At 44.8% G+C, this 288,358-nt stretch overlaps 3 protein-coding genes, 1 long non-coding RNA gene and 1 other non-coding gene across 13 annotated transcripts in view; 1 reads left to right on the top strand and 4 right to left on the bottom strand.

Moving 5' to 3' along the window:
* The window catches only part of LOC147105342 (AT-rich interactive domain-containing protein 2-like), a 273,552-nt gene extending 243,216 nt beyond the window's left edge, over positions 1 to 30,336 (bottom strand). For both annotated transcript variants that reach the window (XM_086011614.1, XM_086011613.1), the window contains exons 1-2: positions 30,034 to 30,336; positions 29,163 to 29,256 (exon numbers count right to left, since the gene is read on the bottom strand). In XM_086011614.1, coding sequence (XP_085867740.1) covers positions 29,163 to 29,256; positions 30,034 to 30,119 — 180 coding nt within the window. In that variant the 5' untranslated portion in view covers positions 30,120 to 30,336. The remainder of the gene's footprint in view (positions 1 to 29,162; positions 29,257 to 30,033) is intronic.
* Positions 30,337 to 30,402: 66 nt separating this feature from the next.
* Positions 30,403 to 31,818, top strand: LOC147105343 (uncharacterized). Its single transcript, XR_015081739.1, has 2 exons — positions 30,403 to 30,608; positions 30,746 to 31,818. It is a non-coding gene; the product is annotated as an uncharacterized LOC147105343 (long non-coding RNA).
* A 46,869-nt stretch (positions 31,819 to 78,687) lies between these two features.
* LOC147105344 (uncharacterized) lies at positions 78,688 to 86,019 on the bottom strand. Its single transcript, XM_086011624.1, has 2 exons — positions 84,586 to 86,019; positions 78,688 to 84,537 (listed from the first exon to the last, which is right to left on the bottom strand). The coding sequence occupies exons 1-2, from the start codon at positions 85,396 to 85,398 to the stop codon at positions 84,232 to 84,234; spliced, it is 1,119 nt and encodes a 372-aa protein (XP_085867750.1). The 5' UTR covers positions 85,399 to 86,019; the 3' UTR covers positions 78,688 to 84,231.
* A 313-nt stretch (positions 86,020 to 86,332) lies between these two features.
* csde1 (cold shock domain containing E1, RNA-binding) lies at positions 86,333 to 216,682 on the bottom strand. 8 transcript variants are annotated; one of them, XM_086011617.1, is made up of 22 exons: positions 216,579 to 216,682; positions 205,414 to 205,777; positions 181,065 to 181,166; positions 178,793 to 178,939; positions 175,753 to 175,951; positions 163,781 to 163,890; positions 157,862 to 157,960; positions 150,208 to 150,305; positions 144,607 to 144,688; positions 143,707 to 143,835; positions 141,347 to 141,472; positions 139,461 to 139,673; positions 139,009 to 139,149; positions 137,342 to 137,506; positions 122,539 to 122,646; positions 116,485 to 116,660; positions 111,802 to 111,914; positions 105,726 to 105,845; positions 103,057 to 103,235; positions 92,105 to 92,268; positions 89,944 to 90,076; positions 86,333 to 87,333 (listed from the first exon to the last, which is right to left on the bottom strand). In XM_086011617.1, exons 4-22 carry the CDS (start codon positions 178,928 to 178,930, stop codon positions 87,286 to 87,288), a joined length of 2,541 nt encoding a protein of 846 aa, XP_085867743.1. In that variant the 5' UTR covers positions 178,931 to 178,939; positions 181,065 to 181,166; positions 205,414 to 205,777; positions 216,579 to 216,682; the 3' UTR covers positions 86,333 to 87,285. The 8 variants fall into 8 exon arrangements, with proteins under 8 accessions (XP_085867743.1, XP_085867741.1, XP_085867742.1 ...); XM_086011615.1 differs by lacking the exon at positions 181,065 to 181,166 and adding an exon at positions 190,845 to 191,046; XM_086011616.1 differs by lacking the exon at positions 181,065 to 181,166.
* On the bottom strand, positions 98,180 to 98,318 carry LOC147105346 (small nucleolar RNA SNORA14). Its single transcript, XR_015081775.1, has one exon. It is a non-coding gene; the product is annotated as a small nucleolar RNA SNORA14 (small nucleolar RNA).
* Positions 216,683 to 288,358: the final 71,676 nt, after the last annotated feature.

Here is a 288,358-nt window from a genome sequence, read left to right on the forward strand (position 1 = left end):
ATTTTGTTTCCTTCTTTTACCAGTGTCAAAGGTTTTAGTTTTTCCTCCAGCATCTGCTCTAATTTTATTCCAGGTCTTTCATCTCATGCTGTGAACTAACACTTTTAAATCAGGTTGTTTCCCAGGCATCACTAAAATACAAGTGCTTAAAAGTTGGCAGTCTCCCTCAAACACTTTGAGACTTTGTACATTCTTGTCCTTAGAGAAAAATAAGATTTCAGAACATTCACTCCTTTTTCAATATTACCTCTTTGCCATAAGGAAATGCCAAACTTCTGCTCACCAAACAAGGTTTTGTACCTTCCAGTCAGCCACACAATCCTCCGAGCGCAGAATTTAATACTTAAAATTCAATTTTACCACAAAGCAAAATCAGTTTATCACAGGAACAGAACAAGGGAAAATGGGAAGGAAATAACATAAGAAAAACTTGTAAAACGCTTAAGTGGAAAACAGGAGATGGTGAAATGGCAGAAGCAATATTAGCACGAGGCAATTGAAGGCATAATGAGAGAAATCAAATATATAGGGAGGCATACACGAGACACAAAGGGAGTGTGAATAGCTTAAGCAGGCAAAGGTTAGGCAGGTAGAAAGGGAAGCATGAAAAACTGGCAAAGTGGAACAGATGCCAGCGGCCCATTTTTGCATACCGCAAGATCCCACCACAAAGGTGAATTACTTAGCAATCTATTTTTGATCATTTTGGGTGAGGAAGAAATGTCAGCCAGGACAAAAAGAGAAACTCCCTTAAACATTGCCATGGAATGGAAATGGAGATCCAGTCTCATCCAAAGGGGACTAATAGAGAAGATAAAGGGGTATGGAATTAGGAAAAGGGTAGCAAATTGGATATAAAATGGTTAGAAGGGAGGAAGCCGAAAACAGGAGTTAAGAACAGTTTCTCAGAGTGGATGGAAGTAGGTAGCAGTGTCCCACAGCTTCAGTTCTGGGCCCGCTTCTGTTCACTGTGTATGCCCATGATTTGGATATCATAAGAGGGAGTGGCGTCCAAAGTTGCAGATGGCACTAAAATGGGAGGCATAGTAAATAATTGAGGACCAAAGGAAGCTACAAAGGGATATTGATAAAGGACGCGACTGCTGCCAACGACAAAGTAGTTGCGCATGCGCAGTTCCAGTGGTTTTTTGTTTGTTCTCGTCGGACTTCCCACAGATTAGAGAGAAAGGGGAGGGTGGAATTTTCAGGTATTGTGAGGTCTATAATGTGACTTGAAGGTGATATTGGGATGTTGTCAGATTGAGAGAGTTTTATTGTACTCTCGCCGAGTGTGCTTATCACTATCAGCTCCTCTGTCTGTTGTGGTGAATGTTACTTTATTTGGGACCTGACATTTATGCACAGAATGCTTCTGCGCAGCTTCCGGTTCGTTGGCAGTAGTCACTCCAACTGATAAAATGGTGGAATGGGCAAAAAAGTGGCAGATGGAATTCAATGTCAGGAAATGTGAAGGGGTACATTTTAGTAAAAAGAGATATAATTTGAATGGGGGAAGGCTGGGTGACTGGAAGAGTAAATGGATTTGGGGGGTTTAGGGTCACAAGATATTAAAAGCAGCTCAAGTGGACAAGGCCATAAAGAATGTAATGTAATACTGGGTTTTATGGCCAGAGGTATAGAATATAAAAATCAGGATGCAATGGTGTATCTGTATAAACCTTAGTGAAACCACAGCTGGAATACTGTGTGAAGTTTTGAGCTCCACACGATAGGAAGGATGTTGAGGCAAGAGAGAGGATTTACTAGGATGCTGCCTGGTGTGAGGAAATACAAATACAAGAGACTTGAAAAATTGGGCCAGTTTTTGTTAGAACAGAGGGGATTCCAGGGAGATTTGGTGGAGGCAAGATTATTAAGGGATGGGACAGAGTAGATGGAAACAGATTTTTCCCAGTAGATGAAAGGTATATAATGAGGGGACATAGATAGAAGATTAACGGAGAGATATAGGACAGGATTGTGAAGCTGGGGAATGCACTACTAGAATTAGAGATGGAAACAGAGACCACGTCAACATTTAAGAATAGATTAGGTGGGTGACTGAAGGAAAGGGAAATAAAGGGATATGGAGCAGAGCATGGGATTAGGATTAATGCTCGTGCGGAGGATAAACTCCAACACGGACTGATGGGCTGAATGGCCTGTTTGTGTTGTAATATCTGTTATTCTCGGATAATGCACCACTTCTTCAGCACTGCACTTAATTGTTCACCTAGATTATGTGCTCAAACCCACTGCACAATCTACCCCTTCATCAACTATACCCAACTATTCACTCTTCAGAGGGAAAGTTCTGTATAAATACTCCCTGATCTCCAAGAGAATCAAATCAAAACTTCAGGATATTAATCCATTCTCTCATCCGCACTCTGCGCTCCTGACCCGCTGCTCTCCACTGACAATATTCTTCCACCTCCCCACTCCACCCAACAGTAGAGCACTATTTTGCCCTGTTTGATCATGTGTGTAACCTCCATTCCCAGATATTTGCATATGACACTTTCTGTCTACAGTAATCTTACTTTGTGTTACAATTTGTGTCACACTTTTTATGTCAATATTTATAATAGGAATATCCAACATGTGAATATTTTATAATGGGAAAACTTTGCATAAACATTTTAGAATGAGTAAAGTACATCAACATTTGGTTACTAGGTTGTAATTGCAGGTCTCCAGCCATTTGATGGCACTGTTGTGTAAATCACCCAGTTTTGCTTGGAATTTTGTTATCTCAATTTTGGGGTTTCTTGCGTTTTTAAACCAAATTTTTCCAGCCCCTACTACCCCCACACCCATTTGTGGCTACCCGTTTCTGATTTCAGGCCTCAGCCTCCCCCCCACTCCCTAACTGCTAGGTTTCCTTGATAGTGATGGGCTGGCTCCACCCCCCTACTTCCCAACTGCCCAAGCCTTTACCCTTTCTTACACCTACACCCTTCCATCCCCACTGGAGCATTCTTCCGAGTGTCCTGCTTCCAAGCTGGATTCGCAGCGCTGAACTCCAAGATTATAGAGTCATAACGGCACAGAAGGAGGCCATTCAGCCCTTTGAGTCCGTGTCGGACTCTATTCATTTATTAACTGCATCAACAAACAAAGAGCCCGCTTTCACGTCAGTAACCTTAAATAGGCTTTTAGTTTTTTTTAAAAACACTTGGGCCTAGAAATTGGGTTGGGGCGTCAAAGTGGCGCAAAAGTCGCCTGAGTGCAGGATTTAGCGCAGCGTTCGAGGATTTAGCGATCGTCAGATATTCAGTTCCATTGCCCCTAGAGGGAGACGGGGCGAGGCTTGAGGCGCTCCGCATCCCTCTTAGGGCGCTGAAACTGAATATCGCAGCGCAACGTGCCGCAGCGCCACACACTGCGGCACGGCACACTGCGGTACTGCAGGCCTTCCGCCCATTGTTAAGGGGGAGGGGCCTGCAACAGCGCGATCCCCGCTCACAAGTGCCGGCAAACGAGGCCGGCACCAAGGAGAAGTGCCGGGCTCTCGGGAAACAGTCGGCAATGCCGCCGGGGGGGTGGGGGTCAGGAGGCCGGGGCCGGAGGTGCTGGCAGGCGGCCGCCCCGCACCTCCACCTTAACTTGCGCCGCTGCCGGCACAGTAAGGCCCCATGAACCGGGCGTGGGTAGCGAATGGCGCAACTGCGGCGTTCGCTACCAAATATCGCGAATGGGGCGCTGCGCACACCGATGACGTCATCGGTGGCGGCGCAGCGCAAATGTCTAACACCACCATTAACGCCCCTGCTGAATATCGCGGGAGGCGCAGCCAGTGGCGCTACAGCCACTGACTGCCTCTTTAGGCACTAACAGGTGGCGCTACTCACCCAATTTTTCCCCCATGAACTTTCACTTCAGCACCGGTGGCACAACAATTCACCACAAACCACCAAATGGCATATCCCCCAGAATCAGTGAGCAACAGCACAGAAGATCTGCAAGTAAAGAGTCTTGCATATGGCATGCACCACCTGGATCCATTAACCTTACTTCCTGTGTCACCCTTTATATGTCAACACTTGTAGTGGTAAAACCCTAAGTTACCATTTCACTGTCACACTTGGTTGACTGGCTCAAAATAAAACAGCAGCAAATCAGAAGTGGCTAGAAAACTGCTAAACAGGAACTCTTAAGGACTTAGGAAATCTTATGAAAATAGAATTACATGGAATTTACAGCACAGAAACAGGCCAATCGGAAAAACAGGTCTGTGCTGCTGTTTATGCTCCACACGAGCCTCATCCCACCTTACTGCATCTCACCCTATCAATATTGCCAATCCTCATAGCCTGTCAGGAGTTGCTACCAATTAAAAAAGTGAAGCATTCAAATTGCTAAGAACATTGAAAAGAATTGTATGCCTGTTCTTCGCAGTAACGAAGATTGCTAATGTTCAAAATAAGGTTTTAAATAAAACATACATTTTCCCACAAACAATTACATTTAACCATTCAGCAGCCTTTTAATGCCTTAAAGTTATTTACTTCTTTATCCTTAAAGTTTTTACTTCAAGGCCGCAGCCGGTCCCCAGAACAGCTAGAATTTTCAAAAACTGGTGTATTCTGAACAAGTGCAGTTTACAGAATTTTCCAGCATGCATCAGTAGATTTCTGAGCCGAATTAAAGGGTGTCTCCCTTATCCTGCGAGTTTCCTTGCTTTTTCCAAAAAGCCTTATTTCAGGTAAAGTTTACATTTAGTGTTTATTTTTAACTGAAAGGTAGAGAAGATGAGAGAGGACACAAGACAGTCAGAAAAGGGAGAGAACACAAGCAAGTCTCACATTTATAATATTAACAACTGCTCCTTTTCAGTAGATTTTTTACTTCAATTAGACAACTGTGATTACAGCAGGTGTGGTTTCTTTAGCTGGCATTTAGAAAGCAAAGAGCATTGAGCAAGAATGATTGTCCATTGGAGGAAAATAAATCCAAACAGTATTTCAATTTGTCCCACCGCCCGCCCCCAAGTGTTCTAAATCTAGTTGGAAGATGAATCTAAATTAGGTTCCTCCTGATTGGCTGCTTTCAGTGCCAATCACTAATCCTCCCCTTTTATTTTTTGCTTCAAATTCGGTTAAATAAATCTTTCTCTTGAGAAAGATGGGGGTTCATCTTTATGACTTAAAAAGATAACGTTTTACATTTTAAAAAATTGGAAACTGCATAAATAATGAACTTTTGAACATTTCATGAGGTAAAATTTATGCCATTACAAACATATGTGCTCTAGGTAGGAATTTAAAGATGAGAACTAGTTGACAGAAAAACAGTCGATGTAAGCTTATGGCCTAAAAGGAACCACGGATGGGCCGATAGATGGGACACAGGGGAGCGTCTGATGATACAAAAGCGGCCATGAAAAATGTACCTCATTCTCCTGGGCACCCCTCCCCCTTCAAAGCGGCTACATTCCACCTCCCACCCACTTCCGGTGGTCATCCCAGACCCAGTTCTACCTCAGAACTGCCCTCTTGATGCTTCTAGTATCTGCCCACAATGCTCCCAGACCCCAAGATTTCACTCCCCGATGGGAGCTTTGCTGGAGTCTGCAACCAAGTCCTGGAAGCTGCCTCACCACTCTCAGGCCATGGGACCCCCTCAAAAGTACTGATAGACTACAAGACCTCTTCGCCAATGATTTCAGATCCCAGGGCCATCCCCAAAGCTGATGTCAGTGTTCCTGATATTACTTTGCACAATATCCCTGTCCTTAGAAAAATTCTGACTCACCAGGAGTAAATCAGCTAGCACTGATTAATTCTGTTGACAGCTTGACATTGATAGTAAACTTTCAGTGGACGACAATTCACATCCAGATCCTGCTCTGCCTCCACGTTTGCTAAAGTACTCGAGTCTTTAGAGTGTTGCTGTACCAAATCAACTATGCATTACTTTACTTTTATCTGCATTAAAATCCATCTACCATGTCTTAACCCATGAGCTTCATTGGGCCAGATGTTTTTGAATGCTGTGTATAATGCTTATACTTGTCACTGTGCCACACAGTTTTACATTGTCAGAAAACATTATACTACAAGTAGAACTCTGCAACAAGTTACATCTCCGAGGCTGCCACATCAAAATAAACCTACCAGAACTTAAGACCCATTTTTACTGAGTCTTCCCAATTGCAGCTGGTCTTCCTGCCACCAGTAAACAGTTCGACAACAACAACTACTACACCTTGGCAGTAAAGATATCGGTCCGGATTTTACGGGGCCTATGACCATGTACGCTGCGCGAAAACCCGGAGCTTGCGATGTCAAGTTTCAGCTTGACGGATCATCCGCATACGCAGGAAATGAACATTCGCTGGCGCAGAACTGCCCAGCGAATGCCCACGAAACCCTTACGCCTTTTAAAAGCAGGCATAGGGCCTTCTTTTACCAGCGTACGGGTGAAAATAAATATGAAAATAATTTGTTTTAAATCATTTAAACATTTTTTTTAATTAATTAATTTAGGTTATTTTTGGCTCCTTTAAAAATGTTTTCATTTATTTTTCAAAAAATTACATTTTTGTTTTTAAAATGTTTAATTAAATTGTATGTTTTATTAATTTTAAAACGTGGTGGATTATTTTTATTTAGGTTGTGTGAAAGTGTGTTTTTATGTCTTTCCTAATCTGCTTATGGCGATTCCGTACGTAAATGGAATCCCCATAAGCACAATGGGAATCCCCCTTTGTGATTGGTTGGGCCGGCCCACATGATCTCAGGAACGCTCGCAAAGCTCATGCGCCCCTGGGATACGTGGGCCTCTACGCAGGCGCACAACTGCCGGCCCAGTCCGAAGATATGGAGGCACGAGGTAGGTGCGTACTTTTCTTGCGGATCGGAGGCATTCACCGACCGCAATTTCAGGTCCAATTTTTTTTATTTATTAATTCTCAGAATATGGGGGGGGGGGGGGGGGCGCACTGGCAAAGCCAGCATTTATTGCCAATTCCTAGTTGCCCTAACAACTGAGCAGCTTGCTAGGCCATTGCAGAGGGCAGTTAAGAGTCAACTGCATTGGTGCAAAACTGGAGTCACCCAAAGCCCAGACCGGGTAAGGACGTCAGATTTTCTACCCTAAAAGACATTAGTGAACCAGTTGGGGGTTTTACGACAATCCCATTTTACTGATATCAGCTTTTTATTTCCAGATTTATTTATTTTAAACTGAATTCAAATTCTCAAACTGCCATGGTAGGATTTACACTCACCATTATTAGTCCAGTAACATAACCGCTACTCTACCACGATCTGGAATGCACAGCCTGAAAGGGTGGTGGAGGCAGACTCAATTTTATCTTTCAAAAGGGAGCTGGATAAGTATCTGAAGGGAAAAAAAATTTCAGGGCTACGGGGAAAGGGGAGTGGGACTAGCTGGGAGTTGGCACGGGCTCGACGGGCCTCCTTCCATTGCTGTAACCATTCTATACTATATCGTCACAGGGTAACATTACTACTCTGCGTGCACTCTGACCAAAATGTGACGGTCAATCAATGCATATGCAGAGAGGTGGGCTCCCACAGTGCAGCTAGTTAACATGAAGACAGTTACACATATCAAAGATAAATACATGCTGTTAGCACACTCTCCCAAGACCTGGGCTGCAACATAAAAGCAGTAACATTCCCCAGACAGAGCATTTTGCCACCATCACTACTGCTGTCTCCTATTCCCAAGCCAGTTTCAAAACAGTCAAACTTCCTAATAGTCATTTGCCTTATCCTTATTTAAAAATCTCAAATACAGTCCTTTATCAAAAACCTTCTGAAAATTCAAGTAAGTTATAGTCAGTGGACAGCCCTCAATCAGAAGTTGTTACCTCCAAGAAATCAGAATGAATGAGGCACAATGTGTTGTTTCTCAATCACACTGAATATTCGTTGTGGTTTCCATGCTTTTTAGATGAACCTTGATAGCACGGTCGTTCACACACATTCTCCCTACTCCATGTTAGGCCAATTGACTTTTCATTTCCAGGTCCACATTTTGCTTCTTTTTTGAATATCTGGACATTTGGTTTTTTTCTAATACTCAGGTATTGCTCCTCTGCTCTCTCATCTCCTAAAAATGTTTCCAGGATTCTCAGGTATACCCCATCTGGATCAGATACTTCATATACATTTTTTTTGGAGTTCCTTTGTAATGTATTTTGTGCAGTAGCTATGACACGAATCACATCACATATCTTCCCACTAACAAAGCACGCCATTAATCTGCATCAATTCAGGTGAATCCTGATGCATATTTCATCATATTAATATAGGAGTAGTATTTTTGTTTGAAATTTCATGAATGTTGCAGGATGAAAAAATACATTTTAAAGACTTACTGCAGTTAGGAAAATGTTGCAGGAGTTACGAAAGGTTTAACTTGAAATTAAGACTTCCAACTGACAAGAATCACTGATCCAATAGTAGAAACTTTAAAAAAGCAGTCACCATACTCTATACACACAGGTGCACACATTTTACAAACAGTTCCAATACACCGGGCTTCCTGTGAGTGAGAGCTCAGTGCACTGAGCATGTGATGGCACATGAATGCATTCATTGGTTCAGTGGAGCAGTCAATACTCCCACAGTCACTGATCTATTAAATGAACTGGTTTCAGTCTAGCTGGCCAATTTCATTTGTCTTGTTAACATGATGCATGATAAAGCAAAGGCCAGGTGCACACTGCATTTCCTCATTCCCTTGTACTGTTTGTCACCAGAACTACCACCAAGGCAGGCTAATATTAGTGAGTCTTCTGTATTGATGTTTATTAATAAAATCAGCAGGGATGTTCCTGCATCTGTGTGTGTCTGTATAGTAGTTAAAATAACCGCATTTAATAGATCAATATTACACAAAGTTTTGCAGCGTGTTCAGTATTAGCACAGAAGCAAACAGATTTGATGGGCTTGAATAGTTTAAAATGTAATGCTGCTTTAGAAAATTAAGAGGCTCATTATTTCACTACACACAAAGCAATTCAGACACCAAATTATCCCAGTGCATTAAAAGCAGCAAGAGCAGAAAAACAACTGGAGGAGAAGCAGCAAGTGAAAAAAAACATGACAGTACCTCTCACAAGAGACAGACTTGATGAATGTCACTCAGGAGACCCAATAATGAACCTTCTCCGTTCAAAAAAAAGTGAAATTTAGTGGTACATCAACACAGCTTAGTGTCTTTACTTATAAAGCAGAGTAAAGCCACTTAATAAAAGGTCAAGATTACGGAGTCATTACTTGTAAAGCTGGGTGGAAGCATCTACTAAAGATTGAAGGTACTATATCCAGAGGACTAGGTATCCCACTGAGTTGGAACGCTCTGCTTCACCTTTGGGAATGGGTTTGAAAGCAGCTTCAACTGATGGAAACTGACTGTAAGGCTCCAATGGGAAATGAACAAGGAACTATGTCAGTCCAACTCCCACTGGACTGCACAATACACCCATAATTTGATACTTAATTAGCAGTTGCATTCGGAGACCATTCAGACGGCTGGTGCAGAAACTGAAAATACCATACTGTTTGCAGTATTCGGTTTTCAACCCCTACTATTCCTGACCGGAGGCCCAGTTGCTGAATTTGGGTACCAAACGTGAATGAGCAAAAAATAATAATTTTTTTATTCCTTCTTGGGATCTGGGCGTCGCTGGGAAGGCTGGCATTTATTGCCCATCCCTAGTTGCCCTGGGAAGGTGATGATGCAACTGAATGGCTTGCTAGGCCATTTCAGAGGGCAGTTAAGATGGTGTGGGACTGGAATCACATACACACCAGACCGGGTCAGGACAACAGGTTTCCTTTCCTAAAGGGCATTCGTGAACCAGTTGTGTTTTTACAACAATCCGAAAGCTTCATGGTCACTTTTTTTTTTATTGATTCCAACTTTTAATTCTAGACTTTTCTTTATAAACTGAATTTAAATTCTCAAACTGCATGGTAGGATCTGAACTTACAAAACAGCCGACTGCAGCAATCATCAGGGGTTGCTTACAAATATATCTTTCCAAACTCCCTTAGCTACAGCTCAGGAGGAGGAGGAATGGACAAAACCCCCAAAAGGTTCAACTTTGAGGATTCACACCAACAGTTCCTACTCTTCAGGTACTGCCTCCCTTCCCTTCAAAACCGCTGTCATCACCCCCTCCTCACAAAACCCACTCAGACTCCACTGTCCTTGCAAACTGCCACCCCATCTCCAACTTCACTTTCTTCTCCAAAGTCCTGAAATGTGTTATCGCCTCCCAAATCTGTGCTCACCTTTCCTGCAACTCCATGCTTGAATCTCTCCGATCTGGTTTCCGCCCCTGCCACAGCACCAAAACAGTCCTAACACAAGTCATGAATGACATCCTCTGACTGTGACCATGGTGCATTATCCATCTTCAGCCTCACAATAGCCTTTGTACAGTCAAACATACTACCCTCCTCCAATGGCCAGCTCAGTGGGACTGCCCTGGTTTGGTTCCACTCTTGCCTCTCTAGAGCCAGAGCATCTCCAGTAATGGCTTCTCTTTCTGTCCCCGAACCGTTACCTCCAGTGTCCCCCAGGATCTATCCTTGGCCCTCCTCCTCTTCCTCATCTGCATGACGCTGCCCCTTGGCGCTATTGTCCAGACATGGGGTTGGCTTCCATGTGTACACTGACAACACCCAGCTCTACTTCTACACCACCTCTCTCAACCCCTCCAATGCCTCTGTGCTGTCAGACTGCTTGTCCAATATGCACACATGGACAAGCCACAATTTCCTCCATTTAAACATTGGAAAGACCAAAGCCATTATCTTCGGCCCCCATCGCAAACTCCGCACCTCGCCATCGATTACATAGCCCTCCCCAGCCAGTCTCGGGTCGAACCCAATTTTTTGCAGCCTCAGCATCCTTTTGACCTCAAACTGAGCTTCCAGCCTCATATCCTCTCCATCACTATAACCACTTCTACCTCAGACCGTCTGCTGCTGAAATCCTCATACAGGCCTTCTGTCTCCACTATTTCAATGCTCTCCTGCCACCACCTCCCCCCACACCCTCCGAAAACTTCAGCTCATCCAAATTCCTGCTGCCCATATTCGATCTCACACCAAGTCCCATTCACTCATCACCGTTGTCCTTACTGGCTCAGTCCCCTAACAACTCCAATTAAAAATTCTCATCATTCTGTTTAAATAAATAGGTCTGGCTCATACTCCTGACTGCGATGCAGCGACCTCTACTGGAAATGAGCATGTTGTGCCAGGACAGGATTGGGCTCGTCTATAAACCCCAGTGGGTGTGGAACTGTACTCAATGTCTTCAAGAGAGGGGAGGAGAAAAATAATTTGCAAAAAATTTTTTTCAAGCATTTCAGCAGAGTCTTCTTAAGCTAGCCTAGTGTCTTGTTTCTCCAAGACAGCCAGCTTTGAATTTAACATTGAAGTACTGGCCCCAGTTTCCACATTTATGCATTGGCTCTGAATTTATCACTCTGTTCTTGGATTGGAACACTGATACTATAATACTACTTAAATTACTCTACATCATTTGGTTCATTTGTGTGAACAGAAAAGAATTGCATCTGTAGATTTTTTTTTTTTTTTTTTTTTTAAATGCACCTTCAAATTTTCTTCTCTCCAGTCCCCCTCAAAAAAATTACAGACTAGAAAAGAGATAGGTGACCTAATCCCAGACTTACACTAATATCATTCTGGAATAATGGAGGTACATGGATGCAGCATGGTTTTGATAAGCCCTCAGATTTTTCATTGCCTCTCTTGGCAGAGTTCAGGAACTTGACATGAAAACTAGAGCTGAAACTGCACTCCCTACCACCCCCCCCCCCCGACCTAATCTCTTACAATATACTCCTTTTCCATTCTTTGGGGATTTTGTTTAAAGTCAGGTTCAATCTTTAATTCAGTGAATTAAAAAAAAAATTTTGCCCCTCCTCATCTACTCAAGACATTGATTCCTGGCACTGAGGCCAAGTCCAGAATCCCAATTGCTGAGCAAAGACTGTGAATCAAACCAGAAACCTCCTATGGTTTGTATGACTCAGTAAAATGTTGCCTTTACCAACTGAGCAATCAGAGCAGCTGATTTTATTCACTTCTTATTTAATTTAGGACAATAGTTGTTGCTTAACAATAGTTTGTCAAATAAGCTCTTACCACACACTCTTAAGTACTGGGCTTCAGGTCAGGATTGTACCAGCTTCAGCCCCTGCCTGGGCTGAACCAGCTGGCAGCAGTGGTGGTGATGCAACTAGCCTCAGCCCCTGGGGTAGAGGGTAAAAAAAATCAACTAGACATCTCACTCCTCATCGCTAGCCAAGGACACCTGGCGGAAAGATTGCACGCTAGATAGCAGGCAAGAGAAAAATCACGCTCAGTTGGGATGCTTCACCACCCCCCCACCTCCCGAGAAAGGATGCAATACTTCTTGTCAAGACTCTAGTCTAGTTCCATGGGTGCCAGGTGGAGATTCACAGCAAGCTCAATATTCTTCTCCCTCAATAGCCACACTTGGACACTTCTAGCAGGCCAATGTTGATTTTTTTTATAAATTGTGCCACTTTGATGGGGCAGGGTGGGAGTTTGCCTGTTGTGATACCAATGGTGTGTCATTACCAGTTTCAAGGTTAACAAGGGTGACTCACCACTTTTCCTTATCTTCTGGCCAAGCAGTAGCACTATTCGCAACTTCACATGGGAAGCACAAACACGTCAACCTGGCTCAGTGGTAGCACAATCACCCGAGTCAGAAGGTTGTGGGTTCCTCAGGATTTCAGCACAATCTAGGCTGACCAGTTCTGTATTGAGCTGCATTGTCCAAAGTGCCATTTTTCAAATAAGACTTCAAACAATGCTTTCTTTGCCTGCTCAGGTGACTGTAAAACAATTCCGTGGCACTATTTGAAGAGGAGCTGGGGAGTTCTTCCAGTGTCCTGGCCAACATTTCTCCTTCAGTCTACAATTATCGGTCAACCAACACCACCAAGACAGATTATTTGATTATTTCTCTCATTTGCTGTTTATGCACAACTTAGCTGCCTTCATAACAGTAACTATACTTCAAAAGGTCATTCATTGGCTCGGAAGAGTTTTGGGAAGTCCTAATAATTTGAAAAGCACTATAAAAATGCAAGTTCTTTCTTTTTTTCCCCCACTACATTCTACCATGTGTTGGGAGTGATTGTGTCAAATGCACATTAAAGAATTTCAAAACCAGCAAGCTGTGTCTAGAAAGAACTGCGAATAAAGTCAACCATATGTGTATATATGCATATATAATTAAAAGTCTTGCATTTAACACACATCCACATCTTGAAGACAAACAAAAAATTCCCTCAAATATCCCATTGACTACATACATTCAAAAACCACTTCCATTCACTTATTAAGAAAGCTACCAATCAGCAACAAGCAAGCATCACAAAACCACTCAAAGTACTTGGTTGCCTGGTCACACTTCCTTTTCAATTTCTTCTAATCCCATTTCCCCCTTCTCACCTCACTCCTGTCCAGACTCCTATTTGCCAGGTTTTCAGCTACTCCTATTTGCCAGGTTTTCAGCTACTCCTATTTGCCAGGTTTTCAGCTCTTCACTCCGACATTCCCCTTTTGAACTGAACAATCTGTCCTCAATAAGGACCATATCTTCACCCCCTGTACCCCACCCCACATTAACAAATGCCAAGCTCAACATGCTGCTGAACCTTTTTTCTGCTGCCTTCAACCCAGGGCTTTCTTTTAGGCAAATGCCTGTTTGTAAATCAGGCCCCTTCATTATTCAGCCATTTCGGTTGTCCTGGACTCCTCCCTCTGGCATCTTGGTTTCTCAAACTACATCAAGAACTGCTACATTTTGAGCCATCTGAGCTTCTCCACTCCCTTTACCCACTAATCTATCTTTCTCTGAATTTGGAGCTCTCCATTTCTCTTAGTTCCAACCCTGCTGAGGATGGCGCTGTTTTATGATGTGAAGACCTCTAACTGTGAGGCAAATTGCCAACTGACCCCCATCTCCCTCCAGACCATGAGTCAACTACCGACACCAAACTATCATTTCCGAGACTGTCAATGATCTCACCTCTTCTGAAGATCTTCCCCACTCCCCATGCCTCAAATCTTAGTTCTCAAAACCTGCGCAGCCCATTTCTACCCAATCCCCAAAATACACCAACAGGACCTTCCCAGCAGGTGCATTGTTTTCCTACATTACAAGAGTGAGTAAACTTCAAAAGTACTTCATTCGCTGTAAAGCACTTTGGGACGTCCTGAGGTCATGAAAGGGGCTGTATAAATCCAAGTCTGTCTTTTTTTTTTTTAGCTTGCACCCGTCACATTGAACTAGTCTCTTATCAGGACTCTATTCTCCTTCCCCTCCATCTTATCCAGTCTCTACCTTCCCATACCTGTAAGCTTCAGATGCTCTCTATCACTCTGAAAAGTACAGCCCCTCCACACTTCCATTTCCTCACTAGGCCCTCCACATCTTCAACTAACATTCCAACCAGTCCATGTCTGCCACCATCACCCTCCTGCAATGAACAGTTCCTCTTTTATGCAGGTTCTGTGGAACACTCTTTACAATCTTACTCAGGCCTCCATTACACTGATCAATGTTAGTGCCATTCCTGCTTTCACTTTGATCTTCAGAACTTCACTGACTACACGTCCAATTTCTACCCATCCATCACCATTATGTGGTCTATTTCTGACTCTTCCCTTCCTGGACCTCTCTAACAATTGGCTAGGGCTTTCTAAAGATGCCCATCAGAAGTCCACTGACTCCGAAACTATTTGGATGATGTTTCTTCCCAGCTTGCTTGCTGTAAAGTCACCATCGCTTTCTCCATTTCATTTATATCTGCTCTGACAATACCAATTTCTATACCACAGCTTCTGAAATATACTCCAACCAAGGTTTTCCCCTCACCTATGATCCAGGGCCATAGATTATGTCTGCAACCGTTTTCCATGTCCCCTCTCTCATGACAATAGCATGGTTGAGGCTATCCTCAACTTCCATCCCACTAGCCTCTGCATTTGCTAGATCATATTCCACTATTTCCAGCACCTAAAATGTGATCCTGCCTTCGCTTCTCCTTGCTTTCCTGAAAGACTGTACCCGCCAGGATATCCTTGTTCACTCTTTCATTGCTCAGATTTTCTGTTTCATTCCTCAATGCATCTCACGTAACCGTATCAGTTGTAACACCTGTTTATTTAACTTTTCCCACACCATTGTCCAGATTTCCAAACACTCCTCCTGTGTAAGACAGCAATGAATGTGTGCTTCCTCTTGTTCTATTTGCTACTCTCAGTATCTCCTCTACATTGAGATCAACACAGATTTGCCTCACACCTCTATTCTGCCCACCCTGTGAGTTGTCATTTGATTTCCTCCCTTATTTCCATTCTGATCTCTGTCTTTAATCTCCTCCATAATTCCAACCAAGATCAACACAAGCTTTGTTTGATTTATTCATTTGTTACCAATTTTGATTGATTTAGTGCCTGACCCGCCTGTACTCCCCACTACCACGCTCCTCAGTCACAGAGGCCTGGAGTTTCCGCTAGGTTCTGCTGCTTTTTTCAGTGCAATTTGCCCGAAATTGGCCAAATCAGCAGAAAAGATTGCGGAATTTCAAGCGCAAATTACATCCAGCGCAAATTGAGTTTCCGCGATCTTTTGCACTAGTTTAAAAACCATCACGCTAGGAGCTGGCTCCGCCCACAAAACTGGCCACACCCAGATCGAAATAATCACCGTTGTGAGTTTCCACTAATTGCGTTCATTTGCGGGCCTTTGAGGAGGCTCTTAAAATTAAGCTGGTTCTTTTAGGCGCAAGAACACGAATAGGCACGTTATTAAGCTTTAGAATATTTTTTTTTAATTTACTAAGAAACTGACTACTGTACACCAATATAACTAGTAAGTGGCTCTGTATAGTTTTTTAAAGTCATTTTCACTTATTTAAGATCGAGTTGCTCACAGGTGGTGGACTAGACACTAATTAAAGATGCTGATTTTTGGTGACAACCCCATTTCAGCTATATTAACCAAACTGTATCAAGTTACCACTCAAATATATCACGGAATATTTTTTAAAAGCAAGACATTTCTTTGAAAATATTATGTTCTAAAACGATGCCCGATTGCGCTGGTTCATGGCAGATTTTAACATTCGGGGATATGTGAATGAGTTTGGGCAGAAACTTAGGGAAAAAAGCACTTCTCAAAACTAGATCAATTTTGAGCGCAATGTGCGCCCGGATCGCCAGTTGTACCCAAAGCAGAAACTCTAATCCAGAGTTCCTTTCCGTCCTGTTGCCAAGTTGCTCCTCTGCTGCCTTTTTCCATCGGTCCCCGATGCCCCCGCGTTCTTTTCTCTGCCTCCCGCTGCCCGATCCTACCAAGGGAACACTGTCCATCACCACCTTCGAACTGCGTTGCAGCCCCAAGCTGCAGAAGCTCCCCTGGAGTTATTGCTCCTTGAATTTTTTATTTTACTCCAACAACTTTTTTCCTTCACACTGCATGCAATTATTACACAATTACTGTAATGATCTTCTAACATCTAGCTGATTCTCACTTCAGGAAAATCACCTAAATCATACGGATCACTGATAAAGAATATTGCCATTATTTTATTCATAGAGTCATAGAGTTTTACAGCACAGAAAGAGGCCCTTCGGCCCATCGTGTCTGCGCCGCCCATCCATCCCTGTCCAGTCTAATCCCATTTTCCAGCATTTGGTCCATAGCCTTGTATGCAATGGCATTTCAAGTGCTCATCCAAATGCTTCTTGAATGTTGTGAGGGTTCCTGCCTCTACCACCCTTTCAGGCATTGAGTTCCACATTCCAACCACCCTCTGGGTGAAAAAGTTCCTCCTCAAATCCCCTCTAAATCTCCTGCCCCTTACCCTGAATCTATGCCCCCTTGTTATTGACCCCCCCACTAAGGGGAAAAGTTCCTCTTTATCTACCCTATCTATGCCCCTCATCATTTTGTACACCTCAATCAGGTCCCCCCTCAGCCTTCTCTGCTCCAAGGAAAACAACCCCAGCCTGTCCAGCCTCTCTTCATAGCTGAGGCGCTCCATCCCAGGTAACATCCTGGTGAATCTTCTCTGCACCCTCTCCAAAGCAATCACATCCTTCCTATAGTGAGGCGACCAGAACTGCACACAGTACTCCAGCTGTGGCCTCACCAGCATTTTGTACAGCTCCATCATAACCTCCCTGCTCTTATATTCTATGCCTCGGCTAATGAAGGCAAGTATCCCATATGCCTTTTTAACCACCTTATCTACCTGCTCCGCTGCCTTCAGGGATCTATGTACATGTACACCAAGGTCCCTCTGACCCTCTGTACTTCCTAGGGTCCTACCACTCATTGTGTATTCCCTTGCCTTATTTGTCCATCCAAAATGCATCACCTCGCACTTTTCAGGGTTAAATTCCATTTGCCACTTTTCCGCCCATCTGACCAACCCGTTTATATCGTCCTGTAGCCGGAGGCTTTCCTCCTCGCAATTTACCACCCCACCAATTTTCGTGTCATCTGCAAACTTACTGATCATACCTTTTACATTCTCATCCAAATCATTTATGTAGATCACGAACAACAAGGGACCCAGCACCGATCCCTGAGGTACCCCACTGGACACAGGCTTCCAGTCACAAAAGCAACCTTCAACCATCACCCTCTGCCTCCTGCCACTCAGCCAGTTTAGGATCCAACGCGCCAAGGCACCCTGGATCCCATGGGCTCTTACCTTCTTAACCAGTCTCCTATGCGGGACTTTGTCAAAAGCTTTACTGAAGTCCATGTAAACCACATCCACAGCATTTCCCTCATCCACCCCGCTAGTCACCCCCTCGAAAAATTCGATCAGATTTGTCAGACATGATTTACCCTTGACAAAGCCATGCTGACTATCCCCGATTAATCCTTGCCTCTCCAAGTGGAGATTAATTTTGTCCCTCAGAATTTTTTCCAATAATTTCCCCACCACAGATGTTAGACTCACTGGCCTGTAATTCCCTGGTTTATCCCTGCTACCCTTCTTGAATAATGGTACTACGTTAGCTGTTCTCCAGTCCTCTGGTACATCCCCTGTGGCCAGAGAGGTTCTGAAAATTAGTGTCAGAGCCCCTGCAATCTCCTCCTTTGCCTCCCACAGCAGCCTGGGATACATCTCGTCCGGGCCTGGGGATTTATCCACTTTTTGGCCTGCTAAAACCACTAGCACCTCCTCCCTCTCGATGCTAATATGTTCAAGTATGTCACAGTCCCCTTGCCCGATTTCTATGTCTGCATCGTCTTTCTCCATAGTGAACACAGATGCAAAAAATTCATTTAAAACCCCGCCTACATCCTCTGGCTCTACACACAGATTGCCACTTTGGTCCCTAATGGGCCCTACCCTTTCCCTGGTTATCCTCTTGCCCTTAATATACTTATAAAACATCTTAGGATTTTCCTTTATTTTGCTCGCCAGTGTTATTTCATGGCCCCTCCTCGCCCTCCTAATTTCTTTTTTAAGTATGCCCCTGCACTTTTTATACTCCTCTAGGGCTTCCTCCGTCTTTAGTAACTGCCAAAAGCCCCCCTTTTATTTCTAATGCATTTTTGTATATCCCTTGTCATCCAAGGTTCCCTTTGCTTGTTGGTCCCACCCTTGACCTTTACAGGAACATGTTGGCGTTGTACTCTCTCAATTTCCCTTCTGAAAGTCTCCCACTGTTTTGATGTGGATTTTCCTATAAGCAGCTGCTCCCAGTCCACTTTGGCCAGATCCTGCCTTATCATATTAAAATCGGCCTTCCCCCAATTTAGAACCCTTATTTCCGGGCCGTCTTTGTCTTTTTCCATGACCACCTTAAATCTCACCGAATTATGGTCACTGTCGCCAAAATGCTCCCCTACTGACACTTCCACCACTTGCCCGGCTACATTCCCCAGAATTAGGTCCAGTACCGCCCCCTCTCTTGTAGGACTTTCTACATGTTGGCTCAAAAAGCTCTCCTGGATGCACTTTAAGAATTCTGCACCCTCTAAGCCTTTCACACTCTGACTGTCCCAATTTATATTGGGGAAGTTGAAATCCCCCACTATTATTACCCTATTATTTTCGCACTTTTCTGAGATTTGCCTACATATCTGTTCCTCTATCTCCCCCTGACTGTTTGGGGGCCTATAGTACACTCCCAGCAAAGTGCTTGCCCCCTTTTTGTTTTTAAGTTCTACCCATATGGCCTCATTAGAGGAACCCGCTAATATATCATCCCTCCTTACAGCAGTAATTGACTCCTTAATTAATATTGCAACACCCCCTCCCCTTTTACACCCCCCTCTGTCTCACCTGAAGATTCTATACCCCGGAATATTGAGCTGCCAGTCCTGACCCTCCCTCAACCATGTCTCCGTGATAGCAACAATATCGTACTCCCATGTGTTCAACAACAACTTCAGTTCATCCACCTTATTTGCAAGACTCCTTGCATCAAAATAAGAGGCACCAAAAAAGTGCAATATTTCTCAAATTCCAAACTTGCTCTTGCTTTTCCTTAACCTGCTGCTGGCTCCTACACCTCCTGCCACCTAACCCTATAAAATTAAACACACTCTACTCCAGCATCGCCCAACCCCAAACAACAGACACCTGCCCACTCGAACTCTACTGCAGCCCCATGCTTCATACGCACCCCACTGCCTTTTTCCACCTTTCGCCATGTTTTACTGACCATGATTTACCCACTATATAAAAAAAAAAGTTGAGATGAGTTTGTCACACTGGAGGGATCACTTGCAAATTTGTCGCGCCCAAAATAAAAATAGAGAAAAAATAATTGACAATATACCAACAGAAAATACCCGACTTCAGAAATCATTTTTAAAAAGTATAATAAATATAAAGCCAGTCTGACCTCTAATTGACCCGAGGATCTAGCCAAGAACAATTAGCCTCTAATTTATCCAGAAAGCCACAATAACACACTGCAACATTACAGGGACATACGAAGACACAGACACATTTTAGCAGAATAATACATCACACGTGGTATGCTGCTGTCCTTATAAAGGATGTACTCTCTGACTTATTGTGAGACGTCCCACAGGAGATTGCTAGCAACTGCATAAACGCATGTCAAAGATGATAAACAGCCAAATTGCCCAGTGAAGCTCATCCCTCTAACACTCAGTCTCCAGCCTAGAATCCTGCTGGATTTTGAGTGTCCTTAATGTTTGTGCCTCCACAAATTTCAAACATTTATCCCTCTTTGAATAAATAAGTTCATCCTAATATCGATTTGAATTTACTTCTCATTAATTTAAATTTATATGTTCTCTTGCCATACTTTCTTGGAAGTAATATTTTGGGTTTACCTTATGTATAACATTCAGTGAGGTCCCTTCCCTCTCAAGCTCCTCTTTCACATTTCTCTGCATCTTCTGCACTCTTGAACTAAGGTATACCCTTGTAATTCACTCACATTAAATGAGGCATTACAAGATCACAAGAGTTAGCGGAGGAAGGCTATTCGACCCATTCTAGTTCATCCAGAAAGATTGTACAGTCATCCCAATGCAGTACCCAACTGTTCCTTTAATAATTCCAGGGTTTTTGCCTCCACTGCTGTACCTGGAAGTCTATTCCAGGTGTTATCACTACTTGTGTAAAGATGAACTTCCTGACATCAGTTCTAAATTTGCCTTTAACTAGTTTGAACAGGTGTCCCATTGCCCAGCTCTCAATTTATCTTGAAATAATATTCCAAATCTACCTCTTCCTTATTGTTACCATCTTAAGTACCTCAGTAAGGTTACCGCTCAGTCACTTACTTTTGAGGCTGGAAAGCTCAAGTTTCTCCAATCTTTCCTCACACATCTAACGCTAGAAAATAGCCTTGTGTGTACTTTAAACTTTCTCCAGAGGTTGGTGACCAGAACTGGACAGTATTCAAGATGTGGTGCCAGCAGAGCACTATGTAGTTCGAGCTTGACTAGGCTCCACTGCTTTGGGTATATATTTCAGTATTTTACTTGTTGATTTGTTGATTGCTGCTCTGCAGCAGTTGGACAGGTTGTGCGTCGAGTCTACTAGGATCCCAAGATCTTTTTCAGCGTCATCCTTAGCTGTATGAACACTGTTTATGGAGTATGAGTGTTGCTCCACTTTCTTCCTCTGTACAGTATTTTATACTTGTCCATATTAATTGTCATCTGTCATTGTTCTGCCCACTTACACATTTTGTCCAACTCATTTGTATTTCTTGAGCTGCTTCTCCTAGTTTGGTATCATCTTCAAATTTAACCAATTTTCATTCAGTTTCTGAATCTAAATCATTAATATAAATTAGAAACAGTAGCAACTGCAATACCAATCCCTGGGACACCCCATTCAGGACTTCCCCTTCCCCTGGAAAAAACTCCTGTAACTGGTATCTGTTTTCTACCCTTCCTCAATTTCTCATCCATTCAACAACTACTCGCATTTATATAGTGCCTTTAACGTAGTAAAACATCACAAGGTGCTTCACAGGAGCATTAAAAAAACATTTAATACCAAGCCACATAACCAAAAGTTTGGTCAAAGAGGTGGGAGCGAGGTGTAGAGAAGCAGAGGGGTTTAGGGAGGGAATTCCAGAGCATGGGGCCTAGGCAGCTGAAGGCACGGCTGCCAATGGTGCAGCGATTAAAATTGGGGATGCGCAAGAGGCCAGAGCGCAGAGATATCGGAGGGTTGTATAGCTGGAGGAGGTTACAGATAGGGAGGGGTGAGGCTTATATACAAGTTGCTGTTGTTGAGGCTAAGGAGGGATTTGAAAACAAGGATGAGAATTTTAAAATTATGGGGTTGCTGGACCGGGAGCCAATGTAGGTCAGCGAGCACAGCGCGATGGGTGAATGGGACTTGGTGCAAGTTAGAAACATATAGAAGATAGGAGTAGGCCATTCGGCCCCTCGAGCCTGCTCCGCCATTCAATGAGATCATGGCTAATCATCCAAACTCAGTACCCTGTCCCTGCCTTTTCCCCATATCCCTTGATCCCTAGGATTCGGGCAGCAGAGTTTTGGATGAGCTCAAGCTTATGGAGAGTGGCAGATGGGAGGCCAGCCTGGAGAGTGTTGGAATAGTCAAGTCTACAGATAACAAAGGAATCGATGAGGGTTTCAGCAGCAGATGAGCGGAGGTAGGGGCGGATTCGGGAGACGTTAGAGTTGGAAGTAGGTGGTCTTGGAGATGGAACAGCCATGTGGTCAGAAGTTCATCTCAGGGTCAAATACGACATCAAGGTTGCGAATGGTCTGGTTCAACCTCAGACAGTTTCCAGGGAGAGGGATGTAGTCGGTGGCTAGGGAACGGAGTTTGTTGCGGGGACCAAAAACAATGGGTCGAGAGGTGTGGTGGCGAGATAGAGCTGGGTGTCGTCAGCGTACATGTAGAACCCGACGTGTTTTCGGATGATGTCGCAGAGGGGCTGCATATAGGAGCGGGTAAAGGATAGATCCTTGGGGGACGCCAGAGTTATGTGTGGGAGCGGTAACAGAAGCCATTCTCTGGCTATGACTGGATAGATAAAAATGGAACCAGGTAAGTGCAGTCCCATCCAGCTAGACGACAGAGGAGAGGCATGGAAGGAGGATGGTGTGGTTAACCGTGTCAAAGGCCGAGAAGGACGATGAGGGATAGTTTACCACAGTCATTTACATAGGATGTCATTTGTAACTTTGAGAAGGGCTGTTTCTGTGGAGAGGCAGAAACCTGATCGGAGAGGTTCAAACATGGAGTTGCGGTAAAGATGGGCACAAATTTGGGAGCCAACAGCCGTTCAAACACTATGGAGATGGGGCGGTAGTTTGCAAGGACAGAGGGGTCAAGTGTGGATTTTTTGAGGAGAGGGGTGATGACGGCAGATTTGAAGGGGGGGGGGGGGAAACAGTACCCAAGGAGAGGCAACCGTTAACAATATCAGCTAACATGGGGGACAGGAAGGGAAGTTGGGTGGTCAGCAGTTTAGTGGGAATAGGGTTGAGGGAGCAGGAGGTAGGTCTCATGGATAAGGTGAGCTTGGAGAGGGCATATGGGGAGATAGGAGAGAAAGATGAGAGTTCAGGGCTAGGGTACGGAGGAACCTATGGGGAAGTTTGGCCCTGTGGGCTAGGTGAAGGGAGGGAAACGGCAGAGGCAGTTGAACGGATGGTCTCAATCTTAGTGACAAAAAAAGACCATAAGCTCCCTGCAATTGTTGGAGGCGAGGGTGGAGGAGGCAGAGGAGAGGGGCTTAAGATGACAGTTTGTAGTGGAGAGGAGAAGCTGGGGGTTATCTTTGCATTCCAGGATGATCCTGGAATAGTGAGCAGTTTTGGCCGAGGAGAGCAGGACCCAATAGTGGTCCCGTCAGATCTGGCGATGCATGACTAAACCAGTTGTCCGCCATAAACATTCAAGTCTGCGTCCCTTGGGCTGAAGGGAGCGGAGATGAGAGCCGTACCGGGGGAACGACCAGGGTGAGAGAGTAATGATTTGAATGGGGACTAGGGCATCAAAGCTGGAGGTGAGGGTGTGATTGATCAGATCAGTAGCTGCAGAAATGAATTTGAAAGTGCAGTTGTAAGTGACTTGGGGGAGATAGATTTCCAGGGGCAGACACTGAAGGAAATGGAGTTGGGTGGGGGGAAGGGGGATGCGAGTGGAGAGTGATACAATCAAGTGATCAGAGATGGCCTTATCTGTGATTGACACGATGGGACTAGCTAGGCCATGTGAGATGGCAAGGTCGTTGGGGGGGGGGGGGTGTGCTCATGAGTATGGGTAGAGGAGTTTATATGGAGGGAGAGAGTAAGGGAGGATAGGGGGCAGTGAACTCAGATGTGTTGAGATGGAGGTTGAAATCACAGAGGAGGAGAAGTCACTTGAATCCCCACTGCACTGAGCTAATCGAGTAGTGTTTTGTGCAGAACTGTGGCTTTATGGAAGTCTAGGTACACAACGCCACAGGGCTTGGAACTATCCACCCAGAATATCACCTCCTCAAACAACTGGTAAATAAATCTGAAGTTGCCCTGCCCAGTGGCTTGACTGGTAAATTCACTGCCTGGTGGGGCCGGGGGGAAGATAGTGAGCCTTATAGACCACACTCAGTCTCTGTTTTGTGATGGCTTAGCTGACATCAGCTAGGACAATAGTGGGAACACAACAGTGGGCCACAATGGCCCTAGGATGGGATAAGGAACAAAAATCAATCAGGGTTCCCACACCGGATTGCCGCATAACTATCCATGCTGACAAGTATGCCTGTGCAGGCATCATGTTAGGAGAGAATCAAATTCAGTTCCAATCCTCCCACAGTCTCAACCTAGGCCCATGAAGAATAGCTACTTGGGCAAATTACCCGAGGGCTGCCATTGCCCAAGGAACCACAATGCAGAGCCACTCAGCACTTTCAGGAGAGATGGGGAAGGGAGAATAATTTTTTTTTAATGCTCTCAAATGTACAGATGTTGTAAGTGTGAGCTTGGAAGGTTGCTATGTGCAATCAGAAATTTAAGTTGGGAATGTGAGCAAAGGGAATTGGAATACTGCCCATGAAAGGGCATTGTTTCTGTTAAATTGCAAAACAAATTGATGATATCCAACCCAATAGGGCCCCACTGTAATACCGTTAACACATTCGCTTATACCCAGTCCTGGCCCCAAGTCCTCCCTACCCTCATACCAATAAAAATATGAACAACTTTCACCAATTCTGTGTTCTCACCACAAAAATTTGTAGCAAACTCAACATTTTCAGTTATGTATCTGCCATGGGGAACATCAAAATTATAAATGTATCAAAAAATGGCCGAAAGAGGTTCCCACAGGATAAAAGGAGGAAATTTCTAGGAGAGGAAAAAAGCCTCCAGAACACCAACAAGTAGTATACGTGGGGTGGCCAATTGAGCTACCTCGTTCATTGTCTTAATACATGGCTCCAGATGGTAGCACAAGTTCATGCCTTCAAATCGTATTCAAGTTATTAGTCAATGGTTTGGCCTAAGGAAATAGGACATACAAGATCAAGTTTTTTTTTTTGAACGCTGCATCAACGCATATATACCTAACTAAATTACCAAGTTATATAATCCCAAAAAAAAGATGAATAGGACTTCCTTAGTTACCGTACTTGGGAAAATACAGGGCCTATTTATTTAATCTGAATAAGTTAATCGCAATACATCTGCTTTGACCCACTGATATAGTTAAGGTGCTTGGCATTACTACCTCTGGAGTCCCCCAAGAATCTATCCTTAGCCCCTTCCTATTGAAAGCCGATAAATCCCCAGGGCCTGATAATCTACATCCTAGCGTACTTAAGGAAGTGGCCCTAGAAATAATAGATGCATTGCTGGTCATCTTCCAAAATTCTACAGATTCTGGAACAGTTCCCATGGATTGGAGGGTAGCTAATGTTACCCCACTATTCAAAAAAGATGGTCGAGAGAAGACGGGGAATTATAGGTCGGTAAGCCTGACATCGGTAGTGGGGAAAATGCTAGAGTCCATTATAAAACATGTAATAGCAGAGCACTTGGAAAACAGTGACAGGATCGGACAAAGTCAACATGGATTTACAAAAGGTAAATCGTGCTTGACTAATCTACTGGAATTTTTTGAGGATGTAACTGGTAGAATAGATAAGGGAGAACCAGTGGATGTGGCGTATTTGGACTTTCAGAAGGCTTTCGATAAGGTCCCGCATAAGAGATTAGCGTGCAAAGTTAAGGCACATGGGATTGGGGGCAAGGTACTGACTTGGATAGAGAACTGGTTGGCAGACAGGAAGCAAAGAGTTGGAATAAACGGGTCTTTTTCCGAGTGGCAGGCAGTGACTGGTGGGGTACCGCAGGGATCGGTCCTAGGACCCCAGCTATTCACAATATATATTAATGATCTAGACGAGGGAACTAGATGTAATATCTCCAAGTTTGCAGACGACACAAAGCTGGGTGGGCGTCTGTGCTGTGAGGAGGATGCCGAGAAACTCCAGTATGATTTGGACAGGTTGGGTGATTGGGCAGATGCATGGCAGATGCAGTATAATGTGGATAAATGCGAGGTTATCCACTTTGGTGGCAAAAACAGGAAGGCAGATTATTATCTGAACGGCAATAGATTGGGAGAAGGGGAAGTGCAACGAGACCTGGGTGTCCTTGTGCACCAGTCGCTGAAGGTAAGCATGCAGGTGCAGCAGGTGGTTAAGAAGGCAAATGGTATTTAGCGAGAGGGTTCGAATACAGGAACAAGGATGTCTTGCTGCAGTTGTACAGGGCCTTGGTGAGACCACACCTTGAGTATTGTGTGCAGTTTTGGTCGCCTTATCTGAGGAAGGATGTTCTTGCCATGGAGGGAGTGCAGCGAAGATTCACCAGGCTGATACCTGGGATGGCAGGAATGACGTATGAGGAGAGATTGGGTCGATTGGGCTTATAGTCGCTGGAGTTTAGCAGAATGAGAGGGGATCTCATTGAATCTTATAAAATTCTAGACAGACTAGATGCAGGAAGGATGTTCCCGATGGTCGGGGAGTCCAGAACCAGGGGTCACAGTCGAAGGATAAGGGGTAAGCCATTTAGGACAGAGATGAGGAGGAATTTCTTCACCCAGAGAGTGGTGAACCTATGGAATTCTCTACCACAGAAGGCAGTTGAGGCCAATTCATTAAATCTATTCAAGAAGGAGTTAGATATATTTCTTAAGGCTAAAGGGATCAAGGGATATAGGGAGAAAGCAGGGACAGGTACTGAGTTTGGATGATCAGCCAGGATCTCAACGAATGGCGGAGCAGGCTTGAGGGGCCGAATGGCCTACTCCTGCTCCTATCTTCTATGCTTCTAAGTTTCTATTTCTCATCTATATCATGCCCCTCGGCAATATTATCCCAAGACATAACGGCAGGTTGATGACACCCAGCTCTACCTCACCACTACTTCCCTCGACCGGCTTGTATTGTCAGCCTGTTTGTCCAACATCCAGTCCTGGATGAGCCAAAATTTCCTCCAATTACATATTGGGAAGACCAAAGCCATTGTCTTCAGCCCCCCGCCACAAACTGTTCCTTCACCACCGATTCCATCTCCCTCCCTGGCCACTGTCGCAGGCTGAACCAAATTGTTCACAACCTTGGCGTCCTATTTGACCCGAGTTGAGCTTCCAACCCCACATCCTCTTCATCACAAAGGCTGCCTACCTCCACCTCGTACCGCTGCCCGTCTCCACCTCTGCTTCAACCCATCTGCTGCTGAAACCCTCATCCATACTTTTGTTTGGCAGCTGTGCCTTCAGCTGCCGAGGCGCTAAGTTCCAGAATTCCCTTCCTAAATCTCTCCGCCTCTCTTTCCTCCTTTAAGACGCTCCTTAAAGCCTACCCTTTTTCATCTGCCCCAATATCATCTTAGGTTGCTTGCACTCCTCTGAAGTGCCTTAGGGCGTTTTACTATGTTAAAGGCGCTATATAAATGCAAGTTGTTGTCCGTTACCTCTAGACTCGACTATTTCAATGCTCTCTTCTATCCTCCATAAACTTGAGCTCATCCTAAACTCTGCTGCCCGTATCCTGACTGGCATCAAGTCCCGTTCACGCGTCACCCCTGTGCTCGCTGACCTACATAGGTTCCTGGTCCACCAACGCCTCGAATTTAAAATTATTACCCTTGTGTTCAAATCCCTCCATATCTCTAATCTCCTCCAGCCCTATAACCCTCCATGAACTCTGCGTTCTATATCACAGCAAATTTTTCTCTTCCCTTCAAAAAGGTAATAAAATCACCTCATCCACGGAAACTCTGCTATAGTCTTCCGCACAACATGCAGATACCACTGCAAACAATGCAGGAAAAAAAATTGCAGCAGGCTAAAATAAGTGATTGGAGTTTGTTCAAGCGAATGCCAAGTTACCCACTCCCAGCTTAAAAAAAAATCTAAATTTCTCTTTCTTCCCCCGCCCCCCAAGTTTTATAAAAGAATTTGGGGATGGGTCATGCAGCTTTATGGCAATTACTGTACCAAATAAATTAATTTTATGACATCCCTATGCCAGTGTATGTGGGGAAAGAAATTGTATCAGGGAACCTTTCTGTGCATTTTAACGAGTGGTATTTTTCTAACGAATATATGTGAGAGTGCAACACTTGGCTATTCAACTTTTAATGATCTCAATATTAAACATATGGTCTGCAAAAATTGTTAACCAAACTCTAAAGTGCAAAGAAAATCCCTTTCAAAAGTCCGAAATGCCTTTTGTAGATTCTTATTTCAATTTATGTTGATTGAGGCCTCCACAAGGCCTAGCTAGGCATGAAGCCTAACAACTCAATTTTTATTAAACAAATACACGCGATCTATTCCCTTTAAAAGAGTATAGTTTAACTGCAGCAGACGGTTGGATTGCAGACTCTCACGAATGCTCGCTGCACTGCTCTCCCTCTTGCTCGCATTATTGATGTTACACAGTCGCTAATTTTCAGTTTCATTCACTCGCTCCGACTGGGAGACGGGGCAGGCCTTAAAGGGCTCACACAAGCCGGTTCATTTCGCAAAAACCGATAATCTTTCAAATAATCCTATGAATCTTCTTCTAAAAAGGCCCAATGTTTCTTAAGGTAACGTTTAACAATCTTCATTTTAATATGTTTTAAAATAAATATATATATAATATATCTCATGAACAGTATACGTCCAGTTCACGGAAACCAAATTGGAAGTCAGCCTTTAAAAATAACTATTGAAAATTAAGATTTATTTTCCATTCACTTTACCAAGTATATATAAAAAATTATTATTGGGGAATCTAAAAGTTTGGTAAGCAGAAAATGTTCAGTTAAAAAATGCGAATCCCCATCTCCAGCCACATACAGGTTTGTGTCAGAGACCCGAGGGGTCCTGACTCTAATTTCTGTCAACAATTTGTAAAAAATATTAAAACTCACACCAACCAATATTTTATTTTCTTTAAAACAAATACAAGTCAATGCCAGTAGTAAACAAAACGTACACACGAGTTCTGTTAAGGAACAAGAATACCTTTCAATTGCTGGAGCATCAAATATAGACTTTTTAATTTGAAACGGAATCATTATCTAGTATTTTTATTATTGCATAAATATATTACCTTGGCGAATCCCCCGAGTGAAGTGACTTTGCTGTATAAAGCACTCAAATCCAACTCTCTCCCTCCGATTATTGGGATCTTTCTAAAAGATGTCCTAAAAACATTAAAAATAGTCTCAGCTACACACAATTTTTAAAGGTAATTTTTTTTAGTAATTCTTAAAAAGGGAACTAGCACGTAAAAACACGTATGTCCCACTCAAAGTTTGTAACAAGAATGAGTTATAAAACATGGGAATATAAAAATGTTTTATTGTTTGTTGTAAATACTGAATGATGCAGTCTCAAAGCTAGTCAGATTCTGGGGTCAAATCCAGTTATCTAAAAAAAAATCCCCAATAGCTCTGAATTAAAAGGTGAAACAGGTAAAAAAAAATGTAAAAAAGCAAAGTACACAGACAGCGATGGAGAAGCCCCCCCCCCTTCAACCTGACAATAACAGCAACTCCACACGCTGGGCAACAGGATTTTAAAATTGCAATTCGAATGATTTCTTTTTTAAAAGTGTGGAAATGAAAATTAAAGAAAAATACTTCCTTGCCAATAATTACTGCTGGCACATGGTGGTGAAAGGCGGCGAGAACGGCAGCTAATGCTCAAGCCTCGCTGCTCAACTCCCCTCGCTATTTAAAAAAAGTTTAAGTGAACATATTTCAACCTTTACAATAAAATAATTCTCATTCCCTGTCGCCTTTGGTGGCTGTTCTGACACCGAGTGACAAGAGAAAGCCTTTGAAGGCCGCTGAATAAAAACACCACACACCTCATCCCTCCCCTTGTATTATTTTCAAACGGTTAATTCATGTCCCCCCCTCCCAACCCCCACTGATTAAAAGTTGTATTTATTTTCTGGTGAATATATTTCTTTTTACCCTTTACTCCTGTGAAAGTGCCGCAGCTCATCCAGGAAACTCCTGCCAGTCCTCAAACCGCCGCTTTTACTCGGAGTTTTAGCCATAATAATCCCTCTCACACACACACACAAAATACTCCCCAAATAAATAATAAAAACAACAAAAGGTCAGAGCGACAGAACCCCGGAGATAAATCAATCCTTATTTTGTAGGATTATTATATATCTATATATATTTTACAGTTTCTTCTTTCTCATCTCCGGAGAGTCGGGCGCCGGAGCCGGAGCCATCGCCGGCCACGACGGGGAATGAAAGCAGAGACTGGGGAGGGAGGGAGGAGGAAGAGCGGAAAAAAAGGCTTGGCCGAGATGAGAGCCCGGTAATGGCACGGCGAGCCGGAGCGCCGGGAGGCGGGGAGGAGAGGCGGGCAGGCTCGGTGCGGCTGGGGTGAGCGGGGAGGGTTTTTCCGCCGCTCTCTCTCCTATAACAATCCTGGCAGCCTGTGAGGGGGGAGGTGAGATTTTAATCTCCTCATCACCGTCTCTCGCCTGCTTTTTTTCTCTCAAAGGGCCGGGGGTTTTGGCAGGAGTTCGGTTCGTTTCTCTCCATCGGCTCCAGTGTTTTTTTTTGTTAAATTTATAAATATATTTTTTTTCGAGAAAAAAAAAACGAATCGAATTTTAATTTTTTTTCAAATTTTTTTCTACTCTCTCTCTGTCTTCCCTCACAGACAATGAAAACCGAGCTGCCGAGCAATTACCCGCCAGAGGGGGGGGTCTTGCAATTCCGCAAAACAGCCCGCCGCCATGCCGGCCTACCTGCCCCGAGGCTGGCTGGGAGTTGGAGTCCGCAGCCCCGCAGTCGGACGTTGGGGGACGGAGCCAAGCCGACGCGGGAAGACTACGGCTCCCAGGGTGCGCCGCGCCAGCCATCCCTGATTCTCTCGCCGCCAGAGGCGCCGTTAAAAGTCAAAGCGCAGGCGCCGGAATGCGCGCGGGTGGGCGGGAGGTGTAGTTTGTGTGCCGCGGAGGCGAGGCTAAAGGAGCGCCGAGCGATAGCGGAGCTGCGCGGGCATCCGTCAGCGTTGTAGTTCTCGCGACCTCTGCATCTCCAACTGACAGAAAGAAACGGACCGACGCGACGAACTACAAGCACCGGCATGCAACGCGCACAACCCGTTGGTTTCCGTCAAAGCCGCAAGATGGCGACGCGCTGGGATGTGCAGTGTTGGGCTGTGCTACAGGAGCTAATTATTTCACTCAGGACAGGTTGAGTTTTTGCTGCTAAATAGTCCGCACCGAGCAGTTGGTAAATCGCAAATTTTGCCGTTGGAAGTCAGGCTCCTGCCGTCTCCCTGAATGTACAGGTAGAATAGCGCAGTTGGCACCTACTGGAGTTGGGTTTACAGGGATATTTGGCTAATCATTTATAACCGGATAAAGTGCTGTTAATTTGCAGTTAGTTGTGTTGTTTATTTGCAAACACTGTATACTTTTACATCTGTTAATGTCCGCTCCAGCCCTTTAAATGTAGTACCTGACATCTTTCAGCGGCTATAAACTTATATATGCTGGGTTGTATTTAACGAGTGTGTATATTTCTGTTTTTATTTATTGTGCCTATATAAGAGCCAGTTGTGCTGAGGAACTGCTTTTAACGGGGTTTGACACAATTGTTAAATTTATCATATGTCCCGGTGGTTTGTGTATTTGGAGCCTTGCTATTATTTCTGTGAGTTCTCTGCACAATATATAGAACTGTAGTATTAAATTCTGTTCTACGTAAGTTAAAGGAACAACATCGCTTGAGAACCATACCCTGATTTCTTGCCGTTGCTATTGTTCAACTTAACCGCTTTTGGATAAATTCGACATCCTGTGTATCAGGATGATATTGGCCACTTGCCTATTCTGGCACTCAACTGGAATGTCATCTTTGTTTTGTTTGGATCGACAATGATAAAGTGTCTGTGCGCTGCTTAACGTTGAAGAGGCAGCGCAGGCACACCGTTTTATAACTTCCTTGTTTACATTCTCGAAATCCTGATTCCCACACAGTGGAAGGAATTTTTTTTTTTAAGATGTAAGACGCACACTCAATCAGAGCTGTTGCATTTATGTAGCTGAAAATAACAATTTCGTCAAATTATTTAGAATAGAATAAGGAATTCAGCAGCGTTTTTTCAGATGAGATGTTAAACCAGTACCTTGGCACTTTTATTATGTTCAGAGTTGTCCTAGGAAACATTCATCCCTTAATCAACATGACCAAATCAGATTAAGTGGTCATTCATCTCCTTGCTGTTTATGGGTAAATTGGCTGCTGCTGGGATAATGCGTAATCCGATTTGGTCAGTGGTGGGATTGGGAATGTTGGTATTCATGGATATGAATCCAGGTAAAACGCGGTGAAAGGTCACAGGTTATGAGTAATGTGACCGTGAGAAAGTGAAAGATCTGCAAAGGCATAATAACCCAAGAAGAGTTGTGACCTGGTAATGCAATCATATGGATTTAACTGGAATTTTTTAAGCTTAGGTTATGAATATATAGGCTAATTAAAAAAAAAAAAAACAAAGTTATAGAAGGGGAAGAGAGGTGCACAGAGAATATGTAATTCAGAAGAATGAGAATACTGGGTAATTTTTTTTATGTAGTAAGCTTGGGGAGGGATGTCAGAGCAGATGAGTGGAACACTTTTTGCACACAAAGTCCCTGTGGGCAAGGGTGTAGTACAGTTTGCATCCATCAACATTGGAGTAAATTCTTTGATGCTTCAGATCAGTTGTATTCCCACTGTCACATCTCTTTGCTAATTGTACTGGTTTCAATACGAGTAGACCAATGTTAACTCTGCATCATAATAGTAGAATTTATATTTTAAAACAACTTGATAAAGATCCCAAAGAGCAAGGCAAAAGAAAACATTGCTCCACACATGGCGGAAAAGTGACTCTTAATTAACAGGTAATGCTTCACAAATGTGTAATTATTGTTCCATGTGGCTACTTGTTAAATATCTGAATTTAATACTAATGTCATGTTGAAAATAATATTTTGGGATACAGGTGTATATATGAGTAATTTGAAACATTACATATGGTAAGTGTAGCATGCTTGGGAGGAACAGGTGACTTTGGACCTATGATTTCCAAAGCTCTCTACCACTGGGGTTTCCGCACACCATCTCTGGGTCTATTGTAGGCTAATCAATAGAGATTGATTGCTATAATTAGTCAACAACTCGATCACCATTGTTATGCAACTACTAGGATGGTAGAAGGCAAACTAGATGCACCTTGTTCTTTTGTTTAGTAATTCCCATGTTCCTATCTATGAAGTCCCCAACCCCACGCCCGTGTTATGGGTTTTATTCAAACAGAGGGTGCGATCTACTGTAGACTACGAGAAACTCATTGGATTTACCAACAAATACAATAAATGCAGTTTTGATCAAGGAACCATTCTGGAATGAAGGAAATAAATGCCCTGAATTCTTGGGCATTGCCAAGTCCTCAAAATGTAGCAATTGAGGCTCCTCTGCACATTTGTACTCGCGTTGCTGTTCCTTGCCAGAAGCATTAAAATTGGGGGGGGGGGGGGGGGGGGAAGAGGTTTGTGTGTTGTGTGAAGATGAATTTACCTTTGAAAGCAGATATGAACGATTAGACTGTAATCAAGAAAAATAGCAAATACTGGGGTCAACTATGATGAATGCATCAAACTCACTGCTGGTGAAAACAATAACTGCCAAAATCCAATAAAAAATGTTCTCACAAATCACAGGTGGACGAAGGCTCAACAGGAGCCCATAAGTCAACAAGCACATATTATGATCCCAGTGCTTGATTAAGACCTTTAAAAGATGATTTAAATAAAAGTAATCCTCTAGAACCTTTAAAGCCAAAAATCTTTCTGGCTGGAGGTAGTATTTACAGTGTACAGTACACCAATTCTGCTGCACTCTTGTTATGAAGGAGTCAGCAAATACCTGTTGTAAAACAATATATACTGCAAATTAAAATGAGGACTGTCAGAGGTGCCGTCTTTCAGATGAGACGTTAAACCGAGGTCCTGTCTGCCTTCCGAGGTGGACGTATAAGATTCCATGGCACTATTTCAAAAGAAGAGCAGGTTGGCCAATACTCATCCCTCAAACAGATTATCTGGCTATTATCACATTGCTGTTTGTGGGATCTTGCTGTCCACATATTGGCTGCCATGTGTCCTACATTACAACAGTGACTACACTTCGAAAGTACTTCATTGGCTGTAAAGTGCTTTGGGGTTTCCTGAGGTCATGAAAGGTGCTATATAAATGCAAGTCTTTTATCCAAATGTAGCCAGAGCATCTCCAACAATGGCTTCTCTTCTTGCCCCCCTCTCCCCCACCCAACTATCACCTCTGTGGTCCTCTAAAATCCTCTCAAATCTATCATTGGCCGTCCCTCCTCTTTTCCATCCAAATAGTAGAAAGATGACTATTGATGCCTCAGCCACATAGCCATTGATTAGTCAGCAAGAATTGGGCTGATGGGTAGGAGCATACATACCAGGAAGTTATTCGGTTTGACCCCACCAGTCTGCTATACTCCAGTTAGCTTCAGCACTCCCGGGTTAGGGCGAGGGAAATCGGCCCGCTGTTCATCACTATCTCAGTGATTCCTTGCTGGGAGTGCACCTGTGTGGATCTCCGGTGAGAATTTGCTCAGGCTGTTCTATGATTCTCCCTGACCGAATAGCCTGCTGACTTTTATCTAGGGTTACAGGTCAATGAAGGCCACTTGGGTGAGATAAGGGAGGGTAACTGGTACCTATTGAACTGTGCCCCTGGTAGAGCCAGGGCCTCAAGGACAGGAGATGGAAGAAATTTGCCAGAAAATTGGAAAGATTATATTGTAACCATAATGCTCAAATGGTGCATTCATAGTACCAGGTTGAAACCCATGCAGCATCATGCTCATGATGTAGCCCTGGTTTGAGAAATTTCAAATCTCTGATTCTGTGTGCTGTGAATGTGCGTACATTCCTGTGTTAGAGCAACGGGTAGTCAGACTTTCTAAAGTTCCTCCTTTAAACTGAAAGTAATAGGGTTGCGCCCACGATAACGCATATTTAGAAGGCACCTGAAAGATGTCAGCTCGTTGTACAGTCTGAAGAGTTAGAGCTTATTCCTTTCATTGAATAAATCTTGGTAGTATGCTGCTTACTCCACCTTGAATTCTCTGGTTGGAAATATTGGCCCCTAATTTCTGATAGAAGGCTTCCTGCGTGAATAAAATCCACGCTCTTACCCGAGGGCTCCTGAGGTCCGGACACTTCCGATCCTGGGCACAGTCGAAATGCGCAGGGCCCACGTATCCCGGGGCGCAGGTGGTTCGCAAGCGTCCCTGGGATCACGTGGGCCAGGCCAGCCAATGAAAGAAGGGAATCTCCCTTCATACTTTTGACAGATAGACCTGTCGAAAGTATGAATGGGGATCACTGAAAAAAGACACAAAAACATTTTAAAAAAATTTAAATCACGTTTTTAAAATGAGTTAAAATTACATTAAATTAAATATTTTAAACAAAAATTTAAATTTTTGAAAAAAATAAATAAAGTTTTTCACGGGGCTAAAAATAAACTTACCTTTTTAAAAGTATTTTTTTAAATTATAAATGAGTGGAGAATTTTTTTAAAACTTTTTTTAAACTTCTGCTGGTAAAAGCAGGCCTTACACCTGCTATTACCAGGCGTAAGATTTTTAAGTGATTTCAGTGGGCGGAGGTTCTGCAGAAAGTGCAGCACGGTGGCATAGTGGTTAGCACTGTTGCCTCACAGCGCCAGGGACCCGGGTTCGAATCCAGCCTCGGGTGACTGTCTGTGTGGAGTTTGCACATTCTCCCCGTGTTTGCGTGGGTTTACTCCGGGTGCTCCGGTTTCCTCCCACAGTCCAAAGATGTGCGGGTTAGGTTGATTGGCTATGATAAATTGACCCTTAGTGTTAGGGGGATTAAATACGTGGGGTTATGGGGATAGGGTGGGATATGTGTTGGTGTAGGGGTTACGGGGATCGGGTGGGATATGTGTCGGTGCAGGCTCGATGGGCCGAAATGGCCTCTATCTGCACTGTGGGGTTTCTGTGATTCTGTGATTTCCCCCCCCCCCCCCTGCAGAGACCCTTCTCCAGGGCAGGCATCCAATCTGTCAAGAGGATTTTCGACTTCGCATGCCTGAAACCGGCATTTCTGATGTCCCTACGGGTGAGTACACAGCGCGTACCCACCCGTAGTCATCGGAAAATACGGGCCATTATGTATCTATTTGTATAGCTACTGAAAGTTTATGTTTCTATAAGAAGAGATAATACTGTGAAGCTAGACTAATCCTCGTTACTGATGGCGTCAGTTGTGTCCCAGAATTCCACAACTGTAGTCTAACAGGATTGGAGAATTCCCCTAGTTAGCGAGACTAATCTGCTAAGTAGAGATGATAATTCTCCAGTAGAATAATAGTTCTGATAATACTCAGAAGGGTAACATGGACTCTTTACATTTAGCCAGGCTTGCTAGTTCACACATGTACTACATGGGTACCAGAATATAATTCACACTGGTACATACACACAGTATGATTTTCATAGAATAAAACAGTGGTCTTTGTGTAACACATGTCTGCTCTATACACATTAGGTCAATCCAAGTGACGGTGTAGGAGTGTATGAATATGCTGTGCAATGGAGAAAGAAAGAAAGACTTGCATTTATATAGCACCTTTCACGACCACCAGACATCTCAAAGTGCTTTACAGCCAATGAAGTACTTTTGAAGTGTAGTCACTGTTGTAATGTGGGAAACGCAGCAGCCAAGTTGGGCACAGCAAGGTCCCACAAACAGCAATGTGATAATGACCAGATAATCTGTTTCTGTTATGTTGGTTGCGGGATAAATGTTGGCCAGGACACCGGGGATAACTCCCCTGCTCTTCTTCAAAATACAGGTAGACTATCCTTTATCCGAAAACCTCGGGACCAGCCGTGTTTCGGTTTTCGGAGAATTTCGGATTTCGGAAGGTGGGTCGGCGGGGGGTCGTGCGCACGACTTACGCTGACGCGCAGTGTACGTTGTGCGCACGACCCCCCCGTGGACCCCCACCGGCGCGGACCCCCGCCGACCCCGACCCCCGCCGACTTTCGGCGGGGGTCGGGGCCGGCGGGGGGTCGTGCGCACGACTTATGCTGACGCTCAGCGTAAGTCGGCGGGGGTCGGGGCCGGTGGGGGTCCGCGGGGGGTCGTGCGCACGACTTACGCTGGACTTACGCTGACCGAAAAAACCTTCGGTTTTTAGAGGGTTTCGGTTTTCGGAAGTCCGGATAAAGGGTAGTCTACCTGTAGTACCATGGGATCTTTTACGTCCACCTGAGAGAGCAGACAGTGCCTCGGTTTAATGTCTCATCCGAAAGACGGCACCTACGACAGTGCAGCACTCCCTCAGCACTGCACTGGAGTGTCAGCCTAGCTTTATGAGCTCAAGTCCCTGGAGTGAGACTTGAACCCACAACCAACTGAGCCATAGCTGACATGGAGTGGTAGGATGCAGGTGCACATCTGCAATTCTTTCATGGATAATTCTCATTATGAGGAAGCAGGAGCAAAGACAAATTGCTTTGCCGTGTAGTGGGAGTAAAAGTCACAGGAGAAGTCAATCCACTCGCACTCGCCCCAAGCAGGTGGATGCAGAGCAGCTTTAGTAATACCATGGGAACAGGTTCCTGTCTGCTTTCTTGTTTGACGTATGGTGCGTGGACCTTAAACAAGAAGGTGAGCTCATGAAAAAACGTGCTGCCAGTAAGTGTACAGAGCAGGAAAGACCCAGATTTGATTATGTGCTTAGTTATGGATTGCAGCAGATGGCACACACATGACAATTGGCCTCTGTGCTCTTGCACTAAGGAAAAGGAAAAAAACAAGTGTTCCCACTACAACAAAATCAAAATACTGCGGATGCTGGAAATCTGAAATAAAAACAGAAAATGCTGGAAATACTCAAGGTCAGACAGCATCCGTGGAGAGAGAAACAGAGTTAATGTTTCCGATGAAATGTCATCAACCTGAAATGTTAAGTCTGTTTCTTTCTCAGCAGATCGGGCAGTATCTGCTAAGTAGTCCCAGCCTTTTCTGTTTTTATATCAGTGTTCCTACTCCTGATGACTAATGACCACTGCTTGGAAGTGTGTGTTTCGGATGGCATGAGGACTGGGAAAGGCTCGACTGTGATGCTCCTTCCCCTCAAGAAAGAGCCTGCCTACCACCACAATCCAGGCCTACACATGTAGCATGCCCACTTGGGCAAAATTGGAGCTTGATGACCACTTAGGAGAGAAGAGGAATTGGGGGAAGGGTAGAAAAGAGGACGACGAAAGAATTTTTAAAGATACCGTCTGCACATGCTCGATGCAGGTCTGGTTCCACAGGCAATGCCCAGAAGACATTCCCGGTTCTGTTTTGATGATCCAGTGATTTCTATTCATGTATATCCAGCCACACTGTGCATAATAATAATTGTTGCATTTATACGGCAACTTATGTCAAAATATCTCAAAGCACTTCACACAACTAACTACTTGAAATATAGTGACTTTTCTTATGTAAATAAATGTGGCAGACAATTTGTGCACAGCACAGTTCCACAAACAGCAATGCGATAATTGGGAAAAAAGGAACTTGTATTTATATAGCATCTTTCACATCCTCAGGACATCCCAAGCGCTTCACAGCCAATTAACATTTTTTTTAACTCATTCTCAGGATGTGGACATCGCTACCCAGCATTTATTGCCCATTCCTAATTGCCCTGGAGAAGGTGGTGGTGAGCCGCCGCCTTGAACCGCTGCAGTCCATGTGGTGAAGGTACTCCCACAGTGCTGTTAGGTAGGGAGTTCTAGGATTTTGACCCAGTGACGATGAAGGAATGGCGATATATTTCCAAGTCAGGATGGTGTGTGACTTGGAGGGGAACGTGGAGGTGGTGGTGTTCCCATACGCCCGCTGCCCTTGTTCATCTAGGTGGTAAAGGTTGCGGGTTTGGAAGATGCTGTCGAAGAAGACTTGGCGAGTTGCTGCAGTGCATCTTGTAGATGATACACACTGCAGCCATGTTGCGCCAGTGGTGGAGGGAATGAATGTTTAAGGTGGTGGATGGGGTGTCAATAAAGTGAGCTACTTTGTCTTGGATGTTGTCAATCTTCTTAAGTGTTGTTGGAGCTGCACTCATCCATGCAAGTGGAGAGTATTCCATCACACTGCGGACTTGTCTTGTAGGTGGTGGAAAGGCTTTGGGGAGTCGGGAGGTGAGACACTTGCTGCAGAATACCTAGCCTCTGACCTGCTCTTGTAACCACAGTTTTTATGTGGCTGGTCCAGTTAAGTTTCTGGTAAATGGTGACCCCCCCCCCCCCCCAAGATGTTGATGGTGGGGGATTTGATGATGGTAATACCATTGAATGTCAGGGGGACTACCCCGAGGAACTCCCGCAGCGATGTCCTGGGGCTGAGACGATTGACCTCCAACAACCACAAACATCTTCCTTTGTGCTAGGTATGACTCCAGCCAGTGGAACGTTTTCGCCCTGATCCCCATTGACTTCAATTTTACTAGGCCTCCTTGGTGCCAGACTCGGTCAAATGCTGCCTTGATGTCAAGGACAGTCACTCTCGCCTCACCTCTGGAATTCAGCTCTTTTGTTCATGTTTGGACCAAGGCTATAATGAGGTCTGGAGCTGAGTGGTCTAAACTGAGCATCGGTGAGCAGGTTATTGGTGAGTAAGTGCTGCTTGATAGCTCTGTTGACGACACCTTCCATCACTTTGCTGATGATTGAGAGTAGGTTGATAGGGCAGTAATTGGCCGGATTGGATTTGTACTTTTTATGGACGAGACATACCTGGGCAATTTTCCACTTTTAGGTAGATGCCAGTATTGCAGCTGTACTGGAACAACTTGGCTAGAGGCGTGGCTAGTTCTGGAGCATAAGTCTTCAGGACTACAGCCAGGATGTTGCCGGCGCCCATAGCCTTTGCTATATCCAGTGCGTTTAGCCGTTTCTTGATATCACGTGGAGTGAATCGAATATGGCAGAAGATTGGCTTCTGTGATGGTGGGGACCTCAGGAGGAGTACAATTAAGAACTTTTGAAATGTAGTCACTGTTGTAATGTAGAAAACACAACAGACATTTTTCACACAGCAAAGTCCACAAACAACAATGAGATAATGACCAGGTAATTTTTTTTAGTGGTGTTGGTTGAGGGATAAATGTTGGCCAGGACACTGGGAGAACACACCTGCTCTTCTTTCAATAGTGCCATGGGATCTTTTACATCCACCTGAAAGAGCAGATGTGGCCTTGGTTTATTGTCTCATCCAAAAGGAAGCACCTCCAACAATGTAGTACTCCCTCAGTACTGCACTGAAGTACCAGCTTATATTATGTGCATGCGTGGTTTTTCCATGTAAAAGCCAGTGAGCTGGCTGTACGGGACCTTCAGAGTGCTGCATCGCCAGGCAGTTTAAAGGGAACATTGCTTAAGGCTATGGAGTGGGGCTTGAACCCATCAGACTCGGGCAAGACCGCTACCGACTGAGCCAAGGCTGACACATATATGACCAGTTAATCTGTTTTTGTTGATATTGGTTGAGCGATCAGCGTTGACCAAGAAATCATAGAATTCCTTGCTCTGAATAGTGCCATGGAATTTTTCAGCTCCCACCTGAACAGGCAGGCAAGACTTTGTTCTAATGCACCTACATATTGCATACAAACATACAACAGCTTGCATTTATATAGCGCCTTTAATGTAGTAAAATGTCCCAAGGCGCTTCACAGGAGTCACAAAAATAGATATTACAACTGGTGACCAAATGCTTGATCAGTGGTAGGTTTTAAAGAGCGTCTCAAAGGAGGTGGAGAGGTTTAGGGAGGGAGTTCCAGAGCTTAGGGCCTAGGTAGCTGAAGGCACGGCCGCCACTGCTGCAGCAAAGAAAATTAAGGATTTGCAAGACCCCAGTATTAGAGGAGTGCAGGGATCTTGGAGTGTTGTAGGGCTGGAGGAGGTTGCAGAGATAGGGAAGGGCAAGGCCATGGAGGGATTTGAAAACAAGGATGAGAATTTTAAAATTGAGGCGTTGTTGGACTGGGAGCAATTGTAGATCAGCGAGCACAGAGCTCATGGGCGAATGGGATTTGGTGCCAGTTTGGAGAGCAGCAGAGTTTTGGATGAGCTCAAGTTTACGTAGGGTGCAAGGTGGGAGACTGGCCAGGAGTGCATTGGAATAGTTGAGTCCAGAGGTAACAAAGGCATGGATGAGGGTTTCAACAGCAGATGTTGAGTCGGGGTGGAGTTGGTAGAAGTTGGAGTACGGTGGTAGAAGTAAGCAGTCAAGGTGATAGAGAGGATACGTGGTCGGAAGTTCAGCTCGGCTCAAATAGGCGGCAAGGTTGCGAACAGTCTGGTTAAGACTCAGACAGTGGCCAGGGAGAGGGACGAAGTCGGTGGCTATGGAACGGAGTTTTTAAAGGGAACAAAGAAAATGGCTTTGGTCTTCCCAATATTTAATTGGAGGAAATTGCTGCTCATCCAATACTGGGTGTTGGACAAGCAGCATGACAAATCCGATGCAGTGAAGGGGGAGTGCGAGGTGGTGGTGAGGTAGAGCGAAAAAGATGGCCAGAAAAAGAGCAGCTGGTTCATCAAGTCTGTCCCATTCAAAGGTGCTGCAACTTGGCAACACAACCCCACTGCTCCCTGCCCACCAGCTGCCATATGATTTCCTGGAAGAGGCAAAAACCAGTTTCAAAAAGAAACACTCCAAAGACCATTCAGGAAAAAAGAATTCTGGGAAATTCCTCTCTGACTCCCGAATTGATCTAAAACGAGTTCCAGGCGATTAGGGACCACGAGGGACATCCCCCAACAAAACACCTACCTTTTACACAGCAGTATCAGCTCAGGCAGGAACTTCCCCAGCTCGGTTTTGAATGTTTGCGGTGAATCGGCACCCACTGCAAAGCCGGCAACTTAGTCCAAAGATCAGTGACCTTCTGTGAAACGAGAAACCTCCTGGCATCTAACCTAATTCTACGATTACATTATTTATACGCATATCACCTTGTTCTCACTAATTCACATAATCTGTCCACATGAATGCAGTCTAGTCACTTCATCATTTTAAATACGTCAATCAAGTCTCTCAAAGTCTATGCTTTTCAAGAGTAAAAAGACCCAGCTCCCTGAGCGTATTGTGATAACTAAGGGTTTTTAAACTAGGTTTTAAGCTAATGGCCCTCCTCTGACCCTTTTCCAGGACCACAACTGGACGCAATTCTAGCTGAGGCCTAACCAAGGTCTTGTACAAGGACACTATGGAGCTCTTTGTTTTACATTGGATTGCCCTAGCTACACATCCTAAGACTCTGTTTGCTTTTGCTATAGCCTCTTGACATTTGTTGTGAGTATTTAGAGACTCATGCACTATAACACCTAGGTCTGTTTTGCTCTCGACAGTCTTTAATTCAGAACCTAGCATGTTACACACATGCTTGTCATTAGCCCTACCCACAAGCATAATTCTACATGTATCTACATTAAATGTCATCTGCCAAATCTGGGCCCATTCTGCCATCGTATCTAGATCAGATTGTAATTTTTTTTTTCTCAAGTGTTCTAACACCATCCCCAAACTTGCCTTCATCCAGATCACTGATATAGATCGTGAAGAGTAATGGTCCCAACATTGATCTCTGTGGGACTCCACAAGTGACTGATTTCCACACAAAGCTTCTACCATTTATGACCACCCTCTATGAGAATACAACCTCTGACAATGCAACTATCCCTCAGTACTGTACTGTCATGTCCACCTAGATTCTGAGCCCAAACCCACAATCTGTAACTAAAGGCGAATAAATAAGCAAGCTGACATCAACCTGAAGCGTATGTAGTATCATACAGCGCAGTAGGAGGCCATTCGTCGGCCCATCATGCCTGTGCCGGCAGAGTTTTCAATTAGTCCGTCTCCTCTGCTCTTTCCCTTGTAGCCCTGTAAATTTTTCCTTTTCAAGTATATATTCACTTCCCTTTTGAAAGTTACTATTGAATCTGCTTTCACCACCCTTTCAGGCAGTGCATTCCAGATCACAACAACTCGCTGTGTAAAAAAAATGTTTCCTCATGTCGCCTCTGGTTCTTTTGCCAATCACCTTAAATCTGAGTCCTTTGGTTACCGACCCTTCTGCCACTGGAAACAGTTTGTCCTTCTTTATTCTATCAAAACTATTCATGATAATGAACACCTCAATCAAATCTCTAAACCTTCTCTGCTCTAAGGAGAACAACCCCAGCTTCTCTAGTCTCTCCACATAACTGAAGTCCCTCATCCCTGGAACCATTCTAGTAAATCTCTTCTGCACCCTCTCTAAGGCTTTAACATCCTTCCTAAAGTGTGGTGCCCAAAATTGGACACAATCCTCCCGCTAAAGCCTAACTGGTGTTTTCCACAGGTTAGCATAGCTTCCTTGCTTTTGTGTTCTATTCCTCTATTAATAAAGCCAAGGATCCCACATGCATTTTTTTTTAAACAGCCTTCTCAGCGTGTCCTGCTACCTTCAAAGACTTGTGTAAGTACACCCCTGGGTCTATCTGTTCCTGCACCCCATTTAAAATTGTACCATTTAGTTCATATTGCCTCTCTTCATTCTTCCTACCAAAATGCATCACTTCACACTTCTCTGCATTAAATTTCATTTGCCATGTTTCTGTCCATTTTACCAATCTGTCTATGACCTCCTAAAGTCTGTTACTATCCTCCTCATTGTTTACTACATTTCTGAGTTTCGTATCATCTGCAAACTGAAATTATGCCCTATATACCAAAGTCCAGGTCATTAATATATATCAAAAAGAGCAGTGATCCTAATCCCGACCCCTGGGGAACAGCACAGTATACTTCCCTCCAGTCTGAAAAACAACCATTCACCACTACTCTGTTTTCTGTCCCTTAGCTAATTTTGTATCCATGCTGCCACTGTCCCTTTAATCCACGGGCTTTAATTTTGCTATTATTTGGTACATTGCCAAATATCTCTGTTATTTCTACCCACGCTACCCTCATCAAACCTCTCTGTTACTTCATCAAAGAATTCGATCAAGTTAGTCAAACACAATTTGTATTCCACAAATCTGTGCTGACTCATTTATTAGCTGATACTTTTCCAAATGCCAATTAATTTTGTCCCGGATTAATGATCCAGAGACGTGAATTCAAATCCCACCACGGCAGCTGGGGAATTTAAATTCAGTTAATTAAATAAATCTGGAATAAAAAGCTAGTATCAGTAATGGTGACCATGAAACTATCAGATTGTCGTAAAAACCCATCTGGCTCACTCATGTCCTTCAGGGAAGGAAATCTGCCGTCCTTACCCGGTCTGCCCGACATGTGACTGCAGACCCACAGCAATGTGGTTGACTCTTAACTGCCCTCTGAAATGGCCTAGCGAGACACTCGGCTGTAACAAACCGCTACGAAACAAAATAATAAGAATAGAACCGGACGGACCACCCAGCATCGACCTCTACACCGGCGATGGACACGGCAATGGCACACCCAGCCCAGTCAACCCTGCAAAGTCCTCCTCACCAACTTCTGGGGATTTGTGCCAAAATTGGGAGAGCTGTCCCACAGACTAGTCAAGCAACAGCCTGACATAGCCATACTCACAGAATCATACCTTTCAGCCAATGTCCCAAACTCCTCCATCACCATCCCTGGGTATGTCCTGTCCTACTGCCAGGACAGACCCACCAGGGGTGGCAGCACTGGTATACAGTCGGGAAGGAGTGCCCCTGGGAGTCCTCACCATTGAATCTGGACCCTATGAAGTCTCATGGCTTCAGGTCAAGCATAGGCAAGGAAACCGGCTGATTACCACATATTGTCCTCCCTCAGCTGATGAATCAGTACTCCTCCATGTTGAACACCAATTGGAAGAAGCACTGAGAGTAGCAAGGCCACAGAATGTACTCTGGGTGGGGGACTTCAATATCCATCACCAAGAGTGGCTCGGCAGCACCACTACTGACTGAGCTGGCCGAGTCCTGAAGGACATAACTGCCAGTCTGGGCCTGCGACAAGTGGTGAGAGAACCAACACAAGGGAAAAACCTACTTGACCTCGACCTCATCCTCACCAATCTACCTGTCACAGATGCATCTGTCCATGATTGTACTGGTAGCAGTGACCACCGCACAGTCATTGTGGAGACAAACTCCCGTCTTCACACTGAGAACACCCTCCATCGTGTTGTGTGGCACTACCACCGTGATAAATGGGATAGATTCAGAACAGATCACGCAGCTCAAAACTGGGCATCCATGAGGCGCTGTGGGCCATCAGCAGCAGCAGAATTGTATTCCACCACAATCTGTAACCTCGTGACCCAGCATATCCCTCACTCTACCATTCCCATCAAGCCAGCAGACCAACCCTGGTTCAATAAGGAGTGTAGAAGAGCACGCAAGGAGCAGCACCAGGCGTACCTAAAAATGTGGTGCCAACCTGGGGAAGCTGCAACACAGGACTTCATGCATGCTAAAAAGCGGAAGCAGCATGCAATAGACAGGGCTAAGCGATCCCACAATCAACGGATCAGATTGAAGCTCTGCAGTCCTGCCGCATCCAGTCGTGAATGGTGGTGGACCATTAAACAACTAACGGGAGGAGGAGGCTCCATGAATATCCCCATCCTCAATGATGGTGGAGCCCAGCACGTGAGTGCAAAAGACAAGGCTGAAGCGTTTGCAAACACCTTCAGCCAGAAGTGCAAAGTGGATGATCCATATCGGCCTCCTCCTGAGATCCCCACCATCACAGAAGCCAGTCTTCAGCCAATTCGATTCACTCCACGTGATATCAAGAAACAGCTGGGCACACTGGATACAGCAAAGGCTATGGGCCCCGACAACATCCCGGCTGTCATGCTGAAGACTTGTGCTCCAGAACTAGCCGCGCCTCTGGCCAAGCTGTTCCAGTACAGCTACAACACTGGCATTTATCCGACAATGTGGAAATGTGCCCAGGTATGTCACGTCCACAAAAAGCAGGACAAATCCAATCCGGCCAATTACTGCCCCATCAGTCTACTCTCAATCATCAGCAAAGTGATGGAAGGTGTCATGGACAGTGCTGTCAAGCGGCATTTACTCACCAATAACCTGCTCACTGATGCCCATTTTGGGTTCCGCAAAGACCACTCTGCTCCCGACCTCATTACAGCCTTGGTCCAAACATAGACAAAGGAGCTGAATTCCAGAGGTGAGGTGAGAGTGACTGTCCTTGACATCAAGGCAGCATTTGACCGAGTGTGGCATCAAGGAGCCCTCGTAAATCTGAAGTCAATGGGAATCGGGGGGGGAAACGCTCCACTGGCTGGAGTCATAACCTAGCACAAAAGAAGATGGTTGTGGTGGTTGAAGGTCAATCATCACAGCCCCAGGACATCGCTGCAGGAGTTCCTCAGGGCAGTGTCCTAGGCCCAACAATCTTCAGCTGCTTCATCCATGACCTTCCCTCCAACAGAAGGTAAGAAATAGGGATGTTCGCTGATGACTGCAGTGTTCAGCGCCAATCACAACTCCTCAGACAATGAAGCAGTCCATGCCCGCATGCAACAAGACCTGGACAACATTCAGGCTTGGGCTGATAAGTGGCAGGTAACATTCGTGCCACAGAAGTGCCAGGCAATGACTATCTCCAGCAAGTGAGTCTAACCACCTCCCCTTGACATTCAATGGAATTACCATTGCCGAATAGCCTGTTCCCTAATTGGTTCCTCAACATACTGATCTGGAAAACTATCTTGTATACATCCATGAATTCGTCCTCCACGCTATTACTGCAAATTTGGTTTGCCTAGTCTACTTGTAGATTAAAGTACCCCATGATTACTGTAATACCCTTGTAACATGCGCCTCTAATTTCCTGATTTATAGTCTGCCCTACATTACAACTACTGTTTGGGGGCCTATAAACAACTCCCACCAATGTTTTCTGCCCCTTGCTGTTTCTTAGCTCCACCCAAACTGATTCTACTTCTTGATTTTTGGAGCTAAGATCCTTTCTCTCCACTTTCTTTATCCCATCCTTTTATTATATTTAAATATAATTTTTTTATTATCCCTCTTCCTTTTCCATTTTGCCTATCTCTTCTAAAAGTTAAGTATCCTGGAATTTAGTTCCCAATCTTGGCCACTTTGCAAACACATCTCTGTAATGGCTATTAGATCAAACCTATTCATTTCTATCTGCACTATTAATGCATCTATTTTGTTGTGAATGCTTCACGTACTCAGATATAGTGCCTTTAGCTTTGACTTTTTTCTATTTTTCCCTGATGTCACCATAGTCACTGATGCCTCATTACCTTTGTTACTCTCTCTGTCCCTTCCTGACCCACTCTGCTTATTTTTACCCAGAACTCTACTCCACTCCAGAGCCTTGACATTTCTCTTGCTGCTTTTTAATTTACTCTTTCCTGAATCCTCCCACCCCTCCCCCCCTTCATTAGTTTAAAGCCCTCTCTACTGCCCTAGTTATTCGATTCGCCGGGACACCGGTCCCAGCCTGGTTTAAGTGGAGCCCGTCCCATTGGAACAGCTCCCTCTTTCCCCAGTATTAGTACCAGTGCCCCATTAACTGAAACCCCTTACCACACCATTCTATGAGCCACGCATTTAAACCTCTGACGAAGGGTCATCGACCTGAAATGTTAACTCTGTTTCTCTCTCCACAGATGCTGCCTGACCTGCTGAGTATTTCCAGCATTTTCTGTTTTTATTTCAGATTTCCAGCATCCGCAGTATTTTGCTTATGTTTCATTTAAATCTCTAATTTGTTTGTCCCTATGCTCATTTGTGTGTGGCTCAGGTAACAATCCAGAGATTATTACCTTTGAGGTTCTACTTTTTAATTTGGATTCTAGCTCCTCAAACTCCCTCAGCAGAACCTCATTCCTAGTTCTACCTATGTTGTTGGTTCCTGTGTAGACTATGACAACTGGATCCTCCCCCTCCCACTCCAAGTTCTTCTCCAGCCGCGAGGAGATGTCCTTAACCCTGGCACCAGGCAGGCAACACAGCCTTTGGTACTCCCTGTCGCGGCTGCAGAGAACAGCATCTATCCCCTTGACTATACTGCCGCCTACCACTACCACATTCCTTTTTACTCCCCCCACTTGAATGGCCTCCTGTGCCATGGGTCAGTTTGCCCATCCTCCCTGCAGTCCTTGTTCTCATCCATACAGATAGCAAGTACCTCATACCTATTGGACAAGGTCAAGAGCTGAGGCTCCTCCATCACTATATCCTGGGTCCCCATAAATCTGACTCGCAGTCACACCCTGCCGTCCCTGATCATTGACTAACTCTAAAGTACTGCTTAACCTAAGGGGCGTGACTGCCTCCTGGAACAAAGTGTCCAGGTAACTCTCCTCTTCCCTGAAGTATCGCAGTGTCTGCAGCTCGGACTCCAGATCAACAACTGTGAGCCGAATGTTCCTCGAGCTGTAGACACTTACCGCAGATGTGGTTGCTCGGGATCTCGCTGGTCTCCACCAACTCCCACACGCTGCAGTTACCACACACCACCTGCACTGCCATCTCGATCTAACCTTATTTATTTATATAATTAGTTACAGTATTTATTCAAATGATTATTTTTACTTTTAATTTTTAGTTTTAATTAGTTAATTTAGTTTTAAGTTATTAATTCAATAAAGTTATAGTAGTTAATACACTTCCAGTTCTGAATTTAATCCACTTACCTTTTATGTGGTCATATCTTTAAATGATCACATCACTTTAAATTTAATTAGCAGATCTTTGCAGATGCAGGTAAGATTTGCTGACACAATTTCCACCTTCTGCTTTGATGAACTCTCAACATGGGCTGAGAACTCAGTATAAATATTTAAATAGGTGTGATCATGAAAGATTCAGACAGTCCAGCTCTTAGCTGACTCCACTCCATTCTGGCCTGCTCTGCAACCAATGCAGAAATTCTGTCCCATCATTCCATGATTGCCCTTCACAAGGTAGAAGCGTTCACGTCGCGGCCCTGTTTCAACCAATTCTACCACCACCACGCACAGCATGCCTGAAGACGGAAGTAGTCGTCGATGTCAGAAACACGGGTCTTTTTCAAGACTGGCATTGACTGTTATATCTGTTAACGTTGAAGGGTTCTCTATAGCTAAACAAAACATCCTCGCTACATTATGCAATGAGTTGGAGTGTGATGTCCTCTGCCTGCAGGAGACACATAGAGGAAGTGAGAACAACCGCCCAAAAATACCAGGAATGGTCCTGGCTATTGAAAGACCTCATCGACAATATGGCAGTGCTGTATTTGTTAGAGCTGGTTCAGTTGTAGAAGCCATTTCTAAAACAGAGGAGGACAACATCGAAATTCTAACCGTAGAGCTGAGCAAAGTAGTAGTGACCTCAGTGTACAAGCCACCTGGCACAGATTTCAGCTTCTCTAACCCTGTACCCAACCTGCACAATAAACCACAGATCATCATTGGAGACTTTAATAGCCACAGTACCCAATGGGGGTACAAGGAGACTAACAACAATGGAGAAGTAGTCAAAGAATGGATGGACGCTAACCAGCTTAGTCTCATCCACGATCCTAAATTGCCAGCCTCCTTCCACAGTGCCCGCTGGAAGTGTAGATATAATCCAGATCTTGCCATTGCCAGCAACGACATCGCTGGCCTCTGCAAGATCTTGTCACAGACCCAATACCACAGACACAACACCGTCCTATTGGCATCCAGGTAAATGCAGCAGTGTTACCAACCGTCGTACCGTTCAAAAGGCGCTTCAACTTCAAGAAGGCCGATTGGAACGGTTTTACACGAGCACTTGACCGCAAGGTTAAACGCATTAAACTACTACCTGAGCACTACAACCTCTTTGCAAAAGCTGCCCAAAAAACAGCTAGAAGGTAGATCCCCGGAGGTTGCAGAGTACACTACATCCCTAGTCTCACCAAGGAGAATGCTGAACTCTACTGGGAATATGTCTCAATGTTTGAATCTGACCCCTTCTCAGAGGAAACAATATCTACCAGTGAGAGGGTGATAAGTATCTCTCAAGAACGCCAAAACACCTGGAACACCTTGATAGAGACAACAGATCTTACAAAAAACAGCAAGAAGGCATGGTCTCTTATACGCAAACTTGGAGGTGATCCCAAGAAAGCTGCCCAACATCCAAATGTGTCTGCTAACCAAGTTGCACACCAGTTGCTCCTAAATGGAAAAATCAACAAAAAACAACCAAGAGCACAACTAGATAGGAAGAAGTACAGCGATGATCCTGGCTTCACTAGACCATTCACCATGGAAGAGCTGGAAACTGGTATATCTAGTCTAAAACACGGGAAAGCAATTGGTCTTGACAACATAGCAACGGAGCAGATAAAGCATTTTGGACAGAAAGCAAAGAAATGGCTCCTACAATTGTTCAACCACTGTCTGGCAACACACAAGCTACCTAATATCTGGCAGAAGGCACATGTGATAGCATTATTAAAGCCTGGAAAAGATCCCTCAGATCCTAAGAGTTTTCGGCCAATTTCACTGCTTTGCCACACCTGACCGTTTGAACGCCTGATACTCAATAGGATAGCACCAACTGTAGATGAGAAGATCATTCCAGAGCAAGCAGGTTTCCGCCCTGGCAAATCAACAACAAGCCAACTGCTCAACCTCACACAACACATCGAAGATAGTTTTGAGCAAGGGGTGGTAACAGGTGCTGTTTTTGTAGACCTGTCAGCAGCATACGATACAGTGAACCATAGACGTCTCCTCTGCAAGATTCTAGAGATAACAAAAGAGATTCACTTAACAGAGCTGTTAGAAAGCATGCTTCAGAATCGCCGGTTCGATGTTGAACTAGGTGGGAAGTGCAGCAGGTGGCATATTCAGAAGAATGGTCTTCCTCAGGGAAGCGTGCTTGCACCGCTGCTGTACAACATCTACACGAACGACCAACCTATAGATGGTGTTACACGCCGTTTTATATATGCTGATGACTTATGTGTCACTGCCCAAAGCACTGATTTTAACACCGTGGAGAAAACACTTTCTGAGGTCTTGGAGGGACTAAAATCCTACTATGAAGAAAACGACCTTCGCGCAAACCCATCAAAGACGCAAGTTTGTGCATTCCACCTCAGAAACCGTGAAGCCAAACGCCAGCTGAAAGTAACCTGGTGTGGAGCAACACTGACACATTGCGAGCACCCTATCTACTTAAGAGTCACCCTTGACCGATGCCTCACCTTCAAGAACCACATCGAGAAGACAAAGGCAAAAGTGAGCGTACGAAACAACATCCTGAATAAGCTCACTAACACAAGATGGGGAACAAGCCCGAAAACATTGCGAACCAGTGCACTTGCTCTTTGCTATTCCACTGCCGAATACGCCTGCCCTGCATGGGAAAGGTCTACTCATGCCAAGAAGATGGATGCCGTTCTGAATGCAAGCTGCCGATTTATCACAGGTTGCTTAAAACCAACAGCCTATATATCCTGGCAGGTATCGCTCCCCCTGATATAAGAAGAATGGTAGCCAGCAAGAAAGAGCGACTCCGTCAAACATCAGATGAGAGACACCCTCTGCATTGTCATACACCTACACCCAGCTGCCTAAAGTCAAGAAAGAGCTTCATGAACAGTGTTGTTCCATTACAATCAACCTCATCTGAAGCCCGCATCGCCTTGTGGAAAGACTGGCTCACCAGTCTTGAACAACCCCCAGCGATGGAAATTTTACTTGATGAAAGCCTTCCCCCAGGAGTTAATTGCAACTGGGCAACCTGGAAGTGCCTTAACAGACTTAGGACTGGTGTAGGTTGCTCAAAGGTGTCACTAAGCAAATGGGGATATTCAACCAGCCCGACAACTTGTGAATGTGGAACTGAGGCACAGACTATGCAACATCTCCTGCAATGCCCATCGTTAGAGGAACCCTGCACTGTTGCAGATCTTGCCGAATTCAACAACAAGGCGCAAAAATGTGTCCAGTTCTGGCTGGGCTATGTATAGACTGTCCGTGGACACGATAAGAAGAAGACCTCACGCCAAAACTTTAACTCACACCTATTACTTCAACTCACACCTATTCAACTCCCACCTATTAATTCAGCTCACACCTATTACTTCACCTCGCGCCTAAAACTTCAACTCACACCTATTAATTCAGCTCACACCTATTACTTCAACTCACACCTATAACTTTAACTCACACCTATTACTTCAATTCACACCTATTCAACTCACACCTAGTAATTCAGATCACACCTATTCAACTCACACCTATTAATTAAGCTCACACCTATTACTTCAACTCACACCTATTCAGCTCACACCTATTAGTTCAACACACATGCACACAGTTGTACACATTTCCACTAACTTCTATACTGATTTTAAAGGGGTTCTAACTGTGTTTATAAAAATAATGATCAAACCTTTCCCTGGTTGTGCACAAACAGTATAACGACATCAAATCCCACCATGGCAAGTTCTGATATTAAATTCAATAAATCTGGTAATTTGTCACCTTGCACCAGGAAAGATGACCATGAAAGTTTCCAGATGGTCATAAAAATCCAACTTGTTCACTAATATTCTTCAGTGAAGGGAACCTGCCACCTCTACCCAGTCTGGCCTACCCAGGATTCCAATCCTGCAACATATGGTTGATTCTAGATTCTAAATACTGCTTTGCCAGTGCCACACACATTCTGAGAACATAAAATTTAAAAAACACTGAAACTCTAACATCACCACCTATGTGTATATTCGGTGTGGCAAATATGAAGGACACTCATCTGTCTGTCTCCATTTCACAAACTGTCGAATTCACGCTGGTTTATTTTTATCTAAAAACGCAGCACTATTCTTCCCAAACAAAAGTTTTAAAAGGTGACTGCTTGTTCCTTACGTCAAAAAAGAGGTTAATCTGTAAGAAAGCACACCAAAAGTAAGGAACAGGTCCTATGCGGTACATGTGTTAAAGTGATCTTATTTTATTAGTTGGTCTCTGCTAGTCAAGGTAGGATCAGGAATAATGTTTGTAGGAATTTGATCAATATGTAATGTAAAAACGTTTTCATTGTTGTGTGTCAATAATGGCTGGCTCGTGTACATAAAAATGGCCAGGTGATATATTGCCAGATTAACCCACTGTAACTGCAAACCTTCATGCCAGCTAGAGCTGCAGATAATGTGTAATTACCTTCTCATTTACATTCCAGGGGCTACTCTTCGTGATATGTGTCACGTAATCTTAGGGGGAAAAAATGAGAATCTGCACTATTGTGCCCTGTGAAAATAATATTGTTACTTTCATCAGGACAAAGCTTATCTTTAAAGGAATTAAGGCAATAAAGCAAAAGGGTTTTTCTGGATTTAGCCATTCTGTTTGGATTTCTGGTGTTTGCCCAGATGGAAGAACTCTAGGGGGGAATTTTTCGGAGGGTCAGCGGGCGCGTTTGGTGGTGGGTCGGGTGGGGGAAAAAATTTTTGACAGCGGGTCAGGAACAGACCCGACACGCAGCGGCGGGGAAGGCAATTTAGGTCATTATGACCTTGTTGAGAGCCATTTAAAAAGTATTTTGAGCTCACCTTTAAATTTTATCGGGTCGCCCACGGGGTCCACACTGCTCGGGAATCACATCAGGTAAGGAGGTCAGGAGTTGTATGACCATTGAATTATCTCATTACTTGACAGCTGCAAATGTGCTAAAGAAGCTCCCATCTCACAGCTGTTCACTTTCCAAGTTCCGAAACTGTTGCTTACTGCATTTGGAAGACAGATTGAGCTTTATGCAGGTTGCACGTGCTTGGAGTAAACTCTGTATCCAGTGTCACCTCAGTGGAACAACCTCTCTCACCATTGACAGATCGCTTCTGTCATCTCAACTTCACCTGCCATCTATTACATCAGCATCGGTGCCCTTGAAACTATCTCACCTTGGTCCTCAGAATCCCACCATGATCAGCTCCAACACCAGCAGCACCAGGCACACCAGCAGCATCAACAACAAGACCAACCTTCTCCGCAATCAACTGATGCTGCACAGGACACAGGGCATCAGCACCTGACCACATTGTTGCCGGGGAGGCCAGGGATGGCCTCACCATGGCCAGATTTATTTCACTTGACGCTGTACACCCTGGCTGCCAAATGATGCACTGGTTGGCACCACCCCACATCAACACCATAAAGCATCCCTACAATGCCCAAGCCATTCCTTTCACACTCTTCACCATTACGAGGGGTACCGTTATGTCTCACCGTTCACTGCAACTCACTAAGCCACTTCCAAAGGTGCACAGAAATCAGTCCAAGAACACAAAGTGTTGAAAATAAAGATTTCAATGTTTGACAGCACATTAACAGAAACTTCACATAAACATTAGCTAAAACATATAAGTGCCTACCCTTGTGTTTTGTTAGTTGGTATGATTGGACTAGGATGAGGGTGAGTGTGAGTGGTGCCTAGTGAGATGGGGAAGTGATAATGTAGATAGAGAGGGATGGGTGGAGGTGCAAGGTAAGTTGGTGTAAGGATGTGCAGGAGTACAGTAAGGAAGGCAGAGTGATGAGTGGCACAGCAGGATGAGGTTGAGTGTGGCTTGGCAGTAACGTTTTGTGATCTACTGAGATGATTGAAAGGTTTGCGCCACTGCAGCCAGGTCCTCCTGATGACAGCCCTGCTTGTATCCTCCTGTGCAATGTGCAACCAGCTGTGTCGGTCTCCTGGAGAGGTCTATTCTGTCCATTGGAAGGGAAGAGGACCTCCCTGCGTGCTGTGACTCCCTCCATAAGCATATGGAGGGAGTCATGGGAGAGCCTGGGTGCAGCCCTGCACCCCTCTGCAGTGCTTGTCAGTGTTTGCAGCACCTCAATGCTGTAGAACACTGACAGCACAACTGTCAAAATCAATTTGCGCATGGTCCCTTTAAGGAAACCAGCTGATGACGCGTCGTCAAGTGACATCATCAGACCTGCTTCCTTCAATTGGCTGGCAAACGCGCTGGGCGGGTTTAACAAGCCCATTCACGGTAAAATCATTCTACAGAGCGGACTGGAGCCAGCAGCGAGGTCGGGACCCACCACCGTACCCGGCCGCACCGGACCCACCGAGGTTGGGGAAATTGTGGTCCTAGTGTCAGGTTGTCTCACTTGGTAGCACCCTGAATCGGCATGTTGTGGTTCTAACCACTCTCCAGGGACTGAGCACCTAATCTTGGCTGACACTCCAAAGCAGTACCAAAGAAGTATTGCATTGTCTGAGAGACCGTCCTTTGGGGGAGATGTCAAACTAAGGCCCCATTTGCCTGTTCAGGTACACATTAAATATCCAATGCCATTGTTCAAAGAAGAGCAGGGAATTCTAGCGGTACCATAGAATCATACATGTTTACGGCACAGAAGGAGGCCATTCGGCCCAACGTGTCTGTGCTGGCTGAAAAAGAGCTATCCAGCCTAATCCCATTTTCCAGCTCTTGGTCTGTAGCCCTGTAGGTTACAGTACTTCAAACGCATATCCAAGTACTTTTTAAAGACAATGAGGTTTTCTGCCTCTATCACCCTTTCAGGCAATGAGTTCCTGACCCCCACCACCCTCTGATTGAAAAAAATTCTCCTCAACTCCCTTAATCCTACCAATTACTTTAATCTATAGGCCCTGGTTATTGACCTCTCTGCTAAGGGAAATGGGTCCTTCCTATCTACTCAATCTAGACCCCTGATAATTTTATACACCTGAATTAAATCTCCCCTCAGACTCCCCTGTTCCAAAGAAAACAACCCCAGCCTATCCAATCTTTACTCATAGCTAAAATTCTCCAGTCCTGGCAACCTCTCCAGTGCAATCACATCTTTCCTGTAATGTGACCAGAACTGCACGCAGTATTCTAGCTGTGGCCTAAGTAGTATTTTATACAGTTCAAGCATAACCTCCCTGCTCTTATATTATATGCCTCGGCTAATAAAGGAAAATATTCCGTGTGCCTTTTTAACCACCTTATCTACCTGTCCTGCTACCTTTAGGGATCTGTGGACATGCACTCCAAGGACCCTCTGACAATGTCCGCTGTGGCTCAGTTGGTAGCGCACTTGCCTCTGAGTCAGAAGGTTAGTGGGTTCAAGTTCCACTCCAGGGACTTGAGCACATAAAGCTAGACTGACAACTCCAGTGCAGTGCTGAGGGGGTGCTGCACTGTCGGAGGTGCCGTCTTTCGGATGAGACGCTAAACCGAGGCACCGTTTAGGGTGGACGTAAAAGATCCCATGGCACTATTTTGAAGAAGAGCAGGGGAGTTATCCCTGGTGTCCTGGCCAATATTTATCCCTCAACCAACATAACAAAAAAAATGATCTGGTCATTTTCACATTGCTGTTTGTGGGAGTTCACTGTGTGCAAATTGGCTGCCGCGTTCCCCACATTACAACAGTGACTCCTCATCAAAAAGTACTTAATTGGCTGTAAAGCACTTTGAAAAGTCCGGTGGTTGTGAAAGGCGCTATATAAATGCAAGTCTTTCTTTTTTCTCTGTTCCTCTACACTACTCAGTGTCCTACCATTTATTGTGTATTCCCATGCCTTGTTAGCCCCCCCCAAATGCATTACCTCACACTTCTCCAGATTGAATTCCATTTGCCACCTGACCAGTCCATTGGTATCTTCCTGCAGTCTACAGCTTCCTTCCTCGATCAACCACACGGCCAATTTTTGTATCCTCTGCAAACTTCTTAATCATGCCCCCTACATTGAAGTCCAAATCATTGATATATACCATGAAAAGCAAGTGACCTAGTACTGAGCCCTGCGGAAGCCCACTGGAAACAGCCTTCCAGTCACAAAAACACCCATCGACCATCACCCATCGACCATTACCCTCTGCTTCCTGCCACTGAGCTAATTGTAGATCCAACTTGCCACTTTCCCTTGGATCCCATGGGCTTTTACTTTTCTGACCAGTCTGCCATGTGGGACCTTGTCAAAAGCCACGTTAAAATCCATGTAGACTACATCAAATGTGCTACCCACATCGACCCTCGTTACCTCCTCAAAAAATTCAGTCAAGTTAGTCAGACACGACCTTCCCTTAATAAATCCATGCTGACTGTCCTCGATTAATGTGTACCTTTCTAAATGATGATTAATACATAGGATTACATCGGATATACAGCACAGAAACAGGCCATTCGGCCCAACCAGTCCATACCGGCATTTATGCTCCACTCGAGCCTCCTCCCTTCTTTCCTCCTCTAACTCTGTCAGTATAACCCTCGATTCCATTCTCCCTCATATGCTTATCTAGCCTCCCCTTAAATGCATCTGTATTATTTGCCTCAACTACTCCCTGTGGTAGCAAGTTCCACATTATCACCACTCTCTGGGTAAAGAAGTTTCTCCTGAATTCCCTATTTGATTTTTTGGTGACTATCTTATATTGATGGCCTCTAGTTATGCTCTTCCCCACAAGTGGAAACACTCTCTCTGTATCCACTCTATCAAAACTCATAATTTTAATGACCTCAATTAGGTCACCTCTCGCCCTTTTTTCAAGTAAATCGTCTCTGCATCCTCTCCAGTGCCTCTATATCCTTTTTATAATAGGGCGACCAGAATTGTACGCAGTACTCCAAGTGTGGTCTAACCAAGGTTCGATACAAGTTTAGCACAACTTCAGTACTTTTCAATTCTATCCCTCTAGAAATAAACCCTAGTGCTTGGTTTGCTTTTGTTTATGGCCCTGTTAACCTGTGTCGCTACTTTTAGTGATTTGTGTATTTGTACAGAGATACCTTTGCTCCTCTACCCCACCCAGACTCGCACCCTCCAAATAATAAGTGACCTCCCTATGCGTCCTACCAAAATGTAATACCTCACATTTATCTGTGTTGAATTTCATTTGCCAATTATATGCCCATTCTGCAAGTTTATTAATGTCTTCCTGTAATCTGTTGCAGTCCTCCTCAGTATTAACTATCCCCCCCCCCCCCCCAATTAGGTGTCATCCACAAATTTAGAAATTGTGTTTTTGATTCCAAAGTCTAAATTGTGACAACAGTGGTCCCAGCACTGATCTTTGTGGAACACCACTACCCACATTCTGCCACTGTGAATAGCTACCCTTTACTCCTACTCTCTGCTTTCTGTCTTGAAGCCAGCTAGCTATTCGTTCTGCTACTTGTCCCCTGACTCTGCATTCTCTGACCTTGTTCATCAGTCTATTATGGGGTACCTTATCAAAGGCCTTTTGAAAATCTAGATAAATTACATCTACTGCATTAACCTTGTCTATTCTCTCTGTTACCTCTTCAAAAAATTCAATGAGGTTGGTCAAGCAAGGCTTGAAATCCATGCTGACTAATTCATTATTATATTTTTGGCTTCTAGATGTTCTTCTATTTTCTCCTTTAGGAGGGATTCCATTATTTTTCCTACCACTGCTGTTAAGCTGACTGGTTTATAGTTCCCTGGACATGTTCTATCTCCCTTCTTAAATATAGGTATTATGTTAACTATCTGCCAGTTCTCTGGCCCTAAACCTTTTTCTAATGAATTATTAAATATGTGTAATAATGTCTCTGCTATCTTGTCCCTCGATTCTTTTAAAATGTGTGGATGTAATCCATCTGGACCAGCGTTTTTTTCCTCTGAGTTTGATTAGTTTATTTCATATATCTCCTCTTTTTATTTTAAATGCAGTTATTTCGTTACTAATCTCCTGATCCAATGTCATGTCCACCTGTTCTATCTCCCTGGTAAGTACTGAGGCAAAGTAATTATTTAATATTTCTGCCATCTCTCTATCACTGCCTGTGGTATTATCCTGTCCATCCTTTAGTGGCCCTATTACCCATACCGACCTTCCTTTTTTTTATTGATGTGCCTGTAAAATATTTTACTATTTTGTTTTATGTTCCTTGATAATTTAATTTCATAGTTCATCTTTGCCTTCCTAATTGTTTTTTTGACTTCTTTCCTAATCTTTGTATTTTCCCTTATCATGCTCTCCCCTGCTGTCCATGTACTTAATGTATGCCTCTTTCCTTACCCTCAATGTTTCCCTTCTGGCTTTATTCATCCATGGTGTCTCAATAGTGTTTAGCTTGTTCTTGTTTTTTAGCGGAATATATTTTTCCTGGACTCTCTTGACCACCGTTTTAAATGTTTCCCATTGCTGTTCTATGTCATTGTTTACCAATATTGTTGTCCATTTTATTTTCCCAAGTTCTATTCTCAGCCCCTCAAAAATCAGGTTTTCTCCAATCTATTACCCTGGTCTTCATCATACTTATGTCCTTGTCAATTATTATTTTAAAGGTCACTATTGCCTAGATGTTCCCCTACTTTTACTTCTCTTATCTGCTCTGGTTCATTGCCCATTACTAGATCAATAGTGAATCGTCCTTTGTTGGGCTTTTTACATATTGAGTTAGAAAGGAGTGCTGTACACATTGTAGGAACTCTATTCCCTTATCCCCTTTACCTACCTCATCTGTCCAATTAATATCAGGGTAGTTGAAATCCCTCATGATTATTATTCTATGTTTTTTACTCATTTCCCTAATCTGTCTACATATTTCTTTCTCCACCTCCCTTCCACCATTAGGTGGTCTGTAGACTGCACCAATTAGTGTGATTGATCCTTTATTATCTTTTATCTCTATCCACATGGATTCTATTTCTGTCTTGCTGATAACTACGTCACTTTTTTTCTACTGCCATTATGTTATCCCTAATAAGTACAGCTACTCTACCTCCTTTTTCCCCTCTCTATCTTTTCTAAATATGTTATAACTTGCAATGTTTAATTCCCAGTCCTGATTTTTCTGTAGCCATGTCTCAGTAATCCCTACTATGTCTGGTTCCTCGCAACGCATGATTGCCTCCAGCTCCAGTTTTATTACGGACACTGTGTGCATTGCTGTACAGACAGTTTAACTCATTTTTAATAGCAGTTTCTTTTAACCACCTTTTTACACTCCTGTTCTATAACTCCATTTATTCCCTGGCCATCAATATCCTCCCTTACTTTACTCTTTCCTGTGCTCTCCTTTCCTGTTTTGTTTATATTTAGGCTGGTTTCATTTCTTGTAGATCCCTCCCCCATCTTACTAGTTTAAAGCCTTTGCCACCTCCCTATTTACCCTTACCGTTAGGAAACGGATCCCATCCTGGTTCAGGTGGAGCCCATCCCATCGGTACAACTCCTTCCTGCCCCAGTACTGGTGCCAGTGTCCCATGAAAAGGTCCCGTAGAATTTTTTCCAATAATTTTCCCACCACTGAGGTTAGGCTGACTGGCCTGTAATTACTTGGTCCATCTCTTTCACCTTTTTTAAACAATGGTACAACGTTAGCACACTTCCAGTCCTCCGGCACCATGCCTGTGGTCAGCAAGGATTGGAAAATGATGGTCAGAGCCTCCGCTATTTCCTCCCTTGCTTCTCTTAACAGCCTGAGATACATTTCATCCAGGCCTGGCAATTTATCTACTTTCAAAGATGCTAAACCCCTTAATATTTCCTCTCTCACTATGTTTATCTCATCTAATATTTTACACCCCTCTTCCTTAACTATAGTGTCTGCATCGTCCCCCTCTTTTGTGAAGACAGACGCAAAGTATTCATTAAGAACCATACCCATGTCTTCCGCCTCCACACACAGGTTACCTTTTTGGTCTCTAATAGGCCCTACTCTTTCATTAGTTATCCTCTTACTCTTTATGTATCATGGCCAACATTCCTCCCTCAACCAAAAGCACAGACTAACTGATCATTTATCCTATTGCTGTTTGTATGCAAAATGATTGTTGTGTTTGCCTACATAACAACAGCGACTAGGATTTCAAAGTATTTCATTTTATGTTAAGTGCTTCAAGGCGCATATGTATGATAGACATAATAAGGCACTATATCAATGCAATTTTTTTTAATGTATCGCCATAAAGGATGTCCAAAAGATTGTAGCTTTATGTATATTAGGAAAGAAGACTTAAAACAGTATTTGTTGGCCTGTTTGTTTTTATCTTGAGTCTGAATCTTGAAAAGGGTGAATTAACCCCTTGTGGACTGTTTCTAGATCTTTTCTATACATTTATTTTGCTCTATAGTATTTGATTAATAACTTTGCCATCGTAAATGATCTAATTATAGAAAAATTACATTAATTCTAGTTGCCCAAAGCGGGTTTGTGTGTGATATATTCTGCCATTCCTAGAGATTGAAGACATACTGCAATCGGGGGTTAATTGATGGACCCTGGCTACATGAGTTCTACAAGGCAGGAAATGAAAGATGCCATTAATTTCTGCTGATTTTTTAAAAACTTTTTTTTGTAACTGAACATTAGTGGCATCAGAGGTGGTAGTTTGGAAAAGTCACTGACCATGACAGGGTGAGGGAGCTCAGCACTATAGACAATTGATAAATCAGCCTTAGGTTATTGACTGTATCACTGCCAGTATTAATTCAGCTGCCTCACAATATTCAACTTGGTAACTCCCAGTACGGCATAGCAGAATGGAAAAGAGCTGCTAACTGCCATATATAATGAGTTTGGATCACTTCTGCCCACATGTCCGCAGTACACAAATTCACACACTACAGTGGGAGTGGTTGGGCCATTTTGAGCCTGGGTTCAGGTATATTACAAAATGCTGTCTCTAAGTGAACAAATACTCTAGTTCCAAGCAATGTTACTTACTTTTAATATATGATTTTGCATGTACAAATTATTCCCTTTACCTGTACTACTAATGTACAAATTAAGCTGGCTTGCTGAAAAGTAGCTGCCTGGCCTAATTGTGTATTGTCAAATCCTTCTCTGGACCCGGGAGGATAAAGGTTGAGTACAAAAAAAAGCAGTGTTGTGTATAACCAAGCCCCCAATGACAATTTATTGGTTACAGTTTTCAAACACTACTGTAAAGGTGATTTAAAAAATCACCGCTACATGCATCTGTTAAATTGTATTACATCAAATCAGTGTTAACATTATATAACATATCTAGTTAGTTTTATACATTTGTGTTGAAAGCAGAGTTTTGCCCTTGGTTCCTCTGTATTGTGACATTTTACACCTGGCTGTCCGCTTTGTTTGTACAAAACATAAATTTGCACAAAGTCTATTACAGAGAAACAAAGTCATTTGGCGCTGCTCCTGGGTCAGTGGGTAAAAACACCACCTGTGTTGTATTAACACTGCCGGTTTAGCAATGGTGAGAAACGGCTTTTTTTTGGCTCTGATCCAACATCACTTCTGCCCACATGTCCGCAGTACACAAATTCACACACTACAGTGGGAGTGGTTGGGCCATTTTGAGCCTGGGTTCAGGTATATTACACGATGCTGTCTCTAGTTCCAAGCAATGTTACTCAAACTTGCGGAATGTAAATCGGGTGTCGAAGCCAGAACTGACTCCGAAGGTGGAATCTCAGCCTTCTCGTCCATGTCAGATCTTGAGTCCAGATTCCGCCTACATTTACACTATGGCCTAGAAAGGTGTAAAACGGGCGCCTCAGGGTCCAATTTGGCGGGCGGTGTTCACGCATTCCTTTCACACCAGAAGTGCGGCGCCTGCCACATTGGATCGGGCTGCTCCAGGATGTGTGCCTGGAACTGGCATTAGGCGCTGTGCATACTGCGATCAGTTTTCTAAAGTGCTCAGCAGCCAAACACAAAGCCACCTAAAAGGTAAGTTACTTACCTTATCGTGTCCCGCCCAGTTCCACATTAAAACCACGGGCCGCTGCGGCCACCGCTCGTCCCCCTCTCCCCAAGACTCCCCTGAGACCCTCAACTGGCTCAGGAGCCTGCTGATATTGCTGCCCTCCCCACACGACGAGCCTCTCGGGCCGCGACTGGTGCCCACAGCTCATTGGTAGTAAATGAGGCTGGTGGACCTATTTGCCACGGTCCTGACCTCAGCCTCACTGGCACATGCAAGGTGCACTGCACCGGGATCAACCTCCGATTCAGTCGCAATCCAATTTCAAGGCCTATAACTTGGCACTGCAGCTACAGTTATGACTGCTCCTTTAGTCTCTGGTTTGACCCCTGCTCTGTGCTGATAAAAGGCACAGAAGGATTGGAGACACAATTTGCCTCATCATCTGTGGGCTACAAAGAATTGTTATCCAGAGCCCCTTATTAACAAATGCATGTGAGTGGACATTCAGTAGACAGGGTTGGGTTTGACTGTGCAATTTCCAAGGTAGAATAGCCTCCAGATGCTGACTGTAAGTTCAGGCAAAAAGAACGAAATTCATGGGGCGCCGGACCCATCAGTCAGAGCCTCGGTTAAGTAAATCAGAACAGTAAACATTGGAACCCTGGCAAAGGTAAAATTTGCCTTAACATAGAATGAGATGGAATTTTACACCACACAGACAGGCCATCCGGTCCAACAGGCCTATGTTAGTGTTGCCAACTCTGAATTTATTCCTGCAGGTTTCATCACATGACCTCCTGTCTCCAACTGTCCCGTCCAATTAAACAGACTTTTTTGTTCTTCCCCAATATCTTTATAAATGAAAATGTAAAGTACACACAATTTTTAACGCCCCTATGATTGTTCTCCCGGATTTGCTCACAGCAGTGTCCTGGAGATTAATACGAAAGAAAAATACTGCGGATGCTGGAAATGTGTAATAAAAACAGGAAATGCTGGAAATACTCAGCAAGACGAGAAAAGAAACAAATGATGGATCTAGTCGTTTATTTCTTTGTTTGTTTCTTTAGTGTCCCCATTACCATCCCCTTTCGTCTTGCCTCATCATTCCTAATTTCCACCCTATCCCTTTTGTTCTCTCCTCCAGTCCCCCCTTTCCCTGCTTAAAACCTGTTATATCTCTAACTTTTTCCAGTTCTGACGAAAAATCATTGACCTGAAATGTTTCTCTCTCCACAGATGCTGCCTAGTCTGCTGAGTTTTTCAGCATTTTGTTTTTATTCCTGGAGACTCCAGGGCAATCCTGGACAACCCTCGTATGTTAGCGTTTATGCTCCACACAAGCCTCCTCCCATCATACTTCATCTAACCTTATCAGTATATCATTTCCCCTCATGTACTTATCTAGCTTCCCCTTAAATGCTGATTGCCTCAACCACTCCATGTGGTAGCCTGTTCCACATTCTCACAACTCTCTGACCAAAGACTAAGGGACCCCCGGTCACGCCAACCTGCCGAGAGAAGGAGACATGCTTTCCACACATTTCCTGGAGCTGTCAGTTCTTGGTTATTTGTAGCCACCGCACTTTTAAGGAAAAATTAACATCTTTCCACATGTGTTCATTATATCCGGGAGCGGTTACAGGCCGGTGTGTTGGAGAGTCCACTGGTCTCCTACCCTGGGTAGAAAGGTTCCCTTTTACTTCCCTACCACAGTGGCCGAAGTCACCGTTCCTCTCGTGGTAAAACCCCCGCTTCTCTTCGCCATCTCCCAACAGTGCACTGTGCTTACCGCGGCTTTCACCAGTTCCCCCAGACAGGCTGCACAGGAGACAGGGCAGTGCGGCAGAGCCCAGCTCCGAGTGAGTGGGAACGGGGTAGCGCTCCTGATCAGTAGTCAGTATTGGCCCTTTCACTCCGAGACCTTTAGGGTCCAGTCATTTCTGGGTGTCCCTATTAGGAGAGGGGGTTTTGCCAGAGACCTGAGATTGGTGGAAAGTAGCAGCGTTCGGACCAGTAACGGAAAGAAAGCGCCGCTGTTTCGGTCTGTCGAGTGCTCGGATCTCCATGGACACAAATCGCAAACCTATAATAACCACCATGTCTCTGCAGCAGCCAATCAGAGGAAATCCACACCAAAAAATTCAGAACATTACTGCCATTTGGGTGGGGCAACTTGGTGCTCAGCGCAGTCTGTGCTGGTGAATTACCACTCGTCAGCCGTGCCTCAGTTGGTAACAATCTCACCGCAGAGTCAGAAGGAACCCCACTCGGAAACTTGAGCACAAAATCCAGGCCGACACTCCTGGCTGATTCAGAACTTATCGAAAGTGGGGTAGGGGGAAAAACATATGATGTAATTAAATCAATGTATACAAACAACAAATGTGCAGTTAAAATTGGAGACAAACAAACAAAATACTTCCCACAGGGGCGGGGGGTGACGCAGGGCTCGCCCATCTCACCGACACTCTTTAATATTTACATAAATGAATTGGCAAAACTACTTGAACAATCTACAGCACCCGGCCTCACCCTATATGAATCCAAGGTTAAATTCCTCCTCTATGCAGATGACCTGGTTCTGCTGTCACCAACTAAGGAGGGTCTACAGCAGAACCTGGATCTGCTGGAGTCGTTCTGCCAGACCTGGGCCCTGACAATAAATCCCCAAAAAACCAAAGTCCTTGTGTTCCAGCAAAGACCCAGACATCAGGGACCCAAAATAAATTTCACACTAGGAACAACCAAAATTGAATAAACCACTAACTACACATACTTGGGCTTAAAAATCAGTTCTACGGGAAATTTTCATCTGGCTGTGAATGAACTGAAAGAGAAAGCAAGAAGGGCTTTCTGTGCCATTAAAAAATCAATCCAAATAGAAATCCCAATTAGTATTTGGCTCAAAATTTTTAAATCAGTAATTGAACCAATTGCACTCTATGGCAGTGAGGTGTGGGGACCGCTAACACAAGAATTTGCAAAATGGGACAAACACCCAATTGAGATCCTACATGCAGAATTCTGTAAAAGTATCCTCCGGACTCAAAGGAAAACCGTAAACAATGCATGCAGGGCAGAACTAGGCCAATATCCATTAATAATTACTATCCAAAAAAGAGCCACCAAATTTTGGAAACACCTAAAAATGAGCAACCCCCACTGCTATCATTACGAAGCCCTGAAATGCCAAGAGAGGACCATAAAGAAGAATACCCTCAGTCAACTAGTCCTGGGACTCAGTGAAGTAACTACTAACAATAACCAGCCCCAGGACAGTGACAGCGTAACACAAAGAATTCGACCCAACACAATTGTCACTAAGCAAAAGGAAAAATATCTGTCATATTGGGCAGAAACAACAAAAACCCAAAACAAACTCAATTGCTACTTGGCTCTAAACAGACAATACAGCATGGCTGATTACCTGACCATGATAAAGGATAGCAAACTGAGAAAAACCGTGACAATGTACAGACTTAGTGAACATAGCCTGGCGATCGAAACAGGCAGACCCGGCTACCAAGAGAGGACAGGATATGCTCTCACTGCAGTCAGGGAGTGGTGGAGACAGAGATGCACTTCCTCACAGCTTGTAGAAAATATCAGGGCATAAGGGAGAATTTCTACCCAAAATTCACAAAAATATGCCCGGAATTCAGAAATTTGAATGAAGACCAAAAACTCCCATACCTACTAGGGGAAGAGAGAAATTGTGTAACCTTAGTGGCACACTACGTTACAGCTTGCCATAAACAGAGGGACAACCACTAAATATAAGAGTATATACAAATTATATGAATGTATATTTATACACTCAGGGAAATATCTGTTTATACACTATGGATAGATCTGTATTTTTTGTGTTCAACCATGAATGTTTTTCGATGCTTTGGCAACATAAGATGTACCTTGTCATGTCAATAAAGTGATTTGAATTGAATTGAGTGCTGCACTGTCTGAGGTTCTGTCTTTCATATGAGACATTTTACCCATCTGCCCTCTCAGATAGTCATAAAAGTTCCCATGGCACGATTCGGAGAGCAGGGGAGTTCTCCCATGTCCTGACCAACATTTATCCCTCAACCAACACCTAAAACAGATTATCTGGTCCTTTATTTCATTGCTGGTTATGGGACCTTGCTGTGTGCATATTGGCTGCTGCATTTCCTAGTGTGGTAAATGTTAAGAGATGCAAGGACAGGAGAAACTTGATTGGCTGTAAAGTGCTTTGGAATGTCCTAAGATCATGAAAGGCGCTGTAAAAATGCAAGTGTTTCTTTTCACTCGGAAATATGTGCTGTTAATTAATTACTGTTACAGAGGCATCCCCACTCAGATAGTTTTTAATTTAAAGCCAAAAAGTAAATCTGCATTGAATAGTTTGCATATAGTTTCCTAATTCCCTCTTACTTTCTGATGTTTGGTTTATTCTGATACAGTTATAAGCAATGTGCATGACTAAAACTACTTGCTACTTAGTAAGGAATTTCTCAGATGACTTCATGCAGTGGTAGGTGATTTGACAATTGATCTCCATGTCCCTGGGTAAGGAGGGGAAAATAGCCTGTAGTGAGCCCTGCTGGAAATGAAATGTGTGTGTGTGTGTTTGAATATTAGGTAATAGTATGTTTGAATAGCCCACTGACACTGTTACTTGGGTGATGTGCCAAAGGAGTGCTGGCAGCTGTGGGATGGTAGAGCAGGCTAGGTCTGAGGAGAAAACAGAGTTCATTTAATCACTGAGATTTATTGGAAGAGTTTAATACAGAAGGACTGATTTAAGGGTCAGAAGCTCATAACTTAAAAAAAATCTTTTCTGGATTTAGTTCCATTTATTTATGAAAAAGAATTATGAAGACTGAGAAGAAAAACTATGTTAGAACAGGCCTTGGGAGTCTTCTCTTCCTGTGGTTAAAATGCTAAATGCAGTCATTCAACTGTCTTTTTCCAATATGTCTAAATGCAGCATCGGCACTTTTATATCAATGCCCGATGAGCTCTGATTTATATGAAGATTGGAAAAGTATTGAGCTAATAAAACAGAAAATTCTTGAAATAATTCAGCCAGCGCTGAAAAGAGAAAGACAGTTTAATGTTTCATGGTAACCCTTTCTCAGAACTAGTATGGTCAGAGTGTCCTCTTTATAAGACTGGCCTGTGTTTAATATCCTGTGAATGGATTCTAAAAAGCAGAAAGAGGCTTCAAAAGACTGCAAACCATATAAAGCTCAAATCAGTCAGTATGTGACAAGGCATTGAAAAGACAAAAGGCAATTTCAAATTTGTACCCAAAATGAAAGTAAAGCAATGGAATGTGAGGAGATAATCCAGCAGGAAAATCATGGAGATGACTAAGGTGTGGGTGATGAGCACGTGTCAGGGAGTTGTGGTTCTCACTGCTGGTCCTGATTCCAGCAGGTACTGTTACACCATTCCTGGGACTGGACTCAATTACCGTGAACAGGAATTGCCAATGTTCTCAAATCAAGGCAGCTGTTGTAAAAGAGGTGTTGGGAGGTACAGGTAGGACAATTACATATAAAACCAGAACTGCAATACTTTCCTTGTACAAGGCCTCGGGTGCAGCAACATCTAGAATACGGTGTCCAGTTATGGTGGGGGATTACAAGACTCTGGAAAAGGTTCAGCACGGTGGCATAGTGGTTAGCACTGTTGCCTCACAGCGCCAGAGACCCGGGTTCGAATCCAGCCTCGGGCGACTGTCTGTGTGGAGTTTGCACATTCTCCCTGTGATGAAATATATTCCATTCATCACTGCCTGTTTTCTGTGTCTTGTAACTGCCTGCTTTCTGTGTCTTTTCCCTTCCCCCAGTCCTCATGTATTATGTATTGGAATGTGCTGGAATTGGTTGTGTGCAGGGCTCCGCCCATACCTGGCTCCTTTGTAATCTAAGTCAGTCGGGCATCAGCCTCCTGAAGGAAGACATCTCTCTAGTTTACGTGTTATGTTCTAAGTTAATAAAAGCCTTACTTTTGTTCTGCTAACTTCGAGTCTCGGAATAATTCACAGAAATCACAGAAACCCCACAGTGCAGATAGAGGCCATTTCGGCCCATCGAGCCTGCACCGACACATATCCCACCCAATCCCCGTAACCCCTATTGATGAGGCACATCAATTTTATTAACTTAAATTTTCAACACTATGGATCAACTCCTGAAACCCGAACGTTTGGATTTGGATCAACATGCTCCGGACGCATCAGCACGCTTCGGACACTGGTTTGACTGTATGGAATTCTTCCTGGACAATTCCGCAGCCGTCAAAGACGCTACGGACACTGCGAAGATGAGACTCGGAATGCTACGGAATTGGGTAAGCCACCGGGTTTACCCCCTCATCCAAGACGCCGATACGTACCTGGCCGCCTGCAACATCTTAAAGGCGCATTACCAGCAGCCTACTAATGAGGTGTATGCTAGGCATCTACTCGCTACTCGCGCACAGCGACCTGGGGAATCGGTGGAGGAGTTCCTAAGCACCCTGAAAAAGCTTGGCAAGGACTGTAAGTGCCGAGATGTAAAAGCCGCAGTGTACACCGACGAGCTTGTTCGCGATGCCTTTATCACAGGCCTCAGCTCCACTCACATCCGGCAAAGACTGCTGGAAAAAACGGAGTTGGACCTGAAACAGGCTGCGGACACCGCGCGGTCCCTGGAGATGGCCCAGAGAAACTCGGACGCCTACTCTTCAGCCCGCGCCGCCCACGTGTGCGCCGAGGGCGCCGCCATCTTGGAAGGCATCTTCCCCGCCCGACAGCCCGACACCGGCGGGGCCCAGCTCTCCCCCCAGAAGCCCTACGACAGCCGCGACGCGTCAAGGACCCAACTGCTACTTCTGCGGGCAGCCAAAGCACACCAGAAACCTGTGCCCGGCGAAAGGCACCACCTGCTTTAAGTGCGGTAAGAAGGGGCACTTCGGGAAGGTGTGCAGAGGGAACCCCGCCGGAAAACCAACCGCCGGAAAACCCGCCACCGCCACGTGTGCGCCGTGGGAGCGGCCATCTTGGACGCCATCTTGCCCGACCTCGTGGGGTCCGCCACCTTATGAGCAGACAGCGTGGACGCCATCTTGTCTCGATCAGGGCCCTACAGTGGCATCGGTCACAGTGGACCAGACCAGGCCGCATCCGCTATCCAAATCAATGGTGGACATCGAGGTAAATGGGTGCCGGGTTAAATGCTTAATTGACAGTGGAAGCACGGAGAGTTTTATCCACCCTGAACTGGCACAACAACTCTCCCTAAAGGTGGTCCCTGCTCAGGGTACCATCTCTATGGCCGATAAAACCCAGACGTCGACCATTCTGGGTTACTGCACGGTACAATTGTGCGTTAACGGAACTGTGTATGATAATTTTAAAGTATTAATCATGAAGAATCTATGTGCGAGCGTGATCTTGGGTTTGGATTTCCAGTGCAACCACCAAAGCATCACGCTCAAGTACGGTGGGTCCCAGCCGTCCCTCAGTGTGCGGTCTGGCTACCCTGAAGGTAAAGCCGCCTTCGCTATTCGCGAACCTTACCCCTAACTGCCGGCCAATAGCGACCAAAAGCAGGAGGTACAGCTGGGAGGACAGGCGGTTTATCGCGACCGAGGTAGACAGGCTCCTGAAAGAGCGCATTATTGAACACAGCAACAGCCCGTGGCGCGCCCAAGTGGTAGTGGTAAGGGGTAGCGAGAAGAAACGGATGGTGATCGACTATAGTCAAACGATCAACAGGTACACCCTACTAGACGCCTACCCGCTACCCCGCATATCAGAAATGGTGAACCAAATCGCCCAATACCGGGTGTTCTCCACCATCAACCTCAAGTCAGCGTACCACCAGCTCCCTATCAGACCAGAGGACCGCCCGTACACCGCCTTCGAGGCGAACGGACGCCTCTACCAATTCCTCAGAGTCCCCTTTGGGGTGACGAACGGGGTCTCGGTCTTTCAGAGGGAGATGGATCGCATGGTCGATGACCACCACTTGCAGGCAACCTTCCCCTACCTCGACAATGTCACCATCTGCGGTCACAACCAGCAGGATCACGACTCGAACCTCGAGAGGTTCCTGAAAACCGCACAAAAACTCAACCTCACCTATAACGAGGACAAGTGCGTTTTCAACACCACGCGCCTCTGCATACTGGGCAGCGTGGTGGAGAATGGGGAAATCGGACCAGACCCCGACCGATTGCGCCCCCTACGGGAGCTGCCCCTGCCCAACACTCCCAAAGCCCTGAAAAGGTGCCTGGGGTTATTTTCTTACTATTCCCAATGGGTCCCCAACTACTCCGACAAAGCCCGCCCCCTCTTGAAAGCATCCTCTTTTCCGCTCTCTGCTGAGGCCCACGCCGCCTTCAAAAGCATTAAGCAGGATATTGAGCGGGCCACGCTACAGGCAGTGGACGAGAACACTCCATTTCAAGTGGAAAGTGATGCGTCCGACTTTGCCTTGGCGGCCACCCTCAACCAGGCAGGGCGGCCCGTAGCTTTCTTCTCGAGGACCCTCCAAGGGCCCGAGATCAGACACTCCTCCGTGGAAAAGGAGGCCCAAGCCATCGTGGAGGCAGTGCGCCACTGGCGCCACTACCTAGCCGGCAAACGCTTCACCCTACTTACCGACCAGCGGTCGGTAGCGTTTATGTTCAACAATAAACAGAGGGGGAAGATTAAAAATGATAAGATTCTTAGGTGGCGGATCGAGCTCTCCACTTTCGAGTACGACATCATTTACCGGCCAGGGGCCCTTAACGACTCCCCTGACGCCCTCTCACGAGGGATGTGTGCCAGCGCCACCGAGGATCGGCTACAGACCCTCCACAACGACCTCTGCCACCCAGGGGTCACGCGGCTGTTCCACTTCATAAAGTCCCGTAACTTACCCTACTCGATTGAGGAAGTTCGGTCTCTGACCAGGAACTGCCGCACTTGCGCTGAGTGCAAGCCTCGGTTCTACCGCCCAGATAGAGCCCACTTAATCAAAGCTACACGGCCCTTTGAGCGGCTCAGCTTAGATTTCAAGGGCCCCCTCCCGTCCATCGACCGCAATGTTTACTTCCTGAACATTGTGGACGAATACTCCCGTTTCCCATTCGCCTTCCCCTGCCCAGACATGACCAGCGCCACGGTCATTAAATGCCTCAACAGCCTGTTCTGCCTGTTCGGTATGCCGAGCTATATCCACACGGATAGGGGGGCGTCCTTCATGAGTGAAGAGCTACGCCAGTACATGCTGTCCAAGGGGATCGCCACGAGCCGTACCACCAGCTACAACCCCCGGGGAAACGGCCAGGTGGAGCGAGAGAACGGGACAGTGTGGAAAGCAGTCACTCTAGCTCTAAGGACCAAGGGCCTCCCTATCTCCCGCTGGCAGGAAGTCCTCTCGGATGTGCTCCATTCGATACGGTCGCTATTGTGTACGGCCACTAATGCCACGCCTCATGAACGAATGTTTGTCTTTCCTCGGAAATCCACCTCAGGCGTATCCATGCCGTCATGGCTCTCCACCCCAGGTCCGGTACTCGTGCGAAGGCATGTGAGGGGCCACAAGACGGACCCTCTCGTGGAGCCAGTACACCTACTCCACGCCAACCCCCAATACGCATATGTCCAGCACGCCGACGGAAGGGAGGACACAGTGTCCATAAAAGACGTCGCCCCAGCCGGCATCGACAACAACCACGGCAATAGCAGCGACGACGATCACAGCAACCCTTACCCACCCACTACTCTTTCATCACCCCCGGAAGAACATCGACCAACGGCACCCCCACCAACTACCCCTTCAACAACCCCGGCGGCACCCTCGGCAGAGACCCAGGAGGCTACCGGGGACACCCAGCCGACACCCGCGGCACCACGTCGGTCGCAGAGGACTATCCAACCCCCGAACAGACTAAATCTATAGAAGGGGTGAATGTGATGAAATATATTCCATTCATCACTGCCTGCTTTCTGTGTCTTTTCCCTTCCCCCAGTCCTCATGTATTATGTATTGGAATGTGCTGGAATTGGTTGTGTGCAGGGCTCCGCCCATACCTGGCTCCTTTGTAATCTAAGTCAGTCGGGCATCAGCCTCCTGAAGGAAGACATCTCTCTAGTTTACGTGTTATGTTCTAAGTTAATAAAAGCCTTACTTTTGTTCTGCTAACTTCGAGTCTCGGAATAATTGAGGCACATCACTCCCCGTGTTTGCGTGGGTTTTCTCCGGGTGCTCCGGTTTCCTCCCACACTCCAAAGATGTGCAGGTTAGGTTGATTGGCTATGATAAATTGACCCTTAGTGTTAGTGGGATTAAATACGTGGGGTTACGGGGATAGGGTGGGATATGTGTTGGTGTAGGGGTTACGGGGATTGGGTGGGATATGTGTCGGTGCAGGCTCGATGGGCCAAAATGGCCTCTATCTGCACTGTGGGGTTTCTGTGTATTTCTGTGTAAGGGCACTTGATTGATGCCTAGTTTAAAGTTGCTTCGTTATCCACATAGGCTTGGAGAACTGGAGCTTTATATTTTAGAAAAGTGTAGACTTCAAGGAGATATGATTACAGTCTTTAAACTTTAATTCTGTCCATGTGATAGGTTACATGAACTAGCTAGACAGAGGAGGATTGTGGTAAACCACTGTTATAACCTGTCTGTATGTGTATTCCACTAGGTACAGGTCTGGACATGCCTCGGCTGACTCCTCCCACTATTCCAGGTATATAAGTGACTACCTCCCCATCCCTTAGTATTCTGGACGGGTCGACCACTCGAGACAAGACCTTCATTCTTTAGTTAATAAAAGCCTGATTGTTACTCGCTCAACCTCAGTCTTTTGAGTAATTGATGGCGCATCAATTTTATTAACTAAATTTTTTATAATGGAGAAGATCCTCACACCAGCATGCCTGGACCTGGACAGTCGGGAAGCGGACGCTTCCACCAAGTTTGCTCACTGGCTCACGTGCTTCGAGACATTCCTGACTGCCTCCACTGCAGTCGAAACGGATGCGGACAAACTGTCTGTCCTGTTCTCCAAGGTGAACCACCGAGTGTACTCAGTCATCCGGGACGCGACCTCGTACACAGCCGCCCTCCAGCTCCTCAAGACCCAGTACACGCGCCCTGTGAACGAAGTACACGCTAGGCACCTTCTGGGGAGTCGCAAGCAACAACCTGGGGAATCGACTGAGGAATACCTCCAAGCACTGTCCGTGCTTGGCCGGGCCTGTGGGTGTAAGGCGGTAACGCCCACTAAGTACACGGAGGAACTGATCCAGGATGCCTTCGTAGCGGGCCACAGGTCCAACTACACCCGACAGCGACTGCTGGAGCAGAGTGACCTCACCCTTGACAAAGCCTCCGACATCGCACTAACACTGGACGCAGCCTTCCGGGGCATGGATGCCTACTCCTCTGCACCGTGGACGCCGCGGGGAACGACAACCTGGGACACGGTAGGACAGCCCCATAGCACCGTGCCACCCCAGCCACAGCCCAACAACGGCCCAACTACCGCAGCAGTGTCCCAAAGCCAGACAGCAGTATCCCAAGGCCAGAAATGCTACTTCTGTGACCAGGCCAAACACCCCAGAGCGCGCTGCCCGGCGAAGAATGCGACCTGCTCGGGCTGCGGGAAAAAGGGACACGACGCCAGCGTCTGCAAGGCCAAAGTCACCCCGAACGCCAGCAGCGCCGCGTGTGGGCCGTGCAAGCCGCCATCTTGGGCCCCCAACAGCGCCGCGTGTGGGCCGTGCGGGCCGCCATCTTGGGCCTCCCCAGCCATGTGCGAACCACCGCAGCAGCAGACATCTTGGACGACTCCAGCCACATGAGAATCATGGACGCCACCATCTTGGACACCAGCCGGGACGCAGCAGATCGCCAACCCGCCCCCCCCCACAAAATCTGATACTCGCAGCGACACACCGACCCCTACGCTGGCCTCTGTGACGCTGGACCAAACGAGACCGCACCAGCTAGCTCGGTCCAAAATGGACGTTAAGGTAAACGGCTATGCAATAAACTGCCTTTTTGACTCCGGGAGCAGAGAGCTTCATCCACCCCGACACGGTGCGGCGTTGCTCTCTCCCAGTCCTGCCTGCGCACCAGCGGATTTCTATGGCCTCCGAGTCCCAGTCAGCGGACATTGGCGGCTACTGCGTGGTGACACTAGTAGTAGATGGGACTGTGTTCAATAATTTTAAACTCCTGGTCCTGCCCGACCTCCGCTGCCATTCTACTGGGGTTGGATTTCCAGTGCCACCTCAAAAGCGTTACGATGGCGTACGGTGGCCCCCTCCCCCCACTCGCAGCCAGCAGCCTCCAAATTGCCCGCCGCACACCAGATGCAACCTCTCCACACTCAGAGTCCCACCCCCCCCACTGTTTGCTAACCTCACCCCCGACTGTAAGCCCATCGCCACAAAGAGCAGGCGATACAGTGCCGGGGACAGGGTTTTCATCAAAACCGAAGTGGAACGGCTCCTGAAGGAGGGGATTATTGAGGGCAGCTCCAGCCCCTGGCGAGCCCAGGTTGTAGTCGTTAAGACCGGCGAGAAACAACGCCTGGTCATCGACTACAGCCAAACAATAAACCGCTACACCCTGCTGGACGCCTACCCACTCCCCCGCATAGCTGACATGGTCAACCAGATCGTGCAGTACCGCGTCTTTTCGACCATTGACCTGAAATCAGCGTACCACCAGCTCCCCATCAGCCCTGAAGACCGCCAGTATACTGCTTTTGAGGCAAACGGCCGCCTCTATCACTTCCTTAGGGTTCCCTTCAGCGTTACTAACGTGGTCTCCGTCTTCCAAAGGGAGATGGACCGGATGGTCGATCAAAACGAGCTGCAGGCCACTTTCCCTTACCTAGATAATGTGACCATCTGCGGCCATGACTTGCAGGACCATGACGCAAACCTCGAGAAATTCCTCCGCACCGCCCAACTCCTGAACCTGACATATAAGGAGAAGTGCATATTCCGCACAGACCGCCTCGCCATCCTTGGCTGTGTTGTGGAACACGGGGTCATCGGTCCCAACCTGGACCGGATGCGTCCCCTTATGGAACTCCCACTGCCCCACTGCCTAAAAGCTCTGAAGAGGTGCCTAGGGTTTTTTTCCTACTACGCTCAGTGGGTCCCCTACTATGCAGACAAAGCCCGTCCGCTGATCACCACTATTCCAGGTATATAAGTGACTACCTCCCAGTCCCTTAGTATTCTGGACGGGTCGACCACTCGAGACAAGACCTTCATTCTTTAGTTAATAAAAGCCTGATTGTTACTCGCTCAACCTCAGTCTTTTGAGTAATTGATGACGCATCAAGGATTAGCTATGAAAACAGTTAGATGCTAGGAAGTAGTTCTTAGAGAGTCATTGGCCTCTGGAATAAATTGTGAGTACGTGTGGATTCACTGCACGTGTTTAAAGGAAGCTGGATGAGATCTTACAAGTGGAAAACATCTAGTTACACCGTAGAAGGTAGGCGGGTTAATGGGGGCGACTCGCACTTCTGAGTCAGAGGGTCATGGATTCAAGCCTCACTCCAGCGATATAATCTAGGCTGACAATTAGTGCAGTACTCAGATTTCTGTACTAAGACGTACCATCTCTCAGATGAGATATTAAACCGAGGCGCCATCTACCCTCTCAGATGGATGTAAAAGATCCCATGGCACTATTTGAAGATGATCAGGGGTGTTCTCGCCAACATTTTCCCTGAAGCAACACCATCAAAAATAATTATTTGATCATTTATCTCATTTCTGTTAGTGGGACCCTGCTGTACACAAATTGACTGCCGTGTTTACTAGGTTATAACAGTCACTACAATTAAAAAGTACTTAATTGGATGTGAAGTGTTCTGGGACATCTTGGGTTGTGAAAGGCACTATGTAAATGCAAGGTGTTTAAGTAAGTTTCTTACAATCACACACTCAAATACTGAACTTACTAGCCTTTGGCCCCACATTCACCATCATACCTCCGTAGCTGTATACTTACTGATCCACTCCATCTTTGTTGCCCTTGTTCCCAGTAAAACCTTTACATTCTCCCATCCCCTCGTACCCTGGTATGGTCCTCAGCTTTGCTCCCTCAAAGGCTGAAAACTTGTGTATATCTGGCAGACAACTGGCTTTACCATGTACTGCCAGATCTGGCTCAACCATATCAAGCTCTACTGGACCCTACTGTTCCTCTGCCAAAACCACCCACTGCTCTAAAATCATCCTGGATAGCTCCAGGCTCCTTTTCTGTAATACTAACTGCCTTCTTAAACCCCTGTCCCCTGCTTCTTCCACCTTCACTTCTACCAAGTGCAAGGAGCTCATGAATTTTGTCATCTCTAAAATGGAGACCATCTGGTCAGCTCACTCTGCTGCTTTCCCTCACCACCAAGACAAGCTTGCCCTCTGCCCACCCAGTCCAAACTTCCACTTCCTACCCTAGCCCTGAACATTCATCTCTGTCTCATTTCTCCCACTTATGTCTCCAGCTCATCTAGTCTACAACATATGTTCTGCTCCCTCAACCCCCTTAAGCTCCTGAACACCCACCTTTTCTGGTCCCTACATTGGCTGATTTTGTAAATGAGGCAATATTCCTCTCCATTTCAAAACCACCGATACATGCCTCCCGCCCAAAAACCCCCTTGACGACTCTATTGTCACTGATTCCACCCCACCCCAACCTCCCTTTCCTCTCCAAGGTCTGTGCCCATTTCTCCCACAACTCCACCTGAATTCTTATAATCAGACTTCTGCTATGCCTAGTGGACTGAAGTGGCCCTAAACCAAATCATGAATGTCTCTGCGACCTTTTAACACATTCAACCACACCGTCCTCCTCCAACACCTCTCCTCTGTTACTTAGCTGTGTGGGACTGTCCTTGCATAGTTCTGCTTTTACCTATCCAAATGGAGTCACAGCATCTCTAGCAATGGATTTTACTTGCACCTCCACATCACCTCAGGATTCTCCTAAGTTTCATCCTTGGCACCTTCTTCATCCTCATCGACATGCTGCCTCTTTGCCACATCTTTGCAGACATTAGTTCAGTTTCAATAGGTTTGCTGATGGCACCCAGCTCTACCTTTCCACCACCTCGATCGCCCACTCCATTATCTCCAAGCTGTTAAGACTGTTTGACATCCAGTCTTGAATGAGCATAGTTTCCTCCAATTAAACATTGGCAAGATCGAAGCTCCTGCCGCAAACTTTGTATGCTCACCATTGATTCCATTCCCCATGTCTCGGGCTGAACCAGACTGTTTGCAGTCTTGGTGTCCTATTCAACACTGAGCGGCATTTCTGACCCATATCTTCTCCTTCACTCAGTGGCAATGTCCACTTCTGATTCTACCTCTGCCCATCTGCCATTGAAACTCTACATGTGCCTTTGTCACCTCTAGACTTGATTACTTATGCTCTCCTGCCTAACATCCCATCTTCCACTGTTCATAAACTTCAGCTGATCTAAAACTCTGCTGTCCATATGCTATCCTGCACCAAGTCCCATTTGTTCATCACTCTTGGGTCCAGGTCCCCCCAAACTTAAATTGAAAATTCTCATCCTTGTGTTTAAATTGCTCCATAGCCACCCCATCCTAGCTCTGTAATCTCCTCCTTCACCCCTACAAACTCACCATTCCTGACTTTATTCTCTTGTGCATCCTCGAGATGCCACAATCTGGATTTCTCTCCCTAAATAATTCTGCTTCTGCACTTCCTGCCTTAATCGTCACTAGTAGTAAAGCATTCTATGTTCGAATAGGTAAAAACTATTCTAACCACCCTTCATTCTTCTAGTGATAATCCAGTAGAAAAAAAAATTACCCTCAAAACCTTGCATAATTTTGTTAAGTTTTATTAAGAGCCTTCCACAGCAATCTATGTTCCAGTTTAAAAAAGCCCCAATATTGTGTCTTTCTTCATAACTATGATCTCGTTTCTAGAATTATTTTAGTTAATCTTCACTATACCCTTTTCATGCCTTCAATAGTTTTTCTACAATGAGCTGCCCAGACCGCAACAGTCCACCGTGGTCTTATCAATGTCTTGTACAAATTTATTAATTTCTTGCTTTGATTTTCAATGCCTTTATATGCACAACCCTGAATCCCATTTGGTTGTTGTTTTTTTTTTTTTTTTTTTTTTAAATGGCCTTTTCCACCTGAAATACTACCTTGAAGGATTTTTATATCTGCACCCCATTGGCACCAAGATTACAAATATCCTGGTTCAGCCAGAGACAATGGCTGGGGAGGGAGAAGGAATCAGTGGTAAGGATACGGAGTTTGTGGCAGGGGCCGAAGACCATGGTTTAAGTCTTTTCAATGCTTAACTGGGGAAAATTGCAGCTCATCTAAACTTGGATGCCAGACAAGCAGTCTGACAACACAAAGGCACTGAAGTGATTGAGAGAAGTGGGGTAGTGGTGGGTATCACCAGCATACATGTAGAAGTTGACTTCATGTCTGTGATAGGTGTCACCAAAGGACAACATCTAGATGACGAAGAGAGCCAATGATAGATCCTTAGGCATCTCTGAAATAAATGGTGTGTGAAAAGAAGTCATTGCTGGCTACTACTGGATGATTAAGCGCAGATCCAAGTGAAAATAGTCCCAGAGCTGGACAATGGAGATGCGTTGGAGGAAGATGCTGTAGTACATTAAGTCAAAGGCCACAAAGATGTTGAGATGGGATCATTCACCAGTCACACTCAAGGATGTCATTTTAGTGCTGTGGCAGGGATGGAAACCTGATGGAGTGATTCAGACATTAAACGTTTTATTATGTTAAAGGCGCTATATAAATATATAAGTTGTTGAAGTTAAGGGAAAGATGGGCACAGATTTGTGAAGCAACAAATGTTCCAAGGACTTGGGGAGATTGGTGATGGTGTGGTAGTTTACCAGACAGAGGAGGTAAGGGTGGTTTTTTTTTGAGAAGGGGATAATTACAGCAAAGGGGTGGGGTCGAGGGGACACAGTACCTGGGGAACCATTTATAATGTCTGCTAGAAAAGGAAGGGAAGTTGGGTGGTCAATAGTTTAGGGAGTCAGTGGTGCAGGAGGTGGGTCTCATGGACAAGATGAGCTTGTAGACAGCATGAGTGGAAATAGGACACGTGGGGAGTTAGAAAACAAGAAAAACACACAGATTCAGGGCTAGGACATGGTGAAGCCTCAGCTGGAAGGGAAAGGGGGAAACAACAGACAGCTGGAAGATGTTCTCAATCTTAATGACAAAACTTCATGATCTCTTCACACTTGTGGGTGGAAAGGCATGGGAGGGAGTCAGTGGCACCTGGTGACTTGACAGATGAAGCACACACTATACATGACAAATGTTGTCAGCTTGTTACCATGGCAATGACCCTTCGCATGCACGATCAACTACATCTTTATAGTGTTTTCTTTAATATGTTGTAATCAAACCTATTGGAATTCTAATTTTTAAAAAACTTTATGTTGCATTGAAAAAGCATTTCGGAATATTAAATAATTCATCCAAAGCAAAGAGGGATTTGGTGTATGATCATGGTCCTCAGTGAGTGGAACAGTAACGAGGTTGGCAAGGTTAGCGCAGCAGGTAGGTTAGCGAGAGAGGTGGATGGGGCAGTTGGTGTTGCTGCTTGTAAGGAGGCTTAAATGGCCCCCTCAGAATGCAGAACAAAATAGAGGGCAGCTGTGGGATTATTCAATGGGGTTTGAAGCTTGGCACAGTGATTGAACAGCAGTAAGGCACAGGAAGAGTGATGGGTCGGGGGGGGGGGAAAGAGGTGTTGGGGAAAGGGGAGAAATGAAAGGTGGCATGATTGGATAATAGGAAGGAAAGGAGACAGGAGAGAAAGGCCTGAGGCCAAGAAGAGGGGAAGGTAGAAGTAATGGGCTCCAGACTGGAATGGTAGCTAAAATATAGCCACGAATTAGACAGAGGGATTTCAAGTTATGTCGGGATGGAAAAGATTAGGAGACACATGTCCTGGTCGTAAACAGAGGACAGAGAGGAGACACTACAGAAGTTTGAGGCCCTGTGGTGGGAATGAAGTTGATTTGGAGGCAGCTTGGAGCACCAACAAATCATTGTCCAAATTCAGAGACAGCTGTGGAGAGGGAGCTGTTCAAGAGGCAGATCAGTGGGGACATGTTCTCATTCAAAACCCTCTTCAAATACTAGACTGATAGATCTACTGTGCGACTTGCACGAATCACAATCATGGCATCAAAAAAGATCTGGGGAGTGCATCACGTCCTGTTCAATACATGGCTTGGAAATGCCCATCTTTATCTTCCTGGTTTCACTGCTTTTGAAAATGTTTAACTAAAGAACCCAGAGAGCTTGAATCTAGTTGTGTTTCTAAAAAATCAATTTTACCTTTGCCCAAATTCCCTTCAGATGGGCACCCCCTCCCCCTCTCCCCCCCCCAACAGGTGATGTAATAGTCAATGAGGATGCACCTTAGCTGTAACATGTTGGTGCTCTGTGATCACCACGGGAGAGTGCGTGTGTGCTGCTTTGTAACTATTTCTTGGGACAGTGGAGAAAGGGTAGAAAACCAATGCCAGAGGTAAAGGCAGCACGCCACATGGGGCATAAGGTACATCCTAGTCACTCCCTAGATTCCAGTGTGAAAGTATGCATCGTTCAGGTAATCTGTGGATCGCCAGTCTCCCACCTGCACCACCTTGAACTTCAAAGATTTGGGAATTCAGGATCCATGAACAGAGCAAGCAATAGCTTAGAGGTCCCCTTTCTACCTACCCTCAGGTTCAAAACCATCTGGCCTCTGAATATTTTGAAGGAGCTTTGTGGGTAACGTTACAATCTCTGCCATTCCAAATCAAATCAAGACGACCAATAAACTTGCAGAATGGGCATGTAATTGTCAAATGAACTTCAATATAGATAAGCATGAGGTGGAACATTTTGGTAGGAAGAATAAGGCGGCCACAGACTCCTTGGAAAATAAATGTCTAAATGGGGTAGAGGAGCAGAGGGATCTGGGAGAACGGATGCACAAATCAAAAAGTAGCAATGCAGGTCAATAAGGCCATAAAAAAAAAAAGCACTGGGGTTCATTTCCAGAGGGATAGAATTGAAAAGCAGAGAAGTTATGCTAAACTTGTATCGAACCTTGGTTAGACCATACTTAGTGTACTGTATACGGAGTTCTAGTCTCCATATTATAACATAGAAGCATTGGAAAAGGTGCAAAAAAGATTTACTAAGATGATGCCAGAACTGAGGGGTTATACCGATCACGAAAGATTGAACAGGCTGGGCCTCTTCTCTAGAAAATCAAAGACTGAGGGGTGACCTGATCGAGGTCTGTAAGATTATGAAAGGGTTTGATAGGGTAGATGTAGAGAAGATGTTTCAATTTGTGGGAGACCAGAACTAGGGGCCATAAATATAAGAATCGCTAACAAATCCAATAGGGAATTCAGGAGGAACTTCTTTACCCAGAGAGCGATTAGAATGTGGAGCTCACGAGCAGAAGTAGTTGGTGATTAACATGTGCATTTAAAGGGAAGCGAGATCAACTCAAGGGAGAAAGTAGAAGGGTATCTGGATGTTCTATGTCTGAATCCCTCCAATTGGGTTTCCACCCCTGCCACAGTACCAAAACAGCCCATAAAGTCACAAATAACATCCTATGTGACTGTACCATGGTAAACTATCCCGGCTCCTCAATCGATCTGCAGCCTTCGACACCGCTGACCACACTATCCTCCTCCGTCGTCCAGCTGGGTGGGACTGCCCTCGCCTGGTTTCATTTTTATCTATCCTCTCTTCACAGATGCTGCCTGACCTGCCATTTCCAGCATTTTCTGTTTTATTGTTTAAAAAAAAAAAAACTAGTTCGGCCCCAGCTGGAGTCTTGTGTCCAATTCTGGGCCTGACACTTAAGGACGCGAAGGCTTTGGAGAGAGTACAGAAGAGATTTACTAGAATGGTTCCAGGGAGGAGGGATTACAGTTTTGTGGCTAGACGGGAGAAGCTGGGATTGTTCTTAGAGCAGAGGGCGCTGAGGAGATTAGCTCGAGGCGCTGAGGAGATTAGCTCGAGGCGCTGAGGAGATTAGCTCGAGGCGCTGAGGAGATTAGCTCGAGGCGCTGAGGAGATTAGCTCGAGGCGCTGAGGAGATTAGCTCGAGGCGCTGAGGAGATTAGCTCGAGGCGCTAAGCTCGAGGCGCTGAGGAGATTAGCTCGAGGCGCTGGGGAGATTAGCTCGAGGCGCTGGGGAGATTAGCTCGAGGCGCTGGGGAGATTAGCTCGAGGCGCTGGGGAGATTAGCTCGAGGCGCTGGGGAGATTAGCTCGAGGCGCTGGGGAGATTAGCTCGAGGCGCTGGGGAGATTAGCTCGAGGCGCTGGGGAGATTAGCTCGAGGCGCTGGGGAGATTAGCTCGAGGCGCTGGGGAGATTAGCTCGAGGCGCTGAGGAGATTAGCTCGAGGCGCTGAGGAGATTAGCTCGAGGCGCTGAGGAGATTAGCTCGAGGCGTTCTAAATCATGAAGGGTTTAGATAGTTTCTCTATTTACTCTTTCCAATGCCTGAAGGATCGGTAACGAGAGCACAGATTTAAGGTGATTGGCAAAAGAATCAGAAGTGACATGAGAATAAACCTTTTTATGCAATGAATGGTTAGGATTTGGAATGCACTGCCTGATCGAGTGGTGGATGCAGATTCAATAGTAGCTTTCAAAAGGGAATTGGATAAATGCTTCGGAGAAAAAATTGCAGGGATATGGGAAAGGGCCGGGGAGTGTTATTAATTGCTCTTCGAAATAGCTGGCAGAGACTCAATGGGCTCCTTCTGTGCTGTACTATTCTATGATTCTATCCAGTCATAGCCAATCACCTGCAATGGCTTTACTTCCTGCTCAGTTAACTCTCGAGTCCCTCAAGGATCTATTCTTGGGCCCCCTCATTTCTCATCTACATGCTGCCCTTGGGCGACCATCTGAAAACACACCAGGTTCTACATGTACACGGAAAACACCCAAGCTCTACCTCACCACCACCACCTCTCTCGACTCCTCCGCTCAGATCTGTCACACTGCTTGTAAGACACACAGTACTAGATGAGCAGAAATTTCCTCCAATTAGATATTGGGAAGACCGAAGCCATTGTCTTCGCCGGTTCCCCACCCAAACTCCGTTCCCTAGCCACCGACTCCATTCCTCTCCCTGGCAACTGTCTGAAGCTGAACCTGACAAATACGACACCAAGGTTGCGAACTGACTCAGATGAGCTTCGGACCACAAATCTGCTCCCACATCAACACTGCCTACTTTACCTCCCTAACACTGCCCAACTTCGCCCCGCGTCAGATCATCTGTTGCTGAAACCCTCATCCATGCCGTTGCCACCTCTAGACTTGACTATTCCAACGCTCTCCTGGTCAGCCTCCCATCTTCCACCCTACATAAACTGGGGCTCATCCAAAACTCAGCTGCCCGTAGCCTAACTCGCACCAAGTCCAGTTCACCCATCACCTCAGCTGCCCGTGTCCTAACTCGCACCAAGTCCAGTTCACCCATCACCTCAGCTGCCCGTGTCCTAACTCGCACCAAGTCCAGTTCACCCATCACCTCAGCTGCCCGTGTCCTAACTCGCACCAAGTCCAGTTCACCCATCACCTCAGCTGCCCGTGTCCTAACTCGCACCAAGTCCAGTTCACCCATCACCTCAGCTGCCCGTAGTCTAACTCGCACCAAGTCCAGTTCACCCATCACCTCAGCTGCCCGTATCCTAACTCGCACCAAGTCCAGTTCACCGATCACCTCAGCTGCCCGTAGTCTAACTCGCACCAAGTCCAGTTCACCCATCACCTCAGCTGCCCGTATCCTAACTCGCACCAAGTCCAGTTCACCCATCACCTCAGCTGCCCGTGTCCTAACTCGCACCAAGTCCAGTTCACCCATCACCTCAGCTGCCCATAGCCTAACTCGCACCAAGTCCAGTTCACCCATCACCTCAGCTGCCCGTGTCCTAACTCGCACCAAGTCCAGTTCACCCATCACCTCAGCTGCCCATGTCCTAACTCGCACCAAGTCCAGTTCACCCATCACCTCAGCTGCCCGTATCCTAACTCGCACCAAGTCCAGTTCACCCATCACCTCAGCTGCCCGTATCCTAACTCGCACCAAGTCCAGTTCACCCATCACCTCAGCTGCCCGTGTCCTAACTCGCACCAAGTCCAGTTCACCCATTACCTCAGCTGCCCGTATCCTAACTCGCACCAAGTCCAGTTCACCCATTACCTCAGCTGCCCGTATCCTAACTCGCACCAAGTCCAGTTCACCCATTACCTCAGCTGCCCGTAGCCTAACTTGCACCAAGTCCAGTTCACCCATCACCTCAGCTGCCCGTGTCCTAACTCGCACCAAGTCCAGTTCACCCATCACCTCAGCTGCCCGTGTCCTAACTCGCACCAAGTCCAGTTCACCCATCACCTCAGCTGCCCGTGTCCTAACTCGCACCAAGTCCAGTTCACCCATCACCTCAGCTGCCCGTATCCTAACTCGCACCAAGTCCAGTTCACCCATCACCTCAGCTGCCCGTAGCCTAACTCGCACCAAGTCCAGTTCACCGATCACCTGTGCTCGCTGACTTACATTGGCTTCTGGTCCAGCAACACCTCGATTTTAAAATTCTCATTCTTGTTTCAAATCCCTGCCCTACAACACTCGAATGCTGCGCTCTTCCAATTCTGGCCTCTTGTGCAGCCCCGATTTTAATCACTCCAACATTGGTGGCCGTGCCTTCAGCTGCCTGGGCCCCAAGCACTGGAATTCACTCCCAATCTGCCTCTCGACCTCTTTCTCCTCCTCTTTCTCCTCCTTTAAGATGCTCCTTAAAACAACTACCTCTGTCCAAGCTTTTGGTCAGCTGTCCCAATCTCTCATGTGGCTCGGTGTCATCATTTGTTTGATAACGCTCCTGTGAAGCGCCTTGGGACGTTTTACTATGTTAATGCCGCTACATAAATGCAAGTTGTTGTCGGAGTTAGATGAAGAGGGGTGGAAGGAGGCTTGTGTGGCACAAACACGGGCATGGTCCTGTTTGGCTGAATGGCCTGTTTCTGGGCTGTAAATATTATTTACTCTAATGGAAATAAAATTAATCACTTAGTGAAAATGCCTACATTCTTTGCTCTTCACCCCCTTCCCCCCCCCCCCAACCACTCCAACCCCCCTAAAATGTAGAGCCCATGTCAGGGAGTGACAGGCTGCTGGTGCAGATGGTGACAAGGCAGCAGGTGTTTTCTTTCCAGGACCTCCACTGACTACCCTAGTTGGGATGAAAGGCCACATTCTCTGCAATTTCAGCTGCAAAGCTCTTACTCGTGCTTAGTTTATTAGTGCATGCCGTGCCCTCACCTTACTAGTCAACCATCAGCAGTGTAACCAATGTACATTGTCATTCTGTGAAATTCGTCCAGTGATCTAGGTAGACAAAGTCCATTCGAGATTTCAAACATTTATGGTAAAACTTTTTATTCTAGTTTCTTTTTCATGACCATTAACAGGGACACAGGAGAAAGCCAGGTGTTTTTTTTTCCTTCTTGTAAGAACAAAGCAATCTCCCAGTTTAGACAAACCCCAAACTGTGAGCAGAGGCGAAACAGAAACAGGGTACTGCCTCTGTCCCACATCAACATCAATTAAATTCCTGATCTTATTTGGTATAGGAACACAGACCAGTTATTAGATTACTAACGCTTGATATCAACTAGTCTCCCTGTTTCTATGCAAAAGGCATATATACAGTACCAACGATTAACATTTCCACCTTGATGCATTAATATACTTAAAAAAAAAAATCAGCCGTTTTCTTTTTCATTCGGCATTACACAGGGTGCCCTTTGTGGGAAATAACAGTGATATTTGTTTTTAGGCACAAATCTGTTAGTTTCTGGAATAGGGAAAGTGTTCCAAGGCTGCAGTGCTCCACAGCACCGACAAACTTGTACTGAAGGGTTTAATGAAAGCCAGCACTCATGGCACTCAAGTGTTTCAGTTGTATAGCTTTTTTTTCACAGATTTTTTTTCTCATGACTAACATAAAGGCAAATAAATTTACAAATTTCAAATTAGCATTGATGTAAGATGCTGTTTGATTTTAAATCAAGCTCCTATAAGGTTGTGAAACTAAGGCTTCCTGCTCATTCACTGCCCCGAGCCTGTGCGTTACCTTTTTTTTTTTTAAATTTTTTTGTTTTGTTTTTGCTTCATTTTGTACTTTTTTTTAAGCTTTTGATAAAAGCACAGACAAGTGGTAGAACTGAAGTTTTGCTTGAAAATAGATAAATTGTGTTCCATTTCCATTTTGGACTGGGAACACAGAGGGTGGTGGAGGCAGACTAATCTTGCGTAAACCCTCCCCGAAGATACTGCATTGGGTAATGTGCTTGCTGGGGGGGAGAAAAGAAATCAATCGATGACTCCAGCTTGACGAATCTTTCTCTCTGCAGTAAATCCCTGCAAGAAAAAAAAAACACAACAAATGGTTAATTTCCCAAAGGCTCCTCTATCAAACTGGATACACCAGAACCAAGCTGACAAATTTGGGCTTCAGAATTAAATTTCCATTGGTTAGAAGACTAGAGTTGGCTCAGTCAGAAAATTAAAACGCAGGAGCCAAATTCTGCACACTTCAGAGCTACAGCCACCAAGCTTGTGCTGATCGTGAATACCTTTCAGCCATCATTTGCAAGTCAAATGAGCCGCAGTAAATTTGATTAACAGCAAGACTTACCCAACTTTGCTATGCAGACAGCAAATGCGCAACTCCAGTTGAATCACCAAAATGGTAGCCGCCCAACTTTCTGCTCTCCTGAAGGCAATGACATCTGTGTTTCCATAGGTAGCAGCAGACCAAAGGTCACTTAAATGACCAATGCTTAAGTAATTTCAGATGCCAAGTGTTGGCAGGCTACTGACCGTGGGTGAGACAGTCCAGCCCAAATCTAACCTCCCAGCAGGACCCATTGAATAGTCAGGAACAGGAACTACTCTTTCCAAAATTAAAAAAACTCTTCCTCAGCAAAGAACATAAAACAGCCAATTGCAGTGCCCCCACTGCAATCCCAGCTAGACTCAGCACTGAAGGGTCAAACCTACGATAAGTATGGCTCAGTACCTGCTCACATGCTATGGTTATCAAAGAATCCGACAAGTAAGCCATCTTTGTTTAATGAAATTCTTTGGAACCATAAAAGCTATTAGTCAGTACAAAACATTAAACCTACAAGCAGATCGGTGCTGTGCACTGTATAAAATTCAAGGTTTCATTTCCCTTCGGAACAGACGTGTGCTCTATGCTGATCTGCTTCACAGGGCTCCCAGCTGCTCGAGGATTCTTGATTGGATGAAAGCTAGCAGTTGGCATCAAAAGACAGACAAAAGTCCCATTCTTCTGCCAATTTCAACCTGCTACCCTCAGGAGTCCCACTCACACCTATTCCCTTCCTCATACCTAGTGTTTACACACCAACTCATTAACTTTAATAGATTCTGGAGTAACGTGTTGCAACACTCCCTCACCAGGCCAACAGAAACACGCTGTAGCTGGTCAGAAAGAAAATAGATAAAAGAGGATGCTCGGAAGAGGGAAGGTGAATGAACAAATCAAATACAACTACTTCATGGAGAGGGTGGTGAATTTTTGGAATGAACTTCCCTCAATAAACTTGGAGAAAACAACAGTGGTGTAGCTCTAAACCACAGAGACGAGAAGGTCCCAGCTCAGATTTCCAGTCTGTGCTGTAACTGAATCAGCGCCCCTGGACTTGGTGGAGAAAGAGAGAAGCAGCTTCCTTGCTCCTCATCCAGTGATCTCTGATGGAAAATGCAGCTGAGCGCATTGGGCAAGGTCAGAATTAAACTCAACTGAAATGTCCTCTGCAGTTCAACAGTCTGGACTCATTATCTAAGGTCCACAGACCAGGCACTGAACCCGAAATCTACTGTCTGTAGGCTTCACTACATCTCACAGCAAATTCATTCATTCATTCATTCATTTCAACGATTGGGGAAAAAACGGTGTACCCAAGTGTTTGCATGGACGTATGAAAAAGTTACTAGTGCCCAGTTAATAAAATGTTTCATTCACCTATGGAAGGTAAATTCCAGCTGTCGGTTCTTCAACTCCATTCACAATTATTGGTTCATTCACAAAACAGATAATCCCATACATAGGAGCACTTCAGTGGTTAGAGATAACTCAAATACAAAACTTGAGATTCCTTTTGAATCCCTAATGACTCAGTGGTGATATAATAAGCTAGACAGCAAGACCAAAGTGCAATCTTATTCTGTGCTGAGTTAGTCAATTTCAGCTGGGGTGACTGGAGTGCTACAAATCTCAAGGTTTCTGTGGGGGGCGGGGGGTGGTCAGTGGAAATGTGGTCCTGCTTCCAATTTGCTTTTGCTGCCAAAATGCAAGTCAGCACTGTAAGGACCAAACCCAGATTGATGCTGCTGTTTCACCAGGCCACCTCTTCCCCTCCCCTGTCAATTGATTAGCCTGCTGCCACTCACTGGGCTTTAGTCAAAGGAAGGCTGCACGAGCGAGGTGCTGGCAGGTGAGAAACGTTATCACAATAAGAGTTAGTGTCTAGAGTAGGGAAGAAATCTAGGCCACAACCCATGTGGGCTGAAACTTTAACAAATTGCAGATTTGTTTTAAATGTGATCAGTTAACAATAAGTAAAAAATCTGCAACGATAACAGTTGTAGTCTTTAAAATGAACAGATCTGGCATTTCCATTCTAAAATATACAATCTACAGCCTAAACAATAATACAGCTACATGATAAATTCTCAGGGCCACTTTACCGGAGAAATGGTTGCATTTTTCCACAGGATTAAAAAAAATAAAAATCTACAAATCTTAACACAGGTAACTGCGGAACTATGCCAAAGATATGTGGATCAATCAGATTGGAATCTTCATTCCAAAACTGTGATCCAAATCAATGTTAGGGAGAGATCAGACCAGAGCTAATTATTGTAATGTTGGATTCCAACATATAAATCACTAGTGTGCAATAGAATACCACTGCTTTAAATCAATTTCTCACCATTTACCTTTGTGTTATCAGGTCCCTTTGGCTGGCGAAGCACAACCAGTTTTGGAGCGCTTGCGTCATCCAAGGTGATGCTCTTCAGACGATGTACTAAACGGTCAGGACGTGGAGCTGCCACAGGCTTGGGACCCTCACTGTAAGGAGAAATATACACATTAAATAGTGAAATTTACCATACATTATCACAATAAAGATCCGTAACTAAATTTAGCACACCGTGCATAGTCTAAAAAGGTACATTTTGGCAGAAAAGCATTTATGCAGGGGTAGAGCAATTAGGGGCTGGAATTCTCTAGGCTTCAAATAACCCTGCAAGCCAATGCCTTAATGGGCAGGGTGCTCCTAGCTGGATAAGAAGCTAACTAGTGCTCTTCAAATAGGATCTTTTATGTCCACCCGAGGACAGAGCTTCGGCTGAACGTCTCATCTGAAAGACGGCACCTCCGACAGTGCAGCACTCCCTTAGTACTGCACTGGAGTGTCAGCTTGGATAGTGTGCTCAAGTATCTGGAGTGGAGTTTGAACCCACTACCTTCTGACTCAGGTGTCACTGAGCCAAGTGGCAGCACGCTCATCTCAGGTACTGCAAGCTACAGATGTTTAAATATCTGAAACGGAGTGGTCCTAAACATGATAATGATTTGCTATGTTTAACAGTATTCCACCGCTCAAATATTTGCTACGTGTTGGATGTCCATTGTGTTAGGAAGATTGAAAAAAAAAAAAAAAAATTCTTAATTTAAAAAAACCACCCTTACAAATCAAGGAAAGTACTTAAGTGTTTCAATTTCAAAATTCATTATTTAAACCAAAATTGTAACAAAGAAAAATTACAATGTGCATCTGAAATTGGTTTAGTAACAAAACAAGCAATCATCTCGACTGCACTGTACACAATCAAGCAACAGTGCACATTATGTTTCGAGGCAACATGTTCTGTACCAAGTGATCTTGCCAGCCAATGTCGTGAGGGCACACGGAGATGCATGGCACCTTGCAATGGTGGACACAGAAAAGATCCAGTACTACATGATCTGAACGTACAACGATCTTGGGAACACCAAATGCAGTGGCAATATCTTAGAAATCCATTTCTGAATTTGACTACAATCCAAACATTAAATGAAGTCAACTTAGAGATCCGTTGGTAAATATTTTGCTTTTCTTTCTATATACTGTGGACAAGGACAGTACAGGGTTTTAGAACCACAGTTCAAGCAGCAAGAAACACATTTAAATAGAATAACTACATTTGGCACCGTGAGCCATCCGTACAGATATTGATCTCCGATTATACAGCTCTACAGACACCTTTTATTCAGTTTCCACTGAAATTTTAAACCAAAGCTAAAACATTTTAAAGGAAAGAAACCAGAGGGCCCTACTGATTGGCTGACAAATCAGTGAACATTCCTGCTACTGTAAAGTTGTAATCTCTACAGGCAGGTTTTTAATGGTCTCTAACTATGGATAATTTGACAGTATTCCATTTAGATGCTTCAAATATTTTTGTGTCTTTCCTGTGCAACAACTCTTTTTAAAAAAAAAAAAAAGGTCACACACAAAAGTGGCCATTCACATTCCCAAAGAAGTCCAGGGGAAAGAGGACTACAGTCTATTTTGAAACAAAAACTAAAGTCTGATCATCAGGTGATTCAGGCACCTTTTAAAATCAATGAGACCTGGGTTCTAGCCATTCCCTTGATCTGTGGTTGCTGCAAGGATCTTCGGTGAAATGAATGAGACAACCTCAACCCAATTACCTCAGCACAAAACTACTCAGAAAACTGGTGTGGAATTGGTAGGGGAGGAGGAAGAGAAAGAGCAGTCAAGGGCCCTTCTGAAGTTGAGCCAAGCCACACTGATTTGAGGCGGGGGCAGGGGGGGTGTGTAGCAGCAGATGTGAATTTACTGTGGACCTGGTTTGTCTTCAACAGTGGCAGCCAAAAATGGATTTGCCCCATTTCCCACTGATTAGCACAAAATCCTGAAAAACAGGAAAGATGCAAACACAATCAAGTGTGCAAAGTGCCACACTGCTCCTTTAAAAGCCTTGAATTTTAGTTCAATATCCAACAATACAATCTATCACACTCCCACCTGCAAAGAGCATTGAGTAACATTTGGTTACGAGGATTTATAAAAGTGTACCAGAACCTCACCTGACACGGAATACATTGCAGGCACTACACTTTCCTGTACGTTGGTTTAAGATGACAGAGAACTCCACCTCATCTCCAGGCTGCAACTCCACACCATCCAACACCTCATTCACACGGAAGAACAGCTTTTTACCATCGCCAACTTCATAGTTAATGAAGCCAAACTAGGAAAACATAGAAATAAGTCACCATGAGAATTATATACGTAAATATTCATTCTGGAATAACCAAACTAGGCAGTGTGCAGAAGATCAGCCATGATCTCACTGAATGGCGGAGCAGGCTCGAAGGGCCGAATGGCCTACTCCTGCTCCTATTTCTTATGTTCTTAAATCCAGTTCAGATTACAATGCTCTTCAGAAACCTATTCTGCAGAGCAGCTTTCAGTGAAATTATAAAACTATATATGAAAGCCAAAACAGTGAAATAAGAAACTGAAGGGCCCCACTGATAGCTGAAGCAGCAAAATTGGCTGTTACCCCAGTTCTGAAATCGCTCTATAGCTCAAGTTTTAATGATCCATGTGGGGAGGAGAGGAGAGGGTGAAAAGGTCAATACCCGAGCAGTTGCTACATCAGGTTGCCAAACAGACACCCGAGTACATATGAAGTAAGTGGGACCAGGTATTTCAGGTAAAGAACTTGTTATTTTAAAAAAAAAAAAGGGGGGGGGGGTGGGGAAAGAAGGAGTGGAGTTGGATTGCATAACATTTGAAATGTTAGTAACAAAAAACTCAAAAGCATAAATAAGCCAATTTTTGAAGTTAACATTAGTGAAGTAGTCACTGGCCCAGAAATTCCAGAACGGGGCTTGCAGCGCGTGCAAGCCCCGTATTTACACTTACCCCGCGCTACTGACGATCAGCTCCAGGGACGCCTGGACTTGGTGAATGAAAAAGAAGAATCCCGGGCAGCGTATGACGTCACGCCGCCCAGGAGTGCAGCCAGCGCGAAGCCAGGAGCGTGCAGTGTAAGTGAGACACGCCCCTGGAGGTCTCAGTTTCACTGGACACACCCCCAATGTTTCGGTCAAGCTGCTAAGGATTTTTACATGCAAAGCAGCAGTTTAAATAGGTTTTTGGAAGTTTTTGAAGATTTTGGTAACTTTTATAAACTTTTTAAAATGTTTACATTAAAACTACTTCAGATTACTCAAAATAAAGAGAATTAAAGCAATTTAAAGACTTTTAAAAGCCCTAAAAGAATTTTTTTAATTCCATTTATTTATTTAGCAATGTCGTCGTCATACGTGTCTTCACACTGTTCCCTTTGGGGAACTGTATGAAGTGGTGGAAGGATTTATGGCCGTGATTAACGCTCATTCCGTGACCGTAACCATCTTTGAACCAGCCATTAGGGCGGTTAGTCATATGGCGGGAGAGTTTTACGGGCTCCCACAAGCTATACAAGGAGGGGGGGGCCACCCACACCCACGGACGCAAATATCCCACTGGATGTCAACCCAGAATTTAGAGCCGGAGCTCAGACTCCACTTGCCGGGACTGTCTGGAGCGGGGTTCAAAACCCTACCCTGATCTGGCCCAGTGGCGGGGATCCTACCGCTATGACAAAGGCCCAATCCGATTAGCAACGTGAAATGGCAGCATAGGGCTCCAGTCACGGGGAGGGAAAAGGCGCAGGAAACGTATGGGTGTCACCTTTTGTGCGGAGTGGGCCTTTTGCGTAGCAGTAAGCATCCCCGCCGCTGGGCCAGAAGGAGTAGGGTTTTGAACCCCACTCCAGACAGTCCCAGCAAGTGGAGTCGGAGTTCCAACTTTAAATTCTGGGTGGACATCCAGCGGGATACTTGCGTCCGTGGGTGTTGGTACCCCCCCCCCCCCCTCCTCAGATGGGTTGTGGGAGCCCGTAAAACCCTCCCGCCATAGGACTAACCACCCTAATGGCTGGTTCAAAGATGGTTACGGTCACGGAATGAGCGTTAATCACGGCCATAAATCCTTCCACCACTTCATACAGTTCCCCAAAGGGAACAGTGTGAGGATACGTACGATGATGACCTCTTGCGCAATGCACCTCCTTGGACCCTCAGTCGCAGATGCGAGGGGGCAAGTCGTGCAATTGTTAAATTTTTCATTTTATTGACATGTAAAATGTTGGCCCAGTAATTCCCTTCTAACTGCGCGAGTACGGTCGGGGTACTTACGCATCTGGCCGGATGAAATGCCGGTTTTCAGCATGCACAGTGCTTTTGGGGAAAACCGGCATTTCCTGTCCTCTGAACGAAGGGGTTCAGAGGCAGAACGCGTGCGACTGCACAGGCAGCGCGTGCGCAGTATAATTCGCCGCTTTCATTACTGCTTTCAGTGAGGTCAAGTCCTTACAACTTACACATGAAAAAAAGCATGGGTACAGTTGCTGCAGAGGAAGATATTTCTTATCGTGGAGCTTCTGAAAGTATGTATGTCTGTATATATTCCTTTGCGTGTTATGTATATATTCCTTTACTTATGTGTATGAATGTATTATTTAATTATGACTTTCAGAGAAAGTAACTTATTTGAAAATCATAATTAAAAACACACATTCACACACATTAGTAAAGGAATATAAAACATACATACATATACGTAAAGGAATATATGTGGACATACATACATAACTCATTCTCACATTCCATTCACACAGCCACAATTGCTCCTTCTACCTACCGTTCTGAAAACCCTTTATAAAAAAAAAAATGTTTAACTTTAAAACTTACTTAAAATTTCTTAAAATAACTTCCCTCCCTTTCCCAAACAAAAATATTGCATTTCAGAAGCTCCACGATAAAATGTTTCTTCCTCCGCAGCCAATGAACCACTTTACACTTGCTTTTTTCCAAGTGTAACTTCTGAGGACTTACCCTCACGGATTTCATGAATGAAATCTATGAAGTTCACTGCGCAAGCGCTGCCTGTGCAGTCGCACGCGCTCGAGGTCTGGAAATGCCGGCGTTCCCCGCATGCGCTGTTCATGCTGAACGCCGGCATTTCCAACGGCCAGATGAGTGAGTACCCCGAGCGCACTCACGCCTTTGGCCGCGAATTTCTGGCCCACTATTTTTGCTACTATATTCTCTACCTGAAGTGCATCATTCCTTCAGCCTAATCACAGGATTAAAAAAAGCTCCAAAACTAATCTACATTTTGGTTTGAATATTTTCTTCTCTAGGGCATTGTTAGAATTAATATATGAAACAAACTCAGTTAAAAGTAAATAAAAAAACACGTCAAGTGGTTACGGTTTGTTCATTTGTCTAGTGAAAAAACACTTCAGTGAACGGATTGTGGGATGGTATGCACTGGTTGGTGAAGGAGTCAAATTAACACTACACAGATCTACTACTGTAATCAGAGTGAAACTTACTCCCTGATACACCCTTTTCAAAAATGCAGTACAAATTGTGTATTGCCATGGAAACCACTGCTGCAGTGCTAGTAACTATGGGATACGCTGTATTGGGAAAAAGCTTCATTTCAATTTTACAAAAATGAAGATCATAAAACAGTTTAATGACCTATGAAACAATCATTCTGATAAGTGTTATTAGTGTATCTACATTCTAGTTCTGGAGTACACATGATTTAAAAAACACTATACACAAGTAATCTCGCATTTGGAATGCAGTGAGTAAACAAGGTTTCTGCCCGTCTACAGTAGGTCCTACAAAAATGACTCTCAAGCTGGTCAAATACTTAAAAAAAAAATTACAGAATTGCTCACGTAACAAAAGCATTTGTTAATCTCCAAATTCTATATATTCTAGGAGGTCTCCTGCTGTACTGAAAAGCACAAACTCAATACAGCAGGTAGCACCATCTATACTTTAAACAATCTAATCTTAAAAAGCATCAAGATTAATGTAGCGTTAAGTAAACTGTAGTACACACCTGAAAATAATGTATTTCAATAATTCCAACTGAACAGCATTCTGATTGAAAGACGACAGCCAACCTGCTTCCAAGTATTTGCCACTCACTGGGGCACAGGTACTTAACTCACGATTTTCTAGATGGAAGCACCATATTTTAGCTTCCCTCCTTCCAGTGTCCCTCCCAAGATCAGGAACTCTGATATGGAACTGCCTGGGTGCATTATACCAATGCACAAAACTTTGGTACATATATTTCAATTCTTTGACATTCTATTGAATTACACAGCTCAAACAGCATTAACAATACTCAATGACCAATATGCACTTTTGTTGTGTAGGTGGGACAGGCACATCCAAAGGAAAAAAAGTCTGCCCGTTCTTCCTTCCTTCCATTTTGAAGGTTTTATAATAGGTACACACAGAACCATGGCTCTTACTAAATTGGAGTAGAAATCAGGGTAGAGAGCAAAAGGTTGTCAAGAATACTCTGAGCATGGTACTAATCACTATTTTGCTGCAAGAGATACCGCAACACTGATTTGAAAGGAAAACAAAGATTTTTAAGTCAGGGCCAGAGAGACAGTAAAGTGGGTAATAAATAGCCATGTAACAGCTGCGGACACTAATGCTATAAACCCGTAGGTTAGTAACTGGGTGAAGTGGGAGCTAATATCGGCTGTCACGAAGGGAAAGAAGGTGGATTGTGTCAAGGTGACTCAGGAGCTCTAATTTTGAATTAAAACCCAAAAATTCACTTCAAAATTTACCATTACAGCAAGCCTCCCTACATTTGGTTGTAGATTGATACTCGCACAGCCTTCAGGCTAATGGATGCCACCAATATGCTGTGTACATATTTTACAAGATAATGCACAAATAGGTCATCTATTTATGGACTAGAATCTAAAACATTGTGTTACTATTGTATACAGCACCTCTCTTGAAAGGATGTGGCAGCCAAGAGTACTTTGGCTATTATAACATACAAACGTAAGAAATAAGAGTAGGAATAGGCCATACTACCCCTCAAGCCTGCTCTGCCATTCAATAAGATCATGGCTGAACTTTTACATTAACTCCACTTTCCCGCCTGATCCCCACATCCCTTAGTGCCCAAAAATCTATTGATCTCAGTCTTGAATATATTCAACAATGGCTGAGCATCCACAGCCCTCTGGGGTAGAGAATTCCAAAAATTCACAACCCTCTGAAGAAATTTCTCCCTCATCTCAAGGCTAAATGGCCAACCCCTTATCCCGAGACTAGTTCTAGACTCTCCAGCCAGCAGAAACAGCCTCTCATGCCCTTCAAGAATTTTATACTTTTCAATGAGATCATCTCATTCTAAACTTCAGCAAATATAGGCCCATGCTACTTGATCTCTCCTCATAGGACAGCCCACTCATCCCAGGAATCAATCTAGTGAACCTTTGTTGCACCACCTCCAAGGCAAGTGTATCCTTCCTTATGCTGACTCACATGGCTCTGTATCTACTAGCACGGTAGTAGGACCCAGGAGTGCAACAGTGAACCTCAAGCATTATAGACTGGATCCCCATGTTTTACACACATGTAGTCCTTCAAGCTCTCTAAAGTCAGTCCGAGTTAACACTGGATGAGGTGAGGTTAGGTTTGAATTGTAAACTGTTTTATTTTGACAGTAGGTAAAACACAGATCAATGAAGAGAGTTGCTTGATACAAATGGCACAATGTTTGTTGATGTACTGGTACAAAAGTATACATGCAAACATTTGCTTACTTTGGTGGGTTGTCTTATTCAACTTGAAAGAGCAATCTCTGCACCGACCTGGAGCCCAGGAGCAGAGATAGTCAGCCCTTTTGCAGCCTTTCTGGTGTCTGTGCCCCGATTTGTTTAAAAGCCTTTCTTCAAAGACTAGTAGATTAGAGATCAAGAGTCTGTCAACACCAAGGTGCTACAGGTTTTCCTGAATAGATCCCAAACAAGTAATGTTTGGCCATTCAAAACAACTGCCTAATCTGTATGAAACAGTGACACTGTGCCACACAATGGCTGTAAAATACCATCTTGTGAACCTTGCACATTTCCCGCCAAAAATAACACCCATTTCCTTTCTAGCAGTTCCTAATGCATCACTAATGTGCACTGAAAACATGCAACAATCTCCTGCCACCCTCAACATCTATGAAAAAGCACAGCTACAGCTCAGTTGCTCCTTTATACAGTTGTCAGATGTGAAATAGTGAAAAGCACAAGTGAAGCTCTGCACTTTGGAATTCTCTGGCGCCTTCATTTAGCATTCCTTCTTGTCCTGGACGTCAAGATAAAAAGGCACCACCAGGGGGTTTAAAAGAATGCAGCTTGGTAATCGTAGCCTGCACATTCCTGCCCACAGCTCCTCCACTCAACACCCTGCCTCCAGCAGCAACAGGTTAAAGGATAGACAAGCCTAGGATTGTGGACAAGCAATCTTCAACCAGCCAAGAAGAGCAGCTCCCCGTACCTTCACTCCATTCACCCCCGACTGTATGGGTAGTCTCCTCTTCCCCACTGATGTGCTCCTCCGTCTCCTAGCTCTTCGGTTTACCACTTTCAACAAAAGATATTGGGAGTACAATCAGGAGGCAATTGTCTCCCAGAAGCCTTCCCCAAATTGTGCACAGGGCACACTACTCATACAATGCATGGTTGAGATCACACACATCTTCAATCAAATGCTGAGGAGCACTGCACCAAGTCTCAATCACACTTGTGCACCACTTCACAAAAAAAGGCAGACTCCATTACTGTGCCAAGGCTCAAAAACTGACCCGTGTGTTAATGTCACACAAGGAACTGTCAACGGCTTGTATAAACTGAAAACCGCACCTGAAGCTGAACACATTCATTCCACTAGTTATCTGCCTGTGTGTCCAACTCTCAGCAAGGGGCTGTGCTGAAAGGAGAACACCTTTTTGCCAACTTTTGGTCAGAACACACATCAAAAACTGCTCAAGAGTCCTGAATCATGACTGACATCATTTGAATTAGCAATTGACATCTATTCAATACCATCTCAGCCAGAACCATGTGAACATGGTAAAATCAACACTAGTTCGCAAATGAAAGCAACATAGGGTCCGATTATAAAAAGCTTACGAAGTGGGCTCAAACCCCAGTCCTAGTGGCGACAGACAGTTAACCAACCCACTGCACCACCCAGTTGTCTGCTTTCCTCTCACTGAAGATTCCTGTCCCCATGGTTACTGATGGTCACGTCAGCTTCAGCAACAGCTTGAGACAGGAAATTTGGATAACTACGTTTTATCACAGTCTTAGTTACTCAATTATTCTCCATCACATGAATATTCCTAGCTATGGACATGAACTGATTTTTCTACTGTTACTCTCCTGAAAACAGTGCCGATGAGTTATTTACGGTGCCTAATCGTATTCTCACCCGATACCAACACATGCACTTTCAGCAAACTGGACAGTTCTTGGCTGATTTTTCCCTCACTCATTGCAACAGTGTTACCTTCTCCACCTCCTCTCTCAACACTTTACCTGTTACCCAGACTGAACTAGGGCATGAGTCAACACTGGGAACTTACTGCTTACCTTATCATGTAGTATATTTACCCCCTGAGCCATCAGACACATACAAGTTAAAGGAAAGCCATCTGTAGCAATACATGCTATGTAAATAAGTAAATATTACAGCATACCCATTCCCAAAGCTCATCAGTTCCCCTGTTTTAGTAAAATGGATGTGCTGGACCCATCTTGAAGGACATTAACTTGTGACAATATGCTTGCAAGCTACTGTGGGCATTTTGTGCTTCCTCCAATTATTTTCTAAAAACAGGTCAGTAAAGCAATAGTAAAACACCCAACCATATCATCAGTTATCAAGCAGACACATCACTGCAGTATATCTGTTTCACTGTAATTGTATACACAGCTTTACTATAACAATTACAATATAGGAACATGAGTGGGCCATTTAACCCCTAGAGCCTATTCTGTCGTTCAATGAGATCATGGCTGATCTGCGACCCAAATCCATTTACCCGCCTTTGCTCCATATCCCTCAATACTTTTGGTTAACAAAAAAAAAAATCAATCTCAGATTTAAAATTAACAATTGATCTAGCATCGACTGCCATTTGCAGAAGAGAGTGCCACATTTCTACCACCCAGTGTGTGTAGAAGTGTTGCCTAATTTCACTCCTGTAAAGTCTGGCTCTAATTTTTAGATTATGTCCCCTAGTCCTAGACTCCCCAACCAGCAGAAATAGTTTCTCTATCTACCTCATCTGTTCCCCTTAATATCTTGAAAACTTCGATCAAGTCACCTCTTAATCTTCTAAATTCCAGGGAATACAACCCTAGTTTGTGTAATCTCTCCTTGCAATCTAACCCTTGAAGTCCGGGTATCATTATGGTAAACCTACGCTGCACTCCCTCAAAGGCCAATATATCCTTCCTCAGGTGTGGTGCCCAGCACTGCTCAGTGCTCCAGGTGTGGTCTAACCAGGGTTTTGTACAGCTACAGCATAACTTTTGCCCCCTTGTATTCTAGTCCTCTAGATATAAAGGCCAGCATTCCATTAGCCTTTTTAAAAATTATACTCTGTACCTGTTCATGACATTTCAATGATCTATGTACCTGAACCCCCAAGTCTCTTTGGACCTCCACTGTTTCTAGCTTTTCACCATTTAGAAAGTACCCTGTTCTATCTTTTTTAGGTCCAAAGTGGATGACTTCATGATTTCAAATAGCAGAGCACTTGGAAAACAGCGACAGGATCGGACAAAGTCAACATGGATTTACAAAAGGTAAATCATGCTTGGCTAATCTACTGGAATTTTTTGAGGATAATGACTGGTAGAATAGATAAGGGAGACCCAGTGGATGTGGTGTATTTGGACTTTCAGAAGGCTTTCGATAAGGTCCCACATAAGAGATTAGCGTGCAAAGTTAAAGCACATGGGATTGGGGGTAAAGTACTGACTTGGATAGAGAACTGGTTGGCAGACAGGAAGCAAAGAGTTGGAATAAACGGGTCTTTTTCCCGAGCGGCAGGCAGTGACTACTGGGGTACCACAGGAATCGGTGCTAGGACCCCAGTTATTCACAATATATATTAATGATCTAGATGAGGAACTAGATGTAATATCTCCAAGTTTGCAGATGACACAAAGCTGGGTGGGCGTGTGTGCCGTGAGGAGGATGCAGAGAAACTCCAGTATGATTTGGACAGGTTGGGTGATTGGGCAGATGCATTATAATGTGGATAAATGCGAGATTATCCACTTTGGTGGCAAAAACAGGAAGGCAGCTTATTATCTGAACGGTAATAGATTGGGAGAAGGGGAAGTGCAACGAGACCTGGGTGTCCTTGTGCACCAGTCGCTGAAGGTAAGCATGCAGGTGCAGCAGGCGGTTAAGGCGGCAAATGGTATGTTGGCCTTCATAGCGAGAGGATTCGAGTACAGGAGCAAGGATGTCTTGCTGCAGTTGTACAGGGCCTTGGGGAGACCACACCTTGAGTATTGTGTGCAGTTTTGGTCGCCTTATCTGAGGAAGGATGTTCTTGCCATGGAAGGAGTGCAGCGAAGATTCACCAGACTGATATCTGGGATGGCAGGAATGACGTATGGAGAGAGATTGGGTCGATTAGGCTTATATTCACTAGAGTTTAGAAGAATGAGAGGGGGTCCTCATTGAAACTTATAAAATTCTAACAGGACTAGATGCAGGAAGGATGTTCCCAATGGCAGGAGAGTCCAGAACCAGGGGTCACAGGCTAAGGAGTAAGCCATTTAGGACTGAGATGGAGGAATTTCTTCACCCAGAGTGGTGAACCTGTGGAATTCTCTAACAGAAGGCAGTTGAGGCCAATTCATTAAATATATTCAAGGAGTTAGATATATTTAAGGCTAAAGGGATCAAGGGATAGGGGGGGGGGAGAAAGCAGGGACAGGGTATTGAATTTGGATGATCAGCCATGATCTCATTAAATGGCAGAGCAGGCTCGAGGGGCCGAATGGCCTACTCCTGCTCCTATCTTCTATGTTCACATTTGCCTACACGGAAATCCATTTGTCACAGTTTTGCCCACAATCTATTAAGATCTCTTATTAATTTTATGCTTTCATCTACACTGCTGACAATGCTACCTATCTGTGTCATCGGCAAACTTGGCTATGTGACTTTCAATGCCATCATCTAAGTAGTTAATAAATATGGTGAATAGTTGAGGCCCCAAACACAGATCCCTGTGGGACACCACTAGTCACATCCTGCCAATTTGAGTACCTATCCATTATCCCTACTCTCCGTCTCCTGTTGCTTAGCCAATTTCCTAACTAGATCAATAGTTTGCCTTCAATTCCATGAGCTTCAACTTTAGCCGACAGTCTCTTATGAGGGACTTTATCAAATGCCTTCTGCAAGTCCATATAAATAACATCCATAGACATTCCCCTGTCCACTACTTTAGTCACCTCTTCAAAAGAAATTCAATCAGGTTTGTCAGGCATGACCTACCCTTAACAAATCCAGGCCGACACTCTCGGATCAGCTGAAAATTTAAGCTGTTCAGTCACGCTATCCTTAATTATAGACTCTAGTAATCTGTTAAAAACTAGATTGTGGCTATTCAACACTAAAATGAAAGTGTAGTTTTACCTCAATTGTCTGTCATTTTTTTAAAAACGTGAACCTGTCAATTTCTAACTGCATCTGATTGCTTTGAGGAAGCATGTGCCTATTTTCATGTTGCTTATCATCATCACACAGATTCCTCCAACTGTGGACTTCTGGGTCACAGGTCAAGTGATGCAAGATAGAAAGTGCCAGTCTCTCCTCGCGTACACAACTCAGGTAGGTATACAGGTACAGGAGAATTTTAAGACAGTCTAATGTTATTGTGGACAGTGCCTCACTCCAGGAGGGGACACAACAATTTATATTTAAACCTAGTGCAATTAAGAAAGTGAAGTGTTTGAAATTCTACTACCCCAAGAGGAGAAATACTCGAAAGCCCAAGTGTCTACTTAAGTGAAATAAGCCACACACAATCTAGAACAGTTACTAGTACTGGCTCTTACCTGGTCTTTCACACAGTCCACAGTGCCTTTCCGTAAAGGTGTGGCATCATAGGCTAATTTCTGCCCTGTCTGGGCCACAGTGCACAGCTGGAACTTGATCGTCTCTCCTTTCTGAAGGCAATCGGTTTTATTCGCCAGGCTGACAATGCCAAAAGGATATACTTCTCCTTTCATAGAGCCTGCAAGGACATACCAACTCCTGAGTACTCACAGCAAAAATATTGGTGAGGCCACACCTGGAATACTGCATGCAGTTTTGGTTTCCATATTTAAGAAAAGATATACTTGCTCTCGAGGCAGTTCAGAGAAGGTTCACTCGGTTGATTCCGGAGATGAGGGGGTTGACTTATGAGGAAAGGTTGAGTAGGTTGGGCCTCTACTCATTGGAATTCAGAAGAATGAGAGGCGATCTTATCGAAACATAAGATTGTGAGGGGGCTTGATCGGGTGGATGCGGGGAGGATGTTTCCACTGATGGGCGAGACTAGAACTAGGGGGCATAATCTTAGAATAAGGGGCTGCCCTTTCAAAACTGAGATGAGGAGAAACTTCTTCACTCAGAGGGTAGTAAATCTATGGAATTTGCTACTCCAGAGAGCTGTGGAAGCTGCAACATTAAATAAATTTAAAATGGAGATAGACAGTTTCCTAGCAGATAAGGGAATTAGGGGTTACGGGGAGCGGGCAGGGAAGTGGACGCGAGTCTAGATTCGGATCAGCCACGATCCTATTGAATGGCGGAGCAGGCCCGAGGGGCCGTATGGCCTACTCCTGCTCCTACTTCTTATGTTCTTATGTTCTGTTCTTATGTCATCTGCAAAAGCACTACTGCACAATGGCTTGACTTTTGTGAAGCATGAAATTATCCTACTTTCAGATCCATTTTTGAGCTCCCCAATTGGCTTAGTAGGTAAATGCACTCGAATGTGCTATGGTGCCAAGCCATATAGACCAGAATATGTCAGCTCTATTCTCAGGACAACAGTTTTGGAGCTACAATTGCCTTCTGCATCCTGGTCTAGGGAGTGAAAAAAGTGTCAGCGCATTCGCTTTTCTTGAGCGACGCCCAACTGGAAAGTGCAGGCATTGGGCGAGGACAGAGCAGGGTTGATGTCCTCAGTGAAAGAGCTCATTGAATATTCAGTGTCTAGGCTCGCACATTAAAAATGGCCACTTGGGCATGGCAAGAGTCAACATCTTTAGGAAGAAAAAGGGGAGAAAATTGGGTAGGGGGAGCAAAATGCCATCGTTAGCAGAAATAGGAGAAACAAAAACAGACAAGTGTTACTCCAACGAGCTTCATTAATGAGGCAGGAAGAGGTAAGGTACTGCTTCCCAATGAGGTGGCAACTTCAAAGCTCGAGTGATCCGAGGGTCCAAGGGGCACCGAGCGCAACTCAGGATGGCAAAATCCTTGCAGGAGATCATTTTCCTGGATCAGTAAATCATGTACAGGGTGACTAGAAAAAAAATCTGCACAACTACAGGAAAATGGACAGCCCCATGAATTGAAAATCAATAGCATTTTATTTAGAGAGTTGAGCAGTCATGTTTGGCCCAAAGCCAAGAAAGACTAATTTTAATGATAAAGGATCTGATTGAGAAGTGCTTATTCACTGAAGGATGCAATTCTACTTTGGGCATTTAACCTCATTTCTTTACTATTAGAACATTTAGTACTCCAATGTAAATTGATTATTCAAAAATAATGTTCATTTATATAGCAACTTTAATGAAGAAAATCATAAGATGCTTCACAGAAGTGTAATCAGAAATGAATGTATTCTGGGGCAAAGATGATGGCAGGTGGGGTGACTAAAGGTTTGGTCAGAGGTGGATTTTAAGGAAAATCCTAAAAAGAGGGGGAAGGGTGATGGAGAGGCTTAAGCAAAGTCTGCATCCTAGGTGACCGATGGTCACCATTGGTGGAGGAAGCACAAAAGGTCAGAGTCAGGGGAACGGTAAGCTTGGTGGGGAGGAGGGTTTGTAGGGCTGCAGGAGGTTAGAGATGGGGAGGGGCAAGTCCATGAAGGGATTTAAACACGAGGGTGAGAATTATAAATGAGGTGTTGGGGGACCAAAAGCCAATGTAGGTCAGTAAGGACTGGAGCGATAACTCAGCATGACTTGATGCAGGTGTTTTGGATGAGCTGAAGTTTACACAGGGTGGAGGACAGAAGGCTGACCCAATAGTTGAGTCTGGAGTTGACAAAGGCTTGGTTGAAGGTTTTAACAGCAGGAACAGACCAGAGATGATTTTTTTTTTTTTTTTTTTTTTAAATTGAGAAAGGCTTTGTTTTTGTAATGTTGTGTTTAATATTTGAATCTTTATTTTAAGGGAATTTGGAGGGGTAAAGAGGCCAAATTTAATGAGCCAAGAAATGATCTGTTTTTGATTTGAAAACCGAGAACATAGTAAAACAAAAATGATTGACTGTTCATTAACCAGCAACCAGGGGGTGAATTAGTTTATAGTAGAACAATACAGATTGATATAGTGGACACCTTAGCAATTTTGCTTTCCTGGACCAAATAGCTCATCATTGGCTCTGGATTTCCCTCCGATTCACTACCACATATAAAAAGTCCTCTAGTTTGCAGGCACGATTCACACACCAGTTCAGATGTTGCAAAAGAAAGTATAGTTGCAGTGGTAACAGAAAACTCACCCTCCTCTGTAACCTCAATAAGTCCCTGATACTCTGCCTGCTGTGGATCCACACTGCGTAATGGCCTCATCACTTTACCAGTATAGACGGTTGGATACACTTCATCACTGGGACCATTCACTGTAAAATGATAAAACATTTCAAGCTGGGAGGAATAACCTATTGTCACCAGTTATTTTGATTATAGACAGCTGACAGCAATACAAGCTGGGAATCTGAAATGGGGAAGAACTACAGGAAACTCTCTTTTATCCGGCACGGACGGGACCGACGTGGTGCCGGTTCATCAAAAATTCTGGATAACCGAACGCTATAGTAAAAGATATGGAGCTCAAAGCAACAAACCCTGTTGCTTAGCAACAGGTTCAAAACAATGGCCACAAGTTGCAAGCGTCTCTGTAGCTTAGCAACAGCTGCAGCCACACCCTTGCACAGCAACACATGGAGCAAGGCAAGTAATAAAAGTTACCTGAACCTACTCCTGAATTTTGCCGGTTAACCGACATTTCCGGTTATTTAGGGGCCGGTTAATCGAAAGTTTCCTGTACATGTAGCAGTATGAATTTCCCAGGACAGCTCTAGTTTTAAAACATAAAACACTAACAGGGCAAATGACAGATAAGGGTTCTGCAATCTTCCTTCATAATACTTTGAAGCGAGATGAATCAAAGACTCCATTTGTACTTTAATCCTGTTCTTTCTGGAATTAACTCTGGTCCATGTTGAAATGTCTGTCATCCTAAATGATCGCAAGGCCATGTCATCTTGTCTAGTTAAATATCTTATTACTGTAACAAACAATTCAGATAAAACCTCAATACAACTTAAGTTAAATGGGAATCCAACGTTGTGTCTTAACCTATTTCTTGCTTTTAGACGACTAAAGAATTCTCCAATCTTTCCTACTTTTACAACACCAGCAAATCACCAGAGTAGATTCTGAATGTAAAATGGAGATTTTCCACTTTGGCACTCCTAGCACACGCTGGAAATGTGCATCAGGAAACTGCACCCCAGCCTGCCAATTACTCTTAATAAATGAAAAAAATTAAGGTGGGGGTTTACAATTCCCCAATAGGTGTTCGAGAATAGAAGCAGATAATCTTCCCAACAGTATGGATTCATGCCCAACATTAGCTGCCTCAAACAAAACCAAACAATTTTTGGTTTGTCTTTCTAAAAAAAAAAATTGGTTGGCAAAACTCATTTATAATGGTCACCTGTGCAAATCTACAGGCCCTCATACACCTTATCTTCTTACCAATTGTTCTCCCTCCTAAAGGCATATAACCTATTACTGTACTGGGTTATAAGCAGGAGGGAACATCCAGTAACAGACCCAAGAGGTAATTGTTCACACACAAGATTTCAATGAGTGTTAGCAGACTATTTGGGCATCACATTGGAGCCCAATTTTGTCAATAAGGACCTTCAGTCATTTTTATTGTTCATTTAAAAACCGATTGTTTCATTTTTTATTCTTGGCATCAAAAACCATGATAAAACTGGGGGGTTGGGTGGGAAGTGAGGCCCCACAAAACCAATGTAAGCTCAGAACAATACGTTTTTTTTTAAACACCACTAAACTTAAAGAAAATAAGCAAGCAACTAACGAGGCACAGCTAAGCTAAAGAAAACCCAGATAGCGACACATCACAGACACCCCTTTGATAGTCCTCTGCTGTTCCAACTGTAACAAGTTTCCATGATCACAATGTCAAGCTATTAACAGCAAAATACATTTAATGTTTGTGAATGGAGTGTGCGCTGCAGAATGTTGACTGCTAAAATGTATGTTTAAAGTAGCACATCAGCACCATATGGTGAAGCCCAAATATTTTTAAAGACTGACTGAAATATTGAAGAGTTTAATTTTGCAGTATGTGCTTATGAACAGTATGCAGAGATCATTATATGCAGTGTTTCCATTTTGTTCATAACATATCTCTAGTCATTATATTCCAGACCTGATATTTGGCAAGACAATTAGGAAATTCTAGGGATTCCCCAAATTCAGGAGGAAATCAGTGTTTATTTTTTATTAAGCCCATTTAAATCAAACAACATCTGATTATTTATTAATTAAAGTCTGTAAAAACTGATTTTAAAAAGGTCCCATCATCCACTCAAGCATTTTCCCCAGCAGGAATCACTGGGTAGCCATCACAAAGAATAGAATTTCTCACAGAAGGAAGCCCTCAGCTCAAAGAGCCTTCATAGTCCCATTCCCCTGCCCTTTATCCATACACTTAATTGTTTCCTTTTCAACTTATCCATTTTTAAAGCTATAACAGATCTTGCTTCCGCCACCATTTCTGGTAGGGCAGGCTATGTCCCTCTAAAAGAACAAATTTCTTCAACTTTTCCCTTTGTTCTTTTGGTAATCTTAAAAACCAATACCCACTAGTTTTCAGATTTACTTAATCAAAACATCTCAATTTTGAACACCTCTATTAGATCTCCTCTCAATAATCTGCACTCCAATGAAGAGCCCCAATTTCTCCTCATAACTAAAGCCCCTCATTCCCTGGTGTCTTTCTGCACCCTTGTATTGTCTAGATAGCCTTCCTAAAGTAAGGTACTGAAAACTGTGGCCTAACCAACAATTTGTACAGGTTATAACCTCTGCTTGTATACTCACTTCTAATAAAACCCAAGATCCCAATGCTTTTTCTTTAAAAAAAAAAGTTATCAATTTGTCCTCCCACTTTTAAAGATCTCTGCACCTCAATCTCAAAGACTCTGTTCCTCTACTTTTAAAAAGGAACTGGAACTCAATGTTCCCCTCTTCCCCAGGAATGCGGAGGGATTCTTTCTGCCAAACAACAGTACAGACTGGGGATTGAACCTGGGGCCTTCCTGCCCTGTACGATTCAACTATTCAAACTCACTGACTCACGATTGGGACTCAGGAGGAATACTGTACAGTTTACTAAATTGCCCATCTAAACATGGTGGGCGGATTTCAATGCACTGGGCCCAATCTTCTGCCCATCCTGTGCCATATCCCTGCCACTAAAATGACAGTTTGTGCATCAAGGCGGCCTCAAATTGCAATGTTACAACTTATAATATTACATTTTCAGCTGATAAATATTAGCTACCTGATCAAGTCCGACTGTAGAAAACAAGTAGGAATGCTGTGGATTTAGGAAGTGCATGCAGTAATTTACAGCTGGGTGATTTACTAGTTTTACCCGGACTGGGTGGTGTAAAGGACACAACTGCTTGTGGAGCAATTGAGTGACCATAATAACGATATCCACAATAGAAGTGTCATTATTAAAAGAACTAATTAAACTAGATAGTGAGTACAGTACAATTTGGATAAGTAAATACCAAAAAAGGTAATCCAAAAGTCTTCTATAGGCATATAAATAGTAAACGGGTAGTAAGAAAAGGGATGGGGCTGATTAGGGACCAAAAGGGAGGCCTACGCATGGAGGCAGAGGGTATGGCTGAGGTGCTAAATGAGTACTTTGCATCGGTCTTCACCAAGGAAGATGATGCTGCCATAGACAGAGTGAAGGAGGAGGTAGTGGAGATACTGGATGGGATAAAAATTGATAAAGGGGAGGTACTGGAAAGGTTGGCTGTACATAAAGTAGTTAAGTCACCAGGAACAGATAGGATGCATCCTCGGACACAAAGGGAAGAAATCGCAGAAGTACTGGCCATAATATTCCAATCCTCCTTAGTAACGGGGGTGGTGCCAGAGGACTGGAGAATTGCAAATGTTACACCCTTGTTCAAAAAATGGTGTAAAGATAAACCCAGCAACCACGGGCCAGTCAGTTTGGCCTCGGTAGTGGGGAAGCTTTTAGAAACCGTAATCAGGGGCAAAATTAACAGTCACTTGGACAAGTGCGGAATAATTAAAAGGAAAGCCAGCATGGCTTTGTTAAAGGCAAATTGTGTTTAACCAACTTGATCGAGTTTTTTGATGAGGTAACAGAGGATTGATGAGGGCAATGTGGTTGACGTGGCGTACAGGAATTTCCAAAAGGCAATTGACAAAGTGCCACACAATAGGCTTGCCAGCAAAGTTGAAACCCATGGAATGAAAGGGATAGTGGTAGCATGGCTATGAAATTGGCTAAGTGACAGGAAACAGTAGTGGTGAACGGTTGTTTTTCAGACTGGAGGAAGGTATACAGTGGTGTTCCCCAGGCGTCGGTTGAAGGACCATTGCTTTGCTTGATATATATTAATGACCTGGATGTGGGTGTACAGGGCACAATTTCAAAATCTGCAGATGACAAAACTTGGAAGTTTAGTGAACAGTGAGGAGGATAGTGATAGACTGGTGGAATGGGCAGACACGTGGCAGATGAAATTCAATGCAGAAAAGTGCAAAGTGATACATTTTGGTAGAAAGAATGGAGAGGGGAAATATAAACTAAAGGGTCCAATCCTAAAGGGTGCATGAACAGGGAGACCTGGGGGTATGTGTGCACAAATCATTGAAGGTGGCAGGGCAGGTTGCGAAAGCAGTTAAAAAAAGCTTACAGGATCCTGGGCTTCATGAATAGAGGTATAGAGTACAAAAGCGTGGAAATGATGATGAACCTGTATGAAACACTGGTTTGGCCTCAACTGGAGTATTGTGTCCAATTCTGGGCACCGCACTTTAGGAAGGATGAGAAGGCTTTAGAGAGGGTGCAGAAAAGATTTACGAGAATGATTCCAGGAATGAGGGACTTCAGTTACATGGACAGACTGGAAAAGCTGGGGTTGTTCTCCTTAGAGCAGAGAAGGTTGAGGGGTCTGGACAGAGTAGATGGAGAGAAACTGTCCCCATTGGCAGAAGGGTCAAGAACCAGAGGACACAGATTTAAAGTGATTGGCAGAAGAACCAAAGGCAGCATGGGGGAATTTTTTTTTTTTTTTTTATTAAAAAACTCAGCAAGTGGTTAAGATCTAGAATGCAATGCCTGAAAGGGTGGTGGAGGCAGACTCAATTACAGCTTTCAAAAGGGAGTTGGATAAGTACTTGAAGGAAAAAAAATTGCAGGGCTACGGAGAAAGGGTGGGGGAGAGGGACTAGCTGAAGTGCTCTTGCAGGCTCGCCAAGCCGAATGGCCTTCTTCCGTGCTGTAACCATTCTATGAATTGAAGGATAATTCAAATCCAAGCACAAAATTCCACTGTAGAATCCAGTTCAATTCCAGTGTAGAAATCTTATTTGAATATTTATGGATCAGTTCCACAAAAGTAACCCATACAATTTCTTTACATCTGTCTGGATTTGAAAAGCAGAAGTGTTGTACAGTGGACCAGGTCACTTATCCCATTTACACAATACTCTTCATATACACTCACTTGTAGTGGCTTATTTTCCTATTGGTGCTAAAGGCATTAATTAGCACCTTTATTAGCGGACAGTAGAAAAATTAAGAAATGTAATGAGCACTTGCGCAAGGTATAATTGGCCTGCTGTCCACTGAATCATATCCCATCATGTTTTGTTAATTATTTGTTTATGGGATGTGTGCGTCACTGGCAAGGCCAGCATTTATTGCCCCTCCCTCATTGCCCTGGAGAAGGTGGTGGTGAGCTGCCTTCTTTAACTGCTGCAGTCCGTGTGCTGAAGGTATTCCCACAGTGCTGTTAGGCAGGGAGTTCCAGGATTTTGACCCAACGTCGATGAAGGATTGGCGATATACTTCTAAATCAGGATGGTGTGATTTGGAGGGCAACGCTTTAAAAGACAGGATTGCCGAGAAAGCATTCATTTATCACAGTATAACGAGCCTGTCCTGGCTACAATTTTTGCAGTATTTCTGGGGACAGCTACAGCCGTGGAAAGACCATGAAAACACTAGTCCTGGTAAGGAGGCCAACCACAAGATTTTGGCTTTGCATTTTCTTCTACCACTCAAGCACCTCATTCAAGTACTCCCTCGTTACATATAATGGAATTTCAACTAAACATACTTAACCCAAATCGTTTAACTCACTAATATAAAGCAATCATTTGCCTCTCAAAAGTTGGATTCCCATATGTTACTTGGTAGTTATCACATTAGAAGCATGGAGTTATTTCTTAAATCCACAAAGTTCACCTAGCTCTTACCTGTAGTAATCTTGGCGACTTTCTCAGCACTCACTTTGTTTCCTTTTCCCTTTGACAAACTGTATTCCACAACATCCCCGACATCCAGCTCATCAACATCGCCCGAGAACTCACTGGGGAACCGCAAGAACATCAGTGTACAAAATGTAACAAGCTCAATAGTTGCAGCACTGCTCAAAGGTTGAAGCGTATACAGCTCGGACATCCTTGTATTGATTTTGTGCCAAGACCAATATCTCGGAACAGAGATTCAAATATTGGGAAACTAGTAAAGTGTCAGTATGCTGGTTAATATCACACTTCAATGTAGCCCCCAACAATTAAAACAGCCATGTTTAAAAACGGGCAGTCGCTTATACCAGCCAAAAAAAAAAACAACCATTAGCATTAGTGTCAATTTTGAAGTTTCCGGTTATATAGTGTCTTATATGTGCTCCATTTATTTTGGGAGAAACAGCTGTGCTTACTCATTCGATAAGAAACTTTCTTCAAATTAAGAGGCTATTCCACAAATAATATTGCATAATTGCCACCAGCTAAATGTCTCACACTAATGGCAATATCTAGGCTTCCTAGATTTCCATAATTCCAGATCACTAACTTAAATGTTGGTAGAGATGTCAGAGGTACACAGCCACCGAGGCAGCAACATCCCGTTCTGTATCTGTTGCAACTGTCCGCATTTCAGACGTAGTGTCTGCCTTTCTGCATTTGTGGATTAAAATCAATGGAGCACCTCAACTTTCCCCTTCCACTACATGATGCAGCTACTCCAGGAATCCAAAGTCTGCTACATGTTGTGTACAAGAATTCCTGATCTACAAAAACTACTGCCAACATGCAGGAAAGTTTCAATTCCTCTGGAGCAACAGGTAGGGGTAAAGGGAGAATTGAGGAAGAAAAGGGCTAGCATGAACTGGAAGGGAAATTGGAGTACAGTGCAGTCAGTGATGTGTGTGAAAGGCTAAATTAGATTAATGGTAAGTGTTATTAACTTACTGGTTTCCCAAGATATTTAAACGGCTTTGCGGCAGGAGGTGGACATCCTAAAGTTTCTCATTACATTGGTTTGGGGGGGGGGGGGCTCTTTTCAAAACAGCCAAAAAAAAGCTTAAAAGCAGATCTGATAGAAGTATTCAAAATTATGAAGTTAATATCCTGGAATTCCCCAACACCACTGTGGGAGCAACATCACTAGGTGGCATACCATCAGCTTCCCAGGGAAACCCACGATGGGCAGAAAATGGGATCTTGCCAGCATCGTCCACAACAGAGAACCCAAAAAAGGAAATAATACTGTCTGGTGAGTCAGTAACTAGAGGGCATAATTTTACCGGCAAAAGAACAAAGAGGTTAGTATTTTTTGTGTAGGGTGTGGTTACAACATGGATTACCCTACCAGAAATTGAGGGGGAGAGAATTCATAGTGGGTTTGAAAAGGAAGTGGATAAATATTTGAAAAAGAAAAAGTAGGGAGATGGGACTAAGCAAATATAGGTCTTTTGTAAACCCAGCACAGGTGCAAGTGGGCTGAAACGCCCATTTCCATGCTGTGAAACATTATTCGAAGTCTTGTGTACTCATTGGTAGTGACTCACTTTGGTTTAAGAAAACAAATTACTGTACTTCAATGAAAAAACAGCTCCAAGCATTTAAATAGGCCTACAATGTGGAGTCAATAAGACTGATGCACTGCTGGTGTTGCTTTGATATGGATAGTTGTACATATCTGATGCCAATTGGAACAGAGAGAGTTCGATACTGGCACAGTTACATTTTAAATTAAAATGTATGTAGCTAGGCCAAGGTTTTACTGTGTCCTTGATGTCTTACAACCAAATTCATCATCTTATATACAACTTTCAACCTTGCTTCCTGAACAGCAAGTAATATTCGATCTGTCCACCCATACACAAACTTCCAGTCAAATATAATGTAATGTTAGGATAATGTCCCAACTTACTGGCAGAGTGGTATAAAGTGGATTCACAGCAGTAAATGCCTCTATTTGACTCACTCCCAACCATACCACTGCCTTGAAGGCAAGGCATCATTCATAGGGAAAAGTGAGATGGTGGACAAGTCATCCCAGGCCACTTTTGCTTAGTGCGTTTCCCATCATCTTGCCCTCAGTTCTGGGGAATGTCTCATCACAATGGCAATCAGGAGGGACACAAATAAAATTAACACCTACAATTTTTGTTGGTCATGATCTACAATATTTCTTTGTGCAAATTGCAAAATTAGAAAGCAAGCATTAAATTGTTCCCATGTATACAAATGACCCAATTTTTAATACCTAAAATAACTCAATTTTGATATGCCTTACATTAAGATCAACCAAGTATCCCATTTCAGTATTGAAATGGATAGAATTGGATGTGCCACATTAAATATGCTCGTTAGCCAAGGCAGTGCTGCTTTCTATAAACTAAGATGTTCTATTTCCAGGCTCTGCAAATGTATAAATATATTTATGGATTACAATGTAAATATTTAACTGAAAATAATTTATAAAGTTGCAGATTGTGAGAATCTTTCAACCTTCATGTGGTTTTCTTTTAAAAAGTGTTAATTAGCACCACTTGAGACCAGATTGTGAAACAGGATATAGTACATCCAACTAGCTGAGTTACTCCTTGCAAATGCTTGCCTTAAGATAGATACAATTAAGTGTATGGCATTTCAGAAAAGGTACATTTTAAAAACGCCGAGTAATTCGGGAGGTGGTATTTTGTGCCACCTACGCAAAGTCAGGTGAAAAAAAGTGAGAACTTTTAGGTTTTATATTATTTACTTCAGGATATGCAACTCATACTTTGAAACATATTTTGGGTTAGATTTTTCCACTGCAACAGCAAATGCAGAGGAAAATTTGTTGGTTATTGCTCTAGCAGAGGTGCAAGTCCCCCATCTGTATGGCAGTACTATCAGCAGTTCGTTCTAAAGAAAGATGATGAAATATCTGAAAACTACATCAAAAACAAAAGAAAGGCTCTGAAGCAAAAGAGCACAGAAGGAAAATGGACAGTCCAAGGTTTCTGAAAGCACAAGTGGGGAATCTCCAGATTGTAACCCAAGCCACTTGCCTGCCTTCCACTCCTCTCTTCCTCCCCCCTCAAAGAGCCACAATAACTACTGTGGAGAAAAGTTAGAATTTGAATGGGAAAGGGAAGGAAAGAATGCAGTTTTTAGAAGTGTCCTGAAGTCAATTTGACAAAAGACTAGGCACAAGAGAAAGGCGAGTGCGTTGTGAACACACACTGTGCACAATGATTCTCTCGCTCCTCCCCTTCTTATTGTAGCAACCAATGATTGGCTGTTAAGAAACTACATTTGAGCCAAAAGAACAAAAACCACCAATTATTCACAGGAGCACTGGATGGAATAGAAGGCCAATCAGAGAGACCCATTCCTCTTTGTTTTTCCTCCAAGCATTTCTTGTGCATCGCCAAGTGTTTCTTTCTCCTTGCTTCCAGCCTGTGGTAGTGATGCAAGTAGGTGTGGGAAAGCCATCAGCAAGCTGCTGCCCACTGCACTGCAGTCCTAGGCATTCCAAATTCTGCATTCCTCCTGCGTTTCACCTGAAAGATAGGCTCCTCTTGCCTAGCTGCAGGGAGTTGTTCAGGCACTCAAGTATCCATTAACTGATTTAAGAATGACTAAAGCTGAAGGTGGGCCCTAGCTCTTTGCCATGTCCATTTTACGAAGCTGCTGTCTTGTTTCAAATCACTCTACGGGAAGGAGAAGATGGAGCTGTCGTACTGTGGAAAGTTTTTTTTTATAAAAGGGGTCTCAAAAAAGTGCATGGCAGCATGGGTCTAGTCAAGAAACCAGGATTTCTGGTGTACTGCTTTATGGCTGGCTCTCTACTTTAATACCAGCAGAAATGTCAAAAATATACACAATGATTACTCCAGCATCAAGTGGAAAAGTAACCTTTAGAAACTTAGCATTCTTCAGATGGCAAAACACTTCTGAAAAATACACAATTCTAATTTGCTTTAATACAGAACGCAGCCTTGTACTTGAGCTATTTTACTGGCCTCTTATCCAAAACACATTTTAGTGTCATATGTGGAATACCTCATTAGTGACACCATCTAGTGGCGGATGCCTGACTGCACAGTTCACTTTGCTTCTTCCCATGTTGAACATACAAGTGTTAGATTTTAGGCATGCATTTGTAAAAGGGTCAACAAAAAAACAATAGTCTGTTTAGTGGTCATGAACAGGGACAATAATTGCCCATTTGCACTGTCTAAATCCATGGAGTAATTCTCCATACAATAGTGAAATCCCTGTAGCCAGTAGAGTTTTCATTGCAATACCATGTGGTTGGCCTCACTGAAGGGAGTCTTTGATCTAAACATTTACATCTATCATGGGATGCCAGTGACTACACTTCCCATATATACACACAAGATCTGACTGTAGAAAAATGCAGCACTGGAAATTCTACGCAGAGAAGCAAAAAGTAACACCAACCTATTTCAGTAAAATGCACACCCAATCCAGACACTCAAAACTTGCCAAGAAAGGTCATGCTTAGGGCTTCTGGACAAAGTAAGCAAATAGTGAACAATGATTTGGATTTCAGACTCATTAAGTATGAACTTCTCCAGATGACTACATTCCACACTATTCTGTAAATACAGTGCAAAAGTCAAATATGTGGCTCACCTGTAGTGGAAGAAGATTTCTTGATCATGTTGAGAAGTTTCTATGAAGCCAAAGTTATCCTTCAATGCTGCCACATAGCCTACAAGTCTCTTGGCATTGGGGTTACGATTTAGAATTTTGATTGACACTGCACTCTGTAGACCAGTTCTTTTAACTTCACAAATGCTAAATTCAATCTATATGAAAGATTAGAGAAAAAATTAGTACCTTTAAGCAAGAATTTTTTATTTTTTGAATTGACTATTTATTTCCATGTAAGCAATGTGGCTTTATAAAAACTAGCACTGCTATACCAATGGAAACACACACTTGCCTAGGTATAGAATCGCAACAAGTCAGACAGATAACTCAAGAAAGTTATTTTTCCGTTGAAACTTCAGATACATCACATATATGATAAGTCTGGTAGGTGACCGTAACCAGCTTGTGAATTGGTCACTGAAATGCATCACACTGCATGATCAGCCAAAGATGGTCTTTTTGTTGGCTATAAAGGGCTTGCATGAAACACCTTTGGGGAGCCTCAGCCCGCTCAGGCAGGATGTGGGAGTACAATTTTACTGAACATTTTTGTGGGCTAAGGCCCATGAAAATGAGTTAGGTTTTGACAGCCATTGTGGGAGCAAATGGATGCATCTTCAAATAGTTTTCTGAAGCCACATCACAAAACCGCTCACAACAATGCGACAGTTCAGTGAGTTTATCGTATCAGTAGCTGCGCCATACAGACCAGGTCGGGGTCAGTGGTGCCCAAAATGGAAAAAGCATCACTGTCTGTAGCACAAGCATCTCAGAACACAAAATTCACTAAAAGATATAGATTTAGTAGACTGCATAACCAAAATACATGACAGAAACTGCAGGGCAGGAAAGAAAAGAAATGAATTATCATGTTTTGCAGTAGAGGCAGGCCTACATTACTAGGAACCAATAACACGGTCTTCATTATTATATGAGCCTCACTTAAGTGCCAAGCATAGTATCATTCCAACTCCTGTCAGTTATTAGTTGGAGAGAAATCCCAATGAGTCCTAAAGTATTATAGAACAATTTAACTGGTGTTTTTGCGTTAACAAAAATTAATTGGTTTATCACAATCAGCAAAATGCAGGTATTCCCTATAGGAGACGGCTATAACTCACTCATGGATATTTCTACAAGACAAATAACTACCATATACAGCCTATTTCAACTAGACCAGCTGATCAAATTGGTACTTACAAGTAAATGCATTAAGAGGTTGAACTTTCTCAAAAGGAAGTTTGTGGTATTGGATTAGTGCAAACTTTAAAGGCCCCCACTGGCACATCTTCATCCATAATGGTCTGGATTTCAATCTTATCCCTGCCCACTGCCAGTAATATTATCACCAAAGAATATTTTTGCAGGGCACGTGCAAGTTGCATTTGCACCAGCATCCTTTCCACCCAAAACGTTTGTGGCAGCACAGCACTCCACAGAGCGAGAATGAACAACAGAAGCTGGGAACTTCAGTTGGGAACCAATGTTCTAAAATCTCCATCATACAAAGATAGAATGGGCAGGTACAAAAACTGAGTAACCACAGAAGTGTACAGGACAGAGGGAACCCATTTGGTCCATCGTGTCTGTGTCGGCTTTTTACCAGAGCAATCAAAAACGAATTCACTGCTCTGATCACTCTCCACCGCCTTGGATTTTTCTCTGCTTCAAAAATGTATCAGTTATTTCCTTAAAGGTCTCTGCTTCAATTACTCCCTCCCTGTGGCAAAGCATTCTATGTTCCAACAATTCAATGTAAAGAAGTTTCTCCTAACCTCTCTCCTCACTATTGTGGCAATTGTAAATTGATAACCCTCATTACAAATTCAGGTTTGCTGTAACTAGAAAATTCTTTAGTGTCAGTTGCTCCCTCAAGTGGTCCATCTTGCTTTTATGGAAGTTGACTCACTGTCCTGTATCTACAGTAGTATCCCGTTGCGATCTGGATTGGAACCTCAAACCTTTTGCATGTTTCTTCAGTCTCTCAGTAGGTGGAATGAGTCAAACTGGACAAAGTGAATTTGGTTTGATAGACAAGCTGTTTTATTCCACAGCAAGGCGAAACATACAGAGCAATAGGTATGATCAGTCACTTGGTTCACTCAGTACAACTTATATGTGCATAATGATACAAAATAAAGGAGACGCGAGGCTACCGCCACTGAGGCTTTTAACTTTGAGAATAATGCTTTTATTCTTAACCTACAGCCCAGAGCAGAACCACTCTCCATGCAGTCCAGTCTTTCCCAACCTTTCACTGCCTGTTCATGTATAAATCATAGAACTGATACAGCACAGAAGGCGGCCATTTGGCCCGTCGAGCCCATGCCAGCTCTCTGCAAGAGCACTTCAGTTAGTCCCACTCCCCCGCCCTTTCCCCGTAGCCACACAAATTTCTCTTTCAGATACCTATCCAACTCCCTTTTGAAAGCCACGATTGAATCTGCCTCCACCACCCTTTCAGGCAGTGTATTCCAGATCCTAACCACTCGCTGCGTAAAAATCTTTTTCCTACGTCGCCTTTGGTTCTTTTGCCAATCATCTTAAATCTGTGTCCTCTGGTTCGTGACCCTTCTGCCAATGGGAACAGTTTCTCTCTATCTACTCTGTCCAGACCACTCACGATTTTGAACACTTCTATCAAATCTCCTCTCAATCTTCTCTGCTCCAAGGAGAACAACCCCAGCTTCTCCAGTCTATCAATGCAACTGAAGTCCCTCATTCCTGGAATCATTCTCGTAAATCTTTTCTGCACCTTCTCGAAGGCCTTCACATCCTTCCTAAAGTGCGGTGCCCAGAATTGGACACAGTACTCCAGTTGGGGCCAAACCAGTGTTTTATAAAGGTTCATCATAATTTCCACACTTTTGTGCTCTCTACCTCCATTTATGAAGCCCAGGATCCCATAAGCCTTTTTAAGTGCTTTCGCAACCTGCCCTGCCACCTTCAACGATTTGTGCACATATACCCCCAGGTCTCTCTGTTCGTGTACCCCCCTTCAGGATTGTACCCTTTAGTTTATATTTCCTCTCTTTCTTTCTACCAAAATGTATCACTTCACACTTTTCTGCCTTGAATTTCATCTGCCACATGTCCACCCATTCCGTACGAAAAACTGTTCACCACTACTGTCTCCTGTCACTTTGTATCCAATTCTGTATCCTTGCTGCCACTATCCCATTTATTCCATGGGCCATCTTCCAAAAATCTGACTGCCTCCTTTAGTGTCTATGTTCAATTCTTAAAAGCCATTCGCTATCAAAAAGCCTGCCGCTCTCAGACCGATAAGTCATAGGGTTTTCCAACACTATGGCAAGAGATGTCTTTCTGAATACTCAAACTAATGAATTGCTTGTTTGGTCTCTTGGAAAAACAACTTCCAATTCGCATCCTAAACATCTCTCGTCCAAGTGCTCCATTAAAAGAAATTGGAGAGGATGCACATTGTTTTTAAAAACTCAGCATTAAAAGTAACTTATTCCAATTCCTTTGTGGAAAATGGTTAAAAATTCTAGAAATATGAAATCCAGACCAACCTTTCCCTATTCACCAGCAAATCCATCATAATTTTAAAGGTCTTCTCTGTCTATAATGAACTAATGGAAGTGGTCAGTAATTAAAGGCCCCTCATAACTAGTTTGCTTTCTAAGATATCAATCACCCCAGTGAACCCACGATGTATCCTAAAGTCCTTTTTATAATGAGACACCAAAAACAAAGTACTGTAAACTAACCATCGCCTTATAACATTTATTAGCTCTTTACTCCTGTAAGGTTTTCCCTTCCTACATTACAACAGTGACTACACTTCAAAAGTACTTCATTGAATGTAAAGCACTTTGGGACGTCCCGAGGTCATGAAAGTGGCTGTATAAACACAAGTGTTTCTTTCTCTTTCTTTGAGTTTTATAATAAATACCATTGGCCATTATGGTTTTATCTGCACTCGCAGGGATTAACTATTTGAACCCGTGTCATTCATTCTTTTCAATGTCTGCAGAAATAAAAGAATGTAAATTTTCAATTAATGCCCTCATTTTAAGTAAGTTTTTAAAACTACTGGGCAGCACAATGCAGGTTTGATCCTAACCTACAGTCATGACCTTAGCTGCTTTACAATTGGAAAAGGGAGAAAATGGCTGGTGCACACCAACCCGCAATCCATCAAAACTGGCAGGGGTCTTACATTAGGGTAAAAATCAGAGAAACGAAGGGAGATTTCCATTCCAATATAATAGTGTAAATTTCACTTCATTCCTCCCCCCACCCCCCTCCAAACAAGGATGAATTGCAATCCAGAGGGCCAAATAGTGCTCTCCAGCCATATTACAGGGTGACGAGCACATTAAAGCAGACATACTAATTCTGTAGTCTTTGGAAATGCAACAATGTATGCCAGGACCAATATCTATTATATATGAAAACTGCCGAGTGGGTCACAACAGTCCATTTCAAAATATATTGAAAATTCCTGTCATACAACTTTAGTGGGAAAACCCATTTATTGAAGTATAACTTATTTGCACCACCCGTTACATCTGTAGATGGTATTATCATAGACGTGTTAAATTTCAAATCTGTCATGCAACATTAGGTTTAAAAACCAAAATCAGAACGTGACATTGTAAAGGAATTACTGGCGTCATCCTGCAGCTCCATAGCATGGCCACATGGTGGCTCTGCACCAGCTTCTCAATTCGCAGGGCTTATGTTGTGCCTGAGCTGCATGGAGTCTCCTTGGCCCCAAGGCAAGAGAATATTGCAATAGATGCCATTCAACGCCACCAACACCCACCCCCACCACAGAAAACCTGAACGCCACCTGAAATTTTATTCCCCCTCACTCCCAGCCACCATGGGTTCTCATCTCCCCATTTTTGCCACACTAACCAACCACTACACAACTCGGCCGCCCGCCCTCTCCCCAACTGGCTGCTATTGGCCTTGGCTGCAGGCCCACTATGCACCTTGCCATCACCCCGGTCCTCGTAGCCCCCCCAACCCCCACCATGGACCTCAGCGGCTTTACTCCTCGGATACACTCCCACTCCACTGATTCCCCGTACTGCCAAAAGAGCTCAGCCACTCAAAATCTCAACTGACTGATGGCCTGCCAGTGTGCTAGCTATCTTCTCGGGCTGCAACACTACGCCTAAACCCCCCACCCCAACAGAAGGTCTTTCACCCTAACCCGGCTATTTTCATGTGCTAGCCCCCTTCTTCCAAAGAACGTGCCAGGACACCCCGCCATAATGAAGTGTCTTGAGCTTCATTGCTCTCCACTCTTATGGGCTTTCTGGGTACAGGGGGGGGCGCTGTACTGTCAGAGATGCAGTCTATCGTATGAGACCACAGAGACCCCATCGACCCCGTTAAGAGGACATAAAAGATCCTATGGCACTATTGAAGGGCAGGAGAGCTCTTTCGGTGTCCTGCATAATAGTTATCCCTCCCCTCAACCATCACTAAAAATAGGGTCTGCTGTAAAATAATTGATAGAGCTTGACTGCCATAATTAGTAAACAATCCCATTATTGTTGGGTTTTCTCATCTAGCAATTCCCATGATCCTTTGGTTCTCGGTCACCCCCTCCCCACCTCCTACTTTCCCTTTCCACTTTCCCTACCTTAGTCCAGTTATCCTTCAGTCCTCTAACCACCCTGGAATTGAATACTGCACTTAGGCTTGACTTCCCATGTGCAATGCCACAGGAGATGGGCTAGTATTTTTCTATTAATGAAGATATCAAAATTAAGTACATTAGGGAGGCAAGAGTTACGACCATCATGTGATTACTATAACCTACAGCATACACATTCTACAATCAAGTACTGCAATAAGAGGCACTGCCAATTCTTCAGAAGTATTTAGCTACAATACAAACCCGAATTGTGGACCACCACTACATTTTGGGCTGGTTGCAGTTCAAAATGTAATAATGGCTTTAATAATTTAATAGAGATGGTCATTTTACCTTCAGTAGCAATTGAAAAATTGTACTGGTAAGACTAGGAATCACCCACACAAGTTTACCTTATCACCAAGCTGTGGAATTGCACACCCTTCCAGGTCTTTTATATGGTATGGTACGGTCATTCTTATCCCAGTCTCCTCATATGCAAGGATTCCCTCTTCGGCATCCTAAAGAGTGACAAAACGGGACAAGTTCAGCAACAGTGGAAGCCACTCCGACACAACCCTACATGTTGTTAACTGGACCAGAGTTGGCAAAATTGTCTTCATTGTGGGATTCTCTGGTTCCTAAAAAAATTCAACTATGTTCATCAAAAGTGATGTGTAACAAAAATCCACATGCATATATTTTTAATTCAGTTATTAAACTAACATGCAAAGTTTTTTCCAATCAATTTCAAACATGTCACCATTAAAAAATACAAATTCTGTAAAGATCATTCCCCCTCCAACAATACTTTGCAATATTTAATACATTTTGTCTTGTTGAAAACAATACTATATTGTAAGTGGTGCTCACTTACAATTTCTCCAGTAATCGGTGAATAGCATATATACATTTAAGGGGAAGCTAGAGAAGTATGAGGGAGAAATGAAGAGGGATATGTTGATAGGATTAGATGAAGTAGGGTGGGAGGAGAAATAACAGCAGAAAATGCTGGAAACACTCAGCAGGTCCAGCATTTTCTGTTATTTCAGATTTCCAGCATCCGCAGTATTTTGCTATTGTATTAGGGTGGGAGGAGGCTTGTGTGGAGCATAAACACGGACAGACCGGTTGGGATGAATGGCATGTTTGTTTCTGCACTGTAAATTCTATGCAGTCAAGTGTTGAACACGCAGTGATTTTACCATCACAAGATTACACGAGGAAGGTCATTTGACCTAATATTAGCTCATTCATCCGAAACAGGCTCGAGGGGCTGAATGGCCTCCTCCTGTCCCGATATTTAGATAGAGTAGAGTAAATAAAGAGAAATTGTTTCCAATGGCTGAAGGGTTGATAACCAGAGGGCAGAGATTTAAAGGCGATTGGCAAAAGAACCAGAGGCGACATGAGGAAAAACTTTATGCAACAAGTGGTGAGGATTTGGAATGCACTGCCTGAGGGTGGTGGATACAGATTCAATAGTAGCCTTCAAAACAGAATTGGATAAAAAGACTTGAAGGAGAAAGAATGGCAGGGATATGATGAGAGAGAAGGCGAGTGGGACTATGGATTGCTCTTCGAAAGAGCTGGCACAGGCTCAGTGGGCATGGCCTCCTGTGCTGTACGATTCTATAATCTATGATTCTACGTTCCATAAAGAAAAATCTACACGGCAGTATCTAACTTTCTTAAAGGATTTTCAACTTCACTACTCAATCTGAAAGTCAATTCCATGTGTTGATTATTGTGTGAACAACTTCTATACTATTATAAAATTTGCCTTTATTTTTGAATCCTACTTGGTTTTGGTGTCTGGTCTGACAAAAAGGCCATCAACCAGAAACATTAACTGTGCTTCTCCCTCCACAGATGCCACCTAACCTACGGAGTATTTCCAGCATTTTCTGTTTCTATTTCAGATTTCCAGCATCCGCAGTATTTTGATTCTGTATTGGTTTAGGTGTCAGCTGTCTCTCCTCTCCTTTTTATTCAGAAAATGTTTCCAGTAATTTGTGAAGGTAGTATAGTTGTTTTAATACCAGGATGCTAGTACAGGAAACTTTGTTATCCGGAGGCTAAATGTCCAGCAAGCGCGAGCCACCAGCAAAAATCAGGAGCCGTTTTGTTAGGTTTTTTTTCTTCGTGGCTTTTCCCCCCCCCCCCCCCAACAATCAGGCTCTGCAAAGTCTCTGTAGCTTAGCAACAGCTTCAGAGAGACGCTTCCAAGGTACGGGCCGACTGTTTAGAAGCTGTTGCTAAGCAAGTGTTTGTTGTCAGATGGAGATGAAAAGCCCCGTATGCTTCAACATTAACGCTGGTGTGTCCGGCAGTTGAGGGAACGGCAACAGCTCGGTCCCGTCGGCGCCGGATAGCACAAAGTTTCCTGTACTCGTTGATATCCACAACTTTCCTGGTTAACATCTTGATTTCCAAAAAGGAGTATATCCGAGAACATTACTTTGTATCCATATTGTTGAGTTGAGGAAATCCTCATTTGTCACATTTCATGCCCCTGTATTTTCTCCCTATTGTTTACAGTTATATGTCCTTTTCAGTATTCCATGTAAACGTTCAATATTCTCTCACTCCAGGTAGGCAGATCGGCATCCCAAGACATTTTCTTTACGACACACATTGCTATCCACTTTCCTGAGCAAAGAATCCTCATTAACTACAATCTCTGACCTACAGACATCATAGCCCAGGATGTCCCCAACTACCATTTCTTCAGAAACCTTATTGAACATCTGCAATGTTGGAGTGCCTAGTAATGTTATTGTAATCTTTTGTAGTTAACACAGGTTTACTTGCTTCTTTTGCCAGCCTTAATCCATCCAATTCTACCCACATTTCCTTGGCGTCAGCCATGACTCAATGGGTAGCACTCTCGCTGCTCAGTCAGAAGGCTGTGGGTTCAAGTTCCACTCAATACTTGAGCACAAAAATCTAGGCTGACACTCCAGTACCGTGCTGAGGGAATGCTGCACTGTCAGAGGTGCCGTCTTTTGAATGAGACATTAAACAGAGGCCTCGTCTGCTCTCAGATGGATGTTAAAGATCCCATGGCACTATTTCGAAGAGCAGGGGAGTTCTCCAGCAGTGTCCTGGTCAATATATACCCCTCAACCAACACCTAAAACAGATTATCTGGTCATCGTCACATTGCTGTTTGTGGAAGCTTGCTGTGCGCATTTCCTACATCACAACAGTGAAAAGTACTACACTTGAAAAGTATTTCATTGGCTGTAAAGCACTTTGGGACATCCTGAGTTTGTCTTTCTTTCAGCCCTTGTCTGTATCCTGACCACCCTATCCCTGGTTGTAATGGTTTCTACCTCCATCCCCTGATGGCTCACTCTCAAGGTCTCACATTAGTCCAATCATTTCAGCGACCTGTGGTGACTGACTTACTGAGTCTAATGTTATTAATAATCCCCTCACTTTTTCCTACTCTTGTAATTTACAGCATTTTGCTCTCTGAGCAAAACACTTCCTTTGAACTTACTGATTAGCAGACAGTTTTCTCAAGTCTTCCTTTATATCTGGCTTTCTTGTTCATAAACATTCCAAAATGTAAATAGACCACAGCCTCAATCTTAGACTCATGTTAGTCTCACTTTTAGTCTCATTTCTCTAGTTTGACCCATTTTAAATGTACTTTTTCAGTCTTTTAGTTGATAACTTTGTTCTAAAAGTTCCCTTTTAATTCACTTCCCTCAGGTATCCTTTTAATTTTGACTTGTCTGTTTGGCCGCTTTCGCCATCTATATCTCTGGTGTTCTTTCATCGTAGCTTTTCGCCACTCCTTGCCTTTAACATTAAATGCCATTTGGAAAAACCTAATACTATTCATCCCTTTTTGAAACTCACGCTCTTCAAGGCTTTGGGGAGGGGAACTCACTGAAATAATCTACTGTACAAAACTTCCATTTTATCTTTCCTTTTAAACTAATGTGGACATCATATTGTAACTGCATGGAATGATTTGCCAGTAGGCAAGGCATTCACAGCCAGCCAAAATTGAGCAAAACTGAAAAATGTCCCACTCTATACATTACAAATAGCATTTTATGATCTTCTTTAGAAGACGGTTATAAAACAGCTCATCATAGGTATACATTACAGTTCTGTAATCAGCTGCTATTCTATATAATGGGAACATAGGTACAAGGCCATTCAGTCCTTGAGCCCATTCAATGAGATCATAGCTAATCTCGATCTTAACTCCATCTACCCGCTTTGGTTCCGTAACCCTTAAAACCATGCCTAACAATCTGTACAAGAGTTTTCCAGTTTTCTACTACCCTGTGAAGAAGTGCTTCCCGACGTCACCCCTGAATGGCCTGGCTCTAACTTTAAGGTTATGCCCCCTTGTTCTGGACCCCCACTACCAGAGGAAATGGTTTCTCAGCTCCTTTAATCATCTTAATCAGCTCAATTAGATCACCCCTTAATCTTTTATACTCAAGGGAATACAAGTCCTCAATTTAATCCTTTTAGCCCCAGTATCAGTCTTGTGGATTTGCACTGCTCCCCCGCCAAGGCCAATATATCCTTCCGGAGGTGTGGTGCCCAGAACCGAACGCAGTACTCTAAATGGGGTTTCACCAGAGCTTTATATGACTTACATAACTTCTACTCCTTGATGTTCCAGTTTCCTGGAGATAAAGGCCAACATTCCATTAGCCTGACCTGTCCAGTATCTTTCACTGACTTCTATACCTGGACCCCTAAATATCTCTGCTCCACCACAGTTTCTAGCTTTGCACCATTTAGAAAATACTCTGATCAATCTTTCTCGGGTCTAAAGTGGATGGCGATCGAGTCCCTGCTTTTGATAAACTTGTAATGCCACAGTTGTGCATGCACATGTCTTCATATCTGGAGTCAAATTTAATGTATTGCACCATACCACATTGCTTTTAACTCAAGAGGAATTAGGACACATTCAAATCTTGATCACACTACACAACCTTAAAACATATTTGCGCTATTGGACATCCAACAAGTAGAGAAAGTACTCAATACTTCTGAATGAAATGCAAGTATTCTACATTTCTGCTATACTGTACGTCATGCTATTAGTGAATCACATAAGAAGTACACTCCATTATTTCAGAGCAAATCTTTAGTAATTACATGAACAGAGGCAGATACTAAATTTTAACCATCTAGCAATACTGAATTTGCTGCAGCTATTCTATCGCTGCACTCTATTAATGATACCATATACAGGCTGAGACACCCCACATTATCCTCAAGAAACAACTGAAAGGTATCGCCACCACAGTAAACTAAATTCATGCAAGTCACACCTAAAGATGGAAATATATACCACTGCTGCTAGATTTCACGTGGTGTATTTATTATGCAAGGTGGTCAGTACAACCCCCCCCCCCTCCCCCACTAAGAGCTGCTGTATATAAACAACAAATATACCCCAGAAAAAGTTCGGCATCTCAAGTTTAAATTTCGTCATTACAAGTTGCACATCTGGATGGCTCAATAATCCAAATGGAAATATCTAAATCAAGTTCCTGAATTCTAAGCACCTTACCTCAAATCTAAGTTTACCTTGCCTCATAGAAAGAGCACTTGTTAAATATAAAGCAACTTGCTAACTCCACTATCCCCAATACAGGAAAATAGGCAACACCTTCAAGAGGTGACTGGATTAACCAGATACTCAGCACTCAAGCTTTGATAAATTCCATCCACCATTTATAGAAAATTACAATGCCATTTCAAAAACAGCAAAGAAACAATGCTAAGGAAAACGAATACTGGGATCAGACCCGGCCAGCGGTTCAATTTACACTCATTTGCTTCTGCCCATTTAATAGAAAATTTACATAGCATGTGCAGAATTGGAATCTTGAACCAGGTGATCCTGCAAGGAGCTAAGTTAGCGTGCGTGTTGGAATGCTAAGATCACTGAAGCATCCCTGGGTCAAATGGTCCTCTACTGATGTCAGCTAGCTTTCTCAGTTTTAATTCAGACTGCCATATCTGCGCTGAAAAGACTGTAAAAGCCACTCAAACTGGCAAACTGCAGGACAGTCTGAGCAGCTTCGCAGCAGCACCACACGTTGGCATCCTGTCTCAGGCATGGAAGCCAATTCAGAAGAAAGCACAAAAATGTTACTATTGGCCCAGCTCAAACAACAGATGGGATATTAACTTTTAACTTTGGCCTCGTGTTATCCAAGTCCACGTAGAGAACACATAGCTAGGAATTCTACTGCAAACCCAAGTAAAACAGAATTTATGACCACATTCACCCATGTCAGTTTTTTGTGCCCGAAGAAAACAGCTTTTCTAGGCTCAATTTAATGCAACAAAATTCTTCATTGTGAAGAATGTGAATTAGGCGTTAAGCAGATTATCATTTGTCTCGTTTCACCTTGCACACGACATTTATAGGTTATGCAGAAACTATAAACTTAAGGCATATTTCTATAAAGTTTATTAAAGTAGTTAGGCAGAACGCAATCCACAAATATCACAACGTGCACTTAGGATAAGCAAAATGAGAAACTCATTTAAGCCAATAAATAGTTCACAGCAAGGCCCTACAATTCATTATTTAGAAATCTGAAAATGCCCATTCAAGAATTTAGGGTTTTCGCAGGGAGGATTCAATTAACTTCACTACAAATATTAAAATCAGTACCCCTGTCAAACCATGCCAAAACCCCAGTTGCCACTTACACCAAAGCATCACACCCCAAACGTACCCAATCATGAAAAGCAACATGCATTTTACTGAAGTGACAAACAGGATTTGAAAGGATTCCCATACCTTTTCTTTTTTCTGAACAAGCAAAGATAACACACAAGAAAAGAAAGAGAATAATTTTAAATAGAGCCAAAGTCAAAAGACTAGATGGAAAAGAAAAAAATAAGGCACCTTTTGAGGGCAAGCTTGCAGTTGGTAAAATAGTCAAGAGATCCAATTCAAAGATCAAAATCATTTTTCCCAGAAGCTTAACCTTTTTTCCCTTCCCTGCAGCCAAAAAAAAATTCAGCTCCATGACTCCCTCCCCCAAGCCAATCAGTCCAAGGTACCTAGAGACAAGCTCAAGTGGCAAGAGAAAATCAATTGGCAGAATGGTACAGAAACAAGGTTTTGAGGGGAAAGGACGACATTAAAAATGACAACTGATCACTTGAGCATCAATAGCCCACACCGATCACTAGGGTATTATGCCATGAGCTCCATAGCACCCCTCATTTCCTTCTTCCATCCCCAACTTCAATCTTCAGAAACACACATTTTCTTAGTCATACAAAGAGGTTTGCAATGTTGATTTTCATCTGCACTCTCAGACCAAGTAAATGCAGGGCAGCGTAATGTCATAGCACAGTAATGTACTCTAAACTACACCAGGGAGTAGTGGACAGAAGGTTACAACCATGATTATTACATACACTCATTTCCAGTGTGGTGTTGAGCAGAGTCTAGGAGTTTTACCCATTGGGGATAATAATTGTTGGCAATCCCAGAGTATCCCTGTGCATCTGCCAGTGGCGGCTTAAGGCAGCAGTGAGAGGTCGGCGAGAGGCTGCGTACACAGTGACAGAGGTCGGCAAGAGGCCGCGTACAGAGAGAGAGAGGTCGGCAAGAGGCCGTGTACATACATTTCAGCTAGGGAATAGCGAGAGGATGCAGCAAGTGTAAATAGCGTCGGAAGAGGTGACAAAAAATTGGAAAGCCTGCAATCAGTTTTCATGGGCATCTACATCACTAAGATTGATACTGTTCAATCACCTCTGCTGCATCCCCCCCCCCACACACACACACTAAGCCAAGTCTCTCAATTAGGTTCCCCCTGCCATAGTGCTGAACCCACGCCTTTTGCCAGTTGTTATATCTATGTACATGGAGGGATTCTAGATTTATAAAACACACCAATGCATTTTTTTTTTTTTTTAAATAAGCAGAACACCTTAGTCTACTAAAGCACTCCACTTACTGCATACCAGTTTGCTCCAGTGATTTCCAATACCCCGATTTTGAAGACCGAACCAAATGATCAGAATCATCTGACGAAGGGTCATCAACTTGAAACAGTAACTTTGTTTCTCTCCACAGATGCTGCCTGACATGGAGTATTTCCAGCATTTTCTGTTTTGATTAGAATCAGTGTACCTTCAAAAGGTCAAGTATGCTGACAAAAAGCAGAGAATGCTGAAAGGTAGGTTACACCAGGGGCCACAGCAAATTGTTCCACTGTGATTACATAGAAACATAGAAGATAGGAGCAGGAGTAGGCCATTCGGCCCCTCGAGCCTGCTCCGCCATTCAATGTGATCATGGCTGATCATCCAAATTCAGTACCCTGTCCCTGCCTTCTCCCCATATCCCTTTAGCCTTAAGAAATATATCTAACTCCTTCTTGAATATATTTAATGAATTGGCCTCAACTGCCTTCTGTGGTAGAGAATTCCACAGGTTCACCACTCTCAGGGTGAAGAAATTCCTCCTCATCTCAGTCCTAAATGGCTTACCCCTTATCCTTAGACTGTGACCCCTGGTTCTGGACTCACCCGCCATTCGGAACAGCCTTCCTGCATCTAGTCTGTCTAGTCCCGTTAGAATTTTATAAGTTTCAATGAGATCCCCTCTCATTCTTCTAAACTCTAGCGAATATAAGCCTAAATCGACCCAATCTCTCTCCATACGTCATTCCTGCCATCCCAGGTATCAGTCTGGTGATTCTTCGCTGCACTCCCTCCATGGCAAGAACATCCTCAGATAAGGTGACCAAAACTGCACACAATACTCAAGGTGTAGTCTCACCAAGGCCCTGCACAACTGCAGCAAGACATCCTTGTTCCTGTACTCGAACCCTCTCACTATGAAAGCCAGCATACCATTTGCCTTCTTAACCGCCTGCTGCACCTGCATGCTTACCTTCAGCGACTGGTGCACAAGGACACCCAGGCCTTGTTGCACTTCCCCTTTTCCCAATCTATTGCCGTTCAGATAATAATCTGCCTTCCTGTTTTTGCCACCAAAGTGGATAACCTCGCATTTATCCACATTATACTGCACCTGCCCAATCGCCCAACTTGTCCAAATCGTACTGGAGTTTCTCTGCATCCTCCTCACAGCACACACGCCCACCCAGCTTTGTGTCGTCTGCAAACTTGGAGATATTGCATCTAGTTCCCTCGTCTAGATCATTAATATATATTGTGAATAACTGGGGTCCTAGCACCAATCCCTGCGGTACGCCACTAGTCACTGCCTTCCACTCAGAAAAAGACCCGTTTATTCCAACTCTTTGCTTCCTGTCTGCCAACCAGTTTTCTTTCCAAGTCAGTACCTTACCCCCAATCCCACGTGCTTTAACTTTGCACGCTAATCTCTTATGCGGGACCTTATCGAAAGCCTTCTGAAAGTCCAAATACACCACATCCACTGGTTCTCCCTTATCTATTCTACCAGTTACATCCATTAGAATGTAGAATTCTCTGCCATGGAAAGGATATGGGGAACGAGGCGAGTGGGATTAGATTACTTGTGGAGGGAGCACTGGTGTAGACTTGATCGATCATTTGACCCTTCTACGTCATGCATTCCCATCTCAGTTGGGTTGTTTGTGGAAGTGCCCAAAGTAGAGATGCTTAAGAAAAGTAGGTTGAAGAGAGGTCAGCCTGCAAACAATTCTTGGCCACCAAATTATAGCGTAGTAATCAGAGACTCAACTACAGAATGGTACGTGGTGCAGGACCAAAAGAACGCAGAGTTTATCAATTAAGAATTATGCATATTTACATTTCACAAATTAGTCAACTTTAGTTAAACAAAATCAGCAAGACAAATAGAAATTTTGAAGATTCAGAACCACATTAGAGTCAGACTATTATTGCATTTACTATTATTCCTACCCAACAAGGTTTTCTATCATTTTACTGATCACTGTACAAAAAAAGGGAACAGTTGCAATCCAGCCTACACAGACTAAAAACTGCTATTCCTTAGCAAGTGGCAAGTTAATATAAAGGCAGCATGCTAGAGATAGCAACCTACACACTTTATATTTGGGGAGCAGAACCAAAATGTAGGGAAGTAGCTGCCCTCAAAAGGATGCCACATCAGGAATTAATTTAGAGGTTTTTATTATTAAAACCCAGAGATAATTTTTCAGCAAATTCATTTTACACTAGTCATAACCACTTGCCCAGTTTAAACTGCTCGTGTCTGATAGGGGATAAAGCCTAAATTCTGTGATCAAGTTAAGGGCCTTCAAGACGCTTCTACTTTCCCAGTCCAGATACATGATAAAGTTCCCTATACTCTGCCCTGGTAATGTGCCTCAATTCTAATTTAGAAGTGAATGTTATTTCTGAAGCCAGCCATTCTTATGGACCTATGAACAAGATTCCCAACAGATGTCAACCATCAATCGCCATACCTCCCACTAGGAAACTGAACTGCTAACTCATTTCCAACATTCCACTAGTGCATAAACTGGAAGAGATCAGTATCATGGCATTCAGGCCCTACCCAGAAAGAAGTGAGCAAATCTAAGACAGCACATTTAACAAGTCTTTCATAGAATCTTACAGCACAGATGAAGGCCATTCGGCTAGTCATGTGCGTACTAGCACTTTGAAAGAGCAGTCGTGCTTAGTCCCACACCCCTGCTTTTTGTCTGTAACCCTGCAAGTTCAAGTATCTGTCTAACTCCCTTTATGGAATCAACTTTCACCACCTTTTCAGGTAGAGCGTTCCAGATCCGAACAACTCAAATTATTTCTTCTCATCTCCCCTGTAGATCTTTTGCCAATGATTTTAAATTCATGACCTTTGGTTATTGACCCACTCACCAGAGGGAACAGCCTTTCTTTATGTACCCATCATCTTGAACAACTCAATTAAGTCACCTTCAACGTTCTCTAAGCTGTGTGGCCGTGCAGCGCTCAAGGTGCCACGCAGCCGGCTTTTAAACAGCAAAACCGCGTATGCGCAGAATTTTGAATGACCCGCGCAGCTCATTAATATGCGGGCTAACAAGAGAAGTTAAAGATAGTATTGGTCAAAGGAAGAGGCTTATAATGTTGCAAAAAAGTAGCAAGCCTGAGGATTGGGAGGATTTTAGAATTCAGCAAAGGAGGACCAAGAAATTGATAAAGGGAAAATAGAAAGAGTAAACTAGCGAGAGACATAAAAACAGACTGTAAAAGCTTCTATAGGTATGTAAAAAGGAAAAGATTAGCAAAAGTAAGTCCCTTACAGGCTGAGACAGGAGAAATTATACAGGCTGATGCAGGAGAAATGATAATGGGGAATAAGGAAATGGCAGAGAAATTGAACAAATACTTTGGGCTGAATTTTGCCGGCGTCAGAGTGCGGGTTTGGAGGCGGGTCCGCTGTCAAAATCAAAATGATTGACAGTGGGTTGGAAACCCGCTGCAAACCCACCTCCATGTAAGTTTCCAAAGTGTCGGGTCAGCGATTTCAGAACAGACCCAACGCCAAGCGGCAGGGGAGACATTTAAGATACTTAACTGCTTGTTAAGTGCTTGTTTACTACTATTTTGCCAGCCTATTTCTACCACATTTTTAACAGGGTTCACGTCAGGTAAGGTGGTCAGGTTCTCTAGGTCTCCCCATTGCTGTGAATAGGTGACAACTGCAAAAGTGGTATGAAAGCTACCACGTCACAGCTGGTCACATTCCAATGTCAGAAGCTTGAGCCTTCAGGACTTGGAAGACACTTTTGAGCTGTATGCAGTTTGGAAGTGTTTGGAGTAAACTCTCCATCCACTGTCACCTCCTTGGAGCAAGCGCTTTCATTATTGACAGGTCACTTCTCTATCATCTCAGCTTCAGCTGCCATCTATTCCAGCAACATCGATGTCCTTGAAAAAACCTTGGTCCTCTGAATCCCTCCACGATCAACCCAAACACAGGACACACAGCATCAGCACCCGACAACATTGCTGCCCAGGAGGGCAGCGATGGCATCACCATGGCTAGATTTACTTCACTTGACGCTGTACACCCTGGCTGCCACATGATGCACCAGGTTAACCCCACACCATCACCATAAAGCATTCCTACAATGACCAAGCTATTCCTTTCACAATCACCATTGCGGGGGGTACCGTTATGTCTCACTATTCACTGCAACTCACTAAGACCCTTTCAAAGGTGAGCACAGATCTGTAAAATAAGGCAAAGTGTTGAAAATAAAGATTTCAATGTCTGACAACACATTAGAGAAAATTTACATGAACATTGCATAAGACACCCAGGTGCCTACCCTTGTGTGTTAGTTGGTATGATTGCACTAGTGAGAGGGTGAGGGGTGGCTAGTGAGATGGGGAAGTGATAATGTAGATAGAGAGGGATGGGTGAGGGTGCAAGGTAAGTTGGGGTGAGTAAGGATGTGCAGGAGTAGGGTAGGGAAGGCAGAGTGATGGGATGTGATGAGTGGCACAGCAGGTGAGGTTGAGTGTGGCTTTGCAGTTTCGTAATCTAAGATCATTGAAAGGTTTGTGCCACTGCAGCCAGGTACTCCTGACGACATCCCTGCTTTTTCCCTCCTGTGCAATGTGCAACCAGGCTGCGTTGGTGTCCTGGGGAGGTCTACTCCACCCGTGGAAGGGAGGAGAACCTCCCTGCGTGCTGTGACTCCCTCCATAAGCATATGGAGGGAGTCACGAGAGCGCCTAGGTGCAGCCGTGCACCTTTGTGCAGTGCTAGTCAGTGTTTGCAGCACCTCAACGCTGCAGAACACAGACAGCACAACTGTCAAAATAAATGCGGCCATGGTCCCTTTAAGGAAGTCGGCTGATGACACATCAAATGATGTCATCAGACCCGCTTCCTTCCAATTGGCTGGGAATCCCGCAGGGCGGGCTTAACAAGCCCCTTAACGGAAAATCCTTTTTACAGAGCAGCTGCAGCGGGACTGGAACCCACCAACCACCTGTCCCGCCACCACTGGCAAAATCGTGGCCTGTGTGTCTGTCTTCATGGAAGAAGACGCAAAAAACTTTTCGTAAATAGTGGAGAACCAAGGCTCTAGCGAGAATGAGGAACTGAAAGAAATTAGTAAAAAAAATAGTACGAGAGAAATTAATGGACTGAAAGCCAATAAATCCCCATGACCTGATGGCCTACATCCTAGGGTTTTGAAAGAGGTGGCTAGAGATAGTCAATGGTTGTTATTTTCCAAAATTCCATAGATTCTAGAACAGTTCCTGCGGATTGCAAGGTAGCAAATGTAGCCGCACTATTTAAGAAAGGAGGGAAGAGAGAAAACGGGGAACTACAGACCAGATAGTTTGACATCAGTAGCAGGGAAAATGCTAGAATTTATTATTAAGGACGTGGTAACAGGGCACTTAAAAAATAACAGGATTGGGCAGAGTCAGATTTATGAAAGGTAAATTGTGTTTTGACGAATCAGTTTTGAAGTTTTAACTAGCAGAATAGATAAGGGGGGGAAGCAGAGGATGCGGTGTATTTGGATTTTCAGAAGGCATTCGATAAAGGTGCCACACAAGGTTATTAAACAAAACTAGGGCTCATGGGATGGGGGCAATATACTAGCATGGATTAAGGATTGGCTAACAGACAGAAAACAGAGTAGGAATAAACTGGTCATTTTTGGGTTGGCAGGCTGTAACTAGTGGGGTGCCGCAAGGTCAGTGATTGGGCCTCCGCTATTCATAATCTACAAGAAACTAGTTTAAACAGCACCTAATTATCCGAAATTCTCTAATAACCGGCAAAATTCTGGAGTAGGTTGAGGCTTCCGTATACTGTATATTTGTTGCCGTGTAACCAGGGCCCCTGCACCTGGGTCTGTGGAACGGGGCTCTCGTACCATGGGCCATTGTCACTCCATGTCCCTTCTTTGTTATCCGGAATTCTTAATCAACCGGCACCATCCCGGTCCCGTCGGTGCCGGATACCAAAGAGTTTCCTGTATATCAATGATTTGGATGAGGGGACCAAATGTAATATATCCAAGTTTGCTAATGATACAAAGCTAGTTGGGAATTTAAGTTGCGAGGAGGATGCAAAGAGGCTTCAAGGGGATATAAACAGGCTAAGTGAGTGGGAAAGAACATGGTACATTAACTTGAATATAATGTGGAAAAATGTGAAGTTATCCACTTGGTAGGAAAAAAAAAAAAATAGAAAAGCAGAGTACTTTTCAAATGGAGAGAGATTGAGAAATGTTGGTGTTCAGAGGGACCTGGGTGTCCTTGTAGACAAATTACTGAAAGTTAACATGCAGGTACTGCATGCAATTAGGAAAGCAAATGGTATGTTGTACTCAAATCCTCTTGTAATAAAGGCCAAGAGTAAAGGCGTCTTACTGCAATTATATAGGGCCCTGGTGAGACCACACCTGGAGTATTGTGTACAGTCTATATTCTCTAGAGTTAAGAATGAGAGGTGATCTCATTGAGACATACAAAATTCTTACAGGGCTCGACAGGGTAGATGCAGGGAGGATGTTGCCCCTGGCTGGAGAGTCTCGAACCAGGGGTCACAGTCTCAGAATAAGGGGTCGGCCATTTAGGACTGAGATGAGGAGACATTTTTTCACTCAGAGGGTGGTGAATCTTTGGAATCCTCTACCCCAGAGGGCAGTGCAGGCTCAGTCGTTGAGTATATTCAAGACAGAGATCGATAGATTTTTTTAGACATTAAGGGAATCAAGAGATATGGGGATAGTGCAGGAAAGTGGAGTTGAGGTAGAAGATCAGCCATGATCATATTGAATGACTGAGCAGGCCTGAGGGGGCAAATGGCCGACTCCTGCTCCTATTTCTTATGTTCTTAAAGGGGCCACTGGTCACCTCTTAACCTTCTCTATTCCATTCTTTGATCAGGTTAACTAGAGATGGAACCCTACATTGCTCCAGAGATAATTCCAACATCTTGGTTAATATTTCTAAAGCAGCCACAATATTTATATTGCAATCAGTTCAGATAAAGAAGTTATCAATTTTCTCTAAAAATTAAACATGCTATGGTATTGAGTTACAAAAGGGCATCTCAAAATTACCACACAACCAATCTCCCAAGCTACAGTTTTTAAAGGCAGCCAAACACCAAAAAAGTTCATTAGCCCAAGGATAAATGTTTGGAAAGAGTCTCAAATTTTTCTTTAATTAACAAACTGAAGAAACTGTCATCTTTCGTGTCTGGGATTACATTCCTCCAATTCAGATTACCTTTTCTTTACCCTTGGCTGGGCTGGTGGATTTAGATATTGAACCAGTAGCTTCTTTCTCCACCATCCCAAAGTAACGCTGCTCAGATTGCGTGTGAAAGGACACAGTCCCTTTTGGAAGTTTTTTAATACGAATTGCATGGTTCCTCTGTGCTGAAAGTACATCCTTTAGAAGGAAAAAAAATACATTTTAAATTACTGATTGATAAAAGCCAATACCCAATACATAGGCTACCAAGAAAAAGACTTGCCATGACTCTTGTGTATATATATGATCTATATTTGGATACTAAAAATTTAATGTTTTGACATCATAGGCAAAATATCCAAATTTTAAAGAAAAACCAATGTGAAGACCAGCCTCTAGCTAGGATTAGAAAATTGGCTTTAAATTGCTCATCTTCTGTATCTACTCTATGACTGGAAGTAACAAAACTGTGGGCGTCACACTCATCCAGAAACGGAAACATGGTGTATCAGTATTTTGTGCCATAAAATTTGATACTGCTAGTTGAAACCACTGTGGAAACAAGAAACATTAAATATTTATTGCAAAGTTATAATTTTGTGGGTGGTTGGGGGGAAGAAAGAGAAATTCTCATTCTTCTCCAGCACTCCCTGCACTATTCCTCAAAGGCAGGCAGACCCTATCTACCCCAATGATGCTTTGCTGGGAGGAGGCCAAATGTGCATGAAGCAACCTGGCCTCCAATCTTCCGTTCCTTGAGGAGAGCTTCTTCCCCTCCCCCAACAACTCATTTCGGGATCAGAATTCAGCACAGAAAATTTTCAAGGGATTCATACTCTGTACATCAAAAGCAAAACACTACAAGACTTTATATTTTTAAACATACTTCAAACTGTGCATACAAGAATCTTGAAGTAATGCTGTCACTTGACCCTGGTTGTAAATGTATCAACATAACAAGTGTGTATCTAATAACTTGTCAAAGTCAGATATTTCAAACTTTCATTTACTTAGTTTGTGATTTTCTACCCCGCCTCCCAGTTTCCTTCCTTCACCAAAGGACTCGGTTTGCTGAACAGTTCCATCGGCCACTCTGTCTCTTTCAGATACCTCACACAAGTGGCCACTCTTCACGTTTAATCAACCATCAGATTGGTTCAGTTGGCAGCACTCACCTCTGGGGCAATATGTTGCGAGTTGAAGTCCCACACCAGGATTGAGCACATAAGATAGGCTGACACTTCAGGAGGGAATGCAGTACTGAGGGAGTGCTGCATTGTCAGAGGCTAAATTAAAGCCCTGTCTACCTGTTCGGGTGGATACAAAAGATCCTACAGCACTATTCTGCATGTACCACAGCCAATATTCCTTCACCAACCAACATCAAAATTAAACCAAGTATATCTCAACTGCTGTTTCTGGGATTTTGCTGTACACAAACAACTGTTCGCCTACAGCAACTGCAGCTAAACTAACCCATTGGATGTGAAGTGCTATATAAAATTAATTAATTTGTAGACACAATGTTGACTTCACAGAGGCCAACTGTAGTGCCTTTACCACAACCCCAGGTGAGAGCAATGAACCAGGGATCAGAGATCCAGTGTATGGTTCCTTTATCAACTCAGTCATTGGAAAAGCTGCCAATCAGTATTTAGACACATAACAAAAGCATCCAATATATAAATTGAAGCACTTACAGGGACAACTGTGAACTCAACTTCATCTGAGATGTGGAGCTGGAGACTATCCATGATCTCACTAAAGTGGAAGAACATTCGAGCATCTCGATCTACACATTTAATGAAACCAAAACCATCTCTCATGGCTGCAATCACACCCTACAGAGAAAAGAGAATCTGTAAATCTGCAGAAAAAAAAGGAATTTAGAAATCCTAATGCAGATGTTTTCACTGATCTTTAGGCATCTTTGGCAATTAGTTTAACAAAATGTTTTATCATAGATATTCTGAATCATAATCTATACTCCTGCTCCCAACTCCACGTCTCTGTCATCTCACCATCTGTTACTGCCTTACCTCCCCTTCTGAAACTACTACGAGCTCTCAAGGCCATCAACATCTAGTCACATCTGAACAGGATACTTGCATTAAACCCAGTTGTTTAAGGTTAAATGGTGCGATCAGCTTACCATTTCTCTGGTTTCTCCAGTCAACTCAAAAGAATCGGTCAGGATTTCAATATTTGTAGCACGTTCCAATTTGTCACGTCGATCAGTGGAGATATTAAACCTGACATGGTCACCTTCTAATAGTGTCACCTTGGATCTCGTGTCCTTATCTCCAAAGGGAAGTTCTTTGGAAATGGCAAAGTTTACTTTGATGCGTCCTGGCAAAGGGTCAGTCTGCAAAAAGAAAGTGCAACCTTCAGTTGGTAAAGTGATTGTTCCGTCAACTGTTGATAATTCAAAGTTTTTTTGCACTAGCAAAAAAAATCCAATAATTTGAATGAATCAACTTTGAATTCACCATTTGTACAAGTACAATTGGCTCCAGGGCAAAACCATCCCCTTCCAATATCAGTCCAGAGTAGGGTTATGAATGTTCTCCTCCACTTATAGACCTTTATCAATATTACTAAAATGCTTGTAGTTTCAGTTTATATCATCTGTTTGCAACTAGTTGATCTCTCATGGCCAGACAAAAGGATACATTATTATATGTATAAACATGTACTGCAATGCATTTCCTGCTACTTCATTGCATGCTTGTACCACATAGCTTTATTAATTTTCAAACAGAAATGTTGACATCTCCCATGCCAATTTATATTCGATTTGTAACCCAAGTAATATATTTTTGAAAGGAATTTTGTAAACCTCCCCTCCCACCTAGGATAGTGTCAACCATTGTGAGGTCACTCCTGGTTAGTAATGTGGTTACCAAAAGCTACTTTACAGTCACATTATTCCACAGACCATAGCATTCAAAACCATTAATGGTGGTTACCACAGAAATTGTCACCAGGGACTAGGTGAGCCATGACTGGACAACCTGAAATGTCAAATTACAACCTCCCCACTGCCATTACTAACATTAATCCAGAGCCAAACCCAACAGTCAAGTCAGTGACAAACTTTACCAGTAGCCAATAAGATTGCTACAAAAGCAACATGAAGGATGGTCATTTGATTACTATTAGCCAGCAGATTGCTCAAGAGTCATGGTGAAGAGTACAAGTACATAATGGTGTTTGACCTTTATGTACTTGTACTTAAAATGATTATTGTTGCATACTATTTCAGCGTGGTCCTGACTTTCTCCATTTGTATTTTTGCTTCGAGATTCTTCTCCTAACCTCACGTATTGTAACTATTTATGCAATTCAAACTTTTTTTTGAAGCTTAAACTTTAAATTGTTATACAATTCCCTCCAACCATGGTTTTGGCCACTGATTTATGAATAATAAATAAAATATCAAATTAGATATGTTGGACAAAATAGACAATTTGCCACTCTTCAGCCAGAGAAAGAGAACACTTACTTATTTCTGCAGATTATTCAATCCTACAGGCAAAACTCCAAGCAATACTGCCAACATAACTTTGTACATCTATCTTTCAATAACCATGGGAAAGTCGGTATTAGGCTGCTGTGTCAGCTGTGGCTCAGTTGGTAGCACACTCGCCTTGGAGTCAAAAGGTTGTGGGTTCAAGTCCCACTTGAGCACATAAATCTAAGTGGACACTCCAGTGCAGTGCTGAGGGATGAGATGTTAAACCGAGCCCCCGTCTGCTCTCAGGTGGACGTAAAAGATCCCATGTCACTATTTTGAAGAGGAGATGGGGAATTATCCCTGGTGTCCTGGCCAATATTTATCCCTCAATCAACACAAGAAAAACAGTTTATCTGGTCATTATCACATTGCTGTTTGTGGGAGCGTGCCGTGAGCAAATTGGCTGCCACGTTTCCTACATTACAACAGTGACAACACTTCAAAAAGTACTTCATTGGTTAAGCGCTTGGAGACATTTGGTTGTCGTGAAAGGCACTATATAAATGGAAGTCTTTCTTTACCTGGGTTTTACTGGATACTTTTGGAATAACTTTGGTGACAGTTCCATCAAACTGTTCAATACTAACGTCCTCAAATATAACAGTTCCTTGGGGTAACAGTTTCACTTCAGTGGCAACTTCTTTTCCCTAGAAAGACAAAAGCATTAGCTACCAGACTGTATATTGTACTTTTTACTAAAGCAGTTATTTTAGAAGTTTTCTAATTGAAAGCACTCATGAACATTGTTTTTATTCATCATGTACATAACTATGCAGCCAGATTTAGAAAAAAAGTTCAGAAAAATATCAGTTATCGTGGTCATTTTCTAGAAAACTCATTCCCCAATAACTAAGTGCCCATACATGGGAAGCAGCTCACTTGTATTCAGTGGCTGCAACAGAAAACCCACTGAAATTGGGAATTGCTGCGTGTACGTTGAAATCAGACATCCCCATCCTACCACTTCAGGGTGGTTTTAACAGCAAGAGCCTGCAAACAATTTTTGAAGTAATTGTGTACTGCAGAACCCAAACCCTTAAAATTCTAAGTAGGTTAACACGCTAACACTTACAAAAGTTGAATTACAGCTGCAATTGTCCGTGCCGTAACAACTGTAGGTCCGATAGTGTTTGCACTATACTGTTCTACTTCACACTACTCCAACCTCAAGAAAAAGAATGCTAATCACTCAATAATCTGTTCACCTGTAGATGTTAGTTCTGAGAAGACTGGTAGGACCTCATGAAGGAAAGCAGATGTATTGTGCTGTTCATTATAATATTTCTACACAGTCTCAACCATATCCCAAAGTTGGGAAATACAAAAGTTGCGTTTGAAAGGAATTACAATCTAATGATTTTACTGAGGAAATAAACTGCCAAGTGGAAAGAAGATGCGATCGTAATTTCTAAGTGTTTCTGAAATCTGCCATGTCCATCATTCAGAATGGGTTAACATATCCAGGATACACAGACTGATCACTGCAGGGTTCTACATTAACTTTACAGCCAAATACAAGGCATGGAATTAGTCACACCAATCTTCTCTAGCACCATCAATTCTGACAAGTCCATGCAGTCTTCCCAACCTACGGCGTTACTATGATGGACGGTGGAGGTTTTTTTCCCTTCCCTACAGAATCGAGACCCACAATCTCATCAAGCAGCAATTTGAGTGCGCCTATATACACTGAAAGTCAGGTTATCTTGATGGTGGAAGGGATATCACAGCCAAGCTCAATTCCATTCAACTCAAATATTAAACATGGTACGTAGTCCAACAAGTATCACTGGAATGCAATGATAGGGAAATGTGGCTGATTTTTCTCCCTCCCAGCTTTCTAGGAAACAGAGGCTTAATGGTGCAGCCACTCATACCAACTAACTTAGCATAGGCAGAGTTATCAGATTTTTCAGGTTTATGGCTCAGCATGACATTGTATATAATGTATATACCAGCAGAACTAAGGAAGCTGACCACAGATTATATATGCAGTTCTAGATTTTTTTAAAGAAAGGTCTAAAACCCAAGTTTAAAAGAAAATGAAGTCTATATCATGAATAAAAAAAGAGACATCTTTCTCTTCCACACACTAGATGTCACTATTCCCAAAACAGGAACAGCATCAGTGGATTCCTCTACCACATGATAAAAGGGCTGTGTAACCAGTGGCCAAACCTCTGAAAATTGACAACAGTAATACTTAGAAATGTATTACACCAAGTTACAATTCTGCAAAGATCTACCTAGAATTTTACAACACAAATAGGCCATTTGGCCCAACAGGTCTGTGCCGGTGTTTATACTCCACACAAGCCTTCACCCACCTTACTGCATCTCATCCTATCAACATATCCTTCTGCCTCGTGTACTTATATAGCTTTCCTTTAAATTCACTTCTGATTTAAACTTTACTTGAAGGACTGGTAATTACAAATTTCAAATTTTATTAGAGGGCACAAGACAAACTCAGGTAGGTTACCTGCAGAACGCATGGCAAATTTTGCTAGCTAAATTAAAAAGGCCCAATGTGGGGGAAAAAGGTACAAGGCCAGAAATAATTTATCTTAGGGTATTGAAGAAATGGCAGAGATTTTGAGTGATGCCCTGGTAAATATTTTCAACAGCTTACTCAGAATCAGCATAGTGCAGGATTAGAGAAAAGCATATGTGGTGCCCTTACTTAAAAAGGCATCCATGTCAAATCCTGGAAAATGTAGACCATAGTTACATGGATGCAACCAAGAGTTATTGCTGAGAGGGCACCACACTAGCTAAATGAGCAGACACTCAGCTCCTTGCATTTCTTGCATTTTGATACACACTTCCTGAAACAAATTTCATTAATTATCCTCCCACAGGACATGGCTACATTGCTTACATTTCGTTCTTTAATAGTAAATTCCACATCATCGCCTGGTTGCAAGGTTTCCAGGTTTCCCTTGAATTCACTATAGTGGAAGAAGATCTCTTTCACAAGGTCACCTCTTTCAATGAATCCAAATGCTTCCTATAAAGATTAAAGAATTAACATTAACAGTATCCTGAAATGTATTTCTATGTCCATACACATAATAAGGTCCAAGTAGTAGATTACCAAGTGTGTACAAGGTGGTATTTTTCTGATCCAGTTGCTCAGTTCAGATTTTTACGTTAACTTTAGTGCAGGTTAGCTTAAAACATGCAGCATTCTGCCTTTCCATATTAACTGCATACCACTGACAACCAATTTTCCACTGTACAAAAACTTTGACCCAATTCAATGTAAAGACAGTTCATTCAGAAAAGTGGTTTGTGAAATTTGATGAGGCTGCATATACCTATTCTGGGTCTCTTTGGCACAGACCACTACATTTCTCCTTTCAAAGTTCAGGGCACTGAGATGGGGCTAGTGGAAACTCAATTATGATTCTGATAATATAGTCGAGGCCAAGAACAGAAACCTTTATCATATCATTCAGTGCCAGACTATTTACTCAAATCTAAGAACATTTAGAATACCACATCAATCCAGTCCTTGAGCTGCTTCTCAAAATAGAAAGACAGAGAAATTGAGTGGATAACTTAGTTAAAGGAAGGACTTGTTTTTGAAGATTCTGATAATTAAAGTTCAACCGTCCTTACATTTTTTTTTTATTTTAAAAAGAGAACCAAGAATCGAATGGAATTCCTCCACTATTCTGCCCCAGTAATTGGAGGCCAGACAAAACACCAATGGAGATTTGCCAGCTTTCCAAATCTCTCTCTCCAAGGTAATGAACAGTCCAAAGAGGAAACATACCTTCATGGCACAAACTACACCTTGACACCGACCCTGTTTCTTCTTCACCAGCACAATGTTGTGAGCATTTACAGCACCAGTACTAAGAAACAAAAACATTTGTAGTTAGTTATACAAATTACTGTAATCTGATTTGCACTAAGCTAAAAATTTAGTTCAGAAGCACAAATGCATCCAATAGGTCAATATACAGGAAAGTTAAATTATAAAACAGACTTTCTACAAGCAACCTGCCAGCTAAACTAATGTGGAAGCATTTCATACAATATTCCATTTGCAGTTATCGAATTTTGTTATATATACACACAGTCTTTCAAGAGGTTTATTAATACTGCCTTCCCGATTCTTTGAATGTAGTTCAACCTTCACATACAATGGCCCATCATCCAAAAAAGAAAAACAATAGGTCACCACCCATTAAGAATTTGGCACCATACAAGCACCATTTCCACCATGTGCATTTTGCCATCTCTAGGGCATAAACAAGGTCTCTTTCTGGAATCACACCGTAACCTTTTTTAAAGAAGCAACAGCAGATAGGCCAAGCTGTACATACAAAAAGGAAGTTGCATAGCAGATACGGAACCCAAGAAGCTGTACATGTGAAGGCTGAGCTGCTGTACAAGGATCAGGAATACTATATATACACACATATATATAGCGAGACCCTGAGAGTTGATGCAGAGATGAACACAGCAACAACAAAGTCACCTCAACATTGTTACTCTGCAGACAATAGCAAGATAAACCTTGATTCACAAGACATGTAGTGCACACTCCAAAGTTCCTTGGTGGTTCCTGACCACTTAAATGAATGAAATAGTCTACAAACTATTTAAGCCAATCTCATGAAAAAGAGTTACTTATTGCATCACCAAATGAAGCTACCCAGACTGGCAACACCTTTGGTTCCAGTTACCTAGAATGCAAATGCTGTAATCAATTAAGTGTACGGGCTCCTTTAAAGGGAGTGTGGCAACAATTTCCTGACAAATGAAATGGTCGCAATATTAAGCACAAACTTTAGATTTAGTTTTCTAATGCCATATACTATACTAAACTAAATAAGGTGGGTCTATCAGAATGCTAACCCAAAGTGGCAAAATAAGACAATTAGAAGTATGGCAAGAGATTTAATATTGCAAGAAGTCATTGGCTCAAGTGTCTAGTATAAATAAACTGTTGCAAAATAAAATTCAAAACTGGCCTACTTTTCAGTTACTAGAAACTACAGGTTTTGGTAATGCGAATGCTTTATTGACATAAGTACCGATGCACATAAAAGTTAGGTGCAAAACCATTTTGTTATGGTGGGACCATTTGGACAGACTCTGACCGGTGAACATTTTCATGGGGGAGTGGGGAAAAATTGAACTAACCAGACCATTCAGATCTTGTCACGGCTTATAAGCCTAGGTCCACATACTTTAGGTATACGGGGCCTGAAGGTGGATATCCCATCCTGTGAGCGAGGTGCTAATCACCAGGGTAAGACAAGGTAGAGTAACTATAACCTATACAGTGCATTTGTCTCATGACCATTTTAGTGTAATAGCTGCCTCTGCTTTGGGGGGGGGGGGGGGGGGGGTTGTTACCATACTGAAAAAAATAGCAGAGAGGACAAAACAGTTTCTCTGTTGAGAATGACTTCTTTAGGCTAGGAATGTAGAAGCTAATTCGAGTGCCTCAACTGCCCTCAGGTCACCCTCCAGCTACCTGAAACCCAGGAGCATTCCTCTGCAATGAAACAAGACCCCTATCAAAGAGCTGCCCTCCTTCAGTGCATCTGATATGCATGCTATGACAACACAGTGAGCCACTGAAACTACCAAGGCTCCAGGTTATCTTGCTAGAATCCCCTTTGTTGAAAGAGATCATAATTGTGCTGTAGAACACAAGTGTCTCAAACAGAATCCGATTAACCAGCCTCAGAATGGCAATTAAAGGCAAGTCCTCAGTTGTGGTCACTGTTCTCCAAGACCAGTGCCATCCTTCACTTTGCCTAGAGCAGTCTTTAGGAATTTGATATGGATAATGTCCACACTGTTAATTAGGCAATAGAGCAGTCCACTTTCTCCCATAAAACTGATTTATTAAGGCCTTCAAACTGTACAACATGCCAACAGCTTATCCAACCTCCATGCAGCAGGATCTTTATTACAGACTTATTGAGTTAGACATCAATTCAATACAATTTTTAAATAGATAGCGGACACCTGGGCAAGCTGCTCACTACCGAGTTCCTTCCTCTGCAACTCTTGCCATCCACTGCCCCTTGCCCCCGGTCTCCTCTCCCTCAGTGCTCATGATCCACTGCTCTTAATAGCTGGCACATTTTAGCTTAATCTACAAGGCCAAGCAATCCACTCCACAGCATGCTGCTCACCCTCGTCCTGCACTTCAACTGGTTGCTTGTGGACTTTACGGTCACCAGGACTATGCGGCTCTGCTGGACCACCCTAGACTCCTTGGATTCTGTGACTCTGCTTTGCTACATAAAAATACTGTTAAAGCCAGCAATTCCAGACCACAGTGCCCACCCCACATCTTGCAGCCTTGTCCTCCACATTGATGCTTCTTTGACCTCGAGTCTTTGTTCACACCCGATCTCCTTAACCTCCCTGCCACAAGGAGTCTGCTGTTCCACCAGATCACCCAGATGCCCCTCCATAAAAAGGTACCCGCTTTATCCAAGAACATTTCCTGGGGTCAATTTGATTGGCTTCTGGGCTTTGGTTAGAAGTCTGCTGGAACCGGCGCTGAACTCCACTATTCCTGCTGGCTTCTGGGCTTTAAATGCTCCTAGTCTTCTGCCGAGACTACATTCGCCAACAGACTGTTTCTAAATGAAATACCACGACTGGCCTCCAGAAGCTCAGTTTCTGTTTCTCCACTGGGACACCACCCATTGCTGCTCTGGCCCGGATCTGTTCCTGCTTTTCAGGACAATTCTGCTAAACAATGTTCACTCTGCTGCTACCCGTGGCTGCAGATGCTGCCTTTTCCCACTGCCACTTCTCTTATCGCTTCTTGCTGGACTGAATTTGGACCAGATCCTCATCCTGGATGTTCCTTTCTACTCAACCTTTGTATTTGCTGGTCTCATTTATTTTTCCCCCAACCTGTCTGCATGCTTAGCTCCTAGGTTTCACTCCCACTGCTTCTCTGGCTTAGCACCTGAAGCCAAGACACTTCTGCTGGACCCTTGGATCAGCCTCTACTGACTCCTGGTTAACTCTCTTACTCCTCCTTCAACAGCAACAACTTGCACATATATAGCACCTTTAAATATAGAAATCTTTGAAACCTCCAACTTAGCTGATATTCTGCTTCTCTATCTGTTCTTGGGTCCATTTTCTCTCAGACTCCGAATCTGAACCTCTATCATTGAATGGTGGCTGCTCCCATCTCCCCATCCCACCTATAGGTGGACTTAATGCCACTGCAGCTTCCTGTCCCCCAGACTTCAATTCTGGACAGATTCATATTCTCTCCACCCTGTTCAATTCTGAACTGCTACCCATTTTGTCTAGTTTCCACCATGTCTTTAGAATTCCCCTTTGGTCCATTCACACCTTGGCCGTCACTCCAGCCCACTATTTCTAGTTCCATTTTTTTTGGACCCCTTTCCTCATCTTCCTCTCATCCAGCCATGCCACCTTTCATCTCCCTCTCCACCCAGCCCCCAGTATTTTACCCTTCCAATCCTTTACCCCCACCGATCACTACTCTGCAGCCCATCTTCTCTCCTGCTGCTATCCAAGGCCTGAATCCTCTTGAATTAGCCCCAGGATACCTGTGCCCCTCTTGGAAATCTCCGACAGACCCAACTTGGTACCCATCACTGCCTCTTAGTGTAACAATCCCAAATGCCCAGTCCTCTGCTCTCTGGCCATCTCTCCTCCTCACTGGTCAACCACTCCCAACACTTCTCTCAATCCCTCAGCACACAGTAACGACCCCTTCCTATTTGCCTCCACAATGTTTGCTTACTGTGAACAAGCCCCTTGCCAACTACGGTCTGAATTATTTTAAACTGCCATCCTGGCACCGAAACATAGCTCATGGGCTTCCCCCAACCCAGCAGGTTCCATTTGTTGTCACGGGCACTGCTCAAAATGCCACGGAAACAGCACAGTTCTTACCTGCAAGTCACACCCTGGCCTCACCCTCTCTTCATCTGGCACATCCCACACACCTTTTATTTAAGATAATCTTCCATTCCCTTAGTTGCTGCATCGAGCACCTCCTCATCCTCAGATTTCAATTTGCACCTCAACTACCTAGCCCCCTCTTCACTGAATTCATCTCCCATGCTCCTTCACCCTTCATATAACCTTCCCTACCCACGTCCTCAGCTCACCCCATTAATCTCACCGCCATCTATATCTGCACAGGTCACTAGAAAGCTGTCAGCAATGGAAGCCCTGGCAGAGCCAGCTGCAACAGCTCTACAGACATCCTGGTTGAGATCAGCTAACTTGAGCACAGACCAGATAATCAAACTAGAGATCTTCCAGGTCTGTATGGCTCAGCTATGCATTGGATAAACTCCAGGCCATTGGATTTTCAGTTTTTGTGGACCCTCAGGGATATCATCATCTTGGCCCAAGAGGTTGGCTATACAGAGGAAATTGGTAACTTCTGACTGGTCACTTCAGTGAATTTGGCTCTTCAAAATGCAATTCCACCACAATCTGCTCTAATCATTTTCTGCTTTTAAAAAGTAATTTTGTAAAAGGCCACATCGTGGTCAGATGGCAAACCTACAGTACTCAGACGAGGCGCTCCAAGAAATCTTCATTACTTTAAATGTTGGGGAATTGATTTTCCTGTCAAAGAATTTTTTTTTTTTTTTTTTTTAAAAACACAAACTTGTGTTACAGTGCAGAAATGGAGTACCACGTAACTAGTGATAAACTAGCTGAAGTGCCTTCATGTGGAAAGGGCCGATTGCATGCGCAAGTGTCCAAAATATTGTCATCACCAATTCTGGCAATACTTATTTAACAACAGCAGCATCTTCATCTCCACATACTTTTCTTGACAATTTTCACTTACTGGCAGAGAGTTTTTAATGTTACAATTATCTCCTTTTTCTCTTCCTTCCCACTACAACTTTAAATCCTTCCTCTCCCATAAACTGATTAATTTTTAAACTATGGCAACAAATGGATGTCATAAAAAACTAAGATTTCTAAAAAATCTTAGAATTTTGTAGTTAAATAATTAAAATTCTCTATTTGACTGCCAATGTAATTTCCATAGCAGACTGATTAATGTAAGTATTTTCTGTTCATGTTACCGCACAGAAGGATTATAGAAAATTATTCCAATGTTTTAGATACTTCTGGCAAGGTAAATTTTGTTGGTGCGCTACAGCATAAATACTTGGTCCCTCATTTAGGCAAGCAATTCAATGACTAAACTAGTACGTACATTAATGAAAATACACATGCCATCTATTCAGGATATTAATAGCTTCATCAGGGCTTAGGACTTCAACATTTTGTTGCTGTTTTGCTGGAATTTTCATCAAGCAACATGGTCCAATCACACAAAGTTTAGCAAGATTTGAATCACCAAGGTGGCCATACATACTGTTTATTGGTTTCCATGGAAAAAGAAACTTTATCTCCGGTTTCAAGTTGGACATTTCCATCAACATCTTCAGGGGTGTATGTCAGATAAAATACTTCCTAAACCACCAAAAAGTCATCAGTTAGCTTTTAAATGAAGTTCACATTCCTTAGTACAATTATGTACAGTAAATTAAAAACTTCCTTTAGCTTAAATGTTTGTGTATGCAATAATGTACCACCAGCTTCCTGCTAAAACGGTCAAGATAGAGAAAAGCACTTAAATGCCAAGTTTCTAAAGAGGATTGATATAACTTGTAGCTATTTGCCATTAGCACTATTCAGCTAGTTGTAATAAATACAACACCATTACAATTGAAGACACTGATATACAGCCCTAATTATTCAGACTTTAGCCTATATTAAGAGGCTTCCTGTTTAAAGATGGTTGCTATAAACAGCCTTGAAGACAGTTTTGCTGGCCCTACAGTACCAAATTAGCAGATAGATAGTGGTACATAAACAGTTACGGTCTGGAAAATCTGAAAACTCAAACATGCAGGCAAAACACTAGATAGCAATTTTAAAAAGGTTAACAAATGTTAAAACAGTAACATAAAAATACCAATTACAGGTGCACAAGACCTGCTGCACAGATTAGACATTATATTTCAAACATCTGGCCCATCATTTTTAAAATTTAAAAAACCCAATGTTTTGAATTTCTCAGTGAAACAGTGACATTTCTCTATAACTAGCCAGTGGGAAAAATGCATGGCCAATTAAAATTAACTTGCAGGAGGGAAGGAATCTACTTTCCCATAATTTATTGCCATCAGTTGGCAACAGCTCAGATTGGAACACTGCATTGGGAATTTCAAGTACAGGCTAATAACTTTCTAAAGTATTTACTCAAAGTTATCTTTTTCACCAATTCCATTTAAAATCTAACAGTTTACACATGGCTCATGGTGGCAAGAGTGTTGTCAATCTTACTCAAATGCAGGGAATATCAGCTGAGCCCAATCCTGTCCTCACCCAATGTTTATGCGGATACATTTCTAGTCCTGGACAATCAGAAGGAACCTGGATCAATTCCCCCAAACCCAGGGCCATTGAAGTCAATTCCAGCACCACTACTGGTGCCCAGCTGAGATCAGTTAATTCAGCACTGGTCACAGATCAAACCTTGCACTTTTCTAGTCTCTATAGCTCAGCTATTCAATTAATAAACAACCATTGGGGATGCCTAGAACGCTAGGCATGCAGCAATTATTGCTTCTTTCAAGTACAACAGAAGAATCGCTATAAATATTCTTCCTTCCTAATTTTTCATACCCATCGAACCAAGTACTATACATACCATCTGACTAAGCAGTCAACGTGCTTGAATGCCAGTCTTGAACCAGCCACTAGAATATTTTTACATTCCCTCACCACCTTCTATGCCACCTCCACCAAAGCAGCACAGCAGAGATCAAGAGGTTAGTATGTGGAGATTAAGAGGGGGCAAGAGACGCAAACATTTATAGGCCAATTACATAGTTTGCATCAATGTAAACTATGCAGTGCAATTCAGATGGGAAGTCACCCAATAAATAGTCTCAACACTGAAGATGGTGTGAAGCAAAGTTTAACAAATTACCAGAAGGTCCACTGGAGTACTTGAAACATTTTGAACTTAATTTTTGTTTATTAACAGACAATAATAAAATTAAGCAGAATTTGGATGCAAATGCAAAGTTCCCATTTTCCCTAATCACAGCACTAAAAAGAGGCAGCAGGATAGCAGGTCTGCTAGTCTTCTGCTGTAAACAGGTACTAGCCTCGAACTGGTACACATAGTAAGACACTTAAAACAAATGGGAGTGGGTTTGATGAGGGTAAATGGGTTGGATGACACTGTTCCACCGTCAACGAAAAAGGTATCTGACTTCCCCCACTCAAAACCATCCAAATCTATCTGTAAATTCTTGCATCTTGGTGGGTAAAGAAAAAATGTTAGCTGTGCAGAAATGGACATTAACCACATGCTCAACATATTACACAGATTTATAAAAAGTGTTATAAATTTCCTCAAAAGGTCAGTCTCCCATATACACTTGGGTTTAGCGCTAAACGTGCCAATTAAATGTTTTACACACTCGGGTAGATAGCTGCTTCCTTTAGAACATGCTTCAATGGCAACCCAGTATTGGGAGGAAAATTAATTCAGCTAAGAGGGGAGAAGGGCAAAATAGCATATGGTAGACATTTTAAAGAAACAGAATTACTGCGGTAACATTTCTTTGAGAAAGGCTCGGTGCTAGAGTGTTCCAAAGCAATACCCAGATAAGAAGAAAAACTATAAAAACAGACGCCAAGTAGCCCAGTGGCTCGGTGTTGGCAGAATGCAATTCCCCACAATAATCTCTGGGAAGGGTACAGAACAAATGAAAATATTCAAAGGGCAGATGCATTTGCACCACTCAATTGAGTGACAATTTAATAGCATTACATTTACAGAAGGTCGAGGAACAGGTCACCTATCCACCTGGGTGAAGAAATGGTGCAAGAAACAGAGGTAGGAGATTGAGGCCAGCTGCCAAGATTCCTCTTCTCCCATAGTTTGTCCAACCAAACTAAGTAGTGCTCCTTAGTCTGGGTATGACAGGAGCAGCTCCAAAAGCTGTCAGAAATGGTGCAGCCCTCAGCTGGGAAGATATTTAACTAGAATACAGCACTTCCTACTGGCGAGGGGCGCTCAATCGACAGACCTACAAACAAAACACCTCCCTTAAAAAAGGGGCCAAAAATGGTCCAGTTTAGTCCACATAGTTCAATGAAAGCAAGCTGCCTTACAACAATCCATTTTTTTCTATGATTGTTTCCAGGAAAGCCTCAGGTGGATGAAAGTAGAGCCTCTGCAGAGCAAGACTGGTTTAATAGAACTTTGAGCCTACCCTAGGTAAAGGCTCAAGGTCTTCTTGCATGCTGGTCTACAAGGCCACAAGACTGCATTCTGTATGCAGAAATAGCTGCAACAATAAAGGGCAGCTTTCTATTGCATTTCAACACCATAAGCTGGATACCAATAAGCATGGAAAGGACCTTTCAAATCCCACCATAGAAGAACTCCATTTATAAGCCAAGATGCCTTTCAAGGGATATACCAGGATTCTCGCTCTGCCATTCTTCCACCCCCTTCCCCAACAGAAGACAAGAGTAAGATAACCTTAGGTCTTCCTTCAACGTTACAAAAATCTAAACAGCCAACATATGCACCCTATTAGAACGAATAGGTTTCAAGACGTCAAAGACAAACAGGACAAGAAAACTTACAATCCATTTTCTTTGGCGCTTACCTAAACAAATAATTAAATGGTTCCATCAAAAAAAATAGGTCTATAACTAATGTTACCCAAACATTTTCTTTTAAATAAACAAAAAATATATTCAGTCTTAATTTTATAGAGATCAGGATGTTAGGACTGTTGGAATTTTAGACAAATTGAGAAGTAATTCAGGAGAAGGCTGTAGCAACACTGAACTAACACCAGAGACCACACTAAAATACTCTAAACATTCTAGTCCTAATGGTCACTGAAGCACCAATGTACATTGTGAGGAGAGGGTGGTGCAGCACTAATTCACTACTCTGATAACAATGTGGTAGAGATTTGGAAGTTATGGGAGGTACTGAGGAGACCAAGAACTTCTCCACAAGAGACAAAAAGAAGCTGCTTTCACACGGTCCCCTGCCAGTTCTAAGCAGCAGGAAGCAGTTCATCCACAGGATGTTACAGGTCATGCAAGGTCAAGGCTTGGGGATGGGTAGGAATATAAAGGATGAATAACCCTTAAAGTATCTCCATGAACAAACTAAAGTAAAACATTAACTGTGCACAATGCTTTTAGAGTACAAACCCAACTTCGTTTTCTCCGTACCCCACTCCCCAAAGTTTCCCAAGGGCTAGGCCAACTGCAGACAACCTACTTCCAGATTAATGTTCTACCACTCACTCAATCAACTGCACAGTAGTGATACCCTGGCATTTTCCCCACCTCCACTTCACTACAAGGAAACACCTGGTTTCTTCTCCATACCCTCCCCACAGCAAAAAGCTGAATGCAGAACTCGTGCTGTGTGGAATTATGGGTATAAATGCATCCCACACTAATATTCCAACATGCTGCATCACCACACTGCTTTAGTGCACAATGCTTTTCAATTTCCACTAAAAAACAAATGGACCCCAACCTCTCGGGCAGTACTGTGCCTGAAGTTACAATTCACTGCAAAGCATCCAAAAGTAGGATATTCCACTGTGTTGGTAAATATTGTCTTGGTGCCATTAGGTAGACACAAGAGCTGGCTGACCACAGACAAATGAAGTGCAGAACCAGCCCAACTGCCTTCAACTCTAATCGATTTATTGCTATGCTACTGAAAGCTCCAACTTGAAGCATGCTGCAATACCTTCTCAATCAATCGAGCAGATGCTGCAACTGGAAAATTGACGTTACTGAGAGACAGCATAGAACCCCGTCTACCCTCAAAGTAACCTGTCCACAAACACCTTTCAGGGGACTGCAATACTAAACAACTACTAAATATAAATGTCATATCACTTTTAGCAACATAGCCAACCTGACAAAGGTGCTGGGCCAGTGACTGGCATCAAATTCCCCTGCAATTGTGAGATGGCATTTTACATTTAGTCTCATTGTTACAGTCCCTAATATACGCCACGTCCGAAGCATGCGAGTTAGTTATAAAGCAGGAAAAAAACTGGGTCCTGAACTCCATTACCAACATGGAGATCAGTCAATGCCCTATATCTGTGAATTAGGTGGCCATTGTAGCCTGCTGCACAAACTCACTAGCTGTGTCTGGACATTATGGCACATCCTCAATGCTACCTCCATCATTGGCAGGATTAGGAACAGGTCATACTCTAGTTTGAAGATACTGTAGTGGGCAAATAGCGGGCATCTGTTCTAAGAGTGCGGAGATTGAACCGACAGCCTTTTTCCAAATGGACTTGTCCAGAGTCCTCAATAAAAAGGAGCAAATCCCAAGGATTTTGACAACCAAATTTGTACTCCTCAATGTTTCATCACGGAAACAGGCAGTTAACTCTCATGAAAGTCCAAGAAATGAACAAAGGAAATGCTGCCTCAACAATCGCAATCTAATGATGTCCTCCCCTTAAAAAGGGGTTTCCACTTGTTCACTCCTCTCAAACACATCATAAAGTGCAGTATAATCTATCAAAGGGCACTCAAGAAATTTGTAGTTGGAAATTTTAAAACTGGTACTTGGCAAAGAACGGAAATTTCACAAAAAAACCATGGAGGTGAAATTTAAAACAAAGGAAAAAAACAAAACTGAATGTGATGCTGTCGGCAGGTGATTTATTTACAGGAATAGCATCACATGGTTACTCTATGCAGGGCATAATCATACTTCGAAAAGGGATGGATTTAAAAAAGGTATGCCGCAGTGAATTCACTCATGGGATTGCTGGACTTTTTCATGGTATGTGGAGGATAATGCAGAAAAGAAATTATTCCAGGAAAATGCAAAGCATTCAAGGAGAAACAGCAAATACCCATTACCAAAATGTCAAGGCGGCCAATTTTGCCCTTGTTGCAAAATGACAGCAAAATAACTCCAGCAGTTGAACAGCCAATATTCAGCTCACTGAAGTCCAGTTAGTTGCCCATTTCTACCATGTAACTGGCCAGGAATCTTTGATGGGTCTAATACCAAATCCTGAAGCACAACAAACAAACACCTATTGCAGTTACTTCCCTACACAGTTTCAGGTGGAGTCAATACAATATGGTTTCAGAAACCTCTTCCCTGACTAAATTAAAGTTATTCATGTTGCTGAAATTTATCAGCTTGTAGTTAGTTAAGGTTATATCCATTTACTTATCTCATGGCCAACAGTGGCCCACGTGTCAAAACTTCTTTTAAGATGAGTTATTAGAGGTGGAGCATTCTCGATTACTTTTTAAAGAGAGGTTCTCCACAAAACAATCCACGAAAGTAATATCCTTGTTGGGGGGGGGGGGGGGGGGGGGGGGGGGAAATCCTTCCTCTGGCAAAGAAACCAATTCATTGCTTGCTGTGGAAATCAACCACAATATAAAAAGGAAGTCCTGTGATGAGCAAGTGTGGAATTCAAAGTTTCAGAAATCCCATTTTCTACAATAGGGATACTGCCGTACGTTGAAATGTTAAAGCATTTTTACATAATGCATTGCTGATGTTTTTGTTCAAGTTAGTCACTGCACAAGAGACCAACCTCTTAGTTGAGATGAGTGCAGGCAATAGACTGATCTACAGCTGACACAATCTTGAAATCATGTGTAAAAGCAAGCCAACATCACTAAAATGCACTTTACAATTACCGTGGCTACCTCTGATAACCAGAACAAGAGAACTCTGCATCAGATACTCAATCCTTAGATTAGAACAAGGCAAATGAATGTGTTCCAAGAGGGTCAGGATTGGAAGTATACAGATTTAAGGTTTATAGAAGCCAACCATTCACTCTGAACAACTGGCAATCTTTTCCAAGTACATAATTTTGATCTGTTTTCCCACTGAGTTGGCAGCAGATTCTTCCCACCATTCTTGCTCCTAAAAATCAGACAACAGGGGTTAAAGTGGAATTGTCCTCAGCCATAGAAGGTCTGCTCCTTGAAACCTTTCTATTGCTTAGAGAAAAATGTAAAGTTTTGCCATAGCTTTGTCCTGTGTACTTCTCTTCAAGGACAGCTTAGGCCAGAAAATCTGTCCAATAACCCAAGGCAGGAGCCATTTCAGCACAAAAGAATGGAACACAAGCCCTAGTGATAATAGCATCACATGCTGTCAGATCATGCATCTTCTTTCACACAAGGGTCAGGTGTCATCAGCCATGTGCGTCTCTGGTATCCAGGAATTCTTATGTCCATTTTGACCCTCTATGTACTGCATATTTGCATAAACAAATACCTTTCCCTTAAACCAATACAGGGTGATATCTTGGAGCTTGTTGATGAGGCTCCATCTGCAGGTAAAGATGCTGAAATCAATGTTCGTAAGGTTCTGTAAGGATCCAGTTTTTTTTCTCCAGGGACTGAAACAAGCATTTGCATTAAACTACAAAAAGGTGGCAAATCTTCCAACTGTATTAAAGATCATGCACAGCACACACTGAAGGAATGTAGCTTGAGCCACACAGTTTCTGCAGTGGTAGAACCTGGTTGATACCTCAAAGCCACATTTGGACATTTCCATGCTTTTGCCAAACAAAACGGATCTTTTTGCTTCATTATGTACATTGTGAAACTACAGTCTTTAAAAAACAAAAGTTTAGAAAAAGCTAAACTACTTATAATTAAACAAAGTTTACCCCACACAGGAGTGTTTTACAATGACCTTTCTTCAAACACTACCCAACTGACAGAGGCCAAAATTAGCACTCAGCAAAGCTAAGAGTAAAAGGACCAAGGTTAATGGGGGGGGGGGGGGGGGGGGTATGGAATTTAATTTGGGATGGGAGGTTACCCACAACATAGGAGCCATCTAATTTAAAACAATCTGGCTGACGTATGCATGCATGCCTAAACTCAAGTGCCTGTATGGGCGACCTACCTGAAGATCATTTATTACCTGGAAAGACAAAATCCAATCTTACCCCATTGCGTTCATAGCACACACTGCCTGAAGTCTGACCAGGAGATGAAGGTTTCAGCCCAGATTTGTTCTCAAGGTTAAGGGGAGCAGCACAGACAACCTGGACATACCATGACATAACAAAGAATAATGTCAGGAGGGTACATGAAGGCTTTCCAGGGGTTGACAATGCCACTGGTCCAAGGCCCCAGGTCTCTCTATTTTTGGGTTTAGACCAGCAGAAAATATTCCTCCAATGTCTTATGAATTGGTGGAAAAATGGTGACCTTCTGTTATAGTACCAGATTTCTGCCCCTGGGTATCCCAGTCATACTACAGCACTTATGGTGTCTAGCAGCAGTAATTCGGTACTGAAACAGTAATATCAGACCTGCAATGGTCCAACAACCTGAATATGTTGGCAGCGTCTGTTTCCAAACCACTACATCCAACTTTTCAACCCCTGATTTCCAGATGATTTGTTGGCAAAAAAGTTCTCTTAAAAAGGTCAGTGGTTGCCAAGAAACTTAGTTGTTGAAGACACCAACAGTAAACAATTTGCAGACACTGTTCTATTAAAGAAAGGTAGCTTACTCACCAATAGGTATAGTTTCCTTCAATCATGAAAATAAGTTATCCTCCACATACCATGGGAAATATCAAGTGATACAATGGGATAATCACTAGTCATCTGTCCCTTCAAGAGATTTACCCTGGATTATGCAACTTCCCTTCCACACCCAGATATATGCAGGAAACCTCTTTCCAATCCCCTCCACCAAAAGTCTGCTTTCACTTAATTTCAAGAAAGGTATGTACATTCCATGGTGTTAAGATATCCAGAACAGGTCAGATCTTTGAGCTTCTTAAAACCAGGACCATAAAAAGTATCAAAATGGAAAGCTATATACAAAAGTACCCCATTATTGAAGCAAGGTCTGGGTTTGGGGGGAGAAGGGTCAGGGAAGAGGAGAGAGACAAGGAACAGTATGTAGAGTACAACTTCAAAATAAAATGGAATTTATAAAAAAGAGTAAATAGACTTTTAATTTGTTGTCATCCTCCACAAACCACGCATACCTCAGAGAAAGCAAGTCAGAAAGACCTTACTAGTTAGATTCTGACAGGCTAACCATCCTGTCAAACTAATATCCCCATTAGCAGCCAAATCACAGCATTTGCAGACGGTATGAAGATTATGCCACTGGGGTCCACACTGCAATCCATATTGACTTTTTTTTTTTTTTTGAGTAATAAAGGTAGAATGTTATGAAGCCACCTAGAATTCAGACACCGCAGTTAGCAGGAATTCAAGAGTTAGCGCAAGCACAGCTGTCCGCTGTCCTCATCCCAACAAAAAGGCACTAAAACAGGTCGTTCACTCACCCTGCTGGCAGATACTCAAGCCACAAGAATGACAGTTTCCCACATTAGATACTGTCCCATAGCTAATGAATATACAGATCCAAACCCACACTAGTGCTACTCTTCTCTGCCCCCCATCATAATTTTAGTAAAGTAGATTACCCATTCAACTCCACTAATGGAGTGCAGAGTGCAGATTATAATTCTTGTGCATCACAATGGAACAGTGTTCCACACCCTTTTGTAAACACTGCAGGCAACAAGACCTTAGGGACTGCACACATGACGAGCTCTTCTTGGCCTGCTACCAAAAATGAGAAATCTTTTCTATTCACTCAGTGGTGGATTAACTGAATGCCATATCTGTAACTGTGGATCAGTTAGTTAATGTCATTTTGACTAGCCAAAGAGTCAGGGAAAGGACAGTACAACATACAAAACATTCCTGCCTGTTGAAAAGCCCGTCTCCTGAAAAGGAGGGGAGGTCCAAGAACAATTAGAATTAACCAGATTCCCTTCTCCTTTACCCCAATAACCTAGAATTAGAACACATGTAATCGCTCCACCTGGATGATCGTCTGATGAATTAGAACATGCAGGAATTTATCCCCCATCAAAAAGAGACTTTTTTCAGGGAATACGATCAATCAGATTTTGGAGGGCCCTTTTGTAAGGGTACATCATTCACCTGCTTGTGTGTTTGGCTAGCTACTGGGTTGCCAGCACTGACATCCAATCTCAAAAATCCTGAAGGGGCACCATTCCTCTTGATTTAACAAAATTCAACCACTGCAGTGCTAGCCATCCACACAAGACCAACTGACCTTGCAACAGGGTTGAAAATACTCGACACCCAACCAAGACAAACAGAACAAAGAAACCATGGTCTTTCCCTACAAGTTCCCCAAATGTCATCTTCATCCAGTTGGGGATCCGTGGAGATAGTTGTACCATTAAAAGCCCACCAATAGATCTGTAGCTTTTCTACCACTGACAATCTTACACCAATGTCGTACCCATCCTGGATGATTGAGTGTAATTTAGTCGCAGTGGTCTTAAACCAACATATATGAGACAACCAATATGGTTGTTAGCACTAGCCTGAGCCCCAGTACTCTTATGGTCTGATGAGCAGGGTTCCACTTCCAAGAATCTGGAATTTCGATTCCAACTTAAAGCAATACCTTCGTTAACTCATTATCTGACACATGTCCAGGTTTGGTAATAGGTCTGGGCAGTTCTCCTAGTTCCTTTCTCAACTCAGTATGTGTTCTCACTAAGCAGCTATTCACAAATGAGTGAACATGACTTCAATTTCTCCTGTTCACTTTATAGCATAGGAATAAAAGTTGACATGAGGTGGGGTGGTGAAAGGAGAAGAGGGGATAAAAAGTGCATGAGAGAAAGAGAGAAAGAGAGCGAGAGAGAGAGAGAGAGAGAAAAAAAAAGAAAGAGAAAGAAAGAGAGAGAAAGAGAGAGAGAGAAAGAGACATTTTGATAGACCCTCAAAAAAGAGTACCACCATCAAGCTTTCCTTGCTCTGGTACTCTCCGGTCAAATCGATTGCAACATTTACCATGCAATCTCCCTCCCTTTCTCCCCACCCAGGTCTCTGGTGGGCCAGTCAGGATGATGACTATGAGGCTACCTTACTATTGTGTCCAGTTGGTGGTCTTTTGCATGACAATTGTGCTTTAGTCTTAAGCGGGGTTGCCCTCTGAGACAGAGAGCAGCCTCTGTTTCACACAGGGCAAATTTGAGAGGGGGGGGGGGAAAAGAGGAAAGAGAGGCAGAAAGATTGGGTAGAGAATATCTGTACAAAATAGAAACTAATAAAAAGCTTGGGGCAACTGAAGGGCAATTCAATTGGAAAAATACATTGATTTTTATTTTAATCTGTGCATGCCTGTAGAACAGGCAGGCCCAAATGCCAGGACTGTACAGATCCCATGCATCTGCAGACTGTACATCTACACAGCATTCTCAAGAAGAAAGACTGGGTCTGTAATGTCTAACCCAGTTGGGCCACTAGTATAAGCAATATGCCTAGCACACAGAAAAGGATAAGCAAAACAGAGCTCCCACCCTTGGTTAGGAAGCCCATCTGTAAACGTTTTATTACTGACAGCAACAAGCCCTCCATAACGTACAAGCATGGCAGAGTCATATACCTGAATGCTGTGACAGAGTCCCCACAGTTAATATGGTCCAAAAGTCTAATGAATAGCAAATTACTTTGTTTTCAAAGAAGGTGATTGACTGTTTGAGGCACAGCGTTCTTCTCTTCCTGACCTACCCATGTTTTTCTTACAAATTAAATAAGGAGCATAGACCAGAAATATTGGGCTTGACACTCACCGATTGGGTCATGGAAGAATTTAATCATTGCTTTGGGAATGTCAGTCGCATAACCACACTCCTCCCGAGCCACCATTAGTTCACAATCAGTGACATCGCAACCACCTAAAAGCGAGAGCTGTTTCCCTGAAGGCGTTTGAATTTCTAGATACACTTACCTGATGAGATCTTCACTACTGAAGTACAGATTTGCATTCTGGCACAGAATTTATGCCAGCATTTGACCACCACACTGGTTTTCTGTGCAGATTCTAGGTCTTCCGTTTATTTCCATGGCTATTAGAACTGCCTCCTCTTGAAACAGTAAAAGTTCTAAAAATTCCAAGATTCTCAAATGTGTTTTTTTTTAATTGAGAAAACTGATTGAAGGGCCAAGGCCTTTAGTGCAGGGCACCCAAAGTTAAAAAAACGTAAAATTAAGTAGTGGTATTAAGGCAGCACCAAGCTTGAGTTTTTCCAAAAGATTGTAGACACGAGAAAACCGAAGCCAAGAAGTTCCATTCTGCTGTGGTCCCGGAAAGGAATGAATTAGAGCATGATACAGTGCAATGAGTTTTGATTTCAAAATAGTGAGAATGCAGGAACAGGTGTATGAGGAACAAAACAGGATGATCCAGAGCAGCACGAATTCAGTGCGCATTTCATAGGTGAAAGGAACATCACCAAGCAGGAAGGTACTAGAAGAGCTTCTACAGATACAACAGCAAAATTCCAAACTGAGAGTGAAGAGCCCGCTTTGGACAAAGCGCTGCTTGGTATGAAAAAGAAAACAGCTTCTTGCATTCACCTTGAAGAATGCAACTGTAGTTCTATTTACGATCAGAGAACGACGAGAGATAAGAATGTGAATAGATGGAGGACTGAGTGGAACCGAAGGGTAAGCAGCTTGTGAATCCAATAAGTTGTGTCTGAAGGACTGAAACTCTCAACATCTTACTGAAGGTTGTGTACATTGGAAACGAATGGAGAGCACATATAGGGTTGGTGAGTAGAGATCATTCACATGGAGCAGCTGAATAGCTGGAGAGGGGAGAGGGAATGTTCCCTGGGGAACCAGAGTCGATGGAAAGGTTCAGTGCATCAGTAGATTGTCAATTCTCTGACTTTTCTTTCAACTCAGCCCTGTTCTCACTCCTACTTTGGTCTTTTAACAGTTGCATTTTATTTTGAAGCTAAACTTTGGGTTAAAGTTAGGGGCTCCATAAAAAAAGTTGATACTCAAACTCACTAAAGAATTTAGCCAAAGACAAAACAGGGAGGGGGAAAACAATCTTGTCGTACCAAGCATGATTTCACAGGACCAAAACTGGGTGGACAAAATATACAACATGGCAGAGGAGGGGAATGGCATGTGATGCAAGACAAAGGAACACTTACCACCCCTCCCCCCATTGTTTCCTTAGATTAGTTGAACTGGTACGCAGACTGATGCTAGTGACACTTAGCCCATACGTGCAAGAGCAGGAAGAGAAAGTGCAACAGGGTCATTTCTGATGTTGCCACTTCCATAAATGCCATCATCTCCTCTACTTTGCAAGGCTATTTTTGGACCTTCTGTAGAAGTTTACACAGCCATCACGATTTGAGAGTTTGGAAACAGAGCAGTCACTGGTCAAGGCATGTCACCCTCTAGGTTTCAGAACATATGTAGATCTCAAAGGGCTTGGTACATGTGAAATCCCAGTACAACTGAAGACTACAAAGTCTCAAACTTGGATTAACAGCCAAAGCCCGACACATGACAATTACTTTCAGTACCACCACGTGGGAGATGCGGACAAGGTGATCTCTCAAAGGGGCAGGAATTCAAACCTCAACATTCCATGTGGGATTTACTGGTTTAAGGGGCTACCAATGGTATGTGGAGAACAAAGAATTTAAAGCAGCAACCTTCCCCCACCCCACAGCTTTCGAAAGTGTTAACAGTTTGGGATTTGAAAAAGATCAGGCTTGCTGCATGCTTTCATGGTAAAAACTCAAACTGACTTCATCAGTTACTTCAATAGCTATTGAAAAAGTGAAGTTAGATTTATTTTGTAGAGTCAGGACTGTAGTTTTACAGAATAGCCACTGTAAACATTTTATGGAGAAAATATACTTATTTACCAAGTTATAAAAAGAAAAAGGATCGTTCACAAGTCACAACTATATTAAAAAAAAAATCTATGTTAACAAGACATTTCCCAGATCAGAGTGCAGCAATGTAACTGGCCCTTACCTGTCCAGTGATCCTTTCTTCAGGCAAAATTTCAGGCTTCACTTTCAGCAGTTTCACAGCAATCGGTTTTCCAGTCCGTCTGTCAGAAGATACTTCAAATTCCACATCATCTGCAGATTGAGTCAGATTGGTTATCATTACGGATCTCTTACTAGACCAGACATGCGACAGTCAACATTGCACATACAGACATGCTTTAACAGTTGCGCAGTGCTCCCAGCACCAATGCAGGTTCAGATAGCCAGTTTCATATCAAAAGGCTCTCAGCAAGTGAGGTCACTATAACTTGATTATAGAGTTGTTTCTCTCTGAAGATAAAGTGCGAACTCCAAGTCTGGTCTCCCTCCGTAAGTGTGAAACTGTTTTTGCACAAGTCAGCACATTCACAGGGAGGGGGGGGGGGGGGGGGGTCAGGAAGAGAAAGGAAAGACAACTAGTAAAATTACTGTAGTGCAAGCCGACTGAACTTTCCAATGGCATGACCACTTTTATTATCCAGCTTCACACATTGGAAATAGTTTAGAAGATGGTACACAGCATCATTTCAAATTTAAAAAGGTAGTCTGCTTGTGCAGCAATCTACTCTGGGATGCTTAGTGTGAAAGTACCTACTGAACAACAAAACATTCAAACATGGCATCTGGAGCAGAAGCTCTTTAGTATCTATACACTGTGGACTCTTAAGGAACACCAGTTTGTTACAGGCAGCTACACATTTAATGCAGATAGACTTGGTTACAATGCAGGTACTGGTCATAAATTACATTCAATACAGGGCTAGGTTTAGAGGTTTTAAGTACAATGCATTGAGCATCTTTCAATGAACTACGTATCTTATGTATTTATATTGTATGCACACTAGATTCTAAACTAGAACTTCTGCATCACTGGCAGAGAACAAGGAGAAAGTGTTGTGTAGGATCAGGGTCAAGGCTGTCAATCGCCCAGCTGCATGTTGAGTTAGTGTGTACTGTGGCTGGGAGTTGATCAGTGTATGGCTCCATTCATTTCACTCAGAGTGCTATGAGCACGGCACCACGCAGTGACTCACAGCATGCCACTTCAGATTTAAATGTTCGGAATTGCACTGTTATACCTCTCTCAACTTTGTAAACAGTATGGGACCATTTCTGTTCTCTGTATGTTCATGATTTGGATACAAGGCTAGACATGAGCTGTCTTAAGTTTGCAGAGGATACTAAAATTGGAGGCAGAGTAAATAATCGAGGACCAAACGGAAGCTGCAAAGGGATATTAAGATGATGGAATATTTAAAAAAGTGGCAAATTGAATTCAATGCCAGTAAATGTGAGGTGGTACATTTTGGTTAAAAGAAATAATTATACTTTGAGAGAAAGTAGGTTGATGTGGCAGAGCACCAGGATCTGGAACTTCAAGTTCACAAAACAGCAAAAGCATAAGCTAAACTGGATAAGGCCATTAAAAAAAAAGTTAAGATACTGGGCTTTATGTCAAGAAGTGTAGAATATAAAAAGGTTGAGGTATAAATGATAGTCTAAGGCTTTCTACAGATTTAACAGTTGAAAAGCTGCAGTTTGGGGCTCCTTTCAGTCTTGTATAGCAATAAGCCAAGAAAAGGAATGCAGTATTTTCCCAATATGCCCCAGACACATGTCTGTCCAAAGTGAATCCTGTGACAAAAACAGAGCATGTCGATTGGTTAAATTACAATAGGTGGAGCACAGCAGCTCCTTTGTACTGTAGTATAAAAAGGTGTGCTTTTGATGCACACACCACTGAAGCGCATTTTGGAATGTTGACAGTTAAGACAGGTTGCGTGTTAATGTGATGAAAGTAAATTTAAGGTATATTGCACCATTACCCAACAGTTCAAGTCTCTCAGAATTCTAGTCAGAGGTTAAGTGCAAGGTTGGCTACACCAAGAGAAGAAAACAAGTGAAGTGAAGAGAGAACAAATTCAACTATGGATGGAGATTAACCCAAGTTTGAATCGGAGTTTTTATACACGCAACAAACAAAAAGTAATACTAACCCTATACAAATCAGAGGTTAGGCTGCAGTTAAGAATTGTGCACGTGGCAAACTAGATTTTTGCCTGGGTTCAATTTTTAAAAACTACACAAGAGTCTACAGCACAGAAACAGACTATTCAACCAAACTGGTCTATACCACTGTTTGTGCTCCAGACAGGATGGCAAAATTACATAGAAACATAGAAGATAGGAGCAGGAGTAGGCCATTCGGCCCCTCGAGCCTGCTCAGCTATTCAATGAGATCATGGCTGATCATCCAAATTCAGTACCCTGTCCCTGCTTTCTCCCCATATCCCTTTAGCCTTAAGAAATATATCTAACTCCTTGAATATATTTTATGAATTGGCCTCTGCTGCCTTCTGTGGTAGAGAATTCCACAGGTTCACCACACTCTGGGTGAAGAAATTCCTCCTCATCTGTCCTAAATGGCTTATCCCTTATCCTTAGACTGTGACCCCTGGTTCTGGATTCCCCGACCATCGGGAACATCCTTCCTGCATCTAGTCTGTCCAGTCCTGTCAGAATTTTATAAGTTTCAATGAGATCCCCTCTCATTCTTCTAAACTCCAACGAGTATAAGCCCAATCGACCCAATCTCTCCTCATAAGTCATTCCTGCCATCCCAGGTATCAGCCTGGTGAATCTTCGCTGCACTCCTTCCATGTCAAGAACTTCCTTCCTCAGATATGGCGACCAAAACTGCACACAATACTCAAGGTGTGGTCTCACCAAGGCCCTGTACAACTGCAGCAAGACATCCTTGTTCTTGTACTCAAACCCTCTCGCTACGAAGGCCAACATACCATTTGCCTTCTTAACCGCCTGCTGCACCTGCATGCTTACCTTCAGCGACTGGTGCACAAGGACACCCAGGTCTCGTTGCACTTACCCCTCTCCCAATCTATTGTCATCATTCAGATAATAATCTGCCTTCCTGTTTTTGACACCAAAGTGGATAACCTCGCATTTATCCACATTATATTGCATCTGCCATGCATCTGCTCAATCACCCAACCTGTCCAAATCATACTGGAGTTTCTCAGCATCCTCCTCACAGCACACACGCCCACCCAGCTTTGTGTCGTCTGCAAACTTGGAGATATTACATCTAGTTCCCTCGTCTAGATCATTAATATATATTGTGAATAGCTGGGGGTCCAAGGACTGATCCCTGCGGTACCCCACTATTCACTGCCTACCACTCGGAAAAAGACCTGTTTATTCCAACTCTTTGCTTTCTGTCTGCCAACCAGTTCTCTATCCAAGTCAATACCTTGCCCCCAATCCCACGTGCCTTAACTTTACACGCTAATCTCTTATACGGGACCTTATCGAAAGCCTTTTGAAAGTCCAAATACACCACATCCACTGGTTCTCCCTCATCTATTTTACCAGTTACATCCTCAAAAAATTCCAGTAGATTAGTCAAGCACGATTTACCTTTTGTAAATCCATGTTGACTTTGTCCGATCCTGTCACTGTTTTCCAAGTGCTCTGCTATTACATATTTTATAATGGACTCTAGCATTTTCCCCACTACCAATGTCAGGCTTACCAGTCTATAATTCCCCGTTTTCTCTCTACCACCTTTTTTTGAATAGTGGGGTAACATTAGCTACCCTCCAATCCATGGGTACGGTTCCAGATTCTATCGAATGTTGGATGATCAGCAATGCATCTACTATTTCTAGGGCCACTTCCTTAAGTACCCTAGGATGATCATCAGGCCCTGGGGATTTATTGGCCTTCAATTCCGTCAATTTCCCTAACACCATTTCCCTACAAATACTGATTTATTTCAGTTCCTCCCTTTCATCAAACCCTATGTTCCTCGACATCTCTGGGAGGTTATTTGTGTCCTCCTTTGTGAAGACAGAACCAAAATATGTATTTAATTGTTCTGCCATTTCTTTGTTCCCCATTATAAATTCCCCTGATTCTGACTGCAAGGGACCTACGCTTGACTTCGCCAGTCTTTTCCTCTTCACACATCTATAAAAGCTTTTACAGTCAGTTTTTATGTTCCCTGAAAGCTTACTCTCATACTCTATTTTCCCCTTCTTAATTAATCCCTTTGTCCTCCTTTGTTGAATCCTAAACTGCTCCCAATCCTCAGGTTTACTGCTTTTTCTGGCCAATTTACTGCTTTTTCTGGCCAATTTACATGTCCTCTCCTTGGATCTTAGTTGCACAGGTTACTGTAGTTGTGAACAATGCTGAAGCCCTAGTCAGTCAGTCAGTTAATGAAAATGGGCACATGCATCGATAAACATCTTGGGCCATCAGTAAAAATGGTCGTTGTCTTCGTAATGTTGAAGTACTTAATTAAAATCATGAAAGGTATATCGTTTCCACAGTTTTAAGTGTATGTCACATTAGTCTGTGAACTTAGTAGCAGTCAGCAGCAAAAAGGATGTGCAGTAAAAAGGTGGGTTTCAAGGAAGGTCTTAAAAAGGAAGACAGGGAGGTGGAAGTTTAGGGAGGGAATTCCAGAGCATGGGCCCGAGGCAGCCGAAACCATCAATGGTAGGGCGAAGGGGGGGGGGGGGGGGAGCAACGAGGTAAGAGATACAGGTACACACAAGTCAAGAGTTGGAGGAATGGAGAACTTTTGTTACACAGATAAGAAGGGACGAGGCCATGAAAGGATTTGAACACCAGGATGAGGATTTTAAATTGGAGGAATTAGGGAACTGAAAGCCAAGGACATGAGTGACAGATAAACGGGACTTGGTGCTCGATGGGAGACAGGCAAAGTTTTGGATAAATTGAAGTTTACAGAGCAAGGAAAGTTGGCACGGGAGCATTCAAATAGTTGACGTGAATAGGCACGGATGGAGAGTTTCAGCAGATAGGGGGAGGCAGGGGTGGCAGTGGGCAATGTTACTTGGTGGAAATAGATGGTATTCGTCAAGGAGAGGATATGGACTCCGAAGCTCAGCTTGGGGTCAAACAAGTAAATCTCTTAATGCCGATGGGAAATTGAAACACAGGGTTAAAGATCCACAAGATACTCTTGATTGCCATTCCGCTCCCAGCATTATTACAACTGCATTCAAATCAGAACTTTCAAACTTGTGGCAGTAATGGAGACCTGGCTCAAAATAGGGTAGGATTGGGTATTAAATATTCCTGGTTATAAGGTGTTCTGGAAAGATAGGTGGTAGTGTGGCAGTATTGGTTAAGGAGAATGTCAGTGCTGTAAGGGAGGATGTCCTGGAGGGGTCAAGGACAGAATCTATATAGCTAGAGTTAAGAAATAGAGGTGCCATTACACTACTAGGTGTATTCTATAGACCACCAAATAGCAGTAAAGATATGGAGGAGCAAATGTGCAGAGAAATTACAGGAGGTGCAAGAACTAGAGTAGTAATAACAGGGGACTTTAACCATCCTAATATTAGACAGGGATCATAAGTGTGTTAAGGGCAGAGAAGGGGAAAAATTTCTTGTGTGCTCAGAAGAACTTTCGCGATCAGTATGTTTCCGGCCCGACAAGGGAGGAGGCATTGCTGGGTCTGGTTCTGGGGAATGAGGTAGGTCAATTAGAGCAATTGTCAGTAGGGGAACATTTAGGGAACAGCGATCATAATAGAAGGTTTAGATTAGCTATGGAAAAGGACAGGGAGTAAAAAATGATTAACTGGGGGGGGGGGGGGGGGGGTTGCAATTTCAGTGGGGATGAGAACGGATCTGGCCTGGGTAAACTGGAATCAAGGATTGGCAGGCAAAACTGTAGTGGAACAATGGGCTGCCTTTAAAGAGGAAATAATTCAGGTACATTCCCACGAGGGAGAAAGGTAGGGCAACTAAAATCAGAGCTCCCTGGATAACGAAACAGATAGAGAATATGAAGGAGAAAAAAAGAAAAAGAGTGCGTATGGCAGATGTCAGGTTGCAAATACATCAGAGAATCAGGCTATATATAGAAAGGTTAGTGGAGAAGTGAAAAAGAAAAAAGAGGCAAAAAGACACGACATGAGAAGAGTGGCAGCCAACATAAAAGGAATCCAAAAGTCTTCTATAGGCTTATAAATAGTAAAAGGGTAATAAGGGACCAAAAAGGAGACCTATGCATGGAGGCAGGGTATAGCGGAGGTACTAAATGAGTACTTTGCATCTGTCTTCACCAAGAGGATGCTGCCATAGACAGAGTGAAGGAGGAGGCAGTAGAGACACCTGATAGGATAAAAATTGATAGCAAGAGGAAGATTGGCTGTACTTAAAGTAGATAATTCACCAGGAGCAGATGGGATGTTTTCTAGGATGCAGAAGGAATGGAGGGTGGAAATCGCAGAGGTACTGGCCATAATATTCCAATCCTCCTTAGAAAGGGGGTGGTGTCAGAGGACTGGAGAATTGCAAATGTTACACCCTTGTTCAAAAATGGGCGTAAAGATAAAACCAGCAACTACAGGCCTGTCAGTTTAACCTCGGTTGTAGGGAAGCTTTTAGAAACAGCAATCAGGGGCAAAATCAACAGTCACTTGGATAAGGGTGGACTAATTAAGGAAAGCCAGCATGGATTTGTTAAAGGCAAATCATGTTTAACCAACTTGATCAAGTTTTTTGAGGAGGTAACAAAGGGTTGATGAGGGTAATGCGGTTGACGTAGTGTACATGAATTTCCAAAAGGCGCTCAACAAAGTGCCACATAATAGGCTTGCCAGCAAAGTTGAAGCCCGTGGAATAAAAGAGAAAGTGGCAGTCTTGATACAAAATTGGCTAAGTGACCGGAAACAGTAGTGAACGGTTGTTTTTCAGACTGGAGAAAGGTATAGTGGTGTTCCCCAGGGGTCGGTTCTAGGACCACTGCTTTTCTTGATATATATTCATGACCTGGATGTGGGTGTACAGGGCACAATTTTAAAATTTGCAGATGACACAAAGCTTGGAAGTATAGTGAACGGTGAGGAGGGGAGTGATAGACTTCAGGAACAGGCAGGCTGGTGAAATGGGCAGACAAAATTTAATACAAGTGTGAAGCGATACATTTTGGTAGAGAAAAAAAATGGAGAGGAAATATAAACTAAACGGTACAATCCTAAAAGAGGTGTACAGAGACCTGGGGGTATGTGTGCATAAATCGTTGAAGGTGGCAGGGCAGGTTGAGAAAGCAGTTAAAAAGGCTATGGGATCCTGGGCTTCATGGAGAGGTAGAGAGAGTACAAAAGTGTGGAAATTATGAACAACCTGTATAAAACACTGGTTTGGCCCCAACTGGAGTACTGTGTCCAATTCTGGGCACTGCACTTTAGCAAGGATGTGAAGGCCTTTGAGAAGATGCAGAAAAGATTTACGAGAATGATTCCAGGAATGAGGGACTTCAGTTACGTGGATAGACTGGAAGCTGGGATTGTTCTCCTTGGAGCAGAGAAGATTGAGGGGAGATTTGATAGAGGTGTTCAAAATCATGAGGGGTCTGGACACAGGGTAGCTAGAGAGAAACGTTCCCATTGGCAGAAGGTCAAGAACCAGAAGACAGACCTACAGTGATTGGCAAAAGAACCAAAAACATCATAAGAAAAAACTTTACTACACAGCGAATGGTTAGGATCTGGAATGCACTGCCTGAAAGGGTGGTGGAGGCAGGCTCAATCTTAACTTTCAAAAGGGAGTTGGATAAGTATCTGAAGGAAAAAATATTGCAGGGCTATGGAAAAAGGGCAGGGGAGTGAGACTAGCTGAGAGTTGGCGCAGGCTTGACAGGCCGAATGGTTACAACACGGAAGAAGGCCATTCTATGATTCTATTCTATGATCAGTAATTATTTATTCCACCAGGTTCATTACACATGGGATCCATTGCAGTGTTTTTAAAATCTGTTCCATTTCACAAATATGCTTTAAAGGAATTAAGATAACTCCTTTCTTTGATGACTCTCTGTTGATGCATTCAGAAAAGTGGCCATCAGTCTAATTAAACAGCTAAAATGGGTCATGATTCTGCAACTGCCAAATTAATTTGGTGACTTCCACAATACGTAGCAATACTCCTTAGACACTTCAGAATCTATACACAAACATTTCTTGCACTGGTCTTAAACCGAATTGATTTGAAGAATAGCAAACATTAATTTGTGTAAATGCCTAATGAATTTCAATACAGATAAGCATGAGGTGGTGCAGTTTGGTAGGAGGAATGAGACCAACTACTCCTCGGAAAATAAGAGTCAAAATGGGTTAGAGGCACAAAAGGGATCGGGGGTACAGATTTACAAATCATTTAAAGTAGCAATGCAGGTTAACAAAGCCATAAAAAGCACAAAGTGCTAGGGTTCATTTGTAGTGGAATAGAATTGAGAGAGAGAAGTTGTGTTAAACATACAGAACCTTGGTTGGACCACAGTTCTGGTCTCCATATTACAATAGAGAGACACTGGAGAAAGTTCAAAAAAGATTTACAAGGATGATACCAGAACGGAGAGGGTACAACTATTAGAAAAACTGAACAGGCTGGTGCTCATTTCTCTATATAAAGACTGAGGTAACCGGATATAGGCCTTTAAAGTTATGAAAGGGAAGACTCAGAAAATGTTCCACTTATGGGGAAAGTCCAAAACTAGGGGTCATAAATAGAAGATAGTCACTAATAAGGAATTCAGGAGAAACTTCTTTATTCAGAGTGGCGAGAATATGGAACTCACTACCACATGAGTGGTTGGAGGCAAATAGCATAGATGCATTTAAAGGGAAGCTAGAGATGTACATGAGGGGAAAAAGGAATAGAAGGATATATGGATAAGGTGGAATGAAGGGGAGGAGGCTGGTGAGGGGCATAAACACCAGCATAGGCCTGTTGGGCTGAATGGCCTGTTTCTATGCTGCAAATTATATATAATTATTAAGCAAGTCTATTGCACATACCAAGTTATAATATCCTCTTACCATCACTCGGAGAATCTAATGTGCTCTGTAAATAAGTATCATTGAGACATTAATCTTGGGCCCAACATTTTAAGAGTGTGGGGAAACAAGCTAAAATTCAGCCAAAAAATTTGAAGCTTCAGCCTCCTTACCTTCATATAACTGCTCGACTTTTCTTCATAAAATACACACACCAGAACTCCTTGTACCACCAATATAACCAGAAACAGAAGCAAATGATTTATTTGCCCCATCAGCCTACTCCCAATCAGCAGCATAATGATGGAAGCAGTGATCAACAGTGCTATTAAGTGGCACTTACTCATCAATGCTCAATTTGAGTTCCTCCAAGGCCACTCAGCGCCAAACTGGATTACAGCCTTGGTCCAAACATGGACACAAGAGTTGAATTCCAGAAGTGAGGAGAGAGTGACTGTCCTCGACATCAAGGCAGCATTCAACCGAGTGTGGCACCAAGGAGCCCTAGTAAAACTGAAGTCAATGAGATCAGGTCAGCCATGATTTCACTGAATGGCGGAACAGGCTCGAGGGGCTAAATGGCCTACTTCTGTTCCTAAGTTTCTATAATGGATCGGGGGAAAACACTCCAGTAGCTGGGGTCATACCTGGCACAAAAAGAAAGTTGTGGTCATTGGAGGCCAATCATCTCAGTCCCAGGACATCGCTGTAGGTGTTCCTCAGGGCAGCATTGAGGTATTCAGCTGCTTCATCAATGAGCTAACCGTCAGCGTAAAGTCAGAAGTAGGGCTGTGCGCTGAACACGCTGCATTCACAATTCCTCAGAAAATGAAGCAGTCCATGCAAGGCCTGGACAACATCCAGGCTTGGGCTGATAAGTGGCAAGTAACATTCACACCACACAAGTGTTAGGCAATGACGGTCTCCAACGAGCATAACCGCCTCCCCATGGCATTACCATCATCAAGTCCCTCACCAACAGTCTGGTGATCACTATTGACCAGAAATTGAACTGGACCAGCCATAGAAATGCCACGGCTACTAGAGCATGTCAGAGGCTGGGTATTCTGTGGCATGTGGCTCACCTCCCAACTCTCCAAAGCCTCTCCAGCACCTACAAGTCAGAAGTGTGATGTATTCTCCATTTGCCTGGACGGGTGCCAGCGCCTACATTCAAGCTCAACACTATCCAGGACAAAACAGTCCGCTTGAACGGCAACCCATCCACTCCCAGCACCATAGGCATACCTTGGCTGCAGTGGGTTCCATCTGCAAGATGAACTGCAGCAACTCTCCAACAAGTTCAAAATTACAATCCTTGGGAAGTCAGTACTTAAAAAGGTGAATGAAAATCGATGAGTACTATTTTTTCAACTACAAAATAGGAAGAGATTTGGAAGAACCACTGAACTTAAAGAAAAACTGACGAGCAAGATTTTTGTAAATACAAAGTCAATTTCTGACCGCCCCGAGGCCCACCAAGTTACATTTGCCTCGTTGTTAAATCAACAATGGGAAAGTGCTCCTATCTGCCCAAGAACAACCCCATTGAAAGCAATGGTGGCCTGGACTTCAAGACCAGGCTAAACAGAGATGCGGAGCCACCACACCAGAAACTAAACTGGATGGTCAGTCAGTTGCATGGCTTCTGAGGATTGAGCAGCTCAAGATCAGCTTTCAGTCCAAAGACACTTCCCTGCAGCAATTAAAGATGATGTTTGGGACACTCCTCAGCGATGCCAGCTCAATCCCTCAGTACAAGAAGCACCGACTCTGCAAGTCTTCCTAGATTTTTTTGCATGTTTTGAATATAAGAGAGTACTTAGGTTTTCCTTTAAGGCAATTTCTACTATAATGAATCAGCTTTGCCATAGCTGTGTTTTAATGGTTTTCTTTACATGCTTGTACTTTTTTTTATTTTATTTTTTATTTGGAACGGTGCAGTTTACATATTTTCCACATGTTCTAGGAATAGCAGCTATGCTTGCATTAACAATTCAAATGGTCAAAACGAAGGAATTCTGGAACAAATTATTGCTTCACTTACAATATGCAACAGCAGAGCTACATTGTAAATACAACAATTTTATCCCATAGTAGCAAGCACCTACAAGAGACAGAACTAGTACATTATACAGGAAACTCACTTTTAACCAGCACCCAAAATGTCCAGAAATCTCTCTTAACCGGCAAAATTCAGGAGTAGGTTCAGGCAAGTTTTACTCTATTAGTGGCCGTGTAACCGGGGCTCCTGCACCTGTGGCCGTGTAACCGGGGCTCCTGCACCTGTGGCCGTGTAACCGGGGCTCCTGCACCTGTGGCCGTGTAACCGGGGCTCCTGCACCTGTGGCCGTGTAACCGGGGCTCCTGCACCTGTGGCCGTGTAACCGGGGCTCCTGCACCTGTGGCCGTGTAACCGGGGCTCCTGCACCTGTGGCCGTGTAACCGGGGCTCCTGCACCTGTGGCCGTGTAACCGGGGCTCCTGCACCTGTGGCCGTGTAACCGGGGCTCCTGCACCTGTGGCCGTGTAACCGGGGCTCCTGCACCTGTGGCCGTGTAACCGGGGCTCCTGCACCTGTGGCCGTGTAACCGGGGCTCCTGCACCTGTGGCCGTGTAACCGGGGCTCCTGCACCTGTGGCCGTGTAACCGGGGCTCCTGCACCTGTGGCCGTGTAACCGGGGCTCCTGCACCTGTGGCCGTGTAACCGGGGCTCCTGCACCTGTGGCCGTGTAACCGGGGCTCCTGCACCTGTGGCCGTGTAACCGGGGCTCCTGCACCTGTGGCCGTGTAACCGGGGCTCCTGCACCTGTGGCCGTGTAACCGGGGCTCCTGCACCTGTGGCCGTGTAACCGGGGCTCCTGCACCTGTGGCCGTGTAACCGGGACTCCTGCACCTGTGGCCGTGTAACCGGGACTCCTGCACCTGTGGCCGTGTAACCGGGACTCCTGCACCCGTGTAACCGGGACTCCTGCACCTGTGGCCGTGTACGGGGCTCTTGTACTTTGGTTCAGTATACCTCTCTGTAATCCGGACTTTTTGATCAACTGGCACCGCGCCGGTGCTGGATAAAAAGAGTTTCCTGTATGTACCCAGCAATGACGATTTCTCACCTCCCACTTTGAGATCTTGGAGATTGCCACTGTATTGTGAGCAATGGAAGAAGAGTCTGGCTTGACGTTCAGTGCACTGGATGAAACCGTACGATGACAGCAGCTTCTCGATGATGCCTGTTTCGCGCAAGGCTCCTGAGGTACCATTAGCAAAACCAGAGTGGCCATTGTTATGCAAGACGTTTGGATCAAAGCTCATCTGTACAGGGGGAAAAAAAAAAGGTACTTCTTAATCTAACATTCAAAAGAAAACCTAGACCGCGCACAGAAGCATCCCCTTTTAAGAATGATTGCAAACCAAAGCAGGCTGTAATCAGACTTCGATAATTATCACAGATGGATTTTCCAAATGGCACTTCCCCCCCCCCCCCCCCCCCCCCCCATGTACTAAACATGCAAATTTAACAAAGGTGCTACTAAGACACAGTCACCACTCAAAGTAAAGAAACCACTCAATCATGTGAAGTACATATACATGCAAATCTTTAGCTGCAAGAGAATGTTTTGTTGGGGGGGGGGGGGGGGGGGGGAAAGAGGAAAGAGAGAAAAAGTGAAACTATATTTTAAGTTGATATTCTGTGTGGCATTCTTCAAAAGCCACTGAAAGGCACATTACTCTTCTACCAAGTTCTTGGCTCAACATAGGATTTATTGAAGAGTTTAATTGGTTGCCTTTGTAACTGAGGATGCGGGAAAGGTTGAATAGTTTTTTTTTTTTTATAAAGTCACCTGAAGCTTCAAAATACGATGATTTGATAATTCAAACAGAATATTTACCACTAAATCATGCCGCTAAGCGCAGATATTTCTACCACAGCCATTTCAGCGGAAATAAGCCACGCGAGTTTTGTGACAACCCGAAAGTAGTTTTAGAGGGGACGTCACTTTTAGACATGCAAATAGGAAACATGGATGGCTCACAGGAGCCTGGATTTCAGGATGAAGGACACAGAATCTAAGTGTGAAAGCATTCAAGTATTGAAAAATTAATGCTTATAGCATACAACCAAAATAATGCTTCTTGCCTTCTTAAAAACAAAACACCCCAGAGTCAGAGGTTAAAACTCAGATCCTTCAGCAACTAGTCACAGTATTTACAGTTAAAATGATCAATACAGCCTTTTTAAAAAGAAATTAGGTGCAGAAAAAAAGGACCCAAAATCAATTATCCCCTCTGCAAATGTTCGGAGATTGTTAGCTTGAGTTCAACGTGCATCTACATTAAATCAGTGTTAATTAGCACAACCAACTGAGTCAGTAAGTTAAAAGCATATGCTCATCACTTCTAAAAACAGATGTTGCCAGAGGTTAGATTTCTAGAAATGTTTGCAACGAGCCTTACCTCTGAACTAAGGATCGCAGAGACCTGGCTGTGATCATTTTCATTGAACAGAAGTTTGAAGACAGTTGCCCAACACGTGGCAAAACTAAAAAGGTGACTACAGAATACAAGTTTGAGTTGGCAGCATTTGAATATGGGGATCATTTCTACTTCTGCCTGTTCAATGGGACTCAACTTCAAAGATATATCTGCCTCAGGCAACTTTAGATCTGTTCTCCAGTCTGCCAAGTTTTATTGGTACTATACTAGGAGAGTTTAAGCAGCAAAATAAAAAAGGGGTATAGTTTAAGTAATGATTAAATAGGTCTTCATTTTTCCCTATTCATAACAATTTGAATCTTAATTGAACATTATACAGTCCACCTCATTCCAATTCTGAAGGGGCCACACCCAAAACGTTAACTTGTCTGTTCTCTCCAGACATGCTGACTGACTGTTTTCAGTTCTAGTTTCCTCTCCAGCATCTACTGTATTCAGCTCATTACTTTCCCCAGATGCTGTTGGTTGCAATCCATGGTCCTACTGACGCTGCAGGATGCAAAGCACCTTTACAGTAAGTGGGCAATTATACCTCGGAGTCACAAGAGTCACAAGGGCACAGAAGGTGGCCATTCGGCCCATTGAGTCCGTGCCGGCTCGCTGTAGAGCAATCCAGTCAGTCCCATTCCCTCGCTCTATCCCCGTAGCCCTGCAAGTTTATTTCCCTCAAGTGCCTATCCAGTCTCCGCTTGAAAACATTGAGTGTCTCTGCTTCCACCACTCCCGTTGGCAGCGAGTTCCAGGTCCTCACCACTTGCTGTGTAAAAAAGTTTTTCCTCTCATCCCCCCCGTATCTCTTACCCAAATCCTTGAATCTGTGTTCCCTAGTCCTTGTACCATCAACTAGTGGGAACAGCCTTTCCCCGTCTAGCCTATCCAAACCCGTCATAATCTTGTACACCTCGATCAAATCACCCCTCAACCTCCTTTGCTGTAATGAAAACAAATCCAGCTTCTCCAACCTGTTCTTGTAGCGAAGATCCCCCATCCCCAGAACCATTCTGGTAAATCTCCTCCGCACCCTCTCAAGGGCCTTCACATCCTTCCTAAAGTGTGGTGACCAGAACTGGACACAATACTCCAGTTGTGGCCTAACCAAGGTTCAGCATAACTTCCCTACTTTTGTACTCAATACCTCGATTTATGAAGCCCAAGATCCCATATGCTTTGCTAACCACTATCTCTATGTCCTGCCACCTTCAGGGACCTATGCACATTAACTCCCAGGTCCCTCTGATGTAGACTTTCTTCCTTTTGCTCCTAGAAGAATGACCGTTGAAGCCCAGTAACATCAGTTACTCTAGGTTCTCAAACAGCTATGCTTGCTCTAAACATTCCTATGTTCCATATAATTCTAATTTCAGACTCATCTGGTCAAGACAGAAATGGTTAATATACTATGGATTCAGTGTCATATTTGGTATTCAAGTTACATTTAATTCTATCCAAAAGAAATTTCTCCAGTTTATATTACCAACCACAAACAGAAATCTAGTGATGCTCCGACACCCTCAGTTAGTCAAAAGTTCATATATTAAGGAAAAGCATTGAACTGCAGTCCATGCAAGTGCATTTACATCCCAAGTCAATGGTAATGCTACTGTTACTACATGCTGTTAGCACGACTACTGATCAGCTAGTCAGTTCTTCCCCACTTACTGATCTCTGGTAAAGAGGAATTCGCTTCTGTTTTTTAGCACTGATTGAGGCAGAGCGTGTAGTTGAAAGAGGGCGAGAGAGAGTACTAGAAGCTGGAGGAGCAAGATGCTCTGAAGACACAGCGTAGAGGTTCTCCATCTTATACAGCTGGAGTATGAAAGTACAGTATTACAGAACAGGTGAAAATGTAGGTTTACAAAAAAAACCTGCATCACTAACAGTAATCAATATTCTTCAAAACAAGCAGAATGGAATAAACAGGTTTCCACATCAAAAGAACACTAAATTCACTGCAAAAAAAACATAATTCTCAGCATAAGCCACAAGATAGATGGAAATGCCCAAACTAACCAGTAATACAAATTGTTTGAAACTGGGGTCTTCAATGGATCAACAAGCTAATCCAGCAAGTAGCTGGGCAATACAGACCAGGGAGGTTCCAGTTTCAATCCTCAGTTATATGACCACAGCCAGGGTGGTAGTGAGAATGTTATGATGGCCTTAGGGTTCATGATTTATGGAAGGAAAAAAAAAAAAATCAGCCAAGGCTGGTAATGCATGTGCCCACCAGGATGAGGCTCATATCTTATGCAGGCTTGGGTGAGGTTCACCTGGGCAAGGTACCAGAGGGGAACTTGCACCTAGGTGTGGCGGAAGGAATGATAAAGGAGGAGGAAAAAATAAAAACCTGGACAGGAAAACAGGTTCAAAAAAACTTGTCATTTCAAATGCCACTGAAGTTCAGCTAACTTGTACAATTACAGTTTGAATGCAGCAATCTAAACCAGTCACAACTATTGGATGAGGACACATACATGGAGTTCAAGTGGTACCTCGCTTCCTGTTGGGCTGGTTTGCCCCATACATCTCTGTAGGGAACAATAGGAACCATGAATTCATCTCAGCCTTCGTGGCATCCTCAAATTGCCCACCCCAGGTCTCCGTAACGGCTGGGAAATTTTCACAAGTGGGAATTTCCCAGGGCCATGCAACTCCAGAGCAGTTTGCTATGGAACTGCTCTGCTCTGAACATTCCCTATCAATATTCACCAGGGTAGCTTAGTAGGGAGGAGAACCTACTCGAGGGTCTCCATGCCAAAAAAAAGACAATGATAAAAGGGCAGGGTGTACTTTGAACAAGAGATTCTCCCCAGACTTTCCTTTCTCTCTAATTTATTTTAAAATTTAAATACTGTTGGGAGATTTGATTTAACTACAAGATTTGCACAACCCGGTTATCAGAGAATGATCATATCCTATTTTGGGTAAATCCTCGACAGGAAGAGTTACAAAGCAGTAATGGGCTTATTCTTCAAAAAATTTCTTGGTTACAGCCGGAACTAGATCAATAGTTAAGAGTTGTTCCCTAAAGCATCCAAGTTTGTACAAAGGTAGTTCACTCTAGTTTACATATGCTGACGCAATACTGCTGCCCCTCTCCTGCTCCAATCAGCAGCCTTGCAAGAGATCATTTTTAAACACTGAAAAGTGCATCATGCTAAACAGAGTGTCGCCCTGCCGTGCAACAGCTCGGATTCAAGCACATGGAGTTTGAAGTGGCATTTGAACGGAGCCCATTACAGCTTTGCACACTAAAAAACAATGTGGCACATTTACTGTTGCAGAGTTTTCCCAGTTTGTGCAATCTGTTACCATCACTAGCTACCATTATAGCCACCATATCTTTCTGCTCGGCATGGACTCCCCTCTATTCAACTACATAATCACAATGGAAAAGGTAAAAGGGATTGGTGGCGCAGTCAAATGGTTAGAATGTAGTCATTTCTATCTCTGAAATCTGGGTTCAGGTCTAGGTCCAGACCAATGGGTTTGAAGTCTTTCTACCAGCTGGAAAGGTTTGAACACAGACGGAGCTTGGGCTATCGCTACCTAGTGGGCACAAACCTTCCCAGATTTCAGCACTAATTGGTAATCTCATTCAGATGTGGCTGGTGTAATATTTCTTCTCCACATCTTACACAGGTACAGTCAGGATATTCACGGTTGAAGTGGAATATAGGGGAGCTGCTCAATGGTCATTGATGCTCATTATTGAGCAGATTCACTCAAATAAATTGAGAAAGGCTGTTCTTGTTTAAGTCTACAGACAACACATTTTTATTTTAAATATTGTCCCTACCAACAATTAGGTGGAGTGGCTGTATCCCACTAGTTAATTTTACTCGGATGACCGTCTGATCATGAATATTCAGCTAGTTCCGACCCAGGCCCATCCTACACAAAACATGGCAGAATTAGATGTCAAACTCACATTTGATTTTCTTCACACAGGGAACAGAAATTGTCACCCCAGTTATATTATTTCACAGCAGGGTAGCTCTCTTCCATGGTTAAACTGTAGACAGCTGCAGAACTATATCACAAAAAGCTCATCAGAATGGCAAACACATAATTGGGGGAGAAATCAACACAGATCTGGACAAGAGCCCAGTAACAGCATCCCACCAGTAACCAAAGATAATAATACTTGGTACTGAAACAGAGCTGATGTTTCACATCTGGATAGTTGACACCTTGCTGAAATCATAAAAGCCATGTGTTAAAAATTCCTAGAACAGTTTGCACATCCATAGAGTCACACTAGCTCAATGGATCGGAGCTGGCCAGTTACCAATTGAAGAACTCTCTGAATACACAGTTATTATACTACACTGTTGATTCCTTTCTCCCCCTGTCCCACATCTACAACATAGTTCAACTGAATTGCACGCGGCCCACAGAACAATCGATTTCATGAGATCAGAGGACAAAGTAACTTCCATTTACAAGAGGTGGGGGTGGCGCTGAAGGGAGTCCCACAATTGAGAGTGCCACAGTTTGCAACAGGAGGATTAAATGAACAGCAGAATCAGTACCAGCACCTGCGATCGGAAAAAAAAGTTTATGATTTGAAATTGTTGAACTCTGTCTATTCCAGAAGGCTGTTAAGTGCCTAAAATTGAAAGATGAGGTGCTGTTCCTCAGGCTTCCGTTGAGCTTCATTGGAACAGTGCAGGAAGCAGAGGACAGAGGTCAGAGTGGGAGCGTGACGGAGAATAAAATGGCAAGTGACCAGAAGCTCAGGGTCACTCTGCGGACTGAACGGAGGTGCTCAGCAAAGCGGTCATCCAATCTGCGTTTGCTCTCCGCAATGTAGAGAAGACCACAGCCCATATTTTCCGATCGCAGGTGATCTGGAAAAATCTACGCCCTTACCCGAGGGCTCCCAGGACGCACACGCTGCCGATCCTGGGCCTCTCCAAGTGCGCAGGGCCCACGTATCCCAGAGGCGCAGGCGGTTCACAGCGTCCCTGGGATCACGTGGGCCATGGGGAGCCAATCAAAGATGGGAATCTCCCTTCATACACTTATGAATGGAGATCACCCCAAAAACCATAGTAAAACTTTAAATATATATATTTTTTTAAATCACATTTTTAAAAAGACTTGAAAAAACAATAAATTAAACATTTTAAACAAAAATTAAATTTAAAAAAAAAAGTTTAACGGCTAAAACTAAGTACTTTTAAAAAAAATTTTTTTTTTTTTTTTTTTTTTTATAAATGATAAATCACTGAAATTTAAAAAACTTCTCAACTCTTATCCTGGCGTACCAGGCGTAAGAATTGTAAGGGTTTTCTGCGGGCGGAGGGTCTCCAAAAAGCAGGACTATCCGCCCGCAGAGGCCCTTCTCCAGGGCAGCCGGAGGATCTGTCAAGAGCTTTCTTGACAGATCGGAAATGCTGGTTTTCAGCATACGCGCTGTGCGTGCCTGAAACCGGCATTTCCGATGTCCCTACAGGTGGGTACACAGCACGTACCCACCCGTGTGGATCGGAATATCTGGGCCCACATCTTGAGCAGCGAACACAGTATATTAAAAGTACCAGTAAACCGTGTTTCACCTGGAAGGAGTGTTTGGGGCCCTGGACAGTGGGAAGGGAGGTGGTGAAAGGGCAGGTCTCTTGCACGCGCTCACCTCCTCTCCGTTCCCTGTCTGTGTTTGCTTAAAACCTGTTGTTACATCTAATATTTTCCAGTTCTGACGATAGGTCATCGACCTGAAACGTTAACTCAGTTTCTCTCTCTCCACAGATGCTACCTGACCGGTGGAATATTTCCAGCCTCCACAGTAAATGTGCCTTTGTAAAACACTACATAATAGGTTTTAAAAGCCCAAAATCTGAAAACAAAATTCCACGTAGGATAAAAAAGTGCTCAGTGTACAAAAACATTTTAATTCATAAATTAAAAGTAATTTCAAATCAACAGTCACTGGACTTACAACATTAATGGATTGGTAAGCTGCCACATGAATAGCAATTAGCTGCCAGAAGAGATCTCCAGCTAGCACACGTAGAACAAGGAGATCTCCAGCTAGCACACGTAGAACAAGGAGATCTCCAGCTAGCACACGTAGAACAAGGAGATCTCCAGCTAGCACACGTAGAACGAGATCTCCAGCTAGCACACGTAGAACGAGATCTCCAGCTAGCACACGTAGAACGAGATCTCCAGCTAGCACACATAGAACGAGATCTCCAGCTAGCACACGTAGAACGAGATCTCCAGCTAGCACACGTAGAACGAGATCTCCCGCTAGCACACGTAGAACGAGATCTCCCGCTAGCACACGTAGAACGAGATCTCCCGAGAACGGATTACATACCAGGGAAGTTTTTGCTTTCAAAATAAAATCCTATTTAATTTTTGGGCAAATAAAAATCTTCAGGCAGTATTATTCAACAAGGCAGATGTTAAATATGCATCTCTTCAGTACAAAAAGGCCTTCTGAATAAGCTTAAATCAAAAATACAGCAGCAAAAGCAGACTTAAATTAGAATAGGCAACAGACTGCACAGAGACTACAGGAAGTGATGCAGTCCCCACAATTAATGCATAGCTGCTTACAGCGGCCAAAAAGCAATATCCAACAGCTATTGGTATTACAATAGCAAACTACTGCGGATCCCGGAAATCTGAAATAACAGGAAATGCTGGAAATACTCAGCAGGCCGGGCAGCATCCGTGGAAAGAGAAAGAGTTAACGTTTCAGGTCTGGGACCCTTCATCAGAACTGGAAAAAGCTGGAGATGTAACAGATATTAAGCAGGTGCAGCGGTGGGGAGGAAAGAATTGAAACATTCTGTGCTTATGTAAGAGGCAGGAAAGATAAAATGTTGCAAATGGGAACGGCAAAATAATACAGCATGAAAAATGGGGGCAGCGGTTATTGTCTGAAAATGTTGAACTCTGTTAAGCCCGGAAGAATGCAAAGTGCCTAATCGAAAGATGAGGTGCTGTTCCTCGAGCTTACGTTGAGCTTCATTGGAACAATGTAATAAGCCGAGGACAGAGAGATCAGAGTGGGAGTGAAGCGGAGAATTAACGTGACAGGCGACCGGAAGCTCAGGGTCACCCTTATGGACTGAACGGAGGTGTTCCGCAAAGCGGTCGCCCAATCTGCGTTTGGTCTCCCCAATGTAGAGGAGGCCGCATCGTGAGCAGCAAATACAGAATAGTAAATTGCAAGAACACCTGGAAGGGGTGTTTGGGGCCCTGGACAGTGGGAACAGAGGAGGTAAAAGGGCATGTGTTGCATCTCCTGCGCTTGCACGGGAAGGTGCCAGGCGAAGGAGAAGGGGTGATGGAGGAGTGGACCAGGGTGTCGCGGAGGGAGCGGTCCCTTCAGAATGCTGAAAGGAGAGAAGATGTGTTTGGTGGTGGGATCACGTTGGAGGTGGCGGAAATGGCGGAGGATGATCCGTTGAATGTGGAGGCTGGTGGGGTGAAAGGTGAGGACAAGGGGAACCCTATCGTGGTTCTGGGAGGGAGGGGGAAGGGGTGAGAGCAGAAGTGCAGGAAATAGAATGGACACGGTCAAGGGCCGTGTCAACCACAGTAGAGGGGAATCCTCGGTTGAGGAAAAAGGAAGACATGTCAGAAGCACTGGTATCGAAGGTGGCATCGTCAGAACAGACGCGGCGGAGACGGAGAAACCGGGAGAATGGAATAGAGTCCTTACAGGGAGCGGGGTGGGAGGAAGTGTAGTCCAGGTAGCTGCGAGAGTCAGTGGGCTTGTAGTGGATGTTTGTTGAAAGCCGATCGCCAGAAATGGAGACGGAGAAGTCAGGGAAGGGAAGAGTCAGAGATGGACCATGTGAAGGTGAGGGAAGAGTGGAAATTGGAAGTAAAGTGTATGAACTTTCTAGTTCAAGGAGAGAGCAGGAAACGGCACTAATACAGTCATCGGTGTACCTGAAAAAAAGGTGAGGGAGGGGACCCGAGTAGGACTGGAACAAAGAATGTTCCACATATCCCATGAACAGGCAGGCATAGCTAGGACCCATGCGGGTTCCCATAGCAACACCTTTAATTTGGCAGAAGTAAGTGGAGTCAGAGAAGTTGTTCAATGTGAGAACAAGTTCAGCCAGGTGGAGGAGAGTAGTGGTGGATGGGGACTGGCTGGGCCTCTGTTCAAGGAAGAAGCGGAGTGCCCGCAGGCCATCCTGGTGGGGGATGGAGGTGCAGAGGGATTGGACGTCCACAGTGAAAAGGAGACGGTTGGGGCCAGGAAACTGTTAGTGACGGAGGGTGTCCGAAGAGTCGCGGATGTAGGTGGGAAGAGACTGGACAAGGGGAGAAAATAAAAAAAAGAGTCGAGATAGGAAGAGTTAAGTTCCATGGGGCAAGAACAGGCTGAAACGATGGGTCTACCAGGGCAGTCCTGTTTGTGGATCTTGGGAAGGAGGTAGAAGCAGGCTGTGCGGGGTTGGGGGACTATGAGGTTGGCGGCCCTGGCGGGGGTGGGGGAAGATCTCCAGACGAGAGGAGGTCAGTGACAGTCTTGGAAACAATGGCTTGATGTTTGCTAGTGGGGTCATGGTCCAGGCAGAGGTGTTGGAGAGTTGGCGTTCAGCTTCCGCACGGTAGAGATCGGTTCGCCAAACACCAACAGCACCACCCTTATCAGCAGGTTTAATGATAATGTTAGGGTTGGATCGGAGAGAACAGAGTGCTGCAAGGTCAGAGGGTGGTAGGTTGGAGTGAGCGAGGGGAGCAGAGAAATTGAGACAGCCGATGTCACGTCAGCAGTTAGCAATGAAAAGATCTAGAGAGGGCAAGAGGGAGGGGTCCAAGTAGAACGAGAATTTTGAAAGTGGGAGAAAGGGTCAGCTGTGCGGGGGGAAGACTCCTGGCCAGAGAAGTGGGCACGGAGACGAAGGAAGAAGAGCTCAGCATCGTGCCGAGCTCAAACTTCATTCAGATGGGAGCGTAAGGGGATGAAGCTCAAGCCTTTGCTGAGGACTGATCGTTCGGGGTCAGAGGGGAAGGTCAGAGGGGATAGTGAAAACACAGCAGGGGGAGATTGGAAGAAGGGATGGGATCAGAGGAAAGTGACGGGGAAGGTGGTTCTGGAGGGGCGTTGTGTCCAAGAGTTGATGAAGCTTGTGATCCTTGACATCAGAAAGGAAGAGAGTTTTTTGTTGAAGCGTCAGATGAGTCGAAGGATGAACTGGAATATTGGTCGTGTCAATTTCAAGGTTTAGAGCCTCGAGTGCTCCGAATATTTGGGGTAGAAAAGCTGTGCTTACCTCACTAGTCAGTCACAGACATCTGATCAAACTAAGATTGTTACTCTTTCATCTATTATATAACTTAGAGCCAATGCCAAGGAAAGTAGTAATTATGGTGCTAACTTAAATTGATAATGTTTATCAACTTATCACAGAATTGCCTCACCGCTCTAGTCTGACAGACCCATTTTTTGTCTTTATCCAAGTCCCAGAAAATATTGTAGGCTGCATTAATTCAGCTAAAGCACAGTTCTCGATGCTTCTTTGTCATTCGTGTTCCTATCTGCGAACATTTTAACCGGCCTCTCTTGCTGCCATGTTATAGACTCAGTCATCTGGGGAAAGGGTGCTGACAAAGTGGAAGCGCCAGGCTAATCGAGCCGTGTACACTCAATAAAATACTTGGTTTTCATATTTTCAACTGCATTTTGTTTGACAACTCTCCTGTGAAGTGCCTTGGGATATTTTACCAAGTTAAAAAGGTGCTGCATAAATGTAAGTTGTTAAGAAAGCTGCCGTAAGTCAGTCGGTTGCTGGTTCATCAACAGCTCTCAGTCGGGCTGATACGACCATGGAGATTGCAGCTGCCATGGGCTTTATAAGCAGGTTCCTCCAGAACATGGGCTTGGTGAGCCAAATTTACAGTCACTCGCTGCGAGAAGCTTTGGCAGAACACGATTGACATCGGTTCCCAGACAAACCACCCAAAGGATCGGGTTTCCCATGTATCCAAATAAATCATAACAGCCAGTGTAAAGCAGGCAAAATCATATTCGCACAAATGCACCCACTACAAGCTGTGCGGACTGTACAGGAAATAGCACTATGTGGATTTTATGACCAACACGATGTACAGCATTGGCAAGTCAACAATACTTCATTCCGACTCCTCCCCCGAGGACACATACTAGGCGATAGTTCTACAGACGACAGCAGCGTACCTTGTACAAGTGGCCATTCATTATTCAGAGGTCTCGATAGTATTGTCAGCAGCCTTTTCGGCCACAGGAGGGCACTACAGCGGAGCCTGATCCTCTCCACGTGCACTTTCCACCAAGCATCATCGGATAGTTATCAGGAGCATGAAGCCTGGCTGATTTTACTGTCGCTAGCCCAGAGGTCAACTGTACAGCCTCAGCAGAGAATCAATATAATATGCAAAAATCATACTAATCTGCTAATAATTTACTGTTATCATTGGTAGATTTAACCTTTAACTGCAGGTTTCCTAGATTTCTGCAAGATGCTGGGCAGAATCCCTCACATCACAGACAAAGGAAACACCATCCAGCTAAGGATTTAATTACATAGAATACAAAATGCACTTTTTTGTAGGGTTGGTTCTGTGAAACTAACGTTCTGCAAAAGCTGGTATGCTAGAAATAGCAAGCCTCAGGGTTTTGTATTAGAGTCTTCATTTTCCACATGGAAGTTTAATTGACAAGTGCAGTGGAAGTTCAATAATTCAGTCCATTTTTACACTGCAAATAATTTGATCCAATGGTTTGAATTAAGCAACAAAGTGGGAAATTAGTGTTCAAAAAATTAAATTATTGGATCATTTGAACCAAGGTACTTTAATTTAGAGTAAATTGCACGCAACATAATTATAGCACCACCTATGGACAGGAGTCATGAAACTTCAAAAAAATAGGTTTTAAGGCCAAGACTGCGCCCAATATAGTTCTGCAACACTGTTTGATGGGAGGCAAGATTTAAAGGAGAGAAGTTTGCTCCATCAAGGGAATGTGTTACTGATTTCCTGGCTCCAAAAAAGCAACGAGTGCAACAGGGGAACAAAGCTGCTAAACAACACTTTACAAAGCCCTTCCAAGCGCCAGCCATGTTCACAGTTGTTTGATGGTTTTTTTTAAAAAGTAAGTGAGTAGGGAAAAAACCATGGTAAATCAGTGGTGGAAAATGTAAAATGGCTGTTTGCAGAAGCATCAGTGCATTACCAAGTTAAACTAAACAGCAGGGTAAGGAGCCAATGTATGGTGTTAATTTTGTTGTTGTTTTTGTGTGCACACAAAAACAAAGTCATTGTGCTATTACCAAAAGCTCCTCTTGTACTGATCTACATTCAAATTTATCACACGAGTTAGTGAAATCTAGAAATCATGAAGAATCTTAAGACGCTCGGTCACCCGACCAGGAAACACCAAGACTGGTTCGATGAGAACGACCGGGAGATCCAGGAGCTAATGAACCACAAGCACAAGGTATTCCTGATCGGGAAACAGCAACACAACTCGAGAGCAAGAAAGCAGCTCTACAGGCACCTGAAGGCCGAGGTCCAACAAAAAACTCGCGACCTAAAGAACAGATGGTGGGTGGAGAAAGCGCAGGAGATCCAGCAGCTAACCGACAACCATGTGCGTGGATACTTGAGCACAGTCAAGACCACCTACGGCCCAAGCAGCCAAGGTTCTACCCCACTGCGGGCCAAGAACGGAGAGGTACTCATCAAGCACAGGGAGGCAGTCAGTGCCCGCTGGAAGGAGCACTTTGAAGATCTCCTTAACCGAGATTCTGTCTTCGACACGAGTGTCCTCAACTTCATCCCGCTGCATGCTACCCGCCACCACCTCTGCCCGGCATGAGGTTGAAAAGGCCATCCGACAACTGAAGAACAACAAGGCCTCAGGAACAGATGGAATCCCCGCCGAGGCACTAAAGCATGGCGGAGAAGCACTATTGGCGCAAATACATGAACTCATTTCTCTTATTTGGAAGGAGGAGAGCATGCCAGGGGATCTCAGACGCCGTAATCGTGACCATCTTCAAGAAAGGTGACAAGTCCGATTGCGGTAATTAGAGGAGTTTCCCCGTTGTCTGCCACAGGGAAAGTCATCGAAAGAATCCTCAATCACCTCCTCCCAGAGTCGCAATGCAGACTCCGGCCACTAAGGGGCACAATGGACATGATCTTCACCGCGCACCAATTACAAGAGAAATGCAGGGAACAGCACCAACTGCTGTACATGGCCTTCTTTGACCTCACAAAAGGCCTTCGACACTGTCAACTGTGAGGGATTATGGAGTGTCCTCCTCAAATTTGGCTGCCCTCAGAAGTTTGTCACCATCCTCCGCCTGCTTCACGACAACATGCAAGCTGCGATCCTGATCAACAGATCCACCACAGACCCAATTCACGTACGGACCGTGGTCAAGCCAGGCTGTGTCATCGCACCAACGCTCTTCTCGATCTTCCTTGCTGCAATGCTCCATCTCACCCTCAGTAAGCTCCCTTCTGGAGTGGAGCCAATTTACAGAACAAACGGGAAACTGTTCAATCTCCGTCGCCTCCAGTTCAGGTCCAAGGTCATCCCATCCTCTGTCCTCGAATTACAGTATGCAGACGACGCTTGCGTCTGCGCACACTCGAGGTTGAACTCCAAACCATCGTCAACACCTTCACCGAAGCGTACGAGAGCATGGGCCTTACATTAAACATCTGTAAGACAAAAGGTCCTCTACCAACCTGCCCCCCCCCCCCCCCCCCCCCCCCAAATTATCAAAATCCATGACGAGGCCTTGGACAACCACTTTCCATACTTCGGGAGCCTACTGTCAACAAGGGCAGATGTCAATGATGAAGTCCAACACCGCCTTCAGTGTGCCAGTGCAACCTTCGGTCGCCTAAGGAAGAGAGTGTTTGAAGACCAGGACCTCAAACCTAAGCTCATGGTCTACAGAGCAGTAGTGATACCCACCCTCCTGTATGCTTCAGAGACATGCACCATGTACAGCAGGCACCGCAAAGCACGAGAGGTACCACCAACTCTGCCTCCGCAAGATCCTGCAAATCCACTGGCAGGATAGGCGCACCAATGTCAGTGTTCTCGCTCAGGCCAACATCCCCAGCATCAAAGCTCTGACCACGCTCGATCAGCTCCGATGGACGGGCCACGTCGTCCGCATGCCCAATACAGAGACTCCCAAAACAAGTGCTCTACTCGGAGCTCAGACTCTGCAGGAGAGCCCCAGGTGGGCAGAGGAAGCGCTTCAAGGACACCCTTGAAGCCTCCTTGAAAAAGTGCAACATCCCCACCGACATCCGAGAATCCCTGGCCCAAGACAGCACAAAGTGGAGGAGAAGCATCCGGGAAGGTGCCGAACACAGAGTCTCTTCGTCGGGAGCAAGCGCAAGCCAAGTGCAAACAGCAGAAGGAGCGCACGTCAATCCAAGCACCCCACCCACCCGCTCCTTCAACCACCATCTGCCCCACCTGTGACAGAGACTATAGGTCCCGCATTGGACTCATCAGTCACTTGAGAACTCATTTTTAGTGTGGAAGCAAGTCATCCTCGGTTCCGAGGGACTGACTAAGAAGGAGGAACCAGAGCATTGCACCAGATATACGGCAAGTAAAATGCGACCTTTACATTGTTTCACAGAAAAAAAGGATTCAATGGCCCTGAAATTAGGATCAGGAGCTTGCCGCGCGTGCAAGCCCCCGATGTGCACTCACCCTGCGCGCTGACATCTGAAGCCCGGGCCTGCTTGCATTTCCTGTCACTGGCCCAGTTCCGATGTCGGTGCGATGTGCTTACCCGATCCAGCGGCGTAGTTAGTGCACTGTGCAGCCAATCAGGGGAGGGGAAACTCATTCATGAGTTTGACAGTAAGAGCTGTCAAACTCATGAAAACTCCTGGCCCCAAAACACTTAAACCTGAAAGAAAATTTAAAAAAACATTGCACTACTTAAATGAACAATAAAGAACTCTGAAAAACTATTTTAAACAATAATTTTAAAATTTGAAAAAAAAAAAAAATCAGGGCTAAAACTAAACTTACCTTACTGTAAATTCTTTAAAAATAACAAACCTGTGGGAAAAAAATCTCAATTGTACTAAAAGCCCACTTACCTGAAAAACAAAGTACTTACGTGTGGTTTTTCAATGCGTAAAGACCGGAGGCCTTTACACACGCGCAATTCTGGGGGAAAAAAAAAAAAAAAGGAATTTCACTGCGCACGCGCTGCCTGTGCAGTCGCGCGCGTTCTGCCTCTTAACCCCTTTAGGTCAGAGGACAGGAAATGCCGGTTTTCAGCGCATGCGCTGTGCATGCTGAAAACCAGCAATTCCTCTGGGCACACGCGCGAGTACCCCGTCCGTACTGACACGTTGCGCCCGGAATTACTGGGCCATTGTTTTCAACTGTTCTCTCCTTTTTGTGCAGTGCCTTCGGTGACAATGTGCTGTCCAATTCTACAGGTATCGGTAATTCAGGACATCAGACAAGTAATTTCAGAAAGCTTCTACAGAACTATTCCAAATGGTGGCCTGTAATATTTTCAAGAGTGTCAAATAATATTTAGGAACGAGAAGCCCCCGACATAGCTGCAGATAAAGCCACTTTAATCCTGCTAAAACACAAAGCTACAAATGCACATGATTTTATAAACTCATGCCACATCCTGTAATACTATCTGGTTTTACCTTCTGCCAGCCCTCCGGCATTATACAAGCAAAAAAAGCCAAGTGTGAGCAAAGTTGCAGGAAAATCCACATCTATTGTGAACGCAGCAGCCTGAAGCATTCTACATTACATCAGTTAATGAGATTGAAGCAAAAGCTTTTTTTTTTTTTAAACTATGGATATGAGTAACTCCAAATCAATTTATGAAAATTTCTCACTTGCACGAGAAGAGCAAGAGTTTTAGTTTAATTTAATCCATCTGCAAAAATGCCACTTCTGTAACTTCAGCAGAAACTCCAGCCGCAGTTTTCCAGGATTTCCAAAGTTAAAATGGGAGTTTGGGAGAACTCATGCAGAAATTCTATCCCCAAAAGTATAAAAAGGTGAAGAATTGTACACCAGCATAATCTTTTTATTGCAGGCTGTAGGATTCGTTTTCAGATGCAATTCGGCTATCACTGGATGTATTGTGAATACAGTTAATCTCTGTTCAGTAGGCCCATTCAGCTTTGTAAAGCTAGTTTATAATGCAAGATCGTTTTTTCCTTGTTTTTAAAAGTAAGCACTGTACTCCAAATTTGACAGATGATTTTATACACTTGGAGAGATACTTGCTCTTCTCATTAAGTTTAGAGCACCTGGAGCTGAATCAGCAGCCCAATGAGCCCCCAAGGAAGCGAAGGCAGTTGCTACAGCGGGTACCACGCGAGCTGGAGAATTTGCCAATGAAGTCCACGTGCCTGCAGATACTGGTTGAACTTCACAGCTTAGATTTTCCAATGTGTGTTTTTTTAAATAATGGCAAATAAAAAAAATCCAACATCATGTGTTCAAGCTCTCCTAGTCCAGAGGAGATGCTATGGTGTGCTCTGCTGTGCCAGAGGCAAACTGGAATCTAATTTGGGTTTACATCAGTAAACAAGAGCCAAACTTTAAACTACATTTCTTTCTCCAAGTGGAGTGCACATTCAGGATGGCATAAACCGATCACTGCCTTTGTTACAAGGCAACACAAAGTCTTCTATTGAACTCTTTCTGGAATTTATACTTTTGAGATTCATCATCAGTTGGACAAATTTAATATATTGCTTTAGATCAATTTAATTCAACTTTTCACCAATGGTGAAATTTCTCACATTGGTGAAAAGGCTAATTGAGCAAAGTGTTGATCTAAAGTAAAGTATTAAATGTGTCCAACGACCATCCTGAACAACAGTCCGCCCTCAACCAAGTAGATCTACTAGCCATTCATCTCACTGCTGTTTTGTGGGACCTTGCTGCGCAGATAACGACTGCCATCTTTACCTACAAACAAATTCAGAGTGTGTGAACTGCTTTGAAAGGTTTGATCACTCTCGATAGGTAAAATGAATCAACGTACAATAGAATCATTGACTAAAATGGCTTAAAGATCAGCAAGGAGTAATTTCAGCCAATATGAATAAAATGAATGAAAATATAGTTATGAATTTTTTCATAGCCAAGTTAGACACAAAATTCCACATCTCTGCTACTGAAATCAGACAAATCCTTTTAAGCAAAGGCACGAGCACTTTTTGTAACTATGGGTCATAATAGGTCAAGCTACACTAAATCAACACTGCACACCTGTGCCTGGTAACCAAATAAAAGTTTAACAGAAACTTTTTAAACAGGGATCAAGTACCACAGAAACAGGAAATAAAAGCAAGGCAGCAAACTCAGTTAAGTGAAATATGCCTTTACTGGAGTTGAAGGTTACTCGTGCACTTTACTAGTACAATAATGCATTAAAATAGTCTACTCCTGCGAGTTTGAATTAAGCAACTTCAAATGCGAATGTGAATCCTGAGAATGGATTTCATTCATCACTCCAGAGTTGAGCAAATATATATAAATCTGCAACTACAGAATCCTCTTTACCCAAAACTTTCTGGCTACTGAAAATTCAAATAAAAACAAGGAAAGATCACATTTTTAAAAGCTGTAAAGGATTTTTGTTTTAAAATCTAAACACTACAGGGATCACTCATGGATCTTCTGACTATAGCAGCCAACTATTTAGAAATCATATCACCAGAAGCACATTAAGACTAGCGATACATGAAAAGCTCAATTAATAACTTGCTTCAGTGGGAAGTAGATGGAGCAGCCATCATGACCCTGCCTAAAATTACCACCCAAGCATCTGCTCATCCAATACGACAGGTCGGATAGCTCAATCAATCAGACGAGTGGCAGAGTATCGTGGGTTTGAATCTTTGTTTGAGCCTTTCATACTTCCCAGATTAGATAGAATGTGGGGAGAAACAGAAAACTAGGGACTGAAGCCATGCACGACATGCTATGGAGTAACTTCTGGCTGTTTGGCAATTGAAACAGGATCATTTCATGTCTAATAGAGAGAGTGACCTCCACTAACAGAATACTCCAGAATGAAGATCGGTCTGTTCCTCACTCCCTCCCCCAATCTCTTTGGGTTACCCTATGCCATGCACCACGGCCCCAAAGATGGGACCAAAGGAAATGATTTTCAGGCTCCGTCAACAAATGGAAGATGCACAAGTCGGTCAATTTGCCTTCAAATCTTATTTCCCATCAGGGATGTACAAAAGTCTAGCCAGACATCCAGAACCTAACTTTTAAGCAACGCCAACCTAGCGCCTATTGAACAGAGCACAAAGTTTCTCAATGCAGGATTATCGGGGTCTTACTCAGGAGGTATGACAAGGAATTGAAAATATTCAGTGGAGTCAGGGCTGCACGATGTGGTTGGGGTGGAGTAGAACCTGTACATTCCATTTGACCCACATCATACCTGACCTGGAAGTACTCAACAATAATGGGCGCTTAAGGTGGAACAAGTTACTTTGTTCCATACATCTTTAGCACAAATAAAGACAGAAAAACTAGAGTTTATAAATTGCAATATTTAAAACCCCAAATAGTCCAGACAATTAATATTTGATGGATACCAATTTAAGGTAGAAATTGATTGAATAAATATATTATAATCATTGATCTTTTTCCACTGACCATATGGTCAATATATTATTACGACATCAAGAGACACGGCAGCGTGAAGTGTAATATTTAGTCTGAAGCATACACGAAGACCAGTGGTTACAAACCATTTCTTTAGTACAGGTAGAGCGTCCCGAATCCGGCAACTTCGGGACCAAGGCAGAGCCGGTTTTCAGGTTTTTCCCGGACTTCGGACATCAGAAACACATGCAGAGTCCGGAAATGCCTGGGCCCAGGTTACGCTATTGGTAAGCCTCCCCCAGGGTGTCCGGATTCCAGAACATTTTACAGATTCCAGACCCCTGCCACCAATCGTCCAGAGTCCGGATATGGGACGCTCAACCTGTACTGCAATGGTAATTCAACCAGCAAGAACTGTTTTCCTAAAAGATGATCCTATTCCTGTATAGGCAAGTAGCAACATGGAATGCATGCAAAGGAGTGGCTTAGGCTGCAATCACTGAAAGCAGTTACTACAGCTCTTCTCCACGAGTAGTTATACCACCAGATTATAAATCTTTCATCTGCACATACTTCCCATCTACAATAATCTTGCTTGTTGTAATTTTCAGGTTATAAATTCCCCTGCCCTCATTGATAATGGGAACTGCCCAAGTAAACTCACCACATTGTGATTACACCCTCCCACCAGTGATGCCACTGTAGATCAGACTACATGGCAGTGAAACGCTTGCGTGCCAACAAAATCTACATCGGTTTCCCAATACCCTGCAAGTTTTGCTACTGGGTGATAACATAGCAGTTCTTTTTAAATTTACATCTGCCCTGATCCAAATATGTCTAGCCTTTTAACTTCACTTCACCTGGAGACTACACTTGGTCTCGACTCCCCATATGCAAGGTCACAGGATATTGACTAGTTCCAATTTAAAAAAAATCAAAACACTGTTTAGGAATATCAAAATGGGGCTCAGTACAGAAGTGCAAAACAAAAAGAATGCAGAACATCTGTAAACGCAAGACATCGTTACTATGACAAAATAGGAAGATGCTCTTCAAGAAAGCACAATCTGAATTAGTTGTTGTAAGATATTTAAAAAGATTCTAATTTGGAAAACACCTGAAGAAACGAGATCCAAATTTGCATCCACAAATTATGCTGTATCCAATATAAATGACATTAGAAACTCATTTTTCAATTATGCAAACTTTTCAATAATGAACTCTGTCAGCTTTCAAAATAATCAGTTACAAAATATCTACATTACTTGTATCTTTCAGAGATGAAAAATCTTGCACCTCCTCACACTTCCAGTCTACAAAGCCTTGTCACACGGTCAATTTTTCCCCCATTATAAATTCCTACATCCACATTTAGTGGGTTTGCCAATGTAAACTGGTCACCGATTGCATTGCCCACTGGTCTGGAGAAAATCACTCAAAATGTCTCATTATTCAATCCACTTCCCACATCCTGCCCCACTCCCCCCACCATCACTGAAATTTCTAGTGCCCAAAATAAGGGTTTAAACAAAATATATTTCATAGTAACAATTAAATCTATTCACCAAAAGGTCTTTTGATGCCTGCATTGAAGTTTTACTTGAAGGCCTTAGCCTCGCCCAAAGACTTGGGTTATGAAATTTCCCAGGATAATCAACGCCAGTACGGATAAAAATAATGTAGCTTCTCACTCAATACGGAGTAGCTTTTCTAAAATAATCCAAACTTGAGATAAAATGTATATAAAAAAACCACGAGACATTAGCACCAGAGGGGGCGAGAGATGGGTTAGAGAGTCAGAGAGTGAGACTTCCTTCCCGTTATTGTTCGGATTTAAAAACCATTAAATTTGAAGCCAACTAATTATCACAGGCTTTGTTGGCAGGCGGTAGTGCTTTAGCGATTCCGTTTTGCATGGCCCAGCTCTTCAGCCGGTTCTGTAAAGAAATTCCTAAGCTCCAACAAACTACTTCCCAAACTGCCATAACTTTTAGCTGACTATAAATGTCCAATAGGGATGAGATTGACTTTAAATGGGGGCCAAATATGTTTACTTTACATCTATCTCTATCCTATTTCAAAATGTACATCTACACACCCTGTTCCAGTTATCCTCTGCCCTCTAACCCTGCGCCACCTGGTGTTGACAATGCAGTGGGCAAGCAACTAGTAATATATTAAAAATCTGTGCACACTTCCAGTCAAACTTTATGATGTGTGCTGTTGCTACTGGCAGGAGGATGTAATCAGTGTGCAAAGTTTACATAAACAGTGTCCATTATAAATGTGTACATGGATATTTCTATTTATAAATTCCTACAAGAACAAAATCTGCAATTACTACAGAATTATTCCTGTGCACCCTGATCCAATCATCCCAACCTCGAATCCCACTTCATCTGAAAACTGCACCTAGTCTATGCTGCTGCTCGACTAGACTGACTAGTAAGAAAAATTAACCTCTAAATTTAGAAACAAAGTCAGAACACTTCAGTCGAAAAGTCTTTAAACCTGCCAGTCATACCTTACTTCACATCTACATAAACAGACTCGAGTTTGAGAGCTTCCAGTGAACTTTCATAACACAAACTGTATATATTTGCCCCCAAAAGATGCTTTGTCAGCTTCCCCACACATTAATGTACTAAAATACTGCATTATACTCTTCACTAATCCAGCAGACAATGTTGAAGAAAACACACGATTCTGCATCCTTTGCAAAAAATAGCTTCACTACAAAATATGGTCTAAAAAAAAAAGCTCCCTTTGTTTGATGGTATCGTGCATCGTGTGCAGTACAGCAATTCTTTCCTTCTTGAAAATGCAATTCAATTTGCGACATGTCTGAGTGAGCGGACAACCCGCGAGGGAGACAGTCGTCAAGCGACACAACGGAGTGACGTCAGAATTCAAAGGTGTCGCTGGCAAAAGGGAGTGTATTTGTGGTAAGTTTCTTTTTGTTGTTTTGAGTATATTTCTGCTAAGTAGTTCATAGCCTATCTAATAGAGGGAAGTGCTGATTGGTGGGTAGCTGTTGAGTGTTTAAGTTTTAAGTGTATTTCTGCCAAATTACCTCCATAGTCTGGTAAATCGAGGCATGGCAGGGCAGCTCAGTCCCCCGATCTGCACATCCTGGGCCATGTGGGAAATCCTGGGCGCTTCTTGCAGCCTGGACGACGTGTGCAGGAAGTGTCGCCAACTGCAACAACTCGAGCGCTGGGTTTCGGAGCTTGAGCAGCAGCTGGAGTCACTACAGTGCATCCGCAAGGCTGAAAAATACTTGGAAAGCACATTTCTAGAAGTGGTCACCCTGTAGCCTCAGAATATGCAGGCAGAGCGGGAATGGGTGACCACCAGACAGAGGAGGACCAGGCAGGTAGGGCAGGAATCCCCGGAGTGCATCTCGCTCGCTAACCAGCTCAGTGTTCTGGAAACTGGTGGGGGTGATGGCTCCTCTGGAGAGAGCAGCCAGAGCCAAGGCTACAGTACCACAGGTGGCTCAGCTGCACCCGGGGGGGGGGGGGGGGGGAGGGGGGAGGAAGAGGAGAGGATGAGCAATAGTGATAGGGGATTCATTAGTTAGGGGAACAGATAGGTGTTTCTGTAGAGACAAGCGTGACTCCAGGATGGTATGTTGCCTCCCTGGTGCCAGGGTCAAGGATGTCACTGACTGCAGGACATTGAGGGGGGGGGGGGAGGAAGGAAAGAGGGGAGAGGTGAACAGCCAGAGGTCGTTGTCCATATCAGTACCAACGACATAGGCAGACTATAGGGAGCTAGGAAAGAGATTAAAAAGCAGGACCTCAAAAAAAGGTAGTACTCTCCAGATTACTCCCAGTGCCACATGCTAGTGAGTACAGGAATAGGACAGAACAGATGAATGCGTGGCTAGAGATGGTGCAGGAGGGAGGGCTTTAGATTCCTGAAACATTGGGACCGTTTCTGGGGAAGGTGGGACCTGTACAAGCCGGACAGGTTACACCTCAACAGAGCCAGGACCTATATTCTCGCAGGGAGGTTTGCTAGTGCTGTTGGGGAGGGTTTAAACTAGCTTGGCAGGGGGATGGGAACCAGCATATGGGAGTAGAAAAGAGGAATAAGGTGCATTAAAAAGGGTGTGTGTTGGATAGTACTAGATAAGAAAGTAGTACTAGAGGTGGAAGTAGTACCATATTACATAGGAGCAGACGAAGAAAGACTAAGGAAAATTCAAAAATGGGTTTAGAATGAATGTACATAAACGCACCATCTAGGACAAAGCAGCCCACTTGATTGGCACCCCATCCACCACCTTAAACATTCACTCCCTCCACCACCGGCGTACCGTGGCTGCAGTGTGTACCATCTACACGATGCACTGCAGTAACTCGCCAAGGCTTCTTCGGCAGCACCTCCCAAACCCACGACCTCTTCCACCTAGAAGGACAAGGGCAGCAGGCGCATGGGAACACCACCACCTCCTAGTCACACCCCATCCTGACTTAGAAGTATAGCGCTGATCCTTCATCATCACTGGGTCAAAATCCTGGAACTCCCTCCCTAACAGCACTGTGGGAGTACCTTCACCACACTGGCTGCAGCTCACCACCCCTTCTCAAGGGCAATTGGGGATGGGCAATAAATGCTGGCCTTGCCAGCGACGCCCACATCCCATAAACAAATAAAAAAAGTTTTTAAAAAACCACACAAAATGTGGTGAATAAGGTTGGTGAGCTGCAAGCACAATTAGCTGTGTGGCAATAATGGAACGTGGCTTAAAAACGGTGAGGACTGGGCACTTAGTATTCAAGGGTACAAGGTGTTCAGAAAAGATAGGGAAGGAAAAACGGGAGGTGGGGTGGCAGTGCTGATTAAGGAAGACATTGTAGCGTTGGAAAGGGAGGATGTTCTTGAGGGGACAAGGACACGCTATTGGGGTATTCTACAGGCCTCCAAATAGTGAGAGGGAGGCAGAGGAGCAAATCTGCAGGGAAATTGCCGTGATATGCAAGAGCTATAGAGTGGTGATATTGGGGGACTTTAATTATCCAAATATCGATTGGGATAATGCTAGGGTAAAGGGAAAGGAATTTCTGAAATGTGTTCAGGGGAATTTCCTTGACCAGTAGGTTATTGGCCCAACTAGGAAGGAGGCATTGCTGGATCTGGAGAATGAGGTGGGCCAGGTCGACCAAGTGTCTGTGGGGGAACACTTGGGTATGAGTGATCATATCATAAGATTTAGATTAGCAATGGAGGAGGAGCAAGGAACAATCTAGAGTGGAACTTCTAAACTGGAATAGGGCTAACTTCAATGGGATGCGAAAGGATCTAGCCAGGGTAAAATGGAACCAAAGACTGACAGGAAAAACGAACAGAACAATGGATGATCTTTAAGGAGGCGATGTTCCAAGTACAGGCTCGGTACATTCCAACAAGAGGGAGGGGTAAGGGAACCAAAGCAAGGGCTCCTTGGATGAAGAGGGAGATAAAGATGAAACAAAAAAGTGTATGATGCATGTCAGGTGAATTCTTCAAGGAAGAACCAGACCAAATACAATAAGTTGAGAGGGGAAGTGAAGATGAAAATAAGATTGGCAAAGAGAGAATATGAGAGTAGAATGGCAGTTAACATAAAAAGGAACCCAAAAATCTACCAGCAAGTAAACAGTAAGCAGGTAGCAAGAGGCGGTTTGGGGCCTATTAGGGGCAAAGAAGGTGATATATGCTTAGAGGTGCAGGGCAAGGCTAGAATACTCAATGAGTACTTTCTATCGGTGTTTACCAAGGAGGTGGATGCTTACAAAATATTGGTTGAAGTGGAAAAGGTAGAAGCAATAGAAGGGGTGAAAATTGATAGACTGGATGTACTAGAAAGGCTGGGTATGCTTCGAGTGGATAAGGCACCTGGTCCAGATGGCTTGCATCCCAGGTTGCGAAGGGAATTGGGGGAGGAGATAGCGGGAGGGTTGCCATAATTTTCCAATCTTCCCTAGATGCGGAGGGAGGTGCCAGAGTATTGAAAAGGGGCAAATGTGACACCATTGTTCAAGAAAGGGTGTAAGGACAATCTGGTCAGTTTATCAGTGGTGGGTAAAGTTTTAGAAATAAATCAAGGAAAAAAATAAACAGGCATTTGGAGAGGTTTAAGCTAATTAAGGAGAGCCAACACGGATTTGTAAAAGGCAGATCATGTTTGACTAATACATAGATACATACATAGATACATAGAAGATAGGAGCAGGAGTAGGCCATTCGGCCCTTCGTGCCTGCTCCGCCATTTAATGAGATCATGGCTGATCCTTTAATTCAGTATCCCGTCCCCGCCTTCTCTCCGTAACCCTTAACCCCTTTTGCCCATAGAAATATATCTAATTCCCTCTTAAATATATTTAATGAGCTGGCGTACACTGCCCTCTGTGGCAATGAGTTCCACAGGTTCACCACTCTCTGAGTGAAGAAATTCCCCCTCATCTCTGTCCTAAATGGTTTAGCCCTTATCCTTAAATTATGTCCTCTAGTTCTGTTCTCACCCGCCAAGGGAAACATTCCTTCTGCATCCAGTCTGTCTAGACCTGTCAGAATTTTATACACTTCTATGAGGTCCCCTCTCAATCTTCTAAACTCCAGTGTGTACATCCCTAAACTACATAGTCTCTCCTCATAGGTCATTCCCGCCATTCCTGGTATCAGCCTGGTGAATCGCCGCTGCACCCCCTCCATGGCAAGAACATCCTTCCTCAGATGAGGCGACCAAAACTGTACACAGTACTCGAGGTGTGGTCTCACCAGTGCCCTGTACAGCTGCAGCAAGGTATCCCTGTTCCTGTATTCTAACCCTTTTGCTATGAAGGCCAGCATACCGTTTGCCTTCTTGACCGCCTGTTGCACCTGCATGCTCGCCTTCAGTGACTGGTGTACAAGAACACCCAGGTCTCTCTGTACTTCCCCCTCTCCCAATCTATTGCCATTTAAATAATAATTTGCCCTCCCGTTCCTGCACCCAAGGTGGATAACTTCGCACTTGTCCACATTATAGTGCATCTGCCATTTATCCGCCCAATCGCCCAGTCTGTCCAAATCGCTCTGGAGCTTCCTGGTCTCTTCCTCTGAGCCCACCCCACCTCCTAGTTTAGTGTCGTCTGCAAATTTGGAAATGCTGCATCCGACTCCCTGATCCAGGTCATTAATGTAAATTGTGAACAGCTGGGGGCCCAGGACAGATCCCTGTGGTACCCCACTTGTTACTGCCTGCCATTCAGAAAATGAGCCGTTTATTCCAACTCTCTGTTTTCTATCTGACAGCCAGTTCCCTATCCACGCCAAAACTTTCCCCTTTATCCCATGAGCCTCAATTTTCCATGCTAATCTTTTATGTGGGACCTTATCGAAGGCCTTTTGGAAGTCCAGGTACACCACATCTACTGGCTCTCCCCCATCTATTCTACCAGTTACTCCCTCAAAAAATTCCAATAGATTAGTCAAGCACGATTTACCCTTTGTAAATCCATGTTGACTCTGTCCTATCCTGTCCCCATTTGCTAAGTGCTCCGCTATTTCATCCTTAATGATGGACTCCAGCATTTTGCCCACAACTGATGTAAGGCTTACAGGTCTGTAATTACCTGCTTTTTCCCTACCCCCCTTTTTGAATAGTGGGGTAACGTTAGCTACCCTCCAATCCATCGGCACTGTTCCCGAGTCTAATGAATTCTGAAAAATCATCCTTAGTGCATCCGCTATCTCTAGGGCCACCTCCTTCAGTACCCTAGGATGCATGTTATCAGGCCCTGGGGATTTGTCCACCTTCAATCCCTTTAGCTTCCTTAACACCATATCCTTAGAGATATTGATTTGCGTCAGTTCCTCCTTTGCCAATGTCCCTATTTTTCCCGATATCCCAGGGAGGTTTTTTGTGTCTTCCTTCGTAAAGACTGACCCAAAGTATGCATTTAGTTGATCTGCCATTTCCTTATTTCCCATTATATATTCCCCCGTATCTGACTGCAATGGACCAACTTTGGTTTTCACCAGTCTTTTCCTTTTGATATATTTATAAAAGCTTTTGGAGTTAGTTTTTATATTTTCCGCCAGCTTGTTTTCGTAAGCTATTTTGCCCCTCTTGATCATGCCCTTTGCCCTCCTTTGCTCTATCTTGAATTTTTTGATGAAGTAACGGGATTGATGAAGGGAATGCAATGGATGTTGTCGACATGGATTTTAGGAAGGCGTTTGACAAAGTACCACATAGAAGGCTGGTTAAGAAAATTGAGGCTCATGGAAAAGGTGGGTCAGTGGCAGCCTGGATAAGGAATTGGCTTAAGAACCGAAAACAGCGAGTTGTGGTAAATGGCTGTTTTTCAGACTGGAGGATGGTAGACTGTGGTGTTCCCCAAGGGTCAGTGCTAGGGCCACTGCTTTTTTTGATATAGGAATACAAAGTAGAATTTCTAAATTTGCCGATGACACCAAACTTGGGGGTGTGACAGTGATGCCGATACCAATCTACTGCAACACAACATAGAAGGGCTTGCAGAATGGGCAGATGGAATTTAATACAGAGAAGTGTGAGGTGATGCATTTTGGCAGAAGGAACAGGGAGAGGCAATATACACTTAATGGCACAGTTTTAAAGAGCGTGCAGGGACAGAGGGACCTGGAGTTAATGTGCATAGGTCCCTGAAGGTAGCAGGACATATTGAGAGAGTGGTTAGCAAAGCATACGGGATCTTGGGCTTCATAAATAGAGGTATTGAGTACAAAAGTAGAGAAGTTATGCTGAACCTTTATAAAGCGCTGGTTAGGCTACAACTGGAGTATTGTGTCCAGTTCTGGTCACCACACTTCAGGAAGGATGTGAAGGCCCTTGAGAGGGTGCGGAGGAGATTTATCAGAATGGTTCCGGGGATGAGGGATCTTAGCTACAAGGACAGGTTGGAGAAGCTGGATTTGTTTTCATTAGAGCAAAGGAGGTTGAGGGGTGATTTGATAGAGGTGTACAAGATTCTGACGGGTTTGGATAGGCTAGACGGGGAAAGGTTGTTCCCACTAGTAGATGGTACAAGGACTAGGGGACACAGATTTAAGGTTTTGAGCAAAAGATACAGGGGGAATGTGAGGAATTTTTTTTTATTTTTATAAATACACGCAGCAAGTGGCGATGACCTGGAACTCGCTGCCGACAGAAGTGGTGGAAGCGGAGACACTCAATGTTTTCAAGCGGAGACTGGATAGGCACTTGAGGGAAATAAACTTGCAGGGCTATGGGGATAGAGCGAGGGAATGGGACTGACTGGATTGCTCGACAGAGAGCCGGCACGGACTCGATGGGCCGAATGGCCTCCTTCTGTGCCATTATGACTATGAATCATAGGCAGGATATAAAAACCAGAGGAGCACCTTTACTGACTAGAATTTCCTTATGTAGCCAGCCTGACAAAAATAGATCCAGATTACCAAAGCGGTCCACAAATGCTGTTCATTGAACTTTTGCAAAATAGATGAACTATAAAGCACAAAGGATAATGCTTCTACTCAATGTCTAGAATTTTTTTAGGTTTGCTGAAAACATTTCATTCCATGACCATGTTGGGCTCAGAACACATTTGTATTTAAATTAGATGGGAGATCTTCATACCAGGTACCACAAAAGCACATTTTCATCGCGTCTGCCACTAGTTCATGGCAGACTTTGTTTTTAGCTAGTTCAGCAAGTGAATTAAGCAGTTGATTAAGTTTCTGAATGCAGTTATTTAGTACAGTAACAAGTTTTCTGGCAACAGTAGCACATTTTGCCAATTATTTTTGTACCTTTAACTGTCAATATCAATTTAATACCAGTGTTTGGTTTGGTTCATTTCAGCTGATCAAAACCAATTTTGTTGCATGCAGTCTTCGCTTCAAAGACATGCAGGACTCTCTCTTCTGGAGGGGTGAGATTTAATGTACAAGGACTGAATTATCTAATATTTTATCATTTCTAAAGATGTTACATTACCAATGCACTACAATATGAATAAAACAAGCGAGTGACAGCAATCTTCCGTGGAGCCAATTATGCAGAATTGGATTTTAATTAAGTTCTGGTTCCAAGAACTTTCCGGTACACATTAGTGCACCGGCAATTGAGAGTTCTGCAAGAGAGGGTGCATCACTTGAGGATGGGAGAAAAAGAGGGGAAGGAATTTACAAATCCCGCCACAGCCTTGCTCCATTCGCTCCAACTTCGCGCCAGCCCACTGGTCCTCAGACATCAACATCCTGTGTAAAGTGATCAGTGGCAAATCTTCCAACCAGCTCCGCCCGAATCTTAAACTCCCCCCCCCAACTCTGCATTTTGCCATCTCTGTTCCAGCCTTTAAAAACCTCCTCAAAACCACTCTTCAGCCAGCCCCTTGGCCACCACTCCCAACCCTTTCACTGCTGGTTGGTATCCTTTGCTCCCATGAAGTGCACTTCAACATTTTCCATGTTGAACATGCTATAGAAGGTTATTATTGAAAAAGGGAGGGAGGGCCTAAAATATACAAAAATCACATAAGGGTATAGGCTACAAGTTTCTCTATAATAAAATTCATAACTGTGGTATTCTTCCAAGTGAGACAAGCACTCCCACTATGCTACCAGGGGCTAGATTACTATCTTTTCAGTAAATATCCTGATGATTACATACCTTGTAGTGATGTTGAATATTGCACTTTGTACTGTTGTCTGATCTGTTTAGCACACGCTCAAGAGGTTTACAAATGCTGGGTGGACAGAGGCAGAGAAAAGGATCTATCAAGCTAGCAGAGAATTCCTATTCTTGCTGCACTGGAGAGCGCCCAGGACAGCACTGAGAAGAGTAGAAGGTCTAGCAGCGTTGGGAAGTGCTCTTTGTAGGCTGTTGAGTAGGCACAAACTTCGGTTTCAGATCAAGTTTTCTTTAGCTGCAGTTTGCTCTTTGGTTGTTTCAGCTTATTTTTTATTTCTCTCAACGTGATCCGAACTTGAAGCAGCAGTTTCAGATGGTAAATTCAGTTCTATTTCACTTCATACTGGAAAGAGAAAAAGAGAATCAACATTAAAAAAATGGCAGAAAGGGTCATAAGGATTTCTGCATTATTTTAAAACATGCATTCAAGAAACAAGCAGTGCCACACAGCAGGCTGAACAGCTTGACTGAATAACCAGCCAAAAACTGCAGTCCCCAGTTCTAATCTACATTCAAAATATCCAACCTACTAGATGTAGAATTTCCTGGCAGTCAATAAATCTACAGTAATTGCATCATAACCATTAATCCTTGAATAATCAACTATCAACAACATGGAATGTGTGACCTGTCTGTCCACAGACTGCAGCTGCCAACACAAGCCAACAGAATAAAACTTCAGACACTAGAACTGTGTCTATTACAAAAGGATAACAGCATGTGACAGACTGTCACTGGACCCTGCAGATCAGAATCCCAAAACCCAAGATTCAAGCGAGGTTGGGACACTGGATCCTTATTAACCCCCACTGATTATGCCAATCTCATAAATCACCCTCAGGTATACATTATGACTCGCCCTCCCCTCGACATGTAGATCTTGCCATGATATTACATTGATACTCCATTAATCAGTTGAATACTCCAAAATAAATAGCGCCAGAGCTGTGGGGCTGGCATATTACAGATTAACTGCTACAAAATAATTCAATTTTACCTATACCACATGTTTATGTAGCACATTGAAGCAGCCCAAAGTACTTTCGAGTTGTGGGGGTGGACATTGGTGCAGTAAACAAATTATTTAAGAATACCATGATACTCAAAGGTGAAGGAATAGCAGAAATGTAAAACGTGTTTACCTCCTTGTAAGTCTCAATTGCTTACAAAGCAAACCCCCCTCCCCACAAATTTCTGCAGCAAGCATTTGCCTAAACACGTGCATTGGACTGGCTGATTTCCCAGGTGATCAGCTGGTAAATGCTGTAACAGCCACAAAGACTTGCACTCAGACATGTGAAGTCTGCGCTGAGCTAGTGGATCTCAGCAGAGAAGGTCACACAACCCCAGGGTGAAGAGGGGGGAAATTTCAGCCAAAATTTCCACTCTGATCACTACACGGTGCCCCTTGCAAGCTCCAGACAAGATTTAGGAGTACAGTATAATGGTTAAATAGTATGCCAATAGTCACCATCCAGGCTCACATACTCATTTAGACAACTGGGACCAGAGGACAAGTATAAAGATTTATAAAACAAACAGATTTTTTTTTTTTTTTAAATGATATTTTTTGGAAACTTTAGGAGCAATTTAAGACAAGGCCAGATGTTATAAAGAGTGTTACAGGAGGAGCTTTTATAAATCAAACTGAATCTTCTCATCAACTTATCTTACAATGAACAACTTGAGCAGGTTCTAGGGGACTGTACTGCTCTGCAGTCAGGCAATCTTGCGTTACCATCTCAACTTCCATCAAAAACATTTGGGGACAATGTTACAGCGGTGTGTGGTGGTACGATGTCTTTGCCTCCAGCTTTAGGCAATATTAAATGGGCAGGGGTGAAGGGCCGGGCAATGCAGTGGGTTATATTATGGCCCTTTTATTTCCAAGAGCTGGGTTTAAATCCAGCTAGATTAGTAGGGAGAAAGTCTACTCTTTGGCTACAAGGCTCAAGTGAAATAAGTCTAGGCAGTCTCAAATCAGTTCTTCGTATACACAAAACCAAACCACAACATTTTCAATAATTTCACATGAAAGGCCAGGAGGATGGCTGATGTGGGAAAATAAAGTTAGATTGTGCCCGTAATAAGAATACAAAGGCAAGGTTAAAAAAAATCCAATTCTCTTATCCTTTCTTGAAGGATATAATTGTTCCATAGCCGAATCCAACCAGTCTCTACCTCTCTCACGGCTGGGAAGGGGGGGGGGGGGGGGGGAGAAAAGAGAACACCACAGTGAAGATCAATCCTGCCTTCACCCAACATACAGTACAGAAGGAGGCCATTCGACTGAAAAGAGCTATCCGGCCTAATCCCACTTTCCAGCTCTTGGAGACTTGACTTGGATGTGCCATAACCTACAAGTACTTTTTAAAATGTGATGAGGGTTTCTGCCTCTATCACCCTTTCAGGCAGTGAGTTCCAGACCCCCACCACCCTCTGGGTGAAAAAAGTTCTCAACTCCCCTCTAATCATTCAAATCTATGCCCCCTGGTATTGACCTCTCTGCTAGGGGAAAATACGTCCTTCCTATCCACTCCATCAAGGCCCCTCATAATTTTATTCACCTCCACCAAGTCTCCCTTCAGCCTCCTCTGTTCCAAAGAAAATAACCCCAGCCTATTCAATCTTTCCACATAGCTAAAATTCTCCAGTCCTGGCAACATCCTCGTAAATCTCCTCTGTGCCCTCTCTAGTAATGCAGTGACCAGAAGTGTACATGCTTTGAGTGGAGGCTCACTGGATAATGATCAGGAGCAAGAAACAATGATTCCCTCCACCCACCCCCCACCAACCCCCTTGCTAGCCTTGGAGCAGAGACCAATTGCAAAGTTTAAATATAGCAAGCAACCCTAGAATCATACCAAACATAAAAGTTATCTGGTGGCAAAGGGAGGGGGGGGGGGGGGGGGGGGAGGAAAAATAGCATAATACAGTCTGCTCCAAATAATTCAAATCAGTTTTGTTTATGCACTAAAAAAATACCCAATAATGTGAATTAAGCATCGAAGCTTTGACCACGCTCGCTCAGCTCCGATGGACGGGTCACATCATCCGCATGCCCGATAAGAGACTCCCAAAACAAGCGCTCTACTCGGAGCTCCGGCACAGCAAGAGAGCCCCAGGTGAGCAGAGGAAACCTTGCAAGGACACCCTCAAAGCCTCCTTGAAAAAGTGCAACATCTCCACCGACACCTGGGAATCCCTGGCCCAAGACCACACAAAGTGAAGGAGAAGCATCCGGGAAGGTGCCGAACACCGAGTCTCTTCGCCAGGAGCAAGCAGAAGCCAAGCGCAGGCAGCGCACGTCAACCCAAGCACCCCACCCACCCGCCCCTTCAACCACCGTCTGCCCCACCTGTGACAGAGACTGTAGGTCCCGCATTGGAATCAGTCACCTGAGAACTCATTTTCAATGTGGAAGCAAGTCATCCTCGGTTCCGAGGGGCTGCATAAGATGATCAATAACAGCAAATTTGTAATTTAGTGTTTAAAAATGAATTAGATAATTTGTATTAAGCAGCTTTGAAGTAGACTATTTTATTTGGTCTAAAATTTATTCAGAATGAAGGATTCTGCTGCTGAAACTGTTCATACAAATTAACACAGGTCACTGAATCAACGGATAAACAACCCAACAAGGCACGAAGACAACTAACAAAATTCAGAAAGTTTTCCAATTCAATTAATTTCAACCAGGTAACCTACCATCAATTTTACAAGACAAAACAGTTGCAGAATGATGCATAAAGCAAACAGGGTGAGTCAAACTCCATCATACTTGCACCTATCCAAGCAGCTTGTTATAGCTGCACAAGCCTAGAAGTAGGCCACCTACTTGTCCAGCTTTTAAAAACAAATAAATGTAACTGGAAGACCAGGACCATAATGCAGGACACCATGACGGAGCAGAGTAAAAGATGAGGTAGATCAGAAAGTCTTCTCAGCTGATGCCAACAGTAGGTAAGAAACACCTGTCAATTGCATCAGAAAGGCAAAATGGTGGAAAGTAAAGAACTCCACAGTTTGATGTCCTGAGAAAGAATGAGTTGGAGAAGAAATGATCTTGATTTCAGGAGTACAACCCTGCAGGAAGGAGGGGCATGCAGAACAGTACCTAAAGCAAGAAGAAGACAGTTCAGAAGTGTGCTGACTGTAGTTATTACTAAAGAGATTGGAGGGTAGAGGTGAGCAGGGGACTGCAGCAGACAAGCCTTCTCTGGTACTCTGCCTGTATTACACTGTACATCTTGGTTTTTAGCACAAGCACAACTGATCATTCAGCTTAGGCTCAAGGCTGCAAAGATATAGCAAGCCTCAAGCAGAAATGAGGACCATATGACTCATTGATAATCACTGTATAAACACAGTAGTGCTTTTTTTGGTGGTGGGGAGGGGTGGAAAGAAACAAGGGATAAGCTGCACTAAAAGCAAACCTCAGACTATGTACTTCCATCAAATGGCTCAATTGGTAAAACAACTGCAGACCAGAAAGTAGAGTTTGATTTCAAATGAATTAATTCATCTTAGCCAGAATGACTGTAGAGATTCTAACTCAGTGCTCCTGGCCTAAGAAAGGAAAGGGCGGGGGGGGGGGGGGAGAAAGAGGGGAACAGCTCATGTCCCCATTCTGGATCACAATCCAGTGACTCCAGCTGGAAGTGTCCATTTGTAAATGCTGGCTGAGGACAGGATCAGCTTTCACTGCAATTCTCTTCTCCCACTTTCAAATAACCTGCCAACGTTCACTGTCCAAGCTCATACTTGGGAGAACAGTAAATATGATAAAATACTAGAGGACAATTAATGCCAGTGAGAGGAGAGAGACCATCATTGACTAGAAGGAGGCCAACTGAAAACACACAGGAGAAAAAAATTCAATGTTTCTTTTTCTAAAATGTGAAACAAGCCTACGATAAAACATTAAAGCCATTGGAAAAAAACGTGGACTATTAATAGAAAGCAGATCAAGCTGCTCCAATTCTACACCATGATGTACTAATCCAAAGACAACTTATGAATCTGGCCAATAAATCTCATCATCGTCTCCTTTTGCCTTGCACCATCTTTTTTGTCGCTTAATCACTCCTGCCCTCCATCTTGTTCTTTTCCCAGGCTCTGAATTGCTTAGAAGTGTTCAATTCCAACATTTTCCCATTCTAATGAAAGTTCGAACTGAAACGTTAGCTCTGTTTCTCTCTCCACAGATGCTGACTGACCTGCTGAATTTATCCAGCATTTCTGGTTTTTATTTCAGATTTCCAGCATCTACAGTATTTTGCTTTTATGAGTCTTGCCATCTGTTGGAATGAGCCCTTTAGGCATGCACAGCAAGAGGAACAATTCCCAGGAGAGGACTGCAGTAGATTGAATGGAGCAGTACGGACACCAGGATGGGCCTTTCGAGGGTGAATATTACACCTGAAGGTTATGCAAATAAATCCAGACAACTGCACCCAAAGGAAGACAAGGTTACCATCAGGCCTTTTGGACCAAAGATTGAGGCAAAAAAAGGTTATTTTTGGAAATAAGCTTACTGAACAAGTTGTGATAGGTTAGAAGTATTTTGTAGCGTATTTAATACAGAAACAAAAAAATTTAACTTTGCTTAATGTTCAGCGTATTATGGGAGAAGGAAACTAGGGCTTATGGGGTGTTGAAGTAAAATCCAAAATATTTGTTTCCCCTCTCCTCCCTGTGAATCAAAAGAAAATGGAGAAATTGGAACTACATACTTCTGATGTAGTCTAATGCAAATCAAGAAAATGCAGATATAGCACTTAAATCAGACGCCAGTGGAATGTTCTAGTGAAACACTGAACCAAACAGATAAGGCAGCAAACAGTGCAACAGCAGCAAGGAAGAGGCAACAGTCCACAGGCTTAACGTCAGTACAGTTTGTCTTTACTAGTTCCCTAATGCACTGGTGGTGCTTCAGCCACATATATAACAGGTGAGGACAGAGTACCCACACACATTACAGTTTAGAGGGACAGCATTGATGTTCAACGGTTTTTTGGCCTGGAGGCTAAGTCAGCTATTCCAAAAAGCTTTTGATAAAATGCCTCATTGGGGACTGGGAGCTAAAATCAAGTGGTATGAAGGGGGGGGGGGGGGGCGGGGATATGGCAAGATGGATCACAAATTGGCTAAAGACCACAAACAAAATGTGGTTTGAATAGGGTAACTTCCCAACTGGGTCTGCTCACAAGGGTTCAGTGCTCGGTTCCCTTCGGTTTATTAACAAGCTGGGGCTGGGCAGACTCGCAGATGATACTAAATGAGGCAGTAAAGTCAGAACCTTAGAAATAGAAAATAGATTGCAACTGGATTTAGATAGAATGGGAAAGTGAGGACAAGATTTGCAAATATCTATGAATAGTGTAGTTATGCACATAGGTACGTAGAATACAATACAAAGTGCAGCATGCATGGGTGTAGGTTAAAGGTGACAGGAAGTGACACTTGAGTGATCACTGACCACTCCCTAAAGGTTTAAGTGCAGTATCAGGAGACAGAAACCAATATGAACAGGCTCCCGGGTTGCAATACCAAACACTGGGAAAAAAGACTAAGATGAGCCTTGATAGAGGTCTTTAAAATTATGAAAGGCTTCACAAGTGTGGATGTGGAGAAACGGTTTTAATTTGTGGCAGAGTCCAGACTAAGCAGGCATAAATATATGCCACTTGCAGATCAAAATGAACAATTCTGGTACCCCCTTCAGCTGAAGGACATTATGGCATTAGAGAAGGTGAATAAGGATGAACCTTAGCCTAAGTGCATTGAGCTATGAAGGCAAACTTCAGAACTCAGATTCAGATTCACTGGAGAAGCGCAGACTTTAAGGGGATCAATTCAGGTATTTCAAACTGTTAAGGGCACTGATAAACAAGTAGATAGATTATTTGACATATGGGCCTTGTAGAACTAGAGGCCTTGAATTAAGAAAGCAGGGATTGAGGTTGAATGTTTAGAAGTTTTACTTTTCCTAGAGGGTAATTGATCTGTGGAACAGGATTCAAAGGGTGGAGGCGAGGACCAATTCCTTGTGGTCCTTCAAGGTGTCAAGATGCATTTTTGAAAAATGGTACATCACAGACAAATTATTTTAGGGAATAACTTAGGAGTTTATTGCCTCCTGGGGCTTGCCTGGTCACCTGAGGGTTTGCAGAGGATTCCGAAGGTGGCTCTGGACATGGCAGGCAAAAAATGGGATAAGCACATATGGGTCTGATGACCTTTTCTCATCTTGGTACTTAACACCAGTCATTTCAGGGCACATTTAATCCAGAAAGATTTTTGTAATCCCAAGCATATGAATAACCAGAAACAGAACTAGTTCCCCCAATGGATTGGTTAATAAAAAGACACCACCTGGTGTACCATGAAGCTGCAAAGAGCAGAAGGTGCCAGGCTTTACCCTTGGCCTACAATATCTCAGCTTGCATAGTAGTTGGGACACAAATGTCCTCAATGGCCCTTGGCTAAAGAGAAAAAAAGCAATCTTGCCTAGAATCCCCCACATCCTATCTGGAAAATGTTCACGTGGATGTTAGAGGAGGCCAGCATTGGTTGTATTGCCCTTGTACAGTAGTTGAAAGTCTGCTAACACTCAGTGTCTATGCTTATATAGGAATGGTCACTCAAGCAAGATACAGGATAGCCAGTGGAACCCAATCCTTCAAGAAAAAAGGCAAGAAAATTGAGGAGGGGGGGGGGGCCCCCAGAGAATAAACAGTTAATACTAGCAGATATACCCCTGGGGAACAGCTACAAGTTCATACCGCCAATTCCCCACATGCCGAGTTCCCACTAAGAGAAAGCGAGCAGAGGGCAGGTGTTTCATCCCAGAGAGCGACCCCAAAACACCCACAAGCAAGATGCCTTTTAGCAGCAACACTGCAGAGGCCTGGGAGCAGGCTGCATATCTATCCTTAGGCCTGGAGATTCAAAGGCAACTTGCATCTTTTTAAAAGTGATCTGAAGCAAGAACTAATTTTATTCCAAAACTTCATCAGAACAAACTGAAATTGACAAATTTTCTGGGGTACAAGTTATACTATGAGGAGATTCGATAATTCTATTGACCTGTCAGGAAAAACTAAGTTTCCAGCAATATCTGAAATTAAAGTGAAAAACCATGAAGCCTCAATTCAATTTAACTTATATTCCAATTCAGTTAAGCTCAATTTGCCTATGACTGTGCCGAACATACAGCATCTTAAGTTATAATAAAACAGATGACAGCATGTTCACTAACCTCAGTAAAATAAAACAGTGCAGTGTTGCTGACCACACATCTAAAGTTTGAACCAATAATAGGATGACGCCATGTCTGAAATTAGTCTTAGAAAGTTAAGCCGAAGTTATAAAATAGATATAAATTAATCAAATCACAGACACCAAATTAACATATTAATGAACACCATATATTCTAATTGATGACTGGTTTAAGGTTCTTGGGGGTACTGCTGCACATTAGGACACTACTACATTGTACAAGTGATCACCACGTCGCTGAGTTGGTGAGCGATTTGGGAGGTACAATCACATCAAGATGCCAGAGGAGAGATGATGCTGCACCTCCCAGTATTCAAAACAAAAAACTTTAAAACAGAATCACTCAGTTCCTTAAAAAAAAAATTCCCCCCAGTTGAAGTTCAACGGATTTTGTACAATGGCACACAGAATTAGTGGCAAGTTGCACATTTTAATTGATACTTCCCGTTAAAAATGGAGTGCAATAACTTGATATACTGATACTCTATGAATCCCAATATTGATTCCATAACTTTAAAAAGATTATGCATTTACAAATATGGAATATACAACACACGAGACACAATTTGAATGATTCCTAAAGAAAATACCAACTCTTCCAATGTCCCGGCAAGTGAACAGACCAATAGGATTGCAGATTTAATCCCCAGTAAGCGGATCTCAGCCAAAGTGGTACTCCAAGTGGCTTCAGTACCTCTGGGTTAATTAAAAAGAGAATAAGCCCACACCTTCTGCTCTAGCAGCCCCTGCTGGAAATAAGTGGACAGCAGCTATGGATAGATTTGGTCTCAGCGATATGCCACTGGCCCTCCCGTTTACAATCAAAACTTCCAACACTCACTGTCAAGGCTCACACATCAATGGCTACTTGGGCGAGAAAGCAGATGGTGATCAATACCCATGAAGCAGCAAAATTAAACAGTCAGGAAAGAAAGAAAGTAGGTAATAGTAAAATGTTGGCAACAATAAATTAGAAAGATGGTCTGTAGACATAGTACACTGGGATTGGGGAAAGAAAGCTAAAATGTTAGAGTCAGGTCAAAGTAACAACAACCGCTCAATCTATTCACAAGAAAAGAAATGCACAAGATTCATGTATCCTGATTAATTGGCACAATTTCTCTTTCTGGGATTTAACAGAACCGAATCTTTCAGCAAAGACTTCATTTGTTACAATCTTACCATTAAGAGTCGACTCAGTCTAGCTCACATTTCTCTTCTCAATTTTCTCAGTTCTCCAAGAAAGTACACGGATATACCATGAACATAGGTTGCTCTTTGGTACGCTGCCCAAATGGCCATTATTCTTTAGTGAGCCTCGACACGGACTGCTGCAAGACATTAGACTGCAAAGGCAATCACTGCAAAGATTGATCTTGTGGTCTCCAATGTATATATGCAGACCTCTGCAGCAGGAGCTGCTGGGTAACAATCAGAAATGGGAATGCGGACCCATTTGGCTCCCGCTCTCCCAGGCATCCTTAAGGCCAACTGTAGCAGCCAAACCATCACCACCATCCAAAATCAGGTAACTCATTTGGAGTGGAGTCTGTATGGTTCAATTACTCACTGACCCACTGAGAGGGGTATATTGCAAGTTGGACTACTTACCCGGCAACATTTATATGCTTCTACTACAGTAGAAAAACTACTCAGTAATCTAATGTGCACATTTTAAAATATTTACATTCTAGAATAAATTAAATTGGCAAGATTTTATTTCCATATAAAAGGCTTGATGTTGTGTAGTTGCCCATCTTGGGAGTTGACTTGGCTTGACCATGAACTTATTTTTGTTTTTAACTATCAAAGTAATAGACATGCCAATATTAAACTGTCCAACAGTAAAATCTCCCAATTTTGATCTTAGTAGTCAGCTGACAACTATAACATAATTCTGAATGCACAAATAATAGACCACTGCACAAACGTTATTGTAACAACTCAGTGCATATATATGTCAAAATTGAAAACTTAAGTCTTGGAGAATGAAATCCTTCAGTTACTCGAACACAAGGATTCTCCCAAAACAAGTTAGCTACACCATTACCCCTCCATCTAACCCTTTGTTCTGTCCTTAACCAAAAAAAGTCATTCCAATTAGATAGCTGTAGGAGACTTAACGTAACACTCAACGTAAGTTAATGGAGAATCCGGCCTTCAGTGTTTAAGTACAATATTGCACAGATCGCCCATATTCTTTACACGCTGTTTACAGGCACCTAACACACAAGGTTGCGCAATTGCACCCACTTTGTGCATCGACTGACGGCCCTGGCCGGCCAGCGGGGGAGCTGCGCCGCGCGCGGTACACGGTGGGATTTGTAGTCCCGGGCGCCTCCTCCCTCCTTTCCAGCCGCCCAAACCGCCCGGAAACGAAGACTACCACTCCCAGCGGCCAGTGCGAGGCGCAGGAAGTCCCACCCCTTTTGTCGGCACGCGATTGGCCGTGCGCCACATCCATCAACGTCAACCCATAAAAGGTGATCCACACGCACACAAGAAATTTTCATGGGAGCTTCGGATTAAATAAAACAAACATGCAGCCGGAAGCTCCTTTACAAAGAGAGGGGGTGGGGCGGTAAACAGGCGGCCGCGGACAGACATTCCCCTCCTTCCACACACACACAAAGCGCCGCCAGCCTGAGGCGACATGACGGACAAAAACACAACAAGCTCCCCCGCGATGGCGCAGCTCCACAGCCCCAGGCCGAGGCCGGGCTCGGACCCGCCGCCGGCTCCAACACCCGGCGCCCCGCCAGGCTCCAACCCGCACCGCTAACTCACGACCTTCCTAAGGAGCGGGAGGATCAGAGGCAGGGCCGGCGCTCGGCCGCCGATGTAGAGTCACAACCACTCACCCCAACAGCAGAAGCACTCCAGCGCCGCCATAAGCAGCACGGCACATTACGTAGGAATAAATCAAAGTCTCGCGAGAACGCCTACTGCTCCGGCCAAGTCTCGCGTGAAGTGGAGTTCCCGGAGGGGGGTGTTAACCCCTTCAGGGACACTGGCCTCCTGCTGAAGCCCTTGTGGCCAATCCTCATCGCTCAGACAGCGCCCACAGTCTTTCAAAATGTAATTCTCAACATCTCATTTTTTCCAGGAGTAAATATACAGAGATTACAACACAAGAAACAACCCAATCAGTCCATGTTGTTGTTTATCCTCATGAGCATTTGGCCAAATCGCATGTGCCCACTCGGTTCCCCCAATCGCTTTATTCCCCTTTCCTTTAACCACCAAAGATATGTCATCTTCTTAGGCAGTCCCTTGGAACCAAGGATGACTTGCTTCCACAGTAAAAATGAGTTCTCAGGTGACTGAGTCCAATGCAGGACCTACAGTCTCTGTCACAGGTGGGGCAGACGGTGGTTGAAGGGGCGACTGGGTGCGCTCCTTCCACTTGGCTTCCACTTGCTCCCGGCAAAGAGACTCATGCTTCTCTTCCACTTTGTGCGGTCTTGGGCCAGGGATTCCCAGGTATCGGTGGGGATGTTGCACTTTTTCCAAGGAGGCTTTGGAGGGTGTCCTTGAAGCGTTTCCTCTGCCCACCCAAGATATGTAGGGTTGTCAACTCTGGTTGGATATATTCCTGGTGATTTCATCTCATGATCTCCTGCCTCCAAGCTCTCTTCCCCATCCCATCCCTAATATTTTTATAACTAATAAACTAAAGTAGTCATAGAGGCACAGAAGGAGGCCATTCGGCCCACCAAGTCCATGCCAGCTCTCTACAGAGCAATCCAGTCAGTCCCATTTCCCCGCAGCTCTGCAAGTTTATTTTCCTCAAGTGCCTATCCAGTCTCCTTGAAAATATTGAGTGTCTCCGCTTCCACCACTTCCGTTGGCAATGAATTCCAGGTCATCACCACTCGCTGCGTAAAAAAGTTTTTCCGCATGTCTCCCCTGTATCTCTTGCCCAAAACTTTAAATCTGTGTCCCCTAGTCCTTGTACCATCAACTGGTGGGAACAGCCTTTCCCCGTCTAGCCTATCCAAACTCATCATAATCTTGTACACCTCCATCAAATCACCCCTCAACCTCCTTTGCTCTGATGAAAACGAATCCAGCTTCTCCAACTTGTCCTTGTAGCGAAGATCACCCATCCCCAGAACTATTCTGGTAAATCTCCTCAAGGGCCTTCACATCCTTCCTAAAAAAAAAGTGTGGTGACCAGAACTGGACACACTACTCCAGTTGTGGCCTAACCAGCACTTTATAGGTTCAGCATAATTTCTCTACTTTTGTACTCAATACTTCTATTTATGAAGCCCAAGATTCCATATGCTTTGCTAACCACTCTCAGTATGTCCTGCCACCTTCAGGGACCTATGCACATTAACTCCAGGTCCCTCTGTCCCTGCACACTCTTTAAAACAGTGCCATTAAGTGTATATTGCCTCTCCCTGTTCCTTCTGCCAAATTACATCACCTCACACTTCTCTGTATTAAACTCCATCTGCCACTTGTCTGCCCATCCTGCAAGCCTTTCTATGTCCTGTTGCAGTAGATTGGTATCATCACTGTTTGCCACACCCCCAAGTTTGGTGTCATCGGTAAATTCTACTTTGTATTCCAATATCCAAGTCATTTATGTACATCAACAAAAACAGTGGCCCCAGCACTGACCCTTGGGGAACACCACTGTCTACCATCCTCCAGCCTGAAAAACAGCCATTTACCACAACTCACTGTTTTCGGTTCTTAAGCCAATTCCTTATCAAAGCTGCCACTGACCCACCTTTTCCATGAGCCTCAATTTTGTTAACCAGCCTTCTATGTGGTACTTTGTCAAACACCTTCCTAAAATCCATGTAGACAACATCCATTGCATTCCCTTCGTCAATCCTCCCTGTTATTTCATCAAAAAATTCAATTAGATTAGTCAAACATGATCTGTCTTTTGTTAGCTCTTAATTAGCTTAAACTTCACCAAGTGCCCGTTAATTTTTTCTTTGATTATTGTTTCTAAAACATTACCCACCACTGATGTTAAACTGACCAGCCTGTAGTTACTAGGATTGTCCGCACACCCTTTCTTGAACAATGGTGTTACAGTTGCCAACTTTCCAATCCTCAGGCACCTCCCCTGCATCGAGGGAAGATTGGAAAATTATGGCAAGCCCTTCCGCTATCTCCTCCCCCAATTCCCTTAGCAACCTGGGGTGCAAGCCATCTGGACCAGGTGCCTTATCCACTCAAAGCATACCCAGCCTTTCTAGTACAGCCAGTCTATCAATTTTCACCCCTTCCATTGCTTTTACCTTTTCCACTTCTACCGATATTTTGTCAGTATCCACCTCCTTAGTAAACACTGATACAAAGTACTCACTGAGTATTCTATTCAAAGAACATGAAAAAAATGCCAAGATCTTTCTGCTAGGTTGCTCACATCAGTGTTCAGGAGTTTAATCTTTAATTCTGGGACAATCCTGGCGGGTTAGCAATCTTAAACCTATGTGAAGTGTCCTCTGGTTTAATCGTTAACAGTTAATGCATTTCACAGCCTCACAACACACTGTACAAAAGGTTTCACCTGCTCTCTGTCCTAAAGTCAGTCACATATACTCAGTCCTATCTAGGTCCACTTGCTCTAGACACCTCACCACTGGAAACAGTCTGTTTCTATCTACTCTGTCCCCTCCGTGAAAATGTAATAAACATTTTTGTTGTAAACTTTTGTAAATAATTAATAGCTTACAGAATACAATTGTATTCAAGTTCTATTTCACTTTAATATTAATTTCATACACTTTCATTTGTTTGCTTCTAATAAATATAAATTGTCTTAAGCAATTAAATAACAGTTTCAAAGTCTGAAAAACAGCAGGAAATTGGGTTTCTTTACCTTTTTGTCTTTTTTTAGGATTGTTCAGTTGTGATTTGTTGCTTTTTTATATAGAGCATGTAACAGGTGATGGATGTGTGCAAGACACAAGACTTCCATCTATCTATCTATCTAGACATATAATGAGAGACTGAGATTCCTCTGTGGTGTTGCTAAGTCTAAACTGCTTACTAAACTGTTTTTATAAGCACAGACCTGTTATACTATGCAATGAACAATATATTATTCTGCTGTTCAGGAGAAACTGTATCCCTTTAAAACCACAAAGTCTAATTGCAGTTAAGTAAACAATGAGTGTAGCAATCAGAGACTGATTGCTCTTAGAATCAGGATAAAATGGAAGAAAACAATTCTGTTTTTTTTAGGTGTGATTCCTAAGATTAGTCAGAGGTTTTGTCGGTGTCCCATTCCTATCATGGTGCAACTTAGCATACCAGGACCCCATCCACCTCCCCATCAGCCAGCCACACAATCTCCTGGGAAAGGCAAACAAAATGAATGTGGATTGCTGTCCACAGGCCTTTTTCTGGCGTGGGATACAATGTTGAAATTGGCATTAACAATGAGAATGTCCATGGTTTCCCCTCCAGCCTTTGAGCTGGCCAAACCAGAGCACATGACCATCATTCTGCACCCCTGATTGGTGAAAATCCTCCAGCAGGACGTGTAACTGAGCCAGAAGTTTGTTGAGATTAAAAAGAGAAGCCAATTTACAGAAACTTCCAACAGCAATAATTAACCTCTATTTGACCAAATAACCTATTAGACACTTCCTCACATGGAGTGTCTGTGCAGTGGCCTTAAAGGGGCAGGAAATGTTAGTATTACAGTTGCGTTCCAGACCCCAGGCTACTCATGAGCAATGTCAAGGGGGATTATATTACCTGTACTTTCATTAATGTATATTTGCCTACAGTGAATTGGAGAAGAACAGTGATGTTACGTATTACCAAGGACACTAACTTATCAGCATTGGAGGTGGTCCTGAGATTTGACAATACTGTAATAAAAACAGAAAATGCTGGAAATACTCAGCAGGTCAGGCAGCATCTGTGGAGAGAGAAACAGAGTTAACATTTCAGGTCGATGACCCTTCGTCAGAACTGGACAATACTGTGATGGTGTCTCAGGGTCTCAATACTTTGAGGTGGGTCTGGGTGTCTGCTAGTGGCGTCCTAGGGTTCCAGGATATTGGAGCAGGAGGTACTAGGAAGACTGGGTCAGGTCCTGGGATCTGGGATCATTGGGAGAGGGAACTTGGGATTTGGGGAGGGAGTTCTTAAGGTGATAGACTCTCCTGCCTCCAATTGTGTCAGATACCAGCAACCACCAAAGCACCAAACTGACTCCATGAGTCCTGCTAGACTTCAAAATCTCTCTCCTCAGACTTATGTCCTCTCCCTCTCCAAGATCTTTAGACTCCTTTCAGTGCTCGTAAATCACTAGAATGTATTCCTAGAGCTCACTGATCATAGAGCAGGGCCTAACAGTATTTAGACCCTGAGACCCCATCACAGTATTGTTAAATCTCAGGACCACTTCTAATGCTGATAAGTTAGTGTCCTTGGTAATACATAACATCACTGTAGACCCTGCTATATGATCAGTGAGCGCTAGGAATACATTCTAGTGATTTACGAGCACTGAAAGGAGTGTCCAGATCTTGACCAGGGTCTTGTGGGGAAGGCGACCCAGGAGAATGAGACTAAAACTTCTATTGGCCCCTTCTGAACCATTAGGCCTACACCCCCACATGTCAGGTACTTTTCTCGTCATTAGCCAGTTCCCATGCTTATGTTTGTGCCTTAAAGCATTTAATGACAAATGTTCTGCTTATTAAAATGAATGGATGGAAAATCAATGGTTGGAAGGTCCCAATTTCCTGATATGCACTAGGAATGCAGTATCAGTGAGTTTGGCAACTTATATTGTCTTTAATAAACTTGAGTTTCCATAAACAAACAAAAAGCAGCCCATAAAATGCTCAAAGTTAATTGTTTCTGCAGTTTCCAACCTTTAATTAAAAAATCATTAAGCCTCAAAAATTGTTCAAAAGTTTTAATTTTTTTATATTCATTCTCAGGACGTGGGTGTCACTAGAAATGCCGGCAATTATTGCCCATCTCTAGTTGCCCTTGAGAAGGTGGTGAAGGGCCTTCTTCTTGAAACGCTGTAGTCTGTGTGGTGAAGGTACTTCCACAGCACTGTTAGGTAGGGAGTTCCAGGATTCTGACCCAGCGACAAATTCATTGAATAAATACAACCAAAAATTATGACTATAAAAACTCCATTGTCTGTAATCAATTTCTCTATTCTTCTCAAACCATAAAGAAAGAAAGAACTTGCATTTATATAGTGCCTTCATGACCTCAGGGCTCCCCAAAGCACTTTACAGCCAATTAAGTACTTTTGAAGTATAGCCACTGTTGCAATGTAGGAAAATTAACAAAGAACCCAAAATAACATAATTTACTGTACCCACTGCTGTCCCTCACATGATAACAGTTGTTACTGTTTTCATATGCTGCCTCTGTTTTTCTGTGAGTCTATACCATAAAATCACAATTATATTATTTTTCTATAAATTAATCGCGTCTGAAATAAATGCTTTGAGAATTCAATCTCCTGTTTCTTTCAGTCCTTTGGAAAAATAAATTATCCAATTCTCACAGGATGAGGGAACACAACCTTCAGCTCCTGGTAATACACAGATTTTATGCTGGAAAATTCTGCAAACTGCACATGTTCCAAATATACAGATGCAATTGAAAGCTCACACTTAACTGTTGTGAGGTATAACTATCGAGTCAAAGCCAGGCTTTTGGGAGAGACTGTGGCTTTCAAGTAAAAATTTCAATTATGGTGGTAAAAGACAACAAAATGATGAGTTTACATAGGCAAAACTCATAAATACAGATAGAGCAATTTAAAATGAGAAAACATTGACACCAATAGTATGACAAAACATGATAACATGTTGTGCAGAGAGGAACTTTATGCAGAGGTAAGCACACATGAACTGAAATTTATGAACCTTGCAAGTGGTGTGAATGGGTTAATATGTCACAGGATTAACAATTAGCCATTTCTTGATTTACACACTGGGATGATGTATAAGATGCTTTCCTGATCATTTCAGTGGATAGGAAAACACCACTTTAGCAGAGCATATATTTCAGGCTAAAGTACAAATTGTTTCTATTGTTAAACACAAATTTATATGGAATCAAAATACGTTTGCAGATAAAGAGGGTTCCAGTACTTAACCTTCACTGATTTATCAAACCATTTTCTGAACTCCAAATAATAGCATTTTTCTGAATTTAGAGTCCCCTTTCAGATTCCTTTAACAGGATCCTGGATGAATGTAACAAGTGTTTTTAGCCCCGATGAAGTGCCACCTCACCATAGTATTGCATAACTCCAATTTGGCTAAGTGAATTATCGATATGGTCAAAACCCTGCTGTATTTATGCCAACCTGAAAGGCCCCTGCTACAGAACTGTTAATCAGTCACAATCTAGATGCAATGGTGGGAGCTACTCGCATTCTATGTTAATGGGCACTGACACATAGCATCTGTGCTACCCAAAATACTGCTGACACAATATGCAACACAGCCAGCTTTTTTGATGACTCGGCCATTAGAGATGGTAAGCTTGTGTTCTTTGACACGTGTCTGACTGGATCGACAAATAAAATCGCTGTCTATCAAAGGATACTTCATTTGGTTAGCTACAATTCAAAAACTATTGGGTCATTCAAAGTTTCAAAGCCAGGAGAAAGCTTCTATTGCAATTTAATACTTTGCGACTTCAGTCACAATCGTGTAGTTGCTGTGTCCGTCCCTCCCCAACCCCTCCCTCCCTCAAACTGTCAAGATGAAAAACAAAGGCAATCTGGTCAAAAACAGCAGCCACAGCTTCCATAAATGAATACATCCAGCAGGGGTCAGTAAACAGCAATCAGGAGCAGAATCCCTGGCCAATTCTCCCCTCCCTAACCTAGGAGTGCTGAAGCAAATCACAGCATCTCTACCACTGTCCCTGTTGAGATCAGCTAGACCAGTGATTAAATCTGGGACTTTCCCTATTTCTATGGTTTAGCTTCAGTGGATAAACTCATTGAGCCACCTTGGTTGGCAATCCTTGGTTGGTGTGATTTTAATCAAGGCTTTTCCCATCTGTAGTTCATGCAGCTTCTGTTTGTTTGTCTCTTGTAGCCATACACAGATGATGCAGTTGATGAACATTATACTTAGGCATTATTTTTACCGAGTCTTGGTGCCTTAATCATAGCTAGGGTATGACTGCAGGCAGCACAGGGTAGGGACTGATCAACTCAGTTTACACTGGGCATCTGAATGGATCCAGAAGTGGGTTTACTTTATTACAGGACTGATTTGGAGTGCAGAACCTGGTGCATTTAACCTGGCAACTGAGAGTCATATTTATGTAGACATGGCCTCTGATTGCCAGTGTAATTGTGGTATCAGCTCTGTGAAGGCCATCATTTAAACTGGAGATTACTGGACCTTACCTTCTCTCCACAAGGGTACAGTGCTTGTGGAATCCATTGGATGTAATACCCCTGAACAGTTTATATACACTGTACTACGTAGTGGTTAATAGTAAAGACTAATCTTTGAAATTTGAATTTGTTAACAGTGAATTCCAGAGCACCCGAACGTTCTGCCTAAATGCCTCAATTTCAATTCCTTTTGGGATGGCAAGTATCATTGTTTGTTATCTGTTCTTACAATCTCACAGTAAATATCCCAAATCTCACCAATAATTCTTTTTAAATCCCTAAATTCTATGGGAAGTGTAGTGTATGTGCTTTAAGTCAGAACTACTTTTTACAGCTCCTGTATACTGTAGTACCGGCAGTAACCACACCGGTATATAAGCTGTGCGCATGCCTCTGTACTCCAGTCTAGAGATTGCCCTCCTCCAGTAAAGACCTGTTATTTGTTATGTACAGCATCCGTGTAATTATTTATCCACTAAACCACGGATCTAACAGTGGCGACGAGTGTTGATGTGAATCTACCTGCAACATTAAACAAAAAATAAAAATAAAAAAAATAGTCGAGTCCAGGAACACGGGCGTCGACCGCGAGCAACCGCCCAGCAGTCAGGCAGAGATCCAACTTCACTGGGGAGGCTGTGGAGAGCTGGGCTTGGTTCCCCAGCCACAACGAGCAGTAAGAGACCGACGACAGGTCCAGAGCAGACCCGTCCCGAGCAGCGGCGGCTGGAGCCGACCGACGGCAGAGAGAGAGAGCCGGGCAGCGTCAACGGGGTAAGAAAAAGGGTGAAGAGAGCAGGGCGCAGCCGGGAGTTGATCACCGAGCGGCGTCGAGGAAAAATACTGCAAAACCGGAGAGAGAGAGGGTAAGAAACTGCCGGGTTCTAGACTGAGCGGCGTCGACAAATGTCAAGAGAAGAACGCGCAGAGCACAGCCAGGGATCACGGGCTGATCAGGGTCCGCGGGGCGAAGCAAGGGGAGACGCCATTGAGCCGCGGAGAAGCAGGGAGAGCATGGGAGACACCATTGAGCCGCGGAGAAGCAGGGAGAGCGCGGGAGGCGCCATTGAGCCGCGGAGAAGAAGGAAGAGTGCGGGAGACGCCATTTTGTGAAGCCGCAGCGGAGAAGACGGGCGAGCGCGGGAAGGAAGGAAAGCGCGGGAGACGCCATTTTGTGCCAGCGGAGAAGAAGGGGAAGCGCGGGAGGCGCCATTGGTGATAGTTAACGCACAACCAAGGATGCCAAAGAGTGGCAGTATCTCTACGTTCGACAATGAAGTCGAAGATTGGGCGACATATGTGGAACGTATTGAGGTGTACTGCAGGGCGAATGAAGTGCCAGATGCTAATAAAGCACTGGTTCTGTTAAATTCCATGGGTGCAAAAACTTATGGGTTACTGCGAAATCTAATAACCCCAGAGAAGCCGGTAAACAAGAATTTTGAAAGCATAGTAGAAATCCTACAGGACCACTTAAACCCCACACCGCTGCTGATAGCAGAACGATTTAAGTTCCATAAAAGGAACCAACACAAAGACGAAAGCAATGCTGAGTACCTAACGGAACTGCGCAAGCTATCGAAATACTGCCAGTTTGGAGCGGGACTAGCAGACACGTTAAGGGACAAGTTTGTGTGTGGGCTACAAAGTGAAGGAACCCAGAAACGGCTTCTATCAGAAAAGGACCTTACGCTGGACAAAGCTTTCAGTATGGCAGTATCACACGAAGCAACCGCAAGGGGCGCTGCAGAGATACAACAGAGACCGCAAGAATATGGCACCAACGAAATGACCTATAGAACAGGGAAGTGCTATCGCTGCGGCAGAACAACACATGACCAGAAAGATTGTTGGTTCAAGGACCAAGTGTGCAGACAGTGTGGGAAAGCAGGACACATAGCAAGAGTCTGCAGGTCTGGGTAGAAAACCAACAGTAAGAAATCTCCACAGGAGAAGTACAAAAAGGTACACCAGGTGATGGACAGTGGTTCAGACGAACAGAAAAGTGACACAGACTCCGGAATCAAGGAGCTGGGTTGTCTGAAACTACATAATGTAACCGAAATGGAGGATCACCAGACTATCTGGGTTACACTCAAGATAGACGGAGTCCAAGTGGAAATGGAATTGGACACAGGGTCAGCTCTAACAGTCATAAATCAAAGAGACTACAAGCGGCTATTTTCACACATACCCTTGAAAGCTACAGAGATTGTCTTGAAGACGTATACGGGGCAAAAAGTCTACCCCAAAGGAAAAATAAGGGTGAAAGTGACATATAAAGGTCAGGACATACCTAAAATGGATATATATGTATTGCCAAATGGAGGACCACCACTGCTAGGACGTGAATGGATCCGGAAGTTACATTTAGATTGGCATTCCATACAGGCACTGAAGGTGGAGGCCAAAAAGGATGACGACGTCACACCTGGACGACTGTCAAAAATGCTAACTGACGCAAAAGAAGTGTTCCAGGAGGGACTAGGAACACTAAAAGGAATAACAGCAACAATTAAAATAGAGGATAATGCAAGCCCAAAGTTTCTGAAGGCCAGACCAGTGCCTTATGCGATCAGACCAGCGGTTGAAGCAGAGCTGGAAGGGTTGGAACATTCAGGAGTACTGTCCAAAGTGGACTGGAGCGAGTGGGCTACACCCATCGTTCCTGTAATGAAGAGACCGTTGAGTAATACGCCTGGGGAACCAAAGAAGGTCCGCATCTGTGAGGATTTTAAGGTGACAGTGAACCCAGTCCTTCACACGGTGCAATATCCACTTCCACGAATTGAGGATATTTTCGCCTCGCTATCTGGTGGTAAATGCTTCACAAAAATTGATCTAGCCCAGGCGTACTTGCAAATGGAGGTAGAAGAAGCTTCGAAACATTACCTTACGATCAACACCCATAAAGGTCTCTATCAATACAACCGGCTGGTGTTTGGAGTAGCCTCGGCTCCGGCTATCTGGCAAAAGGCGATGGATCAGGTCCTGCAAGGGATTCCAGGGACCCAGTGTTATTTGGACGACATCTTGGTCACGGGCGAAAATGACGGTGATCACCTCGCTAACTTGGAGAAGGTGCTCGCCAGATTAAAGGAATATGGGCTACGAGCTAATCGCCACAAGTGCGAGTTTTTCCAGAAACAGATCTCGTATTGCGGCCACGTCATCGATGAAGAGGGGTTACATAAGTCCCCTGACAAGATAGAGGCAGTAGTCAATGCTCCAGCACCGGAAAATGTGTCACAACTGAGGTCGTTCCTCGGGCTGGTAAACTATTACCACAAGTTCTTACCAAATTTGTCTACGGTATTACACCCGCTGAACACCCTACTGCAAACAGGGGTACCATGGAAGTGGGATGACGAACGTAGACGAGCTTTCCAGAAGTGTAAAGAATTGATCACATCAAAAGAGGTGTTGGCCCATTTCAACCCAGCACTACCAATTCGTTTGGCATGTGATCCATCACCCTACGGCATTGGAGTGGTGCTGTCGCACAAATTCCCGGACGGTTTGGAGAGGCCAGTAGCCTTTGCGTCTCGGTCACTAACCTCAGCCGAGCGCAACTACGCCCAGATTGACAGGGAGGCCCTCAGCCTAGTATGGGGAGTAAAAAAATTCAACCACTATCTGCATGGACAGAAGTTCACCTTGCTGACTGACCACCAACCACTTATCTCCATCTTTAATCCTAAGAAGGGCGTGCCAGTAATGACTGCACAGCGGTTACAAAGATGGTCCCTGTTTCTAGGGGCGAATCAATATGAAATAGAATATAAAGGCACGAGACAGCATGGGAACGCTGATGGGCTATCGCGCCTGTCACTGCCTACTGTGGAGGAAGCACCAGCAGTGGACTCTATCGAGATATTTTATTCGTCGATAATTGAACGATTGCCAGTAACAAACGCGGATATAGAGAAGGAGACCTGCAATGATCCGACGCTGTCACGGGTATATGAATTGACAGTGAGGGGATGGCCAACACATGGCGACTCACTGTTGCCAGCATTCTCATCCAGAAGAGAACAGCTGTCAGTATGCCAGGGGACAGTGATGTGTGGATCCAGGGTAGTGATTCCACCCAAGTTAAGGGAGAGAGTGCTAAATGAGCTACATGAAGGTCATCTGGGGGGAGTGAAAATGAAAAGCCTAGCTAGGGCTTATGTGTGGTGGCTGGGAATCGATTAACAAATCGAAGACCTAACTAAGAGCTGCTTAGGATGCCAGAAGGTCCAAAATGCAGCACCACATGCCCCTCTACACCCATGGGAGTGGCCCTCCTCTCCATGGCAACGGGTGCACATTGATTTCGCTGGTCCATTCATGGACTCAATGTTCTTAATAGCTGTGGATGCTCATTCAAAGTGGCCTGAGGTGATAAAGATGTCTTCAACCACTACAGAGAAAACGATTGCAGTCCTACGGACCATATTTGCCAGAAACGGGTTGCCAGAGCAGATCTGCTCTGATAATGGACCACAGTTTGTGTCCGATGAGTTCCAAAAATTCATGAAAAGGAATGGGGTAAGGCATTACACATCCGCCCCGTATCATCCAGCCACCAATGGATTGGCTGAGAGGTTTGTACAAACCTTTAAGAAGGCGATAAAGGCCATGTGCGACGAGGAAATTCCACTACAGCATAAGATGGACAATTTCTTATTAGCCTACCGAAACGCGACACATGCAGTTACCAACCAGACCCCGGCCATGATGTTCTTTAACCGAAGGTTGAGATCTCGTCTGGACTTGCTCAGACCAAATGTGCGAAGAAATGTTGAGGACAAACAATTCCAGCACATCAATGAGAAGCCGACAAGGAGCTTCAATGTAGGGCAACCAGTCTTGGCCCGGGACTATCGAACAGAGAAGTGGCAACCCGGAACAATATGTACAAGGCAGGGGCCATTAATGTACACAGTGGATGTCAGGGAGAACATTGTGAGACGCCACGTCGATCAGATCTTAGCATCACAGGAATGCGTCAACCCCATGTCTCGAGTACCTGGGGATGAACCCGACATACCGGTAGTATCTACTTCAGACCCAGTAGCAGTGGAACTCGATGAACTACCCGATGAAAGGGGGTCAGAATCGCCTCTGCACCAAGAACAAGAACCTCCGGAAAGGCGCTATCCCGAAAGGGTCAGGAAGCCGCCCTAAAGACTGAATCTATAAATGGACTTTTGTTATTGAATGTACATGTGAAAATGTAATTGTTATTTGAATATTAAGGGGGTATTATTAATCTAAAAAGGGAGGAATTGTAGTGTATGTGCTTTAAGTCAGAACTACTTTTTACAGCTCCTGTATACTGTAGTACCGGCAGTAACCACACCGGTATATAAGCTGTGCGCATGCCTCTGTACTCCAGTCTAGAGATTGCCCTCCTCCAGTAAAGACCTGTTATTTGTTATGTACAGCATCCGTGTAATTATTTATCCACTAAACCACGGATCTAACAGGAAGGTTTGTGTTTTGAATTTGTATTTTGTGTATTAAATTTTTTTTAAATGCCATAGCAATTTTAGCACCTGACATCAGAACATTTTTGTAGCGTGAGCATTAACAGGAAGGACGCTGAGGTGATGACACAAAGCTGGGTGGGAGGGTATGCTGTGAGGAGGATGTCGTGAAACTCCAGTACGATTTGGACAGGTTGGGTGATTGGGCAGAAACATGGCAAATGCACTATAATGTGGATAAATGTGAGGTTATCCACTTTGGTGGCAAAAACAGGAAGGCAGATTATTATTTGAATGGCAATAGATTGGGAGAAGGGGAAGTGCAAAGAGACCTGGGTGTTCTTGTGCACCAGTCGCTGAAGGTAAGCATGCAGGTGCAGCAGGCGGTTAAGAAGGCAAATGGTATGTTGGCCTTCGTAGCAAGAGGGTTCGAGTACAGGAACAAGGATGTCTTGCTACAGTTGTACAGGGCCTTGGTGAGACCGCACCTTGAATATTGTGTGCAGTTTTGGTCGCCTTACCTGAGGAAGGACGTTCTTGCCATGGAAGGAGTGCAGCGAAGATTCACCAGGCTGATACCTGAAATGGCAGGAATGACGTATGAGGAGAGATTGTGTCGATTGGGCTTATACTCACTGGAGTTTAGAAGATTGAGAGGGGATCTCATCGAAACCTATAAAATTCTGTCAGGCCTGGACAGACTAGATGCAGGAAGGATGTTTCTGATGGCTGGGGAGTCCAGAACCAGGGGTCATAGTCTAAGGATAAGGGGTAAGCCATTTAGGACTGAAATGAGGAGGAATTTCTTCACCCAGAGAGTGGTGAACATGTGGAATTCTCTGCCACAGAGGGCGGTGGAGGCCAGTTCATTAAATATATTCAAGAAAGAGTTGGATATATTTCTTAAGGCTAAAGGGATCAAGGGATATGGGGAGAAGGCAGGGACAGGGTACTGAATTTGGATGATCAGCCATGATCTCATTGAATGGCGGAGCAGGCTCGAAGGGCCGAATGGCCTACTCCTGCTCCTATCTTCTATGTTTCTATGTTTCTATGTGGCCCATATCGTCCAATAACCTCACTGCAATTAACCTGGAGCTTGGCAATACTGCCCAATATCTGATGACACCATAGCATCAATTCTCTGTTCCCGACAGTCACTGTCCATGTAAATACTTATTGTACTGGCACATACATTATGCTGCAAATGGCTTGTTTAACCAGCTAAGATAATATGAATATTCTGACTACAATTGTTCCTTTTGGTGTGTGCATCATGAAATCCTTGCTTTGCTTGCTTGATATGTGACACTTATGTGCTTGTATGATTGCACAATGTGTATTTCTATTGCTAGGTTACCAGATTTGTGTTCAGCAATGATATACTGTGCCTCAGCTACAGAAACATAAACATGTCCTTGAAAGTATGCACAGTAGTAGCGAGTAAGGATAGGCAAGAGGAGGAATGAATCTGACCTTTGGTCCTGTCCTTCAATTGTTCACCCAATCCTCAACTGAGAAAAAAAAGGAAATCTAGGTGAAATAGTACCGAAATCCTCAAACACCATGAGAATAGCTCTTAGTGACAAGCAGTAATGAGTGAATACTGTCCTTCTGTTTGGATTGGTGTGATAGTCTGATGCTGTTCGATCGGGCTCATGGCAGTGAAATTAAACACCTCTCAAAGGAAGGAGCCTGTGATGCTGTTTGGTATATTTAGGAGCAAAGGCAGCTGCTTCATAATTCAGGAACAGAAACAAAGTCACATGAAGATACCGCGCGCACTGTTTACTGATGTTATGTTCTTCTGTTCATTTCAGTGCAGCCACACTGTTAAATATATCAGGCTTTCCATCCGTGTATTCCATCATCTTTAACCCCCACATTTATTATGCAGGATGATGTAGGTGAACTTCTATTTCCAGAGACACAGTTAAATCCAGCTCTTGATTGACCAACCAGTAGTCACTGCAGCCATGTAGGAAAGGACCCTTTTCTGGTGGCCCAGATACTTGACCAGGAGTCATGAAACCTGTTCTCTCAAAGAACAGGAACAAATGCCAGTGTGGAATGGGATTCAAACTTGATGTGGGGGGAGAGGGGATCTTTGTTTAGAGTTCAATGCTCCAGTGTTGTAGTTACCAATGTACTTCAGTTAGTTGGTCTTTAATGAAACTGTAATAATTTATTATTGTTCAAAGGCATTGTTACAGAAATAAAACAGAGCATTGTACCATATTAACTCATGGCATTCCATAGGGCAAAACCTGTTATTACTGTGCACTACCAGTGCTAGTGCCAAGATGGCGACCGAGACGGTCCGGTGCTAGTGCGCTCTCCCTGCTTCGGGCGGCCCGCTCTCGCCGCTCGCTCCCGCAACCGGAGCGAGGTGTTCGGCGAGTTGGGTGGAGGCAGCGCAGTGCATCGAGCAGCAGCAGCAGCCACGTCGACCCGCTAGAGCTCGTCGGCCGGCAACTCCTCAGCGGGAAGGCATTCCGACTGGGAGGAGGGGAGCCGAGCATGGCGGCCAGAGGCCGGACCGGAAGCGGGAGAAGCAGGCCCCGGGCCGTCAGACCGTGGAGCCGGCGATGGTGAGGTGGAGGCTGTGGTGACCGGAGGATGTGTTCAGCGAGTCGGGCGGAGGCAGCAGCCACGATGACTTGCAGTCCGACTGGGAGGAGGGGAGGCGGGAATGGTGGCTAGAGGGTGAGCGGGAGAAGCAGGCCACCACACGTGGAGCCGAGCCGGCAACAGTGAGGAGGAGGCTGCGGTGACGAGGAGGACGGAGCGGCTGAGGGACATCGTGCTGCCACTGCCACTGGATGCCAAATAATTGACTTTCTGAACACGGCGCTGTAAGAATAGCTGACGTGTCTACGGGGAGTAAGCATTCCATTGTACTAGTTACATATGGCAAATAAAATTGAATTGAATTATCAGGTACTGGAGCCTGAGGCCTACTCAGTACTCCTGTTACAAGCTTTAGGTATGCCTTAGATATTCTCCTAGGTACAGCAGCACTGGTCACTGCTGTAAGTGGCCCCAGTGTCTTACAGTCAGGAGTGCAGACAGTGGGGCTGATTGTCCTGGGATTAGCCCCCGGGGACACCAAGCGCTGCGCACAGGAAGTGGATCCAGAGGGAGGAGTGGTGAGGGGAGGGGGAGAGGGAAGGGGAGAGGGAGGGGGAGGGGAGAGGGATGGGGAGGGGAGAGGGAGGGGGAAGGGAGAGGGAGGGGGAGGGGAGAGGGAGGAGGAGGGGAGAGGGAGGGGGAGGGGAGAGGGAGGGGGAGGGGAGGGGGAGGGGAGAGGGAGGGGAGGGGAGCGGTGGGGAGGGGAGAGGTGGGGAGGGGGAGAGGTGCAGGGGGTGAGGTGAGGAGGGGAAGGGGAGGGGATGGGAGGGGTGAGGCGGAAGGGTGGAGAGGGGGAGAGGTGCAGAGGGGTGAGCAGGGGAGGGGAGGGGTTGGGGAGGGGTGAGGAGGCGAGGGGTGGGGTGTGGCGGGTTGCGGAGGAGTGGGAGAGGGAGGGGAGGGGAGGGGAAGGGGTAGGGAGGGGAAGGATGAATAGGGGAGGGGGAGGGGTAGGGATTGGGAGGGGTGCAGAGGGGAGGGCGATGGTTGCGTAGGGTTGGGGAGGAGAGGGGGAGGGATGGGAAGTCGGCCAAATATAAAGGCCATCCCTTGAACCCTAACCCTCCCATTGAAGCCCCTCTTTCCTGTAGCCTAACTCTCCCATTGAAGCCCATCCTTAAGACCCTTACCCGCCCATTAAAGCCCAACCCTCTAGTACATTAACTCTCCCATTGAAGACCATTGCTCCAGTACACTAACTCCCCTATTGAAGACCATTGCTCCAGTATACTAACTCCCCTATTGAAGACCATTGCTCCAGTTCACTAACTCCCCTATTGAGGACCATTGCTCCAGTATACTAACTCCCCTATTGAAGACCATTGCTCCAGTACACTAACTCCCCTATTGAGGACCATTGCTCCAGTACACTAACTCCCCTATTGAAGACCATTGCTCCAGTTCACTAACTCCCCTATTGAGGACCATTGCTCCAGTACACTAACTCCCCTATTGAGGACCATTGCTCCAGTATACTAACTCCCCTATTGAGGACCATTGCTCCAGTACACTAACACCCCTATTGAGGACCATTGCTCCAGTATACTAACTCCCCTATTGAAGACCATTGCTCCAGTACACTAACTCCCCTATTGAGGACCATTGCTCCAGTACACTAACTCCCCTATTGAAGACCATTGCTCCAGTTCACTAACTCCCCTATTGAGGACCATTGCTCCAGTTCACTAACTCCCCTATTGAGGACCATTGCTCCAGTACACTAACTCCCCTATTGAAGACCATTGCTCCAGTATACTAACTTCCCCCACTGAAGCCCATCCCACTCTGTTCCTAGAATGATTCAGATCTGCTGCCTTGAAACTCACTGTTTGAGTGAGATGGTTTTAAGTGTATTGATCAGTGTATTGGACTCTGCGACCTATGGGCTCGATTTTGCCAGGCCCGAGGAGGCGGGATTGGAGGTGTGTGAGGTGGTAAAATTGCAAAAAATGGCGGGCGGGCCCGATCCCGCCTCCATCCCACCTCCGAGCAATTTTCCAAAATGCGTGTTTTCTGACCCCGTTTCCATCCCGCCTCCAAGAGGCGGGATAGGCCCTTAACAACCAGTTAATTGCCTCTATAATCCCATTTTGAGAGGCCTTTTTGATTTTACCACTTTTCCCACGTCCTGCACGTCTCCTCTGGAACACGCCAGTGAATCCTGGCGGCCTCACAAGTGCACTGCTTACTAACAGCTGCAGCTCCACCATTAGAAAGGAGTTTTCACCAATCATCATTTGCAGGTGGCAGAACTTTGTTGTCTCAGGTCTGGGGGAACTTTTAGCAGGCCTACTCATTGTTCTGGAAGTTTGGAGCCTGACACCCATCTCCAGTGTGACCTCCTGGGAAACCCCTCTCCCCACCTTGACTGAGCGCTTCCTCAACTGAGGCATATACCAGAAGCATGGGAACCATTTATTTCCTTTCCTCCTGGACATCAGATTCAGATGAAGACCAGCCGTGGCAGCAGCAGAACCATGAACAACAGCACCACCAACAGCAGCAGCAACAACAGGAGTGCCAAGCTGCTGCTCACCCACCTGAAGTTGCACAGGCCAGAAGGTGCCAGCGCTCGACCACATTGCCGCCTGGGCTGCAAGGGACGCACTCATCTTGGCCAGATTTACTTAGCCTGCACAATCAAACACTTTTGCCTCGCACCTTCTTATCAGACCATCGACAATGGCCAAGAACCTGCGGATTCCTATCACTCTGACCACCATACTGACAATTGCAAGTCGCCCTAAGCCCTCAATGTGGAAGTCCCATTAGCGAAATGACACACGCCACAACTGCAACAGTTTGCCATCAGAATTTTTATGACAATAAGCAACTGATGGCTTTTCAAAATTAAACACATTACACCCAAGTGACTACCCTTGTGACTACTTGTGCATTATCTTCCTCTTACGCGTGCTCCTATGTGGTGCTTTCCCTGTGGCTTCAGCAGATGTGGAGGCCCCTTGCTCACTTTCTTGCTGCTCCTGTCTCGACACCTTTGGCGGGCGTCCTCTGGGGTTGCGAACCTGTGAGGGCTCGGCAACAGTCTGCTGCTCCTGCGGCTGTGCAGTGGTTGAGACGCTGATCTCAGTTGGATGGGGACTCTGGTGGGGCTCTGACCAAGTGCTCTGCAGTGGCATGGTCATGTGAGCGCTTGGAGAGGAGCCCCCACTTCCTTGTTGTATGCCACCAACATCCCTCTCATGGGTCAGCCCCACTTCAGAGCTAGCAAGTGGCTGGACAGCACCTTGCTGCACTGCAGGGGGGACACGAGGACCCGTTTCTGCACTGGAAGTCCTACTCCAGAGGACTTGCATGAAGGTCTGGTTTCTTTGCCCAATAGCTGACCATCGCTCCTCAAGAGATGTCAGTCTATTTAGAACAATTACCATGTTTTCCATACCCTGGCGACTAAGCTCCTCCATGGACGTAGGCATCCTCTCCTCTACCATAGCCATCCTCTCCTCTACGGTAGCCAGCCTTACCATGGAGGTAGCCATCCTTTCCAAGGAGGTTGCCATCCTTTCCGTGGTGATGCGTTCATGCGGCAACGCCTCCACAAAGGCTCTGCTCATGTTAGCGATGGACTCCTCCATTTGCTCCACACTCACAGCGACCCTGGAGACAAAACCTGCCAGAGACTTCTGCACCTGTTCCTGGAGTTCCAGCACCGCTTTCCTACTGGATGGACCCGGAGGCACAGGGTCGACATGCAGCGGAGCCGAGCTGGGAGCATCCTCTCCACTGTGACGAGGAGTCTCCACTGCTGTCCCTGTCTCCACCATCTGCTGATGCTCACTTGTGAGCTGTGATACACCAGGTGACTACTCTATGTCCCGAAGGTCCCACCGAGGTGTGAGTGTCTGCGCTGGTGCAGGGTGTGCTTAATTCTGCTGATGGAGCGCCCTCAGAGGTCGCAGCTTCCTCTGAGGAGTCTGGAAGCTCAGGCTCTTCCTCCTGGACAGTGGGGATGGGGGCTCTCGATGGTCCTGTGGGGGAGTAAAGGAAAGAGTTAGAGATGTGAGGTAAAGGTTACATGCACATTGAATTGTGCAGATGATCATAAGTCAATCTGTTAGAGCATCAGAATCATTATCAGTCACTCATGCAATGTCAATGAGAGAGATGTCAAACTATTCTGTCACCAGCTTGCTGTGATGCGCCCGCCCGTCTGTCCCCCACTTGGGAATCCTCCTCAATCCCGGCAATTTCCAGGTCCGCCTCCTCCCAGGCGGTGAGCTGGGCTACTGAGGGTGGCCCTCCTCCTGTCCTCGCTCTTTCCCTCTTATTGTGGGCTCTCTTTTCCTGCAATGAGGGACACAAGTGGAGTTTGAGTGAGAATGAAGGAGTGAGTATAGAGAATCCATAGCATAGATGCTTAGAAGGAGATAAAGGGCCCTCCCTGGGTGTTGTAAGTTGTTGTCATTGTGTCACAGTGATAGGGCGTGTGAGGGCTGCATGGTCAAATAGTTAAGTGAATGAGACCATAGAGAGAGAGGGAATGGGTAAGGGTGCAGGGATGTCAGTGTCAAGTGGGATGTGGAGGAAGAGGTTGGCAAAGCAGAGTGCTGGTGAGGAGAGGCGATGGGGATGAGATTGAGGGTGATGAGAAAGTCATAATCACTTTTCCTGTGCGGAGAAGGTCATGAAACCTCTTGCTGCACTGCAGCCAGGTTCTGCAGCACATAGAAATGGCATTGACCTCCTGGGCCACTTGCAGCCACACAGCTTTAGTCTGCTGGGGTGGCTTTTTTCTCCCTGAGGAAGGGAAGAGCACCTCCTTATTAGATCTTCCTCCCTGCACCAGAGCTTGGAGGGAGGGCTCATCAAAGCGAGGTGCACACTTTTGCTTGCTGGTGGACATGGTCGGTAAATGAAGTCCTTCATACAATGTCCAAAGCTTTTCCAGTCTCCAGAAGAAGCAAGGCTGCTTGCAGGCCTTAAATCCAGCAGCACTGATGACGTCATCGGAGGCGACTTTCAGGATGGAAAGACTAATTGGGCCAGGGGTTCCCACTCGCTGGAAATCAAGTGTCCAATTTGGGGAAAATCGCACTTTTTTCCCACTTCACATCGGAGTCAGGGTCCTGACATGAAAACCACCTGACACGCCCCAGCCCGACCCCAATGGCAAAATCGAGCCTGGTGTCTGCAAAGGGGGTGGGGAGAGGAGAGGTGGCGGGGGGAGGAAAGTGGGAGCGGGGAGGGGGAGTGGGAGGGGAGATGGGAGCACTATCGGGTCCTGCTAGATGTAATATCTCCAAATTTGCAGACGGCATAAAGCTGGGTGGGCGTGTGTGCTGTGAGGAGGATGCCGAGAAACTCCAGGATGATTTGGACAGGTTGGGTGATTGGGCAGAAGCATGGCAGATGCAATATAACGTGGATAAGTGTGAGGTTATCCACTTTGGTAGCAAAAACAGGAAGGCAGATTATTATCTGAATGGCAATAGATTGGGAGAAGGGTGTGATGAAATATATGCCTTCATCAGCCTGTGTTTAACCTGTGTGTTTCACCTGCCTGTATTGTGTGAACCGCCCCCTTTTGTTCCTATTGTGTGTATTGGCTACGCCCCTGTCTTTTGCCATATAAAGGTCTCAGGAGCTGGATGAGTCATTCCTACCAGACGCCCGATGTGGGAAGACCTGTAATGCTGCTATGTTCTTAGTGATTAAAAGCCTTAGTTGAATCCTTTAAATTCCTTGTCTTTGAGTTATTGAAGGCACATCAATTTTAATCACTAAAACACCAGGATGGATCGACTCCTGAAACCAGAGCGCTTGGATCTGGACCCCCATGCCTCAGACGCAGCCACACAGTTCGGACACTGGTTCCAATGCTTCGAATTTTTCATTGCAAACTCATCCACTGCCATAGCTGCAGCCGAAACCGCTACCGGAGACATGAAACTGGGAATCCTGCGAAACTGGGTGAGCCATCGGGTCTCCCCCCTCATCCAAGATGCCACCAGCTACGAGGAGGCCTGCACCATCCTGAAGGCCCACTACGCGCGGCCAATAAACGTGGTGTACGCCAGGCATCTTCTGACTACTCGCACGCAGCGGCATGGTGAGTCACTAGAGGACTTTATACTAAACCTAAAAGTACTGGGCAGAGACTGTAACAGTAAGGCCGTGTCTGCCATCGTGTACACGGAGGAGCTGATTCGAGACTCCCTTATTGCGGGCCTCAGTTCAAATTATATTCGGCAGAAACTGTTTGAAAAGGAGGGACTGGACTTAAAACAGGCTATAGATATAGCGCGATCGCTGGATATGGCCCAGAGGAACTCTGAATCCTGTTCCCCAGGCCACGCAGCCCACTCCGCCTCGTGCGCGCCGTGGGGGCCGCCATCTTGGAAGCCATCTTCACCTCCCAGGTCTCAGGCCAGCCCAGCACCATCGGAGCCCCAGCCTCCACCCAGGAGCCCCACTACTGCCGCAATGCATCGGGGCCCGAAATGCTACTTCTGCGGCCAGGACAAACACTCCAGGCATCTGTGCCCAGCGAAGGGCACCACCTGTTTTAAATGCGGGAAGAAAGGACATTTCAGCAAAGTCTGCAGAGGGAACCCCGCCTCCAACTCCACCACCGCCGCGTGCGCACCGTGGGAGCGGCCATCTTGGAAGCCATCTTGTCCACCCTCATGGAGTCCACCATCTTGCCCCGACTACACGGACCTCCAGGATCCACTGGTGGCCTCGATCACAGTGGATCAGTCCAGGCCGCATCCGTTGTCTAAATCGATGATGGACATAGAGGTAAACGGGAACAAGGTTAAATGCTTGATTGACTGCGGGAGCACCGAAAGCTTTATTCATCCTAGCCTGGTAAAACGACTTTCACTAACGATAGTCCCCACACAGGGCAAAATCGCCATGGCCGATAAGACTCATACCTCGAAAATTACAGGTTTCTGCGCGGTTATGTTGTCGGTAAAAGGCAATGATTACAGAGATTTTAAACTATTGATAATGCCAGATCTCTGTGTGAGCGTGATCTTGGGTCTGGACTTCCAGTGCCACCACCAAAGTATCACGCTTACCTACGGTGGGTCCCAGCCGCCCCTCACAGTGTGCGGTCTGGCTACCCTGAAGGTCAAGCCGCCCTCTCTGTTCGCCAACCTCGCACCCAACTGTCGACCCATAGCAACCAAGAGTAGGCGGTACAGCTGGGAGGACAGACGGTTCATTGCGTCGGAAGTAGAAAGACTCAAGTGGGAAGGTATCATCGAATGCAGTACCAGCCCGTGGCGCGCCCAGGTAGTAGTAGTTAAGGGTAGCGAAAAGAAGCGGATGGTGATAGATTATAGCCAGACGGTTAATCTATACACCCAGCTAGACGCCTACCCTCTGCCCCGCATAGCGGATATGGTTAACCAAATCGCGCAATACCGGGTGTTTTCCACCATCGACCTAAAATCGGCATACCACCAGCTCCCCATTAGGCCGGAGGACCGTCCATGCACCGCCTTTGAGGCGAACGGACGTCTGTACCACTTTCTCAGAGTCCCCTTTGGGGTAACGAACGGGGTCTCGGTCTTCCAGCGGGAGATGGACCGCATGGTCGATGAGAACCAGTTAACAGCCACCTACCCATACCTAGACAACGTCACCATCTGCGGCCACGACCAGCAAGACCACGACTCGAACCTCGCGAGATTTCTGAAAACCACCCTCAGACTCAATCTCACCTACAACGAGGATAAGTGTGTCTTTAGCACCACGCGCCTCTGTATCCTGGGCTGCGTGGTGGAAAACGGGGAAATCGGTCCGGACCCCGACCGATTGCGCCCCCTATGGGAGCTACCCCTACCAAACACCCCCGAGGCCCTGAAAAGGTGCCTGGGGTTCTTCTCCTTTTACGCCCAATGGGTCCCCAATTATTCCGACAAGGCCAGTCCCCTCCTGAAATCAATGTCCTTCCCGCTCACGGCCGAGGCCCACGCCGCCTTCAACAGCATTAAACACGACATTGAGAAGGCCGCGCTGCGGGCAGTGGACGAAAACATCCCTTTCCAGGTCGAAAGCGATGCATCCGACTTCGCTTTAGCAGCCACCCTCAACCAGGATGGGCGGCCCGTAGCCTTTTTCTCAAGAACCCTCCAAGGGCCCGAGATCAGGCACTCCTCGGTAGAGAAGGAGGCCCAGGCCATAGTGGAGGCAGTGCGGCACTGGAGGCACTACCTAGCCAGCAAACGCTTCACCCTGCTTACCGACCAGCGGTCGGTAGCCTTCATGTTTAACAACAAACAGAGGGGGAAGATCAAGAACGACAAAATCCTCAGGTGGCGGATCGAACTCTCCACGTTTGAGTACGACATAATATATAGGCCGGGGGCCCTCAACGAATCCCCCGACGCCCTATCACGAGGGATGTGTGCCAGCATCCAGGGGGACAGGCTACAGGGCCTCCACAATGGCCTCTGCCACCCGGGGGTCACCCGGCTATTCCACTTTATAAAATCCCGTAACCTGCCCTATTCCATCGAGGAGGTCCGGTCTATGACCAGGGACTGCCGCACTTGTGCGGAATGCAAGCCCCGTTTTTTCAGGCCCGACCGAGCCCACCTGATCAAAGCTACACGGCCATTCGAGCGCCTGAGCTTAGATTTCAAGGGACCACTCCCCTCCACCAACCGCAATGTGTACTCCCTCAACATTGTGGACGAATACTCCCGCTTCCCATTCGCCTACCCCTGTCCAGACATGACCAGTGCCACGGTCATCAAGTGCCTCGGCAACCTGTTTTGCACGTTCGGCATGCCCAACTACATCCACACTGACAGGGGGGCGTCGTTCATGAGCGATGAACTGCACCAATACCTGCTGTCAAAGGGGATAGCCACGAGTCGGACCACTAGTTATAACCCCCGGGGTAATGGGCAAGTGGAGAGGGAGAACGCGACAGTGTGGAAGGCGGTCACCTTAGCACTAAGGTCTAAAGGCCTCCCCACCTCCCGCTGGCAGGAGGTCCTCCCAGACGTACTCCACTCGATAAGGTCGCTACTGTGTACTGCTACTAATGCCACTCCTCACGAGAAGATGTTTGTTTTTCCCCGCAAATCAACCTCAGGAGTATCCCTACCCTCGTGGCTCTCCGCCCCAGGGACAGTCCTGTTACGGAAACATGTGAGGGGCCACAAAATGGATCCCCTCATGGAGGCAGTACACCTACTCCACGCAAACCCACAGTACGCGTACGTCAAGCACGCCGATGGGCGTGAAGACACCGTGTCCATAAAGGACCTCGCCTCGGCAGGAAGCGACGACGACGACCCATCACCACCACCCCCAGAAGAACCTCCACCATCCCCAGAGGTATCCTCACCACCCCCAGCAGTACCTGCAACAACCCCAGCACATGGGTATGCCCAGGAGGGCACCACGGACTCCCGGTCGGAACCCGAGGTACTGTTGCGACGTTCAGGAAGGACTATCACACCCCCGGACAGACTAAATCTGTAGAAGGGGTGAATGTGATGAAATATATGCCTTCATCAGCCTATGTGTTTTACCTGTGTGTTTTACCTGCTTGTATTGTGTGAACCGCCCCCTTTTGTTCCTATTGTGTGTATTGGCTACGCCCCTGTCTTTTGCCATATAAAGGTCTCAGGAGCTGTATGAGTCATTCCTACCAGACGCCCGATGTGGGAAGACCTGTAATGCTGCGATGTTCTTAGTGATTAAAAGCCTTAGTTGAATCCTTTAAATTCCTTGTCTTTGAGTTATTGAAGGCACATCAATGGGTAAGTGCAACGAGACCTGGGTGTCCTTGTGCACCAGCCGCTGAAGGTAAGCATGCAGGTGCAGCAGGCGGTTAAGAAGGCAAATGGTATGTTGGCCTTCGTAGCGAGAGGGTTTGAGTACAGGAACAAGGATGTCTTGCTGCAGTTGTACAGGGCCTTGGTGAGACCACATCTTGAGTATCGTGTGCAGTTTTGGTCGCCTTATCTGAGAAAGGATGTTCTTGCCATGGAAGGAGTTCAGCGAAGATTCACCAGGCTGATACCTGGGATGGCAGGAATGACGTATGAGGAGAGATTGGATCGATTGGGCTTGTACTCGTTGGAGTTTAGAAGAATGAGAGGGGATCTCATCGAAACTTATACAATTCTAACAGGACTAGACAGACTAGATGCTGGAAGGATGTTCCCGATGGTCGGGGAGTCCAGAACCAGGGGTCACAGTCTAAGGATAAGGGGTAGGCCATTTAGGACAGAAATGAGGAGGAATTTCTTCACCCAGAGAGTGGTGAACCTGTGGAATTCTCTATCACAGAAGGCAGTAGAGGCCAATTCATTAAATATATTCAAGAAGGAGTTGGATATATTTCTCAAGGCTAAAGGGATCAAGGGGTATGGGGAGAAAGCAGGGACAGGGTACTGAATTTGGATGATCAGCCTTGATCTCATTAAATGGCGGAGCAGGCTCGAGGGGCCGAATGGCCTACTCCTGCTCCTATCTTCTATGTTTCTATGTTTCTGCTCTCCTCTGCCAAAACTGTTCACTATTCCAGGATCATCCTGGAATGCAAAGATAATCCCTGGCTTCTCCTCCACCAGAAACTGTCTTCTTAAACCCTTCTCCGCTGCCTCTTCCACCCTCACCTCCAACAACAAGTTCGAGGAGCTCATGGCACTAAGATTGAGACCGTCTGTTCAGCTGCCTCTGCTGCTTCCGTCCCTTCCCCTAGCCCACCGGGCCAAACTTCCCCTAAGGTTCCCCCCTGCCCTAGCCCTGAACTCGCATCTTTCTCCAGTTTCTCTCCAATTTCCCCTCATACCCTCTCCGAGTTCATCTTGTCCATGAGGCCCACGTCCTGCCCCCTTGACTTTATTCCGACCAAATTGCTGACTACCCAGCTTCCCTTCCTGTCCCCCATGTTAGCTGATATTGTTAACGGTTGCCTCTCCCCCTTCAAATCTGCCGTCATCATCCCCTCCTCAAAAAACCACCCTTGACGCCTCTGTACTTGTAAACTACCGCCCCATCTCCAACCTCCCTTTCCTCTCCAGAGTCCTAGAACATGTTGTCGCCTCCCAAATTCGTACCTATCTTTCCCACAACTCCATGTTTGAATCACTCCAATCAGGTGTCCACCCCTGCCACAGCACTGAAACGGCCCTTATCAAAGTCACAAATGACATCTTATGTGACTGTGACTATGGTAAACTATCCCTCAACCTGTCCGCAGCCTTTGACACAGTTGACCACATCACCCTCCTCCAATGCCTCTCCACCGTTGCCCTGCAGGGTGGGACTGCACTCACCTGGTTCTATTCTTATCTATCCAGTCATAGCCAGAGAATCACCAACAGTGGCTTCTCCCCACTCCCGTACCGTTACTTCTGGAGTTCCCCAAGGATCTATACTTGGTCTCCTCTTACTGCTTATCTACATGCTGCCCCTCAGCGTCATCATCCAAAAACACAACATCATGTTCCACATGTACGCTGACACCACCCAACTCTACCTCACTAACATCTCTCTCAACCACTCCTCCACTGTCTTTGATTTGTCAGAATGCTTGCCCAACATCCAGTACTGGATGAGCAGAAATTTCCTCCAACTAAATATTGAGAAGACCAAAGCCATTGTCTCCGGTTCCTAGCCACAAACTCCGTTCCCTCGCCACAAACTCCGTTCCCCGCCACAAACTCCGTTCCCTAGCCACAAACTCCGTTCCCTCGCCACAAACTCCGTTCCTAGCCACAAACTCCATTCCCTAGCCACAAACTCCGGTTCCTAGCCACAAACTCCGTTCCCTAGCCACAAACTCCGTTCCCTAGCCACAAACTCCGTTCCCTAGCCACAAACTCCGTTCCCCGCCACAAACTCCGTTCCCCGCCACAAACTCCGTTCCCTAGCCACAAACTCTGGTTCCTAGCCACAAACTCCGTTCCCTAGCCACAAACTCCGTTCCCTAGCCACAAACTCCGTTCCCTAGCCACAAACTCCGTTCCCCGCCACAAACTCCGGTTCCTAGCCACAAACTCCGGTTCCTAGCCACAAACTCCGTTCCCCGCCACAAACTCCGTTCCCTAGCCACAAACTCCGGTTCCCTAGCCACAAACTCCGTTCCCCGCCACAAACTCCGTTCCCTAGCCACAAACTCCGTTCCCTAGCCACAAACTCCGTTCCCCGCCACAAACTCCGTTCCCTAGCCACAAACTCCGTTCCCTAGCCACAAACTCCGTTCCCTAGCCACAAACTCCGTTCCCCGCCACAAACTCCGTTCCCTAGCCACAAACTCCGTTCCCTAGCCACAAACTCCGTTCCCCGCCACAAACTCCGTTCCCTCGCCACAAACTCCGTTCCCTAGCCACAAACTCCGTTCCCTAGCCACAAACTCCGTTCCCTAGCCACAAACTCCGTTCCCTCGCCACAAACTCCGTTCCCTAGCCACAAACTCCGTTTCCCGCCACAAACTCCGTTCCCTAGCCACAAACTCTGTTCCCCGCCACAAACTCCGTTCCCCGCCACAAACTCCGTTCCCCGCCACAAACTCCGTTCCCCGCCACAAACTCCGTTCCCTAGCCACAAACTCCGTTCCTCGCCACAAACTCCGTTCCTAGCCACAAACTCCGTTCCCCGCCACAAACTCCGTTCCTCGCCACAAACTCCGTTCCCCGCCACAAACTCCGGTTCCTAGCCACAAACTCCGTTCCTCGCCACAAACTCCGTTCCCCGCCACAAACTCCGTTCCCTAGCCACAAACTCCGTTCCCTAGCCACAAACTCCGTCCCCTAGCCACAAACTCCGTTCCCTAGCCACAAACTCCGTTCCCCGCCAGAAACTCCGTTCCCTAGCCACAAACTCCGTTCCCTAGCCACAAACTCCGTTCCCTAGCCACAAACTCCGTTCCCTAGCCACAAACTCCGTTCCCTAGCCACAAACTCCGTTCCCTAGCCACAAACTCCGGTTCCTAGCCACAAACTCCGTTCCCTAGCCACAAACTCCGTTCCCTAGCCACAAACTCCGTTCCCTAGCCGCAAACTCCGTTCCCTAGCCGCAAACTCCGTTCCCTAGCCGCAAACTCCGTTCCCTAGCCACAAACTCCGTTCCCTAGCCAGAAACTCCGTTCCCTAGCCACAAACTCCGTTCCCTAGCCACAAACTCCGGTCCCCGCCACAAACTCCGTTCCCTAGCCACAAACTCCGTTCCCCGCCACAAACTCCGTTCCCTAGCCACAAACTCCGTTCCCTAGCCACAAACTCCGTTCCCTAGCCACAAACTCCGGTTCCTAGCCACAAACTCCGGTTCCTAGCCACAAACTCCGTTCCCCGCCACAAACTCCGTTCCCCGCCACAAACTTCGTTCCCTAGCCACAAACTCCAGTTCCTAGCCACAAACTCCGGTTCCTAGCCACAAACTCCGTTCCCTAGCCACAAACTCCGGTTCCTAGCCACAAACTCCGGTTCCTAGCCACAAACTCCAGTTCCTAGCCACAAACTCTGTTCCCTAGCCACAAACTCCGGTTCCTAGCCACAAACTCTGTTCCCTAGCCACAAACTCCGGTTCCTAGCCACAAACTCCGTTCCCTAGCCACAAACTCCGTTCCCTAGCCACAAACTCTGGTTCCTAGCCACTGGCTCCATCCCTCCCCCTGGCAACTGTCTGAGGCTGAACCAGACTGTTTGCAACCTTGGTGTCGTATTTGACCCCGAGATGAGCTTCCGATCACATACCCGCTCCATCAGCAAAACTGCCTACTTCCACCTCTGTAACATCGCCCGACTCCGTCCCTGCCTCAGCTCATCTGCTGCTGAAACCCTCACCCATGCCTTTGTTCCTCTAGACTTGACTATTCCAGTGTGCTCCTGGCCGGCCTCTCATCTTCCAGCCTCCATAAACTTGAACTCATGCAAAACATTGCTGCCCGAATCCTAACTCGCACCAAATCCCGTTCAACCATCACCCCTGTGCTCCCTGACCTACATTGGCTCCCGTTCAAGTAACACCTCAATTCTCTGTAACCTCCTCCAAACCTGCGAGAATGCTGCACTGCTCCAATTCTGGCTTCTTCAGCACCCCCGATTTTAATCGTTCCACCATTGGCAGCCGTGCCTTCAGCTGCCTAGGTCCTAAGCTCTGGAGTTCCCTTCCTAAACCTCCCCACCTCTCTCTCCTTCTTTAAGACGCTCCTTAAAACCTACCTCTGACCAAGTTTTTGGCCATCACCTTATGTGGCTCGGTGTCAAATTTTGTTTGATTACACTCCTGTGAAGCACCTTGGGAGGTCTTGCTACGTTAAAGGAGCTATATAACTGCAAGTTATTGTTGTTGAATGTGCCTATCCTGCCCAATATCTAATTACACATAACCCAGGAATGGAACAATCGGACCTCCCTGTACTCAGAACTGTATACTGTATTATGGCTTTCACACAGGCCCTCACATGCAGTTCTCCAATCTTTCAGTAGGTGGACGGAAAAACAGATTAGAGAGACGAGACCTGATGGGAATCGTTAAGCTGCTTTATTATACAGATAGCAAGTGAACATACAGAGTAGCAGTCTAAGCAAATCCCACTTCCTTTAGTCAATGTAATTTCTCTCCTTAAAAAAAATAATAAACTGTATAACCTGTTCCTTTTTTGGGCTTGTTGGAGTCGCTAGAAATCAACAGGCTCTGAGACTTTTGTTACAGCAAAGGCAAAACGCGTGTTACTTTATTCACTCTCCGTGAGGACTGAGGGTCTCAGCCTCGTTGCAGGGCTATGATGTCATCACGCTACCGACGCATGACGTCATCATGCTACCAACACTCTTAAAGGGACCCTGCCCCGATAACCCAACCAAGTACGTACATATAACAACATTGGCTATACATAGTGAATTGTGTTTTGGTACATATAACCACATTGGCTATACATTGTGAATTGTGTTATTGTCCCTATGTGGTCTCCACCACATACGTCCCCCCAGAATTCACTAGCACTGGCAATGTCAGTCGTTGGGGGGGCCGGATCACACGGTCGGAACGGCTCCTCAATTCCGGGGCGGGGACTGGGGGTTCGTCGGAGGGACCTCGGGCACTCGGTGGTGGACTGAGGGTGCAGAAACCGGAGGTCGGCCCCGCCTCAGGGGCTGTGCCAACTCAACGGGTCGGTCCAGATCCAGGTGGGCCGGCTTAAGACGGTCCACGGAAATGCAGTCCGGCTTACCACCGACATCCACTACGAAGGTCTTGTCCCCGGTTTCCAGGACGCGGAATGGTCCATCGTAGGGTGGCTGAAGAGGTCCCCGGTGGGCGTCGTGGCGGGCGAAAACGTACCCCGCCGCACGAAGGTCGAGCGGAACGTGGGACTGGGGGAGGCCGTGCTGCGACATGCGCACCGGCACAAAAACCTTGGCGTTGTCCAGAAGGTTGGACCGCTGACGGGTTGCGGACCAAGGTTCCGTTGCATTGGGGACAAAATCCCCGGGAACCCGCAGCGGCTGGCCGTAGACAAGCTCGGTGGACGAGGACTGGAGGTCCTCCTTGGGGGCGGTCCTGAGTCCCAGCATGACCCACGGGAGTCTGTCGATCCAGCTGTCATCCCGGAGGCTGGCCCGGAGCACGGCCTTCATGGAGCGATGAAACCGTTCGCACAGCCCGTTAGCCTGAGGGTGGTATGCTGTGGTGTGGTGGAGTTTCAACCCGAGGCCTCGGGCGACAGCGTTCCAGAGCTCCGACGTGAACTGGGGCCCCCGGCCGGAGGAAATGTCAGATGGGGCACCGAACCGGGCGACCCAAGTGCTGATGAACGCCCAAGCCACATCGGCGGACGTTGTTGAAGACAGCGGGACGGCTTCCAGCCATCGGGTGGTTCTGTCGACCATTGTGAGGAGGTGGGTGAACCCGCGGGAGGGCGGCAGGGGCCCCACCAGGTCCACGTTAACATTGTCAAACCGCCTCTCGGGCACCGCGAAAGGTGCCAACAGGCCTTAGTATGGCGATGCACTTTCAAGCATTGGCATGCCACGCAGGTGCTGGCCCAGTCGCGAACGTCCTTCCTGAGCCTGTGCCAGACGAACTTAGCCGCCACCAGCTTCTGTGACGGCTTCCTGCCCGGGTGGGAAAGATTATAGACGGCGTCGAAAACTTGCCGTCTCCACCCGTCGGGCACGACGGGACGTGGCTGCCCAATGGAGACGTTGCACAGGAGTGTGGTGCCGGCATCGTCAAACGTGACGTCCGCTAGTTGAGGCCCGTGACCGCTGTCCTGTAGGCCTGGACGTCCGGGTCGGAGGCCTGGTCGGCCGCCATGCGGGTGTAGTCAATGCCGAGGTGTACGGCGCTGGCGATGGCTTGGGAGAGACTGTCGGCGACGGGGTTTTCTTTCCCAGCCACATGCTGGGTGTCCGTTGTAAACTCTGAGATGAAGGCCAGCTGGCGTTGCTGACGGGCCGACCACAGCTCGGAAGCTTTGGCCATGGCGAAGGTCAACGGTTTGTGGTCTACGAACGCTGTGAACGGGCGAGCCTCCAGTAGGAAATGGAAGTGTCGGACGGCGAGGTAGAGGCCGAGAAGCTCGCGATCGAAGGTGCTGTACTTCTGCTCGTTGGGGCGGAGCTGCCGGCTGAAGGAGGCGAGCAGCTGCCAGGTGCCATTGACCCACTGTTCGTGGACGGCGCCGACCGCATAGTCCGAGGCGTCGGTGGTGAGAGCGATCGGCGCATCAAGTAACGGATGTGCCAGCATGGTCGCGTTAGCCAGGGCTCTTTTTGTGTCCGTGAAAGAATTGGCCATCTCCTCAGACCAGTCGACGGCGAGCTTGTCAGGCTTGCCTTTGAGGGCCTCGTAAAGGGGCCGCATAAGCTGGGCTGCTCGGGGGACGAAGCGATGGTAAAAATTCACCATGCCCAAAAACCCCTGCAGGGCCTTCATGGTGAGGGGTCGCGGGAAATCCATCACGGCCTCCACTTTCGATGGCAGTGGCACCGCCCCGTCCTTCCAAAGCCTTGCCACCCCCGGAAGACCAGGTGCTCACTCTGTCGACCTCCGACGTAAGGGGTGTTCTACGCGGAGTGAACACACGAAAGGCCGCTGGACCGGATAGCATCCCTGGACGGGTACTCAAGGAATGTGCTGATCAGCTGGCTGATGTCTTCACCGCCATCTTCAATCTATCATTGGCCCAGGCAGTAGTCCCTACATGCTTCAAGACCGCTACCATTATTCCTGTGCCAAAACAAACGGCTGTGACGTGCCTGAACGACTATCGACCTGTCGCACTCACACCCATCATAATGAAGTGTTTCGAGAGACTGGTCCTGGCTCACATCAAAGCCAGTGTTCCCGCCTCTCTTGACCAACACCAGTTTGCCTATCGTGCAAACAGATCAACGGAGGATGCAATCACAACTGCTCTACACTCTGCACTGAATCACTTAGATGGTAAAGAGACCTACATCAGAATGCTGTTCATAGACTACAGCTCAGCATTCAACACTATCGTCCCCAACAAGCTGGCCACCAAACTCCAAACTCTTGGCCTGAACACTTCCCTCTGCAACTGGACCCTGGACTTCCTAACAAACAGACCCCAGTCTGTCAAATTAGGTAACCACGCCTCCCCCCCCCGACCCTGAACACGGGGGCCCCACAAGGATGTGTGCTGAGCCCCCTCCTCTACTCCCTCTTCACCCACGACTGTGTGGCTGTTCATGGTTTCAACACCATCATCAAGTTTGCGGATGATACCACGGTAGTAGGCCAGATCACCAACAACGATGAGTCAGCCTACAGGGAGGAGGTCCAGCATCTCGTGAAGTGGTGCGCCGATAACAACCTGGCCCTTAACATCAAGAAAACCAAAGAAATCATTGTGGACTTCAGGAAGTCTAAAGGCGGAAGTCACACCCCCATCCACATCAATGGGGCTGTGGTGGAAAGGGTGGACAGCTTTAAGTTCCTCGGAGTCCACATCACGGAAGACCTCTCCTGGTCCCTCAATACCTCCTCTCTGGTGAAGAAGGCCCAGCAGTGCCTATATTTCCTAAGGAGGCTGAAGGGATGTAACCTGTCACCCCTGATCCTCTCTAACTTTTACCGCTGCACAATAGAGAGCATCCTGACAAACTGTATCACAGTATGGTATGGCAGCTGTAGCTACTATGACCGGAAAGCCCTGCAGCGGGTAGTCAAAACTGCCCAACGCATTACCGGCACCCGGCTACCGACCATAGAGCACATATACCAGAAACGCTGTTTACGGAGGTCACGGTCCATCATCAAAGACCCTACCCACCCCAGCCACAGTCTGTTCGCCCTCCTGCCACCTGGGGGACGCTACAGATGCATTCGCACCCGTACAACCAGATTTAGGAACAGCTTCTTTCCCAGGGCTGTCATCCACAAATAAACTCTAAAGCCTGCACATCTGCCAATGCACTTTATTATGGTTATGTTTATGTTAATGTATTTCAAACCAAATGTATGTTGAATGTTTAAATGTCTTAATCTAAATGTACACTCTCGGGAGCCGCAAGCCTACATTTCATTGTACTGCACTTGTGCACTAACAATGACAATAAAAGTTGATTTGATTTGATTTGATTCGTGATGCGGTGCCCGAGAAAGTTGATCGAGGACAGCCTGAACTGTCACTTGGCCGGGTTGACGATTAGGCCATGCTGGCTGATGCGTTGGAAGAGAGTCCGAAGGTGCGACACATGCTCTGTCCTGGAGGTGCTGACGATGAGGATGTCGTCCAGGTATACGAACAGGAATGTCAGGTCCCGTAACACGGTGTCCATTAGGCGTTGAAAAGCCTGGGCGGCATTTTTGAGGCCGCATGGCATGCGGAGGAATTCGAACAGCCCGAACAGGGTGAGCACCGCGGTTTTCGGGACGTCCTGCGGCCGGACAGGGACCTGGTGGTAACCCCGGACGAGGTCCACTTTCGAGAATACCACTTTCCCGGCCAGGCGGGCAGAAAAGTCCTGGATGTGTGGAATCGGGTAGCGGTCGGGGGTCGTAGCGTCGTTGAGGCGCCGGTAATCACCGCACGGGCGCCACCTGCCGCCTGGTTTCAGAGCGATGTGGAGGGGCGAGGCCCATGGACTGTTCGACCGCCGGATGATGCCGAGGCGCTCCATGGTGTTGAACTCGGCTTTAGCGATGGCGAGTTTCCCCGGGTCGAGGCGCCGAGCGCGGGCGTAGACAGGCGGACCGGTGGTCGAGATGTGGTGTTCTACCCCGTGTTTGGTGGTGACGGACAAGAACGTGGACTTCGTGAGGTCCGGGAACTCGGCGAGGAGGCGGGAAAACTCGTCGGAGGCCGAGAGTGCGCTGGACAACTTCGTCGTGCTGGACCCGCTGAGGGAACACGGGAGCATGCTGAAAGTCTCAGCATTGACAAGACGTCAGTTCTTGACATCCACCAAAAGGCCATTGGCGCAGAGGAAATCAGCGCCGAGAAGGGGGTTGGACACTTTTGCCGTGACAAAGTCCCAGGTGAACCGCTGCCCGCCAAAACAAAGCGCCACGCTCCGTTTCCCGACGGTGCGGATGGAACTGCCATTGACGGCTTCGAGGATGGGGCAGTGGTTCCCCCCTTGCATGTCTATGGTTGACGCGGGCAGGACGCTCACCTGGGCACCCGTGTCGCAAAGAAAACGACGTCCGGAGTCGCTGTCCGTAATAAATAACAAACTGCCTGAACGGCCGACAGCCATAGCAGCCGACGAGTGGCCTTTCGTTTGTTTCGACGCGGGAAAACTGCACGGGGGCCGGCACTTCCTGGCTTGGGGGCTGAACTGCGCATGGTAGAAGCAGAGGCTTGCGGGCTGCCGCTGTTGGGCTGTATCGGTGGGGGCAGGGCTCCGGGTGGCTGCGCAGTACTGTTGCCCGGCGGAGAAAAATTTGTCGGCCTCCTTGGCCTGGTCGCGGAAATCGGTAATGGAAGAGTTGGCTAAAGCCGACCATACCTGACCTGGCAGCTGTTGAAGGAACAGTTCCTTGAAGAGGAAGCACGGCGTGTGTGTGCCTAGGAGGGCCAGCATGTGGTCCATCAGCTCCGAGGGCTTGGAGTCGCCAAGCCCGGGTAGAGAGAGAAGCCGGCGTGTGTGCTCGGCTTCGGTGAGTCCAAAAGTTTCTAAGAGGTGCGTTTTGAATTTGTTGAGCTCTGGGGGGTTCTTGAGCAGGCTCACGACTCTGGCCGCGGTGGAGCTGCTGAGAGCAGAGACGACGCAGTAGTACCTCGTGTCGTCCGCGGTGATGTCCCAGTGTGCAAATTGAGCCTCGGCCTGGGCGAACCAAGCGACAGCCTGTCGTTCCCAAAACTCGGGTAATTTGATGGAAACGGCGTTCGTCGCCATTTCGGATGCGGTCTTTGGAATCGTGCAAAAGAGCAGCGGGGTCACCAATGTTGGAGTCGCTAGAAATCAACAGGCTCTGAGACTTTTGTTGCAGCAAAGGCAAAATGCGTGTTACTTTATTCACTCTCCATGAGGACTGAGGGTCTCAGCCTCGTTGCAGGGCTATGACGTCATCACGCTACCGACGCATGACGTCATCACGCTCCCGACGCTCTTAACGGGACCCTGCCCCGATAACCCAACCAATATAACAACATTGGCTATACATAGTGAATTGTGTTTAGGTACATACAACCACATTGGCTATACATTGTGAATTGTGTTTAGGTACATATAACAACATTGGCTATACATAGTGAATTGTGTTTCGGTACATATAACAACATTGGCTATACATTGTGAATTGTGTTTAGGTACATATAACAACATTGGCTATACATTGTGAATTGTGTTTAGGTACATATAACCACATTGGCTATACATTGTGAATTGTGTTTAGGTACATATAACAACATTGGCTATACATTGTGAATTGTGTTTAGGTACATATAACCACATTGGCTATACATTGTGAATTGTGTTTAGGTACATATAACAACATTGGCTATACATAGTGAATTGTGTTTAGGTACATATAACAACATTGGCTATACATAGTGAATTGTGTTTAGGTACATATAACAACATTGGCTATACATTGTGAATTGTGTTTAGGTACATATAACAACATTGGCTATACATAGTGAATTGTGTTTCGGTACATATAACAACATTGGCTATACATTGTGAATTGTGTTTAGGTACATATAACAACATTGGCTATACATTGTGAATTGTGTTTAGGTACATATAACCACATTGGCTATACATTGTGAATTGTGTTTAGGTACATATAACAACATTGGCTATACATTGTGAATTGTGTTTAGGTACATATAACCACATTGGCTATACATTGTGAATTGTGTTTAGGTACATATAACAACATTGGCTATACATTGTGAATTGTGTTTAGGTACATATAACAACATTGGCTATACATTGTGAATTGTGTTTAGGTACATATAACCACATTGGCTATACATTGTGAATTGTGTTTAGGTACATATAACCACATTGGCTATACATTGTGAATTGTGTTTAGGTACATATAACAACATTGGCTATATATAGTGAATTGTGTTTAGGTACATATAACAACATTGGCTATACATAGTGAATTGTGTTATTGTCCCTATGTGGTCTCCACCACAGGCTGATGTTTCTGGCATTATCCTTATTTCCAGATAACTTCTGACTGCAATAACTAACCCCCTGCATATTAGCTTCCAGAACTGGGCCAAGATCCAGAGCTCGCAGTCTCATCTTTAAACCCTCACTGACTGCTCAATTGTAACTTTCCGCCTATACCCTCCAAGTATTCACAGAAAGTGGAAGGGCAAGGCTTTGGACTCCTTCCCCATTCAGGGATTTGCCAATGGGCTTGTCAATCATACTAACTTTTCCCTCCCCTAAGATAGATTCTCAGCAGACTCTTCATGCTGGGCTTATATGGATGGAAACATTCCCACCTCAACAAGTGTGGATGTTCACTGGAATCGTAGCTCTCAAGGAGTGTGGAAATAGAAGCTATGTAAGAAAACTAAAATAAAGTGAAGGAATCACCACGTGTAAGGGATAATGGATAAATAAGGCAGAGGTTCAGGAATGTTCTAAACAGAGGACTCATAGGTAACCTCGTCAGACACAAGTGAGGTCACTACAGATGCCAGTTAAATGAAGTAAGACGTAAACTAATCAAGGAGATGAGACAGGATGTGGAATAGGGTAAACTAATCATCAGGATGCAGGGACAGTAACACATGTGTAACCAAAGAGATGGGACAGATTATAGGATAGTATAAGCCAGGAGGAAAAACTCCAGATAGGAAGCGAGGACCTAGGAGCAACACTTGACAGCAGGGACCTGGGGACAGAAACCCTACGTAGAGGTTTAGACAGAGATTGATCACCTCGGACCAAATCAGGGTAATATCAATATAAGTTGTGAGTCTTATATTTTGGAATTGTACTTTAAATAATGAACGGTGTTTGTTAAGCATTTATTAAAGGTAAATCTTTGTACACAAAATCTGTTGCCTGTGTGTTTGTTCAGACCAAAACTTACATTTGAGCCCTAAAAGGAAAATTGCAAACCTATTTGTTCGATCTTTCGAACATCTAGCGAAATCTGAGCAATAAGGAGTTACATTCACAGAGCTGGAAAATGTAGAGTTGGTTTCGGATGCAGTGCCTGAAACAGAGTGCTTTCGACAATTAAAATTAGTTTATCGATTCATAGGAACAGGAGTAGGCCATTCAGCCCCTCGACCCTGTTCTGCCATTCTATTAGATCATGGCTGTTCTGAATCTGAACTCCATCTACCTTGGCTCCCTTGCCTAACAAAAACATATCAACCTCAGTTTTGAAATTTTAAATTGACCTAGCCTCAACAGCTTTTGGGGGGGAGAGAGTTCCAGAATTCCACTACCCTATTCCTTAGACAACCCCACTCATAGTGACAGTGTGCCCTGGAGGCCAGAAGGGAGGCCTGGTTTTCATGATGGTTGCTGTGCCTTAAAGGGGCCTCATGTTGTCTCAATTACTGGCAGATCCTGTTGTATTTTGTGACCCAAATGAAAAGATATTATGCAATAAATCTACTTAGCTACTTCGGGACAAAGGAACTGTATGGAATCAGCTTCTTTAATGGATGCAGTCCATTAATTAGATCTGCTAATTTCCCCTGGACATTTCACACTGGGTTGTTTATATGGATATCCCTCTGTGTTTGCATGACTTGAAACAAAAGGAGGTTCCAAGCACTCATGTCAGACAGGTGCACTTAAACCTCAGGTGCTCAGTTAGGCTCCAACTTTATGCTTCCACCCTTCTGCACAGGGCCCCTGCATACACAGAATATGAAGACCATCATAAAAATACTGCACACTTTTGCTAGAAACTGCAGAGCAGGGCGACTCTATCAGTGCCCGTGAGGCTGCTTTGAATTAGTACATCACTGAATCCTTCCAAACAACTGCTGGAGATACCTGCTAGATCTCCTAATCTGCAGTGCTCAGTTACATCATGCAGATCATAGATGCCTTGTTTGCACATATTACACAATTCATCTATTCCACCATGGAAACACTCAGCAACAGGAGAGATCCACACATTTTATGGTCTACCTGGATACCCACAGTGTCGTTGATGCCGTGTATGTGGCCATATAAGCCACTACCTCCCATGCCTCCCCCTCCATGAGCAGAAAGGGGTTCCATTCCATCACTGTGCAAATAGTTTGTGACCACTGGTACAGAATCATACACATAAATGTCTGCAACCTTGGCCACTGAGCCATCTCTGCCACTGCCAGCAGTCTTCCACTGGCATCCATGAATACCATTTCTGTACATCCATCATACTCAGTACTATCGCAGATGCATACTCATTAAAGGCCCACTTACACCAGATTTTATTCACTCCGCAGTGCAGGTGCATTCAATGTGTTTTCCCCTAGTGCTTTCCTTTAGTGACAATGTATGGTCTGTGTCTTCTACTGCCTAACTGCGTGCTCTTTCGAAATGGTTCCTCAGTGGAAGGAAGAATGGAGGTGGATGGCAGCTGGGTCTTGCTGTCTGGGATTTGAAACTCGTAGGGCCTGAGTGAATATCTAAAGAGCACTTAGAAATCGACCAGGACCAGGGGTGCATGTCTAGGATGGGCAAATTAGAAAATTTGCCCCGTGTCTTTAACTATTATTACATTGTTGAGCAACTTGTACACATCTTTTACACTAACTGTTCCCAAATAATTTCATTTGCTATAACCCTAAGGTCTGATAACAACAATCGTGCGGTGGGCCAGAATCTCCTTGTTTTTGGTCAGTAGATGGACCTGTAACTACAGTAGCCATAGGTATTGTGGTGGTGACTACCTGGGCCTGTAAACTGCAAACATCTGTAGCAATTTGAGTGGCGTAGTTGGAGATCACAGATGTGGAGGTGGCCTGAGAGAAATATTCATCATCTATGTCAGTTCCTGGCATTTCCCCGCTGCAGGCAGTCCCTCAGCATGGCTAGAGATCTGCGTGGACAGAAATTAGGTTATTGATGTCATGCATTTTGGCTGCCTGAATCTGTGTCGCAAGATGGCAAATCCAGATTGGACACTGTGTTATAGATTGGAGTTCAAGATCTCCAGTGCCCCAGTCAAAGTATTCATGATGGTAGATATGCTTAACCTAATGACCTAAGCCAAATGGGGGCAGGGTGGGGGGTGTTTGCTGCAGATCAGCTGGGTGTGGTCACATGGCACGCTGATTCACAGCTCAGTTGGATGGTCACGCAGAACTGCACAGATGCAGATTTTGAACGAATCCATAGAAACCCCTAAACTGTACAGGCTGTTTGGCACACTCTCAAGTGACTCCATGAAGTGTTGATGTTGAGCTATCAAACCACATTCATAGGCAGGCCCTACAAGTTTCAAATCCCTGTGCTCAGCAACTGAAGCAGCCCTTGAGCTGTGCCTTCACCAGCAGGTTGTGTCTCCAGGGAGTGTATGCGCCAGACAACCTCAAACAACAGCCCACTCCTGCAAAGCTTGAACACCACAATGCAGGCGGGGAGGAATATAGAGAACAATGCTCCCAAATCTCTTGAGACAACCTAGTGACCCCACAGATGCCTCTCCAGTACCGTATCAGCTGACTCTGAAAGAGCCCTGTTAATAAAACAAGCTTTTCTTGGACAGTGTTGTGCCATAGTTTCTGTGTAATTCCACTCTGCACAGGATTGTTTACCACTGCAACTGCTACTTAAAGTAGTTGGATGGTTGTGAAGCTGGCATGATCACAGCCACTTCAGGTTTAACTTTAATTCCAATGTCTGTAAAATCTGCTGTCAGTGGAAAACATCGATGGTAGGAAAAATAATGGAATCCCTACTAAAGGAGAAAATAGAACATCTAGAAACAAAAATATAATAATGAATAGTCAGCATGGAATTCAAAAGGGAAAGTCTTGATTGACCAACCTTATTGAATTCTTTGAAGAGGTAACAGCAAAAGTAGACAAGGGTAATGCAGTAGTTGTAATTTATCGCGATTTCCAAAAGGCCTTTGATAAGGTGCCATATAATAAACTAATGAATAAGGTGAGAACATGCGGAGTCAGGGGACAAGTAGCAGAATGGATAGCTAGCTGGCTACAAGGCAGAAAGCAGAGAGTAGGGGTAAAGGGTAGCTATTCAGAGGAGCAGAAGATGGAAAGTGGGGTCCCATAAGGATCAGTGCTGGGACCACTGCTGTTCACAATTTATATTAACTATTTAGACTTTGGAATCAAAAACACAATTTCTAAATTTGCGGACGACACCAAATTGGAGGGGGATAGTCAATACTGAGGAGGACTGCAATAGTCAATACTGAGGAGGACTGCAATAGTCAATACTGAGGAGGACTGCAATAGTCAATACTGAGGTGGACTGCAATAGTCAATACTGAGGAGGACTGCAACAAATTACAGGAAGACATTAATAAACCTGCAGAATGGGCATATAATTGGCAAATGAATTTCAACACAGACAAGTGTGAGTTATTACATTTTGGTAAGTAAAATAAGGAGGTCACATAGTCCTTGGAAAATAATAATCTAAATGGGGTAGAGGAGCAAAAGGGACCTCGGAGTACAAATACACAAACCACTAAAAATAGCGACGGAGGTTAATAAGGCCATAAATAGAGAAAACCAAGCACTAGGGTTTATCTCTAGAGGGATAGAATTGAAAAGTAGTGAAGTTCTACTAAACTTGTTTCGTACCTTGGTTAGACCACACAAGAGTACTGTGTACAATTCTGGTCACCATATTATAAAAAGGATATAGAGGCACTGGAGAGGGTGCAGAAAAGATTACAAGGATGATACCAGAAATGCAAGATTATACCTATCAGGAAAGGATGAACAGGCTGGGTCTCTTTTCCCTTGAAAAAAGAAGGCTGAGGGGTGACCTAATTGAAGTCTTTAAAATGATGAAAGGATTTGATAGAGTAGATACAGAGAGAATGTTTCCACTTGTGGGGAAGAGCAAAACCAGAGGCCATCAATATAAGATAGTCACCAAGAAATCCAATAGGCAATTCAGAAGAAAAATCTTTACCCCGAGAGTGGTGAGAATGTGGAACTCGCTACCACAGGGAGTGGTTGAAGCCAATAGTATAGATAAGTATATGAGGGAGATGGGAATAGAGGGATATACTGATGGAGTTAGATGAAGGAGGATGGGAGGAGGCTTGAGTGGAGCATAATCACTGGCATGGACTGGTTGGGCTGAATAGCCTGTTTCTGTGCTGTATATTCTATCTAATTCTATGTGAAGCAATGTAGATTGCAATGTGAGATTCTAACCACCTCCCCTTGACATTCAATGGCATTACCATCGCCGAATCCTACATCATCAACATCCTGGGGGGTCACCATTGACCAGAAACTTAACTGGACCAGCCACATAAATACTGTAGCAACAAGAGTGGGTCAGAGGCTGGGTATTCTGTGGCGAGTGACTCACCTCCTGACTCCCCAAAGACTTTCCACCATCTACAAGGCACAAGTCAGGAGTTTGATGGAATACTCTTCACTTGCCTGGATGAGTGCAGTTCCAACAACACTCAAGAAGTTCGACACCATCCAGGACAAAGCAGCCCACTTGATTGGCACCCCATCCACCACTTTAAACATTCCCTCCCAGTGTACCGTGGCTGCTGTAATGATATCAGCAAATAGTGATGGTATTTGCCTGTTTGATTACTTATGCCTTACCAGCATATTTGCCTGATTGATTAATTATGCCTGACCAGCAGAGGGCATGTGAGAGACAAGCAGTTTAGTTTTAGTTTCATTTTAGATGGATCTCTAAGATGGTGTCCCCTGTAATGCTGTTGACTGAGTTGAACATACTTTAGATAAAAAGTCATTCTCTTTCATGAATGTGTCATCAATGAACCCACATACAAATCAATACATGGTGTCAGAACCGAGATTGAAAGAGATGAAGAGGAAAAATCTGAAGTTAAATCAGCTCTCCACATATTAGCAAGCCAAAAGAGAACATCGTTACTTACCATTGGAGAATAGCTAACGAAGTGAAAAATGGAAGGTTTACACCCACCGGCGAAGCTTCAGTTGACAGGTAATGTGGCTGAAAATTGGAGGAGATTCAAACAACGTTTGGAGTTGTATTTAGCGGCAATCGGAGCTGACGAGAAAAGTGATAAAATGAAAGCATCAGTGTTCTTACATGTCGTGGGTGATGAAGCGCTGGAGGTGTATAATAACTTCACATTCGCTGTTGATGGAGACAAAATGAAGCTGGATAAAATAATGGAACAGTTTGAGGCCTACTGCATACCTAAACGTAACGTGACGTTTGAGAGGCACAGATTTTTCACATGTGTACAGAAAACGGGAGAGACTATTGATCAGTATGTGACTGAACTGAGAAACCGAAGCAAAACGTGTGAATTTGGGGGACTGACAGACTCGCTGATAAAAGACAGACTGGTGTGTGGTATTCCAGATAATGGTCTAAGGGAAAGGCTGCTAAGAGAGCAAAATCTAGACCTGGGAAAAGCCATAGCACTGTGTAGGGCTACAGAGACTGTGAAGTTGCAGGCAAAGGAGCTGTTCAGTGACAGTAGCTGCAACGTGGATGCAGTGAGAAAGAACGGACACAAACCGTTTAACAAAAAGAGCGCCAATGTGAAAAAAGAGGCGTGGCCAGCGAACAAAAATGAAAGGGGCAATCGAAAGTCATGTAGTCGATGCGGTACACAGCATCCACCAAAAAAGTGTCCAGCATATGGTAAAACATGCAATAGTTGCAACAAAAACAACCATTATGCCCGTTGCTGTAAGAACCAACCGCAACAAAGCAAGGTCCATACAGTAGATGAAAGCGAGATAGAGGAGTTCAATGTGGATGTTGTGTCTGAAAACAAAATAGAAAAAAGAGACTGGATGTTGACACTAAAAGTGAATGACATACACATTCCATTTAAATTGGATACTGGAGCACAAGTTAATGTGATATCAGAGACTGATTTTAAGAAAATTAGACCCAGACCAAAGATACATGGAATAAAAGTGAAAGTGACAGGATACTCAGGTACTGATATACCAGTGAAAGGAAAATGCATTGTCAAAGTAACACACAAGGACAGAGAGCACACGCTAGCATTAATCGTGGTGCCAAAGGATGTGCAAGCCATACTAGGTTTAATAGCCTGTGAGAGACTGAACCTGGTAAAGAGAGTCCTCGTTGTGGAAAGCGAAAGAGAGACAGTCTATGATGAATTCATGAAAGAGTACAACGACCTATTTCAGGGTCTAGGCTGCCTTCCAGGAGAACACACGATCAGAGTAGATAAAAGTATGCCAACGGTCATACATCCATGCAGAAAAGTTCCGTTTGCTCTTCAAAAGCAACTGAAGGCAGAGTTGGACAGGATGGAAAGCCTGAACGTGATTCAGAAAATAGATGAGCCAACTGAGTGGGTGAGTTCCCTCGTCGTTGTGGACAAAAAGAATGGAAAGCTCAGAATTTGCCTGGATCCAAGAGATCTAAACAGAGCAATAAAGAGAGAGCACTTCAAGCTTCCTACACGTGAGGAAATCATGGCACAGTTTGCAAATGCAAAGTATTTCAGCAAGTTAGATGCATCATCAGGATTTTGGCAGATGAAACTGGACGAGGCAAGTTCAAGACTGTGCACATTCAACAGTCCATTTGGCAGATACAGATTCCTAAGGTTACCATTTGGCATTGCCTCAGCTCCTGAAGTGTATCACAAAACTATCCATATGATCTATGAGCACCTGGAGGGAGTTGATACATCAATGGATGACATCATAGTATGGGGAACCACGAGAACTGAGCATGACGAGAGACTGAGAAAAGTGCTGGAAGCAACAAGGAAAACAAACCTGAAGCTGAATAGAGAGAAATGCCAGCTCGGGGTGACAGAACTGACATTCGTGGGAGATATCCTTAGCAGTGAGGGCATCAGACCAGATCCCAGAAAAGTGTCCACCATTGAGAATATGCCAAAGCCACAATGCAAAAAGGACGTGCAGAGGTTTAATGGAATGATCAACTACATGGGTAAATTCATATCCAACCTCTCAGAAAAGATGGCGCCACTGAGACGACTAACTGAAAAGAACATAGAATGGGAATGGAATCATGAGCATGAGAAGTCATGGAGTGATCTAAAGAAACTGCTCACGGAGGAACCAGTTCTGAGGTTTTATGACCCAGCGAGACCCATCAAGATATCATCAGATGCATCACAGAGTGGGCTCGGTGCTGTTCTTCTGCAAAAATATGACTACTGGCAACCTATTGCATATGCATCGCGCTCAATGACAGACGCAGAGACGCGATATGCTCAAATAGAAAAGGAGCTGCTCAGCATCACATACGCCTGTGAAAGATTTCATCAGTTTGCGGCAGGACAAGCAATCAGTGTAGAGACTGACCATAAGCCCTTGATTGCATTGTTCCAAAAGCCACTAAATAGCTGTCTGCTTAGAATACAAAGAATGATGATCAGGCTGCAACGCTATACACTGAATGTTGCGTATACACCGGGTAAGCTGATGTATACAGCAGACACGTTGTCCAGAGCTGTTGACCCAAGTGAGCCTGCAAACACCAAAATGGATGAAAAAGTGAACGCCTACGTGGACATGATCACAAGTGCACTGCCCATAGCAGATACAAAAATGGAGCTCATAAAGACTGAGACAAACAAAGATGAAACAATGAGACGACTGAAGAAAAGCATCTTGGATGGATGGCCCAACATGAAGCAAGACTGCTTACCTGACATGGCAGAGTACTGGATCTGCAGGGCGGAACTATCAGTGGTCGAAGACATCATCTACAAAGGAAGTAAAATAGTTATCCCAAAGAGTCTGAGAAAAGAGATGCTAAAAAGGATCCATGGAGGACATCTGGGAATCGAAAAGTGTAAGAAAAGAGCACGAGAGGTGATGTACTGGCCACGCATCAACCAAGATGTGACAAATGAGGTGTCAAACTGCACAATATGCCTGAAATATCGAGCAAGCAATCCGGTAGAACCACTAAAGCCACACCCAGCGCCAGACAGACCTTACCAGAAGGTAGGCGCTGACCTATTCGTATGTCAAGGGAAGGACTATCTTGTCGTCACAGACTATTACTCCCTGTATCCAGAGGTTTGTAGACGGTACACCACCACTACAGATGCTGTGATAACATGTATGAAAGCCATATTCTCCAGACATGGCGTGGCAAGCGAGGTCTTCACAGACAACGGACCCCAGTTTTACAATGCAAGTTTCCAACACTTTGCCAAAGAGTGGGACTTTGTCCACACAACGTCAAGTCCTCGCTTTCCACAGTCCAATGGACTCGTGGAAAAATCGGTCCAGACAGTGAAAAGACTGATGTACAAGGCAAGAGACAGTGGAACTGACTTCTACCAGAGCATGCTTGTATACCGCACAACGCCGCTCGAGTGTGGTATGTCACCAGCCCAACTCCTTATGGGACGTCTGCTAAGGTCAAACCTACCCATCCCGGAGAACCTCCTGAAAACAAAAGAGGGGGAGAAAGTGAGGAAGTTCAAAGAACAACAGAAAGAAAAGCAAAAGTACTACTATGACAGAGGAACACAAAACCTACCTGAACTCCACACTGGTGACCAAGTAAGGTTCAAAGACAAAACAAACATATGGACTCAGAAGGGAACTGTCCTGAGTGAAGTACAACCAAGATCATACACCATTCAGACAGATGAGGGAGCTGTTCTGCGAAGAAATCGTCGAGATCTTCTCATGGGACCAGCTACAGCAAGTCAAAAGACTGATACTGTTGAACAACCTGATCACACAGCAGGTCAAAAGACTGATACTGCTGAACAACCTGATCACACAGCTGAGAAACCATCATCTGAGGCAACAACTCAGATTCAAGGACAATCAATCAGAAAATCCTCAAGACACGTGAAGCCTCCTGAGAGACTCATTGAGCAAGTTTAAGGACTCTTGTTATAGAAGGAAGTAATGTTATCTTATTCTCTCTTCAAGTTCTAGTGTATTTACATATTTCATGTGAACACACAAAACAAGGTTAAAAAACCTTGATAATGATAATGATAATGTAAGTTAATTAAGTGTTACAGTTAAAATGCAGAGTAATACAAAGAAAACATGTTGTTAGATAAAAGTAAAATACTTTTGTTTTAAGAAAGGGAGCTGTAATGATATCAGCAAATAGTGATGGTATTTGCCTGTTTGATTATTTATGCCTTACCAGCATATTTGCCTGATTGATTATTTATGCCTGACCAGCAGAGGGCATGTGAGAGACAAGCAGTTTAGTTTTAGTTTCGTTTTAGATGGATCTCTAAGATGGTGTCTCCTGTAATGCTGTTAACTGAGTTGAACATACTTTAGATAAAAAGTCATTCTCTTTCATGAATGTGTCATCAATGAACCCACATACAAATCAATACAGCTGCAGTGTACCATTTACAAGATGCACTGCAGCAACTCTCCAAGGCTTCTTCGGCAGGACCTCCCAAACCCGTGACTTCTACCACCTAGAAGGACAAGGGCAGCAGGTGCATGGGAACACCACCACCTCCAAATTTCCCTCCAAGTTACACACCATCCTGACTTGGAAATATATCGCCATTCCTTCATCGTCGCTGGATCAAAATCCTGGAACTCCCTCCCTAACAGCACTGTGGGAGTACCTTCACCACACGGACTGCAGCAGTTCAAGAAGGCGGCTCACCACCACCTTCTCAAGGGCAATTAGGGATGGGCAATAAATGCTGACCTTGCCACATCCCATGAACGAATAAAAAAAAAGATTTCATGTGGACTAATTATAATGTTAGCGAAGTCCAGAATTAGGATAATGAACCCTCAAAGAAACAAAAGTAGAAACATACTTATTGTTTATTATTAAAAGGCAGTTAAGCATTCAGATGAGATTGAGTTGGCCTCACTGTCCCTGGGTTAGGAAGGGGGAAAAGCCAGCCAAAGGTCCCGCTCCTGATCGCTATCCAGGAAGTCCAGCTGGAAAGTGGACGTGTGTAGATGTTGGATAAGGACGGATGTTGAGGATAAGGATGTTGGGTTCAGCTATAATATCTTCACAGGTAAATATCTTGTTGTTATTCACCATTGTGAGTTTACACCTTCATGCAGTCCAGGAAGGTTCAACGTTATCCTCTGGCTGTGCGTTGAGTTACAGGGCTGGCAGCAGAGGTGCTGGTGTTATGTTTTTGGATTATTTGCTAGATATTTTACTTGTGCTCATCATCATCACCGACCCCTCCTGTAAGTGGACATTGTCTCCCTTACAATCCATGGTGTCTTTACCTGCCCAACATGTACATGTGCAATAGTGAAACCCAGGCATCAGACAGAAGATGCTTACCACTGTACGCCTGCTTAATGGAATGTATCACGTGCTGTCACGAGATTTCCCTCTCTTCAGTAAGCAGATTCAATATACAGGAAACTCTTTGGTATCTGGCACCGACGGGACCAGAGTGTTGCCGGTTGATCAAAAATTCCGGATGATGGAGAGGGTTATCTACCGAGGCTATTTTTAACAAAGAAAAATTAAAAAATCAAGAAATGTGCAGTATACAGTAATTGGGTACTCACCTACAGAATGTTGTGTTAAATGGATGGTGGAAGATGCTTGATTAAGTACAGTATTGCCAGTTGAGGGTAATGCAATGCAATGACTACCAGCACCGTGGGAGACACACAGTACCCCTGCAAAATGGCGGATCAGAAGAGACTACCGGCAGCGCGGGAGAGTCAGACTCCTGTTACAGGGGTATTGAGGTGTTCTGACTTCCGACAGCGCCAAGAAGCCGATTAGTGACAGTTTGGAGAACTACCCCCACTGACTAACTCGGCCACGGCGGGAGACTCGGACTCGGCAACATTGCCAATTATTGAGGTGTTGTTTTCGGAGTGAGAATTTTGCCGGTTAATAGAGAATTCTGGATATTTAGGTGCCGTTTAAACGAGAGTTTCCTGTACTTTATATATTAGACTGAGACACAGGCTGTAAACCAACAGATAGTTTGTTCAACATAGAAAAGGTAAATGAACAATATTAATTTCGAAAGTATATTTACAGTAATTTATTAATGTTGCTATACTTGGCAATATATATTCAAAACAATAAACATGCATCTCCCTAGACTATCTGTTACATTAGGTTGAACCTTGAAAATGGATGTTCACTTACGTGGTGACTGCCATGGAGTCAGATTGACCCAGTTTCTCTCCTGCCTACAGACTGACTGATGAACTAGCCCAATACAGACCTGTAACTGGAGTCCCCTTGACCACAGAGTTGTCTGCCAAAGGGACTACAAACAACCACTGCTTCTGCCCCAACTCACAGGCCTGATCCACACAGCTGCCAATCTAGAATCACTACCCAATTCTTGATTCTTGGGTCTGTGCCAGGAAACTTTAAACTATCAGGTCAAAAACCTGTGAAGGCATGTCAGAACACTAGACAAGAATAAGCTAGCACTTTTAACTACAACATAAGAACATAAGACGTAGGAGCAGGAGTAGGTCATTTGGCCCCTCGAGCCTGCTCCGCCATTCAATAAGATCATGGCTGATCTGATCTTGGCCTCAACTCCACTTCCCTGCCCGCTCCCCATAACCCTTGACTCCCTTATCGTTCAAAAATCTGTCTATCTCCACCTTCAATATATTCAATGACCCAGCCTCCACAGCTCTCGGAGAAGAAATTCCTCCTCATTTCCGATTTAAAAGGGTGCACCCTTATTCTGAAATTATGACCCCTAGTTCTAGATTCCCCCGCAAGGGGAAACATCCTCTCTGCATCTACCCTGTCAAGCCCTTTCAGAATCTTATATTTTCAATAAGATCCCCTCTCATTCTTATAAATCCCAGTGAGTATAGGCCCAACCTGCTCAATCTTTCTTCATAAGACAACCCCTTCATCTCCAGAATCAACCTCGTGAACCTTCTCTGAACTGCCTCCAATGCAAGTATATCCTTCCTTAAATAAGGAGACCAAAACTGTGCGCAGTACTCCAGGTGTGGTCTCACCAACGCCCTGTACAGTTGTAACAGGACTTCCCTACTTTTATACTCCATTCCTTTTGCAATAAAGGCCAACATTCCATTTGCCTTCCTAATTACTTGCTGTACCTGCAAGCTAACTTTTTGTGATTCATGTATAAGGACCCCCAGATCCCTTTGTACCTCAGCATTTTGCAATCTCTCCCCATTTAAATAATAATTGCTTTTTATTTTTCCTACCAAAGTGGATAACCTCGCATTTTCCCACATTAAACTCCATCTGCCAGATTTTTGCCCACTCACTTAGCCTATCTATATCCCTTTGGAGATTCTTTGCATCCTCCACATAATTTGCTTTCCCACCTATCTTTGTATCATCAGCAAATTTGGCTACATTGCACTCAGTCCCTTTATCCTGTAGGGGGTGGCCGTGTGGTGGTGTTGTTTGGCGCGTACGTACGCCCAGTCAGTTATGCCCCTGACTGTTTTGTGAGCGGTTCGAATCGCTCCCACGCCCCTGGGTTCTAGACACCAGACTTAGGTACAAGGTGGCGGTACAGAGAAGACTCGAGTAGACAGGTGGTTGGATGTAAACAAAAACCAAGATTTTATTGAAGAGGAAAAACTTGATACAATCTTACGGGAAAAATTACTAGCGTACACTTCTACAGGCAAAAATACAAATGTAAAAGAATAATAATAACTATACTTATGCAGGGAATGGGGAACACACGGCACATCGAGGGAGAACAATTACCTTAACAATCCCCTTATCCTTATCCCACCCCCTATACCTAACTAGATTAAGCTATGAGGGGTCAGAACTTCAGGCTCACCAATCAAAAGGTTTGTTAGACTCAAAACAGCGGTTGGGTTCGGGGTTCGCTCTTGGTGCTCTCTGGAGCCTGCCGTCATCACGTGGCCTCCAGGTACTGCAAGGGCGTTGTCCAGGTTCGAGTACCCCAAAGTTAAAGTCTCTGTTTGGGTACTTTACCTTGCAGGGATGATTCTTCGTCGACAGCCGCCAGATTGAGTTGGTGTGCAGTTATTTGAAGGTCGTCCGAGGCTGAAGGCCCGATAATTCGAAACCTCCCCTCAGTTCGTCTCCTCAGTTGGTCTTCTTCAGCCGGTCTTCCCTCCGGTGGTCTTCCCTCCTCCCCTCGTCGCATCCCGCCTCGCCTGGCCTGAATTGTCCGTGTCCGCCCGACCCGGTGCCGGGGCTAGTTCCAGACGGAGTGGGAAAAGGGCACGGGCAAAGGCCAGGAGGTAAGCGCGGGACGGGGAAAGAGCGGGAGCCACGAGGGTGAGGGGGCCGAAGAGCAGCAGCACCAGCACACCAACCAACAAAGAACACACCTAAGAAGCTAACTCCTTGCTACCCGAGGGGGCCTTCATTATACCTTCGTCGAAAACCCTTATCTGCCCGCCAAATCAGGTTAGTTCTTTGTTTTAATCTTGGCGGGCTATTTTAAATAATGGTAGCAATCCATACTAACTGGTTTTAGATGGCCGGGAATCGCATCTACCGGCCCGATAATTGACTTGTATTGTCCTGAAAGTTCCTTGATCGGCCTGTCCGGTCTCGATGGCTCTGTTAATCTGTTTCCGATAATATATGCAGTCTGCTAGATGGCCTTAACTATAGGCCTAAACTGAATTTAGATTTGCCTCCAATTCGGTCTAATGCATAATTCAGAGTCCTGTCTGGTTCCAAAATACAATGTCTCTCTTCACAGAAGCCTGCAGCTTGTTTTCGATTTCTCCAAGCTGTCTGTGTTGCAGAATCCATTTGAAAATCTCACAGGCTTGCTGCCACGAGGCACGGACGCCATTTTGGGTACCCTTTTTGATTTTAAACAGTCCACACAGGGTCCCGTTTATTAGTAACAGCCTTCGGGGAAATGCAGAAATTTTGCAAATCTTACAATCCAAGTCATTAATATAGATCGTAAATAATTGAGGCCCCAGCACTGATCCCTACGGCACCCCACTGGTTACAGTTTGCCAACCTGAAAATGACCCATTTATCCCAACTCTCTGTTTTCTGTTAGTTAGCCACTCCGCTATCCATGCTAATATATTAGCCCAACCCCGTGAGCTCTTATCTTGTGTAGTAACCTTTTATGTGGCACCTTATCGAATGCCTTCTGGAAATCTAAATACACAACATCTACTGGTTCCCCTTTATCCACCCTACTCGTTACATCCTCAAAGAATTGCAGCAAATTTGTCAAACACGATTTCCCTTTCATAAAACCATGCTGACTCTGCTTGACTATATTATGATTTTCTAAATGTCCTGCTATCACTTCCTTAATGATGGACTCCAGCATTTTCCCAATGACAGATGTTAGGCTAACTGGTCGATAGTTGCCTGCTTTCTGTCTCCCTCCTTTCTTGAATAGGGGCGTTACATTTGCAGTTTTCCAGTCTGCTGGGACCTTTCCAGAATTCCGGGAATTTTGGTAGATTACAACCAATGCAAACACTATCTCTGCAGCCACCTCTTTTAAGACTCTAGGATACAGGCTATTGGATCCAGGGGACTTGTCCACCTTTAGTCCCATTAGTTTGCCTAGTACTTTCTCTCTAGTGATAGTGATTGTTTTAAGTTCCCCTCCCCACCCCAATAGCCCCTTGATTATCCATTATTGGGATGCTTTTAGTGTCTTCTACCGTGAAGACCGATACAAAATATTTCTTCAAAGTCTCTGCCATTTCCCTGTTCTGCATTATTAATTTCCCAGACTCATCCTCTAGGGGACCAATGTTTACTTTAGCTACTCTCTTCCTTTTTATATACCTGTAGAAGCTCTTACTGTCTGTTTTTATATTTCTTGCTAGATTACTCTCATAAGCTATCTTCTCTCTCTTTATCATTTTTTTAGGCGTCTTTTGTTGGTTTTTAAAAATTTCCCAATCCTCTGGCCTTTCACTATTCTTCGCAACATTGTATGCTTTTGTTTTCAATTTGATACCATCTTTTACTTCCTTAGTTAGCCACGGATGGTTCATCCTTTTCTTAGAGTCTTTCTTTCTCACAGGAATATATCTTTGCTGAGAGTTATGAAATACCTCCTTAAATGTTTGCCACTGTTTTTCTACAGTCTTACCCTGTAATATATTTTCCCAGTCCACGTTAACCAAGTCTGCCTTCATACCTTTGTAATTACCTTTGTTTAAGTTCAGGATACTAGTTTGAGACCTGGCTTTCTCACCCTCAAACTGAATTTGAAATTCTACCATGCTATGATCACTCTTCCCAAGAGGATCCTTCACTTCGAGATCATTAATTAATCCAGCCTAATTACACATTACCAGATCTAAAATAGTCTTCTCCCTGGTTGGTTCCACAACATATTGTTCTAAGACACCATCCCGCATACACAATTGCCATTCTTTGTCAATTGCATAGGATATTTGTCCCTAAGTTTAGAATACCTGTGATATTTGAAATTTGTCCCCATCTTTGCTCCCTCAAATCCAAGGGCCGCAGATTTGAATGTATCTGGCACACAACTGACTTAGCCATCCATCACCAGATCTGATTTGGTGGGACCACATCAAGTACTATTGGTCTCACTCTCCTCTGCCAAAATCACCCACTACTCCTGTTAAGATAACCTTCCAGCTTCTTTTATCCACTGCCAATCATCATTTTAACACCCTTTGGAACAACAATTGCCAGGAGCTCCTGAAATTCTCTGTCACTAAGATTGAGACCACCCATTCAGTAGCCTCTGCTGCTTCCACCCCCCTTCCCACCAAGTCAAACTTCCCCCATGGCTCAGGCTCAGTTGCAATGCTGCCACAGTTGAATAGCCTGCCAACACAGTCGAGGCTCATACATGAATAATGATGGCTTAGGTGAGGTTTTGGTCTGGAATCATATCCCAGGCAGGAGTCAACGTCTTCAGGAAGGGAGGAATAAAAACAAACCACATTTTTTTTTAAATCGTGAAAGACATTGGCTGGAATTTTCTGTACCTGGGCGGGTCAGGTGTGGGTGGTCGGCGCGATGGGTCACGACCTCATTGTTGTTTCCATCCCGCTGCAGAAATCGACTTTGCGCTAATGGGGCCTATTAAGCCCACCCTGCACGTTACCCGGCCCCATTAAATGGTGCGGGTCTGATGGTGTCATCGATGACGCACTTTCAGCTGTGATATTTTAAGGAGCCATGGCCACCTTGCATTTGAAGGTTCATCTAGGAGTGTGCAGGCAGCACACTGGAGGTTTTGATTGCTTCAAACAGTTGGGTAGATGGCTGCACAGAGGCAGAGGGCTGCACCCAGGTTCTCCAATGACTCCTTCCATATGCTTGTGGAGGGAGTCAGAGCACGCAGGGAGGACCTCTTCTCTTCCAATGGGCGGAAGAGACCTCCCCAGGAGACAAAAAGAGCCTGGCTCCAAATTGCAGAGGAGGTCAACAGCAGGGATGCGTTCAGGAGGACCTGGGTGCAGTGCTGCAAGCGTTTCAATGATCTCATTAGATCTGGAAATGTGAGTATAAAGCCACACTCAACTTCATCCTGCTGTACCTCTCATCACATCCCCATCACTCTGCCTTCCCAAACTTACTCCTGCACATCCTTACTCACACCAACATACCTTGCACATCCACCCATCCCTCTCTCTCTATCTACATTATCATATCCCCATCTGACTAGCCACCCCTCACACTCACGCTCATCCTAATGCAATCATACCAACTAACAACACAAGGAGGCCACTTGGCATTGCCACCACAATCCATCATAGTCTCCCTCTAAAGATGTAACCCATCCATTCCTTACACTCATTCCATCACTCTCACTCAACCTTCTCTTCTTTCCCTCCTTGCAGGAGAAGAGAGCCCACAATAAGAGGGAGAGGGAGAAAACTTGAGGTGGGCCTTCGTCATTTGCCACCCTCACAACAGCAGAGGAGGCTGTGTTGGAAGTATTGGGAGTGGCCGAGCAGCTGGAGGTGTGAGATGGAGAGAGGGGGCCATCTCAGCAACCTGGTGAGAGAATTACATATCATACAGCCACATGGCATACAGCAGTCACTCATATGAGGACTGATGTCATCAGCCACTGAATGGTCATCATGTGCATAATGGTATCTGTACCCATTCTTCATATGACATATCTAACTCATCTCTTTACTCTCCCACAGGTACATCAAGAGCCCCCCACCTCCTACTGTCCAGGAGGAAGAGGAAGACTACTCTTCAGAGGAGCCGCCAGCCTCGGAGGGCGCAGCGTCACCAAACATGAGCGCACTCAGCACCAGCGCAGAGATGCACACCTGGGTGGGTTCCACGCGAGATAGAGTAGTGTTGCCACCAGGTCTGTCACAAGGCACAAGTGAGCAAGAGCAGATGGTGGAGATTGGGACAGCAGTGGAGACTCCTCGTCGGAGGGCGCAGGACACTCCCAGCTCTGATCGGCTGCATGCAGACGCTGAGCCTCGGGGCCCATCCAGAAAGAGGGCGATCCTGGAGGTGCAGGAAGAAGCGCAGGAGGCTCTGACAGGTTTTGCAACTGCAATGTCTGCAAATGTTCAGAGAGTGGAGGAGTCCATCTCCAACATGAGAAAGTGTCGCAGGCAATGGCGACTGTAGGCTCTTCCATGGATAGGATGGCCACCTGCATGGAGCAGCTAATGCGCCACTCACAGGAGCACGTGGTCTCTATGGAGAATAGAGGGCTATCTATGGAGAATAGATGTCAGAGGCTCATAGACCTCCTCTCTAGGAGGGATGTCAGTGTAAACATGGTTCCTCATGGCCGCACTGATGTGCAGCAAGGTGCTTTTCAGCTCCTTGCTAGCAGGGAAGTGTGGGTGGCCCATGAGAGGGATGACGGTGAGAGGGAAGAGGGAAGTGTGGGCTCCTCTCAAAGCGCTCACACTTCTCCCCCATTGCCACCCCCTCAGTCAGAGCCCCAGATGGCTCCTCGGATCGCGATGGCCGAGTCTGCCCCTGCACAGTCACAGGAGGAGCAGACTTTGGCGGGGCCATCACAGGCTCCAAAACCCAAAGGACGTCCGCCAAGCGTGTCTAAGCAGTTGCAGCAGGGAAGTGAGCAGCCTGCTTCTACCTCTGTTGAAGCTACGGTGGGTAGCACTTCGTAGAAGCACATGGAAGAGAAAGATGACACACAAGTAGATTCACAAGCGTAGCCACTTGGGTGTTTTAGTCAATGTTAATGTCAAGTTTCTGTTAATGTATTGTCAACCATAAAAATCTATATTTCCACCACTTTCCAGTCTTGAACACATTTGTGTGCACCTTTGGAAGTGGCTTAGTGAGTTGCAGTGAATGGGATTCTTTATGGTGTTGCTGTGGGGTGGTGCCAACCTGGCGCAGCATGTGGCAGTCATATGGGTGTATGCGTAAAGTTAAGTAAATCTGGACATGAGCCCATCCCTGGCCTCCTGGGCAGCAATGCTCAGGTGCTGGTGGGATCTGGCCTATAGGTTCCTCCAGCTCCTGCTCTGCCTCGTCTTCCAGCTGATGCTCCTCCTCCTGTTCCTCCTCCTCTCAAGAGGCTGTGTGCTCAGTGCCTTGCTCCTCATGCAGCGCTAATCTTTGCTGCTGCACTATGTTGTGCAGGGCGCAGCAAACCACGATGATGCTGGTGTGTACTGAAGGGCTCCTACTGATCTGTCAAGGTATCTGAAGCACATTTTCAGCAGGCCTATTGTCTGCTCTATGACACATCTGGTGGAAATGTGGCTTTCATTGTATCTCTCCTGAGCCTCAGTATTTGGCCTCCTCAAGGGTGTCATGAGCCATGTCTTCAGTGGATAGCCCTTGTCTCCAAGCAGCCAGCCGGAAAGTATGTTTGGAGGAGCGAAGAGCTGAGGGAGGGTGGACTGGCGAAGGACTAAAGAGTCATGGAAATTGCCAGGGATTTTAGCACACAGAAATCACAGAATCACAGAAACTCCACAGTGCAGATAGAGGCCATTTCGGCCCATCGAGCCTGCACCGACACATATCCCACCCGATCCCCGTAACCCCTACACCAACACATATCCCACCCTATCCCCGTAACCCCACGTATTTAATCCCCCTAACACTAAGGGTCAATTTATCATAGCCAATCAACCTAACCCGCACATCTTTGGACTGTGGGAGGAAACCGGAGCACCCGGAGGAAACCCACGCAAACACGGGGAGAATGTGCAAACTCCACACAGACAGTCGCCCGAGGCCAGATTCGAACTCGGGTCCCTGGCGCTGTGAGGCAACAGTGCTAACCACTATGCCACCACACATGCATGATGATCTTCCTATGGTAGCAGACCAGCTGCACGTTGAGGGAGTGGAAGCCCTTGCCGTTGACAAAGACTCCTGGGTGATGATGGGGTGCCCTGATTGCTACATGTGTGCAGTCGATGATGCCCTGCACATGTGGACAGCCAGCCAGAGCGGCAAAGCCGAGCGCCTGCTCAGTAACGCTGGCTTCATCAGTGGCAAAGTTGATATAATTGGCTGACTTGTCAAACAGGGCATCGGTGACCTGTGTGATGTATCTGTGGGCGGCTGACTGCGAGATCCTGCAAATATCTGCTGCAGATCCCTGAAAGTAGCCTGAGGCGAAGAAGTTGCGGGCGCTGGTGACTTTGACAGCCACTGTAAGGCGTGTCCACCAGGTCCTCTGGGCTGCAGGTCTTGCTCCAGCAATCTGCAAATGTCTGCGACGACCTGGCGCGATAGCCTGAGCCCCCTTTGGCACTGCTGCTCCGTCATGCTGAGGAAGCTCATCCTCTGCTTGTATACCCTGTGTTGGGGGTATCGCCTCTGACGTGTTGCAGCCCTGCGCTGATGCCCTCTGCTCTGTGCAGGTTGGTGGTGTTGGCGTTCATCGTGGTCCGATTCTGAGGACTAAGGTGAGACAGTATAAATTGCGCCTATGCTGATGGAGTAGGTGGCAGGTGAAGTAGAAATCAAAGGAGCAAGCTGTCAATGGTGTGACAGGTTTGTCGGATATGCAGCATTACCCCTCACCCTGTCCAACAGGTTATAGAGCTTGGACTTGAGACTTATGAGAAATTACACCAGACACACGGGTTCTGTCTTTAACCTTTTATTGTTCCTAAGACAGATTCAAAACCCCAACCACTATTCGAGCAGTCCACCAATAATGTTACAAGAAATCATCCATACAACCGCCTGCCGATGATCGGTCCAGCGTTGATTGTAGGTCCTTGTGGGCGAGATGACTAGCCAGGCCACCACCTTCTGACTGCAGTGCCGACATTTTTCGTCACTGGTTTTTATACTGTTCTCCTTGCGCCTTTTTCAGTAAATCAGAGATGGTGAGATGTTCCTTTAATGTTCGGCCTAAGTTGTTTGAGATGTCAAACTTTCACACTCGCACATCCTGTGTGGCTATCCATTAGTTGCCTTTATCAAAGCCCAACATTGTTCATTCACTCATAAAAGTTTACAAAAGTGGCAGAAAAACGTGGTCACATTTCGTGTGTTATGTCACATCCTGCATTTCAAATCTTCAAAGGTTTGACTCCTCCCCTTTAGCTGTGGTGTATGTAACCTGTTCCACCTTAAGAGAACTTAAGCCTGTTCCACCTTAAGAGATGTACTACTTTCTCTGGCTGCTGTATACGTAATACCGGTGGTGACCACCGGTATATAAGCACTGTGTAGTAATATTGTATTTAGTATAGTCCTGACCTCCAACCAGTAAAGACCTGTTGAACTTTATTCTTGTAGTCTGTGTTAGTAATTACAACTAGAACACACAGACTTAACAGTGGCGATGAGTCCGATTCTTACCCTGCGGCAGTTTATATCCACGACGGCTTCGTCCACAGAACGGACGTCGAAGAGAGGCTTCCACCCTCATCACCCTGCTGGAAGACACGTCGCGCGGCAGACATCGAGAAACCAGAGTGCAGAAGGCATCCTGAACTCGAAGCCTCCATCAGCGGCTGTCAGCTATCTTCTTTCTACCTCGGTGGTGGGTAAGCCGGGCAGCGACGCGACCAGAAAGTCGGCTGCGTTGGCTGTACAGATGGGGAGGGAAGACGGAGGAATAAGGGCGGTGAGATCGATCGCGACCGGAGATAAGGGCCGGGCTGTATTCGGGCCGAAAGGCGCAGCGCGGGGACATCGATCGCGGCTGGTGATAAGGGCCGGGCCGCACTCGGGCTAAAAAGGCGCAGCGTCTGGGGCAACTGAAGGCGCGAGAGCCGCGGTGAAGCGGAGACAGCGTCGGGGGACGGGTGAAGACCGCCAAGCGTGGGAAAACTGCCATTTTGTAGGCGGAGGACGAAGACAAGAGCGGGAAGCCGCCATCTTGGATAAAAATTAAAATAAATTAAATTGCAACGATGCCTAAACATGGGAACATTAATACCTTTGATAGCGACATCGAAGATTGGGCCATGTATGTAGAACGCATACAAAATTATTGTAAAGCAAATAAAATCCCAGATGAAGAGAAAGCACTAACATTATTAAACTTAATGGGTGCGAAGACATACGGGCAATTGAAACACCTTTTATCAGCAGATGAACCGGCGGATAAGACGTTCGAGGAGATTGTTACTGTCCTGAAAAATCATCTAAACCCCACGCCGCTGATGCTAGCGGAATGATTTAAATTTTACAGCAGAAGGCAGCTGAAGGATGAAAGCAATGCTGAATATTTAATGGAATTGCGTAAGCTAGCAAAGTACTGTCAGTTTGGAACGAGACTGACAGAGGCGCTACGAGATAAATTTGTGTGTGGTTTATTAAAAGAAGATACACAAAAGCGACTGCTCGAGGAGAATGAGCTGACGCTTGAGAACGCGGTCACTATGGCAGCAGCACACGAAGCCGCAGCGAGAGGCACGGCAGTAATGCAGCTACGGTCACCGGAACTCAGTACAAATAAATTGGGTTTGAGTACTGTAAAATGTTATCGTTGTGGAAAGACAACGCACGATCAGAACCAGTGTTGGTTTAAAAACCAAGAATGCAGAACGTGTGGCAGGCTTGGCCACATAGCTAAAGTATGCCGGTCAGGAAAGAAGACCAGCAACAAAAAGTCACCGCAAGGAAAATACATAAAGGTACACAAGGTGACAAAGAACAGTTCGACCGAACAGAAGTCAGATTCAGACGCTAGCAGTAATGAACTGGGTAGCTTAAGAGTACACAACGTTGGTAAGGATGCAGATCTCCAGACAATTTGGGTCACCCTTCAGATAACAGGAGTCCAAGTAAAGATGGAATTGGACACTGGATCGGCATTGACGGTCATGAATAAGAAAGATTACAAAAGGTTATTCCAACATATTCCCCTACGGGATACGGAGATTATATTGAAAACATACACGGGGCAAAGAGTGTACCCCATCGGAAAGATAGAGGTAAAAGTGGTCCACAAGGGCGAAGAAAGCCAAGTAATGGACTTATATGTGCTACCTGAAGGAGGTCCACCACTACTGGGACGGGAGTGGATTAGGAAAATGAATATGGACTGGCACTCCTTGAAGGCACTAACGGTAGATTCCGGGGAAACAGATGTCAAACCTAAACGATTGTCCAAAATATTGGATGATGCTAAAGAGGTGTTCCAGCAGGGACTGGGAACACTGAGAGGAATTATGGCAAACATCAAGATTGATGAACATGCACACCCAAAATTTTTTAAAGCCAGATCGGTACCCTATGCAATACGACCTACTGTAGAAGCGGAACTGGAAGCGCTAGAACGTTCAGGTGTACTGTCTAAGGTAGATTGGAGTGAGTGGACTACGCCCATTGTTCCCGTTATGAAACGTTCTTCGAGCAACAAGCCAGGAGAACCAGGGAAGGTGCGCATCTGTGGAGATTTCAAAATCACCGTTAATCCGGTGCTTCACACGGTGCAGTATCCGCTTCCGCGGATTGAGGATATTTTTGCTTCGTTGTCTGGCGGGAAACACTTCACCAAGATAGACCTGGCGCAGGTGTACTTGCAGATGGAGGTTGAAGAAGAGTCACGCCAATACCTCACGATCAACACGCATCGAGGGTTGTACCGGTACAATAGGCTGGTTTTTGGAGTGGCATCGGCTCCAGCAATTTGGCAGAGGGCCATGGAGCAGGTATTACAGGGAATTCCAGGCACACAATGTTACCTGGACGATATTCTGATTACAGGTGATGGTGATGAAGAACACCTCACAAACTTGGAACTGGTGCTCAACAGACTGAAAGAGTATGGACTTAATCGGCAGTAATGTGAGTTCTTCCAGAAGCGGATCTCGTACTGTGGTCATGTCATTGACCGGGAGGGGCTTCATAAGTCTCCTGACAAGATAGAGGCAGTTGTAAAGGCTCCCGCTCCGGATAATGTCTCTCAGTTGAGGTCGTTTCTAGGATTGATTAACTATTACCATAAATTTCTACCAAATCTATCCACGGTACTGCACCTGCTAAACACTCTTTTACAGAAGGGGGGTACCATGGGAATGGAGCGAAAACTGTAAGAAGGCATTTCGCAAAAGCAAAGAATTGATCACTTCAGAGGAAGTGCTGGCTCACTTCAACCCGACACTGCCTATTCGGTTGGCTTGTGATGCTTCTCCATATGGTATTGGGGCAGTACTCTCACACAAGTTGCCAAATGGCACGGAAAGGCCAGTCGCGTTTGCATCCAGATCATTGACCTCCGCTGAGCGCAACTATGCGCAGATCAATAGGAAGGCTCTCAGCCTTGTATGGGGAGTGAAGAAGTTTAATCATTACCTGCAGGGCCAAAAATTCACACTTCTGACAGACCATCAGCCGTTGGTATCCATTTTTAACCCTAAGAAGGGTGTTTCAGTGATGACAGCACAGCGTCTCCAGAGATGGTCCCTTTTCCTAGGGGCACATCAATATCAAATAGAATTCAAAGGTACGAAGCAGCATGGCAATGCTGATGGGCTGTCGCGCCTGCCACTACCTGAAGAAGAAGAAACGACGAAAGTTGACCCTGTTGAGTTATTTCATTCGACCATCATCGAGTGTTTACCAGTCACCAATGCAAGTATTGAAAGAGAAACCAGGAACGACCCGACACTGTCCAGAGTCTACGAGGTGACAGTGAAAGGATGGCCAACACGTGGTGATTCTCTGTTACCGGCATTCTCGGCAAGGCGAGACCAGCTGTCTGTCTGCCATGGTACTTTGATGTACGGGACAAGAGTGATTATTCCTCCCAAGTTAAGGGAAAGAGTTCTAAAAGAACTGCATGAAGGTCATCTGGGGGGAGTTAAGATGAAAAGTCTTGCTAGGGCTTATGTATGGTGGCCGAGTATTGACCAACAGATAGAGGAGTTGACGAAAAGCTGCGCTGGGTGCCAAAAAGTGCAAAATGCACCTCCGATCGCACCACTACACCCATGGGAATGGCCTTCAGCCCCATGGCAACGCGTACATATTGACTTTGCTGGTCCATTCATGGACTCCATGTTCCTAATTGCGGTGGACGCACATTCCAAATGGCCAGAAGTGATCAAGATGAATACCACTACTTCAGAAAAGACAATTGCGGTGTTAAGAACAATATTCGCAAGGAACGGATTGCCAGAACAGATCTGTTCGGACAACGGACCACAGTTCGTGTCGGAAGAATTCCAAAAATTCTTAAAGAAGAATGGGGTGAAACATTATACCTCTGCCCCATATCATCCGGCGACAAACGGGTTGGCCGAGAGATTTGTCCAAACATTCAAAAAGGCAATAAAGGCCATGAACAATGATCAGATTCCGCTACAGCACAAGGTGGACAATTTCCTAATAGCATATCGAAACGCCGCTCATGCAGTGACTAACCAAAGTCCTGCCATGATGTTTTATAACAGGAGGTTGCGGTCCAGGTTGGACTTGTTAAAACCAAATGTGCGGAGGGAAGTGGAAAACAAACAGTTCACAGAAATCACAGAAACCCCACAGTGCAGATAGAGGCCATTTCGGCCCATCGAGCCTGCACCGACACATATCCCACCCGATCCCCGTAACCCCTACACCAACACATATCCCGCCCTATCCCCATAACCCCACGTATTTAATCCCCCTAACACTAAGGGTCAATTTATCATAGCCAATCAACCTAACCCGCACATCTTTGGACTGTGGGAGGAAACCGGAGCACCCGGAGGAAACCCACGCAAACACGGGGAGAATGTGCAAACTCCACACAGACAGTCGCCCGAGACCAGATTCGAACCCGGGTCCCTGGCGCTGTGAGGCAACAGTGCTAACCACTATGCTAACCACCACTAACACAGTGCTAACCAGTTCTGGCATATTAATAACAAGACCACTCGAAGTTTCAACGTAGGACAACCAGTGTTGGCAAGGGGCTATGGAAACGAAAAATGGCAGTCCGGAACAATTCGGGCCAGACAAGGACCTCTGATGTACACAGTAGATATTGGTAACAATGTGATAAGGCATCATGCAGATCAACTGGTAGAATCGAGAGCAAGGGTCGAACCCATGGTTGCGACAGAGACAACTGTGGAAGACGTTAATGAACCTGAAGCATCTACCTCGGCAGGGAATGTACCTGATGCTGATAACACCCAATGCATGGGAGACCAACTAGAGGAGTCACCTCAGCAACAGGAATCAGAGACCACTGAAAGGCATTATCCAAACCGAATCAGAAGGCCTCCTGAGAGACTGAACCTTTGAACTGTTTATACCTGAAGTTATATATGTTATTATGTTATGTTAAATGGGGATATGGCTGTTAGGCTAAAAAGGGAGGATTGTGGTGTATGTAACCTGTTCCACCGTAAGAGAACTTAAGCCTGTTCCACCTTAAGAGATGTACTACTTTCTCTGGCTGCTGTATACGTAATACCGGTGGTGACCACCGGTATATAAGCACTGTGTAGTAATATTGTATTTAGTATAGTCCTGACCTCCAACCAGTAAAGACCTGTTGAACTTTAATCTTGTAGTCTGTGTTAGTAATTACAACTAGAACACACAGACTTAACATTAGCCACCAAAGGTTGTTCTACAATCTGGTAGCCTGTTTTGTTGCAGACACGTGGGGCTCGATTTTCATTGGGCCGTTGAGGCGGGATTGGAGGGGTTTGGAGGGTTAAAATCGTGAAATCGGGGGGAGGGCACGAACCCATCCCGCCTCCATGCCAGTTTCAAAGGAGGCGGATACCCGACCTGTGCTGGGACCCGCCTCCCCGAGGCGGGAAGGGGATTAATGCCAATTGACTGCCTGTTAGCCTAATCCCTATTTTTATCCCTGAAGTGTGGGATTCCTGACGGCTCCAAACCACGGCAAGTTAGCGAGGCGGACCATCGGGCTGAAGGGCTTGGAGGGTTCGAGATGTCCGGTGTTCAGGTGAGTGATGGGTGCATGAGTGCAGAGGTAAGAGTGTTTGGTGTGTGTAAAGTGTTTAAAGAAGTTTTACTTACCTTTACAGCCTTCCTTCCTTCAGGTCTCGGGAGTCCCTCATCTCACTGGCACAGAAAGCAGAATGGCCGCGAGCTGTCAAAAGTTGCAGCATTCAGCTTTCTGTTCTGGAGAGATCTCTAAATCATCTTGAGAGGAAGGAATTAACTTGGAGTACAGATCGTCAGTGTTTGACAGCTTCAAAGAGCTGTCAAACGCTGATATTTCATCTGTTAAAAGCTCTTGACAGAAGTGTCAATCTGTGACGTCACTTGTTGCCGGGTGGTCCTTAATTGGCCTGCTGAGCCCGCTGGTCAAACAAGTGAAAATCACGTGGGTTGGCCACAACTCGATGGATGCGGGACTACAACCCCAAAAGTTGTAGTCCCACCTCCTAATGCTTCCAGTATCAAAATCCAGCCCGAAGTCTGCAAATGTAAGGGGGTTTGTTTATCTCTGTTGTCTATGACTACCCCCTGCAGTCAGAACCATTTGTTCTGTCGGTATCTGCTTATCCGAAACACAGCTCTTGAAATATCTCCAGCACAAAGCAGCTTCCAAATCCACCAGTTCCTTTTGAAAGCACAGTTGCGATTAAATGTTCGCTGCCTTTTAGTAGAGCACATCACAGCATATTCCATGTCCACTTATCAGTGAAAGACCATCTGTTACAACTTTATTTCGCTTCAAAAAACCTTTTGGCCTGGCAAAGTATTTTAATACATACCAAAATTAAATATTAAGGGTCTGTATATGCTTACAGGTTGTACCAATGAGGTGAGACTGGATGGCGACTTTGCTGGAAGCACTTGCAGCCTGTAGAAAGCTAAATGTGCTAGGAATGGAGCCAGCAACAGCTTCTGCCTGAGGAAAATGATCAGCTGTGAGGTGGGAGGTTTTATAGTACATTTCATGCTGTCATCTAATCAGCTGGAGCAATGGCCACTCAACTCCCGCCTCAGGCTGACAGACGTGTTTCCCGAGCTGCGTGAATCCCATGGGCAGCCAGGGAAATTCGAAAGTTAGGCTGAAAAAGGCGCTTAAGGGTCTGACAACTACCTGTTAGTGATTTGAATTAGGTCGCCTGCCTCTGCCGGTCGGGTCGCCGCCGCACTGGCAAACGCTCCCTAGGGAGTGGGTTCCAGGCCTGCTGTAACTTATTTCAAATTTCCCACCCGACTCACCTCCAATTGTGCCCGCACAGATCCCAGAAAATTTCAGCCAATTTTTCCATTTCCTTTACACAGATGTGCTACTTCTGGGCCTTGTTGCATAACAAAATATATTAACTCAGCAACATGACATAGAACACAGCTCTCATACCATCAGTCCAAAAATCCAGCAACAGCTTCCCAGGTGCCAGAAATAATTATTTGAATAGTAATGAATAAATAATGCTAAGATGGGACTTATTGATCTTTCTTCAAATAGCCCTGTAACATTGTCTTTGTTCTCTCTTAATTCATCAGCAGTTGTTTTTAGGTTTAAACTAGATCTATTTGACTACGTATGGCATGATGGTAAAATAGGGAGCAAAAGGTGTCAATTTCTAAATCCTTAGGACCGTGTTTCATTGATTAGAAAGTATTCTATAGCTGTAGGCTTAGATAGTCATTATAGAGCACACTATTGTTATAGCACTGTGAACACTGAAATTCTTCTAGCAACTATCATAACAAAGGCTCAATGTAGTTATATATACTGCACACTGATGTATTAGTCATCGCTTCCATTGACATTGGCTGATAATAGTGGCTATCACATCAAAGTGGTTGCAGATGTGTCTCCAGCATTGACAGTTCCTTTTTGTAATGTATATACCTTTCAGGGGGGGAACTATGTTTTACAGCTCATGTATACTGCAGTACCGGCAGTGACCACACCTGTATATAACACTGAGTAGTAATCTGTACAGTTCAGTTGCAGTGTGAGCCACGTTGAGTAAACACCTGTTGTACCGTTCTCCGCAGTCTGTGTCTGATTATACACGGACACAACATTGGCGAGGGGGCAGGTTCGAACCTACCTGCAACTCTGTATCACCTCCCGGGGATTCGTTCCTGGAGATCAGTGGATTGGAGGTCAAGGCCAGAGACTCGGGCGTCAACCACGGGCAACCGCCCAGTCATCCAGCAGAGACTCGAGAATTGCGGGGGAGGCTGTCGAGAGCCAGGCTTGGCTTTCCAGTCGAGGTGGTCCAGTGAAACGGGCTGGCAACAGGTAGTGCGCAGACCCTTCCCGGACAGTGGCGGCTAGAGCCCGACCGAGCGGCACAGCAAAGGGCCGAGCAGCGTCGACGGGGGAGAGAGAGGGAGGGCAGAGCGCACAGGGCGCAGCCGGTGTTCAGGGGCCGAGCAGCGTCGGAGAGAGGGAGAGAGGGAGAGAGAGACGCGCAGAAACCCGCGAGGCGCCGCCATTGCCACGAGGACCACCGAGAGCGGCGTTGGCAGCAGCGCAGGAGAAGCGTGCGAAACCTACAGGGCGCCGCCATTGCCACGAGAACCGCCGGGAGCGGCGTCGGCAGCGGCAGCAGCGGGGGAGGAAGGAAAGCGCGGGAGACGCCATTTTAAGCCATTGGGAGACGCCATTTTAAACCACACCCAAAATGCCGAAGAGTGGCAGTATCACCGCATTTGACAATGAAGTCGAAGATTGGACTACATATGTCGAACGAATAGAGGTGTACTGCAAGGCAAATGAGGTGTCAGATGACAAGAAAGCGTCGGTATTTTTAAATTTAATGGGTGCAAAGACGTATGGTTTATTACGAAATCTAGTAACCCCAACAAAGCCAATGGAAAAGAGTTTTGAAGACATAGTAACGATACTAAAGGAACATTTAAACCCCACACCGCTGCCGATAGCAGAAAGATTCAAGTTTCACAAACGGAACCAACATAAGGATGAAAGCAATGCTGATTATTTAACAGAACTGCGCAAACTATCGAAACACTGCCAGTTTGGAGTGGGACTGGCAGATACCTTAAGGGACGAGTTTGTGTGTGGGCTTCAAAGTGAAGGAACCCAGAAACGGCTCTTATCTGAAAAGGACCTTACGCTGGAAAAGGCTTTCAGCATTGCGGTATCATATGAAGCAGCAGCACAGGGCGCTGCAGAGATACAACAGAGACCGCAAGAATATGGCACAAACGAAATGTCATATGGAACAGAGAAATGCTATCGCTGCGGCAGAACAACACACGACCAGAATGATTGCTGGTTCAAAGACAAAGTGTGCAGACAGTGTGGAAAAGTAGGACACATAGCACGAGTCTGCAGGTCGGGAAAGAAAACCAGCAGTAAGAAACCTACCAAAGGAAAGTACAAGAAGGTACATAAGATGACGGAGAATAGTTCAGACGAACAAAAGAGTGATAATGACTCCGAAAGCAGGGAACTGAGTTGTCCGAAACTACATAATGTGATCACAACGGAGGATCACCGAACCATTTGGGTCACTCTCAAGTTAGCAGGAGTCCAGGTAAAGATAGAATTGGACACAGGATCAGCCCTAACAGTCATAAACCGACGGGACTATGAGCGGCTATTCTCACACATACCCTTGAGAAACACAAAAATTATTTTGAAGACGTACATGGGGCAAAAAGTCTACCCCAAAGGAAAAATAAGGGTGACCGTTATATAGAACGGTAAAGAAACACCAAAACTAGACCTGTATGTATTGCAAGATGGAGGACCACCATTACTGGGACGTGATGGATCCGGAAAATACAACTGAATTGGCATTCCATACAGGCACTGACTGTGGCTGACAAAAAGGATGACGTCACACCTGGGCGACTGTCAAAGATCCTAACTGACGCGAAAGAAGTGTTCCAGCAAGAACTCGGAACACTAAAAGGCATGACAGCGACGATTAAAATTGAAGAAAACGCAAGGCCAAAATTTTTTAAGCCCAGACCGGAACCTTATGCGATCCGCCCAGCCATCGAAGCAGAGCTGGAGAGTCTGGAACGTTCAGGAGTACTGTCCAACGTAGACTGGAGCGAGTGGGCTACACCCATCGTCCCTGTGATGAAAAAGTCGTTGAGCAGCACGCCTGGGGAACCAAGGAAGGTTCGCATCTGTGGGGACTTTAAGGTAACAGTGAACCCGATCCTTCACACCGTACAATATCCACTTCCGCGGATTGAAGATATTTTCGCCTCGCTATCTGGAGGGAAACGCTTCACTAAGATTGATTTGGCCCAGGCGTATCTGCAAATGGAGGTAGAAGAAGCATCAAAAAGATACCTCACAATCAACACCCATAAAGGTCTCTACCAATACAACCGACTGGTATTCGGGGTAGCATCAGCTCCGAGTATTTGGCAGAGGGCAATGGAACAAGTCCTGCAAGGGATCCCAGGGACCCAGTGTTATTTGGACGACATCCTGGTCACGGGCGAAAATGACAGTGATCACCTTGCCAACCTGGAGCAGGTGCTCACTAGATTGCAGGAATATGGGCTCCGGGCTAACCACCCCAAATGCGAGTTTTTTAGAAAACAGATCTCCTATTGTGGCCACGTTATCGATAAAGAGGGGTTACATCAGTCCCCAGAGAAGATTGAGGCAGTAGTCAAGGCTCCAGCACCAGAAAATGTGTCACAACTGAGGTCGTTCCTCAGGCTGGTAAACTACTACCATAAGTTCTTGCCAAATTTGTCTACAATACTACACCCACTGAACACCCTACTGCAAACTGGGGTGCCATGGAAGTGGAGTGACGAATGTAGACGAGCTTTCCAGAAGAGCAAAACACTAATCACATCGAAAGAGGTATTGGCCCATTACAACCCGGCATTACCAATTCGGTTGGCATGTGATGCGTCACCCTACAGCATTGGAGCGGTGCTGTCGCACAAATTCTCGGACGGCTCAGAGAGGCCAATAGCCTTCGCGTCACGATCACTAACCTCAGCCGAGCGTAACTACGCCCAGATTGACAGGGAGGCCCTCAGCCTAGTGTGGGGAGTGAAAAAGTTCAATCACTATCTGCACAGGCAGAAATTCACCTTGCTGACTGATCACCAGCCTCTTGTCTCCATTTTTAATCCGAAGAAGGGTGTTCCGGTGATGACTGCGCAACGACTACAAAGATGGTCACTTTTTCTAGTGGCGCACCACTATGAGATTGAATATAAGGGCACGAAACAGCATGGAAATGCTGATGGGCTATCACGCCTGCCACTGCCTACTGCGGAGGAAGCACTCGAAATATTCCATTCGACTATAGTTGAATACCTACCGGTAACTAACGCTTGTATCGAAAAGGAAACCCGAAATGACCCGACACTGTCTCGGGTATATGATTTGACGGTGAAGGGATGGCCAGCACATGGCGACTCACTGTTGCCAGCATTCTCGACAAGGAGAGAACAGCTGTCAGTGTGCCGGGGGACCTTGATGTGTGGATCCCGAGTGGTAATTCCACCCAAGTTAAGGGATAGAGTGCTCAATGAGCTTCATGAGGGTCATCTGGGAGGGGTAAAAATGAAAAGCCTAGCCAGGGCTTGTGTGGTGGCCGGGAATCGATAAACAAATCGAGGACCTGACCAAGAGCTGCTCAGGATGCCAGAAAGTCCAAAATGCACCACAACAGGCCCCTCTACACCCATGGGAGTGGCCCTCATCTCCATTGCAATGTTTTTAATAGCCGTGGATGCGCACTCGAAATGGCCTGAGGTCATCAAAATGTCCTCCACCACCACGGAGAAAACTATTGCAGTCCTATGGACCATTTTTGCCAGGAACGGCTTGCCGGAACAGATTTGCTCCGACAACGGACCACAGTTTGTGTCCAAAGAGTTCCGGAGGTTCTTGAAAAAGAATGGGGTAAGGCATTACACATCCGCCCCGTATCATCCAGCCACAAATGGATTGGCTGAGAGGTTCGTACAAACCTTTAAGAAGGCAATAAAGGCTATGTACAATGACAACATTCCGCTGAAGCACAAAGTGGACAATTTCCTGTTCGCCTACCGGAATGCGACACATGCAGTCACCAACCAGGCCCCAGCCATGATGTTCTTTAACCGAAGGTTAAGATCTCACCTGGATTTGCTCAGACCAAACGTACGAAGAGATGTTGAGAGTAAGCAATTCCAGCACATCCATGAGAAGCCAACAAGGAGCTTCAATGTAGGGCAACCAGTCTTGGCCCGCGACTACCGAACAGAAAAATGGCAGCCAGGAACGATATGCACACGGCAGGGCCCACTAATGTACACAGTGGACGTTGGGGAGAGCATCGTGAGACGCTATGCTGACCAGATCCTAGAGTCACAGGAACAAGTCAACCCCATGCCTCGCCCATATGTACCTGGTGATGAACCCGACGTACAGGTCGCATCTACCCCAGAAACAGTAGCATCGGAAGCTGATGAACCAACCGACGACAGGGGGCCAGAATCACCTCCGCACCAAGAGCAAGACACTCGGGAAAGGCGCTATCCAGAAAGGATCAGGAAGCCTCCCCAAAGACTGAATATATAAATAGACTATTTTCAGCTAATGTTGCATGTTAAAAGTGTTAATTGTAATTAGTTTGATATTTAATTGTTAAATGAGTGTTATGGTACTGTTGTAGCGGTTCGAGTGGATCGCCACTAAATAAGAGAGTTTGACTTCGACGAACTGTTAACAAGTTGTTTATTTACAGGAACAGGTTAAATACAACAGGTAAGGTAGCAGGTAAGATGGCTGACTGTAGGAGCACTGTGGTGTAGGTCTTGTCCCAGCGGGGACTCCACGAGGACTAACTAGAAGTTTCCCAGCTCAACTGCCAGCAGGTTCCGAGCTCAACTGCCAGCAGGCTCCGAGCCCAACTGCCAGCAGGTTCTGAGCTCTACTGTTGGAAGGTTCCGAGCTCTGATGTCATGACGTCAGAGTACAGGAGAGAAGCCTGAGTATAGTAACAGACACATACAGTAAGGTAAGTTAAAGGGAATTATGTATCTCAATGTAAGGGACAACCGGTGGTACCGCCACACTGTTTATCTAAAAGGGGAGGAATTGTAATGTATATACCTTTAAGGGGGGGAACTATGTTTTACAGCTCATGTATACTGCAGTACCAGCAGTGACCACACCTGTATATAACACCGAGTAGTAATCTGTACAGTTCAGTTACAGTGTGAGCCACGTTGAGTAAAGACCTGTTGTACCGTTCTCCGCAGTCTGTGTCTGATTATACACGGACACAACACTTTTCCCTCAAGTAACAAAAAAGTTATTCTCTCCTACTCTCAGTCCTCACTGTTGC

This window comes from Somniosus microcephalus, chromosome 18 (genome assembly GCF_052327205.1).
Source record: "Somniosus microcephalus isolate GS21.2 chromosome 18, FLI_Smic_1.0, whole genome shotgun sequence".
NCBI lineage: Eukaryota > Metazoa > Chordata > Chondrichthyes > Squaliformes > Somniosidae > Somniosus > Somniosus microcephalus.

Coding starts and splice junctions, on each gene's coding strand:
- LOC147105344 (XM_086011624.1), bottom strand. CDS start 85,398: ATGGGTGAACTGGACTTGGTGCGAGTTAGGATACGGGCAGCTGAGGTG. Junction 84,538..84,585: donor TTAGGATACGGGCAGCTGAG/GTGATGGGTGAA, acceptor CGGGCAGCTGAG/GTGATGGGTGAACTGGACTT.
- csde1 (XM_086011615.1), bottom strand. Junction 150,306..157,861: donor TGTGCTATGAACGCAATGGG/GTAAGATTGGAT, acceptor TTGGTGGTTTAG/GAAGTATTTTATCTGACATA. Junction 122,647..137,341: donor CAGCCAAGGGTAAAGAAAAG/GTAATCTGAATT, acceptor GTCACTCTTTAG/GATGCCGAAGAGGGAATCCT.